The sequence below is a fragment of the Xenopus tropicalis genome, chromosome 1, assembly GCF_000004195.4.
Source record: "Xenopus tropicalis strain Nigerian chromosome 1, UCB_Xtro_10.0, whole genome shotgun sequence".
In the NCBI taxonomy this organism is placed as follows: domain Eukaryota; kingdom Metazoa; phylum Chordata; class Amphibia; order Anura; family Pipidae; genus Xenopus; species Xenopus tropicalis.
Window position 1 is genome coordinate 99,245,862 of NC_030677.2, and position 285,482 is coordinate 99,531,343.

The following is a 285,482-nucleotide window of genomic DNA, read 5'->3' on the forward strand; positions in this document are numbered from 1 at the left end:
ATAACAGAAAAATTGTAATTTACAATTAATCTGGACTGTAAAAATTATTCGATAGTGCAGGCATTTTGTGTTAAATCAAATTAGTGTAATATATATTGCCACCTATTGGTTACTTTGGGTTATGGAAAGATGGGTTGATACTGCTGTTTCTCTCTCATGTCATTTCCACAGACCAAGCCAGGTCCAGGCTGGGATGTAAAATACCCCCTGGCATTCCAGGTACACAGAGGCCCCAACAGCCCCCTGACCAGCCCAATAAATTTTCATATACAAAAAATAAGTTACAACATAGACACATGGTGATATTAATAAAGAAATATCTGGTTACAAGCAATTTATATGTATTACAGCTTATTATCAGAAGGTAGGGAGGAAGTGAAAAGAAGTAAAGGGGAAGAAGGGCTGAAAAATCAACCATTCCGCATATTGAACCAATTAAATGTAAAGCTCAATCACATTCACACTCTGTAATGTTACACCGATCTCTTTGATGTTGGTAACAAATGTTAGAGATAGACCTGGAAAAGAAAGTCCAATACGTTTTCCTCATTGCATTATTAAATGTGTTACTTTATGTTTTTGTTTGTATGAAAATTAATAAAAAGCACCTTTAAAAAAAAAAAATGTAAAGCTCAATACAAAGAAAGTCAAGCTTAAATTGCCTCCTTCTACCCACTGGCCTCTTTTTGTCTTTCATTGCAGATGTATTTCTATATTGGGTGTTTCTGAGGTAATAACAGTAATAATTGGGCCCAAGCCAACAGTCAAACAGAGTTCAGACCTTCTTTGTCTTTAATCCTCTTCAATGTGGAAATGATGTCCTCCCCAACATAATCGTCATCTATAGAGTATATGAACTAGCGAGGAGAGCATACTTGTGACATAGTGACTGTCCCTCCTCAGCCTGTCAGTTATAGCTTCTAATGCTAACGGACTCCTGCTGCACAAATATGGCAGCCCCTTCATAGAGGAACATGGTGATCAGATAGGTAATGTAAAAACATCAGGAAAGTGCTTTAAAGGCAAAATTATAAATAGCATGCAAAGACAATGTTATTATAGATGTAAAAAATTTCTTGTGTCAGTATCTCTTTAAAGATTATCAAGGTGAAAGGAAAAAAAAAAATAGCATGGAAACAACATTAAACCATACTACATAATATATATTTTGTGCTTCTGGGGGCAACTGTATGTAAATGACTTCTTCTAAAAGGATACTGTTGTTATAAATACATTATATAATGTGCTTCTGTATAAGCAACTTAAGGCAAGAAGTGATGAAGTGGAAGTCAAGATGACAGCCATATTAATGGTAACAAATTTTATTTCTCTGTAATTAGTTATATAAATGATCTGGGAAATAAAAATATATTGCTTCAGGAGACCCCAAAGGTGGCCAGTTTATTTGCACTTCATATTGTTTTTATGTTATATAGTTTATATAGCGTTATAGTTTATATATTGTACCTTTTCTTCTCCCTTAACATCATAGGCTAATTAACAAACATGAGCACTAAAAGAAAGCAGCTGTCATTGGCAGCTAATCAGTAATTAGTATTCTACTAAGGGTGAAGGCACATGGGGCAAATAGTTGCTGCAGCTTGTAAAAATTCAGTAGCAACAACTAACCGCAGCAATTTAGCAGCCGTAGGTTATGTGTCACATGACCAATCACTCTGTTTGCGCTTGTGCCGATTAGTCGCTGCATCTTTTTTTAAAAGTTGCAGATATTGGTAATTTTATTTACCAGAACCATATCTTATATATCAAGACTCAGAGACAAGGTCGTTTAGCAGAAAACGACTGCTTTATTATAAGTCAAACATACGGAGTCTTGGGAAGCATTCAGCCACACAGTATAACATGTAAAGCCACTTTTGAAGCCTTCTGTGATACAAGTAACAGCTTGTATACCAATTACAAATGACATGAGATGCACAAAGTCACTAGTAAGAATCCTATAGGTTAATGCTAACAGACCCAAAGAATCCCATTGGCCAAATCTAGTCCACCCAAAGAAGTTTTGCATAGAATGCATTTACATCATGGCTTGCTACCTACTAAACTGCAGGTAAGGAGAATTAAGCTAAGTCATGTTTTTGTTCTGTACAGCTTTTGCCTATACAAGGAATGGTTTATGTAGCTGTATTATTTAATATATTTGTATATAAAGTATCCCAATATATCTCACCTGCCGTAGGTTGTCTTTCAGGTGACCCCTATGGGGATCTTAAGCCAGTCTGGACTGATAGCAGAGGGCTGCTCTAAATAGTTACCTACTTATTATATTGTGAAGGCCCTTTGGAGCATTGTATACCAAGGCTTAATTTAAATTCCAGTCAGGACCTGGCCTTAGGCGTCCCTTCAAAACTTACCAGTCATCAGTGTCTCCATCATGGCGACTAATCGCCCCGTGTGTCTTCGCCCTAAATGTTGGGAAATAAATAGCAAAAAGTTAACTGGTTGCTACTGGCAACTGCACTTGTGGAATTTAGAACCTATGTTCGTAAATCAGATTTAGGTTTTGCGTTAAAGAGATTATTGCGCAGAGGGTGGTCAAAATCACAGTAAGACTAGAAAGGGTACAAACAAGCAATCAAATTCTCATGTTTGCTGAATCTTTTTTTTTTTTTTTTTATTTAGTTTTACAGAATTTATATTCAGAGAAACAAAATGGTATTCTTACAGTTTAAGTTTTCATGGCTTAAACTAATTACACATAATATAAATAAGCAATTTAAACATAACATATCTGACACATAGCTCATTTACACAGTACAATGAAAATTAAATATACAAATAAATATGAAAATAGTTTAATACTAAGCAAAATAAGTAAATAAAAAAGCAAACTTACTTTACAAAATAAGACATTCATAAACATTAAAACTGAAATTCATGTTTTTCTGAGAAAGGAAGACTTGAACAAGAAATAGCTTATGACATCAAAGTGCTGTATGCAGTAAACTAAGCAGAAATAACGCGTTAGAGTACAAAATGGCACAAGATCTGACGTTGGGTTACCTCAACCAACACATTCAGCTATACTTTTGCATACTGCTATGGCATTGAATTTATAAGACTTTTGCTTTAACCAATACGTGGGAAAAGAAATGCTAGCTCTTAAATGGCATATAGAATAATTATGCCTTATACATTTGAATGCATTGAGCGTCTGCACTGCTTCCCAAAGCCAACAAGCCTATGTGTGGACTTTCTGGGCTCCGTCAGCAGATCATCTTCCCCTTATTATTCCCCGTGGTGTAATCTAGATGATATTAACCTAACATGCAAACCAGTGGTACAACTCTTATTTGCCATATTTAGAGCTTGGCAAAGGGGAAGGTACCGTATATACTAGAGTATAAGCCGATCCGAATATAAGCTGAGGTACCTAATTTTACCTAAGAAAACTGGAAAAACTTATAGACTCGAGTATAAGCCTAGGGTGGGAAATGCAGCAGCAACTGCTAAGTTTCAATAATCAAAATAAATACCAATAAAATTACATTAATTGAGGCATCAGTGGGGTATGTTTTTCAATATTTATTTCAAAGAAAAACAGTAAACTAGCTCTGTAAGCAGAGAAGAGGGTCAACCCCACGCTCATTGCACATTGGCAAACTGGCAGCAGACCCAGTCCCGGAGGAGATGTAAGGGAAAATAAGTATTGCTAGTGGGAGCCTAGGCCAGGGCACTGGAGGGTCTGGTTGCAGGTGGCCTAATTTGCACACAAAGGAGAGAGGGTGCTAGTCTGGAGGGACCCATGGCACCCGACTCAAGTATAAGCCGAGGGTGACTTTTTCAGCACATTTTGGGTTCTGAAAAACTAGGCTTATACTCGAGTATATACAGTAAGTTAGTTTGAGGGGCACAGTAAGGAGTACTGTCATTACTATAAATATATACTATGGATGTGTAATATTTTTTTCAGAAATAGATTATTTTGGCATGTAAATGGTTTATTGGGTGCTTGCTAAACATTTTACATCCATATATTTGTTGGATTTTTTTATTTTAATGACTTTTAAACTTTAAAGGAACAGTAACACCAAAAAATTAAAGAGCTTTAAAGTAATAAAAATATAATGCACTGTTGCCCTGCACTGGTAAAACTGGTGTTTTTGCTACAGTAACACTACTATGATTTATATAATAAGCTGCTGTGTAGCCACGGGGGCAGCCATTCAAGCTGGAAAAAAGGAGAAAAGGCACAGGTTACATAGCAGATAACAGATAAGTTCTGTAGAATACAATAGTGTTTTATCTGTTATCTGCTATGTGCCTGTGCCTTTTCTCCTTTGAATGGCTGCCTCCATGGCTACATAGCAGCTTATTTATATAAATTATAGTAGACTTTCTGAAGTAAACACACAACTTTTACCAGTGCAGGGCAGCAGCACATTATATTTTAGTTACTTTTATACACTTTCATTTTTTGGTGTTACTGTTCCTTTAAGTGGCTGGCCATCGAGAGCAGTATAGTGGCCCAATAAAATGACTTTGGGCCGTAACAGAATTAAAAAGGGCATATTTCTCTAACCTCTAATAGCCACTTTAAGGTGAAATAAGCTTTAGCGTCATTTTTAAAAAAAAAAATATTGACAGCTAAGTATTACATTGAATTGGCGAGCAAAGAACATTCCGTCTACAACGATATACTAATTATGAGAAGGTCTGCTATGCTGCTTGCATTGGTTAAGGTATCCTCTAAGCATATGAACACCAGAGCTATTGTGCTGGTTCATCAAAAATGCCTTAAAGGAGAAGGAAAGGGTTAATCAACAGAGTACTCTCTCTCGCCATTGTTCACTATATATATGCAGCAAGGGAGAGGTCAGTGCGTGTACCTGGAGAACCCCACAAACAACCATTGTGCCTAATGCCTAACAAACTGGCACCCCACACAGCAAGTAACCCTTTCCTTCTCCTTTAACCACAGCAATAAATATGGCATCCTAACTCAACTGAACACACAAAAAATGTGGAAATTAAAAACTATTTCTTACCTTATAATAAATCACACAGAGTAAGTCTACAAGATGGCTACTTTTCTATGTACTATCTTGTAAACTATATTATAATACACAAGAGCCATGGAAATTCTATAAATTATAGCTATATAAACAATGCTTTGTGATGTCATTTCTGTCACGACTCACTGAAACTTGTGTATTATAATAAATGCACCCTCTATTGCAAAATATGAGGATATTAAAAGTTATTTCGAAGTTCCCAGACCTGTATAAATATATATCTCCAATATCCTTATATTTTACAATAGGTGTAGGGGTACATTGTTCACTATATAAACAGCATGAAATGGATGAAAGGATATGCTGTTTATAATGTAACGTGACAGACACTGCTCTGGCCAGGCTGTGAGAGCAGCTCCAACTGCAGCACCTGAGAATGTCTGTACTGTGGTCCTATAGCAACACTGGTTGTTGTCAGTGAAACTGTGGGCCCACAGCAGTGGTGGTTTTGCTGGTGGAAATGTGTGCCCATAATAACACTGGTTTACCAGTAGAAATACGTGCCCATAACAGTGCCATTTTTTCTAGTAGTTTTTCAAAACACCCTGACCAAGACTAACCTAGGAAAAAACAGAAAAAGTATGAGGCGGAAAAAAGTCAACCATGTAACCCAAGTTTACTATATAAACTCCTATCTGGTTGACTTTTCCCTCTGATACACCAACCCCCAGAACCACAAACCTATACCACCATCTAAGGAAAGCAAGTAGAGCAGGAGGAGGATTCCGATGCATAGCTTTTTACTACCAAGTTAATCCAACTCAGTTGTTGCTAACCTGCAGTCATCCACTATCCACTCTCTTGATTATAGATGGTTATAAGTTGTAATTCATTGACATTTGAAAAAAGTGTATGCATTTTAGCTCTTAACTATTATAAACATGTGTAAACAGTAACTCCAGCTGCAACTTTAAGCCTTTCTCTATTGTTGCTGGGAGTGGCTGGCTATTCACTTTAGAACAGTACTACTATAGATGTGACTGGATCATACCTTCTAACACCTGTCAGTTTCATCTAACACCTAACTGAACAAGTTCAATGGAACCATTGTGATTGGATGTCTATGACTGTACTACCATCAAGAGTTTAAATACCGGGGAATTCCCTACCAGTCATTTGAACTGAAGAAGCCACTCAGATGAGTGGTGAAACGTTTTCAAGAAAAACTCAGAAAAGTCCAGTTGTTTTAGACTTAATTCTTCTAGATACTGTATATCATGACCTGGATGAATGAGAATCTTCATAGACATACTACTATAGATAGATATGTGTAAGCAATAGCTAACCTGCAGCCCCCCAGCTGTAACATTTAACCTTTGTCTACAGTAAGGTGCTGAGAGTTGGAGTTTATCAATAGTTTGAGTCTGCAAATTGCCTATGGCTTATGCACTTATACTCTATTATATATTTGAGACATATATACATTAAAAAGCATAATTGTCAGCGCTGACAGAACAGCTGCAAATGCTGTCACACCTTTGACTTCAAGATTATATTGGAAAATTAACCCATACTAAATTTGATTTAGATATTACAAGTCATCTCAGTTTTATAAACTGTATAAAACCATGTTTTTATACTGTCATGGAACTGCTAGGTGTAATAACTTAGAGTGAGTGGTATGTTATTCATGATAAAAACACATTTTACATTACCATTTAAATAAGACAAGCACTGCTAAAACAGTGTATCCTAAAACGAGGAAGAGCACTTTCAGCAACCTATCATTTTTTTCCTCCAGCTCCTTTACCAAAATTTCAAAAAAGGTAACAAAGATAAAAGTGCCTCCAGCAATGCCTTGCAACAGAGCTGAGGCAATGCTGCTGGCCATGTTCTGAGCACTCTGTATTGCCATTCCAACTACAATACCAATAGGGATCATTGTGCTGACCAAAACTGCCATTTTGATAGCATCTTTAAGGTGAGTGTTTACTTTTGCCATGCTGACACCAAGTGCCACTGCCACCAAAGTTTCATGAATCACAACGCCAATAAAAAGACTAAGCAGCTTGTTTCCATCCTCTTGTAAGCCTAGAGCAAGCCCTTCAAATACAGAGTGAGCAGACAAAGCGAACACTAAACTGAAGAGCCGAATAGGACTTGAGCTGGATAGTTCTTTAATGTTGAGGCTGTGAGAGTGATGGCTATGACCTCCTTCATACAGATTATGACCATGGTTGGCTGATATAAAAGGGCTTTCAAATTCAGAGTCACTGCCGATATCTGACCCAGCATTAAAGGTCTCCATGTCAATAAAAGAAGGTTTCTCTTTACGAAACGTCATAACAGTCTGTTCCACAAAAACTGTGAGAAAAAACCCAACCATCATAATAGTCTCTGCCAAGGGGTAATCTGTAGAGATATTTCCAATTTTAAGAAGATCAAAAAACTGTAAGAAATAAAAAGATTTGTTATAAGCATTTTACAACAAGATGTACATAATACAGTGTTGTTTTGAAGAAGAAAAAAAAGCTGTGTATGGTGGGTGGAGGGGTTGTCTGAAGTGACTGTAGCAAGATTTTAAAGATTTTAAAGAACTTTGTACATTTTTCTGCACACCAGAGCTAAAATATTAGGGTGCCCCGAAGTTAACCTTTATACCCCCATCCCATAAGAGGATACTACACTCATCACCTCCTGCTGTATTGTGCCGAAGTAAAGCGTGACTTATGTTTATCAATGCGCAGGTCACATGGCTGTGGCACCCTGGGAAATAAAGAATATGGCCAGCCCCATGTGAAATTTTTAAATTAAATATAAAAAAGAAAAAATCTGTTTGCAGGATTCTGCTGAAGAAACTCTTTTAACTGATTTGTTTTGAAAAAAAACAAAACATGTTTTCCCATGACAGTATTCCTTTAAAAAGACATACTACCATAAAAACATGTTGCTGAACTACACAGAATCCTTGTATAACGCAGCCACTGATTCTCTTCAATATGGCAGCCATTGGTCTGTTACTGTGCAGTATAGAAGTCTGTGTGTACCTGTCTATAAGGACAGGGGGAGACACAATATAGTATCTTTGTAGCTAACGCCATAAGCAGTCAAAACATATTTGCTGCATTCAGTGTTAAATCTTTTTTCCTAACTTTGCTACTGAGCTCATTCATGTGAAGCGGTTTCTGTAGTTCAGCAATACCTGAATATGATATCCTCTGGGAATGTTCTGAACACTTTAGGTTTTGTTTTTATCTTCCTAATGGCTTAAGCAATACAGAGCAAACTTATATGCTCTGAATGGGTGTAGAATATACTTTGTCATAAAAAGGTGTTGCTTATCTATACATAATACATGATATAAGTGTACCTTTTAACAATTTCCTCTATGACAGGAAGTGGGTCTGTGCCTGTGCAATGGAGTCTCCTTTATACAGGCAAAGGGTCTACTCCTGTGAAATGGAGGCTCCTCTATGACAGGAAGTGGGTCTGCTCCTGTGCAATGGAGCTATTTAGAAAGCCCCGCACTCATCCATCCTCAAGGAGAAGGAGCATTCTGATTATTATTTCAAGATCCCCTGACATGATAGGTACATTAGGCCCAGACTGGCAATCTGTGGATTCTGGCAAATGCCAGGGCTGAGTAAGACATAGACAGTCACTACTTAGAGGGCTGGTGGGGGGCTGTTTGGGCCTCTGTGTACTTCAAATGTAATGAATCCCGGTCCAGGTCTGAAGTACATAAATAGGTTTCATGAGGGGTACAAGGCAAACATTATTATTTAATCTCATCAATAAAAGTCAGCCTTTGACTATGGTAATGTGCTGACAATTGAAGTTTGTAAAAAGTCAGATTATTAAAGTTTGCTCATACCTTTTCTCTCACTGCAGGAAGCAAAGCATTAAAGCAGGTAGCCAAAAACACACCACCAGCAAACGAATTAGACAGCGAAAGGATTTTCCGTGAACGTGAAGATTTATCAAAATCTGCCTCCGATATCTTGACAGGTATAAGTGACCCCAACATCATCAGGACTAATATTGCCAGCAAGCACAGCACCTTGGCAAAAATGAGATTCATTCTGAGGAAGGGCTATATTTCTTGCATATAAAAGAGGGTCACAGATGTCAGGCTCCAAGGTGTATGAAAGTTTTACATGAAGGATTCAAACAGATATAGTAAAGTCTCATGGTATGTCAGAACCTACAAAAAAAAAAAAAAAAGGAGTTACATATATTTAAAGGAAAAGAAAAGTTTTTTTATTGCCAATAGATTAGTCATAATCTATAGTGCAAACTAGAATGCTATATTTTTTCTGCACAATGCTTTACCATACCTGAGTAAACAGCCCTAGAAGCTCTCTGTTTTTTTAAAGATATCAGCAGCAATTTTAGCTCAGTCTGACTTCACTTCCAGGCAGCAGGGTACATGCAGGGAATAGAAATGGGGAGGGGGAGAGAGCAGAAGGTAGGAGGAGGGAGGAGCAAATTGAGCAGGCTTGTGCCATGGCCTAAAAAGGAAGTCTAACAAAGAAGATCATATATACAGAATAGCCAGGGTCGGACTGGGGAGTGCAGGGCCCACCGGGGCTCCCGCCCCAGGGGCCCTGCAGGTGCCCCAGCCGCGTCCCCTAACCCCTCCCCCCCCCGCAGGGCCCCCGCCTGACGTCCTCCCCGAGCACATATAAATTGAACGCATCAGGGGAGGAACAGTCAGTAGGGGGAGCGCCGGCAAAGGTCGGACTGGGCCGCTGGGGCCCACTAGGGCCGGGGCCCACCGGGATTTTTCCCGGTGTCCCAGCGGCCCAGTCCGACCCTGAGAATAGCAGGAAATGTGGTGTTTGTTTTCACTAAGGGCTCAGAGCAGCAGTTCTGTAAGTGTTTATGGATGTATTTTCTTTCTGATAAAGCTTACTTAGTTTTTACCTTTCCTTCTCCTTTAAAATTCAACAGACATTTAAATGAAGACTGAAGCAAATATAGTACAAACTTATTTATGCAACTAGATGTTTTAACACAGTAACAAGGAATTTTGTAGTTTCCGTGTTATAACCTCTTCACAAAAAATTGGAACTGGTTATTAGTCTGAGCCACGTGGTGTGTGCCAACAGTTTCACTCAGGGCTTTGTCTACTGTAACCCCTGTCCCCAAGGTTTTAAGTAATTCTTCAATCTGTTGTGCTCCCGGAGTACCAAACCAAAAGCTATTCATTTGTATTGATCTCGGCTATAACCATTAATCTTTTCTATCCCTCAGAGAATAGGACTCTTCGCAGTGATGACTGTGATTTTAACCCTCAGGTTAACAGTATTAGTTTAACAATATGGCACAATTAATATACTAATTACAATTAATAGAATAATATACAATCAAAGGCAACATTTACTCATTAGTAACTGAAAATAGTGGCACAGATCCTGATCTCTGCTTGCAAAAGCTGGCTGTATGGCAACTTGGCGAGGCGACCGATATCGGAGAAGGCTGCGGATATCAGTCGACTTGATCGGGCGGGTTAAAAGATTTTGATCGGGCGCCATAGAAGGCGCCTGAGCAAAATCTGCCTTCAGGGCTGAATTGACAGAAGGAGGTAGAAATCCTATTGTTTCTACCTCCATATCTGACGATTCAGCCCTGAATGTCAGTGGAGGGTTGGAACCGATGGTCAATGGTCGCACGAAAGATCGAAAATCGCCACGTGTGTGGCCAGCTTAAAGGAGAAGGAAAGGCTAAGTCACTTGGGGGTGCCAAAATGTTAGGCACCCCCCCAAGTGACTTAGAGCGCCTACCTTGTACCCCGGGCTGGTGCCCCTGTACGGAGGGAACAGCACCAGCCCGGGGCACCTGTAGACACCGCTTCCTCCTTCCTTTGCGCACTGCCGGCGAAATCCGCCGGCCGGCGCATGCGAGGAGGAAGGAGGAAGCGCCGGCAGCTACCCCGGGCTGGTGCTGTTCCCTCCGTACAGGGGCACCAGCCCGGGGTACAAGGTAGGCTTTCTAAGTCACTTGGGGGTGCCTAACATTTTGGCACCCCCAAGTGACTTAGCCTTTCCTTCTCCTTTAAGACTCCCAATTTGTGCCTGCTCTTTGATATCTCCTTTTAAAAGTAAACAAATATAAGCAACACACAAACACTTGAAAATCGTACAGTACAAAGCACTTGTGTGAAATAATGCTGAAGTAGGCACTGTTAATTAAAGGCACAAGGATCCAGAGTGCAAATGCTACACCTACTGCATCCTTTGTAGCCAAAACACTACAATCATTTTAAGGGGAACTATAACGAAATTAAAATTCAATATAAGCGTCAATACTGAAATAATACAGTTCCTACATATAATCAATTAAAGATTCAGAACAGTTTCTGAAATAGCCAAGTTTATCTTCATTGTCTTTCATTTTCTCTTCATGCAGGAGTTGGGTGTCAGATTTTCATTAGCAGTTAGATAAAATATATCTTTTGCAGGTTCCCCTTTTCTAGCAGATGTATAATGCTGGCCATACACGTGGCGATCTGACGATGTTTGAAACATCGTCAGATGTGCCACACACCATTCAGGGCTGAATCGGCAGGTAAGGAGGTAGAAACAATAGGATTTCTACCTCCTTCTGCCGATTCAGCGCTGAAAGGAGATTTTGATCAGGCGCCTTCTATGGCGCCCGATCAAAATTTTCCAACTGGTCCGATCGGCGAGTCGGCCGATATCAGCAGCTTCCTGCGATATCGGTCGACTCGCCGACATACCATACACGCACCGAATATCGTACGAAACGAGGTTTCGTACGATATTATCGGTGCCTGTATGGCCACCTTTAGAGCTTACTCAAATAACTGATTCTAGCACAAACAAAATTGCTAACTTTGGCACAAATCCTATCTGTGGTGGTTTTAAAAGATTGAGCTCTAATGCATCTTCTAGGCAAAGGAAACTGCCACCACTCTAGAGATATATTGGATCTGATATTTAAAATCAGGCTCCCACCTCTTGCTTGGAGAGAGGAAGAAGAGAGACAGATGCTGCGAAGCAGGAGAGCGAAAAACAACTTGATTATTTCAGAAATGGGCAGAATTTTAGAAAAAATTTAGAAAAAATCATGTTTTAGTATGCTGAAGCTTATATTGAACTTAAATATTTGTGATAATTCCACTTTAAGCTTAATAAATGTACCCTCTTTACCTGCCTATATCCTGTACCCACTGAATGTGAAATTCAACTGGTCAATTAATGTCCCAATCTGGCCATTAAGTTATTTTCCCCTCTGGCCAAAGATGTTATCCATTAAGTCCACATACGATAATCAAACACCCTGTTGGGGGCATGGGAGAGAGGAAATAAGAACATAAAAGCAGGCTAAACACAGGCTAGTTTGCCTCTATGTTTTGAATGACAACAAGGGTTCTGAAAATTAACTAGAGCTGGTCGACTGCAATGTAGCACATATTTTCGTTAGAAAGCCATTAAGTATTATAGCCTTGTAATATTATTTATTGGTATAATTACCCAGGCATGCACTGCGCCAATACTCTTATATTATTCAAAACTCATATTAATGTTACCATTAAATGTCGGTGTTCCCTGTGCATACCGATATACTTCCAGACGTTAGCTACCTGGCTCCAGGAGCATGGACAATTGTCTCTGACCCGAAACCACCATAGTACAAACAAAAACGCAGCAGTCCAGAGACTCTGAGACACATTCGCGAATCCGACTAATGACGCCACTTCCTGTATGACAGCTGACAGGTGATTCCGAATCCGGTTCCGGGCTTTCGCATGTGAGTAGTGGTGTCTGGTAAGACTGGGTCAGAGAGATTTTTGGGGGGGGTGCCTTTGTGCATGGTAAGGTTAATATAGGTGTTACTATTTTGTGGTAATATGATGGAACCGACATATAACAGACCAGGAAGTTCTGTTGAACACGCTGGTGATAGAGAATGTTGATACAGGGGAGCGGAATGGAAAGACTCAGAGATATATTTAACTAATATATTGGTGCCAATGGCGGCCCGGAGCTTTTTTCAGTTTAATTACACGAACGTGTACTAATACTGCTGGGGCTTCTGACGTGTGGGAGGTGACTTTGCCTAGGTCTGGGTGTCCTGTCTGCATCCGCTCAGCCATTACTGAACCACAGGATCCTGTATGTGCTGATAACAGCATTGTTGACGTCTGTACCATCCATTTGACACAGTACCATCCATTTGACACATTTCTGACCGCTACTGCCTTTAGGGCTCTGGCACACGAGGAGATTTGCGTTTTTTCCCCCTGGTGCTTTGGCGACAAGTCGCCACGACAATACCCACAAAGAGATTTCATGCGAGTTGAGCTCCAGGCGATCTGCTACCCATGGTACACTCAACAGTCAACCCCCCCTCATGTTTACTCAAGTCGCTCAGAAAAGGGTCTGTGTGCGATTTTAAACAGCAGGCGATTTGAAGCTGACGCTGGCGATTTCCATTGATTTATATCTTGTCGCTCGTCTTGTCGCCAAATCGCTCTTTTAAAAATCGCTGGCAACAAATCTCCTCATGTGCCACAGCCCTTAAACTGGGCTTTCCCTAAAATTCTTCAGCTGATTAATCATCCATGCAATGGAAAGGTCATTGGGGCTCATTTATCAACACTGGGCTCATTTATCAACACTGGGCAAAATTGCACCTTGGCAGTAACCCTTGCCAACGAATCAGTGATTAGCTGTTTTCAGCTGGCTGAAGGTTGGGAAAGAAAAAATCTGATTGGTTTCCGTGGAGTTACGCCCAGGGGCAAATATGCCCTGTCTTGTAAGGGACCTGTGGTGTTTCTGAAAGTGCTATGCCGTAGTGATAAAAATACTAGGTATTTTAGCAGATGCTGCAGCTCTTATGTTGAAGTCTACCTTTGGAAGATAATACAGTGTGTGTATGTCATACAAACCCTGTTAACTGGGTGGAAATATTGAAAATGTGTATAAGTGTGGCCCTAGATATATGGGTTGTGGGTGACCATATGTACATAAACACTGTTTTCTTTTTCCTTTGAGACCTGTGGCATATCCAGTGGCCGCTCTAAACAACAGTATTTGTTGAACAAGGGGAGCTAAAAATGACGAACATTATTGGATATGCCTGCAGAGAATGGTGCATTGTTAATCATTTGTATAAATGTACTTGTGAATATTTGCTTAATGATAAAATGGCAAAGACTGGTGATTCTGAATGGTACCTGGAAAAATATATCTATTTTTTTTTTTATCAGATATGAATTCATATTCACTGACATTGTTTATGTTTTAATGCCAGTTTATTTGCAGAGTCGGACCTTGTCACTTGAAGTGTTCACAAATCCAATGGCTGACAAAAAACGCTTAGCTTTCTCCATTATTCGGCATTTACATGACCAGTTACGCAATGGTGGGCTTTCCTCAGATGCACAGGAGAGCCTGGAAGGTCTGGTTGTTACTTCATATTCTATCTTTCTGTTTATTTGATGGGGGAACTATTCTTATGAGACAAAATAGTTTTTTCTTTTCCTTGCTTTTTCATAAAACTTATGATATTCAGCCTGCACCCACCTGGGGCTACTGAACTACTGCCAGATACTTGAAGTGCAAGTTTAACAGGCAGTAGTCCAGAGGATGGAGAGCAGTACTTTTAAATGCATTCTAATATCTAAATGCTTCTTACCATGCATACGGGCAGTAATCCCCAACCAGTGGCTCGCAAGCAACATGTTGCTTACCACCCCTTTTGATGTTGCTTCCACCGGCCTCAAAATAGGTGCCCATTTTAAAATTTCTGGCTTGGAGGCAGGTTTGAAAGCCAGACACAGATTTACTCCAAGCAGAGCCTCCTGCAGGCTAGCAGTCCATTTGGGGCTACCAAATAGCCCATCAGGATGTTGAGAGTAAGTTAAGATTTTTTATGTAGTGTATAACGTGTTATGAATGTTTTGTTTTTTTAAATTATTAATGTAACAATTTTCAGCCTGCAACTGAAAATGCTCTCTGGTTGTTGGAGATCATTGACCTGGGCGAGTAAAATTGAATGAATGTGAGAGTTCAGATTTATTGTTAGTTTGATTATCTTTTTTTCTGTTCATCTTCTTTTAATCATCCATTGTGACTTCCAAACTGCTGTCTGGTTGTTGTATTAGCTTGCACCTCTGGTGGGGAAGTGTTTCTGTTGATCAGTCTCAATTACACCCTGATTCATTCATTTAATAACTGTAAAAAATGAAAATGTACAAGTTTGTAAATTAATATTGTGAATGTTAGTCCACAAATGTTTTCAATGCAAGCCTGCATTGAATGAATTAAGTGTTCCATCCCAGGGAAGTCTTCTGGTCTTTCTCTGATGCTTGAATGCAGGAACTATTGGATTACTTTAAATATATTTGTGTATAATTACTAGATGGAAGCATTATGTAATTTGAATTTTACAGTTGCTATTCAGTGCCTGGAGACAGCCTTTGAGGTTTCCATTGAAGACAGTAACTTAGCTGTACCAAGGAGTCTCCAAGAGATATTTACAGAAGCCACATGTCAGGTAATCCTTGTAATTAGTTATTGACTGACATGAAATGGCATTGTTTTGGAAAAAAATGAATTGCGAAATTCTAAACTTTTTAAAGTCTACATACCATATTTCATCTTTCTTACAAACTTGATAACATAAAGGAGTAGGAAAGTTACAGTTACTGGGGCCAAAGTCTTAGGCATCCCCAATCATTGTAATTGCTTGCCTAAAACCCCCAACCAGTGCTCCTCTTAGGAGAAAACTGCATGGCTGGTGTGTATGTGAGCTAGTGATCCTTCTTCACATGCTCAGTAGAGAGAAAAGCCAGCTTTTCCGCTCAACTGCGCATGTGTCTGTCCTGGGATTATAAAGAAAGAAGACAGGAGGAAGAGGAAAGCTAGCTTGCATATACCCTGGGCCAGTGCAATTTCATCCTAACAGGAGCACCGGGCACAGGTATCAGGTAAGAGATTACAATCACTGGTGGGGGGGGGCTAACATTTGGCACCCCTCCGTGATTTAGCCTTTCCTTCTCCTTTAATCACAGCTTTTACTATAAGACTTTGTAGCTCTACATTCTAAGCTTTCTTACCGTTTTGTAAACTGAAACTTAAAACTAGCAAAGAAGAAAGATTGGTTTGCTGTCTAGACCATAGTTTTGGGAAAATGGTAACTTAATGCGCTGTTAATTAAAGCATTCTTCTTCTCTCCTCCCAAATTCAGGACTCTCCGCAAGTTAATTCTGGCCTGGCCTCCCCTTGTGATGAGGATGTAGCAGAAGCTGAAAGATTGAAGACAGAAGGTTGGACACTTGACATGTTGCATGATCTCTTAAAGGACAAGGCAACGCAAAATATAATTTTTGCCTAATAAAAGAAAACAAGATTCTAAGCAGCTTTGCAATATACATTTATTACAAATTTGTAATGATTTTTGAGTAATTTGTATTTATAATTGCTATTAAAAAGCAGTGTTTGCCTGTCCTTTTCTATTCTCTACCCTGGTGACTCTGACTGTTGAAACAATGTAACACAAGGCAGCAGATTGACAGACTTGACTTGCTGGAGGAGACAGTTGCAACACTGATTAGAAAGTAACAACCAGGAGTTCAGCAAATGCTGCTTTCAATAGCAATTACATTTACAAATAACTTTTAAAGCGCTACAAATTTTTAACTATTTTTCATATTGGAAAATTGCTTAGAATTATGTTTTCTTTTCTTATGCAAAAAGTTATTTTTGGGGTCGACATGCCCTTTAAAATTGTCCCTTGTATTAATTGTTCATGACTGTGAGGTTATGCAGAATATTCAATTGCATTAATTGAGAAGCCATGGTATATTGGTAAAAAAAAAATGGCATTAAGGAGTACATTTTGGGACAAGAAAATACTTGTGGTAGCATAGTTAGACAGTATGGCAGTATAAGGATATTTGATTTAAAGGCGTTTATATAATCTCCACTTCTCTAAATTCACATCTTAACTTTTTTCCTATATTTTTCTTTATATCACCCTCATTTCACCTTTCACCCTTAATCCAGATTTCTTTGCCATTTGCCACTGATTTTGTCCATTTAATATAATTCCCTTACATATTTGTCCTTGTATGTATTTGTGCCCTTCCACTTCAAACTCCCTACTTCTACACTTTGTTTTCTCCTTTTGCTCCACCTTGACCTCCAGCTGCTTTTTAAAGGAATACTGTCATGGGAAAACATGTTCTTTTTCAAAACTCATCAGTTAATAGAGCTTCTCGAGCAGAATCCTGTATTGAAATCTGTTTTTCAAAAACTTTGAAGCTGAGTTTGCAGACTCAAGGCAATTTTGATATCAATTAATAGAAAGAGAAAGAATTACTGTCATGTTATTACTTTTCTTAAACCTGTATCTGTGTTTTAATTATTGTGGCCAGAGGTAGTTTTTGGTGTATGTACCATTAGATGAGCAGAGAATCTTGTTTTTCTTAGGCAATGAGCAAATGAAATTAGAAAATTTTGAAAGTGCTATTTCCTACTACTCAAAAGCTCTTGAACTGAACCCAACAAATGCTGTGTACTACTGCAACAGGTATGTATCTACATACAAGAAATATGTGTGTGTGTATATATCTCTGCTCTTCCCACGAAGAATTAAATAGCAGGCAAGCTTAACCTTTCCCGTGCCTGCCTGTCTGCTTCTAAGGGCACTCCCTCCCCCACCATTACACATAGACAACGGAGCTGAGTTTGTCACACACCGCTGAAAGCAGAAGGGGCATTGCAGGTTTGTGACTGGGCATATTTATTCACTTGGGAGGCATTTCAATTAAAACCCGGAAGAGGGGAACAAACATGGCTGCTCCATGGGTCTCATGCTACCATAATTATGAAGCGAAAAAACTTTGCAGATTTAGGTTCTAAGGAATTTAAAGCTGATACAAATTAAAACACAACAGCAGGTGTAAAAAAAATGTTCAAGTGGCTGTCCATAACACTTTAATATTTAATTTAGAAATTTCATACATATATATATATATATATATATTAAAATGTACTGTTCTGTTCAGTAATTTGTGCCTGTTTTTGTCTTTAGTAACATTAGTAACATATTTTTGCACACAACTTTTACATAAAAGCTTCTGGTTTCATTTGTCATGTCATGTATCTGCAACAGTTGCAAAACAAGGCATTATTAATCACTATATTGCGTGTCTTTTTACACAGGGCTGCAGCTTACAGCAAACTGGGCAACTATGCTGGAGCTGTGAGGGACTGTGAAGAGGCAATTACAATTGACCCTAACTACAGCAAAGCTTATGGCAGAATGGGGTATGTTCCTGTTTAAGTTACTTTACCTTACAATTATGGAAGAAATGTTTTTAAACCATTCTTTTTTAATATTTTTAGACTGGCACTTTCAAGCTTGAATAAACATGCAGAAGCTGTAGGTTTTTACAAACAAGCCCTGATACTGGATCCAGACAATGAAACCTACAAATCAAACCTAAAGATTGCAGAACAGAAAATGAAAGAGCTGCCCAGCCCAGTGAGTATTCTTTGTTTATCCTGTGGTGGGGAGATCTGTTTTTATAAGTAATCTAACAGGATCTTTAATTTCATCTAGATGGCTGCTCCTGGAGGTTTTGATTTGGCTGGCTTGCTCAATAACCCAGGCTTTATGAGCATGGTAAGTATCCTCTTTAGTGTTTTTATCAAGATTGTATTTTCTTCTCTTAATTTGAGAATAGGGGCATAATATGGAGCTAAAATTGTCATTATATAGATGTTTTATATATTTATTATTAATTTAATTAATTTTTGTACAAAAAAATGCTTGAGATGCTTGAATATATTGGTTCACCGTCATTTTACTTTAATTGACTAGTAGTCTTATTGTGCAAAAACCAGCACCATCTAAATTGAGCAATACACAAAGATGGTGTACTAACATTTATAGAATACTTATTGTTCTAAATCAGTGCTGTCCAACTTCTGTTGTACCGAGGGCCGGAATTTTTCCGGCCTACGTGGTGGAGGGCCGATAATGGAAGCCAGTTTTGACCACTCCCCTTTTTGAAACCGCACCCACTTGAAACCACACCCATGTTATCACATGACCATACCCATATTAATGGTTGTAGTACAGCAAAAACCTGCCATACTCTGCCTGCCCTACCCTGCCTGCGTGCCATACTTTCACTGTGTGTGCCATTCTTGGCTGGTTTGTGCCAAACTTGGCCTGTGTGTGCCATACTCTGCCTGCCCTACTCTGCCTGTGTGTGCCATACTCTGCTTGCCTTATGCTGCCTGTGTGTATGGCACACACAGGCAGCCTACAGTGACACAATGCTGGCACTGCTCCTACAGTCTGCACAATAACTATATATTAAAATTTTTTATTTGCAGTACCAGCTCAGTATATGTTCTTTTTGTAGTGTGCAGGGATTATTTGTGGGTTTCTACTGCTCCTGAGGTGTGAACAGGGGAACAATGGGGGTGATTACAGCCTGAGCCTGAGGTGTCAACACTGCAGGGGGAACAATGCAGAGATTAAAAGGTGTGAACAACTCAGGGGATTACATGTTTAAACAATACAGGGGGATTACAGCCTGAATCTGAGGTGAGAACCATGCAGGGGGCCAGCTAATCTCAGTACTGATACCATTTAAAGTTTACACAAGAGTAAGCCATCAAAGCAGCCAGACAGGTGGGGGGCCACACAGAGGGGGGTCACGGGCCGCATGCGGCCCGCGGGCCGCCAGTTGGACAGCACTGTTCTAAATCATCAAGTCCAGTGTCACCAAGAACAATTGTGTACAGTGCAGATTTTCTTTTCTCTCTCCATCTGTCTGCTATAAGTCTAAAAGCCTTTGTGCATGTAGAACTTACAGCATTTTCACTATTATGTCTTTTCACTGTAGGCGTCAAATCTTATGAATAACCCCCAAGTTCAGCAACTGTAAGTTGTATTACATTAAGTCTTTACATTTTTCAGATTTAAATTGTACAGCTATAGGAAGTGTAGACAGTGAGATTCAGTACACAGCTTTTTTCTAACCACACATTTAGTAAATAGGCTCTTTATAATAGACTTGGGGCATTATTATTTTAAACAAAAACTTTATCCCCAAACAATGTAGGTCTCTATAAAAATATAATGCATAAACAAGCTCATGTGTAAAACCCTGCTTCATCTAAATAAACCATTTTCATGAAAATATACTTTTTTAGTACTATAGGCTATTGGGTACTGCTAAATAGAAAATTGTCATTTTAAAAATTAAGGGCCACCTCCTGGAATCATAGGATTCACAGTGCACACAAACAAACCAAGGCACACATACATGGTAGGCCCCATCAGCCACACTTCTTCCTGTTACAGTTAGAGCTGCATTAGTTCTGGTCATGTGATCTCTGAGGGGGCACACGGACCATCACTAAATAGTGGATCAAGGGAAAGGATGTAAAAGGGTAATATTTACTGATATATATATTCCAGTATGGCGAGTTCTTTAATAGATAACATAATGTAAACTTGTGCTGGTTTATAGTTAGTTAAGTATTAATTCTGGGGGTATAGTTTTCCTTTAAGGTTTGCCTGAAATCTGTTTTGCCAGTGAACATGACAGCCAATATGTGTGGGGTACAACTGAAGATTTGGGTTTAGGATGAGGCTACTCGGATTTTCTACTACACCAACTGAATTGAACTGATACCATTTCAGCCATGTATTAGCATATTAAAGGAGAAGGAAAGTCTAAATCACTGGGGGGTTCCAAACGTTAGGTACTCCCATTGATTGTAATAACTTACCTAAAAAGGGAGAAGAAAGAAAGAGGATCACTTGCCTGCAGTAACCTCTGGGCAGTTCAGTTTTCTCCCAACAGGAGCACTGGCCAGGAGTTAATGCAGGAGAGTGATCCTCTTCCTTCCTTCTCCTTTTGATAAGATCCCAGGGTCCGCGCATGTGCAGTTGAGCAAAAGGCCGACTTTCCACTGCACTGCGTATACACAAAGACCGAAGAAGAGGATTGTTTGGTCGCATACACCCCGGCTGGTGCAGTTTTCTCCTAACAGGGGCACTGGCCAGGGGTTTCAGGTAAGCGATTACAATCACTGGGGGTGCCTAACATTTTGGCACATTACTTCCCCCCAGTGATTGTAACTTTCCTTCTCCTTTAAGGGGTATTGTATACCATGTATAGATTTAGAATAATTGTTTTTGGGTCTCATTTTGTTTTCAGAATTAAATTAAGGGAGGTTAAGGTATGCATATAGGGTACTATATTGTGAAGTTATGTTGGTAGGTTATTCTTGATTTAGACTCCACAGAAAAGTGTCATTCCACTCCAGCACACACTGACCCCACAGGGCAGATGGACTAATGTTAGGTGACATTCTGTAGCTAGCAATGTAACCATTTATCTTTGTCATTTTTGGTGTTAAACACATTTATTGTACTAAAAGTTCAGTGCAGGGCACACACTAAAATCTTGGGCACAGAAAAGGTTAGTGCTGACAGTTTCTGTGGCGGTGTACAGCAAATTTACAAAAATCACAAACCCCACACTTATGAAGTGGGTAATCTGCAGTGGAGCTGCGATATACTTTGTTTAAGTTGTTAACTATCTGTACAATTGTACATTATCCCCAATGCCTTAAGCCACATACGAGCAAGCACTCCTGCAACCATGGAAGTTGAGTAAAAAAAAAAGTTACTGCCTGACATGTTTGTATCATGATGGTACTTAATCATAGGCTCATTATCCCCAGTGTGTCTTAAAAGGTTCCTGGGCCATTATGAAACAGTTAAGTCGTTTTCCATTTGCAAAAGTCACGACTTTATTATAACTTATAAATGTTCAGTTAGAGCTAGGAGGTCCTAGCATTACACTTGTAAAGAAACGTACATCACAATATGATTATCATAATATTATCATAATTATATTCCATCATAATCCATAATCAACAAAGACCCATTCTTTGTACAATATCACATTTTGCCTATGTTCTTTTAGGCTTAATAAACAGAAAACCCTGTATTTGGTATCCTCTATTTAACCACACATTTAGTAGTTGTGTGTAAAACAAAAGCATTCAGTTTTTTTATCTGAATATCCTGAAAATAACATGTTCTCATTATCTTTGCTTTTCAGAATGTCAGGAATGATCTCTGGTGGCCACACACCAATGGCTGGGGCTGGAGCTGCAGCTGCAGGAAACACTCCTCCAAATGATTTGGCCAGTCTTATACAAGCGTATGTCTAATGTTAATTCTGTCAGCTTGTGGCCATTGTTCAGTTTATGATAGTAGATGGAGTTGTTGTACTGCTGAACACTGACACAACCCTAACTTAAACTTTCTAAGATTGTCAGCATAGCCCTCCACTGCTTTCTCCTCCAGGGTACAGTGCATGCATGTAAAGCCACCCCATGTTGTAGGATACCAGTGCCCATGTGCATTGCGTACCATGTACCTAGGAACAGTGAAGTGTTGATTTCCTAACAATCTTCTGATTGGAAATGCAGGAGAACCACAATGGAGGAACCTAAAAATGTTTTAGCTTTGAAGGTGGAGCTCAAACTTAATAGGCAAATGGCTGCTGAGCTGTTTACAATTGTTCGGTACGAAAATTTTGTGACTTTCGGATCGCCAATACGATATTATCGTGACTAATACTATTTTTTCGTAAGCATTTTCGTGATATTTGCGATCTTCTGAAATTTTCGTTTCCAATACGATTTTTTTCCCATTCGTGATTCGGATTCGTGGATTTGTAAATGTGCCCCATAGTGTTTTATTTTAAAGCAAGGATAATTATCAGATAATAAGAACATTGCACCTTTTCAGCAGGTTATAAAAGTAATTCCAAACCACTCTGTTGTTTTTGTTTCCTAGAGGACAACAGTTTGCTCAGCAGATGCAACAGCAGAATCCAGAGCTGATAGAACAATTGCGCAGTCAGATTCGAAGTCGACCTCCAAGTTCAAGTCATGATGAGCAACAAGAATGAGCAGTGCTGGCAGGCTGAAGGATATTGTATTACTTTCTTGGATTATGGGCAGAAAGTACTTGAGTGACTACAATAGGGTCTGTCTTCCTTGGCGGTTTATGCGAACAGTTGCTCTGGGCATACTTTGTTGGAAGAAACGTTTTTCTTACCTCATTACCCACTTCCTTACTACCATTTTTAAAGATCCATTAAGCATCACTTGCCATAGGGTAGCACAAAGGGCTGATCCAGTACGAACATTTAGTCTTTTTGCTCCTGTTGAAGAAAAGAAAATCCACAATATGTTGTTGTTTTCTTCTCCTCCATGGCTATTACTGTCTGCATTTCGTTTGAACAGTGGTGTATGTCTTGGGTGTGGCGACCTTTAACATCAATGTGATAACCGGAAGGTTACAACTGGATCAAGAGACATTTCCTGTAGTTAAATAGGAAACCTGTTAGATGGAGACTCAATCTTCTGGTTCTGTCATTACAATAATAAAATGATCTGTGGTCTATGACTGAAAATGAGCATTTACTTTTAAGAGAAAAATCACTCCTAACATTTTATAGTTTTAGAGTTCTCTTCTCTGCAAGCAATTACCAGTGTCTCAGAAGTCTTATTAAAAGATCTCACAGGTTTTAAGTAATTTAAATGCTCCTAAATGAGAACATAATCCTCCAGCCAACTGTATTATAAAGGTGTTTTAATAAAGAATGAATCACTGTTAACAACTAACCAAACATTGCTGCTTTATGGTAACTTTCTTAAAATTGACTACAAACACTAACGTACAAAATTCATGTTAACCTTTACGTTTGTGGCAATGGACACTGTATGCGCAGAAATGGCTCACAGAATTGTGCAGGATCACCGCTAAAGGGATATTAAAATGACCAAGTATAGATAAAATATACAATATTATGTAAAAATCATGCATTTCATTTACTCATTATTGAATAAATCAGTGATGCCCCTTAACTTGAGAGATATTTACAAAGGTTTTTTTTGTGGTGGGGGTTGTTTTGTGTCAAAAAGGGCAAATTTTAAAATATCTAAATTCTTCTAGCCAGTAAATGATAACCTTAATGTGCTTTACAGAGTCTGTTAAATATTCACATTGGTCCTTGCTTGATAACTTTTAGCTTACCTAGTTAGCAATTTGCAGTTGGTCTTCATTTTTCCTATTTGTGAATTAAGCTTTTTGTTGTGCAGTTATGACAAACCAAAATGTGAGCAGAAATAAAATACAAACTTAGCTTTTCAATCATAACAAATGGCATTTAATGCTTTTAACTGTAACAGCATTTTAATGCCACTTATGGCAGCCTTCCCGATGAACTCTGTGCACCCAAAGAATTAAATGTCTGGTTTACAACCTGAAATTCCAGCTTATTTACCAGGGGTGGCTTTTGGCCATGGTTGCTGTTGTTAAAGTCGAGGGTCGGATGAATTCAACCCAATATCAACAAATTCTTCAGGATAATGTTCAAGCATCAGTCACAAAGTTGAAGTTACGCAGGGTTTGGATATTCCAACAAGACAATGACCCTAAACACAGTTGGAAATCTACAAAGACATTTATGTAGAGGGAAAAGTACAATATTCTGGAATGGCCATCACAGTCCCCCAACTTGAATATCATGGAAAGTCTATGGGAAGATTTGAAGCAGACTGTCCATGCCCAGCAGCCATCAAATGTAACTGAACTGGAGAGATTTTGGGTGGATGAATGGTCAAAAATACCGCCATCCAGAATCCAGACACTCATCAAAGGCTATAGGAGGTGTCTAGAGGCTGTTACATTTGCAAAAGGAGGCTCAACTAAGTAACATAGTAAGTTGGGTTGAAAAAAGACGTCCATCACGTTCAACCATAATGACTATATATAACCTGCCTAACTACTAGTTGATCCAGAGGAAGGCAAAAAACCCTATCTGAAGCCTCTCTAATTTGCTGCAGAGGGGAAAAAATTCCTTCCTGACTCCAAGATGGAAATCCGACCAGTCCCTGGATCAACTTGTACTAAGAGCTATCTCCCATAACCCTGTATTCCCTCACTTGCTAAGAATCCATCCAGCCCCTTCTTAAAGCTATATAATGTATCAGCCAGCACAACTGATTCGGGGAGGGAATTCCAGAACTTCACAGCTCTCACAGTAAAAAAACCTTTCCGAATATTTAAATGGAACCTCCCTTATTCTAAACGGAGTGGGTGGCCTTGTGTCCGTTGGAAGGACCTACTGGTCAATAAAACAGTAGATTAGCGCCTCTTCTTCTCCAGTGTAAACAGACCCAACTTGGCCAGTCTTTCTTCATAACTGAGACTTTCCATACACTTTACCAGCTTAGTTGCCCCTCTCTAATTCAGTAATGTTCCGTTTTAGCACTGGAGACCAAAACTGAACAGCATATTCTAGATGGGGCCTTACCAGTGCTCTGTAAAGGGGAAGAATAACCCCCTCCTCCCGTGAATCTATACCCCTTTTAATACAGCTCAAAACCTTGTTTGCCCTTGCAGCTGCTGCCTGGCATTGCTTGCTACAGCCAAGTTTATTATCTACAAGGACTCCAAGGTCCTTCTCCGTTATGGATTTGCCTAGTGCAGTCCCATTAAGGGTATAAGTGGCTTGCATATTTTTACATCCCAGGTGCATGACCTTACATTTATCCACATTAAATCTCATCTGCCACTTAGCTGCCCAGATTGCAATTTGGTCAAGATCCTGCTGCAGGGATGTCACATCCTGGATAGAATTGACTGGTCTGCAGAGTTTTGTGTCATCTGCAAACACTGATACATTGCTTGTAATACCCTCCCCCAAGTCATTTATGAACAAGTAAACAAAAGTGGACCCAGTACAGAACCCTGAGGGACCCCACTGAGAACCTTATTCCAAGTAGAGAATGTGCCATTAACAACCACCCTCTGTACCCGATCCTGTAGCCAGTTTTCTATCCATGTGCAAACTACTTCACTAAGACCAATAGACCTTAGTTTAGAAAGCAGTCGTTTGTGGGGAACGGTATCAAATGCTTTGGCAAAATCCAAATAGATTATATCTACTGCATCCCCACTGTCCAGCTTCTTACTTACCTCATCATAAAAAGCAATTAAATTGGTCTGACATGACCTGTCCTTCATAAAGCCATGCTGATTACTGCTCATAATGCCATTCTCCACTACATAATTTTGTATGTGATCCCTTAACAAGCCTTCAAATAACTTGCCCACCACGGATGTCAAACTTACAGGTCTATAATTGCCAGGCTGAGATCTTACTCCCTTTTTAAATATAGGAATGACATTCGCCTTCTTCCAATCCCTAGGTACCATACCTGATAAAAGGGAGTCTGAGAATATGAATATTGATGTAATATCTCTGTTGGGGTGCCCAAATTTATGCATCTGTCTAATTTTGCTAGTATGCGCATTTTCTGTTAATTCAATAAACTTTGTCACTGCTGAAATACTACTGTTTCCAAAAGGCATGTTATATATTAAAAGGAAGTTGCTACTTTAAAAGCTATAAATTTGGCAAAAAGACATCCCTTTCAGTGCTATCAGTACTGAGTAAATCACTGATCTTAAATTCTTTCCAAAGATTTTTTTCTTAGGTTGAGGTTTCATCATAGCTGGTGAATTAAGTTCAGTTAATACTAGCCTGATACCTGTGTCTGAACTGTGGTCCCTACAGCAAGGCAGACAGATCCTTGGGTGTGCTAAACCCACTAAATCCTCCTTTGTTCTTTGCTGCTCTGCTCTTTCTAAATAGCCCTGACTGAGTCACACTCCTAGAGCGTGCTATGACAGAGTCTAATCCAGCAACTAACTTCACCTCGTACACGGGGCCCTGTCCCCGACTTTACTTCAAATTATATGGCTTACTGGGACCTGTGTCTGCACCCAGGCTCAATGGAGGGATGCTTCAGGTAGCAGACCTGCAGCCAAAGAGGAAGCCACACCTCCTTGCTAGACACTATATGAGGCTGCAAGGGGTGTGGACAACCATATGGGCCAATAAAGGATAGGCATAACTATAAACTTTTACAAAGGCTTCTGCCCAGTAACAAGGGGTCTATGTGAAGAGGTAGGGATATCACTCCATAGGGCATTTAACCCTATGGGTCCCTTCAGATATATTACGGCAACCAGTGTGGCAGCTTCCACAAAGTAACATTTAGGACTAGTTCTGGTGGACAGCTGCATTCCCCTGTTTGTTGCATTGTGCTCTGCTTGTTGCATTGTTGCTGTACAAGCTGTGTGTGAGTAGAGCAATGCAGACAGACTGCAGAGGACAGCACAGACAGTGCAGACTGGACCTCTCTATCCCGGTGCTATCTCTGTCTATTAGCTCTTGCTCTTCTATTTACACTGTGCAAATTCTTTCTGAGAAACTCATGCTGGCAGCCCTATATAATTACACCACCCTGCTTACCTGTCGCAATAAATTTGGCTTCTGTCTTGGGCTCTTTCACCCGGTTGTTTCTGCCTGCATTTCCCTGTTGTGTATCGTTCATGTGTTTCAGGGCAGGTGAACGCTGAGAAAAAAAATACAGGCCTGTTTTTCCTATGAGATCTTACTAATTGTGGTGTTGGCAAGTGCTGGAGGTAGGTGGAACATGGAAATGCATTTATTAGAGCTCCCTATAGATCCTATCACTTCTCCGTCCAGTGTGAAATGAAGAGTGGGCGTGTCCTAACTGTCCCTGCCAGAAGCACAGTAGGAGGGGGAGAGCCAATCACAGCCCTGCAGTCACACAAGCACAGACAGGCTTCAGTTCCCTATCAGGTCAGCCTAGCTGCTGATTGGTTCCTATCCTACAGTGCAGTGTACGGAGGGCCGCCAGCTCTCCTGCACATCCAGAGAATTCAGCCAGCAGGAAGAGGAACTGATGGGTGGGGCTAATGGGATTTTTGTGGAATTTCTCAATAAATCAGTCAGAAACACAACTTTTTAAGCACAATCCTTCTATATCTAGAGGAGTATAATTCACTGGTACATTCATAATTTTTATAGGATATGTCTCCTTTAACTCTTTCCTATCACTATTGGTAATAAATACACAAGCAGAACTAGGAACAGGTAAAAAAAAAAAAAAAGTTAAAGGAGAACTAAAGTTTAAATCAAATCTGGTAAGCAATTTGAATCACTTGGGGGGTGCCTAACATTCTGGCATCCCCCAGTGATTCAGATCGCTTACCTGATACCCTGGGTTGGTTCTCCTGTTCACTAAACACGTCACCGGCCTAGGGTATTTCTACAGAAGATCCTTGGTGCCATCACCTTCGGATTCTTCTGTCTGTATTTTTTGTCCGTCTAGTGCATGCTTAGTAAAGGCGGCTTTTTTTTTACTTTAGTGCCCATGCACATGCCCACACCATGGAGAAAAGAAAAGAGAAGAAGGAAGATTACCTCAAATAGATTTTTCAGATATACCAGTGCAGTTTTCTGCAATCAGAAGCTTTGGCTTGGGGTATCAGGTAGGCTATTACACTCATTGGGTGGTGTTGCAAATGGCCCACTCATGCCAGGGTCCAATAGAAAAAATCCTGGTACTATGGCAGGCCTGACCAACATAGCATTACTTGTCAAGTCTGCATCCCATCTGTGTCCCTGTGCTCCTCCATGTAGTAAATTCAGGAGTAGTGAAGATAACTGTGCTGCAGACCGCAGGGTATGCTGTATGGTAGTTGCGCCAGTGGATGTGTTGTAATTACCAGTACATTAGAATGGCATTTTTAGTGATAGTAAAATAGCAAAGCTCTGGCTTGTAAGAGTGATATGTCACTTCCACATATAAAGGAGACATATACACATTTTACAAAACTAAGTTCGTACACAACACATGGGGGAAGAGAGGGCACTGGAAATCGCACCGGTCAATAATAGGAAGGATCTCACACATACAAAATGAGATAGAAATTAAACGACCTGTTAGTGTCACGTCAGGACTAAATTTGTAATAATAAGTAGCGCCGTATTAGCTTTAAGCTGAAGCCCCTCCCACAGCTGCTGTCTTTCAAAACGTGCGCCCTCCTCCCTCTTCCCACACTGCACTGCGCCGGACCCGGTACCAGCACTTCGAAACGGAATTGGAAGAGCAGAGAAATCACATGGCGCCTACAGGTAGCAGAATCTTTTGCCACAACAAACCCCCTTACACTTCTTTGGTGTTCTGGGCGGCTAAGTGCACTGGTACTAACCTAGTATATTCATATTATTTAATGTGGCACACGTATAGTGCTTGTCCTCTGTCAAACCGGCTGAAGATCCTCGCTGATGGGCAACAGGATGGGTAGTACATACCTTTACACAAACTGAGACGTGTACCCATACAGCAAAGCCAATAAAATCTTCCATCACTGGTCTTCTCTAGGTGCAAGCATTACATGTTGTGTGCACCAGAGAAGAGATGCCAATGTTTTTCAGGATAGTATAGAACTGCCCATGTTGTGGGAAAAGCTAATATCCAGAAAAATAAGAATTGTTGAAAGGTTATGTCATATAAAGTCAAATTTAGGCAACTAAGCTGCATGAATCTATACTGGTGGCAAACAATAATATTGGGTTTATTTGATGTTAGGCTTACAGTGATGCACCAAACCTTATTAGGAGAACCCCAAGCATTCTGGATTATAGATGCCATACCCATACCTGTAATCTAAACTGCATATCATGTCTTTAAAGCTCCCAGGTGATGCTTGAATGAGAGACACTAAACTCCAATGTGTTCTAGTGTGCAGCTGTACATATGTATATATGATAACTGTGTGTAGGGCTGGTTTGATATTGTGATGCACATTTGTTAACTTTCTGTATTGTGTGTGTTTATCCTGTCATAGTACTGAGAAAACCTAATGACTAGTAACCACTACAAAAAGTATCAAAATGGACACAACAAATGGACACAGCACTTACAGGACTTAAGAGAAAACAAAATCCTTTATTTAGGGCAAAACAATTGACATTTCGGTCCCAACACTTCTTGAGAAAGGTCTGGGTGTTGAGACCGAAATGTTGATTGTTTTGCATTAAATAAAGGATTTTTTTTTTGTCTTCTCTCCTTGAGTGCTGTGTCCATTTGTTGTGTGTGTGTGTGTATATATATGGGTTTATTTGACTGCCTGATTTAAGGGGACTTATCAGACAATAAAAATTGAAATTCAGTTTTCCCCAAAATGAAAAATTAGTGTTCGTTCTATGTCGTTTTATTTAAAATGACGCTCTGTGTTTATTAAGGAAAAAAAGCATGTATTTACAGTATATTCTCCCTTCTACTTGCACAGATCTGGCGGCCACTGGCTGTCGACTTGCAAACACTCAGCGACGCTCTGAGTTCTGGACAGCAGGAAAACATCATTTAGTGGGTTTTTTTCTTGGTAAAAAAAAATAGATGAAAGTACATTAGACAAAGTCTTATTCTTAATTGGCAAACAACTGACATTTTTGCTGATATTCCCCCATAATGTATCAGCAGTGGTAAGCTGGCAAAAGGGTGGTGTTCGACAAAGGAATTAACAATATGTTATTGTAGTATTGCTTCACTCAGCTGACTTGTTACTTGTTCTGTAGGTATTAACCACACCTATAACTTTTCCTTCAAATGGATATGTAATATCTAGATACACTGTAACACTGCCTTGCACTGCAGGTCACATGATGGAACCCCAGTTTAAGAATGATGAAAACCGTCTCAGGTGGGATCTGACTCCAGAACAGATTGAGATACTGACTGGTGAGGTCATTGAACAAACAAAAAGAGTTTATGACCAGGTTGGGAACCTAGACTTGAGCAGTGTCACCTATGAAAGCACACTAAAGGCCCTGGCTGATGTGGAAGTGGAATATTCAGGTATGTGGATGTGAGGAATCAAGCTTATCTAGTCTTTGCTTTAGATTTTAATTACATCTTTGCTGGGAAGTATAGTTTTCACCCTACCTATCTTTTTCATAGTATGTATATATTTACATACCATAGCGCAATGGCAGAACAGGAAAAACAAAACCATTTGATATTGAACTGGAAAATTTCAATGGGCACAATTTATGGGCACATATGAAAATAAAGTATCCTAAGCAAAATTAAATTAGCAGTTTAAGGGCTTGACGTAATAACAAGTAACTGGAAATATACAATGTTAAGTTTATTAAATGCTGTGTTTGTATTATCTTTGTGCATATCCAAATTGTAGTTTGGTGGTCATCATTTAATTGCTTTGGATAGGGCCTTGAAATCTTCTGTTTACATGCCCTGCAGTGTTCTCACATGGCTGCAGCTACTAGTGTCAGCAAAGTGCTTAGGAACCGGCTGTATTTACTAACCAAAGATAACCAAATCATTTTTGCTCACTCTGTACTGTATTGGGTTACTGTAGTGCTTTAGGGGAGGAACATGGGGATCTAAAATGCCACCGACTGTACTTTTTATTTATTATGTTGGGTTGAAAACCCCAACATACTGTTCTTCGACTTTAGCTTATTCTTCCGCTTCTTCTTCTTCTTCTTCTTCTTCTTCTTCTTCTTCTTCTTCTTCTTCTTCTTCTTCTTCTTCTTCTTTCTTCTTTCTTCTTTCTTCTTTCTTCTTTCTTCTTTCTTCTTTCTTCTTTCTTCTTTCTTCTTTCTTCTTTCTTCTTTCTTCTTTCTTCTTTCTTCTTTCTTCTTTCTTCTTTCTTCTTTCTTCTTCTTCTTCTTTCTTCTTCTTCTTTCTTCTTCTTCTTTCTTCTTTCTTCTTCTTCTTCTTCTTCGCGCCCCCATTTTCTAAACGCTACTCCTACAGTTTTAGGGGTACAATACCCAAACTCCCCACACATCTTCACCCTATAGTGGAGCAGGTTGCTTGTGCTTTTCTAAGCGATTGCGCCCCCCGTCTTTTTGTGGCGCCGCTCCGAACCCCCCAATTTTCCCATTGACTTTCACAGGGAAGATTTTCAAACTGCTGCCACACTTACAGCTTTGAAACTACACTCCCCAAACTTGAATAACATAATAATGGGGTCACTCCGAATGAAGCAGCAACATTTGTTGGATGACCCCAAAGTGGGAGGAGCCAACAACAGCAAATCAAATTTTAATAATTGACTTTAATGGGGAAATTGAAACTGCTGCCAATCTTACAGCTTTGAGGCTTCACTCCCCAAACTTGAATCACATAGTCATGGGCTCAGCCTGAATGAAAATAGGATGATTGTTGGATGCCCAAAAGTGGGAGGAGCTGTGAACAGCCAATCAGATTTTACCTATTGACTTGGCAGAAATCCAACCTGCTGCCATTCTCACAGTAATAACACCAGGGTCCCCAAACTTTGCAGAGTTAGGCACCAGGTAACTGTGGTTCAAGGTAAGAAAAAGTGGGCGGAGCCACCAACAGCCAATCAGAGTTTACCTATTGACTTTCAATGGGGAAATTAAATCTGCTGCCATTCCCACAGAATTAACCCCAGGGTCCCCAAACTTTTCACAGTTGGTCACTAGGGGATTGCAATTTTAGTTTTGAAAAGTGGGCGGAGCCACCAACAGTCAATCAAATTTCACCTATTGATTTTTATTGGTTTGATGCCAGATTTTCCAAACTTTGCACAGTCAGTCACTGGGTGACTACGCATTCAGGTTTTTTTTTTTCCAAACTGCAAAGTGGGAGGGGCCAACAACAGCCAATCATATTGTACCCATTGACTTTTATGGGGAAATTGAAACTGCTGCCAAACTTACAGCTTTGAGGCTACACTCCCCAAACTTGAATCACATAGTCATGGGCTCAGCCTGAATGAAAATAAGATGATTATTGGATGCCCAAAAGTTGGCGGAGCTGTGAACAGCCAATCAGATTTTACCTATTGACTTGGCAGAAATCCAACCTGCTGCCATTCTCACAGTAATAACACCAGGGTCCCCAAACTTTGCAGAGTTAGGCACCAGGTAACTGTGGTTCAAGGTAAGAAAAAGTGGGCGGAGCCACCAACAGCCAATCAGATTTTACCTATTGACTCTAAATGGGGAAATTCAACCTGCTGCCATTCTCACAGTATTAACACCAGGGTCCCCAAACTTTTCACAGTTGGTCACTAGAGGACTACAGTTTTAGTTTTGAAAAAGTGGGCGGGGCCACCAACAGCCAATCAGATTTCACCTATTGAATTTTATTGGTTTGATGCCAGAGTTCGCAAACTTTGCACAGTTAGTCACTGCGTGACTTTGTACTCAAGGTTAGAAAAAGTGGGCGGGGCCGCCAAAAGCCAATCACATTTCTTTCATTGTTTTCAGTGGGAAAATTTTAACTGCTGCCATTCTCACATGTTTAATTTCAGGGTCCCCAAACTTTGCACAGTTTGTCACTAGGTGACAATGTTCCAAGTTTAGAAATGTGGGTGGGGCCAACAACAACCAATTAGATTTCACCTATAGACTTCATATGTTTAAATTTAAACTGCGGCCATTCTTTAAATATTAATACTAAGGTCTCCAAACTTTGCAGAGCTAGTCACCTGGTAACTGCAGTTCAGAGTTAGGAAAAGTGGGTGGAGCCAACAACAGCCAATCAGATTTTAACTATTGCTCTTCAATGGGAAATTCAACCTGCTGCCATTCTCACAGTATTAACACCAGGGTCACTAGGGAACTGCATTTTTAGGTTTTAAAAAGTGGGTGGAGCCACGAACAGCCAATCAATGAAATCTAATGAGTGGAAATTGGTTTAAATTTAAACTGGTGCCATTATTTAAATATTAATTCCAGGGTTGTTAAAGTTTCCAGAGTTACTCACTGGGTATTTGCCATTCAAAGTTAGAAAAAAAGTGGGCGGAGCCACCAACAGCCAATAACATTTCACCTGTTTACTTTCAATGGTGAAGTGTAAAATGCTGTCAGCCTCACAATATTTATGCCTGAGTCCCCAAAATTTGCAAAGTTGGTCACTGGGGGACTGCAGTTCAAAAATAGGAAAAGTAGGTTGGGCCACTAACAGCCAATCAGATTTCATCCATTGAATTTTATTAGTTTAAATTTAAAATGCTGTCATTCTCAAACTATTTATGCCAGGGTGCCCACTGTTTGTCACTGGGTGACTTCGACTCAAGGTTAGAAAAAGTGGGCGGAGCCACCAACCACCAATCACAATTTACCTATTGACTTTTATTGGTTTAAATTTTAATTGCTGCCATTCTGTAACTAATAATCCTAGGGCCCCTAAACTTCGCAGAGTTAGTCACTGGGTAACTGCAGTTCCAGGTTAGAAAAAGGGGGTGGAGCCACCAACCGCCAATCAGATGTCGTTGACTTTCAGTGGGAAAATTTAAGTTGCTGCCATTCAGACACTATTAAAACCAGGGTCCCCAAACTTTGCACAGTGGTTTTTACTGTATAACTGTGGTCCAAGGTCAGAGAAAGTGGGCAGAGCCCATTCAGTGACTTCATGTTTTTCAACCCAACATGAAGTTTGTTCTCAAACTTCCCTTTCTAGTTTATTTTCTTATTTTGTGTTTTATTATCGTTTATTATCTATTATTGTAATGAACATACATCTTCACTGTCAGCCTTTTCTTTAAAGTAGTTGCCATTCTGTTTTGCCACTCTTCAAAAACTGACTAATACAATGTTATCTAATTAAAGGGATCAGCAAAGGAGGGCAACCAGAAATCAAACTGATATGGAGGCAAAATCTTTATTATTATGTTTCTATTGAGTATCTTCCAGACATTTGAATGACATCTTGCGGACTGTCATTTAAATCACTGCCTGGTAACTAGGGTAAAGGAGGGGGGGCCTTAACAACCAAATACAAAATGAAATTCCAATCTCAAGAGCTGTAGGAAAACAATAATAATGTAGAAAAAGGTTATGTTTCAAACAGGTACCGTTGTTTTTGTTAGGATGATTTTTCCCATAGAACTTTTTTCCTTTAATATATGCTCATTTTTGTAAAACAGTTTGCTCCGTGAATTATGGTAAAGCAGAAGTATAGGCTTTATAAACTAATCAGTGTGCACTGGACCTGACACATTACTTTACTTACATTATTTCAATATAACAGGATCTATTGACTTATTCTGTCAGCTAATTGATTTTGATCCATTGCATATTATCAATAATAATGTATTGATCTGTTTTGATTAAAGATAATCTGTACCTCTTCTTTGTATTGACCTTTTTCTCAATAAAAATGTTAAATTTTTTTTGGGGGGGTTTCCCCTCTCAAAAATTCTGCAGCATTATTAATCAAAGAGAGTGCAAGGGATTGTGAACTCAGCAGTTGTATAGATAGCTGAATGCCTAGAGAAGTCTGTTGTGTTTGTGGAATCATTCTAGAAGTGTGTCATGATGCAAGGGATTACTGGTTTTACTGTATGGAAAGGGCTATTATTCACTACCTCTGTGGTTTGGGAAGCTGCTGTTTTTATGACACCCTCAAGTAACCCCAGTCAGCTAAAAAATACATTAATGTGGTACATAGGGCATACCTTTTTAATTGTTTGGAAAGTTTTTGTTTAATTTCTTTTTTTTTTTCAAAGTTTAAGCATGCATTTTGAAAAGTCAGAATGCATTTTTACATGTCAGGTGTACTGTCAGATTAAGTGGGAGACACTTGTCTTGCAGTGATGCGCAGATTTTTTTTTTTTCCCTTGGCTGTACTAAAATTTTCTAGTTGTAGATGCTTTTCACTTCAGAGCAGTTAAGGTGTCCATGCACAGGCCCATAAAATCTTATTAGCCTGTGTAGAAGGCCTACTGACAGCCTAACAATAATCAGCAAGGTATTAGTTTGATTTTTCTCATTCGTCAAGGACAGCATGACCACATTGATGTATATCCCATCTGTTGGGCCTTTGTATGATCTGATCATTGGCAGCTTGTCCAACAATTGGATCAGCCTACTTTGGCCCAGTGTGTGGAAGGCCAACTCAAGCCCAGTTTGGCTCATTTAGCCAGTTTGACTAACTTTACTCTAGCTTATGGTTTTCATATGTTCCTGAACCAGTTAGATTTCTGACATTCAACTTATGGACTGCAAATTCTTTTACCCTAGATCAGTGCTGTCCAACTGGCGGCCCGCGACCCCCCTCTGTGTGGCCCCCCACCTGCCTGGCTGCTTTGATGGCTTACTCTTGTGTAAGCTTTAAATGGTATCAGTACTGAGATTAACTGCCCCCTGCATGGTTCTCACCTCAGATTCAGGCTGTAATCAGGCTGTATTGTTTAAATATGTAATCCCCTGTGTTGTTCACACCTTTTAATCTCTGCATTGTTCACCCCCTGCAGTGTTCACACCTCAGGCTCAGGCTGTAATCACCCCCATTGTTCCCCTGTTCACACCTCAGGAGCAGTAGAAACCCACAAATAAACCCTGCACACTACAAAAAGAACATATACTGAGGTGGTACTTCAATTAAAAAGTTTTTTAATATATATATAGTTATTGTGCAGACTGTAGGAGCAGTGCCAGCTTTGTGTCACTGTAGGCTGTGCCATACACACAGGCATCATAGGGCAAGCAGAGTATGGCACACACAGGCAGGGTAGGGAAGGCAGAGTATGGCACACACAGGCAGAGTATGGCACACACAGGCAGAGTATGGCACACACAGGCAGAGTATGGCACACACAGGCAGAGTATGGCACACACAGGCAGGGTATGGCACACACAGGCAGGGTATGGCACACACAGGCAGGGTATGGCACACACAGGCAGGGTATGGCACACACAGGCAGGGTATGGCACACACAGGCAGGGTATGGCACACACAGGCAGGGTAGGGCAGGCAGAGTATGGCACACACAGGCAGGGTATGGCACACACAGGCAGGGTATGGCACACACAGGCAGGGTATGGCACACACAGGCAGGGTATGGCACACACAGGCAGGGTATGGCACACACAGGCAGGGTATGGCACACACAGGCAGGGTATGGCACACACAGGCAGAGTATGGCACACACAGGCAGAGTATGGCACACACAGGCAGAGTATGGCACACACAGGCAGGGTATGGCACACACAGGCAGGGTATTGCACACACAGGCAGGGTATGGCACACACAGGCAGGGTATGGCACACACAGGCAGGGTATGGCACACACAGGCAGGGTAGGGCAGGCAGAGTATGGCACACACAGGCAGGGTAGGGCAGGCAGAGTATGGCACACACAGTGAAAGTATGGCACACACAGTGAAAGTATGGCACACACAGTGAAAGTATGGCACACACAGTGAAAGTATGGCACACACAGTGAAAGTATGGCACACACAGTGAAAGTATGGCACACACAGGCAGGGTAGGGCAGGCAGAGTATGGCACACACAGGCAGGGTAGGGCAGGCAGAGTATGGCACACACAGGCAGGGTAGGGCAGGCAGAGTATGGCACACACAGGCAGGGTAGGGCAGGCAGAGTATGGCACACACAGGCAGGGTAGGGCAGGCAGAGTATGGCAGGTTTTTGCTGTACTACAACAATTAATATGGGTATGGTCATGTGATAACATGGGTGTGGTTTCAAGTGGGTGCGGTTTCAAAAAGGGGAGTGGTCAAAACTGGCTTCCATTATTGGCCCTCCACCACGTAGGTCGGAAAAATTCCGGCCCTCGGTACAACAGAAGTTGGACAGCACTGCCCTAGATTATCTTAGGGGAGAAAGTGGGTTAACACCTTTTACTGTTACATTTACTATGCTTTTGTTATTTTGCTTTGTGTACTCTTTTAGTGAAGAGGAGCATGCTTGATTTTCCGCAGCATGTATCTCCCTCAAAAGAAATCCGCGCAGCAAGCACTGAGGCTGATAAGAAACTGTCAGAGTTTGATGTTGAAAAAAGCATGAGGGAGGATGTTTACAGAAGAATTGAACACTTGCAGGTAAGATGATTACTGTTAATTCAAAAAGCATTTTATTAAGTGCTTTGGAATAAGGTGGCCATACACATTCAGATTTTAGTCTTCTTCTGACGAACGTTCGGATATCGATCTTGCGTTTAAAATGCAATAATCTAAAACTAACACTCAGACTGAAATTGTAGGATAAATCCCTAAAAATAACAAATCGGAGGATGTTCTGAACATGAAATAATTAGCAGACAACAATCATAGGAAAGTGATATCCGGAAATGCATTGTAGGTCCCCCAAGGATATCTTCATATATACAATAGATGCCCAGATTTTATCGTTATCTAATAACATTTGCTAGCCTGTCTGACTAAACGACCTATTGCCATGGTACAAAAAATATCGGGACAATAATTCTGAGCCCACACATGGTCCGAAAATCGGACGGAACTTAGTTTTGTACAATTATTTCAATGTGTGTATGGCCAGCTATACAGAGAAAGATTAAGCACTGGCATACTAGTACTGTGGTCTGTTTAACTGTATTTATTTTTGACCTAAAAACAACAATAGTAATTCATTTTGAGCCAAAATACCTGGCAATTATGGGGAGAGGCCTGCAAGCAGGAAGCATTTGCCAGAACTGCCTGATTACCATTTTAATTTTAGGTGGGGCCCTGTTTGCCTCTTGGTTGTTTTTGTATGCAAATCTGTATGTTCAATGTATACACCCATTTATTAAAGCCCTGCGGAATATGTTGACTCTTTACGAATACATGTTAATAGTAATAAAAATAATAAGTTAAATATCACTCATTTATAACAATAAGGGGTCATAAAGAGTTACAATCTTTCTCCAGTCTAAAGGAAAGAGCACTTATGTTTTGTCTCTTAAATATATAAACTCATGTTATGACTGTTCTGTTAAAATTAACATATCCCCCCCCCCCCCCCAATGCTTTAATTATAGACTGTTATACCATGTGATACTCTACAACCGGAGGCAAAGCGATTTCTAGAAAGATTGATCAAAATGGGTCAGAGGAATGGACTGAATCTCCCTTCAGATACACAGCAGGTTTGCTGAATTATACAGTAACTAGCTATACTTTTATATAACAATGTCTTACATACTTTCTTTTTAGAACTCTGCTTATTCTGTGCATTTCCATTTTTCTCTTATGTATAATTAACAAGTAAGGAAGGTTGGGGAAAAATATCATGTTTGAAAAAATATTGTTATGAGCCAGAAACTTTTCAGTTTAGCCTCACAAAGAGAAAATGGTGTTTTCCTCACAAAGAGAAAATGGTGTTTCTTTCCCAACAAGAAGTAAAACCAAATGCAAGTTTTCCATAATTGCTTCCATGTCTTGATTTCCCAAAATCTTCACCATGTCATAGTTTTAAGATTTTCTGCCTAGCCTTGCCTTAATTTGGCATAACCTTAACAAGTGTTTGCTTGTTTTCCATGTATTGCATAAGTTTGCATTTCCCTTATAAGGGCTCTGGCACACGGGGGAGATTAGTCGCCCGCGATTAACTCCCTGTTCGCGGGCGACTAATCTCCCCGAGTTGCCTACCCCTGCCATCCCACCGGCGAACATGTAAGTCGCCGGCGGGATGGCAGACACGGCGGGGCGATTTCCGGAAATCGCCGAAAAAGCCTCGCGAGTCTTTTTCGGCGATTTGCGCGAAATCGCGCCGCCGCGTCTGCCATCCCACCGGCGACTTACATGTTCGCCGGTGGGATGGCAGGGGTAGGCAACTCGGGGAGATTAGTCGCCCGCGAACAGGGAGTTAATCGCGGGCGACTAATCTCCCCCGTGTGCCAGAGCCCTAAGTCTTGGATAGATTTTGTTATTTAGACTAGATATCAAGGTTTTGTGTTGGAACATTATATGGACTGTTCACCTTTGTACAACATTCACAAATCTAACAGTTTACATTAATAGAACAATCTTTGCCCTATACATAGTTAACAACAAACGTTCAGCCCCTATAAACACTACAGTTGCTTTTTGACTTCCTTATATGATGTCACGCATAGTATTGGCAGCAGACTTAAAGGAAAAGGAAAGTAATTTTGTCATTTTACAGGCAATAGATTCACCACATTAGTGACACCTAGAATGCTATATTTATTCTGCAGAAAGCTTTACCATACCCGAGTAAAGAGCCCTAGGATTTGTTTAAGATTACAGCTGCTGTTTTAGTTTGGTCTTCTTAGCTTCCTGCTTCAGCTTTAGCCGTTGGTAGCTCAGGTCACGCATTCCTAAGGGAGGGGGGAGTGAGTTTTATGAATTCTTTTAGGAGTGGGGAGCAGGAGAAGGGAGAAAGCTGCACAGGCTCTGGCCATGGGAATGAAGGATTTTTCTGAGAAAGGAAGTCTGATACCGAAGAACATGTTTACCAAAAAGGAGACAAGAAATCCTATGTTTCTTTAGCTAGAAGACTTTTTCTGTGAGTACTTATGGCTGTATTTACATATACATTTCTGATAAAGCTTACTTAAATTTTACCTTTCCTTCTCCTTTAACTCCTATTGGCTGTGTCTCCTGCCAGTCTGACATTGCTTCCTGTGGCTGTGACAGAGTGCTCCATTTTCAACATAACAGTATAGATTTGTGATATACTGAGTCTGTTTGCCCTATGCCATTGCAAGGTAGAAGTTAATCAATGACCTTTCAATTTATGTAACTGGCTAGAGTGCACAAGCAACCACTAAATCGGTCTAATAGGAAAGAAGTAAGAGCAAAGCCTGAACATTATGTAAGCATATAGGAAGTTCTCAGGGTGTCAAAAATGTGTGGATTCAAAATAGGCCACCCCCATCCCTTCAGAAAACTGATCAGACAGAAGAACAGGTATAAAAAGTAGCTTTTGCAGTGGCCTTTTTTTTTTTTTTTTCCTTTTATGGAAAATGGATTTTCTGACACACTGATAGCATTGTTAGTGGTTTAATAAGACATTGAAGGTGAACAACCCCTTTAACTGGCTATATCGATATATATATATATATATATATATTTCTATGTGTGGGGCATTTTATCTGTTGTCTTACTGTATACAGAAATTTACAAACCAAATGATGTGTAATTATCATTTCAGAAAATTAAATCCATTCAGAAAAAAATGAGTAATATCTCCATTGATTTTAACAAGAATTTAAATGAAGACATCACATTTCTTACCTTCTCAAGGGAAGAGCTTGGTAAGTTTCCTTGAAAAATAATATTTCAGTATGCCACTTTGATCAGAAGTAGCTGGTAACTTGCTCAGTACCTACAGTTTTTTGCAGGTGCCTGTTCTGCTCAAAGAAACCGTTAATATTTCAATGGTTATTGAATCCCACTGCAAGATGGGGTTCAATCCTATGTTTTAGCTGACATGCGAGAATCATCTCAGGGATTATACTTGAAATTAGTCATCGATACCTAGTCAGTGATACCTAACAGCATTCTTAAACAGTAGTTCTTAAACCATTTTTTGCTTGTGTTTTTTTTTTTTTATTAGTGCACACTGTTAAATGAGAACAAAAGGTATTTATGTAAGTTAGTACCCCTGAGAAGCCTTCCACCCTCCTGTTATGATTATGCCTGTCTGATGCTGTGCGAATCACGTTGATCTGCTACACATGGTAAAAAATTCAAACATTCCCTGTTGGTCATTTTGCACTGTAGGTACTCACTTTCTGTTTCTGCTTTGACCCTTGCCTACCAGACTCTGCTTCAGCCCTGCCAGTTCTGACCTGTTACCTGTATGTTGGACTTTGTGTTGCAATCACTCTTGTCCTTCTGAGCCTTGGACTTTATCCATACCTTGATGTGCCAGTGCCTACCTTTAGTTAAACATTCCTCTGTTTGCTTTTATGTTCTTCGTAAAAGCTACTTTCTTTTGTCCCACTCATGCTGGCTTGTTTCCAGCTAGCCTTCTACGTGGTCTCTACTTTAAATACTAAGAACAGTGGTCCACAAGACTCTGCTGTGGCTCCCTAATGGTTGTGTCAGCATGATTAGCCCACTGGCCGTGATACCACCTCCTGACCTGTACCTCCCAAGCACTGTCATGTTTACCTTACCTGTTACAAAAAAGCAGAGTAGCTTAATCTTTGATCAAGTGATTGCCAGCACAGAGCATGTACAGTTAAAGCCAGACCCAGCTCCGTTTCTATGCTATGCTCAGATGCTATGGAACAGACTTTTATGTAGTGTAAACCTCACTGCTACACTAGAACAAATAAAGCAAAAAAAAAAACCAGCACTATAGGGGGGAAGGGTACTGCAGTTGGGAAAGAGGGCCTCCAGGGCATGTATGTGTGTGTGTGTGTGTGTGTGTGTGTGTGTGTGTGTGTGTTTTAAAGGTTTTTATATATAAATATCTTTTACTCTCTTTAACTGTGTTTAATCTTTGCAGCAGAGCTACCAAATTTGTAATTTGTCTATCACTGTACACAAACAGGCACTTTTATAAAGATGTGTAAATTATTGGTGTGCAAAAGAAAGCACCATGCATCATTCTACACCCTTTAGAATTTGTATTTTAAAAAAACTGCCCAATGTGTAGGCTTAAAATAGTGTAAAAATGTTTTTCTAATCTTTAGCTTATCCTTTAAACTAATGGTTTACAATAAGGAATATTTATTAAGAGTGATGCTACAACTCGCCATGGTAATTTGTATAGAAAGAAGGTATAAATAAATATATATAATTTATCAATGGGCACAATGCTCTGGGAAAGGTGCATTCCAATGTATTATTGAGTTCATGTACTGGTTATTTATTTAAACTTTTAGACAAGTTTTTAGGCATCCTCAGTACAGTACATTTAGTTTAATGACCAAAAATTGAAATTTTGAAATGCCTTTTGTTGTAGGAGGTCTCCCCGATGATTTTCTTAATTCCCTGGAGAAGGCAGATGACGGGAAATTAAAAATTACACTAAAATATCCACATTATTTCCCCCTGATGAAAAAGTGTTTTATTCCGGATACTCGGCAGAAGGTGGAAACTGCTTTCAATTCCCGTTGCAAAGAGGTTGGTTTGGATATATTGTTACTCCTAAGATTAATATTAATCATAGTGACTTCATGTCCTTTTTCTCCTACCTCTCATCTTCTCTTTTCCCAGGAAAATAGCAGGATTCTTCAAGAGTTGGTGCAACTAAGGGAACAAAAAAGCAGTCTTCTTGGCTTTAAAACACATGCTGATTTTGCTGTAGAGATGAACATGGCAAAGAACAGCACGACTGTGGCAAGTTTTTTGGGTAGGCATTCATCATGTACATTTTATGAAGTAGACATATAAATATGCAGACTATGGGGGATTACTCACGTTGGTGAATCGCTGCCATGGGTGGCTTGGGAAATACTAAATAGATCCAATTAGTGAAGTAACTATAGGGGCACAATGGGGAACCCGCGACCTCCCCACCCAGTGAATGACCTGCTGTTTTCAGGAGTCCAGGAATCTGCAGTTACACCAATGGTTCTAACGTACAGAAATAAACTGGGAATAAATGAATTCAAAACACCACCAGTCTAAACCTTAAACCTTTCTGTATCAAGATTTTGTCCCTCCTACTGTCAGCCTTGTAATTGTGTTTTTACTTAGTTCTAGCAATTGAACAGCCTGGCTCTGGGAAGACATTATAGCCTAAAGGTTCTGGGTAAGCCTATGGTTTTTCTTTTGGATTTGGAGAGAGTGGCACGCTAATGGCTACACTTTCCTTTTTAGCCTCTTTGCCTCTGCTGATGTTCAGAAGTTGGATTCCCTGCATACTAAAAGGCAATCCTCTGGTGATCCTCAACCTGCAGATTCTGACTCAACCTCTTGCTCTTCCCCAGTTGGATGCTCTAGTAACACTAATTAAACATGCAGTAGTCCAATGTGTTTAGGAAGTGTCTTCTTCTTTGACACATCTAAAAGAACAAGGGAATCCTCAATGGGAAAATTGTATAAACCAGGTGAAGATCAGTCGGACCTGTGTAAAGAAGTGGCAATGTTATCTGAGGAAGAGTCTGGTCTGGATGCAGCAGCAGCAGCTGATTTAATTAAGGCAACAAGAAAAGTTTTGAGTCTGAAGGAGAAGTTGCCTAAGGCAGATACGTTTTTTTCCACAATGAAAAAAAGTCTGATACTTTTCCAGTGCACAAATTTATTAAAGAAATGATTACTGCGGAATGGAAGAAGACTGAAAAGAGAGTGGTAGTACAGGGAAAATTCTCTAAGAAGTACTTAGTGGACAGGGCTCACACTTAAGTGGTTGGTTAATCCCCTTAAAGTCAATGCAGCCTATAAGTCTACTTTCCCAGTTGATGACATGACTAGGTTAAAAAACCAAGTTGAGAAGCGTTTGGAATTTTTACCTGAAGAAAGCTGTTGTGGTGGCTGGGGCTGCCTGTTGGGCATCTACAGCCCTGAGTTAAACTTCCAGGTCTTTGAAGGTGTGGATTAGTGCCATGGATGAAGCAGTTGCATCTAACATTAAGAGGTCTAATTTGTGTCAGCTTCCCTTTGTAGGGGAAATGTTGTTTAGAGAGAAGTTAGACTCCATTTTTTAGAAGGCTTCAGGAGACACGTGTTTTCTTTCCACAGGAAAAAAGTTTTAATGGTCAAGGATGAGTCTCTAAGTAATAGATCTTTTTGTGGCTCAGGACAGTATAAGCCAAGTAGGCCATATGGGAGACCATTTGGGAATTTCTCCAAAGAAGGGATCCTCATTTGCATCTTCTCTTGAGAAAGGGTGCAAAGGAGTTTTGCCAGCTCAGGCTTGTGGGTTGGGTAGGAGTGCATCTGGCATTCTTCCATGAAGTTTGGGCCAGAGAAATTAAGGATATGTGGGTTCTGCAAATCATTCAAGAAGGTTTTCATTTGGAGTTTGTCAGGATTCCCTCATGCAATGTGTTTTGGGTTTCTTCCGTTCCAGATTCCAGAAGCCATTAAAAATATATCAAGAATATGTAGATCAACTATTGGAGATAGGGGCAGTTTCTAGAACCAGTTTCTTGATGCAGACGATTCAAGATGTAATCTCTAACTTTAATTGTGACAGCAACTCATCCTCAGGCTTGTGAAACTGGACCTATAGGATGCTTACTTTCATGTGCCAGTTTACAGCCCTCACAGGAAGTACCTTCATCTTGTTTTCCAAGATAAACTCTTCCAATAGCCTAGAGTTAAAGGCAATGAAAATGACCCTTGTAGCCTTTGCAGAGAGGGTTGCCCACAGATGGGTAAAGGTGGGCTCAGACAATGCCATTGTAGTGGCCTATCTGCACAAACAAGGAGGAACCAGGAGTGTTCGCCTCCTCAAGGACTTGTCATCTGTCATGGATTTGGAAGTTGAGAGGTGAAGGCAGGTTTCAGTTCTGAGCTGTTACTAAAATCAAGGAAAACTTCCTCTAATACTGTTATGTCTTTCTGATTTTGCAAAGTGCGTTTTGATCCTAGAACTCCTTCCTCTTTTGCTGTATTGGGATTCCTCTTTGAGGGCTTTCCAGAAGAAACTCAGTATTAGCACCTTAAGTGGTCAAGTTTCAGAATTATCAGCTTTAACTGAGAAAGCTTGGGCAGAAGATGGATATGTTATTTAATTCTTTCACACCCTAAAAGAGTTTGCCCTCCAGTTTGCTTTCCCTGTGGGGTTTGTCTTTGCTGCTAAGAAAATGTATCTCTTCTCTGTTTGAGCCCATTGAGGATTCTTTGGATTGGCATGCAACACTGAAAGTTTTGTTTCTGGTGGCCATCACTTCCTCTTGCGGAGTTGGTGAGATCTAGTCGTTTTCTGCGAGAGAGCCTTTGTCTGTTTTCTCAGAAAAAAAGTTGTTCTACAAAACCCGCTTTCAATTTCTTGCCACAGGTTATGTCACAGTTTCACCTTGATTTGCAAGTCACTTTACCTTCTTTTTACCAAATCCTAAGACTGAGCAGAAGCAGAGATGGCATACCTTGGATTTAGTGTGGGCTGATTCTCATTGCTTGGCCCATACAGAGCCCTGGAGAATTTCTGATAGATTATTTCTCATCCTGAGAGGTCCTAGGTAGGGGTATGCTCCTTCGAAAGCTACGATCAGTTGCTGGATAATTTGTTGGATACTGTAAAAATGTCGTCCAATTTTGACCATACTGCCTGACCATCAGCAAATGAGGAAGCCTCTTCAGTTACTGCAGTTTAGGCTATTAGCCCGAATAAATGTAACGCTAGAATCTGGCCAACTGGCCATCCAGGTGTATGATCATTTTATACCCTGACCAAGGTGAGCCAGTGTATTTAAACAGTGTTGCAATAAACAAAAAATGATTTTGTGTTAAAATATTACAGTGGGCAACATTTTAAAGATATCCTTCATCCAAAAACTGAGGTTTGCATAATGAAAGATTTAATTCTAAGCAACTTTGCCATACTTTCAATTGTAAGAACAAAGCCAATGACAGAAGACAGAAGACATTTCCCCTTTTTATCAGCTTGTTAGCAACATTATTGTTTTAGTAGAGGATACTTATATGCACGCCAAGAAACTGTGTTACCGTAGCTTTAAGTATAGGCTGCAAAGCCCCTCTGCATTTTGGTGTGTATGTACCCAGGGGTACTACATCGGACTAGGTACAGATACACACACAAAGGATTTCATTGCCAAATGCATTTTTATGCTGAAACCTGCTCCATATGTGTGCCAACGGTTTGTGCTGGCCGGGAAACTGCCCCTTGTGGCACTAGCCTAAAGGGCATAGCAAAATTGTCCCCCCCCCCCCCCCTAGATTTATGTTACAAACAAGTAGTATTACAGACATAAATTTGTAATTTAAAAAAATGAAAGAATTGGTAAAGGGTTTTGAATGCTTTTGCAAGGCACTTTATAAATAGAAAATAGGTGTACTTTATTCACAGTATATTATGTTTTTACAGAGGAATTATCTAAAAAATTAAAGCCGCTGGGTGAGAAGGAAAGGTCTATAATACTACAACTTAAGAAGAAAGAGTGTGAAAAACGTGGGCTGGATTTTGATAACCAGATCAATGCCTGGGATATGCGGTATTATATGAACCAAGTTGAGGAGACTACATACAGTGTGGATCAGAATTTCCTAAAGGAATTTTTTCCAATGGAGGTAGTTACCACTGGCCTCCTGGGCATATATCAAGAGTTGCTGGGTTTGACCTTTGACTTGGAGAAGGGTGCTGCTGTTTGGCATGAAGATGTGTCTTTGTTCTCCGTAAGAGATGACACAACAGGACAACTCATAGGAAAGTTCTATTTGGACTTACATCCACGGTGAGGCATTCTTGACTTTTGTTAGAAAACACAATCTATGTGAGAACAGAAATCAAATGACAACGTTTTTTGGTCTTTATTTTTCCATAGGGAAGGGAAATATTCACATGCCGCATGCTTTGGGCTCCAGCCTGGATGTTTACTGGCAGATGGCACCAGGCAGATCTCTGTCGCTGCTATGGTTGCCAACTTTACTAAGCCTACACAAGATGCCCCCTCTCTTCTACAACATGATGAAGTAGAGACATATTTCCATGAGTTCGGACATGTTATGCACCAGTTATGTGCTCAGGTAAGTGCCCTTGCCATTTTTAGTATTAGAAGTATGTTTCTTATATTTCAACAATGTTTTGTCTGGGTCACAGACAGACTTTGTGCTGTTCAGTGGAACAAATGTGGAGAGAGATTTTGTGGAAGCTCCTTCTCAGATGCTGGAAAACTGGGTTTGGGAAAGGAAATCTTTGGAACGCATGTCACAGCATTACAAAACTGGTAAACCAATTCCCGAAGAGACATTGGAGAAGCTTATAAAATCCCGGCTAGCAAACACGGGTAAGAAGCAGTCTCGTCTGTAGTTTCAAGTATTCCATTTACACATGGTGTGAGAGTACATGACTCTGCATGACGAGCAATTATAAATACACAATGCACATAAGTTATTTTATTTGTCATTGGGCTTTTAAATTCTTTTAGGTCTCCTAAACCTTCGGCAGATCGTTCTTGCAAAGATAGACCAGGTGCTGCACACACAGATTGGTGTAGATCCTGTTCAAGAATATAGCAAGTTATCCAGTGAGATACTTGGAGTCCCAGCTACATCTGGTAAGAGGCTTATTTCTTTGTTTTTATAAAATGCAACACAAATTATATGTACTAAAAAGGCAACAATTTTACCTCCATTGCCCTCTGTTTCTCTGTGGTCATGTTTTTTTTGGGGGCTAAAAATTATAGTAAAGAGATCCTGAGCCGGAGCATTGCTCTGACACTTTCTGCAGGCATTAAAGGATGTACTTTGCCGTGCACTGCAAAAACAATGAATATTATCAGGTGTGTGTGACTGACTGTGTATATACAAACAGTGCATGGCAAGGTACATCTTTTAATGTATGCAGATGTTAAGGTGTTTTTTCAAAAACACACAAAGTTCACTATAAGCTACATTTTTAACATAAACACTATAAAATGTTTACATTTTATGTTTGTTTTTTTACATTTAAACATTTTTATGTCCTTGATAAGACTGGAGATAAGGGGCTTTGTTTGCCCTTTAAAGTCAAGTAAAGTATGTGTATAATTAGCGCATGCCTACTGGGCCTTGCTATGTCCATAAATTGTTTCTTTTCTTTCCCAGGTACGAATATGCCAGCCACCTTTGGGCATCTGGCGGGAGGATATGATGCTCAGTATTATGGTTACCTGTGGAGTGAGGTTTATTCTATGGATATGTTTTACACACGCTTTAAACAGGAAGGAATCCTCAGCAAAAAGGTACACTTTCTAAATTATAACGGCAGAATTTAAAATTTGTAATATTATAGAAACTGGAGATTTAAAGGGGACCTGTCACCCAGACATGAAAAGCTGTTTACTATAAGTCCTTCACAAATGAATCGGGAAACAAATAATTTTTTCTGTTTAAACATCCATACCTGTTATAAAGGTATTTGAAAATCTCAGCTGTCAGTCTTATATTGCCTGCCCAGCCTCTCTGCCTTAAGGTCCGCATACACTATAAGATCCGCTCGTTGGCGATGTCGCCAAGCGAGCGGATCTTTACCCGATATCCACACCTACGGGTGGGCGATATCGGGTAGGAAGTTGCTTTAAAAAAAAATAATCAGGCCAAACGATCGGATTACATTTGCGGCCATGGGCAGTCAGTTCGGGGACCGCATCAACGAGCCGATGCGGTCCCTGATCCGACCGGATTTTCTAACCTGGCCGATCGATATCTGGCCAATTTCAGGCCAGATATCGGTCGGCCAGGCCGCTCGTTTCTGCCCATACACGGGCCGATTAGCTGCCGAATCGGTCCAAGGGACCGATATCGGCAGCTTCTTTCGGCCCGTGTATGGGGGCCTTTAGGCAAACAGGTGGAGTAGGCAATTACTTTTACTTTCCATTCTGTATTTCCTAGATGTCACTTAACTCCTCACATTCCCCTTTTTTTTTCTCAATGTCTATAATTACGTATTATGCACATGGGCATCAGGCCCCATTGTGATGCAAAGCTGGTCTTAACAGCGTTTACAAAATAACACCTGCCTGCTTGCTGAGATTGTGAATTCCAAGACTCAAGAAATCAAGATTTAAAAAATGTATATAGTGTTTGTAAAGTTTTTGCTTGACAAACGCAATACAAAGGTGTTTAGCATTTTTAAGTCCTAAAAAATAAATACAGTGACTGCAAACTCTTATCCAGTCTGGGAGTCCCAAAAACGTATTTTATATTGCTGTATTAAAATGCATAAAAGTATGTTACATCTATTTTAAAACCTATAGAAGCACCACCTGCAGTTTTTTCATAGTCTGTCTCTAAAAGGGATGTTGTATTTTTAACACTGTATAAAGAACTCTACTAAACTCTACTCTACTTAAATGTTATTGGCATTTCCAATTTCATGCATTGATATATAGCACCTGAGAAAACATTTTTTTTTTTTTTTACATTTTGTAGGTTGGTGCAGACTACAGGAACTGTATTCTGAAGCCAGGGGGATCACTGGATGCCACTGAAATGCTAAGGAACTTCCTAGGTCGTGACCCAAAGCAGGATGCATTTCTCCAAAGTAAAGGACTGGATAATTTTAATACTCCTGCACCTCATGCTAGCTGATCAACTAAAATATAGCACTATCTGCAATGACTTGAAAGTAGATAAAAGACCGGGGTCATGGAACCAATTTCTCAACATATTTTAACACTACATGGTCAGGGTTTGCCTGACAGTTTTGATAACAAATACAAAACAATCTTGTTTTTTAGTTAAACTGCATACATTGTCCAGCTTTAGCACTTGGAATCTTTGTAATTGTATGGCCTGGTTGCTGAGCATTTGGTTCTGTGCAATATGGTTCTCTGTCCATCATGATATTGGCCAAAGATTTGGTTAAGTGGGGATTTTGAATAACAAGTCAGGCCAACTTGTTGATTCCCCAGTATGCAAAAAGAAAGACCTAGTTCCATTTAGATAATGTTGTAACACCATCAAAGGGAATTAAAATGTTTACACTATATTTGGTAATGTGCATATAAGAATGCTAAATGCTCCAGACATAGCAATTTGCTGGATTATAATTCTTTCTTCCATGGTGTTTCCCTGCTCTATCAATATAATTACCATTAAACAGTTATTTCATGATTGTCTTTCTATTTTTTTTTTAGCCAGTCCAAAAAGCAAGCAAGGATAATATAAGGTTTTAAAAAGGGCATATAGGCACCTAAGGTAATGGGTAAAAAAAACACATTTTGTGTTTCGGGTACCCATTATTATAGCAAGAGGGACTTCCATAAACCACTTGGACTTGAATCCTTCATTCTCCCTAACAGTCCTGTATAGATCCTGTACAGTCTCACACACATTTAATGTTGTACACATTTAGGGGGAGATTTATCAATCCACGAACACTCCGAATGCGTTTTTTTTTTTGTAATGATCGTTATTTTTGCGACAATTTTGACACCCTCGCAACTTTTTCGTATCTTGCGTGAAATTTTCGTCGCCGTCTACGAAAGTTTCGGATTCATTCAAGCTTCAGTATCATGACTTTCCTTGGGCCAGGTTGGAGTTGCAGAGTGCCATTGATTCCTATGGGAGGCTTCCAAAATCATGCACAGAAGGATCAAAGTCGGAAAGGTTTTCCCGCCATTTAAGATTGTTCAATACGAAAAAGTTGCGACGGCGGCGAAAATTTGCGCAAGATACGAAAAAGTTGCGATCTTCAGAAATTATCATATCCAACCGAATTTTTCCCATTCAGGATTTGAACTCGTGTTTTAATGAATCGGCCCCTTAGTGTTAGGAGCCAGAAGACTGAACCAAGATTTTGATGAAATACAGCTTTCTCTTCAAAGACATGAAAGAGAAAATTGGTTTCAGATTGTAGCAAATGTATTTTTCATAATCTCAATTTCAGCTGATCACCAAAGAGGCAAATAGGTATAACAGCCAAGGATACAGGTATGGGATACCTTATCCGGAAACCCATTATCCAGAAAGCCCTTAATTACGAAAAGCCTGTCTCCCATAGACTCCATTTTAATCAAATAATTCAGATTTATAAAACTGATTTCTTTTTTCTCTGTAATAATAAAACAGTACCTTGTACTTGATCCCAACTAAGATATAATTAATCCTTATTGGGGGCAGAACAATCCTATTGGGTTTGATTAATGGCTTATTGATTTTTTTTAGTAGGCTTGAGCATAATATTTGTAATTGGATAGAGAACTGGCTGAAGGATAGATTACACAGAGTGGTGATAAAAGGAACATTTATGGGCCAGTGTCAGTGAAGTTCTGCAGGGGTCAGGCCTTGGTCCTTTGCTTTTTAACTTGTTTATTAATGACATTAAGGTTGGCACTTTAGGTACTGTTTCTATTTTTGCTAGTGATACTAGATTTGACTAATGGGGAAAACTGGGCAGCAAATGGACTAATGAAGTTCAGTGTATATAAATGCAAGGTTATACACTTTGGTAGAAATAAAATAAATGTAAGCTCTAAAAATGGAGCGCCAAATGATTGTGTATGCTGCACCCTCACACTTATTTCAGTAAACTGTGACATAAGAAATGTGTAAATGTATATGAGCATGCATTAAGCTTAGGCTGCTGACATTTTGTCATCATTAGTTCCAAAATATATTCAGACAATCTATTCACATTTATGAATACATTCCAAGTATTAGTAAACTACTACAAATTTGTCTGTAAAAATAAAACCTGCTAGTATAAACCTAGGCTGCAAGTTCATGCTCACATTTATAATCAGACAAGTATTTGTCAGAACTTGATTTTCCAGTGCATGACAAAAGCCCAGCAAAAACTTACCCCAGCTGCCAGCATAGCATACTTTAGCATATTTTTAACCCTTCCAAATACTTAAGAATTTGCCTGCTGTTTTATTCAACCGTATTAAAGCCAAGGATCGTTTTTCATCACCATTAATTTTAAGTAGAGGAGGTTAAGACCTTTTTAATGCGAGGCACAAGTGGTATTTGTGTCTCTGAGAGCATCCTTGTGTGAAGACGTGTTTATAGCACGGAGCAGTCGTCTGGCTTGCTTTGCTTGGGTTTATATAAAGAAATGAGCTGAGGCACATGTCATGTTAGTGACTCACCAGTTATTTCAGGGACAGTGTTAGGCAGATTTAAATTCCTAGAACTTGTATATTCCAACATGTTACAGATAGGAATGTTAGTTAGAGCTAGGAGCACTTGCCCAGCAGACTGGCATGTCACATGCTAGGATTGCCTACTGCCAGCTGTAGGGTGGTGATGTTACTGGACTTGTCCCTTCAAGACATTGGCTCTAGCTTTGCTCTTGACCAGCAGACACAGAGAGTTACTTTTAAGAGACACCTTCAATTGCCAGTATTGGTTGAAAGACCCACCACTATATCTCTTAAGAAATGGCAGCACTACATATCTTCCTGTAGCAGTTTTATAATGAATCTTATGTCTTCCACATTTGTGAGCACTTTGATAACAGCTCTGATTATCTTCTCTGGTATTTTCTGATATCCTTTTAATAGTTTGACCTGTGCCCTCAATCTGTGATGCTTTCCAAACAAATGTTGACAATGCAGATAAAGCAGTTCCTGAGTGTATTCTGAATGCACATTTCAACAGACTGTTATTTCTATGTCTTATAGGACTACTATTATACAGTGGTTTACATAGAACTATTCAGTAATGATAACCAGGAATCTATGTTTTCGTACAAAAGAGGCACAGAATGAATTGCCCAAGGTCAATATTACCTCTTAACCATTTCATGTAATATTTTCTCCTGTCCAATGTAGCCCTCACTCGCTAGTCAAATATCTTCTTACTTCCAAGCCCCTATTTAACTTAAAGGGTTGTTTACCTTTACAATGATTTTTAGTATGAGGTAGACAGTGATATTCTGAAACAGTTTGCAATTGGTCTTTATTTTTTATGTTTTTGTGGTTTTTCAGTTATTTAGCTTTTTGTTCACCAGCTTTCGTTTTGAATTTCAGCACTTTGGTTGCTAGTGTTTTATTTTTTCCTAGCAAACCAGGCAGTGGTTTGAATAGGAGACTATAATAAGTATTGTAGAGGGAATGAATATGAAGATAAGTAATAAATAAAAAATTGTAACCTCGCAGAGCAATAGTTTTTTTCCTGTTTCCTGACCCCCATTTGAAAGCAGGAAAAGTAAAAAAAGAAAGGCAAATAATTAAAAAAACTAAAAAGAATAAATAATGAAGACCAATTGCAAAATTGCTAAATAAAGGCCATTCTATAACATACTAAAAGTTAAAACGTAAACGTGAACCACAATTTCAAGCAGAACTGGCAAAAAACACAACAGTTCTTTAAAACTAAATGGACTCGATTTATTAGTGCAAAACCAAGAAACATGGAGGAGCCCTCGGCAGTGAGCAAGATTCCTTCTCAAGTTAGAAATAACCAAAAATACCTTTGTTTTTTAAATGTGCTTGTTTGCTTTCTGCGGGTCAAGCTTGGTTCAAAATATTGCTTTTTACTAGTAAATTTCTAAGCAACATTTCTATTTACTAGTAAATTTCTAATTCAGATTATATTTTCTATTAACAACTACAGATACCATAATAAAGATTTATTTTAAAATTTAGCAAATTCTCATAATTACAAACAATTTGTTTAAAAAAGAAAACTTGAATGGGCAAATCAGAAACCTGATTAAAAAATGCTAGTATTACTTTTACCATAAAAATCCAGTAAAACATCCCTAGTTGCAAAAGCCTTGTTGCAAACATATCTGGTAATGTTAGTATGCTCTTATATACCTCTAGAGTTACTGTCTATGTAATGGGAACTCATTTCTACAGCTAATGAAACAAAATACTGCCTAATTACAAGGTTGATTTAAAACAAAAAGTTATAAAATTAAAAATCCTTCATTTACAAATCTGCACATTCCTCTCCTAATAAAAGTTTAAGAAATGCTAACTCTTTTTAGTTTAGTCTCCACGGATTGTAAATAACTGTCACTTAAGGGAAGTGCATGTAACATTAGCTGGTATACAAAAGAAGCATGATGTATTTTAGTTCAGTGTTCATTTACAGATGCAGTAACACTTAAAATAGGTTTCTTTTATATGCATACCCTTGAATGTCACAACATACAGTAATACATGGATTTACTTGGGGCATCTTGGTTTACCAAACTTAGCTAGGATTCCATTCTCTCCAAGGGGCATCAGACACAAGTAAATACATTTGCTGTGTATATATCAGCAACGGGCTTGGCTGGTAGCTTTGAAACCAGATTCACAATTTTTGTAGCAAGTGTCCGAGCAGAACTACAAAATACAAGCCCTGGTATATCTTATCTACACGGTAAGGGCAACTCCTGTCATGCTACATTCACCTGCTGAGAATTGCTAGATCCAGCTGTTACATCACATCCTTGAGATCATGCTAATAGCTGCATGGCAATGGCCTGTATAATCGATAAAATAAATTACAACTGTCGGCACTTCCAGGCAAGGTGTTATATACATTCATGTATTACAGCAGGGATATACTCTCTACATTGCATACCAAGTGCAAGTCCCCAGAGGGATTTTTTGAAAGCATGGTTGACAATACAGTCAGTACTTGGTAATGTCCATTCTGCACAGTGGCATGGTGCCTTCTCAGGTCCTCTGCAGATGTTGCAGTAATTCAAGACCATATTGCATGCGCTGGGTTATCTGTGGAGGGCAGCCATTCTTCAGAAACTGCAGAGGTACTGTACAGCTTTGCCTTTCCTGGTCAATAAAGGTCAATAGGTAATTCTGCTCTGTCCTATTAAGGATTATCTTGGTGTGATCAAGGTAAAAATTCACCTGTGAACAAAGAACACTAATTAATCTAAGATATATCTTCTTCCATTGTTTTATTAGCAGTGTATAACATAAACTGATGGTGGATGTTTTAAAGAAAAAAGTTTTAGAAAATAATTATTCTTTGTTAAAGAGAATACTATATTAAGATGTTTTCTTTCCATGTTACTCTTTCCATGTTACACTTTTCAAATCCTTATGTTTTGAAGGCAAAACTATGACTTCTCATTGCTACTAAAAATAGATACACAAGGGTATCTGTACTTAGAGATGGCAAATCTGCACAAGAGCCTAAACGTGGCCATACAAGGTACAAAAGCAGCTGACGGACCGAGTTAGCAGCTTATCAGCCCGTGTATGGGGCCCTCAAATAGGCCTGCTTCACCAATATCTGTCTGAAATTTGGCCAGGTATCGATAGGGCAGGTCTGATTTTCCCATTGGATTAAGGTTTAGATCTGCACATTTATGTGGTCCTTGATCCAATGGCCTGCATAACAGCAATTATAGCATTGTTTATCCTGAGGGCCAAACAATCGGATCAACTGGATATTGCCCTCCTCAAGGTAGCCATATCTGGAAAAAGTTGGCTCGTTTAGCGACCTCCACAGATCTCGTTTCCTCTTTTTACCTAAAGTTGGCTGAAGAAATCTAATTATCAGCTATGTGTGACTGTAATAATGTATACATGTTAAGTGTTAAAAAAAAACTGCTGCATTTTAGAACCAATAATTCTTGAAGAGCTGTATTTGTTACCTGCAAGGTTCCATTGCTAAAAATCATTAGTAGTGCCTGATCAGTCTTCAGAAAGTGCATGAGACATAGAGTCCTGACAGTGAGAGTCGGTTCAGCCCTAACATCTCCACCCTGTAGACAGTAAACAGTACTAGTTTAGCAAGTATTTCTGCTATCATGTTTTTCAAAAATACCAACAATGCAACAATGTTAAACATTTGATACCATATAATTATTAATCTATTCACACCTAAGATTGGTAAAAAAGGGCGTGCTGTTGTACTGAATAAGTTAAATCAATAATGTAAATTATATCATTTGAACTTGGGGTGCAATGTTCTACATTCCTACATGTTAATATGTACTACTGGGAATGCCAGTTGTTTACATTACTGGCTATTAATGGGGAACTGAGACATTTAAAGACATTGTTAAAGGCATCTCATAAATCTTTATTCCCAGATTAGTGCTAACAGGACCATTTCTCTAAATGGAGAGAAGAATATTTAAAGGAGAAGGAAAGGTAAAAACTAAGTAAGCTTTATCAGAAAAGTGTAAATAAAGCCATAATCACTGAAAAGCTGCACTGAGTCCTCTATCAAAAGAAACACATGATTTCTTGTCACCTTTTTTGTAAACATGTTCTTCAGTATCTGACTTTCTCAGAAAAATCCTTCATTCTGGGGCCAGAGTATGCACAGCTCCCCCCTCCCATAAGAATTCATAAAACTCCCCGACCCCTAGGAATGTGTAATCTGAGCTATAACAGCTATAGCTGGAAGCAATGAAGACCAAGCTAAAATGGCAGCTGCTGTCTTAAACAGAGAAAGCTTCTAGGGCTCTTTACTCAGGTATGGTAAAGCTTTCTGCAGAATAAATTTAGTGTTCTAGGTGGCACTAATATGGTAAATCTAATGCCAAAATGACTTTCCTTCTCCTTTAAATGGGAATTATTGTGAAATAATATATAATCAATTTAATATTCTGCCTGTTTCTGAAATAATCAAGTTTATATTTGCTATCTTTCTCTCATCATCTCAGTAAAATTTAGCCTTTGGAGGGTGCTCCTTGTGCCCAGATGATGCAACAAAGTCTTTAAATGTCTCAGTATTCCCCAACACTTCTAGCTGCAGTTTGTCAGCTAAGCTTTTGCCATTTAGGAGTGTTGCTGAAGTGACACTTAATGTAGCCTTCCTAAATTTGTCTCAATTGAAACTGCATCACGGGGACGCAGCCACAAGGGTTTATTAAAGTATTTACTGTGGCAACTCCACACCAAGAGAATGTCACCTTCCAGGGTCCATGTTGCCAGCCCTCTGCTTATTATGCTAATTATAAAATACATGTATCACATTGCACAAATCAGGAGAATGCATAACATATCCTATCCCACATGGTAGGACAAAATAGAAGAACAGTGTGGCACAATTCTTTGTTTCTATTTACCTCCTGTCTGCTTCAAGTAAAACCTCCCTGCTCTGGACTATGCAGCATTAGAGTAGTGAGAGCAGTCAAAGTCTGGGCACCAAGTGCTTATTATTATTATTGTCATTTATTTATAAAGTGCAAACATATTCCACAGTTCTATATACAAGGTATGGGATCCCTTATCCGGAAACCCATTATCCAGTAAGCTCTGAATTACGGAAAGCCCATCTCCCATAGACTCCATTTTAATCAAATAATACAGAATTTTAAAACTGATTTCCTTTTTTTCTGTAGTAATAAAACGATAATTTGTAATTGATCCCAACTAAGATATAATTAATCCTTATTGGATGCAGAAAATCCTATTGGGTTTAATTAATGTTTTATTGATTTTTTAGTAAACTTAAGGTATGGAGATCTGAATTACGGAAAGACCCCTTATCCGGAATACCCTTAGTCCCAAACATTCTGGATAATGGGTCCTATACCTGTAATACAAAGTATACTGAACTTCCAATAACTGATATCAGAGGTAAAGAGGGCCAGAGGTACAAAGTAAGATTGTTGTTGAGCTATTTGCATTGTAGAGCTAGGAGTTTAACACAGCTGAATTTTACAGAACTTTTAAAGATAGCTTATCCACTGGAAGCTGTTACTGTCCTCTGATTGGTGCTGGTTGGCCTATACAATTTTGGGGCTCACTAGAGGTCAGTGGCCCCTTAACATGAGGGTCTCTGGTGGACTCATGGTGACACTGGCACCCACTCTCTCCAGACAGACTGTACTGTGTTTTATCCCAGCCCCATACTCCTTACCTAATGTTTCAGTTATGCCAATTTTGTGTTGAATATGGAAAAATAAGGGGGACCTGGAAGGTGAAGGCAAAACAAAGAAGACAGGAGAAAATCTACCTGACTATGCACAAGGAGCCTCACTGCTTTGCCTCACTGCTTTGCCTCACAACTAGTGCAGTTTATCATCACTGTATTTACAGCTAACCTCCATGATTTTTTCCTGCATGTATTCACAGAAGAACTGAAGAATTTTCATCTTTATATCCATCCGACACGGTGGACTCCACTCAGGGAATGTCACGTGTTCACTTGAGCTTGTCGAATAGCAAACTTTTCTTAAAGTGGGAAAAAAAAATTACAATTGACAAAAAAAAAAAAAACCCATGATCATGGAAAACAACAGATCTGTGAGAGAGTCACCTGATTAACAGAGCAAATTATCCACATACATGGATAACCTACAGGCTGACTGGTTGGGCCTCAATTGTGATTAACAGTCTAATGAACCCACATATATGCTGAATCAGGTCTACAGTTAATAACGTTTTATGTTTTTGGCTAATCAAATTTGGTGTGATGCATCAAAGGTTAACTATCCAAACTGATAATATGAAAGGCGCCTAACATACACACAATCATACAGTTCAGTCAAAATAATATGAAGAATCTGCGGCTGTATGATCAGCTTTATAACAAAGTATTCTCAGTTTGGCAAAGTGCTGTTTCAATTATTCCCATTACTTACTGTAAGTGTGGGTTAAGAGTAATGTGTGAACCATCATTAAAGAGTACTCCCACACAGTCATCAGACAACTGGTAACCAAAGCCATATTTGTTTGAATAATCCATCCACTTTGTCACCCAAAGGATAGGACATGTAACTTGATAATTAGGATCCAACAGACCTGATTGGTAGAAAGCATTACTGGTGTCAGTTACTGGAGGTATTCAATTACTGGAGGTATTCATGTATAAGAAAAATTAATTGCGTAACAAAGTAAGGTTAAATCAGCTGAATGTATAGTGAGATATCACTATGAATACTTTCAAAGCCATAAGGCAGGAATTGAGAGACTGCATTGTAAGGCTAATTTTTGCCCCATACATCACCCTGCGGCTAAACAAACCAACCAAATAATTATCAGAAAAGATGCATATTAAAGACTAGCCTGTAAAATTAGAATCGGCAGGTACACTGACTCCAAAAACTGTTAACACCTTCATATGAGCCTATAACTACTAAAACTAACACCAAAGGCAATGGCAAACAATAAGATTTATTGCCCATGGTTAAATCTTCACTCTCGTGGGGACAAATCTCCTAAAAATTATTTGCCATAGCATTAAATTGGGATCACTGCAAATAAAAGCAATGGCACAAAGTAAGATTTGTCACCTGCAGTTAAATCTGTTCTACTGCAGGCAACAAATCTCCCAAAAATTACTTGCCATAGCATAACATTAGGATAGCCACAAGTAAAACATATTACTCATGGCGATCTGGCTTAAATGCTGGAAAATGTGAAGGGAGGCAATTTCCCGCAATTAAGCTGGATCACCTCAAGTAAAATGTTTTACTTGCACAAATTCTAATGTTATACTACCTGCGGTAGTGCAGATCAAACTGCAAGTCTTGTCATATGCTATTAAAATACTGTATGTTACTCACATCAATCTGGCTTAAGCTGGTCATACACGCACCGATAATATCGTACGAAACCTTGTTTCGTACGATATTCGGTGCGTGTATGTCAAGTCGGCGAGTCGGCCGTTATCGCAGGAACCTGCTGATATCGGTCGACTCGCCGATCGGGCCAGTTAAAAGATTTTGATCGGGCGCCATAGAACGCACCTGACCAAAATCTGCCTTCAGCGCTGAATCGGCAGAAGGAGGTAGAAATCCTATCGTTTCTACCTCCTTATCTGCCGTTTCAGCCCTGAACGGTGTGTGGCTGATTGTACGATCTTGTGTGTGGCCACCTTTAATCATAGGAAATTGCCTCCCATCACTTTTTTTCTGTGATTAAGCCAGATAGCCGCAAGTAATATGATTTATTTGTGGTGAAGCTAATTTTTTTAAAAGTAATTTTTGAAATATTGTTGCCTGCAGTAGTGAAGAATTAACTGCAGATAAAAAAATCTTACTGTGTGCCATTGTAAGATTTGTAAATATGTTATTTAGAAATGATAAACCACAAGATAACTTTTTCTCACTGAACTGAATATGGCCCACAGTCAGATGTGTCCTTTTGTTCATATGTCTACATCTGTCAGTGTATTTCAATGTGGAAAAAAAAGTCCAAATTGATAGGTGAAACTGTAGTACAAGTAATAACACATTTATATTGCAATATGTTTTATACAGTAAACCACTATTGTTTTGTTGTTGCTCCTGAAGAAAAACATACAGATGTGAATGGCAAATGCAGTTATGCAAAGTCCCATGTTGCTATTTATCATGTTACCAAATAAAAACAGAGCTATTAAACAATGGCAATATTTCATAATCAATGCAGATTCCATACCCATCCATATTCTTAACAATCTGATATATTATTAATTATTATGCTTCAAAAGTAGGCTTAAATCAAGCATCTGATCAAGTATTTAAAGATAGAATACTGCATTGTAGGAATAAATAGCATCAGTAAAATATATCTCAATGGGTCTAACATGCCCTGCAAGAAACAGAAATACAATTTATGTAGGTGTCTTTAATTCTGATATTCACCTGGCATCATATTTTGTAGACACCTCTGCAGCATGACAGTCATGTCTTCCACCACTCTGTCGTCGGTCATATCAGTCTGTGCTACAAACAATGTAATGTAAATGTAAATATTTCTCACATTTTGGCATTCATACAGCTTAAAATGCAGGGTGAAAAACAAAAAAACAAGAACGCCATATTAACAATATATTTTTTCATAGTGCAAACCTATTTGATACCAAACTCAGGGCAACCACAGAAGTCCATTCAGCTAGAAGTTTAGTAGAAATTATGGATGTAATGGGATGAATATGAATGGCTCTTATTAAATATGTAAAGTGGTAAGCTCGTCTACAAAACACAAAGCTACATTTCTGAAATCATGCTGAAAGAAAAAAACAACCTACAGTGAGAAGGTGACATTCTTCTGGGACTCATACTTCCTTTCATTAGGACGATGAGGGACTCAGAACAAGATCTAAAAGAGTCTTCAGGCTCTTCACCCTGGGAATAGGCATAAAAAATGATTTTTTGAATATTTGGGATTTGCTTTTATTCAGCCAGAAAATCATTAGTGTTGGGCACTGATGTTGAGGATTAGGCCTGGCTTGCAGTGAGCATTCTAGTTCATCCCATGGGCATTTGGTTGAGTTGAGGTCAAGACACTATGCAGACCAGTTCCTACACTGCCATCTCAGCAAACCAATTCCGATTGACCTCACTTTGTGTTTGTTTGGGGGTTTTAGTGTGTTGAAACAGGCAAGGACCTTTCCCAAACTGTTACAACATAGTCGAAAGCCCAGAATTGTCAAGAATGCCCTAGCAATAACCTTAGAACACAGCCCAAACCATTTCTCTCCTCCACCAAATGTTACGGCTGGGCATCTGCAAAGTCCATACTCTTCTATCAGACTGCTAGATGCTGAAATATCATTTATCACTCCAGAGAAAGGATTCCCACAGCTCGGCTGTCTAATGGCAGTGACCTTTACACCACTCCAGTCGATGATTGGCATTACATATAGTGATGTTAGAATTGTTATCCTCTTGTGCTGACATTGCTTCTAGAGAAAGTTTGGAACTCAGTAGTAAGTGATCTGGCAGAGGACACCATTTTAGATGGCATCTTACTTTTGGCCAAAAATTTGTCTAGATACTTTTGGCAATGTAGTGTAGTACTTACCTTATTATTACCCAGGCGCGTATGGGTATTTATAGGCATGATGTTAGAGTTCCCATCCTCTCCACGGACTGAACAATCTGAAACAAATTTAAAACATATTCAAAACTGGTTGCTAAGACCTACTAGCCAGTGTCACCATTACTTGCAAGGGCATGGTCTGTATCTACCTGTGCAGAAAGGCTTCTGGAATACCCCTCTGTATAACACATTTGCAGCCTTTCTAAACAATCTGGTGAAGTGATTGGTAAAGGTGAAGTTTGGCGCTGTATGGCACATAGTTGACGACAACCTTTCTGGAGTAAAGCCCTGAAGACAAGAAAAGTGTTAAAGGCCAGTTTATGAAAATTCTGTGTTTTTCATACCAAGCCATAAGACTGGGTTCACATTTTACCTCTCTTAATGAATCATACTAGTGCCAAAAAAGATATCTGAATAGTTAGTCCAAATTGACACCTATATTACTATAGCTATTAAACATGCATGTATTAAGTGCCAACATATTCCACACTCCTATATACAGGCAGTGACTATGGCTCTACTCATTAGATCTTAACTTAACTATCTAATGTTTCAAGTTATTAAAACATTTCCTTGACTGTCAGGAAAATTTTCCTTCGTGATGATGAGAAAGTGATACTAACTGGAGGAAATATTGAACTGCTGGGTATCCCTGTGGATAAATCTGACAACCATTTTTATGCCATTTCATTTACAGCAGGAATTACAGTCCGTGATTTAAACACTACAAAGCCATCACCATAAATGCATATATGTTATGTGGCCACTGGCCAGTAGTTACTGTACAAATATTATAAACTACTGAAAACAATTGTTAACCTTTACCTTGGTAAGAAAATCATTAGCGAAAATCTCCTCCAAACATGGTCTGTTGTCTGGGCAGCTGGCAAGTAAAGAGATGATAAGTCTTCTAGCACTTAGAGAAATGAATGTGGGCACTGGGAAAAAACCTTCCCGAATGAAATAGTACATTTCTTTTTGTGAGCGAGCTCTAAATGGGGAGTAGCCAGTTAGCATTGTGTACCTGCAAGGAGAGGAAGAATCTCATACATCTATACATAACGAGAAAATCTTCTACTACTACTACAGAGAAATCTTTACTTGCAAATACTGACTATACTGTCACTTTTTTTGCATCTGTACTACAAGCAATGTGACTGATCAGCTTCTATTTCTGGAATATGGATTTTGTCTCTACCATCTGTCAAGTAATGTATAAACAACTGTATTCTATAGATAAATAATTACTATAAACAATATGCCATGGGCTTTTTTATGCTTATGTTTCAAAAGAGCTAAAGTCTGTTTAATGTCAGATTTCACAAATTCTGCACAGACATGTAGTTTGCAATCTCTAGGAATGCGGCAAACAAAATTCTCTGTGATGCATCTACCCATTTTAAATTCCCAAAAGAGAGTATAGGGTACAAAACTATCCTTCAAGCATGGAGGCATTTACTACAAATCAAATTTTTCTGACTTCTATTTTTTTACACTTCAAATAAACTTATTTCCACAAATCTCAGACATTTATCAAAAAATCTGAACTGAAAAAGCATGTATAGGAAAAAGTCATATTTTCGTATTGCTGCACAAAATCCAGGGTCAAAACCCCAAAACCCTCTAAAGATTTCAGGGAAGGGACATCTACTAATGACTTCTACATGATTTCAAAAGGTTTTAGATGGAGTATTATTGGAATCGGAATTGTTGCATAATAAATCTTGGAAGGGTCACAACTTTTTTTTTCTGCGACTTCTTAGCGTTTTAGCTCTTAGAGTTTGTAAATGGTTAGCCATAGTGTTAGCCAGGGATAGAACAGTGAATAAGCATAATAGTGCCAGCCTCATATATTAGATGGAGTGGAGCAAATGAAAAATGAAACACGCACTAGGAGCATGCAGTTAAATAGGATAGATAGCAAGTATAACTGGAGTCGGCCAAAGCAGGTTGGTAGGTAGTTTTTAGTGTAAGGAATACTAACAAAATAGTAATAGGTCCTTGGTGTTATAGTTCCTTGAAGTGCCCAAGAAAATAAATGTGTATTGCAGCTGATCAAACAGTACATACCCAATGAAGCATTCTGCTATAATGAGGAAGAAGAAAACCTGTATGTGCAATGTATGTACTATTTCTTATAAACATGTCAACTTCAAATAAAAGGTAGGGTTGTTTAGTTTATTGGAAATATACTATATTTAATTATATTTTTACAAATCATCTATCAGCTAATTACAAAGAGCTGTGTAATGATGTACAACAGCAATGTAAATAAAGCTGTCAATTTGGATACAGTATGGCATTAGACAAAGCAACTAATGCCCCCGAGGAGGGGGCATGAGTTGGGTCACTTAGTCTGTTTTTAGTGCCAGAGAATGTTCTGCTGGTAAGTTCTCTACCCATGCAACAAGCAATGGCATGTGCCTGGATAATAATTGTGGCTCTATTGCAGATATTTTATCAACATCACTTTCAAACCATAACAATAACTTCTGGCTTCACAAAATGCCTTGAGTGAAGTTAGGAAACATTAGTAACATGGTAAAATGCAAGAAGGGGTGTAATTACAAGGGTTATTGGGTTGTCCCACGGTACATTTAAAAAAAAAAAAAACAATGCCACATAAATATTTGTATGAAATTTTAAAAGGCAAAATGTTTAACTTGTGAGGCCAAGGGTGAGGCTGACTTGCAATGCTGGTGGCCTGAGTGGACTCCTGGTTTCCCATAAATGTCCCTTGGCAATTACAAAATATATTTTATTTTGTTTTTAGGATAAAATATTGCATTCCAATTGTTTTGGTTCTGATATATTTTTTTTCGTGGATTCAATGTAGAAATGCACACAGCACTAAAATTTGTAGATACAGGTATTGGACCTGTTATCCAGAAAGCTCAGAACCTGGGGTTTTCCGGATTTCGGATGTCCATACCTTATGTCTACTAAAAAAAATATTTAAACAGTAATTAAACCCAATAGGATTATTTTGCCTCCAATAGGGATTAATTATATCTTAGTTGGGATCAAGTACAATGTACTGTGTTATTATTACAGAGAAAAAGAAAATAATTAATTCACATTCATGAAAACGCAAGTTTGAATCCCGAATGGGATAAATTCGGATTAGATACGATAATTTCTTAAGATCGCAAATATCACGAATGCACTTACGAAAAAATCATATTAGTCACGATAATATCGTATTGGAGATCCGAAAGTCACAAAATTTCCGTATGCAAACGATCGTAAAATGCAGGAAAACCTTTCCGACTTTGATCCTTCAGTGCATGATTTTGGAAGCCTCCCATAGGACTCAATGGCAATCTGCAGTTCCAACCTGGCCCAACAAAAGTCACGATACCGAAGTTTGAATGAAGCCGAAACTTTCGTACTCGGCGCGACAATACGATTTTGTCGCATAAATTTTGTCGCAAAGTACGAAAAAGTTGAGAAAAATACGAAAAATATCGAAATGATCGAATGCGTTTTGCGAATCGTAGTGTTCGTGGGTTAGTAAATGTGCCCCATGGTGTTGTTTATGATAAGCATGCATGGCCTGGGTGAAATAATGATTAAAAACTCCTAGTCTAGGCAACATTCCCTATTGTAATTAACAGGTCATACTGAATACATAATCTCCCCTATTATTACACAAGTGAGGATATGCAATACAAGATAGGGTTACTGTATCTCCCAAATTAATATACATTTTTCTCCAGTGTGACAAATCATAATGTACCAAATTTATGGTAGAGATCCCTGGATAAATTTAGCACTGCTTCGCACATTCCTTCCATGGTTTCACAAATCTCTATACAACAACGTACTAACTTAGAAAATTGTATGGCCAAAGAGATCATCTCACATGATGCATCCAAGGGCCCAGATGTCCGACTTAAAGGAATGACCACTCTTGGCTAGGACTTCAGGGGACAGGTAGTTGGGAGTGCCACATATAACACTATAATGAAAACCACATCATTATTTACATTGTGCCCCAAAAACAAGACTCATCAGACATAAAATGAACTATTTGCTTACCCAGGTAATTTTTCACACTGCTCCACAGTTGTAGCTAATCCAAGATCCCCAATTTTCACAATCATATTTTTTGCAATAAAAAAGTTACCTACCAAAAAACAAAATCAATTGTAAATTTGATCATTAATGCATAGTTTGCTTTTGAAGGAAAGCAGATATAAAATTGTTAACAAAGACACATATTCCAAAACATGGTGCTTAGTGCAGCCATCAGAGGTCAAATTGGTTCTCTTAAGCTGGCCACACACGTGGCCATTTTCAGTCTTTCGTGCGACCGAAGATCGTTCCAACCCTCCACTGATGTTCAGGGCTGAATTGTCAGATATGGAGGTAGAAACAAAAGGATTTTATTATTATTATTAACATTTATTTATAAAGCACCAACATTTTTCTATCTCCTTCTGCCGATTCAGCCCCGAACATAAGATTTTGCTCGGGCGCCATCAAAATCTTCTAACCCGCCTGATCAGCAAGTCGACCGATATCAGCAGCCTCCTGTGATATTGATTGCCTCGCTAACTTGCCATACACGCACCGAATCGAAGTTTTGTACAATATTAGTGGTGCGTGTATGGCCAGCTTTAGGGAGCAGTAAAAAAAGTTGTAGCTTTAACTTGATTTCTTTGCTCTTGCAATTATGAGATAGCTACATCAGTGGTGGGACCTACTCCTAAGGGTGGGTGAGGGAGGTGATCCAAGTCACCATCACTGCTGACAATGTGGGGTAACACATACTTTACAGTGCAGTAAAGCACCAGTGTAATTATTTTTATAACTAATTAATAATAACTATTATATTTATAACTGGCCATAAGCTGTGGCTGCACCTCTTTACAGAGCAGTCTCCCCAGAAACTAACATGTATCACTGCCAAAATTCTAACAATGCAGGGCAAATTCCAAGATCTGTTGCAGCGCTAGGGCTGAGATAGGGAGAGATGGACAGAATCCTATTGGTGGAAGGAAAGATAATATATGGGTACTTGTATACCAAGGAATGCATGCAGAAAAAGTTGCTCTTGAGCACATTTTTCAACAACATTGCACTTTATGTAACATTCTTTTTTTACCAAGTTCTGGTCATTAACATGTCAGACTGCATATGCAAACTTGAAGTCCTTATGCAGACAGAAGAATGGAATGTTAGTAGAACAGCTCACACATAATCCTCTGCTGCTTCTGGCAGAGGCACTTACTCTATGAAACCATGTCTGAGTTTTATATTTTTAACTGTAAGTATAATTTCTAAAATGTCTTGCCGAGAGCACTCGGGGTAGAGGGTTCATGGAAGGGGTAACTATACTAAGGAACAGTCTGACACAAAACTGGCTGGATTTTGTTACCTGTGCTATGTTTATCAACAGGCAGTATATTCAGATTTCCTCTACACCATGTTAGTACTTCTTTTTTTAAATCCCTTTAAAAATATTAGAACACAGCAAATAGTTACATTAAAGGGGGCTATGGAAGTTCACTTGTTAGACATTACATGTCTAATACTAATACATGAATATATGAACTATATTACTAACAAGTATACAGATAAAGTATTTGTATTAGCCAAATGACTATACGGATCACTTAAATTTAGGAAAGCATCTGGATTAAACAAATGTATTAGTCTGATCGTAAGAACTGTTACACAATTTATCAGCATGCAGGTCCTCAGAGAGGTGGAATCCCACTTCTGTTAACCAATGGCATGCTATAACATTTGATTCATTTTCCTGTAACTTATGACAAGATAACAACTGCAATAACAGTCATCCAACTATTGCTTTAGTGGCACCCAGAACAGTAGAGTTCCCACAGTTTGGAAAGCTTTGGTCTGTAGAGAAAATAGTACCAAACATGTCACTCACTAAGCTTTAGGTCCCTGTGAATAATTCCTTGTTGGTGCAAACACAGTATCCCTTGCAGTATCTGCTTCATGTAGTATCGGACTTCTGGCTCTGTGAGAAGCTTTCGCACTCTCAGGATATGAGCTAGAGACTGAAGAAAAATGAAGTGAGTTATAGAAATGAATATATGAAATAAATATTAGCCTCATTAAATAGGATGTCCGCCACATACTATTTTTAAATTTAATTGCAACTGAAAGAAGTATCTGTCCATTGCTATTGACTTTCAATTTTCCAACCAAGATTCCAGTTCCCACAATGCCTTGTACACTCCTGTTATTCACCTTCTTAACAGGTCTGGTAATAGACTCTAATTTTGGTAATTAGAGTCTTGAGAAAAACTATTCAATGATACAATGAACTGTAAGAGAAATACAAAAATACTGTGTTCAATAGCAATTACATATACAAATTATTTTACAATTGTTGACTTTTTAAAATGACTATACTGAAATTTACTTAAAATGAAATTTTCTTTCATTATGCAAAAACAGTTTTTGGGTGGAGGGACAGATAGATAGTTAGACATATAGATAGATAGATGATAGCTAGACAGACAGACAGAGATAGATAGTTAGACAGACAGACAGACAGAGATAGATAGTTAGACAGACAGACAGAGACAGACAGATGATAGATAGATAGATAGATAGATAGATAGATAGATAGATAGATAGATAGACGCACAGACAGACAGACAGTCAGACCACACTGTTGTATATCTGGTCACCTTTTTTGTTATCTACGTTTAGATAGCATACACATATATATACTCAAAACAAATTGTTTGGCATCAAATGTTAGCCAATCAAAAGTATGAAAAAACAAACTAAATGCAAACAGACAGGGAAGGGGGGTTCTGTGCTGCAATAGCTATACTCAGGTTGATGCATTCTTCCAAAGAAGAAAGTAGGCAGCCAAAAACTCGAATCCCAGGTAAGAGGATCTTGTAAATTAAAAAATAGTTTCAATATATCTTTAAATAGCTTTTGAAATAAAGAAATATGAGTCTTAGCAGCACTACACCTTATCTTTATATAGGTGGCACTATAGCTTTCAGCTGTATGACTGTCCTTAACTCATTTATGTAAAATGCTTGCCGTGAATAACTCTTATGGTTTCACAACTAACGACTCAAGACTCCCTTAAATGTTACTAATCCTTTTTTAGCAAAAATGAATATTAATGTAGGCTGGAAGCTACTCTATCTAATGCTAGTCAGGTATCTACAGTAAGAAGACTGAATGTACAAACCTTGTGCCTGCAGTACTCCAGAACCATATACATGTATTTCTGGTCCTCAAAATGGTGGTAAAAACGAACAATGTTTTTATGTTTCAGATTACAGTGAAGTTCAATCTCGTTCTCAACCTTTTTAAAATATAAAAACATAGTTACAGATACATAAGACATGTGCACAGGGAAGAGCATGAGCAGCTTATTACATTGGATGGAGTGTATTTGAGGGAGCACTAACTACAAACAGCCTTTTTTATTGGATGCTGTTAATTAAGGTGCAAATTAGTAATGTTCATACATAGTCTTGTTTCACAGATACTTCAGGTTTTGTATATATGTCACATGAACTGTTTTTACACTAGATCCAAAATGACACATGGCCAGTCTCATTGTGATGATGATGATGGTTAAAGGCAAATATATGTGTTGTTTTTGGCCTCACCCCTCCTCTGTAGAATTTGTGAATCTTCCTCGTGTGCGAGATCATCTTCACAGCAAACACTTGCCTGCTGGACGCATCTGTGAATTTGTAGCACCTGCCAAATGCACCCTAGGTTGGGAGACATAAAATAACAGGAGATGACACACACTTCATTAATGCTTTTGTAGGGTGCAGCCTGACAGCAGCCTCATCTGGAGAAACGGTGACTGATTTCACAAACATGATTTCTGCTACCTATTTCATGCCAGAGCCTGACAAGCTGCTGAGCAATGTAGTTATTTACATTTCTCTCTAATTAATCATGTTACAGAGGCTTGAGCATGACACACGTTAAATCTAACACAACAACATGCAGGTTTGTTTTTATCAGTTAAATACAAGACTGTATTTCTTTTAAAACATATTAGATGCCTTGTTTTTTTTTATTTTTTTACTACTTCTGGCTTCCCATCTCTGAACCACAACTCTAAAGGCTTTGTATGTTTCATATCAGCAACCACTACCCTGTCCTGGATAAACTGCACATTTATCATAATTACTCATATTTATGGTTAATGGCAGTAATTGCAGTATTCACCCATTCTACCTACATACAGTACCTCTTCTAAAAATCGCCATTTAAACAATTCTAAAGCTGGTATAGGTTACTAATACAGAAGCGGTGTTCTGTTGATTTATCTGACGTTATTACCTTTCCAAGAAGCTTGCCTCTCCTGTACATTCTCCCTGATTTTGTATCTTGTATGTAAAAGCTAAGATTTTGCCCATCTCTGTACTGGCTGCCTGTGCTCTCCATGTCCTGACCTTCTCCAGCCAAGCAACCCACTCCAAAGTTTCCTTGGCAGAAGCAGAGGTCTAGCGTCCTGGGATCAAGGCTGTCTAGCGAGCGCTGCTCCTATTGGAGGAAACTCCCAGTGACAGCAAATACAGCCAATAGAAGGAGACAGGGGAGGGGGCTGTCCATAAGAGAGCGCAATGACAGGAATGTAGGAAAAGGGACGTATGAAAATATCGTAGTTTTTAGGGCTCTTTTCATTTGTGTTAGCGGCTGGGCATGGGCTTCCCCTGTTCCCTTCAGGAAAAGGATATGCGAGAGACAGAACGGGAAGGAGGTCCTTGATTTGATTATGAGCTAAATTTAGTAAACGCAACACATACGTGTGTCTTTGTAGAGGGTAATATATCGCCTACTTGAATTTTTAAAGACTATTAGGAGTCACCCTTCAATGACGGTATAAAAGCCCTGTGTTCCTGCCCGAAAGCATTTATAAATGACACCGAATGCTGAGGCGACTTTCTATAGCAGTTTACATTTTAGTATGAGTGTGAGGAGGGGTACCCTGTCCCATTGAATCTGCAGGTGGCACTAAACTGAGTGAGCTGTATGTATGTATATCTTTATTTATAAAGCGCTACTTATGTACGCAGCGCTGTACAGTAGAATACATTAATACAGACAGGGGGTTAAAGATAATGGATAAATACAAAGTACAACAATAAATACAAGGTACAGTTGCAATAAGAGTCAGAAACAAGATGAACGAGGTCCCTGCCCCGTAGAGCTTACAATCTATATGGGAGGGGTAACTAACAGACACAAATGTAAGGAGCATTATAGTGTCAGCTAGTAATATGAACCCAGCATCAGCCAGATGAGTCTTGGGCTAATAGCATTTGGGCAGTTTTTGGTCTGTCTGCCCCATAAGTGCATTTTACAATTGTATCTATTTACTTTTATATACACAACTGACTAATTTAAGCAGAATTCAAATCAGCCCCATCATATGCTAGCATCTGACCCCAGCAGTGGTGGTTAAAACACCCCCCTCTGCCATTAAACTTTACCAGAACTTGACCAGTAATAATGTCATGGGAAAATATGTTATTTTTAAAACACCTCAGTTAATAGAGCTCAAGCAGAATCCGGCATTGAAATCTGTTTTTCAAAAACCCAAACAGATTTTTTTATATTTAATTTTGAAATTCCACACAGGGCTAGCCATATTCTTCATTTCCCCAGGGTGCCACAGCCATGTGACTTGTGCTCTGATAAACTTCAGTCACACTTTACGGCTGAGCTGCAAGTTATAGTGATATCACCCCCCTCCCTTTTCCCCCCAGCAGTCGATCAGCAGAAAAATACGGAGGTAGCAAGATAGCAGCTTCCAGTGCATATCAGAATAGCACTCAATAGTAAGAAATCCAAGTCCAGCTTGGGACTCCTTCAGTTACATGGGAGTAGGAGAAACAATAGGTTATCTGAAAGCAGTTCTAATGTGTAGCTCAGACTCAGGCACAATGCACTGAGAAGGCGCCTACACACCAATATTACAACTAAAAAAATACTTTTGTTGGTTCAAGAATAACATTTTAAATGGTAGAGTGAATTATTTGTTAAGTAAACAGCGTAATTTAGAATTAAAATGTATACCATAAAAATAATGACAGTATCCCTTTAACTCCTTGCCCAATTCCAGCAGTACTCAGGGAGTTAATGGCTAAGGTAGCTTAAAGAATAGCAGTAGTAAAAGTTTTGACAGTCAGCATAATATTTTGCTCCTTTGTGTACTTGTAGTAAATATAACCCAAGTGTCAGTATTGGGGCAGAGGTGAATAAAGTTGACTGGGGAATTCTCAAAATAAATCAAGAGACACACATTATGTAAAATCACTAGTAGTTAATGTGATGAATTATGCAAAAAGCAGGCACAAGTCTGGTAAAACTATTACAGCATATGCAGCAACTAGATATTAAAGGAAAAGGAAAGGTAAAAACTAAGTAAGCTTTATCAGCCATAAGCACTTACAGAAACGCTGCACCGAGTCCTCTGTCAAAAGATTTGTTGTCTCTTTGTTTTCCTGTGCCAAAGACACGCAGCTCTCTCCCCTCTCCTGCTCCCCCCTCCCTCAAGAATGCTAAGAACTTTCTCCCCCCCCTTAGGAATGTGGATCTGAGCCAATCAGCAGGAAGCTGACTTATAGTCTTACTAACTGAGCATGTACACCGGTCTTGGCCTTGGTGCAGGAGCAAAGCATTATGGGAACTTTCTTTACAGAGCTCAGCGGGGTTTTTTTTCCTATGAGGCTTCTGATCATCTGAGTGGGAGAAATATGGGGAGACTTAAGGGCACTATTGAGAGGACTGAAGGTATGCCTGCAGCTTGAGATTAACTCTTTATTAGCCGTTCCTTCTCCTTTAAGTTTCAGATCCCAGTGGCGGAATCACTGGGGGTGCCAAAATGTTAGGGACCTGCCAGTTATTGTATTCACCTACCTAATACCTTGGGCTGGTGCTCCTGTTAGCCTGCATTCTGAAGGTCAATGATTGTTTGCAGAGTAGGGTTGTTTCTCACTGAGATTAGCCTCAACAATAAACAAATCAAACAGCCCCACTCTGTTTCCCTGCCCTTCGGAAGGCAGAGGAGCACTGATCATTTTCTTACTACTCTGGCTGGCCAGCCATGAAAGGATTCATGTGCAGAGCTTCAGGAGCTGCACAGAATCTAATTGACTCTAACTGAAGTACATTACAAATATGTTTATTTTAAGGTTTACAAACAGTGCATTATTTTTTTTGCGTTTACGTCCACTTTAACCACTAAAGGAGAGACATTTAAAATCTGGGATTTTTCTGTTATACCTTTTTCAGACTCTTTCCTTCTGTAATAAGTTCACAACTTTTTTTAGGACACTCTGCTGAGAAACGGCCCTTGCCTCTGCAATAAATGCAAAGACACAGGGTTCTGCCCTGCTTCTTTTCCTCAAAGGAAACAGGAACCCTGTCTGCTTCCTCTCCTAAAGCTGGATTAAGTGGGATCTCACTACTGGTTAACCCAGGACCATATTTGTGGCAAGGCCACAAAGGCCTGGGCCTAGGGTGGCACAAATTGAGGTGCAGCATGCCGCCCAGCCGAACAAGTTGCTTACACCTGAAACATTGCAGAACCAATGTGCCCCCTGTGCTTCGGGTTTAAGTCAACATGCGCACAATCCTGGGGGTGAGGCGTGGGGGCAGTAAAGGGTGCTTCTGGGCACATGGAACAGAAATCTGGCCCTGGTTGGGAAGGGACAACTTTAGTTCTTTAGTGGCAATGGTACCTGTAGCTGCAGAGGTAGCATTACTCTGTGTCATACGGCTATGAAGCTGCTGCACAAGCGTTTGTGGATTAGACATGACTTGAGCCATAGATGCAAACTGCTGGGTTAAATCTGCAATGGCTTGGTTTGCCTCAGTGGGATCCATTTTGTGGGCCAGTTTAAAATGTTACAAGTTATGCAGCAATTAGTTACAGATCCCAGTGGTTGAGGCAGCAATTGGCTTACAATGCCAATCTCAAGTTTAATAAGCAAATTAAAAGCAAAAAAAATCCTCTGCAATACTCCATTAACAGTGGTCCACCTAAAAAATGTTCCATGTACCACTACTCTGTGTAATCTATCTTTCAGTCGGTTCTTTATCCAAGTATAAATATTATGTTCCAGGCCAGTTTTCCTTAATTTTATCAGTACCCTTATTTGTGGTTCTTTATCATATGATTTAGCAAAATCTAAATAGATTACATCCGCTGCCACCTCATTGTCTAGGCTTCTCCTCATAGAAGACAACTTAATTTATCTGGTAGAATTAATTTTGTGTAAAATGATGGCAACAGCTGGTGTAGAAGCATGCGTTCACCTTTATAATGCCTTATAATATATATATATTATATATATAATATAAAGTTTATATTGTCATCTGTATTCATAGTCCAAATATGAATTTCATTGTACCAGTTCTTAGCTTTTCCAGTTACATTATAATTTGTTGTTGTGAGTCCTAGTTGGCTTTTTGATATGCCACAGCCCCACCAACCTTCTTTCCTGTCTTGTTTTCAAAGCAGGATGAGGGGTTCGCAAGTGATGTTGCACTCTTTGCTATAGAGGGTTAAATATCTCCTGATATGGAGTATTAGTGTATTTATAAATGGAACTAAGAAAAATGTGTGTGAATGAAACAAGTACATCTTTCATGGCATGTAAACTATTACAACTATATTTACATACAATGTGCAATACCATTGCTTTAGCAGCAGAGGGCAACATATATATTTAGATATTTGTCTAAAATGCACGATTGAAAAAATGAGGCAGTATAATTAAAAAAAAAACAGAAATTGGGGTAAAAAATATGCTGTCTTACGTTATCCAAAATTGTAATTCTTTTGTTTTTTTAAAATGGCACAGATACTGTACGTATGGCATGTAAAATAATCAATAGTTTTTAGCGTGCAAAATAATTGCATTAATAATACTTGTTCTTTTTTTTGAAAGGTGTATTTTATTAACTTTTCATACAAACAAAACACAAAATATCACATTTAACAATGCAATGAGGAAGACGCATTAGTCTTTCTTTTCCAGGTCTACCTTAAGGATTTGTTACCAATACTGAGTGGGTAGGTATGACATTACAGAGTGTGTAGCTGGCAGTAATTCCCGCATCTTGGATCCATCACCCTACTGAACTTGTGTATCCAGGGCGTGGGAGAACAGGTTGGGAGGACGTTGGGGGGCTTATTATGTAACTGGGATCAGGATCGTTCAGTTACCCTCTAGATCACACCAAGGGCCCCAGACTTTGTCAAATTTGTCAGGTGCGCCCCTAATTTCGTACGTGAGTTTATACATAGGGGCAACCACATTCACTAAATTCTTCCAGGCTGTAATGGTGGGCAGGGTAGGGCCCATCCAATGCATAGCGACTGTTTTTTTTGCATAGAACAATAATATTCTGTAGCGTATCCGGGAGCTGTTTTGGGCAATTATGTTGTCTAGGACTCCTAGCAAGCAGGTTTCAGGTGCAGTCACATTGGGGAAGGCTAGGTTGTTTGATAGGTATTTAGTGACTGCTGACCAGAACTTAGCGATGTGGGGGCATGACCAGATCATATGAAAGAAGTTAGCAGGGCTTGCTGCACATCTCGGGCACTGATCTGTTGGGGTACGGCCCATCTGGCGCAGCCTTAATGGTGTGATATAGAGGTGATGAAAGGTTTTATACTGTATTAATCTGTCTTTAGTAGATATGAGACAGTTATACATAGAGTCTGTTGCCTCTTCCCAGTCATCTTGGGTGAGTGCTGGTATTTGGGAGGTCCACCATATTTGTGCGGAATTAAAGGGTTTGGGGCCTACTGAAAGTAAGTTTTGGTATAGATTTGAGGTGAGCTTTGCTGAGTTGTTAGAATGAAGGATTACCTCCACTGTTAATGAAGTGAGCTGTGGGGTGAGAGTGCCAAATTGGTCCCTGAACGCTGACCGCAGTTGCAGATATTTGTAAAAAGGGAGAGCAGGTTGTTGAGCTTTCTCTCGGATCTGTGCGTATGTTGGGAAGGTTGAGTGTTCTGTTAGATCTAATAATACTTGTTCTTACATGCTCAGGGAGCATGGCTTTGGAGAGGTACTAGAGTTGTTGATGAACATTCACACAGCTCCCTGGCATATTCTGTGGTTAAGGTAACACACTGGTCATGTGAGAAGTCTGACCTGCATATCATCACTAATAAAACAGCTAAAATAAGCTGATTTTTAAACCTATTGTTTCAGTTTGGGGGATACCTTTTCAGCAAAAATTGATAAGATAACTTGATCAGGGGTGTTGCACCCCAATCTTTACTATTGTCCCAAATTCTCACATCATGATGCATCACTCTCATAGCTAGGCATATATTCTATAGGGACAGTCTGCTTGAAAAATGTTTTCCCTAACTCCATCTATAGTGAGCACTCAGTGCTGATCTGCATGGGGGGGTCACAAGTGTTCCTAGAATGAGCACTAAGGGGTATCCTCTTGTACACTTTAGTGTACTCGCCTTTGGGCCCACAGGGGTCAAGAATGATCCCTTTTATTTATTGCAGTCATTAGCAGACACCACTTACAAAAGCTCTCTTTCAGGGGTGATCAGGGTCTCCTGCATTAAAGTGGAGTCAAAAAAAGAATACAGAAGGTCATTCAATGTAATGCAATTTTGCCAGGGAAATATATTACTATGTTTTAATTGTAAGCTCTGTAGGGCAGGGACTTCCTCCCTATTGTATCCCTCCACGTGGCACTAAATCACTATATATTTATACTTATTTACTTACCATTATTAATTATGATGTTGTTTTCCCTGTCTGTACTTTTATATAGTGTAAAATAGTTCATATCCTAGTAGTGCTTTATAAATAAAGTTATATAGTGGGAGAAATTGCTTTTTCTTTCACTGTCCCTATAGGGTTCATAAAAAAATCTGCTTATTACTACTACCATTACAGAAACAATCTCTAGAAGGAAATAAAATTGATATTATCAGTGTCTGGGGTAGTGATGTTGGTGGACCAATAACTTTTAGTATTCTGCAAGGCACTGTACACAATAGCCATAAGGCTCTAATATTCTATTCTGACCTTAGAGGTTTTCTCTCTTTATGAGCTTTTTCATTTAATGAATCTACCATTTTCCCCTAATGAGTATTTTCACTATTTGATTTGATTTGATTAATGAATCTTTATATATTCAATGAACTTACTCAAGGAACTCTATTTACTCTTAAAATACTAGAGTATTATCTGTAGTATATGTATTTTAGGGGGTGTCAGAAATCTACTTGATTTTTTTCAAGCTTCTCTCAAAACAAAAACTGTAGTACCGTGTTAGCCAGTGTCAAAAATAATAAAAAAAAAAAACACAAATACAAGAGTATTGTAGAAATGATACCTATTTTGGCTAACCATACAAATACATTGCAAGCTTTCAGAGCTCTAAGGCCCCTTCGTCAGGCAAAATACTAATTAAAACTGGAATGGCACAACATATATACAGTTAGATCAGTGAGAAGTGTTCACGAGCAATAAAATAATTTAAAAATAATTTAATTTAAAATAAAAGTTACAGATAGATAGGGATAACTTGTGAAGATAATAAAACTATTATCCAGGGGTCTGGATTCAGTCAAGTCAGATAGTGTGACATGAAACCTGACCCCAAATTAAGGCCCTGTCTTAATGTGTTGAATAACTCCATACATTTCAATTCATAGATCTTCCTTTCTTGATCAGTTTCAAAGTTCCCTTTTAGAAGTAACATGTCCTGAAGCCTGTGGTCCTAATTGCAGAAGTATTGTCCCAGTGGTGTATCACACGCTTTGGTCTTGATCTTATGTCTTTTTGCCCTGTTTCTCCAATGTACATTCCTCCTGTAGAGCACTTAGTACATATGATCATGTACACCACGTTGGAGGAAGCAAATGAATAGCAGTTCCGAATGGTGTAGACTTTTTGTGTATACGGTATTGCAATTTTATCTTTGTACAGGATGTATTTGCAAGTCTCACATCTTTTGCTGTTGCAGGGAAATGTACCTGCTTTAGTTGTTTGGGGAAGAGCACTTTTAACAATCATTTTCCTCAGACTGGAAGGTTGTCTATAGGACAGAAGAGGTAGTTCAGGGAATATCTCCTTTAGTCTGGTATCTCTATGGAGCATGGGCTGCAGGTCCCTGGCCATTTTTCTTATAATGTTCAGCAGTGGGTTGTAAGGTTGTAAATTTGATATTTGATAGAAGTGTTGTGCTTTATCCACATAATCATTTGGATGAACTGTCGAAACTATTGGGATTTTTTAGAAACTTGATATTTCATGAAATTTTGTATGCACTTTTACTATTTTCTTATTGTACTGAAATTATTTATATAATTTTTTCCAAATATCTACTTAATTGCTTCACGGAAAATTTTGTTGTGAGGGGCCCTGTGATTTCTGATGGTGGCCCTGCGGAAACCCTTCTGAAAACCAGGCTGTCCGGGTCAAAACCAGACAGATGGCAACCCTAATAGGATTTTAAAAACTCATTTCATAAACTTGAGAAATATGAATATCTGAATATTTGAGAAATATATTTAATTGAAAATGAATATTTCAATTAATAATGGCAAATCTGCTGCCTACTATCTGAACCAAGAATGAAATATTTTGGTGCATAGCTCCAAAAAGTACAGACCTGTTTGTGACAAAGAAATGTAGAAGGAATAGAAGAATCAGTCAGTTTTTCCTAAGTGAAAATGTAAATTAAGATGCCCCATAACAGCACATGAATTAAGAGGAGTCTCAGAAATGCTATCTAAGGGGCTGATTTACTAATACACGAACGTCCGAAAAGCGTCCGAATGCGTTTTTTTCGTAATGATCTGTATTTTGCGTTTTTTTCATCGCCGTTGCGACTTTTCCGTAAATTGTCACAACTTTTTCGTAGCCGTTATGACTTGCGCAAATTGTTGCGACTTTTTCGTAGCCGCCGCAAAAAAATCGGAAAGGTTTGCCCGCCGTTTACTAGCACTCAATACGAAAAAGTCGCGACAATTTGCGCAAGTCGTAACGGCTACGAAAAAGTTGCAACAATTCGCGCAAGATGTAACGGCTACGAAAAAGTTGTGACAATCCGCGCAAGTCGTAACGGCTACGAAAAGTCGTGGCAATTCACGAAAAAATCCGATTTTTTTTCCATTCGGGATTCGGATTCGTGGATTAGTAAATCAGCCCCTATGTGTCTGTATGCAGGGCCAAATAAACAATATTTAAATCTAGTGGTTGGATAACTTGCAGGTTTGTGCGTCTTAAATTAATAGTAAGGAAAAGTAGACATTTTTAAAAACAACATTTATTACAATATTTGACGGCTGATTTATGAATGTCTGTGTCAAAATACCCTGTTTTTTAACAGCACCTTGTACTTGATCCCAACTAATAATCCCTATTGGAGGCAAAACAATCTTTTGTGGTTTATTTAACATTTAAATACTCATTTAGTAGACTTAAGGTACATTAACCACAATTACGGAAAGATCCCTTATAAGGAATACCCCATGTCCCAAGTATTCTGGATAACAGGTCCCATACCTGTGTTTTTTGAATAAGGGATCTTTACATAATTGTGATCTCCATTCCTTTAGTCTGTGGGTGGGTCTTTTAATATTTTGGTGCGGCGGGGCAGCATGCCGCCCCCCAATTTATGCCGCCCTAGGCCTGGGCCTTTTTGGCCTTTCCACAAATCCGGGCCTGAGAGAGAATGAAAATAAATTTAGAAATTTAGAATTATTTGCCTAAAATGGAAGGTTGCCCTCCTGTAGCGTTCAATATAATGGGTTTCCAGATAACATCCCTACCTGTATTGGAAAAAAAGGAAGGTTTTACTCCCATTGTACAATTCACTGGTTAAACTTCATCTTAAAAATTGTGAATATTCATGGTCTAAAGATCAAAGCACGTAAGGAAAGGCTTTAAGACCTTACTATTATATACTGTATATAGATCTTTGAAGAGTGACAAGGGAGATTTAATATGATAGAAATATACTGATATATAGACAATTAACAGTTCAGGAACACAACATTTTTAACATGTAAAACATGTCTCGAGCCTGGTCATAACATGCAGTGGGAAAAACTGGTGGGAGTTATGATCTGCAGCTGGCCTCTCATGCAATATTAATTATCAAAATGCCTTTTACAGGGTTGTAAAGTAAAAATGATTATAGGGAAAGAGTAAAGTAAACTTTAGAAGCTTTTAAAAAAAACTATTTTACTGTAAAGCTTTTATACTACAAAATACTTTATTGGGGCTGAATTACTAAACTGGGGAGGGGTGGTGTAAGGTGAACATTCCTTTATTACCAGAATTAAACTTTTAATGGACAGACTAGATGAATTTCTGTACGTTTTTGCCTTTAAATTCTGTGTTTAGTGGTTGATAAACAGCAACTGATGCTGAGCTCAGGCTGAGAAAAACAGTTCAGTAACTTGAATGATGTCAGTGGCTTACAGCTGCACTCCCTGCTTAATAAACTTGGTGGGTGTTAAGCTCTGCAGCTGGGCTCTTGTGTCATGTTCATTCTCACGACACCTTTTACTATGTTGTAAACTAAAATAATAAGGTAAAATATCAAGCAAATTTTTTTTTGTTTCTGACGAGTTTATGTAGATTAAAGATTTAAAAGAGCTTCTGTGTAAAATCTGGAGCTTTTTATACTTTATTTAGAAACTTGGGCAAAGAGAAAATATTATTGGTTAAATGAACACAAAAAAAATTTGCAAACGTAATTTGTGTTTTTTTTTAAAATAAATAATATTTTTATTATCTCTAGTGTGGTATAAACTGATTTACCCATTTGATATCTAGTAAAGGTATGGAATTTATTGTATAAAATTCTTAGGACCTGGGGTTTTCTAGATAAATGGAAAATATATGGTTCACCATACTGTACCTTAAGTCTACTAAAAAGCATTTACATTTTAGAAACATTTTACACTTAGTAATAAATCCAATAGGATTGTTTTACTACCAATATGGATCCATAAAGCTTAGTTACAGTAGGATCAAGTACAAGGTACTGTTTTATTATTACAGAGGAAGGAATTTTTAAAATTAATTTTAATTATTCGGTTAAAAAAGGACTCTATCAAAGATGGTCATTCCTTAATTTAGAGCTTTCTGGATATCAAGTTTCTGATCAAATATTTCCTACCTGTACTTTTTATCTGCCCATAAAAAGATCTGTTTGTTTGTCTGGCACCACAAACAGATTAACCACATCTGGCAAGGAATGTGGCAGGCCAAACACGGCTACTATAAATGTTAGCTGTAAGAACATAATCATGTATTAAAACACTGGACAGGAAACTAAGAGGATACTGTTACTTAAAACACTGCAATGCTCCAGGGGTAAGAGCAGCTTCTGAGGACGTGCCAACAGAGCATGAAATGTATCAAGCTGAAAGATGTATAACCCAGTCTCCTTTCTCCCCTTTGTTGTGACTATAATGACTCAATAATGTAGGGGTGTTATCTGTGCACTAGGAATCTAATTACTTACCTTGCAGGGACCTAAAATGGAGCAGCTTCAATTTCTCTGTTTAAAAACTTTAGATTTTTGTTAATAAAACAATAGGCAATATAAGCACAAGCCCTATTCATTGTATTCATGTTGAACAAAAGGGTATACTACCCCTTTAATAACTAACCTGGTGTCTGACAAAGACTTGTGTACAACTACCCCTTTATGTGATGCTCAAGGCATGCCTCCTGCCCTCAATCACCCCCTGCCACAGTAAAGTGGTGAGCAGGGGGGAGATTGCTAAGGAACGGGGTGAGGGGGCAGGGCTTGAGATGCATGATGAAAGCATTTTGTGATGTTTAGGAGCTCATCCATTGCACATTGAATTGCCAAGATAGGAGTAGGAAGAAAAAGTAAATGCTAGTGACCCCCTTCTTTGTTGCTCACTGGGCACCTACCACTTCTGCTCTTCTGCCTACCCCTAGTTCTGGTCTGCTTGCATGAATATGTACTCCTTGCACTTCTGTATAGTAGCGCAGCTCAGTTCTTCCTGCTCTCATGCTTTATTACACCTATGGAGCTGCTTATATTACACCAGATGGACTTCCATGCAGTTGTGTTTGATTTGAGACAAAATATCCCCTCCTTGTAAACACAATGACGTACCTGACATAAGATAGGCAGAAGATACTCAAGTTGCTCAAGGGCTGGAATACGTTGGGCAGACAATGAGAATGGTTCACGAATGGATAAGGCAGGGGTCGGCAACCCGCGGCTCGTTTTGGCCTTAGGTGCGGCTCGACTGGTGACTATCATACTCCGCGGCGAGCAGCGCCTGAAAAGCCACTGAAAGACTAGTGACTAGTCTTTCAGTGGCTTTTCAGGCGCTGCTCTCCGCGGAGGATGATGTGTGTGCTGCCGCTGAAGAGGAGGACCGGGCTGAAGCCAGACTGCAGTAAGGAGGACCGGGCTGAAGGAAGGCGCGTGATTCGCTCTCAGGACCCCTGGACTCTGGCACATTATACGGGGGCCTGGACTCTGGCACATTATAGGGGGGCTATTGGACTCTGGCACATTATAGGGGGGGCCTGGACTCTGGCACATTATACGGGGGCCTGGACTCTGGCACATTATACGGGGGCCTGGACTCTGGCACATTATAGGGGGGCTATTGGACTCTGGCACATTATAGGGGGGCTATTGGACTCTGGCACATTATAGGGGGGCTATTGGACTCTGGCACATTATAAGGGGGCTATTGGACTCTGGCACATTATAGGGGGGCTATTGGACTCTGGCACATTATAGGGGGGCCTGGACTCTGGCACATTATAGGGGGGCTATTGGACTCTGGCACATTATAGGGGGGCCTGGACTCTGGCACATTATACGGGGGCCTGGACTCTGGCACATTATAGGGGGGCTATTGGACTCTGGCACATTATAGGGGGGCCTGGACTCTGGCACATTATAGGGGGGCTATTGGACTCTGGCACATTATAGGGGGGCCTGGACTCTGGCACATTATAGGGGGGCTATTGGACTCTGGCACATTATAGGGGGGCCTGGACTCTGGCACATTATATAGCATTAAGGTAAGAAACAATATATGCAGTGTTAGATTTGTTTTATAATGGTTTTGCGGCTCCAAGTTTTTTTTTCTTTTTGAAAACGGGTCCAAGTGGCTCTTTATGTCTTAAAGGTTGCAGACCCCTGGGATAAGGGAACACAAGTCAGCAATAAATACAGGGAAAAGGGATCAGGCTGCTGCAGGCCATTTTATTGAATGTGGACATAGAGTGAGCCAACTTAAATTTCAAAATGTTGAAACACTTCAGTTAAAAAGGAGAGGAGGAAATAGATTGAAGGAATTGCTGTAGAGGGAGGCCTTCTGGATACGTAAATTAGAAACATTAAGTCCTCTTGGACTAAATAAAAGAATACGATTATTCAGATAAATTTTCCCCCTCTCCTTCTTTGATATAGCTCTGTATGGTTTTTATATCTTTAAATGACTGAGATTTTAAGATATGGATTACTGTCATGTTGCATTTTAAGAAACACTTAAGGATGTGAATATGTAACAATCACTTTATTGTTCTTTGCTACACTATTATATATAAAGTTGTATCCACTAGGTGGCGAACAAGGGTATAAAAAGTGAAGTGTGTAATTTTCAATTAGCTTGATAAAAGGCCACACATGGCCTGAAACATTGCTGTATGCCCCTAAAATTTGCAGTTCCGGGTTGTTTGTACCTGGATGTGCTGATGGAAAGTGGCCATTGGGGAACCTGCACTACTACAGACTAGAAACAAGGTGTTGTGCTGACTACTATCTCCATAATTTAACACCATAGGACAATCAACCAACAACTATATACCAGAGGGTGCTTGCATCTGGCCTTAGTTAATGAGCCCTTTGGTGTTTCTACAACAAATATAGACTTTCATAAAAGATAGATGCTAAGATTGTGTAACACTCATCATGCTCTACATAATTTTTAATTCCTAGAAACGCAAGATTCTCCAGAGCTTAGTTTATGTGGGATTTTTTTACAGATCTGGTTGAGCTAGTTCAGCAACCAGAGAAGCTTGGCAAATTGTTTCTAAATAGTAGATTCAAAAGGGCATTTGAAGCAGACACACACACAAAAAAAAAAGACACACACTTACTTTTCTATTCAAGATCTCTCCCATTCATGTTCCAATCTCTTATTCAAATCAATGCCTGGCTGCGAGGGTAATTTGCACTCTAGCAACCAGATGCTAAATTGTTTCAGATTATCACTCTCTAAATTATATTACATTAATTTAAAGGTGAACAACCCCTTTTTAAAACAAACCCAAATACAGTTGATGAAACAGATCTTTATAACAGTATCTTTATATTGTGTGGCACGTTTCTTCTGTGCCATAGTATAACAGCATACATTTAGTATTCAATTCAAGCTGCTTGTTTTGGGATACCACAGGGCTGCACATTGCACACCCTATGAAATAGAACAATGTGCTTCTGTTTATATATTTAATAAATTCTGCCAGTTTTACATAAATTTCATAGAGCTTGTTATGTTTCGGGAACTAATTTTGGTAAACTTGTTGGTTATGACTCCATTTAATACACCTTCTGTCATATATCATCAGCTTTTTAAAATGCCTCTTTTAATAAATGATTTCCCAAGGGATTTTGAGCCCTATTTCTTTACACACTATGGCTGCAAGTTTGCAAAGAAAATTGTTTCAATTGCTTTAAAAAAGGTAGATTATACCACGTTAAAAAATGAAATGCAATATGCAGTTGCAAGGTAACTAGTGTGGAAAAGTGCTTCATGAACAACACATAGACTGAGTGCAATTTTTTATTGAGGTGGAAATATTTGTAACAAGAAAAAAATGGACTGTGTCATTTATTTTCCTAATTAGCATCTGTCTCACCAAAATTTTGGGATTTTACAGAAACAGAATAAACTGCATCAAGCTCTTTCAGTTTACTCCCTATGTTATTGCTGTGGAAACTATGGAAAGTGAAAGAAATTGTTCCACCTACTGTACACAATAAAAGTTTTTAATGTTAGGTTTTGCTCTAATATTATAAGCCAAAGGCAGTGGGAGGGACTTTTCTAAATGCTTCCAAACACTGGGAGTGGGACATAGTAAAGGGCTGGTCTGAGCTCTGTTTCTGCTGTTACTTTCTGGGAACAGAGAAGCATTTGACATGTCAGATCTGTATTAGGAACTGATGTTTCTCCACCTGGACCTTGCAGATGACACGAATAAACAATTTCCAATGATAATGGAATTGCAATCAATGACATTTTAAAGGTATCTGATTTTGGGAGGAACAAGCTGGTCATATGTTATCCCTACATCTGCCCATGAGGTTATTACATAGGCACCATGTGGCTGCAAAACTGGTAAGTTTACAGACTGACGACTTATTGAGATTTTTTGGGCACATTGTTGAGAATGTTTGCTAAGCTGCATCCAGTGGGTTATATGTACTATGTATAATGCTTCCTTTATTTCCTTTTACCTGCCTCTTTCAGGCTATATAATAGTGGGCTACTTTACATTTTAGGATTCATTCATCAAGGAGTAGTTTCAATCGTGGGGTTCTAGGGGGAACAACATTGTACCCATTATTATGCCCATTATTGTGCTGTTTACTTTTGTAACATCTTGTGAGCAGGGTTCTGATCTTATGTTGTAGCCCTTGTTTTTTATATTATTGTGTTTGTTATAAATTAATGTAAAGTAACGTAAAGTGCTACATAACTAATGATGATAATGACTTTCACTTATGCCTGCTGTAAAGCTAATTGTGCTCTGTGCACTGTTCCAGTTGCACCATTGTTAATCTAGTACAAAGCTCATAGATCAACAGTCAGGAACAAAATTCGATTCAAGTGCACAATGAAGCCTTGTACCAATGATTGCATTGAGCAGGTGGCAAATGCACAACTTCTATAGCACCCTGCATCCAGTAGGACCCTTTTTTCTTCTGAAAAATGATGAGTCAGTAAAGGGCACACCCATAGGCTTCTAACATGCTGCCCCTAAATCGCATGTGTAACTTGTACCTGCCAGATGAGATTTACAGTCAGAGAGAAATCTGCTAGACATGGGCACAAATAGCTGCACCAAGCTTTGAACCTGTTTTCACCTTAGTAAATGAACCTTCATAAGTATATAAGGTTTTTATTTCATGTAAACAAAATATTTTTACCGATAATAATTAAATAGCATATGAAATAACAAACAGTGTACCTTATTAATGTCCTACAATAAAAAACAGCAATAGAAATACAATGTTCTTGTCAAGATTAGATAAAGGTGATTTGTAAAGTTGTGGAATATGTTCCCAGAAGCACCTATAGTACACATATGTTATCCACAATGCTCGGGGCCTGGGTTTAAATAAGGGGTCTTTGCATAATGTGGCTCTCTATTCTAGTCTACTAAAAAATTATTTAAACATTAATTAAACCTAATAGAATTGTTTTGCCTCCATAAAGGATTTATTATATCTTAGGATCAAGTACGATGTACTGTTTTATTATTACAGAGAAAAAGGAAATCATTTTTAAAAATTTTAATTATTTTATAAAATGCAATCTATGGAAGATGGCCTTCCCATAATTCAGGGCTTTCTGGATAATGGGTTTCTGGATATCGGATACCATTCCTGTAAGAACAAAGGGCTGGATAATAAGTTTACCAAGTGAGAACACACAAGACTATTGGTAATACTATTCACAGTAAAATACCAATTTAGTGCCTAGTCAATGAGAAAATAATATTTTTGCCGGGGGCAAACAGATCTTTTTTCAGTTCTTGGGAAAAATATGACAACTTTGTGTCAGTTGTAATCAACGTAGCTTCTGAGGAAGTGGCATGCTAGCCACGAAACGCGTCAAGCTGGATGGGTGAGGACGCTCCTTTCATGTTTTTAAAGTAATGAAATAAATACGTGTTTTTATTGAACTTGCTACCCGGTGCTCCGCTTCAATTTCTATTATTCTATTCAGTTGTAATCAAGCAATTTCTCCCATCAGGTTCCTGGCCGTGTTCTTCATCACATTTTTCATTCATGCTGACTGTGACACTCAGGTAAGATGTAAATCACACACTAATGATAATCAGAGGTGAGTCAAAAAAATAAGGAATTATGCTTCAAAAGGGTCCTGTTATACATTTAATTAACTATATATGTATGAGTGAGTGTACTAGATTAAATTGGGTTTGCAAAGAGAAGCCATGTTGTGAAAAGTGCAACTGTACACAACGAAAACACATTATAAAAAGTAGACTAAAATGGTTTTTGGTAGGTTTAAATCAGACAGGTAATGTTTTATAATATTTAGAGGCTCTGATTATATGGGAGCTTTCAGCATACAATTTTTTTGTTTTACATTTTTTGATAGCACTTGTAAGGGAAAAGGTAACTTATAATTTATGCAGAGTGGCACAGGGCCACAATTAGAAATAATGGACCCCATAGAACTTAGCAGAGCCCCCCAGGGAGCCAGACTATCAACCGGAAGTAGTGAATGTAAATAAGCAAAATGGCTACTCCACAGAGCAACAAATATTTGTTTCAAGTACTTTCTATTGATTTATGATATTTTTCTTGAAAGGAGACATATCCTATAAAAATTATGAATGTACCAATGAATTATACTCCTCTAAATATAGAAGGATTGTGCTTGAAAAAGTTGTGTTTCAGGCTGATTTATTGAGAAATTCCACCAAAACCTCACTAGTCCCGCCCATCTGTTCCACTTCCTGCTGGCTGAATTCTCTGGATGTGCAGGGGAGCCGCTGGCTCTCAGTATACTGTACTATAGGATAGGAACCAATCAGCAGCTAGGCTGATCTGATAGGGAACTGAAGCCTGTCCTTGCTTGTCTGACTGCAGGGCTGTGATTGGCTATCCCCCTCCTACTGTGCTTCTGGCAGGGACCATTAGGACACGCCCACTCTTCATTTCAAACATGGTCAGAGAAGAGAGAGGATCTATAGGGAGCTCCAACAAAGGGGCCATTTTTACAGATTGGATTAATTTTAAACACAAAGGGAAAACAGCACTGTATATTATTCATAATTGCCTACAATATTAGGGTTTTTCCCATTTATCCAATATTTCTCCTTTAATGATAGAGATTAAAGTGGGGTGGGATGCTTCTCTGTCTGGGGCAATGTTTTTGCACTCTGGAGATTCTAATTTTAAATACTTTAGATCCAGTTTCCTATATGGAGATATGGAGAAGCCCAGTGCTTGAAGACTGTCTCTGTAGTGGTGTGGCAAGATTAGGGTAACCCAGACTCTTGTTTTAAGCTGCCTGTTACATGGAGCAACTGAGGGAATGGTGCCATAAAAGGCTGGGGTCAATGTGTCATGAAATACCAAGCACATTATGTCATAATTGCTGAGGTCACTATATCATAAATTGTGTTATGAAATGCTGGGGCCATATCATCAGCCCAACTTTAAAAAAATAGTTAACTGAAACAGTTAATATATCTCCCCCCCCCCGTATTTAAAACTCAAGGCAGTTTGAGGGAGTTTAGTTTTTTTTTACAAAAACAAAGATTTGAAGAAAACAATACAAGAGAAAACATAATGACGCAACGGCTAATAAAAGCACTTCTTTTCCAACTTAACCTTGGCAGACATTGTTTTGTCAACTGAAAAGTCATTTTCCTCCAGCCAGAAGCAAATTCTTATCTGGTATTGTCGAGGTACTTGTAACTATCAACCCATTCTCACACAGCTTTAATGCCTTATGAAATCTCTTATCCTTTGAATGCCTTCTGTCAACAGCTGTTCAGTGTCCACATTTCCTTTATCTGGACAAATGCTATAACAAAATATCAGTTGACTACACTAGCACACAGGGACCTGTGGATTCTGATCTTTCAGTAATTATAGATAGAAATTAGAATATAAGAAATATTTACAAGAACAATTAAACTCAGATGCTGATTGGTTGCTGTGGGTACAGCACTATTGCTAATTTAATTTGTACAACATAAATACCTGCTTAGATGTCCTTCTATGTCAAATAGAGATCATGCACTCATAATACCAAGCTAGCCACAGGGCAAGAAGATTACCATTAGGACAGGGAGAGGGAAACTGTATTTTTTTAAAAGAACAGTTTACTGATCTATAAAGAATGTGATAATGACATTTATTTTAATACTGCATCCATAACATAAACAGGGTTATGGTTACCGATTTGGTGAGCCACAAGTGATGCCATCCCCACAGTGAAGCTGTCCATCAAGATTCAAAAAAGCAGATACTAATATATATATGCATATATGCAAATATGGTATAAATTGTATAAGGAATAAACGATAACATTTTAAAAGTGTATTTAAATACACAAAGAGAATTTATAGACTATTCAATACTGATTGCTTATTGATCATTATTGGCAAGTACTCTGTGTAATTAAGCAGCTATGTTAGTATGTAAGCTTTTATAAGTGCAGAAAAATAAATGATTTTAGAGTGATGGCATCACTTGGAATTTAAGGGATGCTTTTCTTCAAAATTTTAGGATATGTTATGCCTTTCTTGAGCTGTATGGCGAAGTGGTACCTTATGAGGTAATTATATGTAAAGCAGAATTATAAATGCTTTTCTTATTTGTACTTTGTACAAAATTTCCACTGTTGTATTAGAAAGCATATTGTGCCTGTTATGGAAAACAGATTTAAGTCCCATGTATTTCACTGATCTGTATATACTACCCTGGTCTGCTGCATTTTTATTGCTAAAGAACTGACTCAATAATCCATTATTATATATATATATGTAGGGAGCCATAGGGTTAATCTGCCTCTATGACTTTAATCCCTACCACATCCTCATTTCTGCAAGGGGTGTGATCAACCAAATAAACCAATAGGCACAATTTACATATTGTGCCTATTGGTTTATTTAGTTGATCACACCCCTTGCATTCAATATATAGCAAGGAGGCGTGGCTTAGTCTTTGGCTGCCTCTGTGTCTCAGGAACAGGTTACTGAGCCTTGGAGCAGGACAAGGTCCCAGTAAAGCCTTATTGCCCTAGAGTACCCATCCTATACTCTAGTGAAGTCGGGGACAGGGACCCCGTGAACAAGGACCAGTTATATAGTTACTCTTGTAAGAGCGCTCTCTAGGAGAGTGAGATAGAGAGGGTAGGAAGCAAGAGCAGCTCGGCTCCTCCAAGGATAGTAGCTGTAAGTACCCTTCCATACAATGTTGCCTCAGCATAGGGCCACAGTTTAAGACATAGGAGACAGGCAGTATCTCAGTCCTGATCCACAGTCAGCTGTAGGACTCTCAAGCTAGGAGTTATCAACCTGAGGACTGAGGTATCTATCCTGACTGCTTTCAAAGGGGTGCCAAGCTGACCAGGTGCATTTACCCTGCCCAGACTCTAAAAGGAGGTGGGATAAAACGGTGTGCATCCTCTCTTGTTGTCTTGTTATTCAACTGCAAGAACCTTCTGGTGTCTATCTTTGCTAAATTGCACTGCACACAGCTACAGTGAGTTGTAGTTCCACTACACCATTGCTCCGCAGGTCTCTTCCATATAGCAAAGGCCTATCCTGTCTAAGAAAGTCACATGTACCCCATGCTCTAATACCTACACTAGCCTGGGTTTTGACTATTTCATAGCCAAATAGGGGTTACATAGATAATGCTTCATTGGTTCAGTGGTTATTTTTGGGGAGTTGTTTAAATTGTTACAAAAAGTTGTTGTGAGCAACCACACTCATCTGACTGAGGTTATCATTTATTTAAAGTAGGTGACAGACTCAATGTACCAGAGTGGTGGCATTACTAGGCCTTCAAAGGGACAATGGACAGCTTGGGCCTCTTGGACTTCCAGTTCTAGTACCTGTGGGAATGGAGTTGCAGTCAGGACACGAAGGTGTTTACGGTAATTGAATTGCAAGCTTGACCAAATGAAACTGGTTTATAGCTGTATTTTATGATTTTTTTAAAAAAATAAATAAATACCATTTCTACCCCATCTGCAAATCAGTCAGGTTATCTTTAGCAGCTTCATATTTTATAACTGTGATAAAATAACATCTGTATGGCTATGAAGTGAAGTTCCTTTTGTTGCTCTGCCCCAGTGATTATCACATGAAAATGTTTTGTTCATACTTTCAGCAATAACTGTAGTAAGTCTTTGATCACACTTGATCACACACTGTATAACAGAACATTCTGAATGTCTTTTGCTATCTATTTTAAACCATAATTCTTATGTCAGCTGATTTAGTTTAGTATTGGAGTACAATTTTGCAAATCATTCATAATTTTTTCTGTAATGCGGACCATGTGTTTTTTTGGGGGTGCATGAGGTACCGATTAATTTTCTTCAATCATCTGGCAGGGTCACTAGAATGGACAGGTGTGCAGGAGAACAGCGACAGTACAGAAGCTGTCAGTCAGGGGTAAGTCACATGCTTTTGTTATTCTATTTGATTGTTAAGATCCTAATGCCCATGCCACAAAACCTTATTATGATCATCCAAAGAATTGTTAGGTTGGATTGTAATGCCCACATTGTAATGATCATTCAGAGAATTTTTGCATTGGAACTTAGAGTAATTACCTGCTGGGATGGGGTGTTTCACAGAGGATCCTCTACTTGTGCCAACACTCTAGGGCCTTGTGAATGCTACAAGCTTCTACATAACTGTATAAATAACAGAAAAGACAACCAACAAGTGACATCTTTTCTAGTCAGGTTTTACTCTTCTAGGCCAGCTGCCTTTGAATCTAATTTGGCCTATCTATTTCTCTTTGCTAACAGATTTGCCCAGAAGATGCTTTACCATTTAGGGATTTGCAGTGTGCTTTGTACAATTACAGACCCATTCCTGGCAGTCAACGGGGGTACAAGTGGGTACCATTTTATGGAGGTAACTACATGTTGTAATTATAGGGATGATAGCTTATCATGTACTATCCAGATATATGATTTCTCCTCCTTCTCCTAATTGAGTTCAGCAAACAGTCTTTATTGTCCTTAGAAATAATTGCTCTATGGACTGATATGTTTTTTTTAGCACCCACTGCTTGTCATCTGAACTGCTTGGCTGTTGGACAGAACTTTTATTATACTTTTGGACGAGTGTTGGATGGAACAAGCTGTGGACCAAACTCTAATGGAACCTGTATCAATGGCCAGTGCTTGGTAATTATTTTACAAAAATTTAGTAAACTGCATACCAGTATATTACCACATTTCAAGTACAGATACCAGATATTAGCTTTTGTAAAAACCTAATTATTGAGTGGGACAGGGATAAAACACCTTTTGTACTCCATCTGTTTCGGAACTATAAACAGGGCTGCTAGCCCTAGGGCCAAACAATCGAATTGAAATGGTGGGCATAGGCGCTGGTGCTCTGAGCCAATGTGGTCCACAGTGCAACAGAAAAAACAAACCTGCCCAATCGAGATCTGCCCGATTTCAGGCCAGATGTTGGTCGGGGAGACCCATTGTTCATGCCCATACACGGGCAGATAAGCTACCAAATTGGTCTAAAGCACCGATATCGGGAGCTAAAATTAGCCGGTGTATGGCCACCTTAAGGCTGCATATCTTTAAATGCTGTAATTAGAATGAAGTAAGGGTTGAATTTACCTTGTAGTTGTACCTTGCGATAGAATATCTTTGGCTATTGGCACATGAGTATTGATCAGTATTGAGAGTAGCGAGGAAAACACTCAGAAAGTAAATTCCACGTGAAGTAAGGGAATTAAAGCAAATGCTTGTGGGCAAAAGAATTGAGGTTCTAGAGCAAAAGTGCATTTTGTCACAGTAAACTGTAACAGTTAACCCTAAAAATCAGAGCCACAAATAAATAATTCTGGTAAATAAAAAAAAAACCATAAACAGTAGTTACTTTAATATTCTGAAAATCATTTTCCAAGCATCAAGGACAAAATATCTGTTACAATGCTGTACTGTAACCATTAAATACAAGTATATTGCATTTCTGCCATGTTTTTCTTCCAGAAAGCAGACTGCAATGGGATCTTTACATCTGAGGTGTCCAAAGAATCATGTGGAAAATGTCAAGAGCAACAAAATACTTGTGTCCTTATCCAAAGGGTTTACCTGGCCCCTTTCCCCTCTTCAGGTAACAATCTCTATTCAGAATTTGTGATATACACAAAACTATCAAACTGGGCTAGCATTTGTCACTCAGACCCTTCTGTCATACTGTAATTGTTCAAATATAGTATAAAAAAACACCATTTTGTGAAATGTTTTACAAATGTTTTTGCAGTTCCTGAGATTATGGTTTTTCAAACCCATCTTAACAGACTGTAATAACTCAGTGGGTTCTTAAGTACTGACAGGTCCTAATACTCTAGTGATCCAAGTGAGATCCATATAATTACGTTTACATGATGTAAAAAGTAAAGAAACAGATTTTGCCAAACAATGTTTTCAAATCCAGTCTTTGCTCTTTGAATAAATAAAAAAATTAGACAGGTCATTAATAACCCTTGGGAATACAAATGCAAGAGTGTGTCCCTTAGTGCTTTTTTCTTTAGCACTTTCTCCCCTGAGCATGCTGCTCTTTGCACAGAGTGGGCAATCAAAAAACTAGCATTCTGTACAGACAGCAATGTCAGCAGGTGCACCCCAGCCCTGTCCTTACCGCCTCTCTTGAAGCTGGTGCTAAATAGCACAAGTGTAGTTGCCGGTGTCTTTTTAATCCATTGTCTTGTATTAATAAGGGGGATAACCAACTTATATAAACACTTGCCACAGCTGAATTAGGAAACTTAACTGACTGCATGTCTATGAAGATTCTCATTCATCCAGGTCATGATATACAGTATCTAGTAGAATTAAGTCTAAAACAACTGGACTTTTCTGAGTTTTTCTTGAAAACGTTTCACCACTCATCTGAAATTTTGAGCACTGAATTATTATAAAGTGATGTTTTTATATAAAAACTATTGGGGCCACAAAATCCCATGGAATGCTGCACTTAACCCTTAAGCAACCAGTTGTTTTGCAAAAAAGATACTGTGATCAAAAACTAAAAACAGAACATGTACCAACAGATGACTCTGAAAAGTATATGTGCATAATCATCAATCAGTCGGTATCCTCTGTGTATACAGCAGGAAGTCTGTAATAGTACAGATGGCTTAGCTCATAATGTTGTCAGTGGCTGACAGAGGATATGGCACTTACATGTTTTAACTTAGGGAGATTAGTTCAGTTTCAGCCAAGCCACTATATCTAATTTTCTCAGGCTCCCTTTCTGCTACAGTACCAATTTATTAGAGAAAGCTGATGACATTTAAGTATTTAAAAAGGGATTATGATCTCAGCCTGGCAATTACAGGCCCATAACTTTGACATCTGTACTGGGCATGTTATTTGAAGCTTTGATAAAAGATCACATTCAAGATTATGTTTTGGAAAATAGCATTATAAGCATTAACAGGCATGGAATGAGGGACAGATTGTGTCAAACAAATTGCTTTTTATGATGTAGTAAAAGGAAATTCGACAGTGGGATTAAATTTTTTTCCATGAGACAAACTGGAGACAGCTTCTCGTGCCTTTCTGTGGATATACTAGCAGCTTTTACTTGGATACATTTTTGCTCAAGCTCAGCTATGCAAGATAAGGACATTGACAACCATATGACTGGAAGGAGTTTGTATAAAATACATTTCCTTGTAAAATTCGAAATAAATGGCTAAAGCTGTATATATGTTTAATTAAAATTCATTTGGCACTAATTTAAGAAACCTTGAGATATAAGGGCTCATTTACATCCACAAGTGCAATTGCAGTCCCAGCAATTTCCCAGTGGTCTGCTGCATGTAAAACCACTTTCAATTTGCACTTCTTGCACAGGGGAACCTTCAAGCCAACTCCACCCTCTGACCAGGTGCTAGCCAGGGCCGGAAATAGGGGTAGGCAGAAGAGGCACCTGCCTAGGGTGCAACAATTGAGGGGGCACCAGGCAGGAACCTCTCCTGCCTACCCCTAGCCTGCGCTCCCTTCTCATTGCCCCCGCTGCTTGCCATTACGCGGCTGGAGCAATGACCTACCCCCCCCCCCCCGCTTGACAGAACTGCACGAGGGGTTGCCTAGAGCGCCTGGTCAGCTTGGCCCGCCCCTGGTGCTAGCTCCAGGGTTCCCTTTGCACACGGGGTCAATAGGCGCAGATGTCATTTGCATGCCAAACTACAGAAATTTGCACACAATTGCAAAAAAACACAGATTGCATTTGAAATTGCATTTTGCTCATTGCAATTGCAGAATGTACATGAGCCCTATGAGCTATATAGGACAGCTGCTAAGACAGTGGCATTATAATAAAATCTCTCTTCTACATCCATAGTTATACCTTTTTCACACTGTACTTGATTATATGTTATTCATTTATATATTAGGTTACTTCGGATATAAAAACGTGACAAGAATACCTGCTGGTGCCTCACAAATTAAAGTGATGGATGAAAGCCGTAACATATTAGGTAAAACTGTCATATAATTTTTCATTCATTTTGAAAGTAAAAAAAGAAGACACTGGATTTTTGGGTTTTATATTTTCATGATGTTATAAAAGTAGCTGCATTTTAAATTTTTTTTTTGGGACAGGTATCTGATTATCTCTACAGAATAGCAATCTATTTATTTTTTAGCATGCCACGTATTACACAACTACAGTTCCCAATCTTGTAGCAACTTAAACCATGAAGCAATGATCGGAGCTTTAGTGATAACATCTAAAATGTATATCCTGATCTAGAGTTGTTGTAAATTTGTTCTTTATATTCTGTGTTTAAGCCTTGATGGATTCTAATGGCCACTATGTAATTAATGGCGATTGGGTGGTTTCCTGGTCAGGAATTTACAAAGTAGCAGGAACAGAGGTTCATTACATTCGGAATTCAGAAAGTCATGAGGTTTTGGAAGCAGATGGTCCTACAAATGAGGATCTTTATGTCCAGGTGAGAGAACACAGTTGGCTGAAAAACACATAGCATTTATACAACTATTCTGCTTTATGGGGTGTTATTGCTTAGTAGCAGCACTCTAACACTCATCTGAATCATTAATGAAAAATTAAAATAGGGACTAAGTATTGTAACTATTTTTAATACAGTAAGCCAAATGCACTACATTTTTCTGTAGCCATCATTACGGTTCTTTTAAAAATATAGGGGCATAAAAAATCCTCTTACTCTAGGCAATTCCAGTTGTTCAGAACTAAAACTTATCAGGATCAAATAAAAGTCTGGACTCCATGTAGACTCTAAGAACCCCATTAAGTTCAGGAAAAATTTCAGGAAAATGAATTATTGAATAACAGTGGTGTAAAAATCTGTGTTATTATTATATTTAGTTTAACATTTAGTTATACAGTGTGGGATGGAGTGGTGCAGAGTGATGTATAGTATGTTCTACACTAAAATGTTGCATTTTACACACCTTTATAAATAGTGTATATTCTGCCCTATAATGTATTGGGACTACATGTCTTAAAATTGTTAGCATCTCATCACTCAGACTATGCACAACTCACAATATCTTTACTTACCAAAATTATGGGCCTCAGATGGGGGGGTTCTTACACATTTATACTAAACTGGTGGCAGTTCAGTTTGCTTACCTGTACATTCTGTTTAAGTTTTTGGGATGCTTTTAATGTCTAATGCATTCTGTTTCTATTTGGCAGGTTCTCTTCCAAGAAAATAACCCAGGGATTACATACCAGTTCTGGTTGCCAAAAGATCTTTACGATAATTATAAAAGGGAGCCCCATTTGAGCTGGCAACAGTCAGAAAATGAGGATTTGAACTCGTGGGTAAATAAAACCACCTCCGGTAATGGAGAAAGCCATTTAGGGACAGCACAAGGGAAAGAGGTGCTTACTGTTTCCAGAAAAGGTAAATACTAATCTGGTTCCAACTTGGGCCTGATTATACAGTTATTTTCATGCAAGAAAGACACTTATTAGTTAGTATGGATAAATCAGTGAACCACTGAAAACATGTGGATTTGACTTGTTGAACCTAGCAGCCATTACATAATTAATATGTGACCTGTTTCCAATGCAATTCATGACAATAAATACATAAAATTAATACACTAAGGGGCAGATTTACTAATCCACGAATTCGAATCACGAATGGGAAAAATTCAGATTGGAAAAGAAAATTTCTGAAGATCGCAAATATCCTGAAAATGCTTACGAAAAAATCGTATTACTCACGATAATATCGTATTGGCGATCGGAAATTTTCGTACTGACCATTGTAAACAGCGGCAGAGCCTTTCCGAAAACAGTGGGCACGTGAAAAAGTTGCATGAGTGCGAAAAAAACAGCAAGAATACGCTCAGAGCATTTCGGTCTTAGTGAATCTCCCCCTAACTGTATCCCATTGCTTCTTTGAAAATGTGATGTTACATCTTGCAAAATATTTCTGCTGCTGAGTAGCTCTCCAAAACTATGGAATGCTCTAATGTCAATCAGGTAGGTAGGATTGTACCCACACGTTTTCCTTGTAATCAATCAGATTTGCAGGAAAATAGACTGCAAGCTTAGCACATTTGAAAATTCCTTGGTTCACTGATGTGCAGCTTGGCCTGAAACCTGTATGACCCATGGGTTTATTAGCAGGTCAGCTGAGTTTTGGGGTAACATATATCAGCTGCAGCTTTGGACAAGTCACAGGCTCCTAGCAGGTCATTTTTCTTCTGCTGGCAGTCATTTTTATTTCTTTATCTTAAAACTTAAAATCATATTGGCTAATGCTTCCCATCAGCATGTGTGGAGGTCATCACACAAACATCATTTTTAGCTTTTGAGTTGCCCACTTTTTTCCCTTTCATATGTAAAGTGAAATCACACGTATTCAGATTAGTTGGCATGAACTGATTGACTTCTATTGCTTTGTTTCTGGTCCAACTAAGCAGTCTGTGGTCTAAACACCTCTTTGGAGCCCAAAAGTGCTTTGAATCCTGCTGTTTATTTTTGAAAGTGGACAACACATATAATCCCTATATGTGCTACTCCAAGCACTATTCCAGTAATGGCTTTGCACAGCAGACTATATTATAAATTTTACACAGAACTAGTGAAATCATTTGAATAACAAGTTTTGTTGTATGCCTTTTATGTCTTCCTTCATATAAAAATCTAAAAAATTAATTTACAACTTAGTTCTTTCTTCTTTAAAGGACAATGCAGAAGGTGTAAAACTCCAAAGGGGAAATCACAGAGGATAAAGCAGTACTGTCAAAGTGATTTTGGTAAGAATAAGCTATTTCTAAAGTTATAGAGCTTAAATGCTTCTCAAATACTTTACCCCTCAAATTTAAAATCTGTTCTTCCTTGGCTGCCAGTCATGCCTTTGTAATTACTTCTGTCAGCCAAACTGGGTATAAAAAACCTGCAAAGTTGACACTAGGGGGCACATTTACTAATCCACGAATCCGAATGGGAAAAATTCGGATTGGAAACGAACATTTTGCGACTTTTTTGTTTTTTTTGAGATTTTTTCGGCGCCGTTGCAACTTTTTCGTAAATTGTCTCGACTTTTTCATAGCCGTTACGATTTGCTCGTATATTGTCACGACTTTTTGTATTGAGCGCTCGTAAGCAGCGGGCAAAACTTTCAGACTTTGCATGATTTTGGAAGCCGCCCATAGGACTCAATGGCACTCTGCAGCTCCAACCTGGCCCACGGAAAGTCACGATACTGAAGCTTGAATGAATCCGAAACTTTCGTACTCGGCGCGACGGCTACGAAAAAATCGCAAAATACCGATCATTACGAAAAAACGCATTTGGACGCTTTTTGGACGTTCGTGGATTAGTAAATGTGCCCCTAGGTCTAGCAACCCATAGCAACCAATCAGCAGGTAGCTTTATTAAATTTGTGCAAATGCAAATTTATTCGCACAGAGGCATACATTTTCATATTGTAAATATTTTTCCTTTACTAATTTTTATTACAATGCCCCCTAAATCCTACATTTTCCCATGGAATGGAAACAATGTTGGAATTTTTTGCAATTGTTGGAATGCTGGAATTGTTTTTTCCTTTTGCACAGTGATCCATGCCAAGGTTTTAGGAAGAAGGATAATCGGACAAGAGACACGCTATGACATCCAAGTTAAGCATGCTTACAAACACAAGTTTCCAATCATGCATCGTGAATATATCTGGGTGTCCAATACATGTGACTGTCCTTATTTAGTGGATAGACATGAATATATTATGATGGCCTCAAAACATGTGAACCATGAGTATACTCTAAACAGAATCCTGCTCTCTGTGACAAGCTTTGTCAAACCTTGGTCCCCAGAGGAGGACCAGAAGCTGCAGCGTGTGAACATTTTTTGTTCAACTACCCCTTGAGGTCTCTAAATGAAGCTCATTGTTATTAAAGGTGCAGCTGGAGAGGAAACTTGGATCAAAATTCCAGCAGTCAGTTCAGCTGTTAGCTTCTTTGGGATATCTGAATGCTGATAATTTGTCCAAAAACAGATCTGGATCTGTGCAAGGTAATAATGCTAAAAAATCATCAAGACTTGAAAGGGGGTATGTATATCAGATATAAAATTCAGCTAAACCATGAATTTAGTCCCATTCTGCCCTTAGGGATTATAACCTTGCCCCCACAGCATAACATAATCCCCCAACACATCAGTTCATTACCTCTTCAAAGTAAAACCATGTCTTCTGGGACCAACCTGCTATTTATCATACGGAAACTGGATATATGGGGCTGGTGTTTGGAGTAACATGGATGTGACTGAATCCTGTCAGATTTGTGTTTTACAGCACTCCAATTCTGTTGGATCTCATTTTGAAACTATTTAAATTGGACATGTAGTTTAATTACGGTCTGGATGAATGAGACATTTCTCCAGCAGATTTTACTCAATTGTGTTAAAACATTTTTCAGACTCTTTCTTTCTCAGGAATAATGTGCATCATAGTGTGGGTGGTTGGTATGCAGCATACACCTTAAAAGTGTTTTTAAGATTGTCTGTTTTTTAATTAAAGGGATCCATAATTTGGAAACTCCTTATGCAGAAAGCTCTGAAATACTGCAGTGCCACTGTCTATAGTGTCTTATTTAAATAAACCATTATTAATTTTTAAGAGATTTGCTGTTCTTTGTCTTTAGTACAAAAAAAGGTAGTGTCTTGCACTTAAAATGATACTGACAACCACTTAGATTTTTTTTTTACACCTGCTGTTGTGTTTTAATTTGTATCAGCTTTAAATTCCTTATAAACTAAATCTGCACCGTTTTTTTGCTTCATAATTATGGTAGCACGTATTACAGACCCACAGAGCAGCCATGTTTGTTCCCCTCTTCCGGGTTTTAATTTAAATGCCTCCCAAGTGAATAAATATGCCCAATCACAAACCTGCAATGCCCCTTCTGCTTTCAGCGGTGTGTGACAAGCTCAGCTCCGTTGTCTATGTGTAATAGGGAGGGGGAGGGAGAGCCCTAGAAGTAGGCAGGGAGCTATGGGAAAGGGTAAGCTTGCATGCTATTTAATTCTCCGTGGGAAGAGCAGAGAGGGGGGGCACAGCCCTTTGAAGTAGGCAGGCAATGGAAAGATCAAGCCTGCCTGCTATCTCTATGCGAGGGAGGGAGGGGGAGCTCCTTGAAGCAAACGGCAAGCTAAATCCGCCCAGTTTATGACGTAGTCATTTTGACAGATTGAGAAGCTACAGTCGGGTTGCCAGACAGTCGGGTTCAGGATCTTCAGCAGGATTTATGTAGAGAAACAGGACTTTTGGGAAAAAACAGTCAACATGACCTATAGGTAGGTTTGGAAGTAGGTTCATATTTTTATAAGAATTTTTTGGTGTCATTATCACTTTAATCTTACCTATGATAGAATACATCCATGTTGATGTATTCAACCTATTGGTTTTTAATAATGGTTAAATAAAAAGCCGTAAAGGAACAGTTCAGTGTAAAAATGAAATTGGGTAAAATAGACTGCACAAAATATTTGCAATATAGTTAGTTAGGCAAAAATATAATCTATAAAGGCTGAACTGTGCAGATGTCTAACATAATGTGCAGAACCTCTTAGTTAGTCAGTGACTTTAGGTGGGGCCACATGGGATATAACTGTTCATTTAGTTTGTGAGCATGCAGGTCAGATTTAAAGGCAAACTAACGAAACAGTTGTGGCCCATATAGCCCCCCCCCCTCAAGTCGCTGGATTGGTTACTGACTGCTAACAGCTTAGAGAGCTGTAAAGGAGGAAGTAGTGTTATGGTTGTAGTAGTAGTTACTCCAGCCCTTATGGATTGCATTTTTGCCTTACTAACTATATTGAAATCACATTTATTTTGCGCAGTCTATTTTGCCCATTTTCATTTTTACACTAAACTGCTCCTTTAAAGCATGATGCTCCCTCATATGGAAAGACTCGTTGTCTAGAAAACTCCAGGTCCACAGCATTCAGCATTATAGATGTCATACTTACACCATTATTTTTATACATCTATAGTTTTTCTTTTCCAGACCTTGAAAGGCAATGGTCTCATATGCCTATGGCAGAGAAAAGAGTAAAGATGTAAGGAAAAACATTTAATTTGATCTGTCACTAAAATATCTGCAATTTAGGGACTAAATTATATATTATCTTTACCTAACCAGAAGGGAGCCCAGAAAGAATAAAGTTTGTGCCATGGCAAGGACGAAATTCACTGCAGAAATCAGAAATATTTTTACCAATAAAAAAGATATATTTAAAAAGGTTATATTTAGGTTAAATGTAAAGCCTGCTATTTCTGATAAGGGGGTGCTTCCTTCAAAAGTTAATGCTGTTTAAAGGGCTTATGTTCCTAGTAGGCTCAAGACAAAAGCGCTTTTCCTATTTTTTAAATTGGCCTTGTCTTAATCCTGAGTAGTGAAGGGATTACATATGCACTGCTGTGGTCTCCACTGAAAGGATAACAACTGAGGCAAGCACTCCAGTTGACATTCAGGGATATCTGTCTCCATCTTAATGTATAAAATAGTTACATATTACAGAAGTGCATACTGTGCAAATTGTGCTGTTGTGCTCGACAATTTTGGGGAGGGCTGCATCCCTTCCTCAGGTGAAGTAATTCATTCCTGTGCCCATATTTTCTCTTGGCATATATTCTCTGTGAAAATTCTCCATTCAATTGTAGATATAAAAATTCTCTAGAGAATTTATGCCATAATGTATGTAGGACAGTGCGGCCCGCAACCCCCCTCTGTGTGGCCCCCCACCTGTCTGGCTGCTTTAATGGCTTACCTGTGTGTGTAAGCTTTAAATGGTATCAGTACTGAGTTTAACTGGCCCCCCTGCATGGTTCTCACCTCAGATTCAGGCTGTAATCCCCCTGTATTGTTTAAAAATGTAATCCCCTGTACTGTTCATACCTTTTAATCTCTGCATTGTTAACCCGCTGCATTGTTCACACCTCAGGCTCAGGCTGTAATCACCCACATTGGTCACCTGTTCACACCTCAGACATTGTATGTACTGCCTGGCCTATGTTGTCTGTGTGTAGGCAGCATAGAGTATGGCACATAGGCAGCATAGGGCAGGGAGGGTATGGCACACACAGGCAGGGTAGGGCAGGGCAGAGTAATATAATTCTTTCACATATGAATGTGAGGTCCAAGCATTTGGGTTTTTCTGCACTACCACCATTGTGATAAAATGGGTGTGGTTTGAAGTGGGTGTGGTTTAAAGGGGGAGTGGTCAAAACTGGTTTCCATTAGTGGCCCTCCACCATGTATGCGAGAGAAATTCCGGCCCTCATAACCACAGAAGTTAGACAGCACTGATGAAGGATATTAGCACTGTTATACACTCCTGCACACCAATAATGCATTCATACTGGAATGAATGGCATTGGCTAAATAGCAAACACATGCATTTCTGATTGCCAGCAAAGCTAACCTACTCCTGCTGAACCTACTTACATTACAGTGGGAGATTCCTCTGCAATATTCCCACTGCCTTCTGCCTTATCTATAGCCACTGTGTCAAGGATTTACACAACCTCTAATACCGTGGTTCCAGCAACCTCAGCATAATATTAACCTTTGACTGTCAGTAAATCCCACCATATAATATAATTTCCTAGGTGAGTTCATAGTGAGACTCCCAGCAACCCCAAACACATAATGACATTACATTCTTTTTATAGCACTTTGGCTCCCAGAAAGCCCCAGTATATAATAGCACTCAAATCCCTAGCAACATGTAATGAATTTGACTTTCAAAAAAACACCAGCATAAAACACCTTTTGAATTCCCAGCAACCCCAGTATAAAATAGCCCTGTGAGCCACTGTAAACTGTTATCATCAGTAAACCCAGGACATAATAGCACCATAAGCCCCAGCAAAAAGTTTTGCCAGAAATGTAGTAGCCTGGTACTAGTGATGAATGGAATTTTTAGCCATCACAGTCACACAGTAGTCGTGCTTCACAAGTTTTTTCCCTTTGGCTAATTTTTCTGGAGTTTCATGAATTTTTCGACGAAGTGAAATGGGACAGATTTGCTCATTACTACCTGGTACTTTTACATTACCTATCTGATTCCCTTTGTTCCTCTATGAGGGGGGCTGCCATATTTGTGCAGCTGTTACATACTATAACTGAAAGACTGAGAAGGGACAGTCAGGTTGGAAAACAGTCAGGTTTAGGAACTTCAAGCAACAATTACTTACAAAAGCAGCACTATCAGTAAGGAATGGTCAACATGACCTATTGATAACTTTAAATGTACATTAATATTTTGATACTTATTTTTTACTGTCAGTATCACTATAAGCTTCATGCCGTATACTGGTCCTCAGACACAAGACAAAAGTATAAGAGCAGCAAGATATGCAAAACCACACCTTCTGGTGCTCATTTACTCAGCATTTGTGTCTGGTGCATAGCGCCAATCTGTACATTACAACTCATTAAAAATCACCAAAAGTTTCCTAAAAGACCTTCAAGGGAGTCCTAACAAAAGTCCAAATTTGAGCTCTTATGCCACCTACTGATCAAATTGGAAATTAAACAACTATATAAAATGTATGCCTTACCTCATTACATATATACTGGTTTATTACAGTCCCACTATGTAAAATATGTGCAAATGCACAGCAAAAACATTTACCAAATACATACTACATTTGGGGGTATATTTATCATGCTGTGTAAAAAGTGGAGTGAAGCATTACTGGTGATATTACCCAGAGCAACCAATTAGGAATTAGATTTTAACAGTTAGAAAATCAAATCAAAGCATCTGATTGGCTGCTATATACAACATCACCGGTGATGTTTTACTCCACTTTTTACACAGCATGATAAATATACCCCGTGGTGTATAGGCAGTGTCAGATTGAGTTAACTGGGGTCCACCAGAGAAATTCACCCCAGTAGCCCACCAAACCCATAAGTTCACCTGCCACCACAATCCCTCACAGCTTTCTTTCCATCCTTAACACCCACTATGTACACGGATAAGCAGGGCTGTCGCAACAATATATGAGGCAATGCTAATATTTTTAGGCCCTTTGCAATTAGCCAACCATAATTACCCAGTAATTTGCCAGTACAATTAAAGAAAATGAATAATATGCACAAGACATGCCAATAACATCATTGCAAAAAATTAATGAGATTATTAACCCTAGACATGCCTATGAGGTCAATGCAAAAAATGCACAATGAGCACATTAAACACTGAAATGCCAGAAAGATTACAGCAGAAAAAAACATAGATTATGGTTACTAGATCACAGAAAAATTCAGAGACAGGTCTCGAAAATCCATCTGGAAGGGCTGCACTGATTGCAATATAATTTAAGCAATCAGTGCGGCCTTGCAACATGCATTTTTAAGAAGTGATCTGGTAACCCAAGGATAGATTGAATACAATCTTGGTAACCTTAGGATGATTGAAGAAACCCTAAGAAGATAAAACAGTATTTCTGGATACTTCCAAAATACCAATATTGTACCAATATTGTATACCAATACTGATATTGTGCCAGTGGCATCAGAAAATAACAACTTGCTTATTGACTGAAAACCTTCCCTAGTGCCAACAGGTGCCGAAAACATTTAGCTGATTGTTAGAATCATGCATCAGTCAGCAGCCACCAGGCAGTTAGATATTTGGTAACAGTTGCGATTTCAGTTCAGACAGGTGGGAGTAAAAACTAGAGGGCAAAATGTTACAAAAATAATGTACAGGACCAGAACAATGGAAAAATTGAAACTTGGCATAATGTATCAGTAACATAATCTTAAATTTATATGCAGTATAATTGTGAGCAACATATCAAACCCACAGGGAGTCTGACTATTAACCTTACATATAATAAGTTAAGCATTAAACACAAAAAAACATTTAGCTGCTGCAAATGTAGTGATGAGCAAAAAAAAAGTAAAATTAGATTCGCAAATCATCGAAAAAGGCAAAACACCTAAAATCTTGCACGTCAAATAAAACTGTTGCGTATGTCAAAAAAAATTGTTGTGTCGTTTTTTTTTACACACATGACAATTGTTTACATGCACGTGAAATGTGGAAATTCACCGCAAATCTATGCCTGGCAAAACATTTTGCTCACCACTATGCAAATGGATTCCCCTCCAACTAAGGCAACAAAATAATTTTAGTGTTTGCCTTTATCAGACTTCAGAGGACAGCACAGACAGAATGCAGGCGGAACCTCTCTATCCCTGTGCTATCTCTGTTGCTCTTCTGTTTATACTGTGCAAATTCTTCCTGAGAAACTCACCATGATATCCCTATATAATTAATAACCTTCTTATTCCCTGACTCTATCACATATTAACTCTTTCCTATCTTACTTACCACTGGTAATGAATAAAAACACAAACAGAACCAGGAAAAGGTCAAATGACTTTTACTAGTTCAGTCAGTAATACTTTTAGCAGGGCTAGAATCCCTCTTAAATGCAAAAAATGGAAAAAGGTTGCTGACACTTGGCCTACACTTGACCTACATAATATATTATTAACATTTACATTTATCTTCTGAACAATTGGAGGTGGAATAAACATTTTCAACCCTCCTTTCATCCAATCTCAAGGTAAGACATGGAAGGCTTAACTTTATAAATATCTGCTTATCTGCAGAACTAGGTACATTTTGATAAATGTTAAAACACTTCTGTCATTGACCACTGAAATATTTGCTGGGGGGAAAATGTAAATAACAGGGATAACGTTTAAACTGGTAGGAATCCATCAACTATTCCCAGTTTGATTTTTAATAAATCCGTCCTGATATCTTTCCATTCATTAAAAGCCAAAACAGCTCAGGAAAATTTCAGCAGCAGTGCAAGATCCACAGGTGAGGGATTGTGTATAATGATTATCTAGAATAATAAGCAATAGTGTTACCTCATGGGAATGATGGAAAATATTAACAGAACCAAGGGATATATAGTAACATCAGAATGACCACCAGCTGCTTGGCATCAAACCTTTAGCTGTCCCAGGAAACTGACTTTCCCAAATTGTGGCCTGCTCATTCATGAACAGATGTTCACAACTACAAGCCAAATTTATTCAGATGCTGCTTGATAATGTCTGGGAAATGTTTTAGCACTGAATATGATTGCTAGATGCACAACAGCAGCTAAACAAGCTAGCAAGAGCATTGTGCAGCCACACAGATTAGAATAGAATGTACAGTACCTTCTTAAAATCGATCAGATTAATCACATTGAAGCAAGAAAAACAATGCTTTAAAAGACCATTAACTCTAGAAAGAGAACATATTAACATACTATGTACTCTCATCCTATACATGCAAAACATTTCCCAAGGGGCCCAGGACTACAGCAGGCATATAGAAACCATGCGTCCGACCTTACACTGCAAATATGGCAAATATGCTTTCTTTCCAAATCTGAACCTAATTGCACTTTGAACTGACCTATTATGAGTTCCTAGCACAAAAATATTAAAGAAATACACTTTCCATGGGCCTTTCTCTTCTACCAGTGGCTCTCTAGCAGCTTTCCTGCACCATATCACATTTACAGCAAACACTGTAATCTGACTAGTAATTTGACGTGCAAATTATACACACGCACCCACAAATTTTTATTTATCAATACCCATTGCAAGCATTGTGTTGTGGGGGCAGTAACTAAAGTCACCCATAAAATGTGCATGGATAATTTTCAATTTGGGGTTTCTACATGCTTAGGTAATTCTATGTATTTTGGATATCAAACTAGGTCACTGAACTGGAATGCAATATGCAACAACGTTTGAAAATTATTTCCAGGATAAATAGAGAAGCAGAGAGAGAATTTAGCTCACACTATTCATGAAATGGTACATTGTTACCATCCAGTCCAAAAACTATTTAAAGGCAAGTGGTATTCATTTTTTATTATTTTTAGTTTTTTAATTATTTTACTTTTTGTTCAGCAACTCTCCAGTTTGGAATTTCAGCAGCCATCTGGTTGGTAGGATCCAAAGTACTTCAGCAACCAGGGAGTTGTTTGAATGAGAGCTGGATTATGAATAGGAGAAGGAATGAATAGAAAAATAAGGAATGTAAAGTAACAATAACAATAAAATTTCAGCCTCAGAGAGCATTCGTTTTTTGTTTGCTTGGTCAGTAACCCCCATTTAAAAGCCAGAAACACTCAGAAGAAGAAGGCAAATAATTCAAAAACTATTACAGATGCTTAGAATTAACCATCGTATAACATACTAAAAGTTAACCTGAATGTAAACCACCTCTTTAAAATAGGGCTGCCAAGAATATATTTTATATACCGGTATATCAGATGCTGGACACAAATATAAGCAGTCATTTAGGAATGCAGCCACAGTGTGAAATGTGCAATTTGCCACGTCTTAACCATAATGCATAACCCATCCTGCAGGAAAAAATGTAGCCCATAGAGTAAATATGCAAAAACCTATTTTCTCCTATTATGAAAAATTATGAAATAACACATTATGAAATTATGAAAAAACACATTAATTTCAGTGGCAATTGTCTGGACCCGCAGGTCCACTTTGTTAGAGAAAATTGTAACACTAATTTTCACCTATAATAATTATCTATAACAATATGTGCAATATGTGCAAAATCTCAACCCATTTAAGGCTGATGCCACACCAGGCGTAGGGCTGATTTTTTCGGCAAGCGGAAAAACGCTTGCCGAAAATTCAGGCCTACGCCTGCTACTTGTGCCTGGACCCGAATGAATGGGATACGCTCGGGTGCAGGCACATGTAGCCGATATACGCATAAAAACGCGAGAGAATGCAAAGTCTCGCGTTTTCATGCGTATATCGGCTACATGTGCCTGCACCCGAGCGTATTCCATTAATTCGGGTGCAGGCACAAGTAGCAGGCGTAGGGCTGAATTTTCGGCAAGCATTTTTCCGCTTGCCGAAAAAATCAGCCCTACGCCTGGGGGCTGATTTACTAACCCACGAATCCGACCCGAATTGGAAAAGTTCCGACTTGAAAACGAACATTTTGCGACTTTTTCGTATGTTTTGCGATTTTTTCGGCGTCTTTACGAATTTTTCGTTACCAATACGATTTTTGCGTAAAAACGCGAGTTTTTCGTAGCCTTTACGAAAGTTGCGAAAAATCTTGCGATTTTTCCGTAGCGTTAAAACTTACGCGAAAAGTTGCGCCTTTTTCGTAGTGTTAAAACTTAAAAGGTGCGAAGTTTCGCGTAAGTTTTAACGCTACGAAAAAAGCGCAACTTTTTGCGCAAGTTTTAACGCTACGAAAAGTCGCAAGATTTTACGCAACTTTCGTAATGGCTACGAAAAACTCGCGTTTTTACGCAAAAATCATATTGGTAACGAAAAATTCGTAAAGACGCCGAAAAAATCGCAAAAAATACGAAAAAATCGCAAAATACCGATCTTTACGAAAAAAACGCAATCGGACTCATTTCGACCCGTTCGTGGGTTAGTAAATCAGCCCCCTGGTGTGGCATCAGCCTAAAGGGTTGTTCACTTATAGCAGGGGTCCCCAACCTTTTATACATGTGAGCCACATTCAAATGGAAAAAGTGTTGGGGAGCAACACAAGCATGAAAAAGGTTTCAGGGGTTCCAAATATGAGGTATGATAAGCTTTTTGGTAGCCCCTATGCAAGCAAAATGTGCCTCCAAGTCAGGAATTCAAAAATAAGCACCAGCTTTGAAGCCACTGGGAGCAACATCCAAGGTGAGCAGCATGTTGCTTGCAATCCACTGGTTGCCTTCTTCTTCACTCTTCTTTGCTGACTCTGGCGCCCAAAAAAAGTACTGTTTCAGCAAATCACTTTGTACATCATACTAAAAGTTAATTTGAAGGTTAACAACCTCTTAAAAGTCCATACACATAGCACTTATGACCATTCCCATAGTTAGTAATAAAGTGCTATACACATTGTGCCAAACTGACATACATAAGGGAGCCCACCCTTGGCCAAGTTCTGCCTATGTGCCATACCTCCAGTAATTATCATTGCTGCCAGGCACATCCAGGAAGATGAACAACTCTTTTGGCTCCTTTCTTTAACAGTGTTATATCATTTATCATTTGTTGCTATTATGTCCTTAGTTGTTATATATATGTAGAGAGAGAGAAAGCAAGGGGGGGGGGGGGGGGGGGAGAACGTTATGCTTACCAAAACAATTTCAAATAATTAAACAGGGGTGCAATAGAGTGTTTAATATATATATTTATATATAGATTTTTCTTCCTTTTTTAAAGCATTCAGTACATGCCTAGAATTCCCAATGTAAAGTCTGCTGTTTGTCTTCATTGCATAAAAGGAGGTAGACAGACATACCTAGAAATGCTTTCCCAATCAGAATTTAGCTCTGATTAGCCTTTGTTGCAGTTGATCAGAACTAATTGCTGATTGGCTCTGTACGTCAGAGTTCTTAGCATTCCCTCTAGAAAGTTGAAGAGATTCCCTAGGAGATCAGGTGAGTTAATCACACAGTTTGATTGAGGCACCTGTGTTCCTGCAGATCTTTAAATTCTGACCAGCCAGAGGCCTCAGCTGCTATAGTGTAACAGTTCTAGAGATGCATGTTCTCATCCTGGTTCATAGCAGTTATACCTAATTCAGATATTACTCTATTGTCTTGGCAACAGTGTATAAAGAAAACTTTGGTACTATTTTGATTGATGTTTCCCAACTAATCAATTCAACCAGAAAATGATTTTGAGGTCTCGTAAAATCCCAGCTCAACCCTTAAAGGATCTACATACTCCTAGGAAAAAATCAGAGGGTAATAGTCCCAAAACGCCACGATCTGCGGCCCGGGTACCGAAGAGGGTGAGTCTGCAAAAACCACATGTTTTAGTGTTACCGTAGAAAAAGTCTAAGTGCTTTGAAATCTGTGTCTTGGCATATTTTGTGTGTTTTTATTAATATTAGTTGCTGGGGAAAATCCATGCTGCAGAGTAACTACTGCATTAAAGGGGCAATTCAACTGTAAATTAAGTTTTGGTATGATATAAACAGGAATAATTTGGGACAATTTGCAATTGGTCTTTGTGTTTTTATGGTTTTTGAATTATTTAGCTTTTTTTCCAGCAGCTCCCAAGTTTGAAATTTCAGCAGCTATCTGGTTGTTAGGGTCCAGTTTACCCTAGCAACCAGGAAGTGGTGTGGATGAAAGGCTTGAAGATGAATAGACCATTTTATAACATACTAAACGTTAACTGAAATGGCAATTTATAACTTAATGAGATAGTAGCTAATCCTAAAGCTTATCTTTACTTTAATGCTGCAGTTCTCATGTGTATGCATTTCATTTTCAAAGTAATCTTAAATTAAAGTTAAAGTAGGGCCCTATAGTAGGGCCACTCCTACATGTTTCTGGGGAAAGGCTCCCTGTGCTAATGTTCTAGATCATTTGATACTTCTAATAAATGTGAGTTGTTCATCTTTACTGTTTGATTTTATATTAGAGTTAGCAGACCTTTCTAGGAAAAAAGGTTTTTACATGATCTGAACACCAGAAAGAATAGTATGGAATAGTATAGTGTGAGGGTAGCTTTTTGTATATAGCACACTCAGAAATGTGATGTAGGGCTAGGATAGATAATATGTGAGACAGTTGGGGTATTTATCCCCAGGTGACACTACAAAAATAGAGACTCCGGATTAGAGACTAGAGTATCAGAGCAGTATGCTGGATGTCTGTGGCTGAACCAACCTATGAAGGCAAAATGTCATAATATACCAATATGTATTAATTTATTAAACTAAGGCAGAGGCCCAACAAAGTGAGAATGTTACTGCTTTAATTACTGTAGCGTCAATATCTTTGTTTATTGGCCTGTAACCAGGGACATAACTACAAAGGAAGCAGAGTCTGCAGTTGGGGGGGGATGACTTTAGAGAGCCCAGTAATACCCTAGTTCATAACTGCAATAAACCTTAGAACTGGTCAAAAATGTGTTCTGTGAGTAACATCTAGTTACAACACTGTCTGTAACCATGTTATGAGATATAGAGGTGCCTGAACAAATGTTGGACTGCAAAAGGGGACTACTAACAGGCGATATAAAAACCTCAATTTTTGGAGCTTTTAATCTTAAGAAATCTAAATATTGTATATCATGGTTTAATAGCTAAGCTCACTGATATATTTGCTTTTATTCAGTGTCAGATTAGGGCATGTGAGCCAACCAGGAAACTGAGAACAAGGTCCCCACCACTGAGGCCCCCTGTTGTGCAACCCCTGCCCACCATTGCACATACCTTTCTTCTTACCAGCACATTGCAGCATGCCTCTGCTCTGTCCCTCCTTCCAACCCACAGACCCTGGGCTGTCAACAGGCCAGATACTGAGGAGCCTGCCTGCCAGTGTTGAGGCCCATTGGGATTTTTTTCTGGTGTCCTGGAGGATCAGTCTGACCCTGCCTTTATTAATGCAAACATGTGACATACATTCAGCTGCAGTTTGCAGTACAGTGCACTAATAATGCTTGTATTTACATACTGCATGTGTCTCTGATGTGTACTTTGTATGAACAACTATGCATAAAAACGAAGCTCCGAATAATTGTATGCGCAACAAGAAAGCTTGATAAAAAGTCAACATTAATGTATTCCATTGGAGAAGCAAAGTGAAAATCACTGGGGGGTGAGTGGGGTCAAATGTTAGGCACCCCCTCCCCCAATGATTATAATAGCTTACCTGACACCCCAGGTTGATGTTCCTATCAGCAGAAAACTGCACCAGTGTGGGGTACCTCTCAGCAAATACCATGGAGCAAGCTCATTCTGTTTCTTCTTTCTTCTGTTGTCCGGGCCAGTGCATGTGCAATATAACTTTTCCTTCCCTTGAATTAAAGCTCTGGCCTTTTGCTTTGGGTACAATGCATGTCCACAACTTTTAGGGAAAGTTACAATAATCATGTTTAAGTATATGAAGTCTTTGTGCTACTGGGATCACTATATCTCCATTCAGCAGTCATAAGGTTTAGGTCTACTTTTAATATATTTGCATCCCTATTAATCAAGGGAAGAAGGAAGATAGATATGTATGCAGTTCATTAAATTTCCATAGAATTTTAATAACACTCATTAGCAGTAGAACTGGTGACTTTTGATCTAATGATTCAGGTTTTTATAGGATGTTTGGCAATTTTTAACTTCTCTTCTGGTGACAGAATAGTGCAAAATGGTCCTGTTCACAAAGTGCCCAGAGTCTCTTGTTCCTTTGAGATTACATTAAATAGGGACGTAATAGTTGCTAGTGCATTCAATTATTCCAAGGATATAGACTGATACTGCTGGCCTTATTTGTTTTTTTTTTTTGAAAAAGCATATGATTGTGAGTTCATGTAATTCTTTTATTTCAGTTAAGTGACTCGTTTTACTAGTCACCTAACTCTCAAGAAAGCTAAATGTATTAAATAAAAGTCTAAAGAATGTCATTTTAAATGATCTGGCAACACCTTTGCTGTAATTCCCCTAAATACCATGGTTTATTGTGGTAGGAAGTTATTACTTGGAATAATGAAACTTTTATAGTAACTTCTCTGAACAGGTGCAGCCAAAATCTCCCTGTACCCCATCAGGAACCTTCAGTAAGAAGACAACTGCGCGGCTAACTAACATCTGCCTGAACTCTCCAAATGCGGAAGGTATTCCTCTATACTTTTATCTTCTAATCCAGTGCAGTCCAACTTCTGTGGTACCGAGGGTCGAATTTTTTTTTGTCCGTCTGAGCCTGAGTTGTGAGCAATGCAGGAACTAAAATGTCTGAAGAATACAGGGGATTATAGTTGTAAACAATACAGGGGTTTACAGCCTGAATCTGAACTGAGGTGTGAATAATGTAGGGGGCCAGTTAATTTCAGTACTGATACAAATTAAAGCTTACACAAAGGTAAGCAGTCACAGCAGCCAGGTGGGGGGGGGCACATGGGGGGGGGGCATGGCCAGATGCAGCCCATGGCCTGCCAGTTGGACAGCACTGTTCTAATCAATTAATGAATAACCCTGCATTGGTCCTTTAATTTGATATCTTATTCTAATAGACTATATAGTCTATTGCCCTTTAAACTTACTGGTAGCAAGCTACGTCAGCCTGCAGTAGAATTATATATTTCCTGCATTAATAAGGTAAAGATTAATGAAGAATGTGTCCTCTTCATTTAAAATGTATTTGTAGGGACCTGTCTACAATGAGCAAAGAACCATCATACTAGGCTATAAATAATTTCAGTAAACTGCAATGTTTATTTGGTTTGTCTGGCTTTGAAGTCACATAAGGCCATCAGCTGGAAGAAGGCATAGTTAAGCCTCATTTGCTCTTAATTTTACAATAGATCTAAAGACGCCAATGAGAGAGCGATCAGTGCGGGTTCATTTTCAGTTTGATGATCCATTCCCAGGGAAACAGGATCTTGTGTCCAGCATCTACACTCCAGTGCTCACCTACCTCTCCACTCAGGATGAGGACTCAGGTCATTGCTTTTCATTTAAAAGTTTGATTTTTTTATTAAAAGGAAGTGATGACAAAATTAGAAGAAAAGAGCCAAATAAAATATACAATATTCAGCTTTGCAATTAAAAGTATAGGTTTTATTTTGTGGAGTTCAGCATGACGCCATATTTACACCACATGCAACCTTTTGGGGAGGTGTGTAAATCCCTTCATTAACTCAACTGCCTCCTTTCCCCAGTTCTCCTTTTTATTAAGATGGCTTGGGAGCCCAACCAGAACAGACCAACCCACAAACTTTGTCCCTGCATGGTTCCAGTTATCACATGCACCATCCTAAGCCAGGAGACCAGGTGGGCCTCACTAGCTTCTCGGAGGCACATGCCTGTGTGCCATTAGCCTAAGGTTGTACTGAACAGAAAATCCACTCCTGAAATCCCACTGAACAAAGGAACTAGGCTAGGGTTTGTTTAGACAAGACAGCAATGGCTGAAAACATTAGAGCCAAAAGTATGCATCTTCAGTTATTCCTATTTATTGTGAACTCCCAGACTGTTTTAACTCTACTTGTACAGATGGCTGCAATGTTCCGACAAAAAACTGCCTGTATTTCAATCACATTCCTGTTGACAGAACCAGAGAGGATTTTAACCCGTGAGTACTTTATATCATTTTTTTTATTTAATCATTTTTTTACAAATCTGAGCCAATCTTTGCCAACCTAGTAAGCCTCTGGATATCAGAAGAGTAAGTATGTGCCGGCACTGCACACACACCATAAAGGTTCAGACCAACATGGGAATGTTTCACACTGAATTAACAGTGAGTTGCTGAACCTTCATTATTATGCTGCTTGATGTAGCACTATATATTCTGGGCCAACATTGCCCATTTAATTCAATAAAGGAATCATTTTTAGTGCTTAGGGCCTTTTCTTTCTGATTTCTATTTCAGATACAAATTCATCTGCAATATCCAGCAAACACCATGCGACCAGCGACAGAGAGGGAAAGATATCCCATTTAAAACTCGCAGTGCTCCGGAGAGCACACTCGTCCTGGACTTGGTAGATCAGACATTTTTTTGACGGCAGTGAGTTCTCTGGCTGTCAACTATTAGAATATGGAGTTTCTGGGGCACTACTTAGCAAGTGCCTGTTTAAGTCTTTCCTATCTACTGCTCTGCAAAACCTGGTAATGACCAGAATGATATATTCTCTGAATTTGACCAGAAAGTGTAACTCAAATTATTATTTCTCTGTTGGATGGGGCAGGTTTTTTGTATGCATTATGGCATGTATGGAAATTTATTTGCAATACAGCTTTGTATTACCATGTTGTGTGGGTGGAGGTAGGTAAAGTACATATAACAAAACTTCCAGTTGATTAAAAAGATCTGCCCTTTCTAAAAAGCTGCAGAATAGGTATTACCAATAATCACGTAGCATTCTGATTACTTATTCACAATCTCAAATTAGGTTATTATCCAATCAGTTGGGCCATTGTCATTTAGGACATTAAACTTAGTTTATTATTGTTTTCTCTTAACAGGATGAAATCTTAGTTGATAGCTCACTCCTGCCACTCACTGGTGCAGATTTTACCTTTCTTATCCCGTTTCAGGACACCTATTACAAGGTCTGTTGTACAAATAAATCATTCTTCAGATATTTTAATTTGCTAGTAAATTCTCTTATCTAGTTCTTTTTTCAGTAATACAGGTATGGGACCCGTTGTCCAGAAACCCATTATCTGGAAAGATATGAATGATTGGAAGGCCATCTCCCATAGGCTCCATTTTAATCAAATTTAATTTTTTTTAAATGGATTTTCTTTGTAATAATAAAATAGAACCTTGTACTTGATCCAAATTGAGATACATGAATCTATATTGGTGGCAAAACAATCCTATTGGGTTTATTTAATGTTAAAATTATTTTTTTTTTAGTAGACAAAGTATGGAAATCCAAATTATGGAAAGCTCCCTTATCCAGAAAATCCCAGGTCCCGGGCATTTTAGATAACAGGTCCCATACCTTTATTGGGACTGTTTGTTCATTCATGGCCCAACATTAGCAGAAAGTGGTAATTACTGGATGGAAAAAGGGATAGGTATGTATGGTATGTATGTATGTTCTTTGATCCCTATACATGGTGGTAGCTGTCTTTGAAGGAAATGTAAAAATGTGCAGAATTAAAAAAATTTTTAGTAGTTGTGTTCTGATTGGAGTAGGTCAATGTGTGGTAGCAAATGAGACCTGAATAAGGGCAAAAAACATGTTTTAAACCAATAGTCTAAAGTGAGCGCTTGCTTGAAATTTTTAATGTAAATTTACATAAGTATTGCTTTTTAGATCTTCTCATTACTCTACATCGATTTAAAGAGATTCAAAATAATTGAAACATTTGTCTCAGGTTTATGTGAAGCTCCGACCTCATGCTATGGAATTCCTAGAGACTCTTTGTAAAGTGTATGAGGTAAGCAAATTACGTTTTGTTTAGCCTATATTCCAATTGGTTCATGAATTATTTATTCCTGGTATTTATATAGCACCAACACATTTTCACAGTGCTTTACAGGCATCATGCATCATTCACGTCAGTCATGGATGTTTAGGCTTGCTGAACTGGGTGGTGGTGTAGTCTTGTATTGTTTTTAGAGCAAAAAGGCAATTTGTGGGTGTGTGTATTCAATTGGTGAAATCTAAGCATTACTCAGGACCCTAATTGAATTTTGAAACCTGCACTCATGGGTGAATTCCAAACTTTTAATAATTTGACAGCCATTTCATATATGATACAGGTTGGTGCAATTCATGGGTGTTTTGGCAGGGAAAATTCTCAATCTCCCACTGCTGTCAACTGAAATTGACTGATGCAATTCTTACTTGAATACATGCCCAAGAATGATTTCAATACATTTTTTGAAAAAAATGCCAGTACAGTTGGATGCCTTCAGTTTATGTAATGTAACTGGCAAGGGACTCTGTACATTTTGTAAGATAAATTCCTAAAATGCTTCTGAAAAAAGTTTTTAACTTTTTGGTTGGGACACTGTGCATTCCTGTTTTGCATCAGAAAGCATTGGAAGCTATTGGATGTATTTAGTCCTTAGGATCTGGTTACCTACCTGTGCCATAGTTTAAGTTGGCACAGATACATAATGGCTTCCTAGTTTGAAAGGTTAAAGGAGAACTAAACTCTAAAAATGAAAATGGGTAAAAATGCCATATTTTATTTACTGAACTTATTGCATCAGCCTAAGAATTTAGCATCGCTATAACAGTAATGATCCAGGTAGCACAGAAGGCACAGATCATCTCTAAACTAAGCAGCTGTGCGTGCTTTGGGCTGGTACGGGACCCCAAAACATAATGTACAATATTTCAAGTCTACTTCTATAGTTAAGTGTTAGTTTTCCTTTCCTGAATCCTTTTACAGCACAGAAAAATAACCGATAAGACGTAAACTTGATTCATTGGGCTAATGCTCAATTTAATATGTGTAAGATCATGCTGCAAAATATATATAGGTACTAACTGAAGTGGTTTAAGATAACATATCTATATTATGAAACCTACATTTCATTTATACATCTATACAGTGCTGCGTACATAAGTAGCACTTTATAAATAAAGATATACATACATATGTTGACATTTGCCCTTTATTGGACTCATAAGGTATAATACTACATAAGATCATTATAGTCATAAAGTTCATAAATCTTTCACTAGCTAGCCTGAGGTACAGTATGGATACAGCAGCCAGTGTTGCACTGCCCATCACCAAATAAAAAAAAAAGTCAATAACAATATGTTAAAGCTGTCTATTATTTCTGCATATGTGATCTACATTTAGCCTTCAGTCTGTTCTACTGCCAACATCCCAAGGGCACAGTTATTATACCGTAGCACAGTGCTGTCCAACTGGCGGCCCGCGGGCCGCATGCGGCCCGCGACCCCCCTCTGTGTGGCCCCCCACCTGTCTGGCTGCTTTGATGGCTTACTCTTGTGTAAGCTTTAAATGGTATCAGTACTCTGATTAACTGGCCCCCTGCATGGTTCTCACCTCAGATTCAGGCTGTAATCAGGCTGTATTGTTTAAACATGTAATCCCCTGTGTTGTTCACACCTTTTAATCTCTGCATTGTTCACCCCCTGCAGTGTTCACACCTCAGGCTCAGGCTGTAATCACCCACATTGTTCTCCTGTTCACACCTCAGGAGCAGTAGAAACCCACAAATAATCCCTGCACACTACAAAAAGAACACTGAGGTGGTATTGCAATTAAAAAGTTTTTTAATATATGGTTATTGTGCAGACTGTAGGAGCAGTGCCAGCATTGTGTCACTGTAGGCTGCCTGTGTGTGCCATACACATAGGCAGCATAGGGCAAGCAGAGTATGGCACACACAGGCAGGGTAGGGAAGGCAGAGTAGGGCAGGCAGAGTATGGCACACACAGGCCAAGTTTGGCACAAACCAGCCAAGAATGGCACACACAGTGAAAGTATGGCACACGCAGGCAGGGTAGGGCAGGCAGAGTATGGCACACACAGGCAGGGTAGGGAAGGCAGAGTATGGCACAGACAGGCAGGGTAGGGAAGGCAGAGTATGGCACACACAAAGGCAGGGTAGGGCAGGCAGAGTATGGCACACACAAAGGCAGGGTAGGGCAGGCAGAGTATGGCACACACAGGCAGGGTAGGGAAGGCAGAGTATGGCACACACAAAGGCAGGGTAGGGCAGGCAGAGTATGGCACACAGGCAGGGTAGGGCAGGCAGAATATGGCAGGTTTTTGCTGTACTACAACCATTAATATGGGTATGGTCATGTGATAACATGGGTGTGGTTTCAAGTGGGTGCGGTTTCAAAAAGGGGAGTGGTCAAAACTGGCTTCCATTATCGGCCCTCCACCACGTAGGTTGGAAAAATTCCGGCCCCCGGTACAACAGAAGTTGGACAGCACTGCCGTAGCAGAATGTTCATAATTAACAAAATTAAGTCATAACTAATTCTTCCCCCTTGTTTAAACATTGAAATAATCCTTTGTCATTCTGTGTATTAAAGGCTGGTACTAAACTTAGTTTTTGATTTCATAAAACCTATAGTTGAGAGGTGGAATCATTTGTTATTAACATAGGGAGCTCTGAGATAAGCAGTGCAGTAAAACACTTTAAGATTGTACAAACAAACAGGTCACTGTTGAATACATGCTGTGGCTAATAGATTCACCCACTTGTAGATACAAGGTGCTTTATATATCTGTACTATTTTTCCTTTTTATATGGTTGATGCCCTGGCAGGGAGCAATGGCACCACCAAAATAACAGTATATCCATTTGCATGAACTGCTTTCAATACAAACTCACATTGCTTAGGTAAAAATGTATATATTATTGCCATGCCAAGCTGTGGGATAATAGTGTTGGACAGTTTTGCTATAAAGATTCATACTTGACAGATTTCAGCCTACAGAGCACTGGTATTCCATACTCTTCCTTGCTTTACTTACCTATTAGTCCTACTTGGCTAGTGGGTTTACTACCTTGGAGTGCGCATTGAAATTCCTAATTCTGTTTCCCCACATGCAGATATTTGTTTTTACTACTGCAAAGAAGGAATATGCTGAAAAGATCCTAGACCTACTGGATCCTCAGAAGAAACTAATTAGGTGATGATTAATCTACTATATCTTTAAAACAACATTAACACCAAAAAATAAAAGTGTATAAAAGTAATAATATGTACTGTTATCCTGCACTGCTACATCTGGTGTGTTTGCCTCAACATATAGTTTATATAAACAAAGCTGCTGTGTAGCCATGGAGGCAGCCATGTAAAGGAGAAACAGGTTACTTAGAAGATAACAGATAAGCTCTTTAAAATATAATGGGGTTTTATCTGTTATGTAACCTGTGCCTTTCTCTTTTTTTTTCCAGTTTGAATTTCTGCCCAATGCCTTAGGGCAGTGTTACATGGGGAGATTAGTCTGCCCGTGACAAATCTTCATTGTCGCAGGCGACTAATCTCCCCGCAATGCCATCCCACCCTGAAGACAACTTTGGGCGACTGCAGGACATCGCTGCGATGCGTATGCCATGCCACCGGCGATTTAAATTCTAGCGGGCGGGGTTGCATTTCGGGGAGATTAGTTGCCCACATGACGTCAACAAAGATTTGTCGCGGGCAACTAATCTCCCCATGTAACACTGCCCTTAGGAATCTATACCCAGAAAACCTGACATCAACAGTAAATGAAGAAACAACTGTGGTTTTGATTAATGTAAACATATAGGTTCATATACACAGGAAATTAGGAGGTTAAATGTCATTCATGGCTCTCTATAGGACTAAAGAGTGAAAACTAGTGATCTGTCCCGTTTTGCAAAAATTTTGCGAAACTGCTAATTTTTCGAAAAGGCAAAAATTGTGTGAAAGACGGCTACCACTTTTTTTGAAGCAACTGACTTTTTCCTCACTTGGTGAAATTTTTGGTGCAGTTTTGCGAAATTTGCCAATGGTGGAATGTGGAATTTCACAGTGAATCCATACCTTTTAATATTAAATAGGACATTAGATCTACAGTAAGTGTTTTTACTTACCTGTAAGATGGGGCAAATTCTTTCACACTAAGGTATGCTTGTAAATTGGGTATGCGGGTTTGTTACCTTTTCTTTCCAAAACCAGTGTAGGCCTTTGCTAAGAACAATGGTAATGAAAAAACAAAGTACACTGAACAAGAACAGACTATTGCAGGCTTTTCAGAAGGCAGAGAAGGTCAGACTGGAGTAAACCAACCAGGAAATTCTCCTTAGTTTCAAAAGCATGAGTCACACACTTGCACACAGTACATCTCCCATGTCCTCCCTGTGTACTTGTGCATTGTAAGATTATTTATAAAGTGCTACAGGGATACAGTGTTGTACAAAGTTATACACATATACAGTGGAGGAAATAATTATTTGACCCCTCACTGATTTTGTAAGTTTGTCCAATGACAAAGAAATGAAAAGTCTCAGAACAGTATCATTTCAATGGTAGGTTTATTTTAACAGTGGCAGATAGCACATCAAAAGGAAAATCGAAAAAATAACTAAATAAAAGATAGCAACTGATTTGCATTTCATTGAGTGAAATAAGTTTTTGAACCCCTACCAACCATTAAGAGTTCTGGCTCCCACAGAGTGGTTAGACACTTCTACTCAATTAGTCAACCTCATTAAGGACACCTGTCTTAAAGGAACAGTAACACCAAAAAATGAAAGTGTAGAAAAATAATTAATCTATTATGTACTATTGCCCTGCACTGGTAAAAGTTGTGTGTTTGCTTCATAAACACTACTACAGTTTATATAAATACCCTGCTGTGTAGCCATGGGGGCAGCCATTTAAATTGAAAAAAGGAGAAAAGGCACAGGTTACTAAGCTGATAACAGATAAGTATCATAGATTCCCATTATATTCTACACAGTTTATCTGTTATCTTCTTATGTAACCTGTGCCTTTTCTCCTCTTTTCAATTTAAATGGCTGCCCCCATGGCTACACAACAGCTATTTCTATTAACTACAGTAGTCTTTCTAAAGCAAACACACAACTTTTACCAGTGCAGGGCAACAGTACATTATATTTTAATTATTTTAAAACATTTTTATTTTTTAGTGTTACTGTTCCTTTAACTAGTCACCTGTATAAAAGACACCTGTCCACAGAATCAATCAATCAAGCAGACTCCAAACTTTCCAACATGGGAAAGACCAAAGAGCTGTCCAAGGATGTCAGAGACAAAATTGTAGACCTGCACAAGGCTGGAATGGGCTACAAAACCATTAGCAAGAAGCTGGGAGAGAAGGTGATAACTGTTGGTGCGATTGTTCGAAAATGGAAGGAGCACAAAATGACCATCAATTGATCTCGCTCTGGGGCTCCACGCAAGATCTCACCTCGTGGGGTGTCAATGATTCTGAGAAAGGTGAAAAAGCATCCTAGAACTACACGGGAGGAGTTAGTTAATGACCTCAAATTAGCAGGGACCACAGTCACCAAGAAAACCATTGGAAACACATTACACCGCAATGGATTAAAATCCTGCAGGGCTCGCAAGGTCCCCCTGCTCAAGAAGGCACATGTGCAGGCCCGTCTGAAGTTTGCCAATGAACACCTGAATGATTCTGTGAGTGACTGGGAGAAGGTGCTGTGGTCTGATGAGACCAAAATAGAGCTCTTTGGCATTAACTCAACTCGCTGTGTTTGGAGGAAGAAAAATGCTGCCTATGACCCCCAAAACACCGTCCCCACCGTCAAGCATGGGGGTGGAAACATTTTGCTTTGGGGGTGTTTTTCTGCTAAGGGCACAGGACAACTTATTTGCATTAACGGGAAAATGGACGGAGACATGTATCGTGAAATCCTGAACGACAACCTCCTTCCCTCTGCCAGGAAACTGAAAATGGGTCGTGGATGGGTGTTCCAGCACGACAATGACCCAAAACATACAGCAAAGGCAACAAAGGAGTGGCTCAAGAAGAAGCACATTAAGGTCATGGAGTGGCCTAGTCAGTCTCCGGACCTTAATCCAATAGAAAACCTATGGAGGGAGCTCAAGCTCAGAGTTGCACAGAGACAGCCTCGAAACCTTAGGGATTTAGAGATGATCTGCAAAGAGGAGTGGACCAACATTCCTCCTAAAATGTGCGCAAACTTGGTCATCAATTACAAGAAACGTTTGACCTCTGTGCTTGCAAACAAGGGTTTTTCCACTAAGTATTAAGTCTTTTTTTGTTAGAGGGTTCAAAAACTTATTTCACTCAATGAAATGCAAATCAGTTGCTATCTTTTATTTAAAGTTATTTTTTCGATTTTCCTTTTGATGTGCTATCTGCCACTGTTAAAATAAACCTACCATTGAAATGATACTGTTCTGAGACTTTTCATTTCTTTGTCATTGGACAAACTTACAAAATCAGTGAGGGGTCAAATAATTATTTCCTCCACTGTATATAATATATTATACATTTGCTGGCAGAATCTTTTTGATTACTAACCAACCTATTTAAACTTTTTTTAGTTAGCTAATAGGTATCGGGTCCCCCCATATGTGGTGGATGATAACTGTTATACTTTAAAGAGATACTGACACCACAAATTAAATCTTTTTTTACTATCATAACATTGTCTTTGCAAGAAGTTTATAATTTTGCCATAAAAGTATTTGCCTGATGCTTTTACATTACCTGTCTGATCCCCCATGTTTCTCAAAGAGGGGGCTGCCATATTTGTCCGTTACCATCAGCACAACTTATACTGTAGGTAGCTTTTTAAGTATATTCATATTTTGAAAAGTAGTTTTTTCATGTCAGTATCACTTTAAGACCGGGATCCCCAACCTTTTTTACTTGTGAGCTACACTCAGATGAAAGATGTGTTGGTGAGTCACATAAACATTAAAAAGGTTTCTTGAGGATGCTAAATAAGGGCTGTGATTGGCTATTTGATAGCCCCATGTGGACTGCTAGCCTGTAGGAGGCTCTACTTGGATTAAAACCGTCTCTCTGTGCTTTTCCAAGACAGAAATTTAAAAATGGGCACCTACTTTGAGGACACTGGGAGCAACATCAAAGGGGTGGGCAGCAACATGTTGATTGCGAGCCACTGGTTGAGGATCACTGCTATAAGATATGATCCCGGCTCCTGGGTTTTGAGTACAGCTTTGCAACACTGTTTCTATAATCACATCCATAAAAGATACTTGATTCAAGTCAGGGTTGTTCACAAAGCTTAACAAAGGGCCCTTCTGGGCTTGAAATGTATATATGCACTAAATTGTGATTTAATTTTGTTTTATATTTTACTTACAATATAAGTGCTGCTTGTGTCCTAATTTTACATATATACATATAAAAATATTATAAAAAATATGCATGCAAGTTACTGTGCACTCCACGTCAGTCCAATAAGATATCTCTCATCCTACCATAAAAAAATCTTGTGTGCTCCACATATGTGTGTTCTTGCACAGTATGTCTGATTTTATTGTATATAATATGTAACTTGTTTAGCACAGTCAGCAATGCATATCATCTCTGCTCTAACAGGCATAGACTCTTTCAGGATCAGTGTCTCTGTGTTGAAGGCCACTATGTGAAGGACCTAGGTATTCTACAAAGGGACTTGGCTAAGACTGTCGCATTGGACACTGCCCCTCATACCATTCCTTACCATGTGAGTGTTTAAGTATATTTCACCATGTGAGTGTTTAAGTATATTTCACCATGTGAGTATTTAAGTATATTACACTTGTTGTGCAACAGAATGCACACTTTGGATAACCAATGCATGGTTTATAGCTTGCTAACAGGATACCTATACAAAGCTGGAAAGGTAGCAAGAAAGACAGAGGGCTGCTCTCCCTGCTTTCAACCTTGGAGAAAATGACACTCGTGGTAAGAAAGTTAATATGGCCTAACCTAATGCCGTCTTGTATATTATTCTTTATTAAGCTTCAAAATTTAATGAGCTTTAGATCATATGACTTAATCTCTCATAAAATGGGCTGCAACATACAGTACACCTACAATTAGCTTGCCTACTTACATTTTTGTAAAAAGAGGTTCAATTTCAGATAGTAAAGTCCAACACTGAGTGACCATGTACTTGACTAGTAAGATTTCATCCTTGTGTAGAAACTAGTTTCCTGCAAAACTGGAAGATTCAGATTTAACCCAGTGATGGTAAGCAATATATTAGATGCAATTTTATTAGTACCACAGATTATTAAATATGTTCCCTAAACCAAGCAGAAATTAGGAAAGGCCCTTTTACTGGTGAACATGTATATAATATAGGATCTGAATTTGTGTATTATGGATGTCACAACAGGTATAAAAGCTGTTATCCAGAATGCTCAGGACCTGGGGTTTTCTGAATAAGGGATCTTCTGTAATCTCTATCTCCATACCTTAAGTCATCCAAATCATGTAAACCTTAAATAAACCCAATAGGATAGTTTTGCTTCCAAAAAAAGATTAAATATATCTTAGTTACCATCAAGTACAAGATATTGTTTTATTAGAGGAATTATTAAAAATTTTGATTAAATGGAGTCTATGGAGATGGCCTTCCCGTAATTTGTATAATTAGTTTCTGGACAATGGATCCCAGACCTTTATGCCCCTCCCACTAAAATCTTTACTACTATAATACTAAAAGCAAGAAAGTCAGTTTTGACCTGCTACTACACACACAGTTGGGAAGCATTGTGGGAAAATTTCAGAAAAGCTTTTGCTCATGAGAATATGAAACATTCTAAATCAAATCTTTGGGCTTATTAAATTAAACTGCTCTCAGAAATATTTTTGTCTACATGCAACTTTGTGTTAACTCTATGATAAAGCCTAGGTACAGGGAGCACAATATATTCGACCTAATATATGCAACTCATGCATTAAGAGACAGCTGAAAGGGGTTGAATTAGAAATTCCATACTGTTACTTTCAATTATAATGCGGCATAAACTTATTTTAGATTTTTGCCATAGCAGCACAGGATTTCTCATGTATTTAAGCTGTTGATTACTCCTGCAACAACTAGTTAAGTCTTAATCCTATTGTTTCCTCATTCAGACTGACTTTGCCTTTTAACAGGATGATGTACGTCTTGTGATTTCCCACCAATTCAAAATCAAAGATCTAGTTGCTGAAGACTGAGCTTAACACACTACCTGCTGTTCAGGGGTTGTGAAGTAGCTGTGAATGGAATGGTTGCCATGTTTGTATAGGCTTATTTTATTTTCTCCCAGGCTGGGGATGACTGTGAAGTACAACAAAATGTCATCTTCCCACACTTTTTTTTTTTTCATTTAATAAAGTTAATAAACCCAGTCTATAAACATACATATTTTGTTTTGTAACTGGTATTAATATTGCCTGTGCTAGTTGAAAATACAGAATTATGAATTTGATGGTTTTAAATCAAATGTATTGGCATTTTAAATGTTTTTTTTAAATATATTGTGTGTATCTCCATTTTTTTTTTTTTTTTTTAAATTAGAATGGAGAAATGTATAATGGTTATTTGAACACACAACCCTAAAACAAAGTTAAAGCACAAAGTCAAATCTGTGGAAGTCAACAAACTGATTCAAACGGCAGCTGACTAAACTAGTGATTCTTATTCAGAAACAGACGGTTGTGTTTAGGTGACTGTTTCCTAGCCCACAAGTACAACCCCAGGTCTGGGCAAGTGACACTTAAATCCATAAGGTGCAATTAAAAGGGCTTTTTCTCCAGCCCACTGAACTATTTGCCTTGGGGGGGAAATAATGTTAGGTTAAAAGATCAATTATTAATAGGCACTGACCCTCCTATACTCCTAAAACACTGTAGTCTACTGTTGATAAGCAATCTATCGGCATCCTGTAGTGGATTCCATTGGGGTCAGGATTTTAACCAAAATGATCTGGTCTTATGTATATGTAGGCCTCCTACCCAGGTAAAGGGATCATAGCGCCCACTGTCCAGGTCTAAAAATCTCTGTTAAGTGGGACCTCTGTAGGCTCAGCAACTTGTACTGATCACTTCCTTTTGAGTGTGAATTGATTTTATGCACCTTCACAATATGTACAGTTGAAAGCCCCAGTTTAGCAGATTTAGTAAGGGCCCCTGGGCTTAACCAAACATGATAGGCAGCAGTAACTTTATTGCTTGCAAAATCAGTTTATATGAAATCTTCTGGACAACACTGCAACAGTGAACCTTTTGTTGGATCTTAAATCTGCAAACCCAAAAAAGGGACTCTTAAATAGCTGCCCCATCTTCAGTCACCTTAGACAGGCTGCACATGTCTACAGTGGATGGTGGTTAATAAGAAAAGAGTGAACAGACAAAACAAAGGGATAGTAACACCAAAGTTACTACTAAAACTACAGCTTAAAGGAGATGGTTTGGGGATGCGGTCATGTGTCATTGGGTAAGAAGTAAACAATTCATCATCATAGATGGAGAATGGAGGACATGCAATACAGTCATTGCCAGAATATCTCTTACACATAACAGGATGGGTGTTTAAGATGGCAATTTTTAGCCATTAACCCATTACTCTGGCTATCTCCATGTTCGCTATTTATGTTAGCACCTCCCCCTTGACCCTCAGGCAGAAGACCCTCTCCTATCAAACTTTAAAGCCTTCCCACACACTTTCACAGGTGTCTTTTTTTTTTTTTTCTTTTGCCTTGAACCTCTGGACCTCAGGCAGTAAGAATATTGTTTAAAAGGATTCATCTAAGGGCCTTGCTAAGAAGGCAGCCTTTAGGGGTAGTCGGGTATTTCCTGACCAAGGGCTACTGACTTGTGTTGGTAAGATATTACACAAGATAATGGTTCAGGGTTGCTGGAAATGCAGTATGTGTATGCCTTGCCAATAAAGCAGCTGTTCTGCTTAAACTGCACATGCGCAAGCAGGGTCTGTGACGGCAGAGAGACCCGAAGACGGTTCACTTGCAGGGAAGATGTTGGCCAGCTATGCAGCTGCGCTATTCTGCTCTTTTAGCTTGGGGTTAGTGATGGGGACAGTTTTAAAAGTTAGAAACTACCCGATAAGGGAGAGGTGAGGGGGGTCAAGACAGTGTTAGTTAAGGGGGCTATTACAGCCCGGGGGTAATAATTCTCCTTTAAAGATTAAGCTGGCTGAAGCTTGCCAGCTGCCACTGTGCAGACAGCTGCTCTTGATTTTGAAGTTAGCATTTAGTAAACTACTTTGTGTTTAATGTAAATAACATCCACACATACAACAGCTATTTCAAAGAAAATTTATTTTATTTATATCTAAACAAATTAACATTTCTCCAACTTTCCCCTGCCTAAAATACCTATAAGTTGCAGGGTCATATTACTGACTTATAAGGCTTACGACAATTAACATAACTGTAAAGAAACAGTTTTACAACTCCAAGTTAAAAGATTTTGTCAGCAGATTCATTCTGTTATATTCTGCAATCCCTAAGTAGCTGCTCCATCTTGAGTCACCCCAGTCAAGCTGCCCATCTCTATAGTGGATGATGGTTGAGCAGCTGGGTGTCTGCCTTGAAAAACTTTAACAGAGGAGAAGATGAAAGTGAACAGACAAAACAAAGGGATAGTAACCCCAAAGATCACAGTTACTATTGCAGCTTGAGGGAGATGGCTTGGGTTGGAGATGGTGTGATGTGTCTTGGGGAAGGAAGGCTGTGAGCAAGAATTCATTGTCTCATCATAGGTGGAGAATGGAGGACAAGCAATACAATCATTGGCAGAATATCCCTTACACATATAACAGGATGGGTGACAGGAATCACAGGTTAGAGCAAAACGACTGGATTGAGGATTTGTATGGGTTTTTGGTATTTTCTTAAAAGTCTTGAAGAATTTTGGGGGACAGTAGGACAGACATAGGTTCCCAAAAGCGTAGAATGAACTCTTGCACTCTGTTGATGAAGTGAAACGAACATTAGTAATGGCTTCTCCAAAGATTATACAGTTAAATTACTAATCTAGATTTCCTCACGGAGGTACAATTTAGAAGGTCTCTCCCTAATTATCCAAGACAGATAAATAAACTGCAATTGTTTCACTGTATGAAAAAGCAGTACATAAGTCATTAACAAAAAAAAACAAAACTGGGTGTCAGTTATTTAAAAAAAAAAAAAAAAAAAGATATTTTTGCTTACCGTGACATTTGCCACTTTTGTCTCTGGTAACACAATCACTAAGTACAGCGTGCTCCAACCTTCTACCCATCATATCTTCATCTGTTCCATACAGAACAAGTGTAAAGTCATGCAGGAATCCTACATTGGACAGAGATGACTAAATCCTTACAATATACAAAGTATATCAATGGGAAATTTTATCCATATTATATATATATCATATATATTTTAATCTAGGATATGTGACCACTACACAACATGTAACTTTAAAACCAATATGTGAACTTCTATTACTTTCCCACCCAGTGCTGCCCATGGGAGTAGAGGGAACACCTCATATGTCAGAAGGCTATTATGAAGGAAAAGTAAGCAGTGTAAGGAGTGTATTTTTTAAAAACTAAAAGCACTGATCTGCTTGACTGAGTATATTCAGAACATTTCCCAGTGGCAATATAATTGTCTGATAATTATTCAGGAACAGTTTTAATCTACTTTAAGAAACATCAACTATAATGTTACCTGTGCATGTTCTCAGTAAAAACACAACACTAGCAGTCAATATGTCTGTGAAGTTCCTATTCTGTAGTAATAACTTAAATCAAGTGGACTTGCTGTGTTTTACTGAAAGACATTTTTCTAGCCATCTGACTGCTTTCTCAATTCAGAATGACTTGTACAAGGAGCTTTCTGAAATAAATACCCTGGAATGTTGCTCCAATCAGAAAAATCTGTTTATTATAACCAGCATAGGGTCAGGGATCTTATGAAGGTAAGGTGTTGATTGTATTAGCATGATTGGAGCTGTGAGGGGTTATTAAACTGTCCAGAGAGAGGTGCCAAAACAGTATTGTATGTGGCAGAATTCGCACACCCCCCTCCCCTTTTTAAGCTTGGTTTTTCCATTGTATCATATATGGATTTGTTAACACCTCTTTTAAACCAGGTCTTTAAATGTGTGCCCCTTTTCCTTTAGATGTAGGTACACAGCTGAGTCCTGACCACTGGAGCTAGCTCTTCTGTGCTGTGCCATATGGTGGTATAACTGTTGTTTGGTTTCTCCCACATACAAATCAGAGCACTACTCACTGCACCACATACACGGTTACTCTTCTTATGCTTTGGGATTGGGTCTTTTGGGTGAACCATTTGCTGTCTCCATGAGTTGCTGGGTTTAAAGCAGATAGGGTTGTGGTGTGTTTTTAAACTCCTACATTTTTTGGACACCCCAGCTACATATGGGAGGACTAAGTTCTTTCGCCTATCATGCTTCCCACCTTCACTGGTAGTTTTGGTGTTATTGCTTCTTCTTCTCCCGATTTCAACAAAGGACCAATCTGAATACCCCCAAAATTTTAAGGGACCCTCTGAGATGCTCCAACTCTCTTAGCCTCGTCTTAGCCTCTGTGCTGGTGGGGATCTTGACTTGTGAAACATCTTCAAGAAAAACACAGCAAGTCCAATTGATTTGATATTTGACTTATTACTACAGATATACATGCAGTCAGTCTTTTTGAATTGCACTAATCCAGGCAGCAGTTAGAAAAGTATTACAACTAGACCATAAAAAGGGGGAAATCATGCACCATTATAATAAACAATTACTTTCCCTATAAGGACCCTATAGAGAGGAAATCAAACAATTTATTTAAACAAAATGTACACAGCTGCCCATGCCATCTTCACATTGTATACAAAGCTAAAAGTTCTATAAAATATATCAGGTGCCTCATAAGCCTTACTTACCTCTCTCCATATTGTATGTATTAACGCATTTCATTTTGGTTTAATTTAAAAGTCACTAAACGGGTACATACCAGTGTTGGTAAAGTCTCCTTTGTTTACAAGCTTTAGAGTCCAGGTACCCTGGGGTTTCTCATCCCAAGTATGTGTGCTCATAAAGGTCCAGTTTTTGTACCCCTTGGTGCTAGTGTCATATGGCCTAAAAATACAAATTAGATATCAGGAAACATTGCAGACTTTGCAAATTTTTTTTGTGTGTTCTATACATTCTCACCTCAAAGCCACCAGCACAGAACGAGTACCCATAGGACTGATAAGTGAAATCTCCAGGTCACCCCTTCGACTATAGGAAAGGGAGATCTTGGCTTGTACATGCTCAAGTGATTGAATATAGCTGGAAGTCCCAGTGCAGCCATCAACATGTTGTCTTACAATATGGTTAGATGTCAGAACCCTATGAGTAATCAACACACAGAAAAAGGTCCATCTCTCAGATTTCTTTCTCAAGTTTAGCAATATATGCATGTGTACATTAATATTGTGTGTTTCCTTTTACATAGAACATTGATATGATGTTTTCCATGAGCTCCTTCTCTAAATCCAGTAATCTCACTAGGTGTGTACAAGAGTGGAAGATGTGGTCCTTACTGGGGTGTGGTTAGAACTTTGACTACACATATCCTCTGAACACCTGCAGTCTGCCATTTCTGAGCCAAATCCACTATTCGCCCAGCATCCAAAAGCCCATAGCCATAATAATGACTTACTGGAAAAGAAACAGCAATGATCACAGATCGACAACAGTATCAACTCTTTAACAACCAATGTCATTGCATTTCAACATTTAGGGGCACATTTACTAAGATGCGTTTTTTTTCTGGCCTTGAAACGCGATATCGTATAAATATGAAGTAACCACAATCATTTCTGTAGTTCTAAAATGTCTCGACAATGCTTTTATCGTTCGTATAAAAATATCGCAATTGCATTCCGAAAGTCACAAAATTTTTGTGCCGAAAAGTTTGTAAACGCCACGAAAACCTTTCTGGCTTTGAAGCCTTCCATGTCTGGCTTTGGAATTCTTTCATAGGACTCAATGGCACTCAACAGATCAAACCTGTTCTGATGAAAGTGTAACCAAAGGCTTAATTGAATTACAAAATGTTTGTATTCTTTTGCACAAAATGCAATTTTTTTGTGGAAATTTACCTAAAACCACAAATTTTAAAATTCGCATACATTCAGAAATGTTCTATAATTTAGAAAAAATACAAATTTATCTGAAAATTGTTTAGTAAATGGGCCCCATAATGTCGAATTTATATACAGTTTATTGCAAGACTTGCAGGTATCTCCCCCTGCTAACTAATTTCTATACATACACACAATACAAATACATATATATATATTTACATGTATAACGATATATACACAGTAGCTCTGAAAGCTAAAAGGTTTTTTTTTATCATAGCAGACTTTATTAATATTACAATGGTGAAGCAGTTATATTGATAAAAACCTTACAATGTATACATACACATATATACAGTATATACATACCTTACAGACCTGCAACTTCAATCAGGGGAACACAGCCTGAAATGCCCATGTGTAAAAACACTAATACACATGCGCCTCACTTACCTTTCCGTCCTACACCATTCACTGCCCAGTCCTCAGCACTAAGGTTGCTGGGGTTAGATGCTCTAACCACAATATGTTGTAAGTCTCGCCATGTAAGAGCTGGGCTGCAAATCAAATTATATGTCAATAATCAATACTCAATGTATTTTGCCATAGAAAAATCATACTTTTACATTTTGTTGTAGCCTTAATTTAACAAAAATAGACTCAATATATTAAACCAATCTTTATTTTTTCAATGTCTGAAAACAATGCTGCAAACTCTCTTTTACATTCTCTTTTACACATCTATTACATCTTATTATGAATTTCAGAAGGCCATAGAGGCCATCTGCTCCAAAATATTGAAGTTTATTTAGACAGCAATAATGAATTTACTGAGAGGGCTGATTTTGACAGCAATTCATGCATTTTCAAGGGTTTTAAAACACTTTTTTAAAGATATCTTTATAAAGTGTATAGGTAAATAATCAGTGAAAAAAATTCATTCTTTAACTGAGATGAACCTTACTTTGCTTCCAAAGCAAGAGCAATTATTCCTGCAGCAAGTGGAGCAGACGCAGAGGTGCCAGAGTGTTGGTCTGTGCATCGCAAACGTATATCTGTAGTCAGCTGCAAGTGGAAAGATTTAGAGCAAAGTCAGCTAGTAGCTGTGGATGATAGAATAAAAAATATCTATGTATTATTCAAAATAAATCTTGGAGTGGGGCCTGAATAACAAGATGGTAACAGACTACTTACTTGTCCTAAGTGCAAATGAACTTAAAAAGAACCAAATACTGAGACACTGAGAAATAAATGCATGGTGACCTTAAATCAGGATCAGTCCAAAAGTGTAAAAAACCTTTGCAACAGAACTATGCCACACTTCACAACTGATAATCCCAAACTGAACCACATACAAAATGATGCTTTGGTCCTTGGCCTATAGTTTATAAGTCTTACTAAAGATACATCCAGTTTAATGAATGATAAGTAACAAAAAGCAGGCATAAAGAGCAGGGGCATACCTGCAGAGGAAACAGACCCTGCGGTTGCAGGGAGCCCAGGAGTGTAAAGATGCCCAGTAAGGCCCTAATCATTGAGTAATTTTAATATATCTTGGTAGAATTGGTCAACTTTGCAAAGTTTTTGGGGCCCTAAAGTAAATTTGCTGTTGGGCCCAGTAGCATCTGGTTAAACCAGTGGAAGTTGCTGTTCCGTTTAGGGCTCCAGTCTCTTTTTTGCAACATAACATAACATTATCTGAAGATATTTCTCTTCAGATCTGCCACTTAGAGTGTGCCTCCTCAACAGTAATATGCACATTTAAAAAGCAATACAATAATGATTCTGGGGGAGGAAAGTAATCTTGCTGTGCCACATCACATTAGTAGGTGGTGAAAACCAACACACATAAGTAAATGGCAAACATAAACAAATAATGAAACAAGGGTTTTGGATCAACTACAAGTTAGGTAAGTTACTTTTAGACATAAAAGATTGTACTCAATGGGCATGTGCCTTTTTCATTCTAAGTTGCAATGTAATTACTTACTTAATAATAATAAAAATGCACACACCATCTTTTCCCTGGTTCTTTAGAAGTTGGAGGAAGAAGATATTGTACACATCTGGTGGGAGTATGAAGTCCACCTCAAGTATATAGCTATAGTAGAGTCCCTTTGCCAACCTTGGCAGCCCCACAGTCTTGAAACCAGTCCCTTAATTTAATACAGTAGAAGTGAAATTTAACAGTCATTTGTATTACTCTATTTCAGTTGGCATGCCCTTTGTATATTAAGTAAACATTTTTTCATGGAACAAAAATGTTTGCTTACCTGTCTGTAGGGCTGGAACTAGGGGTAGGCAGAAAAGGCACCTGCCTAGGGTGCAACAGTGAAGGGGCGCTAGGCAGGTACCTCTGTTGCCAACCCCTAGTCCGGGATCTCTTAAACCCACCACCGATTTCCTGGTGCTCCCCCCTCTGCATGGTGAATGCATGCTCCCCCCTCAATGACGTGTATGTCCCCGTTTGTGTTCCTGTTCGTGCACATCCGGGGGTGGGAAGCAGCAGTGGGGGCGAGGTGGCTGGCTCAGGTCGCCTAGGGCACCTGGCCGCCTTGGCCCGCCTCTGCCTGTCTGTGATAGAGTAAATTTAAGGTAAAATGAACTCAGTTTTGTGCTTTCTTTAACACTTTGCTATTTTAAAATTTTTAATAAAACTTTAATATTAAAAAAAAGTAAGTGTGGTTATTATTATTAGTACAGGTATGGGATCCGTTATCCGGAAACCCGTTAACCAGAAAGTTCCGAATTACAGAAAGGCCATCTCCCATAGACTCCATTATAAGAACATAATTCTACTTTTTAAAAATGATTTCCCTTTTCTCTGTAGTAATAAAACAGTAACATGTACTTGATCCCAACTAAGATATAGTTAATCCTTATTGGGGGCAAAACAATCCTATTGGGTTTGTTTCATATTTACTTTTGGAGGTCCAGAGCATTCTGGATAACAAGTGTCATACCTGTAGTACATTTATTAATATTACACAAGCATATCCCAAAGTTATGAATACCAGTTTTCTTTTTATGACCTCCTGTGTAAAATCAAGTCCATTTTCTACCTCCACTTCTAAATACACACATTCTCATACAGGCATGGGACCTGTTATCCAGAATGCTCGGGACCTTGGGTTTCTCAAATTTGGATCCCCATACATTAAGGGGCCCATTCATTAAAGCACGATGACCACGATTGCAAAAAAAACTCGTTTTTTTTCTAAAGTTTAGAACTTTTCGTAATGACCACAAAAATATTGTTAACTTTTTCACGTTTTGCGTAAATTTACACAAAAAAGTTGTATTTTTCGCAATGACTACGAACATTTCGGAATTCATTCAAGCTTTGCTGTCGTGACTATCTTTTGGCCAGGTTGGAGCTGTAGAGTGCCATTAAGTACTATGGAAGGCTTCCAAAATCATGCATTGAAGTTTCATAGTCAGAAAGGTTTGCCATTTACAATCGTTCAGATACAAAAATTTTGTAACTTTTGGATTGCAACCACAATATTTTTGTTCGACCATGACGCAAATTTTCACGCAATTTACACACATCAGAAATTATCGTGGTTACTACAAAATTTTTCCAATCGTGCTTTTAACAATTTGAAATTCATGCGTTAATGAATGGGCCCCTAAGTCTACTAAAAATAATTTAAACATTAAATAAACCAAATAAGATTGTTTTGCCTCCAATACCGATTAATTATATCTTAGTTAGGATCAAGTACAAGGCACAGTTTTAATATTACAGAGAAAAGGGGGATCATTTAATATATTTTAAATATATCATTAATATGGAATTTATAAGAGATGGTCTTCTTGTATTTTGGAGCTTTCTGAATAATAGATGCCATACCTATACCAAAGCCATAATTATTTAGCACAATGGTCTAACACCTCGACTTCCCAAACCCACCTCTTTGGTTTCTGTGAGCTGATGCATTTCTATTAACAACTCATGGAAAAAATATTGTGCTTACTATTTTCCTTTCTGTACTGATGCCACTGCTGAAGGTGGTTGTAAGCGTAGATGCACAGGCCTCACTATACCATGGCACGTTCCCATGCTCTGTGGTGCTGCCCACTGAAAGAGTGTAGATACTGTTGGTGTAGCCATCACAATTGCAGTTATCATACTGCAAGCCTCCATTTCCTGAGGCCCAAACGAATATTGAGCCAAGGCCACCACGTCCCTAAAATGCAGCATGAGGGAAGGAAATATAGAAAACTAGAAAGGCTGTCTTATGACAGAAAAGTATGTTTGCATAGAACAAAAGGTACAAAAAAAAAATAACAGAAGCAATAGAAACATGAGGGCAAACTATGGGCAATAAGGGAAAATACATAGAAATAAAAATACATGTTTCAAAGAGATTTTGTGACTCTACTTTCCAAGTTTAAAATAGACTTTTCAAACTGCTGACCCATATGACCTTTGTTAATTATTTGTTATTTTACTAAGCAATATAGACTGCATGAGTGCCAAGCCCCATGCAACCCACAACCATAGGTCCTAAATTCTCCAGCTTGCACAATATAAATGTGTGTATTGAACTAAACAACCAAAAAAACAAGAAGATAAAATAATCCCCCCAAAATAGAGCTAAGTCTGGGCAAACAGTTTCCTATATATATATATATATATATATATATAGCAAGAACAAACGGAGCACACCCTATTGAAATTCAAATGCCCAGGGTGCTGGCTAAAAAATATAAAGCAAGAAAAAAGAGCTGCACTCACCAGGACTTGGCAAAAAATATAGTAAGTTTATTTAAGCAAAGAGATCCAACGTTTCGAGCACTAACTGTGCTCTTCCTCAGGGAAAAAACCTGAGGAAGAGCACAGTTAGTGCTCGAAACGTTGGATCTCTTTGCTTAAATAAACTTACTATATTTTTTGCCAAGTCCTGGTGAGTGCAGCTCTTTTTTCTTGCTTTATATATATATATATATATATATATATATATATATATATATATATATATATATATATATATATATATATATATAAACAAGCAGAGTACCGCACACATAGGGACTTAATAAAAATAAAAAAGGTTTATATATATACCACAGTCTTTATAGTGTCTGCACTCCAAGGCTCATAACTTAATTAACAGGCTGCACAGCCAAATTTTAATTATCCAACAAAAATTATTCCGTGACCGGCACACCCTTTTAAAATAGTCATAAGTTTATTTAAAACATATTGTTTTAAAAGAATCCGTTGTTTCAGTCCCCAATAGGACCTTTCTCAACCGAAACGTCGGATTCTTTTAAAACAATATGTTTTAAATAAACTTATGACTATTTTAAAAGGGTGTGCCGGTCACGGAATATTTTTTGTTATATATATATACCGCTATTTATTTCATATCACAAGTAGTATGCAGAATTAAAAAATACACACAAAACAGACACAGACAAAAGTTTTTTACCACAAAGGGTAAAAAAATTAAATAATAAAAGATTTCTAAATAATTATTGTGACAAGATTACAGCTGCATGCTTAACTCACATTAACAGCTCCCCAGAAAAAAGCTTCCTCTGCTAGTGGGCCAGGACCATCCACTCTTTTTCCATCATCCTCTGGCCCCCAGCTAGCACTATAAATGTGAATATGTTGTGGATTCAGGCTCAAAGACTGAGCTTCAATAACATCAGTAATCAATCCATCCAACATCCTTATTCCTGAGGAACACAGGACACACTATGTTACTGAAGTGCAAAGAAAACTCTAGTCTTCAGTCAATGAATTAGACAGCCACTGTAGAGATTTAAGATTTACCGCAGAAAACTCATTTCTTGTACCATTACAATAAAATGTGCAGCTCTGAATATATACCTCCTATCTTAGAATTGAATGCAATTCCTGCACCACAGATGTTGTTATAAGCTGCTGCGGCCACCTCTCCAGCACAGCGAGTTCCATGGCTGTAAATAATATAACAAAAATCAGAGACAATCATACTGAACCCTTACTAACAGATACGTATTCGACTACATAGCTCTTGCTATCATACTTACACTAATATGTTCAGTAATAATTTTGATGGAGTAACTACAGGTGCCTCTAACTAAATACACTATATAAGTAGAATACTTGCGATAGGGATCCTATATGTCCCCATTTCCTGGGGACAGTCTCCGTTTCTGGACTTTGTGCCCCTGCCTGCTTCTCTCTGCCCTTTAAAACCCCTGCCAGATTGCTGCAGCCAGACTCAGGCTCCAGTGTTATAAACAGAAAATCTTACAATTGGAGTTGCAGTTTTTTTTTTATTATGCAATTGTTCGGAGCAAGCAGATTGGGCCCAGCCAACCTGCTCTGAACCAGCACATAATAGAAAGAGCAACAACTTCACCTGTGCACTTTGTTATGTAGAGTGTTGGGGTTTAAACCTATCGTTGGGATTGAAGACAACACTAAGCAACAGGAGAGCAAGCATGAGAGCAGAGAGTAGAAAAATGGCAGAATAGATTTTTAAAAAAATAAGAGTAAAAAAAAAATAGATGGAGAGGAGAAATTATAAAAGAAGAAATAGAAAGCAGAATGGAGAAGGAGAAAAGAAGAGATGTGAAATGGTGCAAAGAAGGAGTAAGTGGAGCAAAACACAACAGGAAAGGCAAAGTAAGTAGGATTTTACACACCCACTCACTGTAATGTACTCTGGCTGTGTTGTTCTTGGGGGAACCTGTACCCAACAGCTTTTATTTAAAGTAAGCTGCAGATTTCTAATTGCTCTCACTCTATTATGTAATGGGGATGCTATCCCATTGCTCGGGTTCCTACCCAATAACTGATAGTGAATAAACTTACTACATGACAGGACCCCAGTCATGTAGTAATGCATGAGTACTATTAGCCGTTTCAGGGGGCTCTACTCTCTCTATAAACCTCCACTTCCTTTCTCTGTGGTGTCCTCACCGACAGTGCCCAAGCTTCATCCGTAGCCTCTCCACTTAACTACATATGAACGCTATCATATTTCTACCTGGTGCACACTCACCATGGGACTCTATCCCAAACTCTTATTCCTCGTTGGTATTCGGGATGTCCTTACTATTTAACCTAACTCTCACTTAGAGTGAGCTCTTAATATTGAGCTCCCCTGTCTAGCAAGGACCGGCTCCCTCCTGGTCTGGCTCAGTATGTCAGCACTGACTGTAGATGGTGGTAACTGGCCAAAGAGGAAGTGCTGTGCTAAACAGCTTCTTAAATTGGTTCCTAAAGGGAACTTCCCATAAGGCCAACCCTGGTGGTTGGTGCCATCTAGTGGTCAAATCCAATATAGCAATTAGCTATATAGATCCTGAAATGAACTCTGATTTCACCTCCTTACATGCCTGTCACTGCTCCATATGGATCAGTCATGTTGCTTTTCATTTGATTTTATTAGAAGCAGTGACAGACGGTTTTGACTGCAGCTGTTTTTTTGCCTGCAGCAGTAGCAGTCAAAATACACATGTGCTGTAAGCCCTAAAAGTGAATAAGAAAGCATGACATCAATTTGCAAGGCAGTGGTAAAAAAAAAAGCCTGCATGTTATCAAAGCACCATTTATTTTTTAAATGTACAGGACAGGATTATGTATGTGGGCGCTATTAATTACCGTGTTTTAAAAACAGCATGTTGTATGCTAATTTGGCGTACTGTTGGTGAATATTATAACATTGAGACTTTAGGTGTAAGTATGCAAGCCTGATACTATGTGCCCCCGAGAAAGTCCCTTCTTGGATGAAACGCGTTGGGCTGAGCGATGCAGTGACATGTTAAATGAAAATGAGAATATGCTGAAATTTGTAAGTGCAACACTTTACTTCAAAATAAATCTTTTAAAAATGTACCACACCAGAGAGCACACCCTGCCCTGTTTTTCTTTTTAGATCGAACTGGGTCTGATTCACCTTTGAAATGGCAGCGCCTGTGGCTATTGACATCATTTGGGACTGTGATACAATTCTGATGGATATTATGGAAGTTTTTTTGGCTTTTAACTTTTAGGACCTTTTACATATATATTTTTTTACTTACTTACCTGACTTTTAGAGAACCTTGCTATTTCTATAACGCCCACATATATATTTTGAAACAATACTATGCAGCTGGTCTATTTATCATGCACTGCTAAGGTTCAGTATATGATGTGTATTCCACTAATAAATGCTATAGTATATATATCCTTATGCCTTCACAAGTTTAGTAAGCAAATCATTGATTCTCATTTGATGACTGTTAAGACAGACAAAACTAACCGGTTCTCATCAGATGGGTTATAACGAGGCTGTGGGTCCGGATCATTACTGTTAAAATCATAGCTTGCCATTGGATCCTAAAGAGGGATAAATGAATTAAATGTTTACTTTTATATCCTCTGTATATTGTTTAGCTAACACATGAATTAGGGATGAACTGAATCCTGGATTCAGCCAAATCCAGGCATTTTTTGTAGGATTTAACTGAATCCTAAATCCTGGTCTAATCAAATCCAAACCCTAAAAATTATATGACTGGACGTATGTTCACAGGTTAGGAGTCATCTCCTATGCTCGAATCAGCACCCTTCTGCACCTGCACCTGGATCTACTGCACCAGCCTGGGTGTAGCCACGCAGATTTCTGTGCGGAAATCATACTCACGTGTACCTGCATCTAGGGTGATGCAGTGGTTCCGGGTGCAGGCACAGAAGAGTACCAATTTAAGCATAGGGGCTGATTTAGGGCTGCATTTATCCGCAGGCTGACAGTTAGCCAAGTGTGCCCTTGGCCTTACACTACATAGCCGAAGGAGCAGATTATTATTTACATACTGGCATATTATTGTATTTTGTTAATTTGCATATGGAAATTAGGGTCTGATTTTGGTGTGGGATTTAGCCTAATCTTTTGTTGTGGATTCAGTATGTGGCAGGTTCCTAAAACTTAGTGCCTTAGGGCTGTGACAGACGGGGAGATTAGTCGCCGCGCGACAGTTGCGGGCGACTAATCTTCCCAATATGCCATCCCACCGGCTAGAATGTAAATCGCCGGTGGGATGGCATATGCGGCGCGCCGATTTGCTGAAATTGCCTTGAGAGGAAACTAATCTCCCCGTCTGTCACAGCCCTTAAAGGGATTCTGTCATGATTTTTCTTGTGTACATTTTATTTCTAAATTAGAATGTTTACATAGCAAATGGCGCGTAGGCAGAAATCTCAGTGCAAAATTAAATATAAAAAAAACTGTTTGTGTTTTTCACTGTTTTTCAATGCAGGATTCTGCAGGAGAATCTCTATCAACTGATGTGTTTTCACATGTTTTCCCATGACATTCCCATTTCCCTTTAACAGAACCACAGGAAAATTGTCGAATATGTATAAAAAATTAAATTAATATGTAAGAAAAACAATTACATAATTTGCTGACAAATCAGGGTGATCTTTCTCAATTCCATCATCTAATACAGTCACCACAACTCCTGCTCCAGTGTATCCTTGACTCCAAGCTGTCAGAACACCAAGGTTTGGTTTTACATCATTATTCTAGAAATTAAGTTAACAGAACATGTTAATTACTTAGCTCTTCTGTACTGCTATAAAAAATACAGCATCGGAACTGGGAACTTGAATTCCTTATTTCTGATAAGCATATCTTTGTTAACATAACAGTACAGGTATGGGATCTGTTATCCAGAAACACGTTATCCAAAAAGTTCCAAATTACGAAAGGCCATCTCCCATAGACTCCTATAGACTCCCATAGACATTATAATTTTTAAAAATAATTTCCGTTTTCTTTGTAATAAAACAGAACCTTGCACTTGATCCCAACTAAGATATAATTAATTCTTATTGGAGGCAAAACAATCCTATTGGGTTTAATTAATATTTAAATCATTTTTTAGGAGACTTAAGATATGGAGATCCCAATTACGGAAAAATCCCTTATCCAGAAAGCCCTGGGCCCTGAGCATTCTCGTCCCATACCTGTACCTTAATATTGTCTGAAAATGACAATAATTTAACCCTTTTAGTGCCACAGAACACAAAAGGGTGAGCAGCTTTTAAAGCAATTCCTTTGTTTCCAAGCCCCTAGGCAACAAGCAGACAGGCAAATAACAAGAAAAAACTGTAAACAGTGTTTCTGCATTTGCCTCTACTTCCTGTGCCCTTCACTGTACCACCCTATCACAATCGTCAGCCCTCTATTGGATCCAGGAGCCCTCCCTCCCCCTCTCAAGTCCACCAAGTTTATGCACACATATAAACACTTAACATCAGCACACACAAATACAGGTATGGGACCCGTTATGCAGAATACTCAAAACCTCTGGTTGTCCACTAGTGTCAGGGGCAGGCACTAGTGCTACCATTTCCAAAGTGCCAACATTTCACAAGTGCTAGGAAGAAGGGAATGGCAGTTAAACAAGGCAGTTGGACAAGGCACTGACAAGGCTAGAAACTATCTCCTATCAACACTGAACAAGGTGGAATCGCAAGAAAACAACTTTGCTTATTCATGGTAGTTTGTTATTTCCTATCCCAAAATGTTTTATCCTGCCCTCCTCCACTTTGCACTTTCATGCTTCCTAAAACATCTCCAGCCACACCCTCCATCCAGTCAGAAAGGTATAACCATCACTGCCTCTCTCCTCTCCTCTCCTTCCCTCTCAGCACATGAAGTTTTTAAATTGCTCTGCTCCGTAACCCCAGTTAACTCTTTCTCCTCACATAAAACAAAAACATACAAATCCCGCTCTCACCTTGCATTCCTCTCCTTCCTGTTACTCGCTGCTGGTGACATTTCCCCCAACCCCGGCCCCATCCCTGTTCTGTTAGGGACACGTTCCCCAAACCCACCCTGTACCCCTTTAAAGTACAGAACCCTTACCCCTATACCCAAAGCCTCTATTCACATTTCCTATGCCCTCTGGAATTCCCGCTCCGTCTGCAACAAACTCACCTCCATCCATGACCTTTTCATCGCAAAATCACTTAACTTATTTGCAATAACTTAGACCTGGCTTTCCCCTACTGACACTGCCTCACCTGCTGCTCTGTCCTTTGGGGGGCTACACCTTACTCACACTCCCAGACCTGGAAACAGGGCAGGGCTCCTTCTCTCCCCCCACTATTCATTTAAAGTCCTTCCACCTCCTCCTTCTCTTTCATTTTCCTCATTTGAGGTTCACTCTATTAAGCTCTTTTCCCCTGTTTCACTTCGCATTGCGGTCATATACCGACCTCCTGGACCGACCTCACAATTCTTTGACAACTTTTCTGCCTGGCTTCCTTACTTCCTTTCCTCTGACTCCCCATCCATTGTACTAGGTGACTTTAACATACCTGTTAACAATCCTAATGCCCCTGCTGTCTCTAAACTCCTTTCACTAACATCCTCCTTTGGGTTATCTCTGTGTTCTGACTCCCCCTCCCACTCTAATGGAAACTCCCTGGATCTTATATTTACAAAATGTTGTTCTACTTCCAACTTCACTAACTCCTCTTTCCCCCTCTCTGATCACAATCTGCTCACATTTCACCTCTCGCTAACTCCCTCTACACCCTCTGCTGCCCCCCAAACATACACATACCGAGACCTGCAATCCCTAAACACGTCACATCTCTCTTCTACCTTTGACTCTCTTCATTCTAACATCCTAACTGTCTCTTGTCCTAATCAGGCTACCTCTGTCTACTACAGCACACTCGCCACTGCCCTCAATGTGCTTGCTCCTGCCAAGACTAAACGCATGAGGCCCAAACCACTCCAACCCTGGCACACTGCTCATACCAAATCCCGTACACGTACACTTGAGCGCCGCTGGCACAAATCAAGGTCAGAGTCAGATTTCTGCAGCTACAAATCTGCTCTGCTCTCCTACAACACCACCCTCTGCCAAGCTAAACAAACCTACTTCACTGCACTTATTAACTCTCTCTCTAAAAAACCTGCACAACTCTTCTCTACCTTTAACTCTCTGCTGTCCCCTCCTCCACCCCCTCCGTGTGCTTCAGTCACTGCTCAAGCTATTACTGAGCACTTTAAAAATAAAATTGACACCATCCGAAGTGACATTGCACAACTAAATCCCCATAACCATTCCCCTCCCTCCCTACATGCTCCCCAGTCTTTTCTTGGCTCCTTCTCCCCAGTGACTGAAGAGGAAGTCTCAAAACTGCTGTCTTCCTCCCACCTTACTACCTGCCCGCTTGATCCCATTCCTACCAAACTTCTACACAATGCCAACCCCTGTCTTATCAAATCCTTAACTCATCTATTCAATCTCTCGCTCTCTACTGGAATCTTTCCCTCCCAACTGAAACATGCACTGGTAACCCCTATTCTGAAAAAACCCTCCCTTGATCCTTCCAATCCTACTAACCTCCGACCTATCTCTCTGCTCCCATTCATCTCCAAACTGCTTGAGCGCCTAGTATACAACCGACTGACACTATTCCTCTCTGACAATAACCTCCTGGATCCCCTACAATCTGGTTTTAGACAACAACACTCCACCGAAACTGCTCTAACCCGACTAACAAATTACCTCCTTTCGGCTAAAGCCAAAAAACACTACTCGCTACTAATACTTCTCGATCTCTCTGCTGCTTTTGACACTGTGGATCACCCTCTTCTCCTCCAGACTCTCCTCTCTCTTGGCCTTCGTGACACTGCCTTATCCTGGTTTTCATCTTATCTCTCAGATCGATCCTTCGGTGTCTCTTACAATGGGGAATCATCTTCTCCCTTGCCTCTTTCTGTCGGGGTTCCTCAAGGCTCTGTCCTGGGCCCCTTACTATTTTCTCTCTATACCTCCTCACTTGGCAAATTAATCAGTTCTTTTGGCTTTCAGTACCACCTCTATGCTGACGATACTCAGATCTATCTTTCCTCTCCTGATCTCAACCCAGAGCTTCTAACTCGCGTCTCTTCCTGCCTGTCCGCTATCTCCACTTGGATGTCCCAGCGTTACCTCAAATTAAACCTCTCTAAAACTGAACTGGTTCTCTTTCCCCCATCCAACGCCCACATTGTTCCCGAGGTATCTATAACGGTTAACAATTCTACCATCGCCCCATCTTCCCAGGCCCGGTGCCTTGGGGTTATCCTTGATTCTGCCCTGTCCTTCACTCCTCATATCCAATCACTTATCAGATCATGTCACTTTCACCTAAGAAATATCTCCAAAATCCGATCATTTATCACCCAAGATGCTGCCAAAATTCTTATTCACTCTCTTATAATATCTCGCCTGGACTACTGTAACTCCCTATTAATTGGCCTTCCCTCCAAAGACTGTCCCCTCTCCAGTCCATAATGAATACTGCTGCCAGGCTCATACACCTCTCCAACCGCTCCTCCTCTGCCATGCCACTCTGCCAATCCCTGCACTGGCTTCCCCTACCATCCAGGATAAAATTCAAACTATTGACCCTCACATTTAAAGCAGTCCATAACTCTGCCCCACCCTACATCTCTGAACTCATCTCTAGGTACCATCCAACCCGCTTGTTACGCTCCTCTACTGACCTGCTCCTCAACTCCTCACTCATTCCCTCCTCACACGCTCGCATTCAAGACTTTGCAAGGGCTGCCCCCCTTCTCTGGAATTCGCTCCCACAAACTGTCAGACTTTCTCCCAATCTCTCTGCCTTCAAGAGATCTCTAAAAACACATTTATTAAGAGAGGCTTACCCTAATCTAGTTTAGCAATACCCTGTGCCACACCTCTCACAACTCTGGTCATGCCCATTCCCACACCTTGTGTCTCAACCCTTTCTCCTTGTAGATTGTAAGCTCTTTTGGGCAGGGCCCTCTTCACCTCTTGTATCGGTTACTGATTGCTTTATATGTTACTCTGTATGTCCAATGTATGTAACCCACATATTGTACAGCGCTGCGGAATATGTTGGCGCTTTATAAATAAATGTTAATGTTAATGTAATGTTAATGTCCAGATAAGGGGTCTTTTTGTAATTTGCATCTCCATTCCTAAAGTCTAATTAAACATTAATCAAATCTAATAGGCTTGTTTTGCCTCCCATAAGGAGGCAAAATTAAACCACAAAATGATATCTTAGTTGTTTCCACAATTCAAGAATAAATGAAAAACTGTAAACACAAATATTAACGAGAATATTGTTTTAACAATTGAGTTACTAGAGAAAATACATGTGAAAATTTGCATGAAGAAACTTGGCAAGTAAAAGCTGTCAAGTTTCTATAGAAGTCTATTGCCTCTGAAGATTTCAAGTAACTGTTTCTTCCCAGTTTACTAAAATAGTTTTTTAAAAATTTTCAGCCTTGTTGAAAATGAATAGAACAGCATGATTTGGGTTTGCATGCAGTTTTTTTCCCACAACAAAAAGCAACACTGGGCTATTTTTAAAAATGATTTTAAAAAAGTTATGCTCTGCACAACGCTATTGTTTATCATAGTTTCTGACTATTCTCACAAGATAATACTTTGTAAGACAAAAGACCAATCCTGTAACTTGTTTATACCAGTGTAGGGTTACAGCTCATGTCACATGTGTAGATAATAAGCAGAAACACAGATATGACTATATGTACAAGTTGCTACCCTGATCCACAGCAATAGGTTTCCAAACCATGGGGGACCCTTGTAGGGCTCACAAGTGGACATACCTAAAGCATGATTTTATACTGTAGTGCACCTGAACCCAAAGTGTCTAAGATCCTCTGATCCACTAGATGTTAAAAACAAAGCAATGCAAACAAAAACAATGCTTTCTGACCCCAGTATTTCAACTGGACTCTTTAACTGATTGATAAGGCTCAAACCTTCATTACAGGCCATGCAGTCTAGCTTTGTTTTCTGCAATAGGAACACAATCTGTTTTTAGCCAGTTGGAAGTAACAGCAATTTATCTAGGATTATTAGGCTATACGGCAATTTGACAATACACCAGGATCACCACAGGTTGCTCCCCATTGGTATGGGATGCTCTACACGTATAATTCACAAAGCATGGCAGTTATTTAGGTTTATAGACCCACACATTTGAGATTTGCAGGTTCCAATAAATATGCCTTTATTTAAAGTACAACCAAGCATTAAAATATGTTACCAAATCTTGGTAAAATAGTATATCTGCAAATCTTACTTAGGTCGTTAGCTCTATACTTACTACATGATGAAGTTCACAGCTCCTTTGTGCTACTAAGAGCTGTGTTCTGAGCCTCACCAGCACATTGCGCAGAGCGTGATTTGTAAAAAAATTAACCCAGCACCAAAACATTTTTAAGGGCCATGTCAGTGCATTGTGCCTGATCCTGACCTCTCAGAAAGAGCCAGCACTAAACAACCAAACTGCTTTTAAGCAGCTATTCAAACAAGCTACTGTTTCTCCTGCTCAATGTAACTAAAGGACTCTTGAATTAGGTGAGTTGGACTTAAATTTAAAAATTAAATATGAAAAAACCTGCTTGCGCTTTTTAAAAATGGATTTCAGTGCAGAGTTCTGCTGAAGTAGCACTATTAACTGATGCATTTTGAAAAAACATGTTTTTTCCATGACAGAATCTCTTTTATGTATGGCAAAGTAAAGACTGCAAATGCTCCAACTTTTGTACCTTCTCCTCAGTAAATGAGCCTTGTGCTTAATATGTAGTATCTAAGTATCTTAGTGATCTAATCTAATAAATCTGTTCCTGGGGAGCAAAAATTCCCTGGAGGCTCTGCACACTGGTATTTTTCATCAGTTTAAAAATATATACCAGTGTTATGCTTTTCAAAAATTTAAAGCACCCTATTTGTCTAAAAACTGTAAACAACAAACAGTTATATTGTGCAAGTCCCAGTCCACCTCAACTAACAAAGGCTAAAATGCCCTCTAATTTCCCAGAAAATCAATAGAGATTCTAGCAACATTCATTAATAATTGCTTCCATATATTTATAAAAGACTGCTAGATTCACTTTAGAACTATAATGTAAGTAAAATATCATACCAGGTACCACTGCTTCCAAAAGCAAGGGTCAGTGGGCACTGCTTTGAATTGTCTTTTATACCTTTGATTTATAGTCTGCTGTTCAAACCAATGTACCTGAAACAAAACAAAGCAAGGATAATTTTACTCAGCTGTGCAAAGAGCTTCATAACAACAAATAAAATCACTTGATGTCACGATATTCAGAAAATGATGCTGAGCTGCAGATAGGGCTCATGGTAAAGATGATTCCTGACCTTAGTTTTCAGGCTGTGTAATGTATTTCCCTGGCAGCTTTAGCTTCCTCTGAAGAACACTATTTATGTAATTATGAACAGACCCTAGGGCATGAGCCTGGGGCAGTGGTGTACCATTGGTGGCCCGAATTTCCCCTACAAGGAATCATGGGTGACCTACAGTACTCAAAAAATCACTTGTCGCCCAAGACCACCCCTTTGTGGGGTGCCTAGGGTGTCCCTGGGGGGGCTGTTCCCCCAGGCCCCCAAAAGTTATGATACAATTTTAGTCCTATACTTTTCATTACCTGTTTTTTTTCAGATAAAGCCGTAATTGCACACTTTGAAATTAGCTATTTTGAACACTATGCAATTGTTTATCCTATTGATTTGGGTGATTTTATTACACTTTTAATTTTTTTCAAGACTAATACTTTAAAGCAGAAGTAAAGTTTAACAAAGAAGTAGGACAGAAATGCAACCACAGCCCTTTAGAAGTTTAACATCCCTTAGAAGTTTAGATTTGTGTCTCTGAAGATGCCCCTAGTAGTTTCTTAAATTCTTTTCTGCTGATCCACAGCACATTCTCTGTTCTGCTATTAGTTACCTGAGTTTGGGTCAACAAAATATGTTGTATGTAGGTGGACTAGTAGATAATTCAGATTCTCATTATAGCTTTTAAACCATTGAAATTAGCATCAGAAATCCAGTAGCATTAGATTATATGATAGCCAAACCTCATTTTCTGCTTGATGATTTGCGACAACACCTAAGCTTGTTAAACAACTGCCCAGAGCACACTGAGTATTTGCAGTGTCACTGTCCCTCCTTACAAAATCCAAGATGGTGAGCTCCTGTGTCAACTTTGAAGGCCTGAAACATTACACTTGTAGAGATGATACATTTCTGGCTGGTGAACTAAGTTCAATATATACAATACAGGTATGGGACCCATTATCCAGAATGCTCAGGACCTGGGGTTTTCTGGATAAGGGGTCTTTCTGTAATTCAGATCTCCTACCTTAAGTCTGCTAATAAAATTCTTTAAACAGTAATTCAAGGAGAAAGAAAGGTAAAAACTAAGTAAGCTTTATCAGAAAGGTCTATGTAAATACAGCCATAAGCACTCACAGAAATGCTGCACTGACTTATCTGTGAAAAGATTTCTTGTGTCTGTAATTCATGTGCCAGAGATATGCAGCTTTCTGCTCCCCCCTCCCTCAAGAATACTAACAACTCACTGCCCCCCCTTAGGAATGTGGATCTGAGACAATCAGCAGGAAGCTAACTTATAGTCTAACTAACTGAGCATGTTCACTTGGTCTGGGTGTCTGTGCAGGAGTGAGGCATTATGGGAACTTTCTTTACATAGCTCAGCGTTTTTTCTTCCTGTTTGGCTTCTGATCATTTGAACAGGTGAAATATGGGGAGACTTAAGGGCACTATTGAGAAAACTAAAGGGATGCCTGCAGCTTGAGATTAACTCTTTATTAGCCTTTCCTTCTCCTTTAAACACAACAGGATTGTTTAGGTTCCAGTAAGGATTGATTATATCTTAGTTGGCATCAAGTACAAGCTACTGTTTTATTATTAGAGAGAAAAATTAAATAATTTTTTAAAATGTGAATTATATGATTACAATGGAGTCTATGGGTGATGGGCTTTCTGTAATTTGGAACTTTCTGGATAATGGGTTTTCGGATAAGGGGTCCAATACCTATACAGCATTTCTAGCCATATTCCTTATAGGGTTTAGTTCTTCTTTAAGCAAAGGTTTGCAGTTTATTAACTTGGAGTAGAAAAACATATTTACTAGGGATGAAGTAAATGCATACATTTTAGATTCTGCTGAATACTTAATCCTCCTCCTTAGATCAATTACTGAATGAAATCAGAACCCTAATTTGCAAATTTAGATTTTAGAAAGATAGAAAAATTGCAGCAATTGTGAACAATCTTGTTGAATTCGGCTTTAAAGTCACATGATTTAATTTTGGTTTCGACTGAATCCTGAACCAAATCCTTGATTTGGGGCACCCCTAAAATTTTACCATTCTTCAGAATTTGTGATTTCCAAAAAGATATGGTTTTCTAGGATCATCTTACATTTAGGGATTAGTAAGAGATATAAAACACAAGCAGTGGTTTGTTAGCAGCCTTAGGGGCACTTAGTCATGGACTAAATGTGAGCCACAGGAAGTAGATACATATAAGACAAACTCTTAAAGAGACAGTGTATGTCCCTATTACATAATATACAACATATACAAAAGTGGCAATAGAGTAATAAATACTGCACTATATTACTCCTGTTGCTCTCTTGCAGCTAAGAGCACGGGGATTCTTTGTATATATAGCTGAGAAACTGTAGGAAAAGACCATCTGTAATGTGAACCATCTAAGGCAGTGCTGTCCAACTGGCGGCCCGCGACCCCCCTCAAGGGACCGATATCGGCAGCTATAGTCGGCCCGTGTATGGCCACCTTTACTCTTGTGTAAGATTTAAATGGTATCAGTACTGTGATTAACTGCCCCCCCTGCATGGTTCTCACCTCAGATTCAGGCTGTAATCAGGCTGTATTGTTTAAACATGTAATCCCCTGTGTTGTTCACACCTTTTAATCTCTGCATTGTTCACCCCCTGCAGTGTTCACACCTCAGGCTCAGGCTGTAATCACCCCCATTGTTCCCCTGTTCACACTTCAGGAGCAGTAGAAACCCACAAATAATCCCTGCACACTACAAAAAGAACATATACTGAGGTGGTACTGCAATTAAAAAGTTTTTTTATATATAGTTATTGTGCAGACTGTAGGAGCAGTGCCAGCATTGTGTCACTGTAGGCTGCCTGTGTGTGCCATACACACAGGCATCATAGGGCAAGCAGAGTATGGCACACACAGGCAGGGTAGGGAAATCAGAGTATGGCACACACAGGCAGGGTAGGGAAATCAGAGTATGGCACACACAGGCCAAGTATGGCACAAACCAGCCAAGAATGGCAAAAACAGTGAAAGTATGGCACACGCAGGCAGAGTAGGGAAGGCAGAGTATGGCACACACAGGCCAAGTATGGCACAAACCAGCCAAGTATGGCACACAGGCAGGGTAGGGAAGGCAGTGTATGGCACACACAGGCAGGGTAGGGAAGGCAGAGTATGGCACACACAGGCAGGGTAGGGAAGGCAGAGTATGGCACACACAGGAAGGGTAGGGAAGGCAGAGTATGGCACACACAGGCAGGGTAGGGAAGGCAGAGTATGGCACACACAGGCAGGGTAGGGAAGGCAGAGTATGGCACACACAGGCAGGGTAGGGCAGGCAGAGTATGGCAGGTTTTTGCTGTACTACAACCATTAATATGGGTATGGTCATGGGATAACATGGGTGTGGTTTCAAGTGGGTGCGGTTTCAAAAAGGGGAGTGGTCAAAACTGGCTTCCATTATCGGCCCTCCACCACGTAGGTCAGAAAAATTCCGGCCCTCGGTACAACAGAAGTTGGACTGCACTGATCTAAGGCAAACAGGAGATGGCCTCAGATGGGTTTTGCCCCTTCAGCTTGATCAGCTGGCAGCTGCACTTATTGTTCTTATAACTAGAGGCAAATTGTTGTCATTGTATGTGAAGTGCTTCCACCTGGATGCAAAGTATCTAAACCAGACTGCTATCCAGCCTCAATAAATACTTAAAGGGGACCTGTAAAAAAGCTGTAAATAAAAGTGGATTTCAAATTAAACATAAAACCTAAATTATATATTAAAACATCCATACCTGTTATGAATGTATTAAAAAATCTCTAGTTTTTAGCCATATATTGCCTCTATGCCATAGCAATGGCTTTCACTGTCCATTATGCACTTTCCTTGATGGCACTGCTCTTCTTATATTTCCCCTCTCTATATTTGTATATTCTGTGCATGGACATGGGCATCAGGTTGCCCATGCTGGCTCATAAACATACATGGCTCATATACATAAAAATATATATAGTATAAAAAATGTATTTGGCTTGAATAACATGATGGAAAAGGATTTAGCATTATTTCTTAAGAAGACAAGTTCCATTTAATGTGACTTTCAGCAATGTGCTGAGCTGCTACTTTCCTATACACCACAATAAAACAAATTCTAACCCAAAGGCCATAAAAAAAGGCTGTATAATCTATGCTGTCACGGAAACGGCACTCTCAGTCACATGTGACATGGCTACAAGGGGTTACATGCAAATAAGACTAATATTATATACCCCAAAACATATCAACACCCACAACATCCAATCACTGCTACCATCTCTCATTAACAGGCAATAGAAACCTAACATGACTATAACAGGTTATAACTCACAATACACCAGCAGCCAAACGGTTAAATTACATTTAAGCACTCTCTCCTGCAAGCCGTACTATTTATTTAGCATATGAATAGTTCACTTTCCTTTCCCACACACAAAGAGTTAATACACATAATATTTAATATTACAAAAGTAACATGCATTTAAAGATACAAAAAAGATGTTACAATGTAGAGACACCATTTACAAACAGTAAATGAAATAAATTTAAATACAACACAGAGAAACCCTATGTCCGTTACCAAGTCAGAAATTTCCTTTGTGTCTTCCTAAGGCAAGAGTTGGAAACCGTGGCACTTCCCCCCGATGTAGATTGGGTCCACAGGTATGAGCAATTATGGTTAGGTGTCATACCCTTTTTATGCCTGCTGGGACATTTTCCCCTGAATTGTCTCCAAAGGCAGATATGGCTGTCACCTTTGCACAGACCCCCCCACCCCATGGCGTTGTCTAATTAAGGGTCTCTTTGTGGACCCAAAGCCAAATGTTTCCAGTGTTAACCATCTACAGTGCCAGAACAATAGTGCCCTGGCATGACATATGTTCTTAAAGGACATATAAAACATGTATAGATATAAAGTAACATCACACATTTGCCAGTGCCCTTTCTGTATATATAGTGTGTTAAAAGACTTTTAGAAATCACCATTGGTTCCTTTTTTAGTCGAATATTTTTACCCCTGTGCTGGCCAAGGGATCTCTTCTGCACACTGCGGTGCTGCAAATGATATAAGTCACCACCATGCAGTACCTGTCACAATAAAGAAAATGACATAATATTTTAAATAAGGCACTTTCACTATGGTTGTAACTGTAAAATTTTAAAAATCACAAACTTTACACCAGGTTTTGTAAACTATAGAAACCAATCAGAAGTTGGCATCTACTGGTCAGCTGTAGGGAACATATTGGCTAAATTTTAAAAACCCTAATTTTGTAGGCAATAATGAATAATATATAGTGCTGGTTTTATTTTGCTCTAAAAATTAATACTTTACAGGTCTGGACTGGGCTACACAGAGGCCCCAAGTCCACCAGCAGCCCAATAGTGACTGTCTATAGCATCTTACAGCAGCCCCTTTGGCATTTGCCAGAGTCCGGGATGATACTGTCTGATTGCTCCTTTATTGGAGCTCCCTATAGATACTCTTAGGTCTCTGTCCATGTTGCAAATGAGGGGTGGGCATGTCACTCCCAGAAGCACAGTAGGAGGGGGAAAGCCAATCACAGCCGTGCAGTCAGACAACAAAAGACAAGCCTCAGTTCCCTATCAGGTCAGCCTAGCTTCTGATTGGTTCCTATCCTACAGTGCAGTGTGCCGAGTGCTGCCGGCTCCCCTGCACATCCAGCAGCAAGTAGAGGAGATGGGCTGGACTAGTAGGGTTTTTTGGGGGGGGGGGCTCTCAATAAATCAGTCCAAGAGGAGTATAATACACTGCTAAATTCTTAATTTTAACATATGTCTTCTTTAAAATCTGACTATGGGTTACCAGATCTCGTGCAAACTTTGTGACTTCTATTACATTATACTGTGACTAAAAAAGAAATACTATGAATTACAGAAAGGAATAGAAAAACAGTTTGAAGAAGTGATATTCATTCAGGTGCCTGGGGAGGTTTTGCCACCACACATTTCCTACTTCTATTTATCTACAAGCTACAAGAGCAGCTGGTATTTAACATAATACCCAATGTCAATTTTTTTTAAAATTTACTCTACTCTGTGTTGATGCATGAGTCTGCACTACAGACAGGGAAAGCGAAGTAGACTGGAATGATTGCAAATGGATTCACTGGGGGTGCCTTGTCCTTTCAGATAAGAAAAAAGAAAAAACTAAAGCCCATACCCATGAGCAACACTGGCTTTGCTTCCTTTGGGAATGAAAAAGTACACATCCATTGTTTTGCATTGCCAACAGCAAGAGAATCCTCATGCAGATTTATTTACCTTTCGGGTTCCACTAGCATGGCTTCTTCTTCTCTGGAAAGCATATGCACATTATACTGTCTAAGGGTGCAGGATAACTGCAACAGTACCATAAACCCCAAGTCACTGTAGTGCCTTTGTCCTTCTTTAGTTCCAGATGAAGAGGAAGAGAGTGACAGTGGTGAAAATATAAAGTAACCTTGTTTAATAAGCCACTACAGTTACTTGACATGTTTTCTGTGTTCAAATTCATCCTGTAAAGCTTCTGCCTTTTTCAATTTTTTAAATCCCTCCTATGGCATAAGTCATACATATATTAAAATTAACCCCACCTGTTAATGATCCTAGTGAAAATGCTCCAAACACATATTTGGTGGTTAACTGGCATGCATGCTACATGCAGTTATATTGCATGTACCAGCCCTTTCACATGTCTCACAGCACATTGGGGCATTCTCAAAGTGGACCCATGGACCCATATGGACCCAATGAAATTGCTGACAGTATATACTGACTAACCTAGTGACAGTGCTCCTAGCACATACAGACTGGCCAAGTTACATCACTCCTATAATAAAATAATAATAATATTATTAATAATAATAATAATAATAATAATAATAAATTGCCCAGTGATATTGGTCCCCCCATCTACTAGAACTTTCCAGAGAGCCTGTCATGACCAGTGGCTGCAGGGTAATTAAAGTGCAACCCTGTGCAGTATGTAACCCCCAGCCTCCACCCCATTCATCCCTTTATCTGAAGAATATATAAGCATCAGCGCCACCTCCAAATACCAAAGTAATACCTTCTTAAAGATTTATGAATCTATGGAGAATTTTTCCATCACAAGATAGCAGATTCTTCCACAGAGTGAGGAAGAATGCATTTCAGCCATGGCCACATTATAGCTGGGCAGGCAAAACACTTACAGCATATACTGTAGATACCATATAAATAACAACAGTTAACAGAATGAGATAAGGCACTAAGGATTATTTGAACCACAGAAAAAATGCAGCTGGCAACATTTCCAAAAATAAGACCCTGGAAATAATGAATATAGGACCTTCTGCAACAGACTGACGATATAAACAGTGGATGAGATATACTCAAGGGGCCAGTACTTTCTTACCTGTCCCAGGCTGATGAATCCCAGTTTCTTGGCAATTCTCTCCACCTCTTTAGGACCAGTGGGCACTTGTACTGCCCAGCTATTTGTGTAAATCTTTATCGCCAAGGCCCAGTGGAGTCCAAAGATAACAAACACCATGGGCCATGTGATCATGCCTCTTGTTGGCACTACACAAAATACCATGGAAGCTGTACTTGTCTCAATGCAGTCTTACAAACTGACCAATTTAAACCTGCTGATCGAACGGAGTATATAAACGAGCAGTCTTGTACTTGCAAAGAGATAAAACACACCAGGAAAAGTGGTGCTGGATAAAGGAGGGTATTACCTGCAATGGTACCTGCAAAAAAAAACAAAAACAAAATCTTGTGTAAATAAATGTCACTATATTAAATGATTTGTGATGTACAGAAAAATTCCAGAGAAGGGACCCTCCCTGGGAGGATATTATATGCTATAGAAAAACAATAATTCCATGATGGGGAAGAAGAACAGAATTATCAGTTGCTCTCTGATTTCTGTGAATAGACAAAAATTCTATAAAATATACAGTATTTTTGAGCCTCGGGCATTTCAGGCGATAATTAACTAAATATTCCAGCACTGCACAGACAAAAGCTGTCAAGGAATGCCTTGCTATAAATTGATTCAGCAACTGGAAAAAGAAGAAAACTCTGCTATGATAGAGGGATGGTATAGGATAGATCATTGCCTAGTTAAATAATAACTTGGTGCAAGAAATAGGTTAGTTAGCCCTACACGGAATGATCTGTTAAAGCAGTGAACTAAATCAGGCTTATCCAATATCGGCTTTTGGGAAAATACTGTATAGAGCCCCATACAAGTGCCAATAGACTGTCAAAACATCCTATATGTATGAGAATCTTAAGAGACTTTAGCATATAAAGAATAAATGTTTCAATAGAAAGATGTCAAACAAAATTCAGTTTGGGGCTAATTATGGTTTTAGTAGAAACAGGACAACATATTTTCTGAGAGCTATTAAAGACCAGGAAGGCGCAAGAGGTATTAAATCAGCTCAATGCAAGATTATTGCAAAGTCACTGATGTTCCAACTCACTCTTTGTTTTCTCAGTGCAGTGACAGAATGGGCCATCCAGAGAACACGACTTTAAGAACCTAACCTTACAAAAAAATAGATACAGTGGTGTGAAAAACTATTTGCCCCCTTCCTGATTTCTTATTCTTTTGCATGTTTGTCACACTTAAATGTTTCTGCTCATCAAAAACCGTTAACTATTAGTGAAAGATAACATAATTGAACACAAAATGCAGTTTTAAAATTAAGGTTTACATTATTAAGGGAGAAAAAAAACTCCAAATCTACATGGCCCTGTGTGAAAAAGTGATTGCCCCCCTTGTTAAAAAATAACTTAACTGTGGTTTATCAATTTCAATATCAATTTCTGTAGTCACCCCCAGGCCTGATTACTGCCACACCTGTTTCAATCAAGAAATCACTTAAATAGGAGCTACCTGACACAGAGAAGTAGACCAAAAGCACCTCAAAAGCTAGACATCATGCCAAGATCCAAAGAAATTGAGGAACAAATGAGAACAAAAGTAATTGAGATCTATCAGTCTGGTAAAGGTTATAAAGCCATTTCTAAAGCTTTGGGACTCCAGCGAACCACAGTGAGATCCATTATCCACAAATGGCAAAAACATGGAACAGTGGTGAACCTTCCCAGGAGTGGCCGGCCGACCAAAATTACCCCAAGAGCGCAGAGACAACTCATCCGAGAGGCCACAAAAGACCCCAGGACAACATCTAAAGAACTGCAGGCCTCACTTGCCTCAATTAAGGTCAGTGTTCACGACTCTACCATAAGAAAGAGACTGGGCAAAAACGGCCTGCATGGCAGATTTCCAAGGCGCAAACCACTTTTAAGCAAAAAGAACATTATGGCTCGTCTCAATTTTGCTAAAAAACATCTCAATGATTGCCAAGACTTTTGGGAAAATACCTTGTGGACCGACGAGACAAAAGTTGAACTTTTTGGAAGGTGCGTGTCCTGTTACATCTGGCGTAAAAGTAACACAGCATTTCAGAAAAAGAACATCATACCAACAGTAAAATATGGTGGTGGTAGTGTGATGGTCTGGGGTTGTTTTGCTGCTTCAGGACCTGGAAGGCTTGCTGTGATAGATGGAACCATGAATTCTACTGTCTACCAAAAAATCCTGAAGGAGAATGTCCGGCCATCTGTTCGTCAACTCAAGCTGAAGCGATCTTGGGTGCTGCAGCAGGACAATGACCCAAAACACACCAGCAAATCCACCTCTGAATGGCTGAAGAAAAACAAAATGAAGACTTTGGAGTGGCCTAGTCAAAGTCCTGACCTGAATCCTATTGAGATGTTGTGGCATGACCTTAAAAAGGCGGTTCATGCTAGAAAACCCTCAAATAAAGCTGAATTACAACAATTCTGCAAAGATGAGTGGGCCAAAATTCCTCCAGAGTGCTGTAAAAGACTCGTTGCAAGTTATCGCAAACGCTTGATTGCAGTTATTGCTGCTAAGGGTGGCCCAACCAGTTATTAGGTTCAGGGGGCAATTACTTTTTCACACAGGGCCATGTAGGTTTGGATTTTTTTTCTCCCTAAATAATAAAAACCCTCATTTAAAAACTGCATTTTGTGTTTACTTGTGTTATCTTTGACTAATAGTTAAATGTGTTTGATGATCAGAAACATTTTGTGTGACAAACATGCAAAAGAATAAGAAATCAGGAAGGGGGCAAATAGTTTTTCACACCACTGTATATGATAGTACTAAATATCTTACGAAGGCCTATATTGGGGAAAAAAAGTAAAAGCTGTTGGGAATTTTGAAGGCTGCGGCTCATAAGGGCACTGGTCCTTCATGTTCTTTGGCAGGTCAGACTAGTGGAGTATGGAGCATTTAAACAATGCTAATTTCACAAAAGCCTTATTCCATTTGTAAATACCTTTTCTATTTTTTGTTGTGTTTTTTTTGCACTAAATTTTAGATCTGAGTGCAACTTTAACTAATTTGGGGTACAATTTAAAAAATACACAAATCTATGTATACACCCAATGACAGATTGATGTAGGTCTACATTTCTTGGCACTATTAATGCAATTTTGTTTATGTTAATTACAGATACATCCATAAATGTGAAACTATATTCCACCAACATAAGAAAAAAAACATTTCTAGCATAGAATGTCATAAAAAAGAGAACAGTTAAACAACTGTGGATTTGTGTAGGCAATTAATTTATTCCAATTTAATGCCAGCTTAACACCACTTTTGTTGAATCCCCCAAGTAAAGAACTCATTAATTCATATGAGGAATATAGATTTATAAAAATAAATGTCAAAAACCTAGCTAAAAATTAAAGAATATCAAAGACAGCAAATAATAAGTCACCCCAATTTTCTTCCAAGATGGCACTTAGATTGTAAGCTCTACGGGGCAGGGACCTCCTTCCTACTGTGTCTCATACCACATGGCACCTACTCCCTGTGCATTTATACTTATTTATTGTATTTATTATAACACTCGTCTTTCTTGTGTGTAATTTTGTATATTGTAAGATTGCACAGTGCTGTGTACCCTTGTGTCGCTTTATAAATAAAGTTATACATACATTATACATACTTTTCTGTTTTAATTGGTTTCTGTGATATTAGTCTAATTGGTTCACAGTTTAAGGCTGATGCCAGACGTGGTGTTTTTACGCTGCGTATTTTCTCCGCCTAAAAACGCCGCACAAGCCACACAGCCCCTGACTATGGCATTTTTCAGCCTAGTACTGGTGACGTAGCAAATCCTGGTTCCCATGGAGCTAATAGTGCAAAATAGTAAAAAACGCTGCGTATTTCCGCTAGGTCTGGAAGCTGCCTTTGTGTATACATAGGAATAAGTTGCTGTGCAAATAACGGCGTATTTCGGCAAACGCATGAGAAGTCGTATTTATGTATTTGCGTATTTACACATAGTGTGTTTTCTATGGATGATGATATTGTGCGTTTTTCAGCCGCTGAGTGAATTAGAATTTACAGTGTAAAAACGCCACATCTGGCATCAGCCTTATACTGCTAGGCAGATTTCAGCTCAACGGTTATTAAAGGCCTATAGTGTCAGAAACTCTGTCTATTATCTTTACACTGCCTGAAGTCATTTAACCCTTGGCTTGCTGACTCCCAGTTGATCTGAATGCAGGTGGCAAAAAGCTGCCTCTGCTAACTTTAGAAGCTTTCATTTTTTAAAACAGATGCCACAAATTTGGCACTGCCTAATGCAAATATATCAAAAGCCTCTAAAAATAAAAAAAATGAATGTAAATTGCAAAAGCGCTTGGGAAACAACGCTACATCAGTTTATTTTGGGGTTTAGTCCCCCTTTAACAGTTACTTTGGAACTATTTTGGAAGGCAGCAGGAAATGATTATATATGAAGTGATGTTAAAAGCAAAAGTATTAATACCCAAATAATCATTTAAATGGTTATTACTTATACCACCACTAACTGACTATGCTTACTGGATTCACACAATCCCGGAAACACGATTTGTTTCAGAGCTTCGGGTTACCCAAATTATGGAAAAAAAAGACCAGAAAAATAATAATAGGTTTACGTTGAAGTCCTGCACATAAAGGCACGTTAACCTCACCTAAATTCACAGAGATACAGCTAAACGCTAACACTCTCACAGCACTTGTTCCCTGAACCGCCTTCACCTGCTCGAAGAGGACACGCCCTTCGATGTGATTGGGTTTTGAACATGTGACACTTCCCCCCCCCCCTGCAGTCCAGCCGGTGCGCCCGCATACGGCTCAGACCCTGTAGATTATCTGTTTGTCCCCAGTACCTGGACCTTGCTCCATAGCCATGCCTTCTATCAAGGAGCGCCTCCAGAACTTTCTGAATGGAGACAACTTCGTATCCCGGTTATTGGGGAAGGCTGAGGAGAAAACTGGGATCAAAAAGTATTATCTTGCTTCGGGTGAGCTAGCTATTATTCGGGGCTATGACAGGAGTTCTGTATCTGCTAACAGGTGGACGTGTAATTAGACGGCATGCTCAGGACAGGGTTAAAAGGGGCTTCCGTCTCAGTGTTCCTGTATTTGTATAGAGAGTTGTTTAAATGACAACTACCCTTCTAGCTTGTGATTTAAACGTGATCATTCAGTGCGACGAAGAAGGAGTAGATAGTTCCACTGTGATTGCGTGTGGCATCGTGTATATGGCTACATTCAATACAAAAAAGTAAGAGGGGTTGCTAATAAGTGGGGCACTAAGCCATTGAATAGAACGTGTGAGGCTGCTGGAGCCAGACAGGGGGATTATGTCGCTGCATTAGCTTTACGTCCCAGACCACGTTCTGCAGGAATCCATGCTGAGAAGCCGAGGTCAAGTTGCAAGATTTCAGTAGCCTCACATGTGGCCCCTATTTATGACTGCTGCACATTGTATTTTATGTTGGTGAAAAATAATACCACATTCCATCTGCTTGGGTACTAGTCGTTCTTGTATAATCGTTATGGTTAATAAGTGATCTGCTTTGGGTGCTGTTACAGCCACATCTACATATCTGGCCTGTCATGTGCCTTATCATTTTCTTATGCTGTCTGTGAATAAGAGTATCCTAATGTGAAGGTCACAGCATGCCACCCATTGGCCACCTTTTAAGACACTGATATAAAGAGCAACATTTCCCTTCCTTACTCTAGGGAGCTCACTAAATATGTAAATGTATATAGATTGTAAGCTCTATGGGGCAGGGACCTCCATCCGCTTGTGTCTTTGACTCTTAACTTATTGCAACTGTAACTGTATCTTGTATATATTTGTATTTATTGTTATACTTTGTATTTATCTATTATCTTAGTAACCCCCTGTTTGTATTAATGTATTCTACTGTACAGCGCTGCGTACATAAGTAGTGTTTTATAAATAAAGATATACATACAAATGTTCATTCTTTTTTTTATTACAATGCTTTTCTTCCTAGGTTCCATCTGCTCCCTAGGGCTGTACCTTATATTTGGCTATGGGGCTTCTCTTGTCTGCAATCTGATTGGCTTTGTGTACCCAGCCTATGTTTCGTAAGTATCCGGATTTATTCCTCAGCAGTGAATGAGATTAGAGTGTCTTCTGGATGGGGGAAGGAAAAGTAGATTAAAGTGTTTGTACCTGTTGGAGAATGTTTCTCCTGTTAAGAGGCAGATTTATCAATGTGTGAGATTAGAGTTTACCACAGAAAAAATGACATACTTTCTATTCATTCCCACGGGATTTTTAAAAGTGTATTTATCAAATGGCAAGCTTTAATTTTCTCCCGTTTATAAAAACACTTGGGAATGAATAGAAAGTGGGTGAATTTTTCTGTGGTGAGCTGTAATCTCACACCTAGGTAAATCTGCTCCTTAGTGTTTTGACACTTTGTTGCTAATACTATACTAATGTAAAATCTACAATTTCTCATTTTGTCTTGTAGGGTTAAAGCTATTGAAAGCCCAGATAAAAAAGATGACACAATATGGCTGACATACTGGGTGGTATATGGCGTGTTCAGTGTAGTGGAATTTTTCTCTGACATATTTCTCTTCTGGTTTCCATTTTACTACCTGGGCAAGGTCAGTAGTTAAGGGACAGGTGAAAGTGCTAAAAATATTCATTTTGAGTTTGTCATTTGCCAAAAGAAAGGTGAGAATGCTTTAAAAAATTTGCTTGAACTTTTCCCCTTCTCTGATTTATAATTTTTACATCTAATCCTGCAATCCTGTAATCCTGTGGGATCACAGATCTGGTATGTTTGAAAGTTTCATCTTGGTGAGTTATAACCTGGAATATATGTCCAGGTAGTTGGTCAGTAAGGGGAAAAAGCAGACACATTGCCGGACCAGTTTTTGACATGTTTGGCTAGCTATAGCTTCTCTTAAGAAAGAGAATGTTTTTAAGTATTGAACAGTCACCTCAAATCACATGCTAGTAATTCATATATTAATCTATAAAGCTTCTGCATTTATTTAGAGCCTATCTCACCTCTGTGTATTGGTGAACTGCTCTGAGAGCCTTTTTTTTTTATTGAAATTCAGTGTTTTATAATGAATACTTCATTATGCTGGCACAGTCCAGTCTTGCTTTTGAGGGGTGTAAATAATTGAAATAATAATAACCTATTATGATAATAGTTGATAATGCCAACAACAGTATGACTTTATCTTGCATTTAGATGCAAGATCTGTATTCAGAAATTTAGAATCCCAGTTAGGTTTTATTGCATCAAATGCTAATTACAAGACTGAAATTTATTTTTACATTGTTTACCATAGATATTGATCAAGTCTGCCTTACTTGCTTCCTTCTAATCAGTGTGTCAATGGGTTTCTCTACAGTGTTGCTTCTTACTTTGGTGTATGGCTCCATTTTCATGGAATGGCTCTCAGATTCTATATGACCGGTTCATCCGCCCATTTTTCCTGAAGCACCATCGAACGGTGGACAGCGTTGTTAGTGACCTTGGAGGACAGGCTCTAAACACAGCTGAATCTGTCACTAGAGGAGGTACACATTCTGGTTGCTATATTTATTTCCCTTTTGACATCCTAGGCACCTTAAATTCACATTCTCTCTTCTTGTATTAATGCTACAGTCCTGCATACCTTGACCAGCAGCAGAACCCTTCTGGCACGTGAGGGAGGCCAGCAAGCTCTCCCCAGCACCTCTGTATGTAAACAAACTAGCAAGAGGAGGAGAGCTCAGCTTGAGCTTATAGTTGTTTTTTGTGTTAGGTTTTGCTCACTGTGTTGATGAAAGGGGCATAATTATCAAAGGGTTCCAGTACAGATCACTGCAGGCATATTTCATTACTCATTTTCTCTTGTACAGGATTTTTTAGGGGCCTAAGATTGAACTCATACATTTTGCCTCTGATAAACAGGCCCTGAATAATCCTACACAATTAAATATAATGATATGAACTTTGTCACTGGTGAACTATGGTAAGCATTGTTTCACCATTTGATAAATATGTCAGAACGAGTCAAAGATTAAAAAAAAACCAGGATGGTATCTTGCACTCTGGTCAGAATGAAAGGAAATTAAGAAAAAAAGTTAATATAGTTGAGTAGTGGTTAACTGTGCTCCACACATAATTACAAATTGTTTAGTGTTAAGGTAGACAAGGGTATTTGAACGTGACTTTTTTTTATTACTGTAATTATTTAAAGCACAGGGTCTAAATTAGCTAAACCGTACACAGGGGAAACTTGTAACAGAAGGCATCCATCTCATTCATCCCAGGACAGTCAGAGGTACAGTGGGGAAAATATCACATTTGCATATTTAAGTTTCTACATGCATATTCCTCCAAATGTAATACCCATCACCACATCACATCATCCCGACATGGGTAGAATCTGGTCCTTTTTCCTTTATCTTGTAGGATGTTTCAGGGAAGAGAATACTTCTGAAACAAAGCACGCTTTAGTAAGGTTCTGCAGTGAATGTTGTGTTATTGACAACTGTAAATAAATTAATGGAATAATCAAAGCACTGCAATAATCCTTAAACTGCCTCACATTTGTTCCCGTTTTTGAATTTTCTCACTTTGAAATTTATGAGAAAAAAAATCTGTGTGAAATGACATCTGATACAAGCTGAGCTCCCTTCTCTAGCACTGCTGGCAAATCTTAGTTATTGGTTCTGAGTATGTGTTTTACACCTCATGCATGAAGTAGTTTCACTCCTTTTAATGAAGTAATATCTGTAAAGCTAAATAGTTTTTCTGTAGTCACTATTTTATTTGGCTTGTGCATTTCTTAAAGGGAATCTTATCCTCACATATTTGCAACCCACACTGAATGGTGTTAATCCAGTATTTTTGAAAATTTGGTTATGTATTTCAGTAGTGCTAAATACTGCACTAGCCAAAAAGTATAGTACTTGTGATGTCCAGTTTGTTTCACAGGAAAGGTTTTTTTCAGTACAGAAAAACAAACTGGATAGAGAAATCAAACCTAAAATCAAACTCAAATTTTCTAAATTTACACAGACTGGGTAAAGTTCACTGCTACTGTTCCTAGGCATGGGCATCCTTCAAAGCTTAACAGCCAAGGCATGCCCTCCAATAAAAAGTCAGGGGTATTTCACTTCATTCTAAAAGAAAATGTTATATATTACACAGTTTATATTGTAAAGAGAGTGTTGGTATGCACAACATTTTTGGGACTCCTACCTCCCTGTACCCCAAAAAGATGTTCCTGCCAGCATTACCTGCATAAGAAAAACAGTACATAATGCTGAAGGGGTTGAAAATTAACCATAGGGTAGCAGCACATGACCTGCAGAAATCTCTTGAACTTGCTAAGTTTTCTCATGTTCACTAGAATTAAAACTCCAAAAAAGGAATGAAAACATAATGCTGCATGTTTTAAAAGCAGTCTGGGCTGTAGAAGCTAGCTAAATTTAAATCTAGAACAATAAGTTTGGGGGCATGTTTGTATCAAGGACCATTCTCTTTTAATGGTACAGATTGAACCGGCCATGTATTTTAGGATAACTTCTGCAGAATTATCAGCCTTGAGTGGGCAGAATTCTTAAACATGCTGTTCTATGTGCCCTGTATAGATCTTATTATACACTTTACAATGTTTCACCAACAGTTTTCTGCCTTCCGCTATCCACCTTATCTTTTCTCCGTTCACACTTAGCTCTTATTTTCTTTCTGGACCACTTCCGCCTGTCTTTCCCAACTCTTCTCAGTCTTCCTTTGGCTGTCTTCTTAAACATTGTAAGATTTTAAACCATACTCTGGCTGTGTTAACTAAAATAGTATGGCTGAGGGGAGTACAAAATAAGGGAGGCACAAAGATTGTACAGTAAGTGTTGTACAAGGAACAGAGGAAAGACTTGCAATGTTTGCTGTTAAAAAGCTCTTAAGCAGCTGGTCATGTAAGACTTTTGCTGCAGCTGTCCTCTTTGCAAGTCTGTAAGGTATATTGGATTATACAGATGCTTTGCCATAACTCAGTCTGTCAGAGTCAGTCTGTACACCCAAAATATTTATTTAAAAAAATGCTGCCAGTTGCTTGGACACTATGGGATTAAGCTTAAAAGATTTTGTTTAAACCCCAAACTGCTATCTCTCTACAAGAAAATTAAGCAGAGAATAAGGATGAAATACGCCCCAAACTAATTTTGTGACAGAAGGAAGAATCGGATCTCTGGATGAATTATGCATTTTATTAAATCTTGGGAAAGGAGACCAAGTGCATATTTCAGCACAAAAAGACAATGCCTGTTCAAATATGTTTCATGTCTAAATGGACCATATAAATTGTATGCTTGATCAAAATTTATCGTGAAAAATTCATATAATATAAATTTGTTTTACTTTCACTAATCTGCATTTAAATCACTCCCTTTAAGAATGTATTTGTTTTTAAAAATAATAGTCTAAAAACTTTGGTCCTCTTCAGTCGGTTTTCTTAGACACACTCATCCATTATGACCTTTGCACAGTGATTGTGAGATTCCTCCCTGCAGGGATTTCAAGGGTTCCTCCTGTAGGGAAAGAAACTTTATGCAGTCCTATCATACATTTTTTCTGTATGACTTTCTAAATTGTGTTTGTTTTCCTTCCTCAGCATTCAAAGGAGCAGTAACCCAGTCTTTCGAGAATCAAAAGTTCAAATGATTGGACTTCTCCGCTCTTTACAAGGTGTCCCCAAGTGTAACAATCATGTTATCTATTTGAGACTTTATAAACCTGGCATTATTCAATCCTAAGTGCTTCTACAGCAGGATTTCTGCAAAATTCAACCCACACCCTATGTCCTTTTACATTGTGTATATATGTGCTAGCTGTAGATCAAGCATCAACTTCATCTTTTCTCAGACAGCAGCAACTTGTTCCCAGGTCTACAGTAGCACTTGTTCTGATGTTTATTTATTACCTCTGTAAAACAAGCAAACCTCAAAACTCCATTCAAAACTAGTAAATTGGTTAATTTGCCATGGCAATAAAATAGAAATGTTCTTACTGTGATCCACTGACAGTAATTTTTTGATGCATGTATTTATTTTAAGTAATACCTCCTCTCTGTACCTCCTAAGAGACACAGATTACTCTCATTAAGGCTGTGCTTTTTGTCTTTTCATTGGTATGAATTAGGACTGATATTTCCTACTTTTAAAAGTAAAGAATTTTGTCAGAACAGATAAGTGAAATCTGGTCCACTGGAAACCCACCATATCTATTTTATAAATGTGCCTCTCTAAAATCATGATTGAAATGTAGTAACTTGGTAAAAGAGATTGAGAAAAAACATCCATTAAGTTCAACCTTTTTGCCTAAGTGAAACCCTGCCAAACTGGTCAATGATTCAGATAAAAATAACAGTAAAATATCTGCAGCCTTTCCAAGTACCTTGATGGCCATTCCTTCTACTGGCTGGCCCTTCTTGCTACAGTTTCTACGTGTCTAAATTAATCTAATTTAGAGTATAAGTGGCTTGCATATTTTTTTTCCCCAAAATACAAAATCAGTCCTGAATTTCATCTGCATAGTCTTCCAGTTTGTCCAAATCTCCCTGCAAGGATACATAGTTTTGTGTCATCTGCAAGCATTGATACATCAATTTTAAAGGAGAACTAAAGCTTAACTAAAGAAATCAGCTAGAAATGTTGTACATTATATTTCTGGCTTCTGACATTGCCCAAGGCAACCACAGCCCTTTAGCAAGGAAGATCTATGCCTCCAAAGAAGCCCCCAGTAGCTCCCCAGCTTTCCTGTTTATTCCCTGCACATGCTTTGTGCTGCTGTCAGTTACTTAGCTTAGGGGAGGACTCACAATATACTGTACATATATAGAATATAAATGTAACAGTATAAGGCTGACTAGTAATTCATTCGGATTCACATGACATGGCAGCTCGGGAATCGGTGCAATTAGCATCAGAATTTAAGCATCAGTTTATATGACAGGCCAGCCTCATTTTTAGCTTGATAATTTGCAACAACCCCTAAGCTTTGCTTCTCAACAGAGCACACTGAGCATGAGCAGTGTCACTGAACAGAATTCAAGAAAAGGCCTGTGACAACTGTAAAGACCTATATAATTAGTGCTATAGAGATAGTGAAACTTGTGGCTAGTGCAGTCAGTTTAGATTACAAAATATGGCATTTCTAGCCATTTTATATCTTAGGGTTTAGTTCTCCTTTAATGCACCCCAAGTCATTAATGAACAAGTTAAATTAATTAAAAGTTATGACCATAACAGAACCCTGCAACACCTCACTAAGAGCCCTTCTCCAAGTAAAGGATGTTTTATTGACTACCATTTTTAGTACACGTTCCTTATAGGGGACCTATCACGAAAATTAAAATTTAATATAAGCTTAATTTCACTGAAATAAAAAAAACTTCTAAATATAACCAGTTAAATACTCTGACCAATTTCTTATTTCGGTGAGATAAAGCTTATATTACATTTTCTTTTTTGTAATGTTGTTTGTATGTGGATAGTAAACAGGCTTAAAGGAATACTGTCATGATTTTTATGGTGTACTTTTTATTTCTAAATTGCATTGTTTACATAGCAAATAATTCACTCTACCATTTACAATTTTATTCTTGAACCAAAAAATGAATTATTTTTTAGTTGTAATATTGGTGTATAGGCAGCCATCTCAGTGCATTCTGCCTGATTCTGAGCTTTCAGAAGGAGCCAGCACTACACATTAGAACTGCTTTCAGGCAACCTATTCTTTTTCCTACTCCCATGTAACTGGAGGAGTCCCAAGCCGGACTTTGATTTCTTACAATTGAGTGCTATTCTGATATCTACTGGGAGCTGCTACCTTCCCATTGTTCTGCTGATCGGCTTCTGACGGGGAGGGGGGTGATATCACTCCAACTTGCAGCTCGGCAGTAAAGTGTGACTGAAGTTTATCAGAGCACAGGTAACATGCCTGTGGCACCCTGGGGAAATGAAGAATATGGCTAGCGCCATGTGAAATTTCAAAATTAAATATAAAAAATTCTGTTTGTTTTTTAAAAAATAGATTTCAATGCAGGATTCTGCTGGATAAGTTCTATTTACTGATGCTTTTTATAAATCCGGTTTCCCTATGACCGTATTCCTTTAAAGGGAGCATATATAAACAGACCTTAAAAAGCAAATATCTGTGTGGGACTGTATCAAAAACTTTGGCAACGCCTGTGAGTATTCTGTTATGAGCACTAACCAATATGAAATGCATTTATTTGGCATATATGTGTTCACAAATATACTGTGGTGACATTTTTGAAAAACAAACAAACAAAAAAAAAAACAAAGAGACCACACCAACTGCAACCCCATTGTGCAAGTTCCTACTAATTATAAAAAGCTATTAAATTTGTCTTGATGATCTGCTTTTTATAAAGTCATGTTGATTATTACTTGTAATGTATTCTTTTAGAACATAACCTTGAATGTGTTCCCTTATCAAACCTTCAAATAGCTTACAGATGTTAGATTATAAGGTCTGTATATTTTTAGGCTGAAAATGTAATCCAATTTTAATTATTGGAATTGCATTAGCTTTCCTCTAGTCTAGTCCATAGGTACCAGACCTGAAGAAAGTGAGTTTGAGAAAATCAGAAAAAGTGGCCTGGCTAAAGCTAAACTGAGTTATCTAAGAACCATCAGGACCAGGGCCTTTGTTCATATTGATTTTGCTCAAACATTTTAGTACCAAATCCTGGTTTGGAACTGATTAAGCACATTTCATTTTTAGTGTCCCTTGTAACCAAAATATCTCCATTTTAGTTAAAAGAGAAGGAAAGGTAAAAACGGTAAGTAATCTTTATCAGAAATGCAGCCATAAAAACTTACAGAACTGCTACTCTGAGTCCTCAGTGAAAAGAAACAGCATATTTCTTTCCTTCTGTTCTATATACTTGATCTTCAGACGTCCTTCTTCAGAAGAATCCTTTAGGGCACGGCAAGAGCCTGCTCAGTTTGCTCCTCTCTCCCCTTCCCCTCTCTGCTGTAATCTGAGCTGAGAGTTGTTCCTTGCCTGAACACTGCTGCCTGGAAGTGAAGTGAGACCAAGCTAAAATGGCTGCAGCTATCTTAAACAAACAGAGGAAGCTTCTAGGCTGTTTACTCAGGTATAAATAACAGAATAAATATAGCATCCTAGCTTGCACTATTTTGACTAGTCTATTGGCAATAAAATGCCTGAATAGCTTTCATTCTCCTTTAGTGGCCTGAAGTCACACTCTCTCCCCCACATCTTTTTACTACTGAAAACTTTTGGGGATTAGACTTTAATTGGGATGCAATAAATTCCTCATTTTCTATTTGTGCCTTCCTGATGCTTGCTTTACAACACTTTGTAGTATTTATAGGTCCTAAAAGGAGCATCTGGTACCTCTGACTTCTATTTCTTAAAGGGGTGGTTAACCTTTACATCAACTTTAAGAATTTTAAGAAACGCTGAGCTAAAAACTGATAGAGTGCATACATGTTATGATTCAACACATGCTTTTACACCAGTGAAGAAAATACATATCCTCTCCAATCTGCTTTTTTTTTTTTTTTTGCAGAAGTACTAAGCGGCATAGCATCCAAGTGTCAGTGTGCATATGGGAAGTATTTTGCTGTGAAAATGAACAATTTGGTGTTTTCCTGCTGAAATCTGCCCCCTGTGCTATAATGATTCCATACTTGCCAGTGTTTCTGTAGCACAAGTCAGATCAAGGCAGATAGGTGGTTTTTTTAACTGGCGATTTATGCTGACAGACAGACCCACTTAGGAGCATCTATGAAATTTGGTTGCTGCTGCACTTTCATACATTTCTCAGTTTTAAGGGGAATGTTGAAGACCATGTTTGTCATATGTAAATGTTTTTAGTCCATGTAACCATTAATATGCCATAGGGTGAAGAATCTTCAGTGTTGACACTCATCTTACCTGACCTGCCATCTTAGGTTTCAGCTAACTTACACATCTTTACGCTAGTGTCATAAGTTGTGTTTTCTTATGTCTTTAGAATACACTGATAGGTACTTAAGTGTTTGTTTTTGTTCCAAAAACTGCCCATACGTGCACTGACAGGTGTATGCCGTGCCCATTTGTGCTTTGTAATACTGTCTGCCTTTAGAATGCACTTAGTTTGACACTGGCCTTACACAGAAGTATTCTTTTAGTATAACAATACCATGCATTCTTTCTCAGTGTTTTATTATTTTTACATTTGACCATCTGGGTGTTGCAGCTATTTGTGTTACGTCGTGTTTTCAACAATGAAACCTATTAAACTCATAAATTATTTTATCTTCTTGCAAGTTTAACTGACCTTTGATCAGATATTGTCAGCAAACAGATTTGTCTGGTATGGAGCTTAACGCTTTCTGTACTTCTGCTCTTAATGCTCTTCTGATGTTGCTGTGCTAGAAGGAAATGAAACCTGGAATTATTTTGAATATCTTTGTCAGAACCATGACCTAACACAAACAGCTTTCTGCTGCACCTAGCTGGTGCGATATCAATAAAGCTCTGAGCTTAGAAAGTGCATTGTATTGTTATATACATATAAAGAATGCTGCAGTGTAAAGATATGCAAGCTGAACCAAAACATTTGGGTTAGCCATAAGTCATGGGGCTGCAACCTGAGACAGTAGGTCAGTGTGGGTATTATGGCCCCCTCAACATAGTCAGGTTTGGCCCTTTGTATGAAGCCAATTTTATTCAAAAAATCTGTAACTTTGTAAAGTGAAATCCACAACATTGTGTGAACTGGTAACAGGTTGAAGGGAGATATATTTCCCCCAGGTTCATTTCCTACTCCCACATGTATAGCGATTCTGAATGGGTTAATTCCCCAAGGGAGTCTCACCTGGGGAATAATTAGCAGTCCAGATATGCCTGCAGTCAGAGAGAGTGTGGGGCTGAGTCTGAGAGCTGAAATCAGTGTGAGAGGGTCTGTGCCTGCGTGGAACAGCTTGAAGTGCTGCTGGGATTTTCCCCCAAACAAAAGGACTCAAGGTACTGTGACTCTGGGGAGTTGTGTTTTTGGTTTAGCTGGTAATCCCAGTAGGGGACCGGTAATAGAGAGGGAAGCACCCTGTGTATTAGTTAGAGCCCAAGTGTGGCAAGGATTTTGTTTACTTTTGTTTTGCTTATGCTCCTGCTGGATACCAGAGTCAGTCACTGTACATAATAAAATGGACTGTATTCACCTAAAGGACTGTCTGTGTGTCTGATCTCGCTTACAATTGGCACTCTGTGGCTTAAGGGTCGGCACTGTAGATTTTTCACCCTGTGGAACATAAAGGGTTATATATGGCACTGTAATCATGGTACTTCTATGAAGGTGCCATATATGCTATGTTTGCAATTTTGAGTTAGCCAAACAAGTCTCTCGAATTGCACTATGCATTTAACTAAAATGTTGTCATTGTTTAATGAACAAAGGCAGCTCAGCATGTTTTAGATTAACTCTTTCTTCATCATGGGCATGTCATTGCCCTAAAGTAGCAGAGGGATAGTATTACAACATTTGTACTTCTTTTTCATCATACAATTTTTTTATGCATGTGCATTTTCAAAATGGCTAATAAAGATACAAGGGGGATAAGTTATGTGCCTTAAAAGCAATGAAAGGTCACATGATTATAATGATTTTAGTTTATTGAAACCAAGAATTTTCATCCACCCAAAAATGAAAAAAAATCACAAAAACCCACTAAAACCACAAATTGCCTAGGTCAGCTCCCATTGACTTCTACATGACTTTGCCAGCTTTTAGATGGTGAAGTTTTATATTGTTAGTGTTTTTTCAGTGAAGTGAAACAGGACAGATTCGCTCATCACTAGTAATTAGTATAATCCAAAGTTTTTAGCACTAAAAAATACAATTTGTGAAAATGAGCAAAATACAAATGTTAGTAAATGGGACCCTTAGTGGTTATATAGGAAAGCACTATAAAAGATGCTCTAAAAGGGCAAAACACTTAAAACAGGGTTACATGAGACCTAACTAAAGCTCTGTATTCCTGAGCATCTGCAGCGGCAGAAGGAGTGGGTGTGTTTCACTCTCTACTGAAACAGTGACTTCCTTAACTTTAACCAACGTCCTCTTATCAGCAAGCGTCACTGGTCAGCGTCAATGTCGATTTACAGGAGTGGTGAGCAGAGCTGATGTCAGGGAATTAGGAGAAAAAGCAAAATACTAAGGGGCGGATTTACTAATCCACGAACGGATCGAAAGCGTCTGAATGCGGTTTTTTCGTAATTATCGGTATTTTGCGATTTTTTTTTTTTTGTAAATTGTCGCAACTTTTTCGTAGCTGTTACGACTTGTGCGAATTGTCGCGAAAAAATTGGAAAGGTTAAATGTTAAATACATGTACTTAATGTGTGCTATGTTGGAAAATATGTTTAGGGTAACTTTAATATGAAGCCTTGATCTAAATATATATCCTTACAATTAGTAACCCTCTCTATGGATTAACATAGTGAAATGTGAGCAAACATAATCCATATTTTGTACACAACATTTGAATAACTATTCCAACCTACTGCATAATAGACTGAATGGTACAATCCCACTGCATTGTTCACATCTCAGGCTCAGGCTGTAATTACCCACATTGTTCACCTTTTCACACCTCAGACTGTAGGAGCAGTGCCAGCATTGTGTCATTGTATGTACTACCTGACCTATGCTGCCTGTGTGTATGGCATAGGGCAGACAGAGCATGGCACACACTGGCAGCTAAGGGCAGGCAGAGTATGGCACACAGACAGCATAGGTCAGGTGTGTGCCAAACTCTGCCTGCCCTATGCTGCTTGTGAGTGGTGACCTGGCAGGAGTTTGTTCTAGGAGTTTGTTAGCAGTTAAAAATACAGTAGCCATTATATGGTCCCTAAGGTGTGTAATTATATGCTGGGGGTTCCACAGGGGAGAAGGCATATGGATTTAAGGGTAAATCTTAATATGACATAATATAATTCTTTCAAATATGAATGATGGTTGATATCCCTGCAGTGAGGACCAACCATTTGGGTTTTTGCTGCGCTACCACCATTGTGATAACATGGGTGTGGTTTGAAGTGGGTGCAGTTTAAAAAGGGGGTTGATCAAAACTGGCTTCCATTAGCGGCCCTCCACTATGTATGCTGGAGAAATTCCAGCCATCACCACCACAGAAGTACAGATAGGGTATGGTATACACGATACCCAAAAAACCTCAGCGCTCTCGATGAAGGTTCATACAAGTGAAGCGATTAATCTTCTATATTGAGGGTGTATACATACAGTTCTGCAGCTCCTTCTTAAAGTAACCCCTTTGACTGGGTCTCGAATGCTTGTGTAGATATATCAATAGGAGCGCAAGTAGACCATGTGAAATAAAAATACAAAAAACAAATGGTGCAGTACGTTCATTAAAGGAGAAGGAAAGGCTAAGTCACTTGGGGGTGCTAAAATGTTAGGCACCCCCAAGTGACTTTAATCGCCTACCTTCTCTGTTAAAGTTCAGCTTTTCACTCTACTGCGCATGAGCGCGCTCGTGAAGACGGAAGGAGGAAGCGCTACAGGTACCCCGGGGGGCACCAGCCCAGGGTAAAAGGTATGCGATTTAAGTCACTTGGGGGTGCCTAACATTTTAGCATAAAAGAAATTCCAATATAATGTACTGCTGCCCTGCCCTGCGAAACGCGTTGAGCCATAATCTTTTTTTATGCTTTGTTGAACTCTACACAATGTAAGTAGCTTGTTGGTGTAGAAAGGACTCTTTACCCATGTTGGATTTGTCAGAATGTGTACTTTCCAAAAATATATGGTTTTCTAGATTTTTCTGTATAGTTTGGGGGTGTTACAGCTGAACTGAACAGTTTGATGCCCAATATGCATAGATATACCAAAGTCTGTGGTATGTACTGACCCCAAAATTAAAATAGCGCATATGGATTTCTCGCCTGCCAACTCAGCTTTTGCATAGAGAGCCCCGTCAGCTGACGGGGCTCTCTATGCAAAAGCTGAGTTGGCAGGCGAGAAATCCATATGCGCTATTTTAATTTTGGGGTCAGTACATACCACAGACTTTGGTATATCTATGCATATTGGGCATCAAACTGTTCAGTAGACCTTAGGTGTTCATATTTGGGGTGATTTGCCTTTGTACACAAGAAATTGTGTGAGATAAATGCAGCAAATTTCAACATTTTTAGGCAATTTTCTGAAATATCATAAAAATCGGCAAACTTAGGAAAGCTTTGCGGCTTGGTACTTTGGAGTAGAAAGACATGGGTACCCATTTTGAATTCAGGGGAATGTGTACTTTCCAAAAATATATGACTTTCTGGGGTGAGTGTACTTTTTACTAGCTTTATCCCACATATAATGATGTAAATGTGTTGATTTTGCAGGAGCTGAAATGACAGAAATGACAGTACATGGGGGTATGTTCACATTGGGGCCCCTACATGCCACATACTTAGGTAAACCTATACATATTGGGCATCAAACTGTTCAGTGAACCCCTGGCATTCAAATTTAGGGAGTTTTATTTTGTGTTAGGGTGTATATACAATACCACAATCCTCAGCGCTCTAAAATTGATGTAATATCCAATCCTGTGTGAAACATAAGTCCAATCAAGTGTATGTGTCAAGAAATTTCCTGCAGCTCCGCTTCAGATAAACCCCTTTGACTGGGTCCCAAAGACGAATTCAGCAATGCATACAGACGGAGCGCATGTGTAGAGAAAAAAGAAATATACAATAGTGCAACAGAGTATATATAGAGAAGATCCTTCTCCAAAACAGTGTAACAATTAAGAAAGAAAATTTGTGCTCATTTGGTTTACACTAACACCCGAGTGCAGTACTGCAAACTGCTTACCAGAAGGCAGTATAGATGTAGCAGACGAATTTATTTGTTTACTTGATGGCCTGTAGGCAGGGCCGCCATCAGAAATCACGGGGCCCCTCATAATAAAGTTTTCTGGGCCCCCCCCTCCTCCCACACCCCAATGGCCCCTCCCCCAGTGACCCCTCCCATCAATACAAAGGACATAAAACTTTGGTGGCCAGGGCCCCCTAAAACATTGGTGTCCAGGAGTTACATTTTGCATTGGTGCCAGGACAGGTACCCCCTAAATCATTGCTAGCCAGCCCAGGGCCCCCTAAAACTTTGGTAGCCAGTGCCCCCCTAAAAAGCCCCCCCCCCAAAGCATCCTCCAGCTTCCCCCAGGCCCCCCCACAAGGCATTCTCTAGCTTCCCCCAGGGCCCCCCCAAAGCATCCTCCAGCTTCCCCCAGGCCCCCCCACAAGGCATTCTCTAGCTTCCCCCAGGGTCCCCCCACAAAGCATTCTCTAGCTTTCCCCAGGGCCCCCCCCACAAAGCATTCTCCAGCTTCCCCCAGGGCCCCCCCACAAAGCATTCTCCAGCTTCCCATAGGCCCCCACCCCAAAGCATTCTCCAGCTTCCCATAGGCCCCCACCCCAAAGCATTCTCCAGCTTCCAACAGGGCCCCCACCCCAAAGCATTCTCCAGCTTCCAACAGGGCCCCCACCCCAAAGCATTCTCCAGCTTCCAACAGGGCCCCCCCACAATGCATTCTCCAGCTTCCCCCAGGGCCCCCCCCCCACAAAACATTCTCCAACTTCCAACAGGGCCCCCCCACAACGCATTCTCCAGCTTCCCGGCCTGCCTGCTGCCATGGTGTCCTCCGATATGTGCCGCGGCTCCCAGCTACTTCGGCGCTTTTATAAGGTTGCGCCCCGTGCGTGTGACGTCAGTGCGTACGGGCGCAACCTTATAAAAGCGCCGAAGTATCGGCACATAGCGGAGGACGCCGCCAGAGCCGAGGAAGCGAGGGCCCGGACTTGATTAAAGGGGGCCCGAGCTAAGATAACTTTAGCGTGGCCAGGCCCCTTTTAAAGCTAAAAACGGCCGGGCCCGGGACGATTGTACCCCCTGTGCCCCCCTGATGGCGGCCCTGCCTGTAGGAGATAAGATACTATAGACTTTTATTTTTAAAGCTTAGCTTGTCCTGAAAAAAAACAATATATTGTTTTCCTGGGTAAACTAAAAGTCCCCCCGAGGAAAGGCCCCTAAAGTGAAACAGTGCAAAATGTTCAAAAACTGTCTGGCAGTAGAAGTTCACTTTGGTCCAAAACGGCTGGCAGTGAAAGGGTTAATGAACGTACTGCACCATTTGTTTTTCGTATTTTTATTTCACATGGTCTACTTGCGCTGCTGTTGACACATCGCTACCACAGAAGTTGGACGGCACTGATCTAGGGCTTTATGAGTATAACATCACAACAGGCACCCAGACACTTGCTTTTATTGCCTAATACAGTGGAGGAAATAATTATTTGACCCCTCACTGATTTTGTAAGTTTGTCCAATGACAAAGAATTGAAAAGTCTCAGAACAGTATCATTTCAATGGTAGGTTTATTTTAACAGTGGCAGATAGCACATCAAAAGGAAAATTGAAAAAATAACTTTAAATAAAAGATAGCAACTGATTTGCATTTCATTGAGTGAAATAAGTTTTTGAACCCCTACCAACCATTAAGAGTTCTGGCTCCCACAGAGTGGTTAGACACTTCTACTCAATTAGTCAACCTCATTAAGGACACCTGTCTTAACTAGTCACCTGTATAAAAGACACCTGTCCACAGAATCAATCAATCAAGCAGACTCCAAACTCTCCAACATGGGCAGGGCCGGATTTCTGTTTTGGGCGCCCCGAGGCCGCCCCTGTTGGTCGCCCCCTCCCCACTTGTGCGCATGCGCGAAAGCGCGCCCCCCAGTGCGCATGCGCGAAAACGCGCCCCCAGTGCGCATGCGTGAAAGCGACCCCACCAGTGCGCATGCGCGAAAGCGACCCCACCAGTGCGCATGCGCGAAAGCGACCCCACCAGTGCGCATGCGCTCCTTTAAACTCCTATACGGAGCAGTGGGGAGAGGTCCCGACTGCTCCGTATGGGAGCCAAATTTAAAATTTTTCTTGCGGCGGGGCGGCATGCCGCCCCTAAACTTCTGCCGCCCTAGGCCCGGGCCTTTGTGGCCTCTCCACAAATCCGGGCCTGAACATGGGAAAGACCAAAGAGCTGTCCAAGGATGTCAGAGACAAAATTGTAGACCTGCACAAGGCTGGAATGGGCTACAAAACCATTAGCAAGAAGCTGGGAGAGAAGGTGACAACTGTTGGTGCGATTGTTCGAAAATGGAAGGAGCACAAAATGACCATCAATCGACCTCGCTCTGGGGCTCCACGCAAGATCTCACCTCGTGGGGTGTCAATCATTCTGAGAAAGGTGAAAAAGCATCCTAGAACTACACGGGAGGAGTTAGTTAATGACCTCAAATTAGCAGGGACCACAGTCACCAAGAAAACCATTGGAAACACATTACACCGCAATGGATTAAAATCCTGCAGGGCTCGCAAGGTCCCCCTGCTCAAGAAGGCACATGTGCAGGCCCGTCTGAAGTTTGCCAATGAACACCTGAATGATTCTGTGAGTGACTGGGAGAAGGTGCTGTGGTCTGATGAGACCAAAATAGAGCTCTTTGGCATTAACTCAACTTGCTGTGTTTGGAAGAAGAAAAATGCTGCCTATGACCCCCAAAACACCGTCCCCACCGTCAAGCATGGGGGTGGAAACATTTTGCTTTGGGGGTGTTTTTCTGCTAAGGGCACAGGACAACTTATTCGCAATAACGGGAAAATGGACGGAGCCATGTATCGTGAAATCCTGAACGACAACCTCCTTCCCTCTGCCAGGAAACTGAAAATGGGTCTTGGATGGGTGTTCCAGCACGACAATGACCCAAAACATACAGCAAAGGCAACAAAGGAGTGGCTCAAGAAGAAGCACATTAAGGTCATGGAGTGGCCTAGTCAGTCTCCGGACCTTAATCCAATAGAAAACCTATGGAGGGAGCTCAAGCTCAGAGTTGCACAGAGACAGCCTCGAAACCTTAGGGATTTAGAGATGATCTGCAAAGAGGAGTGGACCAACATTCCTCCTAAAATGTGCGCAAACTTGGTCATCAATTACAAGAAACGTTTGACCTCTGTGCTTGCAAACAAGGGTTTTTCCACTAAGTATTAAGTCTTTTTTTGTTAGAGGGTTCAAAAACTTATTTCACTCAATGAAATGCAAATCAGTTGCTATCTTTTATTTAAAGTTATTTTTTCGATTTCCCTTTTGATGTGCTATCTGCCACTGTTAAAATAAACCTACCATTGAAATGATACTGTTCTGAGACTTTTCATTTCTTTGTCATTGGACAAACTTACAAAATCAGTGAGGGGTCAAATAATTATTTCCTCCACTGTATGCATAACTCAGATATCATGAAATAATTGACTGGTCACTATACTGCACCACTGTAAAATACCTGATAGAAAGGAGCATTTATGATGAAGTAGGAAACAGTATAGCAAATTTTCTTTTCATCTCTTGCAGTACTTCACAACATATACTGTATAGTTCTCTGACATGTCATGTCATGTGGACTGCCTATGCCCTGTCTCTGGTCACCATACGCCATTCCCCTGGGTTTTCCAGTTTCTCCATCAAATTCAATGCATGCATTGTCAGTAGGCATTCAGTGACATTAAAGGGAGCATGGGTGTGTGCACAGTGAGCATTTGGCAGCTTTAGCAAAGCTGATATATATTCCAGCTTGGTAAGATTCTTTAATAGGTGACGTAATTTGATAGAAATCATATAAAGAAACCTTCAAAACATGACGATCTGGCATTATATGGATTTGGGAATCCTATTAGTGGAGGAAATATAATGCCTATTATAAAATAAACTAACCGAGCCCTGGGTATCCAATAAAGACTTTTTTACGATATAAAGGCGCTGTATGCTGTTCTCGTAAATACACTAACATAAACATGTAACTAAATATTTATGCCCCTTTACAAGACTGTGTCAATTGCATAGTTTCACCACTAGATGTCGCAAGTACATACCGTAACTGCTTCGTTTTAGACAGGAACCTTCCAGTGATTGCCAATTGTCATAACCAATGAGATCTTACCTTTCCGCCCAGAGTGCCTTGTTATGCCAGGTCACTTATTGATGATGTCATATCTGACGAAGCTTTGGTGGTGGGGGGGTTACTGTGTAGTGGTGGCGTCCAGCCGGTGTACCTTTCCCTTGCCTGGTCTCTGGAACGTCATTTCTAAACGATCTGGTTGCTAAGTATGTTATGATTAACTTATTACTTATGGTTTCTATTCTTTGTCTGGAACTGTTCTCTTTCTTCAGGGGAATGTGAATATTTTACTTATGGAATTCGTGCTCAGGTGTTTTACAGACTTAGTTATGTTAAATGTTTGCCTTGTAAAAATACTTTATTTAAGGGATATATACTCTATGCAGTTTCCTTACATTGGTTTGTTTCTGAGCAGTGCAGGTAGGAGTGTTGTTTTCCCCTGCTGTTGATGCTTACATTTTTTTTTACATTCTATCACCCTACCCCAGCACTAAAGCTGGCCATACACGCACTGATAATATCATACGAAACCTCGACCGATATCGCTGGTCGGACCGGTTAAAAGATTTTGATCGGGCGCCATAGAAGGAGCCTGACCAAAATCTGCTGTCAGGGCTGAATCGGCAGAAGGAGGTAGAAATCCTATTGTTTCTACCTCCTTATCTGCTGTTTCAGCCCTGACGGTGTGTGGCGGATCTGACGATGTTTCGTGCGACCGATGGTCGCCAGATCGCCACGTGTATGGCCACCTTTAGTGACACATTTTTTCCATTCTTTGTAAGGCTACATAATGTATATCGCCTGCAGCATTACAGCAACCACACCAGCATCAAGTGGCATAGTCAATCTCTCAGTGCATCCCTAATAGTAACTGATACACAGGTTCCCTTTCTATTTAAATAAAATTTTCCTTTTTAGAAGGCAGGAAACCCTTATGCCTTGCATCCCCATAAATACAGCACTGCTAAACATAGGCAGTCCTTTATTCATGGGAGAGGCTGCAGGTCTCTGCACTCCAAGAGAGACAGAGACCTGTGGCAGTTCTTTCAAGCTTTCCCAGATGTAAATAACAAATATAATTGATATATTCCTTAGTTCCTTTCAAAAACATGTATTTTGTCCAATAATTATGACACAATGCAAACAGGAAAAAAAAACTTGATCTTCTTATTAATATTTTTAATTACTTTTCCGCTTTCAGTTAGGGAAGAACCTTTCTTTCGTTTTTGAAAACTTTTGGCTATGACCTCCAGAGCCAAGAAGCGAATTGTCCTTCCCACCCGACCTGAGCCACCCAGCATTGAGCAAATTCTCCAAGATGTCCATGGGGCTATAGCCTCTGATCCAGTGTTTATCTGTGACTTCAGTGATGGTAAGTAATGCTGGTTGATTTTCGGCATAATTAATTGCAACAATATAAATTAGGAAAGGAAATCACATTTTATATTTCACTGATAGGCCCTGAACCAATATACAAATAACAGCAAAAAATTCAGTGAAAATAAAACCACATTTTAATGGCTCAGAGATTTTCTCAAAACATAATACAAAACAGATTCAAATGTATACTATACCACACAGTGACAGGGTACATCCTAGTGCCTCTCCTAACGCGTTTCGCACAAAGTGCTTCATCAGAGGAGGCATTGTGTGCTGATGTCACTTCCCTTTTAAACCAAACAGCATATCTCATATACAGTGTGCAGGGTTAATGCTGTACCTTATATAGTGAGCATATATTACAAAAAATTCTTAAGATATACACATTTCAGATTTTAAAATTACCCTGTATTCAGCATAAGTTATATAACAATTCTTAAAACATACATGTTCCAGGGTCTAAAATTGCCCTGTATTCAGCATAGATTATACAAAACCACGGCATATCTGTAATAGTTAAGTCAGCCTCTTGTTTTCATGACACTCATTTTTGTCTTACAGATTCCTCGCTTTCCAATAATGCTACTTTATGTGAAAAGGAGAAGCAGTATTGGCAGAGCTGCAATTATGTGGATATGAACAACAAACTAAAGGAAGCTCTGATCCAGTTGAAGGCAAAATGTGATGTGCTGAGGTCTGCAGGGGAAAAACTAGAAGAGGACATTGAGAATCTGAGAGAGGCTACCATGTGAAATAACCCATGTGCTGATCTTTAAGTAATGCACATTTGGTCACAAAGATTAGCAGCATGCTGATGTAGATTCACTACATTGTCTACAATGTACTATTTAATACTAAACAGTAACTTTACTGGAGCACTGCTGACTTCTGTTAATAGACGTGTGAATATCTCCAAAGGAAATTTCTACAAGTGGTTTTGGGGAAGATTTATCAGTAGATGGACCCTGCTTTCTGATAATACTTTACAAATAATTTAGATATTTTAATTTGCATGTTTTGAATCAAAGGCCATTGATGTCATTAGAACATTGCCCACAGATAATGCACATGACATTTAGGTATCCAACATGTGTGCCACTAACTACTTATATGACTTCTCCCTGTGGTACTGTTTAGATGATGCCCATGTGGCTGCCAAAATACTCTGCATGCTAGAGCAGAATTGCTACCGTGGCTATGATGAGCACCGGGATAAAACTGCTGGAACACAGGCAATTGCTTGGACCACTAATGTTATCCAGTCCAGCCGAATATCATTCCTTATTGTGTCAGCTACCTCCCTGAATGACCCTTGGTTCAATAATGTCTCTGAATGGAGTCTGGTGAACTATGTAGATCAAGAAGCTGTAAAAGTTGTGCCAATCTATGTGGGAATAGATGAAGCACAGAGACCCCATAAACTACGCTTTCTGACTAGCCTTAACTATGATTCCAGTTACTTTCCCAACAGACTTCTGGCTAGCATGAAACCGAGAAACCGTCACTGACTATGCAAATGGGGATTTTTCTTGCTACGGCTGTGTGTGTGTGTGTATATGTATGTATGTGTATATATAATATATATATATATATATATATATATATATATATATATATATATATATATATATATATATATATATAAAAAATAAGCTTTATTGTGAACCGTAGCATATTTGAAAACAGGCCCACACCCCCATTGTCTTAAAGTGTTTGTATTTGGTCTTAAAGGAGAAGGAAAGGCTAATAAAGAGTTAATCTCAAGCTGCAGGCATACCTTCAGTTGTCTCAGTAGTGCCCTTAAGTCTCCCCATATTTCTCCTGTTCAGATGATCAGAAGCCAAACGGGAAAAAAAAACGCTGAGCAGGGTAGAGAAGATTCCCATAATGCATCATTCCTTCCAGACTTGGCAGATTATGGCAGATATAGCGTTTTTACACAGCAATAGTAGTACTATTTAATTGTGTGCTTAATAGATTCTGACTTTCCTTGTCCTTTAAGCATCTTTTATCAATTCATTTGCTGGATGGCATGATGGGTGATTCTATGCCAAAGCCATTAGGCCAAAGAAACATTTGATACAGGTGTGTTGTTTTAAAATGCTTTGGGAAAAAAAATTTTTGTACCAAGGGACTTACAGTAGAACCGTGATTTTATGTACCTGGATTTTACATTTTCCTCAAAATTTACACCAGGATTTTTTTCATGGCCTGTGTGTGCCATGCTATGTGTGTGTACCCTTCCTGTGTGTGTGCCCCCCATATGAAAGCAGAAAAGATGTAGACAAAGAGAGCAAATAATTAAAAAAAAACTATAAAAAAAAAAAAAATAATGAAGACAAATTGCAAAGTTAAAGGTGAACCATCCCTTTTAAAGCTTACACAAAGGTAAGCAGTCACAGCAGCCAGATGCGGGCCACCAGTTGGACAGCACTGTGCTAGGGTTTTGTGGCCTACCGGGCAGGGGCGGGCCAAGCTGACCGGGCGCCCCAGGCAACCCGGTCAGCCACCTCCCCCCCCCCCCCCGAACGGCGCATGCGCGCCAAAGCACAGGAGGGGGGGCGGGGCAATTAGATCGGTCATTGCCTCCGCCGCTAATGACAAGCGGCAGAGGCAATGACAAAGTAGCACTACGGGTAGACAGGAGAGGCTCCTGCCTGGCGCCCCTCAATCGTTGCTCCCTAGGCAGCTGCCTCTTCTGCCTACCCCTAGTTCCAGCCCTGCTACCGGGGAAACAGTGCCCCATGGGCCATTGCCCTTTAAGTATAAAATTGCTTCTCACTAGACTAAAAGTCTTCACAGGAATGTAGATCTTTATGTTGGATGCTTTATAAAAAATTAGTCTCCTAAAATGTATGGATGGGAACTATGCTGTGTGTTATGATTTATAAAATAAAAGTATGTTGCATTACTGCTGTTCCATGGATTGCCTGTTTCACCAAGTGTGTCAAACCTATTTGTTTCTGCTACTCTACCTAGCAGTGTGCAGGAATGCAACAAAAAGGCAAGTATAACCACCCCAGATAACACACACATGTCCGTAAAGAACACTTTGTTCAATTATAGCACATTTTATCTTGTCATGGGGCTCATATGTTGAATACAGCACATCATTCATTCCAGTAGGCATGACAGTGTTATGAATAAAATGTTGACTGTAGATATGCTATTAATACTGACTATACATTAGTAAAGCCATATAAAATGATTGGTGCAATTTCTGTTCAAACCAATACAACAGACAAATCAACAAAATACAGGGACATTGCAAAGCTTGGTATCGCTTATCCTCTCCAGGTTTGCAGTCCCCCATCAATTTCTTTTAGATTCTGCAGTTCAAATTCCAAAAGGTAACCCTGAGTATCACAAATGTTACCTAAAATGGCCATTGTAAAATTGCATACATGTGACACAGAAGTGCACATTGCCTTGTCACATCAGTTATATACTGCTTTATATCAAATGGTGTGTTTTAACTGCTGTTTGATGTTTAACGCCCCCTCAACACTTATTCACATGCAACACTTTCTGTGCAGCCGCTAACATAATGTGGTCTGAAATCAAAGCCTGTCCTTTAATTGGTAGGCAGAGTAAAAAAATTCTAGTGTTGTGCTATCAATTATATTTAGTCCACCACCTACTCACACAAGATCAGGGAAGACTTCTCTATCTTTAGAGTCATAGAGTACAATAAAAGTGACAAAGTTGATAGCAGGCCCGCACTGGCAATCTGGATTCTGGCAAATGCCAAAGGGGCTGCTGCAATATGCCATAGACAGTCACTATTTGATTTCCCAATGGGAAACTATTTGGGCCTCTTTGTACTTGAAATGTCAGGGCCTGCTTTAAATCCCAGTCCAGACCTGAAGTACCAAACTAAACAAGCTATAGCAGCAATACAAGAACTATTTCTATCTCGCTACGTATGGATTTCTAATTTCCACTCTCAACTGTGTATTTAGCACAGAGAGAAAAAAGGCAGTTTATCTCAGTCAAGTTATAACTTCATTTTAGTGTGTCACATTTACAGTTATATAAATGTTTTCTGTCCTCATAGACTGGATAACCAGGGTAGAATGGGCCTGTGTGGTTAAAGATGTAGACAAGGATCATTTATAAGCTAATCATCTAACAATGTGAGAAGGTTAATCAGGGGGAAATCACCTTTAGGTATACTCAATGGTAATGGTAGATGGGGAACTTTGTTGTTTGCAGCAAATTATCACTCCCATGGGCGACCTGGATAGACATCCATAGGAAGGGACAAGGTGGGGTACTTGCCTCAACTAGAGTTTTCCCCTTCAACAGGGCAAGTGCTTTCATGTGGGTGAGATGCTAATTGTTTCTCTTTGTGACTGTGTGTGTGAGCATTGCAGTAAAAGGGGGGTGGGGGGCATGGATACATGTGGCTTCTGCACCAAGGGATACCCTCAAATCCCAGACACAAATTGAGATTTTTTAACCATAGGGGTGGATTCTTGGCTTGTGCTTAACCACAGGCTGAGAATCCGCCTCATGTGACATCCAATGAGGATTATTTATATCTTATTTGGGATCAATTACAAGGTACTGTTTTATTTCTACAGAGAAAAAGGTAATCAGTTTTAAAATTCTAAATTATTTGATTAAAATGGAGTCTATGGGAGACGGGCTTTCCGTAATTTGGAGCTTTCTGGATAATGGGCTTCCGGATAAGGGATCCCATACCTGTACATTTAAATCTGCAAACAGCAAACACACACACACACACACACAGACCCTTATTCAGCATACAGTATATTTCATCAAGAATGCCGGCTCACACAGGCAGTTCTGCTTTGTTTGAGCTGAGCTCTGGAGAGTTGGTTGGGAGAAAAAAAATTTAAGCTGACAGCTAGAGCTGAGTTTCTATGGGAACCAGCAATGCCATCTCTTCACTGGCTGCTAGACTGGGGGGCGTGTTTAGTAATCTGAGCTTAGAACAACTGAGTATGCCCACAAGCCAACAGCCAAAGCAAATTCCTGAGGGAGGGCGCCGAGTGGGTTACAGGAGGAGAAGGAAATCTAAATGATTAAAGGGATGCTGCAGCCTTACTATTAACCTCTGGACAACCAGAGTGGCGGGTATTGAAAGATTTCAAAGAGGCTGTTCACTTATTAAACTTTTGTGTGTGGGGGTTACATGTCCTTTAAGTCTCTTGCGGTCTGGCTCACCTTTCCCATTGATTAGCATCTCTTTTCCTGTTTACCAGTCCTGCTTCTAACCTGTTCCAGTCAGTCTCTTTATATAAAGCATTAATAAACTATCACATGTATATAAAATAGTGGTCGGTCAGACTTCTATGAAATCTTTGTCACTCATATAGGCCATATAGCAGTCTTTTTGTCCTTTATGAGTCTCAGCTTGGATGGCTTTTGGACAAATATGTGATTGTTTGCTTCTGGTCAAATATTTTTAAATAGATTTATATCAGGCGCTGACATTTACATTCCCCCCTCATTATGTGTCCTTTTAAAATGCTTTTTGTGCTCATGATAGTGTGTTATAATTGTAGAGCAGCCTGAGGGACACATGTGGGACCTGGATATTCATTATGCAGCCACCAAAGGTTGGTTGTTACTACTGTATTAGATAATGAATGAATGTGATATTGGTATAGACAAACTTACTGAGATATGAGTGCCGTTTTTCCATAGCTGGCCCATACATTCCAATTGCATGTTCTGCGGCTTTTCTCCCACTGGTACTATTTATGTGGAAGCAGGCACACAGAGAAAATTAGAAAAGCTTCCAAGTACCTAATATGAGTATTGAACCTGTACTTTCAGGTATAACAGGACCGTGGAATAAACATGAAAGCTTTCTGCCTAAACAATATCAGCTGCTATTGTGTTTGATTTATACTCTCTGCCTAAACAGCACCCCCTAGTTACACAAGTATGGAAGCTGTGAGTGAGTGTTTGGGTTTTGCAAATAAATTGATTTTCTTCAAACCTGACATTACCTTAGCACCTGTATACAGGCATTGTCTAGAAAAACTGCATACCTGTCAATTCCCCCAGGTTCCCTAGTTGTGGACCCCTTCCTCTGCACTGCTGTCATTAAACGCTGTTCCCCCGGTTTTTACAATCTCTCATAGATGTGTGCATACGCAGTGAGCAATCAGAAAATACCATTCTGTATGGCAAATTGAAATTGCTGCATTTAAAACACTTTACTCTCAGCAAAACCGTATAATTGTGGAACATTGTGGAAGAGGGCAATATACAGGTGACAATGTGACCTGTTTGCCATCTCACTTAAAGAAGAAGGAAAGGTACAAATTAAGTAAGCTTTATCAAAAAGGTAAATACGTAAATACAGCCATAAGCACTCTCAGAAACGCTGCACTGAAAAGAAACAGGATTTCTTGTCTCCTTCCTTGTCTCTGTAATTCCTGTGCCAGAGTCTGTGCAGCTCTCTCCCCTCTCCTGCTCCCGCCTTCCTCAAGAATGCTAAGAACTCCCTCCCCCCCCTTAGGAATGTGGATCTGAGCCAATCAGCAGGAAGCTTCCTCATAGTCTTACTGCGCATGTACAGGGGACCGTGGCATTATGGGAACTTTCTTTACAGAGCTCAGCGGTTTTTTTTTCCTATGAGGCTTCTGATTATCTGAACGGGAGAAATATGGAGAGACTTAAGGGCACTATTGAGACAACTGAAGGTATGCCTGCAGCTTGAGATTAACTCTTTATTAGCCTTTCCTTCTCCTTAAGGTTAATGCCACACGTAGTGTATGGAGCGTATTTTCGGCAAGCCAAAAAATGTGTGTCGAGAATACACTCCATACGCTCAAAAAACTACCTGTGCCTGCACCCGAATGAATAAAATATGCCCAGGTGCAGGCACATGTAGCCAATATCTGCCAAAAATATGAAGTCTTGCTTTTTTTGGCGGATATTGGCTACATGTGCCTGCACCTGAGCTTATTCCATTCATTCAGGTGCTGGCACAGGTAGGAGCATATGGTACGTATGGTGCAATTTCCTGTTATGAACAAACCTCTATCTCCACTTCGTACGCGCACTCATGCAAGGGGAGGGGGTATGTGTATAGGTTTGATGGTCGGACGGACTGCCTAGGGCACCCAGTCAGCCTGAATGTCCCGCAGATATACTTAAGGCTAATGCCACACCATCTGTATAGCATATATGTTCGGCAAGCCGAAAAACGATTGCCGAACATATATGCTATGCGGATGGTGTGGCATATATGCCCCCGCCCCTGCATGTGTGCACACACACAAAGTGGAGATAGAGGTTTGTTCATAACAGGAAATTCAGCAAATCCATCTATACTTTTATTTTGTCCCAATATCCCTACTTTTGCCATTAATACTGTCAATATCAATGTCATAATAAAGTTAGAAAACAATAAGTGCCTTCTTATGAAAAGGACAGACTTTCAAGTGGCAAAGGATGAGCAATTAGGTATTTGCCTTTGTTGCTTAGAACCTGCTGCTGCACAATGATGTGACTGCCTGATGTGAGTGCCTGTAGCATGATTACTTATAATGCATTATTCATGATTGCCAAATTTACTGCTATATAAGTGCTGGGCATAGGGTCTCTTGCAGAATTTATGCAGATGGCTGTCATAAAACTACTGTCATAAATGGTGGTTTTTATTCATTTTTACATTTCATACATACAATTAACTCAAATGGCATTTGAATTTTTAAGTGAAAAACAACACTGAAAATGCAGACTTAGTGCGGAAAATTCTTGTTCTGTGCTAATGTTCAACTTTCTCAAGTCTCTTCAATCCATGTAAAAAAGCTGGGATTGTTCATGCTCCTCCCTTACCACATAACTGGGTTTGAATAGTTTCAACAAGAAAGCTAGAGATACCCTGAAATTGACTGCAGGAAGAAACAGTTGGCTTGTTGAGATCCCTCATTGTCTAATTCACTGTCCATGAGGAGTAACAAAGATGCAGTAGCTAAGGACATTGTGTAATGGCTGGAGGAATGAAGGAAGGAATTAAAGCTGAGAAAGTTCATGGTTAAAATTAAAAGATTATTAGCACATGGAGAATTTGTTTAAGAAAAAAAGAATATATCCAAGTGCTGCAACAAATGTTTATAATATGGCCGACGGTCATTATTCAAGGTGCCTGGAACTCCAGCTAATGCCCAAAGCCATTTATTGTTGGAGCTTTAATTTTGGCAATAAGAAAAAGTATAATGAACATTTTTTTCCATTCTCTGTTCTTATCGTAGTTGAAATCTGATAAGCTGAGCTGTGGTTATATATAGGATAGCCAGTAAGTGTAAGAAACATGCAGCTACACCTATATTAAGGCTTGGCTTGAAAGATTAAATGTAGGCATTTTACTTATAGTTTGATCAAGGTGCTTTATTGCAAGGACCAACATTTCAGTTGAATCACCAGCCTTTAAATTTGGTCCTTATAATAAAGCACTTATAATTCTTGTAAGTCAGGTGAAGTGCAGATATTCTTTTTTGGATACTTCTTGACATGTGGACTGCACCCAGGTCCAGGGATCCATGAAGGCCTGCATTTGCTTGTATGTTGTATATTGGTAGTTCTTGATTGTGTCCACAACAAATGGAATATTTTTTTAGCTTAACTTCAGTCAGGAGGAAATTATGTTCATCTTACATATATTATCCACATTTTCATCACTATCTCATTTTTCAATAGGATAACTTGAGCTCAAGGTTAAATGTTTTGATAAAAAATTGCCATACACGATTATTAAGCCTTCAGTTCTCCTGGCAATGCATTTGATTCAGTGCCTGTCAAATGTGCAGATGTGTCAAGTTTACAGATCCATAAAGTGCCATTATCTGCATCAAACATTAGAAAGTCAATAAGCAATATTTATAAGTCCAAAGTGCACAGGATTCATGGACTAGTGGCAAGACAGGAAAGAAATGAATTCTAGTATTAAGGTTCTGCATTCCATCCATGCCTTGGAGACTGTGATAACCTCTGATCCACCAACTAAACAAACTAGGCTGTAAGTGCTTCACTTATCATTCACTAGTTTACTTCATTCACTTCCTCATTCACTACTTTTCCTGCAGCTTCCTCTGTTACTGTCAAGATTGGGCTGGGAACATAGTTAAAAGGTGTTACGCGTGCAGCACGGCTGGGAGAGCTATGCCTACTGGTGGGTAGGTTCACAACAGCAAGAGCACTTTTTCCCAGCTCTGGAAGAAGAGATGAGGCTAAACCAGGCCTGTTTCTACTCCCCATGGAGCTGCTTTCAAGAGTGGGTGAAGTGCTGGAGTTAGTCTTTGTAACAGCAATGTCTTCAGTCTGTACTACAGCATCACTTGTTTTTCGTCGTGGCTCAGATACATCATCAGTAAGTGGTAGAGCACATGCTGGAAGAGTACTCCTAAGAATGTGGGGGATATCTTCATCTCTAATCCTTCTCCAGGTTGCTCTGTCCTGGCTTAATGCAGTATGAGGTCTTGAAACTCTTGCCTCTTCAGCTCTGGAAGCATTCTGGTCTTTCCTACACTCACCACGTGGCCCTGGGAGGTTTATGTGAGGAGAAGAAGAATATCTCTTAAATGGTTCTGGAGCGGGTGGAAGATTTCTTACTGGAAGGCGGGAGGGACTTTCAGAACTTGTTCTTCTTGGAGGGCAGTTAGGTGAAGCAGTCACTTTTGGCTTAGGTTGTTTGTGGACTTTAAGCTCCTCACACCGGGAAGAACAGAGAAAAACAGCAGGTAGAGCTGAATTTTTTGGGGGAGGAATACGGTGTTGTCGTGACACAGACAGGTCAGAATGTTGACGTCTCATACTTCCTGAAGATTCTTTGATGAAAGTTAGCTGACGTAACATACCAGATTTTTCAGATTCACTGTTCTTAACCTGGTTAAGCCTGCTTCCTTGAGGCCTCCTGCTGGGACTCTGCAGAGGGCTGACAGGTTCTATAGCAAGTGGTGAAGGGCCAGGGGGGCAACGAGGAGTAGGCTTTTTCATAAATGGAATTCTTACAGGGGACTTCTGAGTCTTATTACCAGGAAGCACCTGGGTATTTTTGGACCTCTTGGATATTGGTGAAGGTACTGGTGCTTGTGCTTTACGTGATGGAGTTGAATTTCGAGATGAGCTAGAGGAGGATGCATTGCTGATACGAGCTGGTGGTGTAGCACTTCTTTTGGGCAAGGTCATTTCCACTCCCAGGTCTGAAGATTTCCCTAAGCGATGAAGGCTTCGAGATCGCACAGCGGTTGCTACTTTTGTTGGATCTTTAATGTGAGGAGCTTGATTCTGAAGTAGTTTAGTTGATGATTCTTTCTCCTTGGCTGGTACATAGATAACTGTACGGCCACGGAGGACCATAGGGATGTTAGATGCTTGCTTTTGGTTAGAATTAACTTTTCTTTCTCTGACATTTTTTGTTTCTTCATTAGAGTTTATTGTGTTAGCTTTGTTGGAATTCTGGACCCTGGGACGCAAGGCCCATTCTCTGCTTTGTTTATGTTTGCCTTGTAAAGGCTGGTGTCCCGACACTGATGGGCTAGACATAAGAGAATCAGATGAAGGGCCTCTTGACATGGATGAAGTGCTCCTGGAGATAGAGGAGGCAGCTTGGTGTATCCAGCTGACAATGGAATTAGCACCTTCTTTGATAGCTTCCCAGTCTATGCTATCTAGATCTGACATCTCACCTCCATCTGGTGACCTGTCTCCAACAGGATTTTGTTCACTTTTACTTTGAGTGAGTTTAAGTGTGTGCTTCCTTTTGCGGGCTGAGGTTCTTTTCCTCCTAGGTAGCACTGAAGAAGTGCATCTTTCCTCATCTGAAGTTCGACTGACAGAAGAATCTCTGCTTCCAGCATGAATATTTAGACTCCTGCACTGAAGCCTAGCTGAATGCCTTCTGGATTTATCTACCTTTTCTAGTGCACATATAGGTTCAATGTCACTGAGTGAACTCATCGATGAACTGAGAGAGTAGCAAGGGATGGGTTCATCCTCTATTAAATTTGAGAATGTAGAAGCATAATTGCTTGATTTGCTGGCTGGAAGTCCATTTGTTCCTCTCTTTGATACCCCAGTATAGAGACTTTTTCTTGGAGATTTTGTTGGCTCCTGTTTTATTTTAGGAGAATTTTTGTTTGAATACAGTGTGTCTCTGTCCTCCTCATAAAAGCAATAAACTGCCTCTTCGGTTGGTGTGGTGTGACAGAATGACTGAAAAGCTAGGTTTCCATGAACATATTCACCTTGATTCAAATCCAGTTTTGATGGGTGACCAGGAGAGACAAAAGTCCTAGCATCATATTTTACTGTACCGTGTTCAGGGCCTCCAATTGTAGTTGTCTGATGTGCTTTTAATGGATAAGCTGGGCTAGTGGGTCTGTTTCCTTTGTTACTATATTTAGTTGGATTTGCACAGTAAAAATTTTTCCTCATCTCCTCATTGTCTGCTATATTTTCCATTGTGTATATTGATCTTCTCTTTTTTTCCAAATTACTATCTAACATTGTCCCAAATTCTCTTTTTTCTTTCTGGCTTTTCAACCTATCTTTTAGATCTTGATCGTCTTTAAGAGGGTACTGTAATGTTTCATCACTGAGGGAAGCGGCACTGGAGAAGTTAACTGGTGTCCCCTCCGCTGAATCAGTGTAAGAAGAGTCATCCTTAAGCAAGTCTTGCTTTGAATGGAAGACCTTTGGCCCTGCTAGCTGTGTATGTGCTGGAACCAACATATATACTGGGAGATGAACAGGTTTTTTACTTGAGGAATTAAGGATATGTGTTGAGAGGACAGATGTCTTAACATTACGTAACCGAGAGGGCATGGCTGAATTTATGCACTCTTTTAAAATATCAATATCATCATCGGAAACAAGTTCTAGTTCAGATTTCGTCATCATTCCCAGGATCCGTTCCTCTCTATTTTCTCCTCTTTTCTCATGTGCGACAAAGTTTAAACAATTCTTGTCAGAAAAAGGTGGGATGAGTTTTAGCTCCACATCTTTCTCAATGTAATGTTCATGCAAAGGCAACGCACTCAGACTTGAGGCACATGAGAAATTTTCTGTTGGTTTTTCCACTGTGAAATAAATCATGGAGTCAATATCTCTTGGAATCTGAAACCTCTCTTTAAAGTCTGTTATCTCCATGAACTTTTTTACATTATTCTCCCACTGGATATTGAACTGGCTAGTCTCTCTTTCTAGGTGCCCACTAGTTTCAAAGCTTGGAGTTTTGCTTCTGCTAGGTGGCATGGTCTGCCCTGGGCTATCTGGCAATTCACTGGGGCTTATTGTTCCACTAATCATCTCACTACATGGATCACTCTGAATAGAGCTGGCAATGGAAGGACTCTCAAAGCTACCCAGGGAACTGACTGAGCTGCAACGACTCATTACCAAAGGTGTTTCCTGTATATAATTCTCTGAAGAGCTGGATGGAGTCATGTCATCATTCCTTGATGGTGAAACTTCCCTGAAAAAGTGTTTTTCAGGTTTTGGCATAGGAATAACCATGGGTTGGGAAGTAACTGAAGAAACTATACCTTGTTTTACTGCTGCATCTTCTGTTTCATTGCTTTTGTACTTTATGTTGCCTTCCTCCATCTCTAGTATCTCTAGGGATGAGTCACTGTCTATGTCATTATCACTTCGGCTTTGCCCATCCAGTATGTTATCTCCTGATGATAGAGAAGAAAGGGAGCTGCACCGAGAGAAACATATTGGGGTTCCCTCTACTGCATATTTTTGGAGTGATTCCTGTTCTGTTGAGGAGTGGTTAGAAGCCTTTTCAAATGTTTTTATATAAGAGTCAGGTATTTGTGATGTGAGTAACCATGATTTTTTTTGCTGTAAAACACTTCCAGGAAATCCTGACACATTACTGGATACACTGTCAAGGCCGGTAATGTGCTTATATGATGGAGATAGCTTTATGGTATGCACCAAAGGATCGGCTGGTAAAGTGTTACTTGTACTTTTTACAAAATGATCTTCGGTACCTTCTTTGTTCTTTAGACTTGTAAGCGATACACTTTTACTTGTTGAGTCATAAAGCTGCCTTTGATCTTCTGTGGATGGCACTTTTTTTATAGCTGAATCATTTCTTTCAGGTTTGGGGACCAAAACACTCTTTAGATCCAGACGACTTGGGCGTTTCTGATACCTTTGTAACTCATCCTTGTAATCAATAAGGGAAGATCTGCTGCAGGGTTTCATATGTTCCTTTGGACAGTATCCATCACTTGTGCTGCCACTGTTTAAACTGTCATTAGAAAGACTTGTGTAAGCAGTTTTTAAGCGTAATAGAGCTTGTGCTCTGCTTATATTATCTCGCCTTAATAGACCACTTTTATCTGATAATCTACAAGGAGAACAGGAATGAGCTCTGGCTTCATGTAGCTCATCTGAACCACAGGGCCAGTCAATGCAATGATCCTCTGAGCTTAAGCTAAAACTGTCATCAGAAGATGTATGCATTGTAGAAACATCTTCCACAAGTCTGTCTATCTTAGATATTGCAGAAGGTATTTTAGTTGGCAATTTATCAGCTGATGAGATATATTCATGTGGTTTCCTGATTTCATTTTTACAGCTGTCAACCTTCTCTAGCTCTCCTGCTCTTTTTAGGGACCCTGTTCGTGGAATGTTCTGACCTTGGGTATAGGATGAATTAAGATACATGGAGAGTACAGAGGAATTGCCAGTTTCTGCACTGATGGATGTATTTGGGATATCATCATCATCAAAGCAACCAGAATCTGATGCATAATCCTTAACCAGGCTTTCAATGTGCCTCAGTGGACCCTTCACTGGCTGTGATTTAAGGCCTTGTTTGTCAATGGTTTCCGCCAAGTGCTTTGCGTCCAGCTCAGCTTCCAGTGCCTTCTGCTTCCTCATATATAGTGAAGGCATACAGGAACCAGGAGAGATTACAGAAGCATCTTTGTACTTTACAGGGCGGTGTGCAAGCAAGTTTCTTAGGGCAGCTGCACTGCCCATTGCAATCATCTTGTGCTTGGAGTGAATAAGGTTTCGTAACATACTAATAGCTCCTAGATCCCACAAAAGCTCCTGGTCCTGAGCGCACCGTGCAGATAAGTTCCATAGTGTCCCACAGGCGTTGCTAACTATGGTCAAGCTGTGGGACCTGAGATGCTGCAGAAGAGTCTGGAGACAGTTGTGATCACGCAGGATCTGCCTGCAAGACAAAAAAGGGGTCAAAATATATATTATGACCAATCAAATCACCTTATTTAAAATAAACCTCAAGCTAGTATAAATGTCAGATGCTGTTTAAGACACAAACATATTTAAAATACATACTTTTTTTTTTTTATTAAAAGACATATCAACCCCAAAAATACTTTTTTGCCTAATAAAAGAAAACAGGGGCATTTTTTTTTTTTTAAAAAAAAATGTGTTTTCCCCATTAGCACATATCTCCAATGGGGAAAACAATTTTAGGGCAACAGGTGCCCTTTAACACTTTAGGTGCACTAACATAATTTTGCAGTCCAATACAAAAATGATGCATCATTCCCAATTCTCTGCCCCAGTGGTGCTTACAGTTACAGGTCCCCATCATATTCACACACTATAAATCAATATTTTATAAGGAGTCAATTAAAATGGACACAGTGGAGAGTGTAAATTGACAAAATTCATTTAGGTACAAATATGTACCTAAATAACATTTAGGTACAAGTCCAAATATGCTCCTGCACTTGCACATGGTGGACATTGTATAAATTTTGCCTCGTCTGATGTGCCTATTGATACTGGGAAAACTTGGAGCTACCTGCCACCTTGGGCCTGGTGGTAGCCCAGGGATTCCGACAAAGGGTTGTATCAATAGGTGCTGCAGACTTTTGCTTAATGAATCGGATGCCAAGGCTGTTTGAAACACAATGCCCACCCAGAAAATATTTGATGCAATTTGCACCTCTTTTGATACACCAGACATAACTGTGGTAGAGGCGATTAGAGTACAGCCACAATTACCTTGGGATTATGGGGGACAAGTGCTGCATTATGGGTAAAAAACATGGTGTCTGAAATTGCACTTTGCACACGCTACTTGTATCCATAAATAACTCTTATGTTGGGCAGCTGGACACCAACCTTAACATAAAAATGTATCTCCTAACCTGTAATCATCACGTGTAGCTATCAAACTGGATACATTGCGCAGGATACCTCCACCACTCTCTATGATTGACAATGAATTGCTCTGGCATTTGTAGGTCAATGTGCTCACTAAGAAGCCCAGCGATCCCTCCACGGAGCAGACTGAGGCCTTGTTCTCAGTACTGTGTGCTGACAGATTCCACAGTGCACTCAGTACGCTCTTTAGTGTTGACTCCTTTTGAAAGAAACAATAAAGCAATACATTCATTAAACAGGTAATGTTCTAAAAGACAAAATAAGGTCCGTGTTTCTTCTCACCTCCTCATTAAAAGAAAACTGTTAAACTATTAAAAAGGCAAGAGTTAGTCAGTATCCCTTTAACTTCTGAAGTGATGGTTTGAATGTGTGGTTTGAGACTTTCTTCCTCCATTAAAGTATCGCTTATGCATAAATCTGAACTTTGTTGTTCCTTTTGTGCTGCACTCACCTATTACAGGTATGGGATCAGTTAGCTGGAAACGTGTCATTCACATTTTTCAGTAATAATTAAAAATTACCTTGTATATGATCCCATACCTGTACATTTCAAACACGATAAAAAAAATGTAATGCCTCAAAGATGCTTGTTCTTACCTTGTTGGCCCGCAAAGCACATTGCATCAAGCTGATCACACTGCCCACTTCACGCAGAATCTTCTTACTATTAATATCTGCCCTCCATGACAGATTTCTTAAGATACTGGATGCCACCTAGTAAATATGTGATACTAACATGAGTAAAATATTTTAAACTTCCCAAAAATCTCTGCTTTTTATTTTCCTGTTCTTAAGAAAGCAAAATGTTCTATTGACGCATACATCTCACCTGCTGCAATTCTTCATTTTCGGATGCCAGATGAGCCACAATTGCCTGCATGCAGCCACGCCGGGAGCAGAGTGTTGCCTGTTAGAGATGGCAAGGCAGTTGTTGAGATGGCAAGTGCATTTTTTGTGTATATGTCTTTGTATATGTTTTTATGTATAAATTATCCTCTTACCTTGTTCACTACATCACCGAAAGTCAGATTAGTTAGAGCCATTCCTGCATAGCGCCTTAAGGCCAAGCTGAGGGGATCACTTGTCATTCTGTTCATCAGATAGTCCACCTCAAGGAGCTCAGCAATGGCCTGTAAGCCACCTATAAAAAAAACAAAACTTGCAGTTACATTATTAAAAAAAAGTCTAAAAACCTTAAGGGGGGGGGGGGTGGTTGTGTGTACAGGACTTCCCCCTCCTGTGACCCTAGTCACTAACTCTTTGGGTAGTGGTAAGCCCTTTCTTTTACACAAAGCTACTAGCCCATTGGTCTACATTGAGCTGCAGCAGGACCATCTTGCCTTTACTCCCAGTGTTCCCAGCACGTGCACAGGACATCTGAACTGGTTTGATCTGACTGTCTGAGTGCACATATGCATTCTTTGTTTTATAGCACTGCTATTATGCTCCAAGTCAATGGCAGCACCAAATACACTAGTATTGTTGGAAAGATCGTACTGATGTACTGTATAGCAACAGGATGGTAAGTTTTTCAAATGACAGATTTATCATGTCCACAATGACCAGGTTAGTAACTAGGGTGCACATCATCACCACCAAGGTTTTAGAGTTGACTTCTCCTTTAAAATAATGCTAAAATAATATTAGTAATAATTCTAAAATATAGCTACCACCATTTCTAGTTTTATTTAATTACATACACAGGATATTGTAAGGCTGTGTTATACTATGCCACAGTGACTTTTGGGGTTTTTTATATCTGTGTATTTTTACAAGGCAGTTGATAGTAGGCATGGCAGAAATAATGGACCTCATACACTAGCTTAGATAAGGAAAATCACTAATGCAATATCCCTTAGGAATCACCAGCCTAGGTAACTGTACTTTGCTAATTTAGATCTATGTTCCAATCTGAAACAAAAACATTGTCTACCATATTCTTATAAAATCTTAATAGGTAGACACTGGAGAACCAACAAACTGACTCTCAGTCATTGACCTCCAAAACATGCACTAATACATGTTTGGTGATTTACTGTACATCATACCAAGCTCATTCATTGCTCTGCGATATTCCTCGTCGAATGACAGCTTCATGATTGCGCAGCTTGCTTGGCAGATCTGTGGCTCCACAGGGACTGGATATAAAATAACAAACAGATCTTGTGAGATAGTGGCAACATGGGTTGGTATAAAGAAATGTTGCACTGTTCTTTGCACTGCTCATGGTATATGCCTAATATAATCTCTGTATAATATAGCTGGTATGCACATAAATTCTTCTTATAAGTTAGATTAAACTTAACATCTCTAGATTCTGTTTTGTACCTGGGTTGCATTCATGCATGTTCCCTACTCGTTCATGCTCTAGCATCCAGTCACAGCAGGTTTCTGTATAAGATCGAATCTGTTCCAAAATGTGAAGAACTCTCATCTCCTTCTTAGCCTGCCCTTCATCTGGCTGAGAAAAAATAACATTGTGCAGGGCAGCATTTGCACGCATCCTGGCATCCTTAAATGCAGAAGATTCTGGTGCCTTTGTATCTCGCTCTGCCTCATGCAAGATTTGAATCAGCAGTGGGAGGCAGCCAGATCTGCGCATGGCCTGGCAGCTGTCTTGTGAGCTGGACATTGCTAAAAGGGTACGTGACATATCATCCTTATCTCGGTTGGCCAGCATAGACAGAAGCCAAAACACAACCTCCACCTGTGGGGGAACAAGATGCATTGTATTATTATTATATGTATTGTTCCATGTAAATGCATTTAGTTGCATTCTACTTGTCTACCTTGCGTTATTTCTTCATGTTACATTAGCGTTTTCTCACCTCATTCTTTCATCTCACCCCCATTCCTATATTGTACACTACAGTGAAAATAAAATCCTTCTTTGCACCAAATTACCTTGCTTTCTTGCTGCCCTGAGCTGTCATCTGGGGGAGCAACAGCCTCTGTATTAATCTTTTCTGCTAAGTCCATGCTCTTTTCCTGTGGGAAAAACCAATAGTTATAAACAGAGTAACACCTTTGAAAACTGCATATATTTTTACTGTATTTTATTCTCATTGACCCTTTAAGTACCAGCAAGTAAACTAAAATTAATTTATGGAATGCCAATTCATTTTCCAAGATTCAAGCAATTTGACTGCTGTAAACTGACAGAGGCTTCTAATGCTTGTGTTGCAATGGACTACATGCATTAAGCTCATTAAAGTTTACATAAGTGTTCTCTGGGGCTGATCTAAGCGAAATCAGAGATTGTCACAAAAGCAACTGCAATTTGTTTAGAGCTCCAACAGCATTATACTTACTTTACTTTATTGCAGATATTTATAGTAAAAGGTCCTACATATATTATTTGCAGTCAGTTCTTTCTTACTGGAAAATATAATGAACAGGCCATGGTGCAGCTGTAATGGCACAAATAAGTCACTGTGTAGTTAGTTCCTTATAAATGAACTTCACTGTGTTTAGTGTCCATAACAGGGTTTAAAACAAGCACAACATTTTTCTTGGTGTAGCAACCCATAGTAAACAATCAAATGTTTGCTTCCAAACAGCAGATCAGTAAATTAAATCTGTAACAAGAACCCAAACAAACATTGAATCTTTATTTTCATGGAGTTTCATGAAATATGGAAAAAGTTCACTCACTAGACAATTTCACAGTGCAACAATGCAACAGTGCAAGGTTTTTAAAAAGAAGATCCACGTGGATCTTCTTTTTAAAAACCCGACAACCATATGGCCTAAACTTTGATTATGATGTTACTTGCTACGTTTAAACAGATCTAGCCTTTGTATCTACACTGTTATCCTAATTTAATGTATATAGTGCTTAAATGTATCCTTATGTGAAATTAGTGACTTTTTATTCACCATCCCTAGCCACAAGACCCTTTGGTCTGATTGGTTAATTGTAAAACCTTTTCTATTGGTCAATTTGCCTTTAAATAGTGTGTATTGTGCATAATGTATTCAGCCTGTGATTAAGTACCTCATGGTACGAAACGCGTAAGGCTTCTTGTTTTTACATATGGATCTAATAAAATGTATACTTTTTTAATGTAAACTTCTTTTTTGGTTGCTTTTCTCTACGCTTTGAAAAAATCTGGAGTGCCTGCCTGTTTCTATTTTTGATATTCCAGCTTAATTCCAGCCTGGGCACTATCTGCAAGGAGACTGTATGATCTTCCTATGCTTGTACATGTACTCCAGTTTCCCCCAAATCCATATTGTCAGGTTAATTAATAATACTAACCTCATTTCGTACGATATTCGGTGCGTGTATGGCAACTTGGCGAGGCAACCGATATCGCAGGAGGCTGCTGATATCGCTGATCGGACGGGTTAAAAGATTTTGATCGGGCGCCATTGAAGGCGCCTGAGCAAAATCTGCCTTCAGGGTTGAATCGACAGAAGAAGGTATAAATCCTATTGTTTCTACCTCCATATTTGACAATTCAGCCCTGAATGTCAGTGGAGGGTTGGAACGATCTTTCGTGCGACCATCGAAAATCGCCACGTGTGTGGCCAGGTTTAGACTAAAAGCTCCACTGGGGCAGGGATTGATGAAAATGATGTATAATCTCTATTAATAAAAGATAATAAAAGAAGAGTTGAATTTTCAACTTAGGCAAAAGTGTTACCTCAATAACCTGATGCTCTTTCACTTCTTTACTTTGCATTTCTTCCAACTGTTGCTCTATTTGCTCTAGGTGAGATGCCCGAATCTGAGGATGGAGCGTTATTTTAGAATTAGTCACCAGTTCTTCATACTATAATTTAACACCTTGGATGTATACTACTAGCTGCAAGAATAATAGCTGCCCTGGCCTTTCACTAGTGCATTCACAGAACTGCTATATATAATTTATGCTTTCTCAGCTGATTAAAAAAATATAAGCTCCAGAATTACTCCTTAACAAGTTTACAGACACAGGAAAACACAGATCACTGAATTGTTATCTTGGACAGCAAATATGTTTTCACCAAAAATCTCAACTGACCTTCAAGCTAAATTTCCAGGAAGCACAAACAGATATTCTCAGTACTTCTCTCTCTAATTAACCTTAAGCAATTCGGTCATAATTACTTTACTGTATCTTAGACAGCAAATGAGTATTCACCCCCTAATCTGACTTGACCTTCAAGCTAAATTTCCGGGAATATCAGGAGCTAATTAACTTAAAGGCTGCCCTCCACGGTCAAGACTGTAAGACACCAAGGGGTTTGGGGCTGTCCTACAGTTTGAGAGCAACTGGTCTGCAGGCATTAACTATTGTTTTATTGTTATTGGTTATTTTGCATTTAGGTATTTGCTGGGTATTTTTGTGTATTCATATAAACTGGTGTAGCCAGGGTTGCTATGTGATAAAATATTCTTATTCAAAACCCTGATAAAATACTGATCTCCAGGATTATGAACAAATTATCTTAAATTAATTATTAGAATTCTTTGTTTACTGAGTAAAAAGAAATTTTGAATGAAGCATCCTTCAGACACAGGGATGCTTAGTATACAGTGTCAGACTGGCCCATCAGGATACCAGGAAAACTCCCGGTGGGCCCAGGTGTAAATTGGCCCTCCTGCTTCTGACCATTTGGCCTGGAGAAATATATGCTAGCATTTAAATAAAAGAGACTATGAGAATAAAGGAGACTAGGAGAAAAATAGTTTGGAAAGCGGGCCTAGGGTCTAAGGTTTTCTGGTGGGCCCCTGGGTTCAACACTGTTAGCATAAAAAGTCATGTAATGCTTTTCTAAATCCTTTACAGGTCAGGATGATGGCATCCGTTCGTAAAAATCATCATTAAACCATTGTCCATTTTCTGGCTTTGTTTCACATAACACCAGTGTCAGGGTGGCAATAAAATCGGCAACAATTTTTTCTATATTTGGTGACAATTCTGGAGATAATCGTTAGTTAACCTCGCAAAACAATTTACAGAGCATGAATATGATAATAGGCAATGAAATATATGTTCTCTAGAAAGTCCGCAATGACAGAAGTGCTTGCACTTTAGCAGACCTGCTCTTGTGTTTTTATTTGAATTTTTTCTGGTGCAGGTCTTTATCTCTATTGCACCTTGATAATACCAGTGACTTGCTAAAGTTTTGTTGACCTGACCTGTGCTCTCTGCACCATCTCATCTGCTGTCCCAAATCTCTCTTCCAAAACACAGTGCAGATGATCAGATTCAAACTCAAGCTGCTGCCGGATAAGGTCAATCTGTAAAGAGAACTAAATAGTAGAGAAGAAAAGGAGAGGAATAGAAAAGGAAAAGAAAGTGTAAACGAATGAATTATTAATAGTGCCATTATTAGCTAACAATGAGATTTTAATCATTTAATCCCATGCTTAAAGTTTGAATTGTTTATTTTACTTTGGACTTTCCTATGGTTTGATTAATTTAAGCATCTTTTATTTGATGTATATACAACCCCAAATCACCCCCACCTAGAACCACATCTGGGGTTCAAAAGAATTAGGACATTCAGCTCATCTGGGGTTTACTGAACAGTGCTAAATATTTTAAAGAACATCTGTAATGACAGGGTCTAATTTCATGGCTTCCCCAAGAGGATAGAGATCCCTGTCCAGTAAAGCTTGCAATCTGTGATTGTAAAACTCCATTTTAAAATGCTTTGCAGAAAGGATGTATGTTTCTTAGTTTTTTTTGTTTACATATGACTGCACTTTAAATCTCTCACAATAAACAGTCCAGCAGCCTACGAGTCTCACCGTCTCCGCATGAGGCAATTCCTCTAGCCGCTTGGACAAACTTTGAATTTGGGAGTAGTACCACAGTTTTTCCTTTTCCTCCTTATCAATTTCCCCTAAAAGCAGGGACCTAATAACAAAAAAAAAACTGACTGTTAGAGAGATATTGGCTTTCTATATGAAGTAGTTATAGAAGTTGTTTATGAGAACCAAATACAGCATTAAAAATAAGTCTTCTTAATTATACTGTATAGACTTTGTGGAGCAGTAAAGAGGACAGTCATTATATTTGTCAGATTAATAAATAGCTAGAAAAAGTGACCCATTTGTTGCACATGTAAATGTTATAGTGATGTTGGAAAGGGCAGTGGTGAAACTTTATACATTTCTTACATAATAATAATCTGGTCCTAAAATGGATGCTATATTGGGCTTGTGTTTATCTATCTAATGAATTGCTAAATGTGAAAGTTGGCCAATTTATTCATTCCCACTGATAAGCTTATTATGTATCCATGTGTGGTGGCAAAACTAAAAATCAAAGCGGTTTGGCCCTTTACCTCTTAGTCTATTTTGGCCCTTTACCCCTTGGTACATCGGGATATTTGTCACCCAGGGGAATACTGTACAATGTACTACCTGTGGGCAACAAATTTCCTGAAAATAACTTTGTATTGTAGTCAGTGGGAATCACCATTGTTAAAACTGATTACCTTTGTAATTGTGTAAAGATGCCTCTTCAGGCAATTTCACACGATAAGTAATTGGTAATTATGATTGATTTATTTCTATTTATTTACATTTGACTGATTCTCACCTTTCTTTCTCCAGCTCCTGCATTAGAAGTTCACTTGTTCGGCTTTCATCCCTTGCTCTTTTTTGAGGGATCTCCAGTTGCATGGGGGTGGCAGAGATATCTGGGCCAATGGCAGGAGAGGTATATAGATTATAAAGTCCAGGGATATCACCCTGCAAACCTGAAAGAAATCAGCCTGTGTTTATAGAATTATATAAAAAAGTTGATGAATTCAAAATGAGGGGTCATTTACTTAGCCCCTGGGCACAAGTACAATGGACACAAAAGTGCAGTAAGCAGTAACGACAGTGATAAGCGGTAGGGACAGGTCCCCCATGAAGGCTGCACATTCTGACACTCCCTAACTAGCGCATGTAAATGACACGCAAGTTAGGGGCAGGTAAGGAGACAGCTTTGCAAACTAGACCTATGGTCTAACAGCAAATTTCCACTTTAGAGTGAAGGAACAATTGTGTGACTTTTCCTCACCTTTAAATTGATCCAGCATTTCAGCGTGACCTGCGCCCCCCCCAACATCGTGCTCAAGCTTGACCTGAAGATGTTTCAAAACTTCCTGAAATGTATAGAGCACAGGATAATACATATTTTTTTACATAAGCTAATTATAGAAAATTGCATGATCAATATCTGATCTGCCTAAAATTAATAACAATGCAATCTACAGTATATTTGTTATGTATAGGCACAAGTGCAAGAGTACTTATGGGCACAAGAGCTAGGACAGGAAGATGCCTACATTCCTACAGTTGCAGCACTGTAGTTAAAGTTGCTGCTGTTAAACTACAATCCAAGCTCATCAGAAAGATGAAGAATAGCCATTCGTCATCTTTCCGATGAGGTTGGATTGTATTAAGAACAACCAGAGCTTGCAGGTTGATCAGTCATTTATACTATATTGTCCTAATAAATACTGCATGAAGCTGATGCTATGAGAAGGCATTTGCCCCTTTCTTCCCCTAAAACTAGCTTTTGCTATTGATCAACATGCTATAAGTTGCTATGACAACTTATAACTTGTCTTTTTTATTCTTTATTTTTGGCAGTATTTGAGATGCAGGTCTCTTTTCTTGTTGCTAAGGTCCCATGTAGCAACTTGGAAGTTAATGGCAGATTGGTCTGAACAGAAAGGGGTTAAAATATTAATGCCAAAAAGAAAAAAAATTCAATAATTAGCCTCCGGACTAATCTGCTTTTTGGTTATCAGGATCAAAGCAAACCACTGAAATTATTGTATTGTTATGAATTGTTATTGTTATGAAATAACTGTCTACATCATACTGCTAAACACTTATAGAATTAAGGTGGCCATACATTGAAGAATCTGCTGTGGGTCATTACACCATATACCCACTTTGAGACGGGCGACATTGGGTTGATCCGAACGTTTGGGCCCCAGGCCAAATCATTAGATCAAAATATGCAGGACGTCGGATCAAGGACTGCATCAACGTGCAGTTCTGGACATTGATCCAACAGGAAAATCAAACCTGACCGATCAACATCTGGCTGATTTTTGCCAAATATTAGTCAGGTGGGCCCATCAGAGGTTGTTTTTTTTCAGCCAATTTATGGAAACCTTTAGGCCTTAAGGTGGATAACAGGGTAATGGAAAAGGAATGGATTACAAGTATTGGGTTGTCACTAAAATTGCCCATATAGCCTTATTCTAAAGTAAATTGTAATAATAAGCATATGGGCCAGTAGGCTTTCTTCTGGTTGCCCTGTCTACTGATGTATGAAAGCACATGCATACTGTATGTCTTAAAGCCTTTTCTTTCATTTATAAAAATTTCTACCTTATATTGCAAAAGACATCTCTCACACTGTACAGTACTATTTATTTTAGTGGGTTAAAATCGTTTAAGTGGGTTAAAATGATACTGACACTTTCCTATAATTGATATGAAAGAGTCTGTATAAATGAGTCCTGTTTACATTTGTACTCCAGCCTATGGAAGAATCATACAGTAAAATCCCCAGCTAAGCATCACCTGCTGAAACATCTGTCCCCTTTGCTCTTGCGGTATTGAGAGGTGGTAAATACCACTGAACAAGAGGTGGCTTAGGGTCAATAGTGTTACAAAAAAATACTGAGGTGTTGCATAATAGTTTGGAATCACTTATAAGGGTGTTGGCCCTTTTTGCAAGTGCCAAAATAATATCTGCTCCATCAGTAGTGACATTTATTTATTATATTCATTAGATACATTTTGTAGTGTCTACTCATATCCTAATTTTGCAGTAATCGTTTTGGACATACTCATTTCCCCTTTTTTATGGACCAAGTCTCATTTTTATATCAGCCTGGCACTGCTTACCTTCATATCGGATGTGTCATGTTCAAGTCTGTTTAGCTGGCTGCTATTATCCTTCAGCTCTCTTCTTAGGTGGGAATTCTCCTTCTTAAGGTCCTCCACCTGACGAACAAGCTGGTCATAGGAGGCAGCAGCGCCCACCATTCCGACCCTTGCACACACCTGTATGAACCATAGAGTTTACCTAAAGTTCCTCCCACATAAATATAAACACAGCAACATTGTATTTTTATGCAGTGCCTAGCATATTGACCATTCAATTTGCTCATGCTGCCCTCCAAAATAAGCCCACACGCATTGTTTTAGCTAACAATAATGTATTAACAACAAGCCTTTTTAGCGTAGTCAGAGACACTGTATTCACTGCTCTGAATATTTATACTAGCTATGTCATTTTTTTAGCCATCATATGTTTCAAAACTAATCTGTCCCTGGCAGAGAATGTGTTAATCCGTGACTTATCTCTCTGGCAGAGTAGGAATTAATCAGTTCTGGAGCAGCGTATATGTGATGTCACTGTCTGAGGATAAAAATTCAATTCTACCTCCCCCCTTTTTCTAAACTGTGCTTACAGCCAACCAATCAGTGGAAGTCGACATCTAAAAGATACCATGGTAACAGCCAATGGTTATGTAGAGATCAAACTCAAGCAATCAGATGAGACAAGGAGAAACAATTCATGCCCTGTTACTAAGTGACAGATTTTTTTTTTTTAATTCACCATCATAAAGAAAAAAGTGGGTCATTCCTGGTTCATTACATAGTCTAAATGACCTAGCCACTGCAGACATTAAGGAAAATACACCACTCTTTTCACCGGTCTCATCCCTTAGGGATATACCTATTCTATAAATGTGAGCAGTGTACCATTAAAAATAACACACAGCGCTTTAAAATGCATCCAACCATAACAAGATTACAATGACAAAAACACATTTAATGGAGAATGTTCAAAAATGCATTAATGTACACAGTCCTAACAAAAAATAGATGGTCTAATTTTTACAAATGCTCTTAAAAACATATGGCCCTACAGCACTGCTGATACACTATGAAGGTTCATTCATGCAAGAAATGCAAGCCTCTGGCACAAGCTTGGATCTAGTGACCATCTGTGGTACATGTAGAAATTAATGAGTTTTCCTAAATTAGCTGTCAGCATACAGAATCCTCTTGGGCCCAGAGGTCTATTAACAAGTGAATTGCCCTTCATAGCTTTGGTTATAATATTTTACCTATGGTTGTTTAAAAGCAATGCTGAGTAACAGTAAAGCATGTGATCCAAAATGCCTGATTCACAGGGTTAAAAATACTGTTTCTGGCAAATGCATGATCTATTAGGATAAGGTGCAAATCATTTACCAAGGCAAAAAAAAAGCGTAGATTTTTATTTTTTTGACAGCGTTCCCTGGGCAGCTCTCAGAAACATAGAAAAGATGTGTCTAGGCGGGAAGCAGAACAAGGACTCCATTATAATAGGAATAAAATCATCTCTGTTAGCGCCACCTCCTCTCACACAGAGACGGCTCTCTCCCACCCTCTTCCCCCAGTCTCCCAGGCCTTAGCTCACCAGATACACATTAAGGCATTTGCATTAGGAACAATTAGGAGGCCATCCTGGGACTAAGGAAATGCACATAAAGAATGCAGGAGCTTGGAACGTGAAAGATTATTTTCAGCACCTTGGACAGATGTGGGGGCCACAAAACCTTAGGGAGCCATTTGCACAGTCCTGCAATATGGAGACATGTATACAGAATATGCCGAGCAACACAAAATAATAAATTAGAGCAGGTACAAAAGTCCAGTTTGTTAGAAGCTATTGTCAATAGGAACTAATCATATTCTATGTCCAGTAATTTGCCTTGCAGTAGATAAATGAACGAGATTTCTTATTCACAGGTCAATGAAAATACACATGCTGCATAGCACATTTACATTTTTTTGTTGTTAAATCAAACCCAAAGCATTGAGATTTATGCATTATATCCCACGGGTATAACAGCCAAATTGGAATCCTTGAAAGTCATAGGTTCACAGTGGGAGAACAACAAGGTCTTCTGGTCGTAATGATTACTGAGGAGTAAATAGGTGCCTCCAGCAACATTAAGGCATTTACAGGGAGGACTGAAATGTAATGGTATTGCTTATTGAATTTCAAGCCCTGGCAGATCCCAACTGCATTGTATAATGATATTAACTGTATAAGCCCAGGTATTGCAATACACTTCTGCCTTTTAAATTAGCTCCAGACAGAAACAAGGAACTGGAATGCAAAACTGCAGCCACAACCTGCTGTGATCTACCATCAGAAAGCAAAATGACATAAACAATACCATACAGTATGTGCTACTGAATAACAACAAGTAGGGTGTGGATTGCCAGGCTTCAGCCCATTGACTCTAGTCAACTACAGCTTTCAACATTCCTTATACAACTGCAGGCTGTTACAGGATGCCATTGTAATACCTGGCAAGGCTGGAGTGCCTCAAGTTTGACATAGAACCATCAGACACTGATCATCTAACTATAACAGGAAACAATTCAGAATTTAAAAAAACAAAGAGCATTTTGTATCTTTCTAACAAGACCTAATTCTTATTTTATTTATAATTTAGTTTAATCCCTAGAAAAATAACATCTCTGTTTTCTCCATGGGTTAATTAAACACAAATAACATCAGTTAATTAGTATTTCATATTTTGACATAAAGGAAACTGTTGACACACAAAATACAGGCCATGGCAGGATTCTTAAAAATACCTTGCAAACAAAATGGCCATATTAGCTCTGCAAACATCTAAAATGTACAGTGCAAAACAAATGTGTACAGAAAATAAAGTGAAATGGAAGCAAAAAAACCACAGTACAACATTCGAAGCCACAGAGGGTAAAATGGGTGTTCCTCGCAAGTGTGTTTTGCTTTCCATCAATAAAAGTCAATAAATCATTTTTGTTAATTTAGACAGATGGCACTAACTGGGGGCAGTGTGCTAGCACTGGTGATAGCAGTGGAATAAATAGTAACTCTGCCCTGGTGTATAAATCATTTATTGTAATGATTTATGTGTCCATATGTTCTTAAACAGGCCCACAGATTTACAATACATCATCCTGTTATAATAGTCAGTGACGGCATAACAAAAAGATATATAAGCATCACATATTTTATTTCCTTACTAATAACATACAGACAACCGGAAAGAATGAGCATTTATAACGTTATCTTCATGCAGAGATATAGATTCCAAAGGCAGCTATGGACTGTGGGTGTGAAAAAAGAGGTAAAGATGTATCACTTCAAGTGTAATATTTAACTGTTGTCCCTATACTTGCACATATCCATGATAAACGGCTATAAGAGTGATAAAAAAAAATCTGTGATGCATTATCACTTGCCTGTTGTAAGGTGAAAATGGTGTGAAATGGTGACTGTTTTCAGGTGTTAAAGCTGGAAGTTTTTCTCAGTAAGATGAATTTTTGAACCCTTTAGTAAATCTAGCTAAAATATTACAAGATGCATTAAAGCCCTGTATACACTTCTTGACTAGAACTAAAGTCAGTACAATATTTATCTGTTGCCACTGAAAAACACAGTGGTCTGGGTACTGCCCCAGAGAGTCTGTGACTTTTCAGCTCCTGTTATCTGAAAGCTCAGAATTACGGGAAGGCGAAGGCCATCTCCCATACACTCCATTATAATCAAATAATTCTAGTTTTTAAAAATTGATTTCCCTTTTCTCTGTAATAATAAAACAGTACCTTGTACTTGATTCCAACTAAGGCAAAACTTTTTTTTTAATTTTTAAATTACATTTTAGAAGACATGGTGATTTAAATTATGGAAAGACCCCTTATCTGGAAAACACCAGGTCCCAAGCATTCTGGATAACAGGTCCCGTACCTGTATAACATGTAATGGGATGCGGCAGGTGTTATAGAAGAAGGGGCAGGCTGGATATCCCTGTGTTGCACTCACTGCCGGTGTGTAATCTTGTAATTCATTTTAAAAATATATATTTTGTTTATCTATTTATATTTTGTAAGGGAAAAGCTTTTTATTTAGTGGTATGAAATTGTACCCTGCCTCTTCCCTGTTAAGATGAAAATGCTTAAAAGTAAAATAGCACAGCTAGCACCATAGCCCCTTAATGTTATTGGTACAGGTATGGGACCAGTTATCCGGAAACCTGTTATCTAGAAAGTTCAGAATTCTGGGAAGGCCATCTCCCACAGACTCACTTTTAATAAAATAATAAACATTTTTAAAAATAATTTTCTTTTTCTCTCTAATAATAAAACAGTACCTTGTACTTGCATGCCCCTCTCCAGATAAGGGGTCTTTCCACAATTTGGATCTCCATGCCTTAAGTCTACTAAAAAATCATTTATTAAACCCAAAAGTATTGATTTGCCATCAATAAGGATTAATTATACTTTGGTTGGGATTGAGTTCAAGGTATTGATTTATTATTACAGAGAAAAAGAAAAAAATGTGAATTATTTTATTAAAATTAAGCCTAATTTAGCTTCCTTAAAAACTTTGCAACATTTCTGTAACTCATTAGGGTCAAACAGGAGTCCTGATTTCAACCAGAGTTTTCTTCAAGAATACATAAAAAAGAAAGCCAACAGGATATATTGTGTCATGTGCAGCACTATTTCTCCTGTGGTACCTCTTATACAGATGGTTATACTATTAATATAAACTGAATGGTTAATTTATACCATCAGGATCTTTCTGCATTTTATAAGAATCATCAACATAATCTGTTTCCCTTTCCCTCATACCTCCATTCTGTAATCCAAAAAGGCAGCTTGCTGATTGCTACAAACAACCAAAGGAATCCTCCAGGGGCTTCATCCTGAAGAGAAAACAATTCAGAATTTAGATTTACAGTGGAAATAAAAACCAACAGAAACATTTCCATGAATGTGGCCTGATGTGCAGCACGTAAAGAGCTTCTATTTTAATTAATGCTTTTAAATGAGGCCTCACCCATGTATCCTGCTGCAATGTTAGGCCCCATGTATACACAACTATATCAATACACCCATTTCAGTTTCACCAGCTGATGCTATTATAAACATCCTCCCATAAGCAAAATCCCCCCGAGCGCACATAATGAAACCATCTCATTAAACCACAGATAGCTCTAACGCTAGTCATCCTGTCATTAACCTTCAGTTAACTCTTCCACAGATTTCCCACTGTACAATATTTCTTTACCTGCCACCCAATACAAACATTTAGCTATTTTAATACTATCATTGTACACCTGTTTTTATGTTTTCCATATCTTTGTATCCCAGCTGCTCTGTGGACACCCTGCTGTATTGCTGCACCTCCCTACTATTCCTGATGCGCAGCTCTGATACTACACCTTTCTGCTATTCTTCGCTTTTGTGTGATTCAGCCCATCGGCATCAGTATTATACCAGATTTCTGCACACCAGTCACTGAAATTTGTTATAATAATCTATGCAAGTGTTCCACCACTGGCCCTGTACCCCACTCCTGTACTTCCGTTTGCTATTACAGTATCCAAGGGAGACCGCCTATTCACCTCTTGATTTCTTTGTCTGATGGCAAAATAAATCCGTTCTGCCCTGTGCAAGAGGCAACAAGCCAACCAGATCTGCCATGCCCTGAAATCTCTTATTTCTTACTCCTGCCCCTGAAACTCTCCTTGTACCTTTAAGGTAAAAAAAAAATCAGTTTGTATTCAGGGTATGAGATCCAGCTTTCTCCATTATTAATCAGGATGGCCGAGCCAGAGGCAGCTTCCATTTAATATGCAGCTCAGGAAGAAGAAATAACAGCAGGAACAAAATAAGAGCCTAGAACACAAAGCCCTTGTATCACCACATTATATGTCCTTTATGTCCATCTGACAAAAGAATATTCTGTTTCTCACCTGCTCTGATGCAGAAAATAGGAGGGATGCTGAAATATCCTATATCCACAGCGGAGTATTTTGCTGCCTCCATGGATTCCTCCTCTTCTCTCCCTCCTCCTTTCTCTCAGCCTGTCTATTCCTCCTCCCTTTCCACTGCATCCCTCAAGCCCTCCTCTGTCACTACCCCCTTACTGCTTCTGTATCATGCTTTCTTTCCACATCTATTTATCACTGAGTCCATTAATCCTGTACCATTATTTCTTCTCCTTCATAACCCTGTACATTATTTCCTCCCATCTCCTATGTAACCTTTGTCACCCTGTTTCTCCTTTCTTTAAATCCTTCCTTCCCTGCATGTCCTGCCTCCCCCACCCTCAGCTATCTTCCCTGACTGTAGTCCCTTGCTTTGCCTCTCATCTGTTAATATTGCTTAGCTTGACTGTATTTATTTTTAATCATAAAAACGCAGAACATGAGGGGGGAAAAAAGAAACAATATTTCTTTAGGCTGGATTTCAACCATTGTTCATAATTTCACCTTGTTTAAAGAGTTACAGCTGAATATGACTATATGTAGATGAATCAAACTCTACAGGAGTGGTAAACAGGAGTTTAACACTCCTGTGGGAAGCTAAAGAATATTTGGGGAGAAAAATGAGCAAAGAAAGCATGAATTTGAACCACTGTTTTGCTAAAATACAGTAAAGTTATCAATATGATATAGAGCATTTTATAAGGCTCTATAACACTAGATAGCCATTATTATGTTTTTTAAGGGTTTCATTTCATGTACAGATATGGGACCTGTTACCTGGAATGGTTGGGATCTTTGGATCAGCATACTAAAATCATTAAACTACTATACAATCATACTAAAAATCATTTAAAATATTAAATAAACCAAATAGGATTGTTTTGCCTTCAGTACAATACATCTTATTTGGGATCAAGTACAAAGTACTGTTTTATTATTACAGAGAAAAGGGAAATCATTTTTTAAAACTGTTATGATCTGATTAAAATGGAGTCTATGTCAGATGGCCTTCCCATAATTCAGAGCTTTCTGCATAATGGGTTCCCGGATGACGGATCCCATACCTGTATTTATCTATCTATAAATCTTGTATTACGATAACAAAAAAGTCACACCAAAATGTTTAAAAACAGCTGTAGGCTACACAGGTGACAGATCTCTTTGTAACAGGTATAGCATAGTATCGTGATTCTGATCCAGTTTTAATCCACTTCAACCGTTATACAGATGTAGATCAAGTTATGGCTCTCAACAAGATCCCCTTATATATTAAAATATAGATTTCATATCCCCTTTAACGCTTTTTCTCCATTGTAAACAATCCTAACTTAGCTACCCATTCTTCATAACTAAGACCCTCTATACTATTGCTTAAACACTCTTCTCTGGACTTTCTCACTGTCTGTTTACATGAGGCCTTACCAATACTTTGTAATAAGGAAGAATGCCCTCTTCATACATTAAGCAATACTCCATCTTATATGTGACAACAATACCATGCTGGGCTACCAACATTACTACTATGCAGTGTTGATCAGGGGGCAGGTCCAATTGCCCATTTAGGATGAGAATTATTTTTTTCCCCGGTGTGACTTATTGAAGATGATTTTTATATCTTATTTTTATATTTATGTATATATCTTTCTCAATCACACCTTTTCTTGGTAAGAAAAAAAAAAAATCTTCTCAAGCTGATGGTTAAACCTCCATTCCTTCAGTCTAGGAGGATTTCACCGGCACTATCATGGGCAAAAAGGTCCTAAAACACATTTTTATGTTGGATTTGCTTGTATTTGTACAGTATATGTCAAACTTCTCTCTTCTTAGACATCTCATTTTTAACAGTGCTATGTTAAACTGGCCAACCAGGTAGTCCATCTTGCAATTAAACTCACTAGTTAGCCATTTATTGCTATTTATTGCTATTTCCTGGTGCTCTGTTTAATCAGACAGAACAGATGGTAAAAATATTACAGCTGTAATCCACTACTGTAGACAAAGTGCATAAGGACAGGCAGTTTGTTAAGTTTCTTCCCATCATTCAGTGTTTCACCCACAATTCTAAAGTAATTGTGTCTGCTAAAAAAAATAAATAAAAAAACAGCTCAGGTGCATTGGGGATTATTTAGAAACACAGGGCACATTTTCAGCTGGGCAGTAATCTGTGGCAACCAATCAGAAGTCTGCTTTCATTGCTATACCTACAGCTGGCTGGAAAAATGTAATCACTTATTGCTATGGGTTACTGCAAAGTTGCCCAGTGTTTATAAATAATCCCCAATGGGGAGCAAAATTTTTCGTCAGGCATGGATTCGCAGCAAATTTCCATTTTTTCAAAAACAAAAAGTTTCTCCAGTTCACAAATATTTTGCCATTTCACGACAAATTTTCCAGCTACGAGAAACAGGACAGCTTCGCTCAGCACTATTTATAAATGAGCCCCATTATGTTTGTGACAAAACTGGCCTGTGGGTGGGATGTGGGTACTAATCACAATTATTTTATGTTGCTGAATCTCTGACTACTCCCAAGACATGTGCCTCATATAAAGCACATTGCAGCAGCCAGTAGCCTGGCCAAAGGTGGCCATACACGGGCTGATTCTAACTGACCTTTAACTGGTCCATTAGACAGATTTGGCAGCTTATCTGCCCATGTATGGGCAGGAACGATGGACCTGCCCAACCAGCATCTGGCCTGAAATCAGCCAGATCTCGATCGGGCAGGTTTGATTTTTCTGTCGAATCGGGGACCACATCGGCTCGTTGATGCAGCCTCCGAACCGATGGCGCCTATACCTGCCGTTTTAATTCAATCGTTTGGCCCCAGGGCCAAATGCCCAACACATAGGCGGGGATATCAGAAGAAGATCCACTCACTTGGCGACATCGCCATGCGTGCGGACTTTCTGTGTATGGCCACCTTTAGTCTTTTTAACTGTTAATTTATTTCCACACCCTCAACTGCATAAGATATGGGACAATGGTCAATAGCAAGTAAAGTACACAGCTTTCTTCTCCCTCTGCGCCTCGTCCTTGTGCCTGGAACCTCATTCATGTTAATAGACTTAGCTGACACATTTCCATTCCTCTGCTCCTCACTACATCTCTTCCCTTGTGCCTCCGTATGTTCCTGGCTGACTCCTTCGTTCCTCGCAGAGCAATCGTTTGGTTGCGCCCCCCACTACTACTGCGGTTTCCTGCCTTAAACCTTTCTGCCTTGCTGCCCCTTACATCTGGAATGCCCTCCCTGATTTCCTCCGGAGGGAATCCTCCCTCAGTCTTTTTAAAACTAAAGTTAAAGACTACCTTTTGGAGCACTCACCCAGCACCTGATCTGGGAACTAGCACTTATATTGTAATGTCACCCACTGTGACCTACAGCACTTATATTTGCCTATTTGTGTCTGTTAGTTACCCTCCCACATAGATTGTAAGCTCTACGGGGCAGGGACCTCCTTCCTCTTGTGTCCTCGACTCTTAACATTGCAGCTGTATTAATCTTGTATTTATTGTTATACTTTGTATTTATCTATTATTATCTTATTAACACCCTGTTTGTATTAATGTATTCTACTGTACAGCGCTGCGTACATAAGTAGCGCTTTATAAATAAAGATATACATACATACATACATACACAACAGGATACACCTAAACTTGCATTTGTTTGCAGATTACAGCTGCAGGCCCATTAGTACATGAACCCCCTGTATCACATGTTGCTTTTTTATTGAAACTTCTGTGTTCCTTGTGTCTGTGTTGACAGTCATCTGTTTGTGTTTGTGCGTGTCTATAGTTTCTGTACTGAGTTCTAGCAGCAGTTGCACTATGTCTCAGGGGGAGGCGCTGTGTTGTGTATTTATGCAAAACAAACTGCACTGAGACAAATAAGGGAAATAGCATGACCAGCATTAGAGTAGAATATTTGTAATATCCCTGCTTTGAAAAACATGCAGATGCTTAATGGTAGACATACAAAGTCATAATGGTGAGCAGAATGTGCTCGAGAAATAAGTGGTGATAACATTTACAAGGTCCCACAGAAGCAGTTATTGTGTCCTACGATGCTATATGATTTTCTGTACTATGAATTTTACCCCAATGATATTTTTTAAAATGTCATCATATTATAAAATAGTATTTTGTGATTTTCTGATATTAGTTTAATTCCCCTCCACCCAAGTTTTTATATTCATGTATTGAGTTATTCATATATTAATTTCTGTGTATTTATTATTTCTATTTCCAATGTTGTTATTCACTGGATGTTTTAAACTGGTGTTTGGTGTTGATGGAAACAATATAAAATGACTAGGAATATTTGGGGGCAATATGGATTTACAGAAAGAAACTGAATTGCCATGATGTGTGTTAAGATTGCATTCCCCTATTGTTAGAATTGTATTCCTGTTCACTTTTGAAATAATAATGTTTTGAAAGTTTTGGAAGTATGGAATTCTTTTCTGCTTTGTGAGGCCACACTATCCTGCCTGCTGCCCTTATCACATTAGGCATGAAGATTGCAACCTCCAAGTAACTGGCCACAGCCTCCAGAGAAGTTTCCAACTAAACTATAATGTAAACATAGCTAATAGACCTGATTCACCTAACCAAACATCCCTTTTCTGTAGTTACGTTACATTATTTAAAAGAAAGTTTGGATACCTAGTCATCCCCCTTATTGCTTTCTCCTTAGATTAAAAACAGAGAGGGTGCTCATTCCCTCTAAATACAGGTAACTGTATGACATAGCAATGGAGCATAATAAATAAAGCTAACTGATCTGAGATGGCATTTCAAGCAAGGGGGAAGAGGTGGTGACATAGTAAACTAGTAGTAATATAGGTTTAGTATATGTAAATGCAAAACTATGTATTATAATTACATTCAAAATGTAAAGCTTACATCTTAGTACAGCTGATTGAAATATAGAAAAAAGGAAGCAGTGCAGCTAAGTGAGAGAACACGAAAATAAGTTTAATACACTTACAGCCTGTTAACACAGTCCCGTATTTATGACAAAGAATTTAGTGGTGTTTTATAAACAGACAGAACACCCACAGGCAGTAGGAAAGGCAAGTAGTATATTATGTGCGAAATGCTGCTCCTGTGGAACAGTGCTATTATATCCCATTGGCTAAACCTGTTTAGGCCTCTAACCTGCAAGCCATAGTTACCATGCATTGTTCTAAAATGTTCTGTATATCAGCTAAAGGCATGTACATTGCTGGGCTCCACTAGTTGGTTAGCAGCACACACTAGTGTCAGGTTTCCTTACTTTTCTTTCTTTGGTACACTCCTTTGCTGTTCTCCCACATTCTCCTCCCAACTGCAGCTTCTGTTTGTGGATAAACACAGATCTGAAATGAGGAAGAACCAGGTCATAAAGCTCATGTATAAATATAAACCCTAGGCACAGACCACAAAGTGGAACAGACATACGAAAAAGTGAGGAAGGTGTCAGACATAGATACCAAGTGTCAGAAGCATTCTCAGAGGATCTATAGAGACAAGAGGGGAACCCCATAAGGGATTCACTGCAATCAAAACTACACAAATTTATGGGAATGCAGGTAAGCATTATTGCTTATCATTTAACAAAGCCTATTAATTGTTTTTGTTTTGTTCTGCATCTCTCTGGTTAGGGACTAATGCGGCTGCTAAGGTCACAAACTCTGCCAACCAGATAATGGTGTTAATGACAAACTGGATAATAAATCAGAAGTTTTAAAAGAAAAATAAGAGTATTAACAAATATCTAGAGATGCACAATAACATGTGTAATTCAGTTAGTCCAGATGTGTGAGATACTAAGACTACTTGTATCTACAAGATACTAATGGTTTACAGTTAGGTTTATTTCCACTTTACTTATCATTTGATTTTATATAATGTTTCTAATTATTTCATATATTTAGGTACACTGTCAAGGTTCACAAATGGTATATAAAACCCCTTCAGCCAATTATATATCAGCCAATTTATAATATTAAGGCTGATGGCCCACAGGGAGACTAGTCACCAGTGGTGAAATCTCCGCTACCACGGACAACTAATCTCCATAAATGCCTTTCCACCAGCAGCATTCGCAACGCAGTGAAAAGACATTCGCATTGCATAATTTTTCTGAAGCCACGCAAAGTTGCTATTGCAGGCAACTCCCTGCGACTTCGGAAGAATGAAGTGATGTGTTAGCATTTCCACCGGCCATTCATTTTATTGCTGGTGGAAAGGAATTTTAGGGAGATTAGTAACCTGCAGTAACAAAGATCAACCGCCATAAACCATCGTTCCCTCTTATTTCTTCTCATCTGTGTGTGCAAAAAAATAGTTTTGTCCACACATTTTAAACTTGTGTGTGCATTTTTGAAAACTGTGTGTTCAGATCAGAATTAATGCACTACTTGTGTACACTGGCCTCAAAATTTGTGTATGTGCACACAAGCATACACCTTAGTGGGAACATTGCCAATGACTACTCCCCCTGTGTGCCATCAGCCTTAGAGTCTGAACTGGCTTATTTTTTCAACTTAAACTACTATCAGCTCTGTGTAGATGATATCAGACACCTCTGAAATGTGTGTAGGAACAAAAATCCCTAACTGCCTTATATATACAGTATATATAAGCACTCCTCTGTATTTCAGAAACAAGGTTTAAAGTTTTATCAGTCTAGCAACTCATATAAACTAGTATTGGCTACTTGCTTATTTGCTGCCATAGATTACTAGACCAGCAGCAAACTTTGTACCTTTATTATATTACATTACCCCTCAAACTGCTGCATGCCCTAATTCATCTGTAGTATCATGACAAAGTGCTGTCTTCTATAAAAAAAAAAAAAAAAAAAAGGCTATTGACTCAAGGGATGAGAACATAATTTTGCCCCTTTATAGGTCCCTGGTAAGGCCTCACCTTGAGTATGCAGTGCAGTTTTGGGCTCCAGTCCTTAAGAAGGATATTAATGAGCTGGAGAGAGTGCAGAGACGTGCAACTAAACTGGTAAAGGGGATGGAAGATTTAAACTATGAGAGTAGACTGTCAGGTTGGGGTTGTTTTCTCTTGGAAAAAGGTGCTTGTGAGGGGCATTATTACTCTGTACAAGTACATTAGATATTTGTTATTTTTTTCCCATAAAAATGATCAGCGCACCAGAGGTCACCCCTTTAGATTCGAGGAACGGAGCTTCCATTTGAAGCAGCGTAGGTGGTTTTTCACAGTGAGGGCAGTGAGGTTGGGGAATACCCTTCCTAGTGATGTGGTAATGGCAGATTCTGTTAATGCCTTTAAAGGAGAAGGAAAGGCTAAGTCACTTGGGGGTGCCAAAATGTTAGGCACCCCCAAGTGACTTAGATCGCTTACCTTGTACCCCGGGCTGGTGCCCCTGTTAGGAGAGAACAGCACCAGCCCGGGGTACCTGCAGCGAGCCTTCCTCCTTCCGTCTTCGCGCTGCCGGCGAAATCCGTGGGCCGGCGCATGCGCAGCGAATACGGAAGAGGAAGCGCTCGCAGCTACCCCGGGCTGGTGCTGTTCTCTCAGAACAGGGGCACCAGCCCGGGGTAAAAGTATGCGATTTAAGTCACTTGGGGGTGCCTAACATTTTGGCACCCCCAAGTGACTTGGGCCTGGATGAGTTCTTGACAAGCATTGTATCCAGGACTATTGTTATACAAAAACTACAGTTAGTATTGATGTATGGTTTATGTATGTGAGTGTATAGATAGGTCAGTATGGGTTTATATATGTGAGTGTATAGATAGGTCAGTATGGGTTTATGTATGTGAGTGTATAGATAGGTCAGTATGGGTCTGTATGTGAGTGTATAGATAGGTCAGTATGGGTTTATATATGTGAGTGTATAGATAGGTCAGTATAGGTTTATGTATGTGAGTGTATAGATAGGTCAGTATGGGTCTGTATGTGAGTGTATAGATAGGTCAGTATGGGTCTGTATGTGAGTGTATAGATAGGTCAGTATGGGTTTATATATGTGAGTGTATAGATAGGTCAGTATGGGTTTATGTATGTGAGTGTATAGATAGGTCAGTATGGGTCTGTATGTGAGTGTATAGATAGGTCAGTATGGGTCTGTATGTGAGTGTATAGATAGGTCAGTATGGGTTTATGTATGTGAGTGTATAGATAGGTCAGTATGGGTTTATGTATGTGAGTATATAGAGAGGTCAGTATGGGTCTGTATGTGAGTGTATAGATAGGTCAGTATGGGTTTATGTATGTGAGTGTATAGATAGGTCAGTATAGGTTTGTCTGTCCTGGGTTTACTTGGAAGGGTTGAAGTTGATGGACTCTGGTCTTTTTTTAACCCTTTGTAACTATGTAGCTATCACATTGTTAGCAGACTCTGTTGTAACCTAAATTTCTCAGTACAGATATATTTCTTCATGTATTCTAGGAAATGGAAACAGTCACTTGCCTTCTTACTGGAGTGTCGCATTTCACTTCAGAACTGGGCCGAACAATCTTGATTATTCTCAGTTTCATTCGCTTTGGTATTTTGGCTGTTGGAAGTCAAACACTGTGGAAGGATGAAGAAATGGACTTCTCCTGTAATTCTACCCAACTACTTTGCCAACCCAGTTGTTTTGATGAGTACTGCCCCATCTCTTCATTCAACTTATTTTCTCTACAGCTTGTTGTTCTTTTCACTCTCTCACTGTCCCTAATATGCTATATGCCGTCTAAATACAAGAACAGGGAGGGCAGTCTACTTGGCCACCTCCAAGGAAGAAATCAATTAAAACTACACATCCTCCACCTCCTAAGCAGGATCCTCATTGAGAGTATTTTCATAGTAACCTTCTTTAAGGTGTCTCCAGGACTACTACAATCTGGGGTAGCACAATGTCACTCTGTGCAATGTGAGGCATTTGTCATTTGCGTGGATCTAAAAGAAGAAGCAAAACAAATGTTCAGCATTGGTTTTTGCGCAGCTTCAGCTGTGAGTGGCTTCATCTGTTTAGGAGAATTATTGAGCAGTCTGCGGTCCATTTATAAGGCAAAAAAGACATCACATACCAAACAGCCCTATAGCAAGCAGCTTTGTTAATCCCTTAATGAATAGCAAAATGCACCTGGATTAGTGGAGTTTAAGCAGATACAAAAAGCCCATTTCCAAGCCATTTTATATGTAATTAGTAATTATGTACAAGTCAGAAAACCTTTTCTCCCATTGACAGATGGGACAGTGAGAATGAGTCAGCAACGTAATGAACAAAGTCCACTTCCACATCATAAAATGTGTTCTACTTCTGCAAACCAAGTAACTTTTTGTTCAACACTCACTGCAAGAAAGGACTAACCAGTAACTACTTTTACTACTAATTTTCTTAAACCTAGTGGGGCTCATTTATCAACACTGGACACATTTGCACCTAGGCTGTAACCCATAGTAACCAGTGAATAACTTTTTTTCAGCCAGTTGAAGGTAGAACAATGCATGCAAAAATGTGCTTGGTTGCCATTGGTTTCTGCCCAGGTGCAGATTTGCTCAGTGTTAAGTTGGACACACAGAAGCAAGATTTAAGCTGCCAATTCGGTCCCAGCCAGACTTGTCCCTGTATGAGCCCTCCCCTCTGCATTGGTGCCCATTATGACCGAAGGCCAATCGGATGAGCCCAATATAAGTGAGCACACAGGCGTAGAAAAAGGTAAATTGTACAAAGCAATTGGACATGGGGCAAACAACTGTGTGAATTATTTGGGAAATGCAGTGTTTCAAGGGCATACCCGACCGCCAAGCAGGTGTAAAGAGGCATGTCCCCAAAATATTGCATTTTACAAATAAATCATGCAGGGGTTTACCTGTATGCAATTGCTTTGCCTCTTTCTACATTTGTTAATGGGTGGTGGGAGGTGGCAAAACCTCCAGGCTGAGCACCAAGCAGCATATGGCAGAGGGGTTGGGTGTGCTGGTGAGTCCCTCCAGTTGTATGGCCTTCTTCAATAAATGTTCACTTTGTTTTACTTCACGCTGTTTGCCATGTCATCTTGAGCAAATATGGTGTGTTATATAGTGATTATTAAAAGGGGACTATCATGAATGGGAATCTGCTTAACTTGGCTTAGTTCTGACAGGCAGCTTGCCTTCTGAGCAGAGAGGAGAAGGAGTGGTCCAACCATTCTTGACTGACATCTAAAGTTCAACCACCCCCCCCTGCCCATCTTTCCTATATGATAGAAAACCAGAAAAATACTTTTAAGAAGGTCTAAAAATTCAACCCAATTCCCAATTACATTGGCTGACACTTTCCATCTCACTCACCTGAGTCACTAACAAACACATGGAACTTTATTTTATTTATGAGAAAAACATGAAAGGAGCCACATATCACTTGCTTTTTGTAGCAGCAGCAATCAAGTTATTTAGCACAAAGGCCCAGCAATTTGAAACATACATGCCAAGTGAGCAGGCAGGTAATTCTGGCAGTTGTTAAATTGTAGTTAAACAAGAACTTTAGGGCATCAACTTGCACATTTCCATAAACTACAGTTTGCCTTTTGTATAACTTATAATTAAATGCTGTAGAAACAGTAACTTGTGCTACTGTTTGTGCAATAACATTGTAGTCACTCTTTATATGTACGCAAGCTAACTGATAACAGAATATATGTCTGTTTCTTACGAATACCTGGACTGGCTATAGCAGAGTAAATGCTACAGACTTGGCTAGGTGGGCCTGATTAGACTCAGCTGACTAATGAAAGATTGAAAGCCTGGCTAGTCAGTCTACAGAAGAGCTCTGAATGACAGATTCCTGTATGTCAGATTTAGAGACACCTCTCTATGTGCCTGTACACACACAGTTGCCTGTGCAGAGGTCTGTATTATTGCTGCAGTTGACGTTTCACTGGTATGGAGGAATTCTCTTTTATACACACTTTTGTTACACCTGTATTATTAAAGTAATATCTGTATCTGCATGTGTATATTGCAGGAGGGTGACTGGCAGCTGTTCTAAGTCTGCTGGTGGGCAGCACAAAACCCAAATGCAAAAGGGCCTGAATTGCTGTGTATATATGGATATGAAGGAATTAAGCAATAAGCTGCTTTACTGTTATATGTACAAATGCAGCTTCAATAGCCCCCAGCCCAGCCCGGCTCCATTCCTTTACTTTCCCTTTGCATGTGTTTGCTGTTGAGGGGTGTGGCCTCATGACATGTGACAGCAAATCAGCTTTCACTCTGCTCTGTCACTCACACATTTCTGCGTTACTGATGCAGGCCAGGGAGCCAGAGATTCTGGAGGGTGGGGGATGGGAGGCTGATTCAATAATTAGCCATAACTTATATAAATTGTTAAAATGTTTGTCTAGACTTTATATTTATCTCTGTTAAGAAGGCAGTACACTCTCACAGCATGAAAATCATGCTCAAACTCCACAGTTTTGAAAAGAATATGTAAGTGTTTTAATTTAATTAAAATATAATGTACTATTGCCCTGCACTGGCCAAATTGTGTTTGTTTCACTGTGATTGTTTATAGAAAGCTTCTGTGTAGATTCTATGGGGATAGGCATTCAAGCTGAAAAATATTTATATAGCAGAACTCTGTAGAATAAAATGTGCTTAGTTCTTACACATGAAGCGGTGCTAGAGACTGTTAAAGGCTCTACAGAACTATAAAATGAAAACTTCCCTTATATATAAATGGATATTTGTTGCCAAGAAATAGTTAGATATTTGTAGATTCTGGAGTATCAGATACAAAATAATTTTTTGATGTTACTGGTCCTTTATTGTTAGGTCTGCTTAAGTTTTCAACAGATAATATTATGGTGCTCATACACTGGCTGTACCCCCAAGGTATCCAACCAGCCTTTGGGCCAAAGTGATATATATTGTGAGTGTGGTTAAACAAATGCATCTCCACCTTCCTTTGTTTTGCTTGTTCTGACAACCAGAACTGCAGGAAGGAAAATGGTGTTGAAGCTCCACTTCACATTATTATCTGGTTATACAGTTTTGAGGTTCTCTGCAATCAGACAAGGTCAAGTGATGTCAGATCAATTTCCACCCAAAATTACAATATAATATAATCGCATATATATCAAACAAATAGTTGTAATACACTGCCAATGTAGCTGAAAATGGCCCAGGTGCATCCAAAAGTAATGAATATCCACATGCAGGGCCGGATTTGTCTTCTGGGCGCCCCTAGACCACCCCCGTTGATTGCCCCCCCCCAATGCGCATGCGCGAACGAGCGAACAACTGCTCGCCCCCCACGCCGTCCCCCCTGCGCGCCCGTGAGCGCGCATGCGCATACATTTAAAGCCCCATAAGGAGCAGTGGGGAGAAGTTCCCACTGCTCCGTATTGAAATAAACTTTAAAAATTCCGTTGCGGCGGGGCGGCATGCCGCCCCTACATTTCTGCCGCCCTAGGCCCGGGCCTTTGTGGCCTCTCCACAAATCCGGGCCTGTCCACATGAAAAAATGGAGCACTCATGGGACTAAAGTCAGATCAGGTGTATGGCGTAAAATTTCGGCAAGCTGAAAAACGCTTGCTGAAAATACCGCCATGCGCCAGGTAGGCGGTGTATGGCTGTATTTTTGGCAAGCGTTTTTCAGCTTGCCAAAAATATATGCCATACGCCTGGTCTGACATTAACCTAAGAATTCATTAAAAAAGTTAATGCTGGCAAACTAACTTTTTCATTCATTCGTAAGTCCCATGAATGCTCCATTTTTTTGTGTATTTATATATAAAAGGAGCACTCCCTACAAACAATTAACTGCCCAAGGTGCTGGCCAAAAATGTATGTAAATGAAGAACAGAATGCCGCACACACAGGGACTTAAAAAAGAACAAAAAAAATCTTTATTAATCCAACATTTTGAACACTAAATATGTTCTTCTTCAGGGACAAGTTTGTCCCTTGTTCTTCATTTATACAACAAGAGGGTCCTCTGCATTTTTTTTGCTATAGTTTATACAGCAGCAGTGGCCAGCTCCATGTTGTAGTTTCCACCCATTTGGGGGCTTAAGCCTTGGAAGCAAGCAAGTTGCAGGTAAAACTCAGTCCCTTTGTTAAATGTATACTGAAGCAATAAATAATTAATATTAATCCGATAAAAGTGAGTGTAGGACTGGCCAGACCAGGGGTGATTTTGACATAGTTGGCAAGCTTGAAGTTTATTGCAATATATATGGACAAACAATCCCTGTTTTGCTTAAAGGGGAGGGCATTTCTTGTATGTATGTATATTTTTATTTATAAAGCGCTACTTATGTACGCAGCGCTGTACAGTAGAATACATTAATACAAACAGGGGGTTAATAAGATAATAGATAAATACAAAGTATAACAATAAATACAAATAAGTACAAGATACAGTTGCAATAAGTTAAGAGTCAAAGACACAAGAGGATGGAGGTCCCTGCCCCGTAGAGCTTACAATCTATATGGGAGGGTAACTTACAGACACAAATAGGCAAATATAAGTGCTGTAGGTCACAGTGGGTAACACTACAATATAAGTGCTGATTCACAGATCAGGTGCTGGGCGAGTGCTCCAAAAAGGTAGTCTTTTAGTTTGGTATTAAAAAGACTGAGGGAGGATTCTCTCCGGAGGAAATCAGGGAGGGCATTCCAAATGTAAGGGGCAGAAAGGTTTAAGGCGGGAAGCAGCAGTAGTGTTGGGGGGCGCAATCAAGCGATTGCACAGAATGTCTCAATGTCCTATATATTGATAATGGGTGAGTGCAGAAGATCTCTTGTTGATGTCTATATGAATTTTGTGGTCACAGCCTCATTGCGCCCCCATTTTTTTGGCAATATATATATAATATATAAAGGAAGGTAACTGTGAGGGTTATGAAGTGGCTTGGAACTTTGACAGTGCCACAAATATAATTTTAAAAATAAGTGTCAATGAGCAAGTAGCAACCCCTCTATTAAAACTTTTCATAATCTTATAAATTATCTAAATAAAACTGTACAGGGCTAAGACTAAATGGTAGGGAAATTTGAGTGCTGTTTAAAAGGATGCCATCAGGACTTTAAAACAAAATAAGGATATAATTTTGAGAATTGCGGAAATAGGTGTCGGGGTGGTTGTGATGGACTATAGTTACTATAGCAATGAACTTTTGTCACAACTATCTGATACAGCAAACTACGGTAAACTGATGTTTAACCATACTGAAAGATTTAAAGGTGAACTGTTTTCTCTCTTGAACATGGCAAAAATGCAAGGTTGGATTACAGATATGTTGGAATATCTAGCTCCTGCACATCCTCTAATAGCGGTAATATATACATTACCAAAGGAGCACAAAGATTTACTCAAACCCCCTTGGAGGCCGATCATATCATCCAGGGGTTCTTTAAATGAAAGGACTGCTCATATTGTAGATTTGTTTGCTCCAGCCATGTATAAAGAAAATAAGCAGTTATATTAAGGACACTAATGATTTTTTTAAATTGGTTCAGCGTATAAATTTGCCCTTGGAGAATTTAGTGCTGGTAACGATGGATGTGCAGAGCTTATATACATGCATGTATGGGGACCCCCCTACTGGAAGTAATTCAGAGTACAAGGGCACTCCAATAGAATTCTATGTTGACACTGTTGGAATTTATATTATACAAAAATTATTATAAACTTGAAAATCAGTACTACCTCCAATGCATGGGTTCACCAATGCTTATATGTGGGAATTTGAGTGTCACAATATTTTTGGTAATAATTTGTTCAGGAGATATGGCACACAACAGTGGTGGGTCTTATAACCAATGGTGATGAGACCGCATATAAGGAGGAAGTCAGTGCCCTGTCACATTGGTGCCAGGAGAACCATCTCACCCTCAATGTTCCAAAGACCAAAGAGATGATTGTGGACTACCAGAGGTGTGGAGAAGTACATACCCCCATCACCATCAGTGGAGCTGCTGGAGAGAGTGAGTTGCTTCCGTTTCCTGTGTGTGCATTTAGCGGAGGATCTCACATGGTCAGTTCACACGGACAAAACAGTGAGGAAAGCGCAGCAGCGCCTCTTTTTTTTCAGGAGGCTAAAGAGATTTGGCATGAGCCCCCGCATCCTCAGGACCTTCTACCACTGTGCCATTGAGAGTGTCCTCAAAGGATGCATCACTACCTGGTATGGCAACAGCACTGCCTACAACCGCAAAGCTCTGGAAAGAATAATTGGAGGTGAGCTTCCTCCAGGACATCTATAGGAAGCGGTGCCTGAGGAAAGCAGAGAGGATCATCAAAGACTCCAGTCACCCTAGCCACGGACTGTTCAAACTACTTCCGTCAGGCAGGAGATATCGTAGCATCCGGTCCCGTACCAGCAGGCCATCAGACTACTGAACACTGACCACTAACACTTCATAGACACTTCAGCAACACTATGACACTATTCATGTGCACTCTTATATTCTTATACATGCCTACTCATGTGCATATTTATTCTATATTTTGTACTCCACTGCTGCTTGTGAAGCTTGCACACAAGAATTTCACTCACATGTACTGTACCAGTAATATGATGTGACAATAAAAGTGATTTTGATTTGGTTCCTTTTATAAGTGCTATATTGGCATCTTTTTTGTATGGAATGGCCTCACAGAACAGCTTGTGCACTTTGTACCAAACCAACAGATATAAACATGTTGCTACTCTACAAGGTTCACCACCCTACGCATCTTCTAAATTCACTACCGAAGTCACAGATGCTACGGGTGGTCCACATTGACAGTGATGTTTCCAAAAGAAGGCAGGATATAAAGAAAATGGGTTTATAAATTGGGGGTACCCTTAACGGCTAGTAGGTAATGTCATGAAATGGTGGTAGATGAAGATTAGGTGCTGACACAAGAAAATAGAGAAAAAGGAGATTGTGGTGTCAATACAATTCCAATAGTAAACAGATTAAAGAAATATTTTGTAAAAATTTGGATGTCATTAATACGGATAAGCAATTGAAGCCTAAATTCAGTTATTCCAGGGCTAGGAATATGAAGGAGCTATTGAGTCCCTCAGATCCTAGAGACAAATATGTAAAAAAAAAAAAAAGTCAGCTAAGTTAATTGTTTCTTAATCTAAAATATTGCAGTTACATATAGGGTTAATACAGTGGTCATGGTATAGGGTAATGGTGCCTACATTGGTTGGTGGATTTTCCCTTTTGCAATATGAATCTGTATTCAGGTGAGTTTGTACATTGTTATAGAATGGTTACAAAATCATTTTTTTCTCTACAGGACTTTAATTGAATGGATTTTAAAAGGACACTGTAATATGACTTAAGATACACTGGGGACACCTGATGGTGAGATTGAAGAGTACACTTTTATTGATAACTTTATCATTAAAGTGCATTATTCTCAAATTATTTCACTTTTGTAATTGGTGGATTTGGATCACTACTTATGAGGACAGGTTTTTTTATTTTAAATAATTAAAAAAAAAGTTTTAAATGTGTGCACTAGACATAAGTACTGAGGTGGAAACATTGATATTGGTGCATATGAATTGTCAACACAATGGGGCAGATATACTAAAATTACAATTTTTCTGGTATTTAAACTCGTATAAACCACAACAATTCTTGCATTTATTAAATTCACGATAACGTTGGCAGGGTTGAACATAATATGGAGTTTATCGTGCAAAAAAAAATCACAATTTTTGGGGGCCAAATAATTTGAGAAATTTGTGAAATTTAAATGGCCGTTCATTTCCCTTAATTCTCTTTATTTTTCCCAAACAGGAATTGCTCCAGCAGCCATTTTAGGAGCATTGGCACTCATTTTTTGTAGATTGTAAGCTCTTTTGGGCAGGGCCCTCTTCACCTCTTGTATCGGTTATTGATTGCTTTATATGTTACTCTGTATGTCCAATGTATGGAACCCACTTATTGTACAGCGCTGCGGAATATGTTGGCACTTTATAAATAAATGTTAATAAATTCTTGGATAACAATGTGTTTAAGTTTCACTTGAAACTGGAAATAGAAAATGATGGGATTAAAATTCCCTTGAAAATGTATGAAATAGAAAGCAATGAGATGATTAACTTCCCATGTGTCAAAGACAGGTCCTAGAGAGGACTGAAAGTCGAAGTATTCTGTGCAATGTATCTATAATAAAGTTGTGAATATCTTTATAGGTTTTGGGGGTCTGTAAACAATTTTTTGCATAATTATATATACACACACCTATATATAGATAGGTGTGTATATATTACACACACACACCTAGATATACCTATATCTACACACACATCTGGGAAAGCATGGCCAGCTTTCCTTGAAGCATAGGCTACAATGTGCATGCAGCTGGAACCTTTCACCAAGGATAAAAACTGAAACGTAGGCCATTTCATAGACTCTGCAGACAGGAGGGGATGGGAGGAGTTGGCAGCTGCCTGACCAAATGGGACATTTAATATCTGCAATGCACAACTTCAGCTCCACAAATAAAATCACAAGTCTTGACACTGCACAATATCTATTCCAGTAACAATGTTAGAAGTTTTTTCCCCAGTGTATTACCTCTACATCACTTCCCCCAGAAAAAAATTACATTTCATTTAAGAAAGTTGTGCCCAAATGTGTTATGTGCCTGCATTCAATAAAAGTAGAATGCTATCAGTTTACATCCACCTCCTAGCCTCCAGCCATCTTATGATTTATTGAACAACCCCCCAGTGAAAAGGAAAACTTACCCCCAAAATGAACTTAACCAGCAAATATTTGATATCATTGTGTAAAAGAATCTTACCAAACCATTATCTGTATATATTGCCCTTTAAAATCTTTTACCTTGAGCCACCATTTTGTATTGCTCCCTCAGAGATCACCTGACAGGAAATAATGGCAGGGTTTAACTGTAATAGGCAGACATGTGGGAGGAAGAGACGTAACTTTGTCAACTAATCAGCTGACGTGACCTAACGTGTGCGCTCTTGATTTTTGTACTTTGTAGTACTTAGAGGCGTTGTCCACCTTCAATGTTCAAATCTTATTAAAAAAAAAATTTAGTGTTACATTTCCTTTAAAGGAGAAGGAAAGGCTAGTAAAGAGTTAATCTCAAGCTGCAGGCATACCTTCAGTTGTCTCAATAGTGCCCTTAAGTCTCCCCATATTTCTCCAATTCAGAAGATCAGAAGCCAAACAGGAAAAAAAACGCTAAGCAGTGTAGAGAAGATTCCCATAATGCATCGCTCATCCCCAGACTCGAGGACTTAGAACTGTAGGTGGCGCATGCGCAAAAACAGGAGGCTCCCCCCAGCGTCAGCAACATGAGACACAGGCAAGGGGACACAAGCGGCGGTGCTGGTAGGGGAGAGAGGCAATGGGGACGCAAGCGGCGGTGCCGGTAGGGGGAAGAGGCAAGGGGGACACAGCTCCAGACAGTTGCTGAGGAGAGAGGCACAGTGAACGTAGAAGCCGGCAGTGGCCATGTTAAAGATGGCGGCGCCGTTCACTGAAACAAGGATGTAGAATGTAGCAGTGTATCTCTGTAAATCTTTCATTAGGCAAGCCAGGAATATAGCGTTTTTACTCAGCAATAGTAGTACTATTTAATTGTGTGGTTAATAGATTTTGACTTTCCTTCTCCTTTAAGTAAAAAAGCTATTCTACCCTGCACCAATAACTGCCCTATCCTGCAAACCTCTTAGTATTTTAAATGCTTTAATAGAAAATATCTGCTAAAACTTGGCAGTTATTGGTGCAGGGTAGAATAGCTTTTTTACTTAATTTTTTAGAGTTACTTTTCCTTTAAACCACCAAATATGCTCTCAGCATGTCAAAAATTAAATTTTCCATTAGAAAAAAAAAAAAAAAAAAAAAAAACAGACCACTGTAAAAGCTACTTTTTATACCTGTTCTTCTGTCTCTGATCAGTTTTCTGAAGGGATGGGAGTGGCCTATTTTGAACCTGACAGAACCTATATGCCTACATCACGTCCAGGCTTTGCCCTACTTCCCTACTGAACCAATTCATTGTTGCACTCTAACCAGTTGCATGATTGAAAGGTCATTGGTTAATTTCTTCCTTGCAACAGCATAGGCAAACAGACTCAGCATATCAAAAATCTTATACATTGTTAAATTTGCAGCACTGTCACAGTAAGCAGTGTCAGACTGACAGGAGACACAGCCAAGACGAGTTAAGTCGGCTGCCAGTACTATGCTTGACATCATATAAGTGGAAAATGGGTTGGTTACCATCTATTTACAGTATCAGGAACAACAACACCACCACAGGCTGTCATTTAATTACATGAAATTTCCACACCTGCTTTTGTAGCAAAGGAAACTTAAATTCATAATGCAAGTGGTAAGTAACACGATAAAAAGCTGGAGTTCCGAATACAGATATTAGAATTACTTAACACTGACTTAAGTGTTCACAAAGTTCCTAAAGCTTCATACAATCTAATACTTAACACTGATATTTCTGTTTGTTATGTTTATCCTATACTAAATATGTAAAAAAAAAATACTATGGACAGAATAGATTGAAAATCCTTTATTTACACCATCAGATGATTACTTAAGCGGAATAAAGCGAGAAGAGTGGGTGGCACCAATACCGGGTCTGCCGTGTTTCACAGGCTTGTAGGTGATGGAAAACTCGCCCAAGTAATGGCCAATCATCTCAGGCTAAGGAAAAATGACAAATATTAAATGTCAAAATGTGACCAATTTCTGACAAACATTTGTTAACTTGATGCTACATTAGATGACACTTATCACCAAGAAATAACTGTTGGTTCGCCATGAAGTTACACTGTACTAAAATTATAAAATTAGCTTTATCAAGATAACTAGGGTATACTCAGAGCTGGATGTTTGTTTTTCTGTGCCCACCCCCCTTGCTCCATGACCAGTGCCAATGTGTAGGAACAGGAATTAGCTACATAATCAAAGTGATATTACTAACAGTTAATAAAACTTTGTCAAACGTGAAGGAAAACTGTACCCACAAAATGAATACTTAGGCAACAGATAGGCCACTTAATATAAACTATTAAAGAATCTTGCCAGACTGGAATATGAATAACATTTTTGCTCCCCCAGAGATCACATGACCAGAAATAATGCAGCTCTAACAGGAAGAAGCAAATGACAAAGCTCTGTTCATTAATTGGCTGATGTGGCCTAGCATGTAGGTGTGCCTTGGCTTGTTTGTGTGCACTGTGAATCCTATGAATCCAGGGGCGGCCCTTAATTCTTACAATGTCAAAAATTTTTTCTTTTATTTAGCTTTACCCAATGGCACATGCTACTACAAAAGTATATTTATAGGAAAATGGTTGATTTGATGAAGCCGGGTTTTACACATGAGCTGGTTTATGCAATATATTTTTAGAGAGGCCTAAACTGTTCAGGGGTATAGTTTTCCTTTAATATGAAATGAGAGAATGATGCATTAACATAATAAGGGGAGCCTCTATAGGCACAGAACTTCCCTGCTTTAAGGCTGTGCTTGCCTCTGGCTGTTACAGGAGCCCAGAACATAACATACATTTGTATCCAAGTCTTTAGTTAAGTTTTAGCTCTCCTCTAAACCAGCCTGGAGTTTTTAGTCTTTCTTCCAGGAGACCCTGAATTAAAGGGGAAGGAAAGGCTAAGTCACTTGAAGGTACCTAAATGTTAGGCACCCCCAAGTGACTTTAATTGCTTACCTTTTACCCTGGGCTTGTGCTCCTGTTAGGAGAAAACCGCACCAACCTGGGGTAGCTGTAGTGATTATTTCCTCTTCCGTGTACGGAATCCCTGGGCCAGCTCATGTGCAGTAGAGTGAAAAAGCCGTCTTTTATGTTAAAGTTTGGCTCTTCACTCTACTGCACATGCACTCAAAGGAAGAGGAGACACTTACTGCAGGTACCCCGGGGCTGTTCTCTCCTAACAGAGGCACCAGCCCGGGGTAAAAGGTAAGCGATTAAAGTCACTTGGGTGTGCCTAACATTTTGGCACCACCATGTGACTTAGCCTTTCCTTCTCCTTCAAGCTGGCACACGCAGTACAGTAAAATCAAAAAAGTACAGCACCCATTTGGCTGACCATTGAAGCACAAGGGATATTTAGGAGAAAGTTAAATGGGGCAGAAGTCTGTAAGACCATACATTGCCCTGTTTTGTTTTTTTTATTTAAAGAAGGGACCATATCTGCTCAGGGTAAAAAGTCAATAGGTTCAGTCACTGGAATGCTAATGGCACCTCACATGATTGCTTCTTTTACAATGATTACAGTGACTAAAAGGGGCCACTAACAGTACAGTAAATTCTAGGTGTCAAGGTCACAAATGTTTTCTTGACACAAGATAGTTCAGATACTATCACATAATTTGGGCAAATCCATGAACTGTTTTCAGGGCTAGGGCAGCCAGTGTGCCTGTTCAAACCAAAGTGCAAATTGCTGGAGGAGTTGTCAGCATGTTGTGTGAATAAATCAGATAGATGCAAGATCAGAGGTCACTTAGCTGAGATGAAAGAAGTATGACCCAAACTGTCATATGACCTATTCTTGCAATATATAATCAAGCCAGTACACTTTGATTGCAATATTTGTTTGCTACTACACAGGATCTACTTGACCCTTGGGCCTATTCACAAACGCACAACTGCAGACATGAGTACTGCTAAGAAGTAAATTGCTACACACCTATAATGTTAAGGGGCCCAAATTACAATACATTTCTTATGAATTGCTTTTTGCCCTCAAAAATAAAGTTTATCAACAAGCTTACCTTGATTTCCACCTGGTTGAAGGATTTTCCATTGTAAACTCCCACCATGCTTCCCACCATCTCAGGCAGGATGATCATATCCCTCAAGTGAGTTTTAATGACCTCAGGTTTTTCCATAGGTGGAGCCTCCTTCTTAGCCTTTCGCAGACGCTTTAGAAGAGAGTTCTGCTTGCGGCGAAGGCCCCGGTTCAGACGCCTCCTCTGACGAGCACAATACAGCTGCATTATCTGCTCACTAGGAGGGAGGAAAAAGCCAGTTATGATGTAAAAAGCTCTCTATGATGTAAAAAGGAAGCAAGATGAAATTAACATTTACAGTGCATAATAAGCAAAGTAAAAAAACTCACTAGGACATATCGAGCAGCTGGTCAAGGTCCACCCCTCGATAGGTAAATTTCTTGAAGGTCCTTTTCTTCTTCTGCTCAACTTCCGCCTGTAAAAGACAAAATAGTTAATCAGTACTAGAAGTCTTGGGACTCCCATCACCCTAGTTTTGACCAGAGCAGCAGGCTCTTTTAAGGGAGTCCACATATTGCTGCGTAATGCATGCAACCCACCAGTGCTTAAAACTGCTCTGGCTGCCCCTCATTGGTGGACACAAACATAAAAGCCTTTTTTAAACATTTGTACAGAAGAAGCGTACCATTAACATGATAAAGAGCAGTGAGTATCTAACAAAATGCTTCAACATTTGCCACAACTTATCCTTCCTTTATGGCATCCCCACTGTAGAGATATCCTCTAATTACTTCAAGTATTAACACTTTATAAAAGAGCCAATATGATCAGTAGGGCTGTACAATATATATATATATATATATATATAAATAGAAATGTGTGCGGCACACATAGGGACTTGATACAAAAGAAAAAGTGGTTTTAGTGAAAAAATTCCAACGTTTTGAGCACAATCTGTGCTCTTCCTCAGGAACAAACCAACAGACCATATCCCAGCACCCACAGTAAATACCCCCACCACACAAAATGGCTACATACATACATACATACAAAGAGGGCTCTGATCAAATGATCTTACAATCTAGTATCTGGAAATCTGTGTGGCTTTTTTCACCAAGTCACAGCCATTTTAGCTTTCTAGTTTAGAATTGAGAAGCAGAAGACAGAACTAACTCAATACAAAAATAGAGTACTGCAACACTGGCAGGGCAGCAGATAATTCAATGGGATGACATTTTCCCCCAAAGCTCCCTATATAAAACATATGCACCAGCAGCTTATAATTTTACAGCAGGGTCACAGCACCAAACCCAAAACTGCTAATGGAAACGATTATCGTTAATTATATTAAGGCTGTCCATTAAATATTGAGATTATTACTCTATACGTATAAGAGGCGACAAGTTTAAAAGCACTACATGTATTGTGTTTTCTTCTACCCCAGAAAAAAACTGAAAAACAAATACACTAAGAACACAATTCCCCTCAGCACAAGCCGGAGCTGAATGTACAAACAGTATATATAGAGGATTTCAGGAACTCAGCGTTGTTACAGGCAGAGCCCCTACCAGTAGTGAAGGGAAGGAAAGCGGAGCAGGGAGGCAACAAGGCCCGAACACATAACTAAAAGACGGAAAAGCAGTGACCAATAGCGCTCCAATAGCTACATCACTACAAAACCGGCTATATACACGGACTACAGCCGCCTGCGTGAGGGGCACACTGAAGCCTACAGAGAGGATGGCAATAGATTGTATTCACGCAGAAAATTAAACACCCACCATTTTGCCAGAAGAACTGTAAAAAAGAAAGATCTCGTTCGTGAGCAGGCAGATATCGCGAGGAAGTAGGAAGGTTCCGGCGATTCTATAACGTCATTTCCGCTCAGTCCCGGATAGAATGAATTCGTTCCTCACACACTACTGTTTGGTCCGCACATACACAAATATGTATGTTTGCATGTTAGGATGATGAAAAAGCAAATAGATTTACTCTGCGACCCATGGAGGTTTAAAGGGTCTGTTCAGCAGGAGGGCCTGAATACAAAGATAAAATATTAAATGAGTACATTTAACAAAAGTGTAGCCCCTCAAAGTTTTAGATTTTTGACTGCTGGGGTCAGTGACTTCCATCTGACAGTTAATCAAAAAAAATTAAGACCAAAAAGTTGCTAAGAATAGGCCATTCTGTAAAATACTGAAAGTTACATTGAAGGTGAACATGCCCAATAAGAAAATAAAAAGGTGTTTTGAAGCTGGTAGTGGGAGTGTTAATGCTGCTGCAACATTTAAATGTGGGGAAATATGTGGGTCATTGCTCTGGATTTTTGGTTGAAACTAGTGGAGATAATGGGGGAGACTTATTAAGATGTGAATTCAGAGCTTAATTCATAAAAACTCTCCCACGTTTTATTCATTCCTATGGGATTTTAAGAAGTGTATTTATCAATGGGTGAAAGTTAGAACTCACTTTTTGATAAATACACTTCTAAAAACCCCATAGGAATGAATAGAACGTGGGTTTTTATGTATAAGGGCTGTGGCACACGGGGAGATTAGTCGCCGCAATAAATCTCCCTTGTCGTGGGCGACTAACCTCCCCAAAATGCCATCCCACTGGTGAGGATGGAAATCACCGGTGGGATGGCATACGCGGCACCGCGATCGCCTAAGTTTGCACGCAAGGCAACTTCGGCGATTTCAGCTAATCGCTGCACTGCGTATGCCATCCCACCCGCGATTTACATTCGGTGGGATGGCATTTCATGGAGACTAGTCGCCCGCGACAAGGGAGATTTGTCGCGGGCAACTAATCTTCCCGTGTGCCACAGCCCTTAAGTTCTTAACTCACATCTTGATAAATCTGCCCCCTAGGGGCACATTTACTAATCCACGAGCGTCCGAATGCGGTTTTTCCGTAAAGATCGGTAATTTTTTGCGATTTTTTTTTTTTCGCCGCCGTCTGGACTTTTTCGCGAATTGGCGAGACTTTTTCGTTGCCGTCACGAGTTTTTCGCGAATTGTCGCGAACTTTTCATCGCCGTCGCAAAAAAATCGTACTGTACGGAAGTTTTGGATTCATTCAAGCTTCAGTATCGTGACTTTCCTTGGGCCAGGTTGGAGCTGCAGAGTGCCATTGAGCCCTATGGGAGACTTTCCTTGGGCCGGGTTGGAGCTGCAGAGTGCCATTGAGCCCTATGGGAGACTTTCCTTGGGCCGGGTTGGAGCTGCAGAGTGCCATTGAGCCCTATGGGAGACTTTCCTTGGGCCAGGTTGGAGCTGCAGAGTGCCATTGAGCCCTATGGGAGACTTTCCTTGGGCCAGGTTGGAGCTGCAGAGTGCCATTGAGCCCTATGGGAGACTTTCCTTGGGCCAGGTTGGAGCTGCAGAGTGCCATTGAGTCCTATGGGAGGCTTCCAAAATCATGCAAAGTCGGAATGGTTTGCCCGCCGTTTACGAGTGCTCAATACGAAAAAGTCGTACCGGCGACAAGAAAGTCGTGACAATACGCGAAAAAGTCGCGCTGGCGATGAAAAAAATCGCAAAAAATACGAAAAAGCCGCAAAATGTTAGTTTCCAATCCGATTTTTTCCCATTCGGGATTCGGATTCATGGATTAGTAAATGTGCCCCCTAGTGTTTCATCACAGCTTAATTCAAAATTAGACCCCTTTAACAGACTGCAGTCCATTGCAAGTGCCTTGAAATGCCACTGCTGCAAGTGCAGCCCTTCAATACAAGACTGGTATTTAATTAATATTTCCCCAATGATTCTTTAAGAGAGGTGGTTTTCCTAAAGATTGCCAAACTGAGACATGGACAGGGATATTTAGAGGCAATGTGCAATTTTTTAATTGTATTTATTTCTTATTTTGAATTATTTGCCTTTTTGTTCTATGTATTAATGCTTTCTAGTTCATATAGCTTGTTCTTGCAATCGGGTGGAAGTTAGATAGCAATGATTGATCAAGTATTCTTAAAGTGGACCTGTCACCCAGGCATAAAAAGCTGTATAATAAAAGCCCATTTGAAGTTAAATATGCACCCCAACCTAATTTTTTTATTAACACATCCGTACCCATTATAAAAGCATTTAAAAATCCCAGCTGTCAATCATATATTGCCTGCCCCGCCTCTATGCCTTAGGGCTCTGGCACACGGGGAGATTAGTCGCCCGCGGCAAAACTCCCTGTTCGCGGGCAACTAATCTCCCCGAGTTGCCTTCCCCTGCCATCCCATCGGCGACAATGTAAGTCGCCGGTGGGATGGCAGACGCGGCGGGGTGATTTCGGGAAATCGCCGAAAAAGAGCTTGAATTGAAAGTTACTTTCACTTTCAATTCAGAACTTCTTAGATGTTGCTGCACTTCTCACATTCCACCTCCCTCCATACCATCTAGTTTTGTAACCAGTGCATGGACATGGGCATCAGATCCCCCCATACTGGCACAGAAATAAGATTTTGGCAGGATGCAAAGCTTGCCTTAATAACAGTGTCCACAAAATGGCCCCTGCCTGCTTGCTGCAACTGTGAATTCCAAGGCTGAAGAAAATAAGATTAAACTAATTTACAGTATATGGTGTAAGTGAAGTTTATTTTGCTTGACAAACATGAGTGAAAACAATCTTGAATTATTTATTAGGGTGACAGGTCCCCTTTAAATTGGACCCTAGCAACAAGCTGGATTTCAAACTGAAGAGCTGCTGAACAGCTAAATAATTCAAAAACTGCAAATAAAGACCATTTGCGAATTGTCTCAGCAAAGCACTCTACATTATACTAAAATTTCATTTAAAATTGGACATACATTAAAGGGAACCTCCACATTGAGGTGCGGGCTAATAGAGCACTCTGGTTGGGGGGAAACAATAGTAAACTCACCCTCTTACGTCACACAAATGTGCATAATGAACAAGTTGTGGCACTCTCATTATGTGCATGCGCGTGCTGCAACATGGCTGCCCACACTGGGGGGAGGGGCAGGTGGGGGCTGCACCTTAGTGCAGCACGCGCATGCACATAATGAGAGTGCCACAACTTGTTCATTATGCACATTTGTGTGACGTAAGAGGGTGAGTCATATCCACCACTCCTACATCAGGCGCATGTGCATATTAAGAGGGTGGGGAGATTCAACAACATGGCCACCCACAACGGGAGCTCCTTCCTGGTGCAGGTGGCCTAGTGCTGATGTGGGCTATTTTTCTCAATAAAAACTATTGTTTCCCCCAACCAGAGTGCAGGCTCTACTAGCCCCCACCTCTGATGGGGGAAGCAATATGGGTGTGATAGGTGCACTTTGGATAATGTCACATGTGTGATTAGTAATTGGGTCTGAGGCAATTTAAAAGGGTTTCCAGTCCCAGTCCCAGTCCCAGTGCATGTTTTTCTACAGATTTCTGTTTTTAAGAGGTGATACCTTAACTGTTAGTAAAATCTAATTTTCTTAGTGCTATCAATAGCTTACTTACTGAATTCTTATGCTTAATATTGATAACATACATGCTGCGCATAAGCCCAAAGCATGTGCTTTCTACTAGTTACCTATGCAGTATGTGAATATGATATGAACTTATTTATCCCAAACTTCATTGTAGGTGCTACTGAGCAGGGCCCTATTAACCTCTTGTGTCCGTTATGTAATATTGTAAAGGTATGGATTCCGTTATCCAGGAAGCTCCAAATTACAGGAAGGCTGTAGACCTAATTTTAATTAAATAATTCAAATTTTATGATTTCCCTTTCCTCTGTAATAATGAAACAGTACCCTGTACTTGATTTTGACTAAGCTGCATAAATCAATGTTGGAGCCAAAACAACCCTACTGTCTTAAATGGCCCCCCATGGCTGCTTTGATGGCTTACTTTTGTGTAAGTTTTAAATCAGTACTGAGATTAACTGGCCCCCTGTATTCTTTACACCCCAGATTCATGCTGTAATTCCCCTGTATTGTTTACACATGTAATCCCCTGTACTGTTCACAACTTGTTCACCCCCCGCATAGTTCACACCTCAGGCTTAGACTGTAGGAGCAATGTCAGCATTGTGTCATTGTATGTACTGCCTGACCTATGCTGCCTGTGTGTATGGTACACACAGGCAGCTAAAGTATTGCACACACAGGCAGCTAAGGGCAGGCAAAGTATGGCACACACAGGCAGCTAAGGGCAGGCAGAGTATGGCACACACAGGCAGCTAAGGGCAGGCAGAGTATGGCACACACAGGCAGCTAAGGGTAGGCAGAGTATGGCACAGACAGGCAGCTAAGAGTAGGCAGAGTAAGGCACACACAGGCAGCTAAGGGAAGGCAGAGTATGGCACAGACAGGCAGCTAAGTGCAGGCAGAGTATGGCACATGGCGGATTTCCTCCACTATAAATTTCTTATGGTGTGTCTCAATACTGCCCTATCCCAGGCCAAGCAAGTATACTATAACACACTTGTAAGCGGTAATCTCAACCTTCCTAAATCTCCTCTCTCCGTATTCAGCTCCTTTGATCTCGTAACAGAGTCTGAAGTCTCTTAGCTTCTCCGATCCTCTCCACCTACTACCTGCTCACTGGATCCTATGCCCTCATCCCTACTAAAACAGTGTGCCCCTGCCCTTACTCCAGCTCTTACCCACATATTCAATTCCTCTCTGGTTTCTGGTACTTTTCCCTCTATTAAAACAAGCATGTGTCAAACCCTTTCTTAAAAAGGCTACACTGGACCCGTCCCGTCTCTCTCCTGCCTCTAAACTCCTGGAACGTCTTGTCTTTTCTCGTGTCACTACTTTCCTCTGCACCCATAATCTGCTGGACCCCATGCAGTCTGTTTTTCAGACTGTACACTCCACTGAGACAGTCTTATGTAGAGTGGCAAATGATCTCCAGACTGCCAAGGCCAAAGGACGCTACTCAGTTTTAATTTTTTTCGACCTTTCCTCTGCTTTTGATACTGTCGACCATTCTGTCCTTATGCAAAATCTCTATGTATCCGGGATCAGGCTGCATCCTGGTTCTCTTCCTATCTCTCTAACCGCTCCTTCTCTGTTGCTCTTGCTAATAAATCCTCTACCCCAGCTCAGCTTAGTGTGGGGGTGCCTCAGGGCTCTGTGCTTGGTCCTCTGCTGTTCTCCCTGTACACTCTCTCTTTAGGAGACCTTAAAGGAACAGTAACACCAAAAAATGAAAGTGTATAAAAATAATTAATATATTATGTACTATTGCCCTGCACTGGTAAAAGTTGTGTGTTTGCTTCATAAACACTACTACAGTTTATATAAATACCCTGCTGTGTAGCCATGGGGGCAGCCATTTAAATTGAAAAAAGGAGAAAAGGCACAGGTTATATAAGAAGATAACAGATAACTGTGTACAATACAATGGGAATCTATGCTACTTATCTGTTATCTGCTTAGTAACCTGTGCCTTTTCTCCTTTTTTCAATTTAAATGGCTGCCCCCATGGCTACACAACAGCTATTTCTATTAACTACAGTAGTCTTTCTGAAGCAAACACACAGCTTTTACCAGTGCAGGGCAACAGTACATTATATTTTAATTATTTTAAAACATTTTTATTTTTTAGTGTTACTGTTCCTTTAAGGTTGATTCACTAAAGTGCGCCAAGCGTTATCGCATGCTTTTTTGCATTAAAATTGGCTAAAAAAAAAAACCCGCGTGATTTGCTAAAGTATTATCGCATGCGTTAAATTGCATATCGTGTGCGTTAAATAGCGCGCAACCACATGCGTTAATTTTACCGCATTGCGTTAATTCTTGCGCAGAAATAATACTAACGCATGATTCACAAAATGCGCTAAATATCGCATTTGTCTGTGCGAAAATTAACACCTACTTGGGGCAGGCGGTAATTATAGAAAAATACAGTTCATGAGCTTTTGGCAACACAATATGGACTTTGCCGTGTGATTTATTCAAGTCTGTGTTGGCCCTAGAGTGATGTAGCCTCCAGTTTGCAGGGAAATGGTTTCAAAAAAAGTAGTTTAACGAACGTAATGGTGTGTATGGCTAATATGGCATGTGCGTGATAAGTAGCGCACGTGCTTTAATTAGCGCACGCGACAAGTAGCGCGCTGCGTTAATTAGTGCGAGTTGCGTCGAATACCGCACGAAAATAGTCTTCGCGACTTAACGCAAACAACTTTGTGTCTAAATAAACGCAAATATACTTTTAGTGAATCGCGAAAAATAAGACGCGATAAAATTTTTACCGCATGCTATAAATAGCGCTTGTTTTAACGCACTTTAATGATATCCTTCTGCTGACATTCAAAGCCCTTCACTCCTCTGCTCCTCACTACATTTCTTCACTGATCTCCCTGCATGTTCCTGGTCGTCTCGTCCGCTCCTCTCAGAGCCTCCGTCTTTTTACACCATCCACACCCACTGCGCTCTCTCGTCTTAAACCTTTCTATCTCGCTGCTCCTTACCTCTGGAATTCTATCCCTGAATCCTTCCGTAGGGAACACTCACCCACCACTCTCTTTAAGAAAAAGCTCAGCTGTTACCTTCTGGAGCACTAAAACATTATTTTGCCTCGTCCTGCGCTTAAGGGCAAATGTTCATACCTGGTGCACTCTTTCCTTCCAATTTGTACCTCTATGTTACCCAACCACTTAGATTGTAAGCTCTACGGGGCAGGGACCCTCTTCTGTGTCTCATACCACATGGCACTTGTATAAGTAAATCCTGTGCAACTGTAATGCACTAAACTTGCAGAATGCTTCAATAATTACCTAGCAAGATCAGTTCCTCTAGATTTACTTATACTAGATATACTAATAAATACATTAAAAGGTCAACACAGATCAGTCAGGTTCATTTTTTATACCAAAAGCAGGTCAGATGAGAAAATGAATTCCAACGAGTGATAATAAAAAAAAGTTTTCCCTGTCACCTATTGTAATAGCTCTACTGCAAAAAAAGTTAAGTTGAGCCAAGGAAAAGTGGTTATTGATACAATAAGAACGACAATTCACAAACCATTTACATTTCTGGAATTAACAAATCACTGATGGATCCAAGGAGTTATCAGAAAGTAAATGTTTGATTCAAGCAGGAATTCTTTTACTTTAGGTAAGGTTAAGGGAGTCATAGGAGACTGAACCTCTAAAGGACGCCATGGGCCTTTTCAGCAAAGAAGGGGGAAACACTGCAGTGTTAAGAGACTATAATGAAATTTCCACAAGTAGTAACTAAGGAATATGGGTAGAGAAAGGAGGGGGGTGGGAGAATCCGAAAGAGGATACTGGGGCTGAAGAAGAGAGACCAACTTTAGGGCCACGGCCCACAGGGAGAATAGTCCCCCACAGTAATCTTGTATACTGCGGCGACTAATCTCTCCAACTTCGGAAACAAAGTTACATTGCTGATGGTGGTGGCAGACAATTGGTGGTGGTGGCTGATCTCCCTGTGGGCCAAGGTCCCTTCCCAATTTTTTAATTGTACTCATGGGTGTCTAGTTTTAGTACTACTGGTTCTACACTGGTAACCAAAGTACCTTGTTCTTTGGTCAGACTTTGCCAACAGCTTCAAGTAAATGGTGCGAAAAGCGAATAAATATAGAAGCTATGGATGAGGAGGGCAAATACATGGAAATGAGGGTAAAAAAATTTTTTTTTTTTTTTAAACATTACTGCAATCCACAAGAATCATTGAAACATTGTCAGAATGTAAAGGACATCACAGTTATTCATCCAAAAGGATTATTTTCCTTTATTCAAACAAGAGGTATACACTTTTTTGTGCAAAATGCACTGTACACCTTTATCCTGAGGAAATTACATCTAGAAATGGCTCTGCAACCCCAGATTTTGCAGATATGATGTCACAGGCTTGGGGCACAAAGTCTTTCCATTGGTAACCTCGGAGCAGGTGGCATTTCCAGCCACACTTATCTCAAGTAACAAAATCAAGAATTACTCAGTAGGAAGTCTGTGAGGAACACCGAGATGCTGACCAATTGCACCCAACAACCCATCTCCCCATTCCCTCCAAAATAATATTAAAAAAAATAAAGCTTTTTTTTTTTTTTTAGAAGCAAGGAGTTAAAATCTGAACTCCAGTGTCACCGGAAACCCTGCCATTAAATTAAAAAATAAACCTGAATACATAGTAGAAAATTCATTTTTTTGTTTAAAAATTCACAATCTGTAAATGTATATATTTTCATCTTTAAACATAAAAGTTTACTATATGGTAAAACAAAGGCTCAGAAAATTTCCCTCCCAAAAGAGAAAAAAAAAAAAAAAAAACCAAAATAAAAAGAACAAAAAAAAAAAAACCCAAATTAAACCTGAAGAGTTCCATTAAAGCTGCAGATGTTTTCAAACCCTGTTTGGAACCAGTGACTCATTGGCTTTATTTGTGCTGATGGGTCAGAAAAAGATCTGAAAACTGTAGTCCAAATACCCACAGCTTCTCCTTCAAACTTAGAACTTCCACAAGTCTATAGCAGGAATGGTCTTCACCACGTGATTGTCACAAGTTCAGAGGTGGAAGTGTCAGCTCATCGTCACTGTGCACAATTCTGCCTGCCTGATATTAGCGCCTGTAGGGATGGAATCCTTGCACATTGTGATTCTGCCCTCTGCCCAAACCACTTCCCCCGGCGGGTGGGCCTCCCGATGCTGGTGTGGAGGGTCCTGACGTATAAGGGGGTTGCTGGTTGAGGTCAGGGAAACTTTGCCCATACCCACTCATGTCTTGTCCATAACCTATGTCAAAAAATAAATACAATGAATAAGGTAAAATAATAAAATTCTAGCAATAACCACTTGGTATAGAGCAGATTATATACAACTAAATAATATAAATAGAAATCTACTCTATATTACACACATTGCATTGCAAACATATGTATACTCCTGACCTATTCATTTTACTGAATGAATCCTACACTGAAGCGCAAAAGGTTATTTTTGAAGTGACAGTCTACATTAGAGTAAGCTTGCAGTCCCTGTACTTTTGCCAAAATAGCTTTAAGTATGCCAGTGTAAGTATGTACTAGATTTGTACATTGTTCTCCAGGTTGTCCAAGTCAGCTTGTGATTTGTGATCACTGACTTGCTGAAAGAATACTTTTGTCTAGCTTTTAGCTATAAAAAAAAAAAAAAAAAAAAGTTTCTGATGCAGTATTTCCCTGTATTTTGAATCACCCATTTGTATTGTGTTTTAACATGATGCCTGATCCCTTTTAATAAAAAGCATGTCAACTTTCCCATATACTTTAGGAGTCTCCCAATGGTAACCCACAGTAACAGCTCAGGGTTCGTGTGCAAAATACTGACTAACATACTAATTCCATTGAAATGCATAGAAATGTCACCCAAAGTCCTTAAATATTGTCTAAGTGGAGTGTGGGGGGGGGAGGGGTAGGACAGTATGGGGCGATGTGTGTATGAGACAACTATTAATGATATCTAAGGCTATGTAACAGCCTTAATAAGAGATGAAACATGTAGGGGGGGTAATTTATTAATGCCCCCAGATACTAGCACAAGAGCACTATAGGGGGCGCTCATTCAACAAGCACTTGTGTCCAGGGCATTCTCTGATCTTAAACCCTACGCTGGTGCAGAGTGTTGGTGGGCACAAAGAAGCCCCATGCTTATCGCCAGCCAGTAAATATGCCCCATGCTTACCACTGCCAGTATATAAAGCAATCTGTTTTTAGACAGGCACTCAGATTTACTGGTTTTATGACTGCATTGACATATGCAGAAAATTTGTAAATAAGTCTGCAGTGTTAATTTACACGAAGGAAGAAGCATAGATACTAGTTTACAGAAAAGTCATACATGAGGTTTTTTCTATATGCAAATTGTTTTGTAAGTTGGGTAATGTTTCTTAAGCAAGCAAATTTAGAGGCAATCTAAGATGCTTTATTAGATCAGCAATTTCATCAGTTCTGTTAAACTATTATTCAAAAACAATGCAATACAGGTTTTGTACAAAGGTCAATGTTACAAAGAGATTTCAGCGTAACTACGGTACTTAAAGCAGCAATAAAAATCCACTTGTTCTAAGAGACCCATGAATATCCTGACAGCAACAAATAGCTCTCAACATGCGGTGGTGATGCTTATGCGTTAATTGTACACTAAATAGAAAATGTATACAGCGTATATTAGTTTTTTCATGTACCTTGTGAAAACATTACTAGAAAAACAAATTTAGATACCAAAATATTTATCTTTAGTCATGTAATTTGGCAAAGCAAATATCATTACAAGTGGTAGAATGCTTATGGGACTTAAAATGCTGAAATATAGGTTCTACTCTGCCACAAAGTTGCAACGTCCTAGCAAAGATGTTTGCAAGGAAGTTGTTATGGCAAGGAAGTTGTTATACCAAGCTAAGAATGAACCCAATCCAGAATTTGGTTTGAGATTTATCCTTTAAATCATTTGACTTTTGTAAGCACAGAATTAAAAAAAAAAAAAAAGTTTAATTGTTCCCAAATTTAAGACATGACACCTGTTAAACAATCTTAAAAGGAAAATTTTCCAAAGCTGCCTTATAGCAGACACACATGGGCCAAACAGAAGAGCATGAACGAACAGAACAGCAAAAAGTGAAGAGGAGCTGAAGCTGGCCGACATGGTGCATCGTTGACACCCAAAAACATGGTTTAGGAAATGGTTTATTAAAGCCAGATTAAAAAAAAAAAAGTAAAAACACCTTTGCAGTTAAGATAATGTTTATGCACTTTTTCTTTATTAAAAAAGAACAGTAACACTAAAAATTATTTCATTCAAAATCTATTCTACACTCCTCTAATAATGCATCTATCTTGCACAATGTTTATTTATTTCAAGTGCTTCATATAAAAAAAAAAAGGCAGCACCCAGGTCAGCCATAAATTTACATAGTCAGCATTCCTTCACCTGCATGCAGGACTTACAGCAATAAGGAATTAACTCTTCCAATGTGCACCCTCCTCCGAAACATAATTAGCAGGAATGTTAAATAAGAAATGGAGAGCTTACAAGGGGCTGCAGCGTATGGCTTTCAGTTTGAGGAGGTGATGTCTGGAGCTACTGTGGAGTGGCGCACACATGGTCTGGCACAGGTGAAGTCACCCTATCGCCTTTTTTTGAGAACAGGAAGAGAACTTTTTATAGAAGGCACTTGAAATAAGAAACATTGTACAGGGTAGATACATCACTAGAGGGCTGTAGAACAGATTTTGAATGCAATTATTTTTAGTTTTACTGTTCCTTTTCAGTGCAACTGAATAAGTTCATGTCAAAAAGAGGGAGGGGTAAATTTTCACTTTTAAAGAGCTATTTATTGCATCTTTCTCCACTCAAAATGGGTTGCTGCTAATGCTGTGCCTGGAGTATATCATTACTGGCTGTTTTTAGCTAGCCATGACCCTGCTGGCAATAATTTAGACCAAGCCATTGGCTTGAAGGACATGACCCCCAGTTTACCGATATGGGTTCTGCACTCACATTTAGTAACACAGCTTGAATTACAGGAGCTACAAGAAAGGCTGTAGCCACCCAGCACATGAACCACAAAGTATTAGGCAAAATTAAAACCGCAAGTAGAGCCACTAAAATACTTTTATATAAGCTAGGGAAGTTATTTTCGTTTAACAAATGCATAGCAAAAACATAATTAAAGCTTTAATATGCCCTTAAAAACCAAACTATAAAACTTTCAACATATACAGTCTATAAAGTCAACTTGTAGCAAGAAAGTAGCGTGTAATATAATGCTTTCATCATTTATTAAACTTTTTTTTTTAATTTTTTGCATAACAAGGAAATATAATTCAAAGTAACTTTCTAATATACATTTCAGATTTCCAGATTTCAAGATTTTCACTGGTCTAATTTGTAGAAGTATTTGCTACTGAAAGCAATGTACCTCTTTCTGCTTTCTAGGTCTAACTCTTAAAAAACTTGAGTAGGAGTCTGTTCTGTTATTTAATTAGCTGGCTTTTGGGAACCAAAGCCAGAAGCACATAAATTGTAAACAGTCAGACATATTTTGCTTTTAACCCTTTCCCTTCTGACAAACTCAGCAAGTTAATTGTGCTTCAGGAAAGGAGTTACTAGGCAATGTGTACCTGTAGTGTAGCCATAAAGAAATATGTATGCGCTATGCTGTCAGCAGAAAAAGGGCTAATAGCAATTACATTTACAGATAACTTTAAAACCAACACGTAATTCCTGTATATTGGAATGTGGCTTAGAACTGAATTTTCTTTTATTGTATAACAGTATTTGGCTGGAGGCCCACTTTAAGAGCGTTTCATGTTCATTGCTCACCCTGCTTGTAACAAAATTCAGAAATCATGGACTGGTTTAATATAAGGTTGTACAATTCATGGGTGTATGGTGCACTGAACACTGCGGGGATTATGATAATTTAATATGGGGCATTTAGTTCTAGTTAAGAACTATGCATCCTGACACACACATTACATTTATTTTTAAATTCATAAATCATTTATGAGGATAATCTATTTACACTTGTACGGGACATTTAGGTTACTGATGTATTCAGATTACTGAAATTCCTAAAAGAGAAGACTTAATTTTTCAGTCATCTGTGGGGATCAAAAACGGTCAAAATACACCGTCTGACATTAGTTTAAACACCCATTGAAACTAAAACCAAAGAGGACTTTAATTTTACTACTACACACTAGTTAAACAGGACAATAAGCACAGTCTATAAGATGCATATGCCACTAGTAAGTTGTAAGGCAACCCAAAAGTTTCACTTTATTTAGTATGCAGTCTTTTGCGATATGCAGATGCTTCCCTTAGTCCTGCAGCATAAGGGAGCATAGGGACCATCTAACGCTACCTACCATCTCTTACCTTTGATGGACTTCTTAGAGAGGTCAAATCCACTCGGACAATTTCACAAAGCAGGCATTTCCTGGAAAGAGTGATTTCTTCAGGCTTTTTATGAGGCATGGGTTAGGCATGCAGTATAAACCCCACTTGATCTCCCACACAGCAAGGCAGGAGGCTTGGTCTTTTGCAGGGTCAGACATGAAGCGGTCTGCCCTAGTTTTACAGCACTGCATGGCATTTGAAGTCTCAGGTCATACAAAGTGTGAGGAGCAGGAGGGCATTAAGCACTTCTCCCATCTTCAACAAAATATCTGAAGGACTACAGGACATGCTATAACCCCTCATAAGACTGCAAGTTTTTAAGTTCGCAGAAGCACAAAGGCTCCCTTCCCACCCACTAAACCGACGGACGCAAACGGGGACAGAGTAGGTACAGAAGGACAGCACTTACCAAACTGGCTAAAAGGAAAATCCTGCTGACCACTGGGGGGTTTGCTCAGATCTTGAGCTGACTGCCCTGGGGGAGGTGGAGGGAACGCTAACGGTGCTGCCCCTGGAGTTCCAGGAGGTGGTGGAACTCCTGAAGAGACGAACTGATCAGGAGGGGGAGGGGGTGGCCCATAGCCATAGCCTGTAATAAACATCAGAGGACACAGAAAAATACAAAGGGGTTTCAAGTACATTTTCTGGGGGCATCTCCCATAAAGAGAAGAAAAAAAACCAAAATACCATTAGACAAAATTTTCATCAAGCAAAATTATCACTTACCGAATGGAGGTGGTGTGGCATATCCAGGAGGAAAGCCCTGTGGTGGTGGGAAAGCTCCAGGGGTTGTTGACACTAGGAATGGTGCAAAGGAAGGTGGTGGTGGAGGACCCCCCCGGCCTGCAGGTGGACCGTACCCGCCTGTGGAGAAGACTGCATTAGGAAGAACCAAAGTAGAGGATGAAGTGAAAGCTCCTGTATAACAAATACATCTCATATATTTAAAAGTACAGCTTACCAATGGTCTGTCCTGTTGGCATCCACATACCTAAAATGACAAGCACGGAACAGAATGTTAAACATAAGTCTCTCATAAAAGTATGGAAAGCCTAAAAAAAGAAAAATACACTTTATATATAGGCACCATGCACAGCTTTAACACCTAGACATTTCTACCCACTTCTCCTTCCCAGTCACATTAGCTAGCATACCCTAATATTCATCTCCCAGTAGCAGCTCCTGTTAATACCACCTTTGTCTTTTTCTGCTAAATGCCAACTACTACAATCTATAGATTCCCAATTGTTTAAAGTTCTTCCATTTCAGTCCAAAGATCTTACTGCTGCATTACTTCACCTTTACAGGTATTATAGGAAAGCCATTTGCCATACTGTTCATTTTAAGCAAATAATAATGTTCCAGGCATTTAACCAATATAGACGCTATCATCAATTAATAAGTCCATAGTTTCATACACTGTAGTTTAGTAGCTATGTCGATGTAGGAGTCTGTTTGAGTGCTGGGGGTTTCCCAATAAGGGATAAGGCTGTAATTTGGATCTCCATACCTTTAAGGTGGCCATACACGCACCGATAATATCGTACGAAACCTCGTTTCGTACTATATTCAGTGCGTGTATGGTATGTCGGCGAGTCAACCGATATCGCAGGAAGCTGCTGATATCGGGCGACTCGCCGATCGGACCAGTTGGAAAATTTTGATCGGGCGCCATAGAAGGCGCCTGACCAAAATCTCCCTTCAGCGCTGAATCGGCAGAAGGAGGTAGAAATCCTATTGTTTCTACCTCCTTACCTGTCGATTCAGCCCTGAATGGTGTGTGGCGGATCTGACGATGTTTCGTGCGACCATCGGTCACATCGTCAGATCGCCACGTGTATGGCCAGCTTTAGTCTACTAGAAGTGTTAAGCAGTAAATAAACAAAATAGAATCATTTTACCATTAATACTGGTTGATGCAGCTCAGTACAATCAAGGACAATATACTGTTTTATTATTACAGTAAAAAGGGAAATAATTTGATAAAATGGACTCTATGGATAATGGTCTTACAGTCATTTGGAGCTTTCTAGATAAAAACGTTGTTGAAAAAGCAGATTTTGAATAAATTAGTGTAATTTTTTCTGACGCATATTGTATGGGTCAACAGAATCTCTGAAATGATGGAGGTACAGAGTAATAATTTTAACATACTAAACTGCAGTTCGACATGTAAGCAGCAAACATGTGACCACAGAGCAGAACACTTAAAAGTAAACAATATATAGAAATTGTGCTGGTGTTGCAGTCATGGTAGTCAAAAGGCAAAGAACCTTTAAACACACCCTTTTTAGGTACCTGACCCAGTTTAAAACCAGCAATGGACAACGCATAATTTGGACGAATGCAAAAGATGTATAAAGGAGAGCAGCTCACCATGATGGAGAACAATTACCTGTTTTTGGTTTTATTAAACAAAGCAAAGGTTATGTTTTGGTAATATTCTAGGTATTTTACTGCATACCATACACACACAAAAAAGCAGGCATAAATAATTCCAGCTGTACCTTGTGGACTGTAGCTCTGCTGCCACGTTGGAGGAGGCTGTCCTGTCCATCCATTAGCTGTGCTTTGCATTGCTCTACCTCCCCACTGGTTTGATCCAGGAGGTCCTGGAGTTTGGCTTTTGCTATCACGTGGTTCTGCCCGTTTGACTTCAACCTGAACAAAATGTGTTATCAGTTAAATATGAGTTCATTGGTTCTTGCCCCCACCCCACCCTCTTGACCCAAATTGTACTTATAACTAAACTTAGCACTTAACAACTTAACTCCTTTACAACTTAACTCTAATGATTTAAAGGACATTATTTAGGTCAGTAAACTGCTTGTCAGGTACAATAAGTGTGTTCCATTAAACTCTGAAGAAAAGGGATTAATGACAGAGTGGTTTGGGTAAAACATTTTTTCCTAGACTGCTGTGCCTTGTGGGTATCAATACATCTATTATATCAATGGTCCACAATCAGGGGCTAGGAGGTTAAAGGTTGTGTAGATCAGCTGTCAGTAGGTAAAACAACCTTGACTCTGCCCATACCTGAGAAATACATGACTGAATTGAAGAGAGGGAGACTGCTGGTTGTACCAAATGTCTAATGGAAGATAATGACTTACCTTCCCCAGGCTAACGCTTTAAGAATCTCAATTTAATTAACTCGCAAATAATGTCAGAGGGTATGGATGTGGTAAGAGAATCTTACACTATATCTAACGAAAAAAGTAAACAAAACATGCAAGTAATACAAAATGGACAGTTTGCTCAATAGGAAGCATAGTTGTCATACTGTGTTGTTGACCCACACCATACTGTAATTTCCTGATCCAGCTAGCCATGCTGCTGAGTGAACTGTGAGCCCTGGGATGTTCACCAGTTTTAGTTATTTCATTGCAAACAGAAATGAAAATTACATGAGATGATATCTTTATAGCAGGACACATCTAGACATAATTCAGTAATAGTCAATACAAGCTGATAACAAATCTTTCTTTTGCCAGCAATATACCTGGTTTGGTTTCATGGCCCTAATTACAATATTGAACAAATAACTACATGATCATACACTATGCTGCCATTAACATTTGCATAATGTTATGTTCTATTGACAGACAATGCTGAAAGTATTTAAAAACAGTCCAAGTTTAATCCCATATTAAAAAGTCTATATTTGTAACTAAGCGCGGGAGCATATCAGGGCATCAAGTGACTGGAGTTCCCCTGCAGCTCTTTGAAATGACTGTTACCAAGGAGTGTTTTTCACCTGTAGGTGCTTTCTTTAGCAATTATAAGACCCAGTAGAATTCCCAGTAATAGATTTTATTCTTGGGATTCCTCAAGGAGATAGGTTTAACTGCTTTTGCCCAAGGACCTGACAACACAGTATGAATAGATCACTTTACTGCAGAATTGTATAACTACTTAAAGTTTTTTTTTGTACCAAAGATTCACAGTAAGTGACCCAATAATGAAACAATAACAGCAACCAGTCCTTCTTGAAGTCTCTTTTAGAAAATACAAAACATGATTTGAAATACTGGATAGTTCTACAACATGGCATGCCCATTTAAATATCTGTGGAATGCATGACATCAGAAGGAGTGGTATCAAACTGAACCTTAGGCAGCGGTGGTGTCCTTGGTGGACATAAGGAATTTTTAATTACTGTAATCAAAGTATTTTGTGGGAAAAATCACAAGGAGTTTGTTTTATTTTAAAGTAAGACGTATTTCCTCAAAATCAGGTTAAGACTCTTGCCTTTGTTCTACAAAAGGGGCTGCTAAAGAGGAACCCTGACTGCTGCCCAAGATTTAGTTTCATCTTAAGGTAAAATAAAACTACAACTACACACTTTTTTGCCCATGATGTCGTGAAAATGCATGTTGACAGCCTGGTCCACTGATTGTTCGTCCTCGAAAGTTATAAATCCAAAACCTAGCCAACGACGGAGAGTGAATCAAGGTAGCAGGGTGTTGTGACACAAAACAGGATGATGAACAGTATTAGGAGCAGAACCAAGAATTTAGCAGCAAGACCAAGGCCACACTATTAATTCCAAGCTAATATGGGACAGGCCACATGTGCCTTTAGAATGCAAGAGGTTGGTGAAATAACAATATAAAAGGATTATAATTACTGTAGACATTAAAATAAAAGGTTCTCCCTTGGTTACAGAGGAGTATATGCTGCAGCAGCCTTGGGTATTTCTGCTGCTTCCTCCTTGGTTAGCATTTTGCATTGCAGCTAGTGCTGACAGCAGCCATATATTGCTCTAAGGCGTTAAACAGAAATACAATACCTAAAACAGCTAAGGACTCTCAGAGCTTTTCCAACATAGTTGGGGAAGCCCAGAGTTTGTCCTGGAAAAAGAAAGCTATATGAATACACAAAGATACAGGCCAAGCTGAGGTCCAGCAGGACAACACCTGCTGTCAGCAGCATGGGCAAGATGTAATGGAAATATTGAGAGAAGGGTTGGCATTTCCCACACGCAAAGGCTCAAAAGGTACAAACAAAGTTTCAGTAGTTCATTGATCAAAGAAACCTGTATAAACCCTTCTTCTGAATGATTAAAGTTATTATAGTTGGTTGAGAAGGGGAAAAAAAAAAAAAAGCATGATCAGGTTCAACCCTTTGCCAATTAAATGCTACCTAACATCCAGCTGATTCACAAAATTACAAAACCACTATTTGAAGCAGCTTACACTTTGCCTTCCACAACAATGGGACACTCATTGGATTATTGCTGTGCTACAGTATAAATATTAGTAGTCATGTATATAAAAGGTCAACCAAATCTTAAAAACTTAGAAAGGTCAGAAAAAGGGATGCTAGAAACAAATTACCCTACATAAGAAATAGGCTACAAAACATGGGGAGATGTTTTTATAAGTAATACTTATGTGTCTTAACATGAACAAATCAACTTTTTCTCTTATTTTCAGGGTTTGTCCCAATTAAGGCCCATGAACCACCAAAGATTTTTATGCCTCCCGCAATCACTGCTTTATAAGAGACATCTAAAATGCAGATAACTGCCCACAACATCAAAATCCTGAACAGTACGGTGCAACCTGAACAGAATGAATTTATTTACAGTTATGCGTAGAAGTTATCCAGTCCCTATACCTACTCTAAATAATTGCCTTACATTGAAATAGACTGGAAGGGTTATGGGTCATTCTGCACAGGAATAGTAACTCGGGTAATAACTGCCCTTGCAGATTTTCAACCATAGCTCCCAGGTCTATTTAAATAAACTTAAGCAGGTGTTGGCAATTGCCAATCTTTGCATTAGGCACAAAGATTACTTTTTAATCACAGGATTTTATAACTACAACTATCCTAATGCTAGTTTGGCTTTTATGTACAGGCTTCATATGACACTACCAATGCTAATATTCAACAACGAATTTTAGAAATTCAGATAAGTAGAATATTAAGGCACTGCAACTTTGTTTGTACACAAAATTACCCCATCCCTGAAATGGCCTAATCCTGAAATGGCCTGTACCTGAGTGATAGAACTTAAACACCTAGGGAAGAGAGAGCTAAAGAGATAACATTAATCACAGTCAAACAAACAAAACAAAAAACTTAACAATACTTTACTGTAACTTAAATATGACTTAAAATGTAACATGAAAAACTACGACTTAGCATAAAATATACAGAGCACTCGAACATGTCAATATCTTAATGAAGTGAAGAGGACAACATTCAGATGGCAAACAATTTTGACAGCATGTATGAAAACATGCAATGGATGTTCTGCAGCCAGCAAACAGCATGTGACCAGAACTTTATGTAACAAAGCAGAGGTATCAAGGGGAAACTCAAACTGTCCTTCATAGACACAATGCATAATGCCTCAATTTGCATTGATGTACTGACAATCTCTCAGAGGGCAAATTCAAGGTGTAGATTGTCCACATGACATGTTCAAAGAAAGCAAAGATGAAAATGAAAACAATAAAAAAAATAAATTTACAGACCATGCTTCAAAGACAGTTTTAAATGATTAATATTGCACCAGGAGAAGGACATGGACTCTTGCTATGGGAATTCAGATATTTTTAATACTGTTTACAGTTGCTTTCAGTCTGAATCAAAACTGTCCAGTGCAAAATGGTACGAAAGGTTATGCCCCTGGAAATGCGCAGGTAGGAAAGGTGCAGACCTTTTCTATATTTGTAAAATCATTTGCCATCTAAACAGAGAAATTAATGGTAAAGGTACTCAGCACCACAATGGATCAGCCTTTATTTACCTCTTGGCCTCTGTTTTTCAGCATCATAAATCATAACCACTTCAGTTACCTGTAGAACAAACAGACTTTAAAAATTAATTCAGTATCAAACATATCCACCTATAATAGAATTAAATAGGCATAATCAAAAGTGCAGATAATCAACTGATTATAAAACTAAATCATGCTAAATTGTTTTCAGGCTTGCGAAAGGGCAGGAGTAAGCCCGAAACGTTGCCTGTTCATCTGACAACACAATCACTTTCATTTTTTGTGCTGCATTCTGAGTTTTCTGCTGAACTGTTTTCAAAACATTTTCATTTTGAGAGGGCTTGTACAGGATAGTGCAACCAACATATCCCTAATAGTAAGCTCAATATAATAGGACAAACAATAATACTAAGGTACTCCAACTTTTGTTGGCTTTTTGGTTTATGTTGCTGTATTCCATAGCTACTTTCTTTTGTTCATTTCTGTGTGTTGCCTTAGCTAACTGAAGCGTTATCTCCAACTTTGGAATGTACTCGATATAATCTAGGTTAATCATTTCGACAACACTCCTACAAGTGACATTTTCACTTATTTTTTTTTAGCAATGTTATAGTCTGGGTTTTAGAGAAACTTAGCAGTTTTCCTCTTTTTTTGTAGAAACCTTATGTCTACAAAAACAAAAATCAAAACCAAATAAAAACAAGGTACTAGAAAACTTCATTTTTTAAGTTCAGCCCTTATCTACACTCAAGATATGCTGCTTGCATTCTTTGCTATGCCCTTCTAAACAAACCTATGGTGATTTAGCAGTCAACAGAACAAGATATAAAATTTTGTTTCATAATACATTTCCCAAAAAACCAGCTGCTCCGCCCACTCATAAAAATGGACGGGCATCTGCCGCAGTCCATATACGTGCAGGTGCCCGTCCAGAGATATCCCCATATAAGCAGTGACTGACAGCTGATATTTTTGCAGCAACCACAGGACCTTGAAAATGCTCTACCCCAGCCCATATTATGGGCTTACATTGCCCATCATTTACAAGGCTCTCTGACTGTGGAAGCAATACACGTCACCCACTGCTCTGTTACGCCAAACCTACCCAGACTTGTCATACACTTACACAAAAGTTAATTTTTTTTAAAAAAAATTCTTCCTACAATCATTTCCTTTCAGTCCTCTAGATTAACTGCATGTGTTAAATGATTTAAAGCCTGAAATTAAACTTTTTGGCTGCCTGAAATTACCAATATATGATTTGATATTACTTGACAGAAGCTGTAGTACTACCAGAAAATGGTTACACAGATAAAGAGGATCATTAATGGAGCATGGTAGCTGAAATAATGCACAATTTAAAAGTGCACCAAAAAAAGTCTGAATGTTATGTTAACCATTTCCCTGGTACTTTCTTCTCAGAGCAGTTATCCAATTGTTGGCTATGCACTTAATGTTTAGATAAGCCTGATTTGGCCTAACACGTTGGTGACCAATCTGGGAAAATGGGGAAAAAAAAAAAATGTTTTCTTTTGGTGACCTTGCTAAAAGAATAATCTGTGTAGCCCATTTTAAGTTTAGCTACTTGTACCGGAACATATTTACTTGTTCCTGCATTTATGTAAGAAATCTTAAAATACAAAAAAAAGGCCTGTGTAACAAAGCACACCTTTGAAAAACAATGTCTAGAATTCTAATCTTACACAGCTCAAAAGACATACAAATAGTTAACCACTAAAGTCATGACTTAGCCTTTCAAGCTGCTGACATTTAGGCACCTCATAATAACACCCTTGTGCAAAGCTAGCTTGTTACGGTGTGCGTTTGGCCATTTTATGCAGGTGTGCAACCTTGTTTTATTTTGCAATTCCCTTGCATCAAATTTATTCCATGTTAATTTTGTACTTCAATAGACCGAGTCTATAGATAATTATACTGTTATTTAACAATATTGTAGTTTCATTTAGAAGGGCCTTTTGGGGCTCTTTACATGTGTGTACAAACACACTACAATAAAAACTGCAGTTTTGCTTCAAAGAAAACACTGTCATAAGCACAGAAAAAAACAGACTGGTTCATTAGCTCAAAATTTAAAAAAACAAAGCAAACATTTTGATACTAATATTGATCTACATAAAAAGAAAGTAATACTTAACTTTGTATGAACGAAATTTATATTAAAGCTTTTTTTCCCCAAACACCAAGATTCTAGAAAATCTTTAAATGCATTTTGGGCAGATCACAACAGGAAGTAAATAACAGGGTTACAAGCAATTCACACACAATCAGCTTTTGTTATGCAACATAAAAAACATTAATGGATTATAGCACAGTAATTACGTTTTTCTTGGCATATTATTATGTAGGTTGAGAATATAACTTACCACTCCAAATCTTTTAAAATATTCCCTCAGTTCAGTTTCCCCACAGTTGTGTGGAATTCCTCCCACAAAAATTTTGTTGGACCTACTGTTTTCAGTTCTGGGTCCTTTTTGCTGCTATAAAAATAGATTCCAGTTAAAGCTTTTAGGCATGTTTTGCTAAAACATTTTAAGCTTGCTTTATGACATTAACACCATCTTCTATCAACAATGTTCACAGTTTAAAGGGCATCAATTAAATCCATATATATATATATATATATATATATATATATATATATATATATATATATATATATATATATATATATATATATATATATATATATGATATATTAGTTAGTTGCCCAGGGAAGTTGACTGGGGTGTCGGAAACAAATCACAGTTCTAATAGCAGTCTAAATTAAACTTTACTGTGCAGGGCATGAATCAGACCCAGACTTGCAATCTGTAGACTCAGGCAAAAGAAGCCAAAGGGACTGCTACAATATACCTTAGACCAGTGCTGTCCAACTTATTACAAGTAGGGCAGCTATATAGATTCATACAGCATGTTGCCGGCCGATATTCAATTAAAATAATGTCATATAGTGAAGTCCAGGGAACCTCTGGGCAGAATAGGGACCATAAAAATCTTACTATTAGGGACAGCCCTGACATTGCCCATCACTTTATCGGGCCTGCTGAGGGCTGGTGTGGTCTCGCTGTATTTGCAATGTCCAGTCTAGTTCAAATCTTAACCTGGACATAGTGCACATGCAGATATAGGGGTGGGTATGAAAGATCCCTTTAACAAGCATCTCTTAAGGCACTTGGACAATTGATCTCCTGAATTATTTTTTTTTCTATGTTCCTAATTAAATCAATTTACTTACCCAGCCTTCTCGTGGCCGGGTTCTCTCAGGCTGCATTCCTCGAGGGGTACATGGCTTTGGATCAATCTGTGTAACAAAATACACATTTTAGAATAAAGCATTGGCAGAATTATGAATACTTTTAAATTTCTAAAGCTTCACAAAGAAATATGGCATAAATGTTTAACATTATGTTTTAGGTTTCTGTACCAGACCAAGGGAACCGAACAGTCCTTTAGGGCTGTGACAGACGGGGAGATTAGTCACCAAGCAACAAATCTCCCTTGCCGCGGGCGACTAATCTCCCAGATATGCCATCCCACCGGCTAGAATGTAAATCGCCGGTGGGATGGCATACACGGCGCCAAAGCTTCCACTCAAGGCAACCTCTGCGATTTCGGTAAATCGCTGTACCGTGTATGCAATCCCACCGGCGATTTACATTCTAGCTACAGCGCTGCGGAATATGTTGGCGCTATATAAATAAATGTTAATGTAATGTAATGGTGGGATGGCATATTGGGGGAGATTAGTCGCACGGCGACTAATCTCCCTGTCTGTCACAGCCCTTAGTAGTCAAGGTCTGTACCCCCAGTAGATCCCCAAGTTATTTTCTCCTGATTCACTGCACACCCTTTGGCTGCTGTCTGTTACCTGAGCTTAGGGACCAACTGATAATATACACAATATAAAATTCATCATACAAGGCTTATTACGAATGAGTTAAAAATCTAGATATCAAAATAAGCTTCTATGACAGACAAACTTCATTTGCTGCTTGATGACTTACAATAACCCCTAGCTTTTCGACAGTTGCTCAGAGCACACTGAACATGTGCAGTCACGGATGCTCCTAAAAAAGAAATCCAAGGTGGCAAGCTTTTTGTATAAACTTTGAAGGCTTGGATCATTAGTGTTAGAGATATGCTGGGGTGGTAAGTTTAGTATATAAAAATATGGCAATTTCGATTAAAGGAGAACTACACTCTAAATACAATTGCTGACTGTGTGGTTATGACAAATACAGACCAAAGTGTCTAGTATTTCCATACTTTGAAAATAGTGGGTGATGCAAATGAAGGACAAGCAAAAAGGAAAAAATGTTCTTTAAGGCAATGACCCCCCCCCCTCACCACCAGTGGGTTGCGAGCAATATGCTGCACCTGAAAACAAGTAGATAAGTACATAAAAAATTACAGGACTCTAGCTTTCTGTGCCTAAGCCACAGCCTCTAAAAAGTGTAAAGTTGTTGTGAACTAAAGCAATTGAATACAGCACTGCAAACCATCCCCACATCAACCACTATTCATAATGGGGTCTCTAAATGTCACAAAATGTAGGTAAACAGTGATCCAAGCATTCAGATGAACAGAAGTTATGTATAAATATAAAAGCACAAAATAAAAATAGATCTTTTTGGGAAAAATGATAGCAGATAATAGGCTACTGCATGGTAAAATAAATCAAATGCTTTTGTTTATTTGTATTCTCCACTTTGCTTGTGTAATCAAACAACCAAGCTGCAAAGATGGAAGAGTACAGCATAAGATGATTTCATACCACTGACATTTAGGGTGAGTAATAAAATTACATGACTGGAAGAAAGAAGATATTTTCTGGTGCACATAAGTCTATTTAAAAACAAAAAATCTTTAGATCATATATTTTTAGTGCTACTCATTAGTCAAACCTCGTCAGAACCACCTGTCAAACATTTGTCTTAATTTAGCCAACAAACCAATTTCATAGAGAACACTGAAATGATCAGTGCATTATAAATGTGTGCTACAAAACACAAATGCAAATTGGGAATTATACAAATGTATCAATTAAGTCAAACATTTGCCTACTTGTAACTTATGTAGCTGCATACCTAGATCAAATGAAAAATATTAAGTCCACATTTCTGTTTAAAATGATTCCTGAAAAAACCCATTAGGCAATGCTGAAATGCAAGGATTTTCAAAAGCAACACTAGTGAATGTATGCAAAGGGGTTTACAGTAGCAGACAAGATCTTTAAAGGTCCCCATACACGGGCAGATTGTAGCTGCCGATATCGGTCCCTTGGACCGATTCGGCAGCTTATCGGCCCGTGTAGGGGCAGAAACGAGGGGCCTGCCGGACCAATATCTGGCCTGAAATTGGCAGGATATCGATCGGGCAGGTTAGAAAATTCAGTCGGATCGGGGACCGCATCAGCTCGTTGATGCGGTCCCCGAACCGACTGCCCCATTGCCACCAATATAATTCGATCGTTTGGCCCCAGGGCCATTATAGCCTACACGCTCCCCGATATCACCCACCCGTAGGTGGGGATATTGGGTGAAGATCCACTCGCTTGGCGATCTCGCCAAGCGAGCGAATCTCAACGTGTATGGAGACCTTAAGCTACATTACAGAAGGTTCCCAGCAGAGGCACGTTACCATAAAATACTGGAATATTGGAAGTAACACTGGAAGTTTGAAAATGTCCACTAGCTATACCTAAAACTAGGCAACACTGCATCTCATTTTTCTTTTCTTCCCCACTGAGTTTGCCACCTTGTAAATACAAAGGTGTGTTTTCTTCTTCCTGTTTACACCCTTGTTACCATTTGTTATAATTTGGAAGTGAAGAATCTCAACTAATTTCAATCACTGATACACTTAGGACAAACAATGCATCTGTAACACTATATAGCGATTTATGCACAACTGTAGAAAAAAACTAGAACAAAAAGGAAACAAGCTAGATGAGCAGTGTCTGTAAGATATGCACAATGGTAAACAAAAAAAAGCTCTGAATAGATAAAAATAAGATAATACCCTTGTGTCTAAATTATTTTATTTGATAAATAAAATTGATATTAAGTAGTACAAAAGTACTTTAAATACACATTAGTCAAAAAACATTAAACACTTACATTCCTGCCATCCAATGTGTGCGGTCTGCTGGCTAGGACGGTTCCTACACAATTGGGATCCTTAAATTTGACAAAGCCAAAGCCTCTTGACTGATTTGTTGTTTTGTCTTTCATTATTACACAGTCTACGACTTCTCCATACTGAGAAAAATAGCTGCGCAGGGTTTCTGCAGAAAGTTTAAAAACACATTTACAGATCCAGTGATCTAGTATATTTGATATATATATATATATATATATATATATATATATATATATATATATCCAGCACAATTTGTTGTAATATATAACAAAGATTATTATACAGGTATGGGACCGGTTATCCAGAATGTGCTGGACCTGGGGTTTTCCAGATCTTCATAACTTAAGTCTGCTAAAAATAATTTAAATATTGAATAAACCCAATAGGCTTGTTTTGCCCCCAATAAGGATTAATTATATCTTAGTTGGGATCAAGTACAAGGTTCTGTTTTATTATTACAGAGAAAAAGGAAATCATTTTATAAAATTAGAATTATTTGCTTATAATGGAGTCTATGGGAGATGGCCTTTCCGTAATGTGGAACTTTCTGGATAACGGGTTTCTGGATAAGGGATCCCATACCTGTACTGGCACAATCAAATAACATTGCAACTCACCCTGCGTCGTGCTCCAGTCAAGGCCACCAACAAAGAGCTTTCTGCAAGAGAGGTTATGAATTTGTTAAAAATGCAGCTTTCATTTGACACTATCTTCTACTAGCCTAAGCATACTTCATCTCTACTTACATACTAAACTTCTATTCTTATGCATATCTCTTTAGTTATTCTTGAATACCAAAAGTACACATTTTTGTGCTTATATAAATACAAGATTCATTTTAATGTACACAACTTAGAATTATGAAAATTACAGGGAATTAGCATATATTACAAGACACTCTATTATGAATTATTTTATAACATGCTGAAAATAGTGCAAGGGTATAGATCCAGCAAAATTAAGAAAAGCAACTACAAGGCATAGACTAATTAATCTTACATGGAGCAGCACAATAATCTAAAAACCTTAATGTGAAATTTGTAAATATTTTAGCATATAAATATTTGACAGCATATTTTAGCACATCTTTGGAGTTGTCACCATCATGACTGTTTTGGATCCTGACCATCAGTGTAATTAAAAGGTGCTCTAAACTGCATATATCAAACAAAGACAAAACCAGTCAGACCAGTTTTCAGTCACACCACAGCGATTACTGAAGCTAAACTTTAGATGTGCATGTACAAATCATTTTGGTTCTTGCTTCTTTATAAATGGTGCAGGCTTGCTAATGTAGGTATCAAAAGGAAACCCCTTTAATTTTTTTTTAAATATTAGTGTAACAGCAAACAGCAGTAATAAAAACACACATGAGCCCACATAGTTGCTCCAAGTAGCAACCCCAATCGTGTCCTAAACAGCAGTACAGAACATTTATAGGTACAGCACCTAGGGCTTTATGAGGGCAGTGACACACAGGGAGATTAGTTGGCACACAACAAATGTTCGTTGTCGCGGGCGACTAATCTCCCCGCAGTGCCATCCCACTGGCTAGAATGTAAATTGCCGGTGGAATGGCATACGCGGTGCTGAAATATGCCGAAGTCGCCTGAAGTTTCCGCTCAAGGCAACTTTGGCAAATTGCGGCGCTGTGTATGCCATCCCACTGCCGATTTACATTCTAGCCGGTGGGATGGCGCTGCGGGGAGATTAGTCGTCGAGTGTCACTGCCCTTAGTGTTAAAATCATCAGCATGCTCCTCTAGTTGCCTCCAACTTCAACTGGAAGCACTGAGTAGGCCATGCCCTGCAAATCCAAATGCACAGCAGAGATTCCCAACTGTCTCATTTCTATTCAATAGCTATTATTAAATTTCCCTGCATGTTAAAGTCATTAATCGACAGACAACAAGTACACTGCTCTAATGTCTTCCCAAAAAACAAACAGGTACAGTACAAGACATACTATTTATAAAGCAAAAGGTTAAACAAGTCATTCTGAAGTCCAAAAAATAGTGTTAGGGGGAAGACACACAGAGCTACTTAGTAGCAGCTACTTGTCAAGGCTACTAAAGGCCACAATACCCTGCCATAAACAATACTGAGAACTGCCTCTGGTAAATCGCAGGTGGCATGACATACATGTCGCTTCAGTTTTCCTACGTCGCGTTAAGAGGCATCCCAAGCGATGCATATACCATCCCACCGGCGATTTACATTCTTGCCAGTGGGATGGCATGTCAGGGAGATTAGTCGCACGCAATAGTAAAGGTTTATCATGGGTGGCTAATCTCCCCCTGTGCCACTGCTCTTAATAAGGACTCCATACACAAAAACACAGCAAAATTCCCCATGGCTAGCAAAGGAGGGCAGGAAATTTGACCATGTCACTTGCTAATACAAGACATACCACCTCCATCACAATGGAACACAGCAGAAATTTTAGTTATGAGTACAACTGATACAACAGCATCACACAACGGTTTCTTAAAATAATCGGAGAACTACAGTACAAATGTAAAGTGATTATAATCTTGCTTTATACTAGGAAACACAGAACCTATGCAAGAAGATAGGATTATGCATTCATAATAAAAAAAATCACACCCACAACTCTGTTCCACTTTAAACACTTTTCACATGCAAATATTTTCATTTTCGCCACAGTATACTGTGAGCAGCTAAAATTTCCCCAAAGCTCCCAAAAAACATAAATACCGATTACGCTTGTATGCAGAACATGTTTCTGCACCAGTTGATGATTAAGATGCTGTAAGTTCTGTACAGTTTACACAGCTAGTGATTTATTGCCACCTAATTCAGGAATAAACATTTAGAACAGGATATAACAAAACTGCAGTTGAACTTACAGGTGTTCCTTAGAAAAAGTGACCAAGCACAAGGTTAACAGCAACCTGGCTCAATGTAGCCTTGTCTATTCATAAAATACCCCCTAATTTCAGAGGCAACTAGAGCCACTGAACAAAACATTGACATGGTCTGGACTATAAGTGTTAAAGCCTCAGAAAAATATACTCATTCTCAGGTACAGTAGAGCTATTCAGACAAGTTTATATGGCAAAGAACACCCTCTGCAACCTAACAACATACAGGCAGGTTAATTGGCTTTTGACTAAATTTACCACAGTGTGTGTGAATGTAACAGGGACCTTAGACTGTAAGCTCCTCTTGGGAAGGGACTGATGTGAATAACGTATAATCATAAAGAGATACAGAAAAGTGTCAGTGCTATATAACTAACATAATAAAATCTGGTTGGTAGAGCGTTGGACTACATTTACCTCTCACTTTTCTCTTTGCATATCAAACATTACCCCAAGTGAATCAGATGTAGCCCACAATATGGCTCACACTGGTCTATGAGTGTTCAGTCTGAATGACCAGGCTGATCTAGTAGTAACATATAGCCAGTTTGAAGCATAAACAGACTTTGCAGAAGATGGAAATAAGTAAGCTAATATTCCTCAATACTGCACTTGGCACCAGGGATCTGCAACTTAATTTATAAAAATATTATGCATAAAGATGAATAGATTTAAAAAAAAGCCCCTAAGTAAACACATTTCAGCACATCTTCCGTAAAAGGCACAGTTATTTAAACTGTATTCAAAGGCTTTTCAAACTGGACTTACTCTATATGAGGTGATATACATTTATCTATCTGTATGCACCCATAAGCGTGTGTGTGTTGTAAAACACAGACCTAGCTTGTGAAAAAAATTTCAGAATTATGCAGCAGGACAAGAAAATACCTACTGATACTGCCAGTCTTATTTAAGATGAGCAAAGGAAGAGATTCCTTTCCATAAAGGCAGTCAAGTTATGGATTTCTATACTATTAGTCATTCAATGGTTGGGCAGATAAGTGTTCTTTAAAGAAAAGAACCTATGTATTTAAAATAAAAAAAATAAAAGCTCTATTCAAAGAATAATGGCTTCCTGCGGGCCTAGGTTTCCCCTCAGGTTAAAATAGAAATTGGTTTGCACAGGGAAAGGGAGACTTTTTACCATCCTTTTTTGATGACGACACTTAAAAAGACTATTTAATTTTTTGATTTTCAGCATAACTGTATTGCTTGAACAAAACTGCCTTATTGTCTTATTTACCTGACACTTCAAAAAATACTGAGCAAAAGAAAGAACCATCCCCTGAGACTATTTCTAAGGATGAAATATAGCACTTCACCCAGCCCCCAATTATACCATAATCCAACAGCTCAGTATCATTTTGCAAGGGGAATTCACAGAGCATGTTAGTCCAGATCTCAGGGGAGCAGTGTTTAAACTGCCTGGGGATGCACAAACCACACCTCCAGCTGCTGAAAATACATTTATGGAAACTCTGTACTTAAAGAATTAATGAAATAAACCAAATTTACAAGCTAACCTGTAATCTACCCCCGCCCCAGAACACAGAGTAGAACAACTGTTCACCACTTTGCTTCAAGGCTCAAGACCAAACCCCCTACAGTACAATGAAAGCATATGTTCCTGAACAGAAGGCAGAAGCCTTTCAATATTCTGGAAAAACAAACAGGCCTTCAAAAACTGGAGAGGCCCTGTTCATTTTAGTTGTGCAGTGCAGCCCAGTTGCTGGATTTAAATTGCCATCATGGCTGCACATGTGCCAGGTCTGTAAATGCAAGCAGCCCCTCTCTAGAACATTGCAGGGTTGCAGCCAGCAGCAAAGCTCATGTGCCCACTAAGCAATTCCCAATCATTTATTCGTGCCCTCAGCAACATTCCATAACTCAACGTAGGGATATATATATATTTGTGAACAACCATCCCCAGGATTATTAGCAACTATGTCTATTCAGGTAATCTCTCGACCCCACAATTTTCTTTAAATGACTACTTTCCCCGCAATATTACCCAGGATCCCAGGCCTCAGCTTGCAACAAGGTGACAAGCTTCGAACACCTGGCAAATACCCACGTGTCGTCCCCCGATTTTATCCGACACAGGGTCTTGTGACGCAACAATTTCACCTGAAATCATTCCCCGCCATAACCAACATTTCACATCTTGCTCGGCTTTCCCTTCCACTTACAGGGTGCCCCCGGCCTTTTCACATCTCCTTCAGTTTTATTCAGGGTCAAAGGCCCCACTGCACTATTCCCCTTCATTTCCATTTGGCCTGGCTTATATTCCTCATCCCCAGCCTCTTACCCAATCTCGTCCCCGCCTTGGTTGTTCATATCTCCGTCGCCCCTCTCCGGTCTCTGCAGCTTCTCCTACCAACCCGGCCAACGGTAACAGGGCGCAAGACTACGGGGTTTCCAGACAGGGGGTGGAACACAACGTCAGCGCGTACGTGGAAAACAGCAGTGCACGATGGGAAATGTAGTATAACTCGTTCTTGGTTTACGTTTTAACATGTGAGCCACCGTCGACGCTGTAACTCTGACCTCACAATGTTGGTTTTCTCGTGGACGATATTTGCTGGTGTGGCGAAAAATATGAATGCGGACTAAATGTAAATGAAATGTAGACGATCCACGTGTGTAGAACTACAACTTCCGGAAATCCTCCCGTAATTGGGAAATGGTGGGGTATCTGGGAGCTGTAGTTCTACGTCTGGAATGAGTGAATAGACTGTTCTGGCAAATGCAGAAGTCTAATTTTCTGATACCTATTTGAATACTAGTCTGTAGAAAGACAAGATTATAAATGGAAAGGGTTGAAAACGTTTCCTATATACTCAAGGGACACACTGTGCAATACTACACTAGGATGCTAGTTTGTATTATTCAGTTTTAATTTGAATGAATATAGACACATTTTGGATATTCATTATTTTGAGGTTCTGTATAATGTTAAATAAGCACAGGGTTGCTTATGGATTGGTATAACACACAATATTTATATAGCCAATGAATGCACTGTAAACTCCCATCTTTATGAAAGGTGCTTAGTGATGTCATCAGTTATAATTGGTGCTTAGTGACGTGTTAGTGTCACATGACTCACTAAAATGTATGTATCATAATAAATAATGTACCCCCTGTTGAAAAATATGGGGATATTATGTCACCTCAGAGTTCCATTACCTGTCTAAAAGTACTCTGTCTTTGGCCTCACACTTTCATCATTCTTATATTTTACAAAAGGGGGTACTTTATTCACTATATGTTAATTCTGACACTCACTTTCGGAGTATAAAGTTTCACAAAAGTGGAAGGGCTGCTTCTACCGTGCTATAGATAGGGTTGCCACCTGGCCAGGAAAGATGATGCTTGAAGCTAATGTTATTAATAGGGGAAAAAGTATAAGTAAAAATATTGAAAGGCTGGCATTTTTTCCCAGAAAAGGTGGCAACCCTAGCTATAGATAAGCAGCTTGGCTACTAGAGACAATGTTGCAGCCAGGACCCCAGGAACACCCCTGGGCACACACATATCTTGCACTTTGTATAGCAGGGGTGCCCAGACTTGACCTTGGGGGTCTACTTTTAGAGGTGCTGTCCCATCTAGATTTATCTATGTAATAGAATTTTAGGTGTTATGTTAAATGGAAAATATTACATTTATGAGAATGCCTTTCAATATAATTAAACAAACTGTAACAGATTAGTAATTTAATTAAGTTGTTTGTTGATGGTAAGCTTAGAGATGGGAACCTTAGACTGAGATGTACACTTGCCACTTTCTGACCATGACATTCCAATTTGTATCAGGGAGATTTCCAGCACTGTTTGGTGGCCTTTCAGTGGTCTTCTGCTGACTGCTTTGCCTGCTGTACAAACAGTACATGCACAGTTTTTTTTGCTTGCTTATTTATTAATAAGGAAAACTCGTTAGAATAAAAAACTCGAATACCTTGAATTTTTGAGTTTACAAATTCGAAAACTCGAATATCTCGAATTTAAAGGAAAAGTAATACTGAAATTTTTTAAGTAAAAAAGCTATTCTACCTTGCACCAATAACTGCCCTATCCTGCAAACCACTTAGTATTTTGAATGCTTTAATAAAAATACCTCCTAAAACTTGGCTTCCTGTCAATTGAAATACGGCGATATGGCGAAGGAAGGAGCAGCATCCACTATGCGATGATCGATTGATCGAGCCTAGCCTGACTCCTTCCTATACAGAAGGAAGACTAGGCTTGATAGTGGATGCTGCTCCCTTTTTTTTTTTTACATTAAAGTTTTCATTTTTTGGCACTAAATAAATACCAGACATTCAAGTTTTTGAACCATTATTCAAATTCATGTTTCTTTTAGCTAAAAACTCGAATGTTGATAAATCTCCCCCCATGTCCTTTGTTTTACCCGCACAAGTACACACACTAGTGATAAGCAGGCTTACCCAAAACCTGCAGGATGGGCAGTTTTGGGGTTGAACTTTCGGCAACTATTGTGGGTTTGGGTACTGTTCAGACTGGGGATGAACACTACTCCTCAATAAAATTCCCTGTTTTGGAACCAGACAGAATTAGTATACAGAACAGGTTAGCTGTGGTCCTGCATTAGCAACATATTGTAGGTTAGTTGCAGTCTAAGGATTTTTAAGGTATTTTTATGACCTGCTCCTCACTAACACACACTACTTTGGCAAGTAATCTACAATTAGCAACACAGCTTGAACCTTTACTTAAAACCAGCTCCTGAAGTGGTATAACTGTTACCTGTGACAAATTAATTATCTAAAAAGTCTCCTTAGATGACAGTGTCATATCTGGACTGCCTGCCTTTATACTGTGATTGGTAGCCCCAATGTCCCCAATCTGTCAGATCCCTTTTTCCACCTTTTCCTTTTTTTTTTGGCAGACTGCCTCTCTAAAAGTTTGGGGACAAAAATCTCCAAAATAGATAAAATGGCAATTAAACCTGCTGTCGCAAAGAAGGCATGGCTCAGAGGATGAGATCTATTAGCTTGTTTATTATGGGGCCAATGGTACAGATTCTGGTTGCTATAATTGTGTTGCAAGTGAGCAAAATTTTATTGCAACTGGCATGTTTTTTTCCCTCAATGTAGTGTTTATTCCCAGAATTCCAGAGTAAAGTGATTGCAAATTTGTGATTCTCTTGATGCAGTTGCGGTATGCCTACCACAATTGTGTCCGATTCCCAACATGTACACAAATGTGGGGTGCACTTCATTGCAAAGCAAAGTCTGCAAGTTTGCCTGCCATTATTTTCAATGTTTGCTGGCATAATTTCCATTGTTCAGCATGTGAGTGACATGTGCGCCCTATTTTTTGGTGCATTTGATCTGTGGTGATTGATGCAGAGTGCTAAGGGAACCCTAGAGCTACCACCTGGTTCGAAGGTAATGGTAGCTCCAGTGTTTCCCTGCGTCAGTAGGTGCAGCAGCGCCCAATTCAGAACAGATGGGCTCAAGTGGCATCAAGCACAACTATACTGAAGTGCAAGGAGTGCATATTGATGCAAGTACCTTTAAAGGAGAAGGAAAGTCATTTTGGCATTTTACTGCTAATAGATTCACCACCTAGAATAGTGCCACCTAGAACACTATATTTATTCTGCAGAAAGCATTACCATAGCTAAGTAAACAGCTCTATATGCTTTCTCTGTTTGCTTAAGACAGCAGCTGCCATTTTAAATAGCTTTCTGCTGCAGCTATAGCCATTATAGCTCAGATCACACAAGCCTAAGGGTGTAGGGAGGGAGATCTTAGAATTCTTGTGGGGGGGGGGGGGGGGCAGGAAAAAAAGCTGTGCAGACTCTGGCCCCCAGGAATTAAGGATTTTTCTGAGAGAGGAAGTCAGACATCCAAACAACATGTTTACAAAAAAGGAGACAAGACTCAGTGTTTCTGTGAGTGCTTAAGGCTGTATTTACATAAACCTTTTTGATAAAGCTTTTTACCTTTCCTTTTCCTTCAATGAAAGTGGTTCTTTGTGCAACTGACAGCAGAGAAATTGCAGGGACACAGATGTAAATGTGTAAATGTCATGTTGAAGCAATATATAGCAGTAATTAAGCACACCTCTCTCACCTTGCTATCACCTTGTAACTCCTTGTTGGAATGGACCAGGAAGCTAAAATTTGCACTCTCAACCTACGGGTAATTATTGCATACTTAACATACTGTTGTAATGTTTTTGTAGTCCTTCAAATCCAGGTATGTGTAAAATTAAGGTCAGGTAACTTTCTGTATGTATCACCCTCAACTATCAATTAACACACAAAAAAATTATGCAACCCTTGGAGCTGTTCATAATAAAAAGTACAGCAAAATCACATTAAACCATTTTGTTACATTTTTTGTGATTTTTGTTTGTGTTTTTATTCCAGCATTGTTCTTTGATTGATCAGCATTGACCTTCTTTGCCATCATTTGCTTATGGTATACAAAGGTATTGATGGTGTATGTTGCCACTTTAAGGGGATTATGATTACTATGTATAGATATACAGGAGAACTATAAAATATAGAATTAGAAAACTCTCTGTTGCCTTATTGAGACCACAAAAAAGGAACTCATATGGTGTAAGAGTTGCTGTAAGATTCTTGGAACCCATATGCCTATCTGGCTGCAATCCTAATCCATCCAACCCACCCCTTATCTGTCCAAACTCTGCCCTCATATGACCAAAGATCATCTCTTTAATGACATTAAAATGGGAAATTTGAGAATTCTTTCTCTAAAGCAGCGTGCAAGCCAAGCAAATACATTTGATTATAAGAAAATGTCTTAGTTATAAAAGAATGAAAGTTGTTTAAAAAGCTTAGGCCCCATCCTGAACCACACCACACTGGAGTTTGCTGTACCTGTTAGCAGTACAGCAAACAGGCAGTACTAATAGTCCACTGAGGTGCTGTTTAGGGTGGGGGGGGGGCGAGGTTTGGAGAGTTGTCTCTAGAGGAAACCAAAGGGTTTTTAATTACTTTCATTATGCTTTAAACGGGTTGTTCACCTTGGAGTTAACTTTTAGTATGATATAGAGAGTAATATTCTGAGACAATTTGCAATTGGTCTTCATTTTTTATTATTTGTAGTTTTTTATTTTTTTATCTTTTTGTTTAGCAGCTCTACAGTTTGGAGTTTCAGCAGCTATCTGGTTACTAGGGTCCAAATTACCTTATCAACCAAGTAGTGGTTTTAATAAGATGATAGTAAATGATTAGGAGAGGACCTGAATAGAAAAAGTGGTTATAAAAGTAACAATAACAATAAAACTATAGCCTCATCGAGCAATAGGTTTTTGGCTGCTGGGGTCAGTGACCCCCATTTGAAACCTGCAAAAACTATAAGAAATAAATAATGAAGACCATTTGAAAAGTTTCTTAGAATTAGCCATTCTATAACATAATAAAAGTTAACTTAAACATGAACCACCCCTTTAATATATTATATTGGGAGAGGTGTACCATTGCCTAGTTACCAGTTGATTTATATCGTTGCTGGCTCAGTTTTATGTGTTCTTATTGAGCATGACGCATACTGTGCCTAAACACTTGGCACATTTAAGATAATTCTTATAAATATGCAAAAGGGAGGTGCAAGTTACACTGTAAGTATATGCAAGTATGAAGCATCGTAGCACTGTTACCTATTTTGGCCACATACTGATGGAGCATTATCAGGTGTAATGTAGGTCTGAAAGTGACAGTGTGTCTAAATGTCACTGTCCAACTGGGATGTTGATGAACAAACCAGAGAACTTGACACTACAAAACAATTTAACAAATATCTTTTTTGCTTTTATTTTGGTGCAATGACATAACCATTATATCTTCCCCTTTGTGTGTATGTATTTTTATTGCTATATTTTTCTTATATTTGCTTATAGATTTTTATTATTCATATTTATGCAATGCATATTTCCCTTGCACTACAGGCTTGGAGTTCAAGTACATGCTTCTCAAAATTTCTAACTTTACAGTTTAGGCCCCTACACTGCTGTAATAGCCATATATCCATAATTATCATAATATTCTGTATATGGCAGTGAGTAAATTTCACATTAACTGGCATTCAGACTTAGTATATTGCAGAAAATAAAAAGGCGCTTATCCTAACCAGGGATGCACAGAACCCACTTTTTTGGGCTCGGCCGAACCCCCGAATCCACCCTGATGGATTCTGCCGAATCCTGAACCGAATCTGAATACTAATTAGCATATGCTAATTAGGATCAGGAAGGGTTAAAAATTGCTAATTAGCATATGCTAATAGTTTGGCCGAAACCAGATTCTTCAAAAAAAGGCTGGTTTTAGCCCAAATCCCGAATCCGGGATTCAGTGCCTCCCTAATCCTAACAACTTCAAGCTGGACCCAACTGCCACTTGATAAAGTTCGGCTTATAATAGCAACTAAAATTCTGTTTACCAAGAGAGGACTCTGTTCGATTTTTTTTCATCAGGCTGCTTAGGGTCCTACTTACCAGTTTAACCCAGAAAAGCTCTAGCCCAGTTTATCCTGACATCATCACAGGTAGGAAAGAAAGACTTACAATTCACTGTGTCTTCCATCTGTACCAACTGTCAAGTCTTCTGAATAAATTTACACCCTATCTGTGTGGAGACATAAATATAAAATTTAAATAGACATTTAGGCCCATAAAAAAAAAAAAAAAAATATATATATATATATATATATATATACAGGTGTCGGACCCCTTATCCGGAAACCCGTTATCCAGAAAGCTCCGAATTACGGAAAGCCTGCCTCCCATAGACTCCATTATAAGCAAATAATTCAGAATTTTAAAACTGATTTCCTTTTTCTATGTAGAAATAAAACAGTACCTTGTAATGGATCCCAATTAAGATATAAATAATCCTTATTGGATGCAAAACAATCCTATTGGGTTTAATTAATGTTTTATTGATTTTTTAGTAGACTTAAGGTTTTGAGATCCAAATTACGGAAAGACCCCTTATCCAGAATACCCTTGGTCCCAAGCATTCTGGATAATGGGTCCTATACCTGTATATATATATATATATATATATATATATAGTATAAAAAAGACCAGCAACTCCGGGATTTCTTGTGAAATACTCAGTCATGGCCAAAATTGTTGGCACCCCAGAAATTTTTCCAGAAAATCAAGTATTTCTCACAGAAAAGTATTGCAGTAACACGTTTGCTATACACATGTTTATTCCCTTTGTGTGTATTGGAACAGAACAAAAAAGGGAGGAAAAAAAGCAAATTGGACATAATGTCCCACAAAACTCCAAAAATAGGCTGGACAAAATTATTGGCACCCTTAACTTAATATTTGGTTGCACACCCTTTGGAAAAAATAACTGAAATCAGTCGCTTCCTATAACCATTAATAAGCTTCTTACACATCTCACAGGGAATTTTGGACCACTCTTCCTTTGCAAACTGCTCCAGGTCTCTCTTATTGGAAGGGCGCCTTTTCCCACCAGCAATTTTGTTTGGGGTCATTGTCCTGCTGAAAGACCCAAGATCTTGGGCGCAAACCCAGCTTTCTGGCTCTACAGTGCGACCCAAAATCCTTTGGTAATCCCCAGATTTCATGATGCCTTGCACACATTCAAGGCACCCAGTGCCAGAGGCAGCAAAACAACCCAAAAACATCATTGAACCTCCACCATATTTCACTGTAGGTACTGTGTTCTTTTCTTTGTAGGCCTCATTCCATTTTCAGTAAACAGTAGAATGATGTGCTTTACCAAAAAGCTATATCTTGGTCTCATCTGTCCACAAGTCGTTTTCCCAGAAGGACTGTGGCTTACTCAAGTACATTTTGGCAAACTGTAGTCTTGCTTTTTTTGTCTCTGTCTCAGCAGGGGGGTCGTCCTGGGTCTCCTGCCATAGCATTTCATTTCATTTAAATGTCAATGGATAGTTGGCGCTGACACTGATGTTCCCTGAACCTGCAGGACAGCTTGAATTTCTTTGGAACTTGTTTGGAGCTGCTTATCCACCATCCGGACTATCCTGCGTTGCAACCTTTCATCAATTTTTTTATTCCGTCCACACCCAGGAAGATTAGCTACAGTGCCATGGGTTGCAAACTTCTTGATAATGTTGCGCACTGTGGACAAAGGCAAATCTAGATCTCTGGAGATGGACTTGTAACCTTAAGATTGTTGATATTTTTCTCAATTTTGGTTCTCAAGTCCTCAGACAGATCTCTTCTCCTCTTTCTGTTGTCCATGCTTAGTGTGGCACACACAGACACACAATGCAAAGACTAAGTGAACTTCTCTCCTTTTTATCTGTTTTCAGGTGTGATTTTTATATTGCCCACACCTGTTACTTGCCCCAGGTGAGTTTAAAGGAGCATCACATGTTTGAAACAATCTTATTTATCCACAATTTTGAAAGGGTGCCAATAATTTTGTCCAGGCCATTTTTGGAGTTTTGTGTAACATTATGTCCAATTTGCTTTTTTTCCCTCCCTTTTTTGTTCAGTTCCAATACACACAAAGGGAATAAACATGTGTATAGCAAACGTGTTACTGCAATACTTTTCTGTGAGAAATACTTGATTTTCTGGAAAGATTTCTGGGGTGCCAACAATTTTGGCCATGACTGTATATATAGTCTCCACAAAATCGGCACTCACCACTCCATAGGTACCGGCCGGAGATATACAACCAATATGTAAAAAGCACTCACGACAAGAAATATTTAAGTAGTCCTTTTATTGAATCATTGCATCTACGTGTTTCGGTTCCCACAGGATCGTCATCAGGATTGATATCAGTGTACAGTATCATTTAGCACTGTTTTATGAAAGTAGGCTCTTAATATCAGTGTTGATATTATTTAGCAATGTTTTATGAAAGTAGGCTCTTGATATCGTTTCCCTGGTGAACCATAGTGCCCCAGCCTCATAATGATCTTATCCCCCAGCTTTAATTGGGTACTAAACTTCATAAATATTTTTTATAGTTTTATAACCAATATGGATATAATTATCCAAACCACACAGCATGTGCTCTATAATAGAAAGCCATAGCATGCAGAGCCCAAAATACGTAATGTATTACATTTTCATAACTTATGCATGAATGTAAAAAAAAAACTGCCCCAATGTATGAAAATAAGATGGGCAATTCAGAATGTGAAATGTTTTTCTATGAGAAACTAGCAAAAAGCAATTGTTAAACACAGTGAATTTTTCATATTTTTCTTTTTACATTTACTATAACTGCATTTTACATCCTCATGTGTGGTATAAATCTATGGCCAATGCAACCAAATCAGTTCATTGCATTCAAGCACAAAATAATCTAATATGCCTGAATACAGTCATCTAAGATACACCGAATTCATAAAAAAACATTACAATTATTACATTTGAATTCTCAAATTCTAGCTTCCAAAATGTGTATTTGCATGTGCATTTAAAAAGATTGCTCCAATTCAACCTGTCACTATTTCTCTATAAACCCATATATCACTAAGCTTTCCTAAGGCAGGAGCTCCCCCCCCCCCACCCTCACTTGATTCCTACTCTCAGCCCCAAACACATACTGACATGTTCATCTATGAGGAATATAAAATAAATCGTTTTACTGCATGGTTACCTGGTATGCACAACTTTCTTTGAAATAAATCACCAATTTTTCTTCCTAAGCTATGGGTGTAGGATGTGGCACCTAGACCATTGAGATGGTTCAGTGAGTGGACTCTTCTTTATATCATTAACTAATTAAAACCAAAATAATAGCGTGCATTAGCACTCAGGCCATGGATCAGGCCTTGGTAAGTGCCAATTATTTGCACTGTTTAAACACACAGTTAGTTAATTTTATTTAGTATCTGTTTTGGTGGGTGCACCCTGGTAAAAAACAATCTACAAGCTAATTTATAAAGTAAGGGTTGAATCTGCAGAAAAACTAAACCCCTTTGTCATTAACTTTTTATGGGGATACTTAAAGTTTTGGACACTTGCAGAATGCTTTTTGTGGTTATGAGGAGGTGTAATGGAACACTTTGTGAAACAGCAAAATGCCATCATTTTTATAACCCAGCTTCTTGAAAAACCCAAAAGGTGCAGTACATTTTGAACCAGAATGCCATTTCAGGTGACATTTTCTTGTTGTGCTGTCAGTGTCTGATTGAGCCCTTTTATGGACACTGATATTAAGGCCTACTCTATAAACAATAGTTGTAGAAATTGATAAATTATGTTAATGATTTATAGGCCTATGCTGGAAATAGGAAAGAGTTAATGAAAACAATCCCGTGCCAATGCTGATCTTTAGCATTGTTACTAAGTTATTGGGGGCCATAACCAAATACTAATGCTCGAAAAGTGTGTCAAAAACTTTGAGCTCTTAAGGGAAATCCTGTACACTAATATGTTTCTAAACCTCTTTGGACTCAATATTCGGTTGCCATAATATCCTTGATACAGTGAAACATTTTCACATAGAAAATAGTAATTAGAACAAGGTGCATGAATAATTCTAAACCAATTTTTGTCATGTTTTTTAGACAACAAACTGGCACAAAACTGGGCCATTACAACAAGAACAATGCAGTTGGGAAAGTGTATCTAGAAACACAAGCCTTATGTGTTTCCTGCTTGAAGGGACACTTAATAATAGGCTGGTGGAAAACTTCACATAGTATTTAAATCTAAAAACACCAGAAATCATTTCCAATGAGCAATCAGAGAATAGTTTACAAAATACCAGTTTACCTCTGATTGTGCTATTTATGATTTTCCTTTCAATAAATGTTTTTAACTGCATCATTTTTGTTGTGATGGTCCAGTTTTGTGCTGTCCTGCTTACTGGTTGGGTTCTTACTTTTAACAATGTATAGTTAATAACTATATGTACTTAAAACCGCTTTTTCAAGGGTTGCTGACCCTTGCATCATGGCCAGATAATGGTCTGAAGGTCAGTTTTTGTTTCTGGTTCTTTGTTCTAGAATTCAAACATTTATCAAGTTGTTAAATAAGCTATAAATATACTGGCCATACATAGGTAGGTCCTCTTTTTGGTGAGGTCACCAAACAAGAGCCCCGACTGATTACATTTATCCTTGCCTATATGATGAGGATAATAATAACAAAAGTTATATGTTATATATTCAGTTTAATCAGTAGATTCTAAAAGCAACAGGAATATATGTAACATTTCTAGCTGCTTTAACTATTAACATTGTAATAGTTATTTACAGCATGGAAGGAGATAGAATTCTGAATATGTTTCCATCTGCACAGCATACTGGGAACCACAGACCAACAATATTAGTGCAAAATCTTTAAGCAATACTGCTCACTATAACTTTCCCCACATCTCCAATGAGTATTCCGCCTCCTCTATGAATATACAGCACTGTGTTCTTTGGTTATATCATCTTTGCTATAGACATTAAAATATATTTCTTATAGCTCTGAACATCAAAATAGCACTATGTACCCCTGCTACTGCTTTCCTGGTGTTTGATTGCAGCGTAAAGCAAGAAAACTTGGAGCAAGGACCACATCAATGACCGTATCAATTTTTGGCAAGATATCGGCTCTGGGAGGCCTGTCCGCCCCATACACGGGACCAGAATAGGCAGCTGAAATCTTCTTGTGTATTGACAACTTTAGACTGTGTTTAAATAATGCTGTTATAGACTAATTAACTCATTTGTTGAGGGAATAATGGAATACCAAGTTGACCTATAACCTAATTAGTTTGTGCAATAGTGGCATAAGTAGGCATAAGGGCCACAGGGCAACATTTCCACCAAAGCCCTTCTTTTGCACTGGACCCTCATAAACCCATGGCATCAACTTGCAGCTGGAAGTGCTGCTGTGGATTATGGTGCAGTAATGCAGGTCTCCCAGAGGGCCCCACTCGTGGAATAGGCTTTGATGCAGCTGCACCGCCTGCTCCTCTGGTAGTTATGCCACTGCAGGGCAACCTGGAAATTCCACAGATCTCCACAATTCCACCAAGTGATTTCAGATTTGTGCCCATATTGTAATAATATCTGGCCAATTGTCCAGTGGGATGATCGGTCAATATATCCTTTATTTTGTGTGTGAACAGCTTAACTGGAAATAAATAATAAATGTCTATTACAAATATTGTATTTTTTAAAAACTTCAAGTACCAGAATGCCAGCATGTGCTATGTTTCTGGGCTCTTTGTTTAGTGGGTAGTAATGGTAATTAAATGGTTAAACACGATGAACTGCAGATGTAAAAAATGGAGGGTACCATAAGCATAAAGATAAATTCTGTTTTAGAAAAAAGCCTTGAAGTTCTTAAGGACACATAACCTTTCAGGTTTTATTTGCATGAGTTAACTAACGTTTTCCTTTCATAGACACAAACATAGTTATGTAAACATGACGGATTCTCCATGTTTACTTTTCTGGTGTCACCCCTTGGTTTATATTGTTTTTATTTGTTTTTGTTTGCATGTGCATGCAAGATCTTTTCTGAGTTGTGGTGTTCATTGTAAAATTGTGCAAGGAGTATTAAAAGATTATGGTTAATGGCACATGTGGAGATTTTGGGTGTTGGGTTATTAACCAACAAAAAAACAGCACCTCCCTCAGAATCCCTGCGTGGTCCTGCAAGTCAAGTAGTCCATGCAATTTCTACATCTACATGGGCACTGCAACAATCAAAATGATTATTTTTTTTTATCATCAAAGATCTTGAAAACATATTATTTGGATTCACTGAAAACAATGGGCCTACCATAGTCTCCATCTTTGTGTAGTCAGATCTTGTGTAACACACTTGTCAGATAGTGGCTTAACAATATTCTTCCCCCATATGTAATAAAAGACACTGAGTTTGCCCAGGAGCAGTAACCCATAGCAACCAATACGATGTTTGTTTTTAAACAGGTGACATGTAAATGCTTCCTGCTGTTTGGTTGCTAAGAGTTACTGCTCCTAGGCAAACTTAGAATCTTTTATTAAATAGCCTCTTTTATCTTATTATGCACTAAATTATACAATTACTACAAAGGTGAAGGCCTTGATAAAGCCCCAATGTAAGGGGTTAAAACACGCGTTGGCGCTTTTTAGTTTCAAATCAGGCTAGGCCTCTCTCTTTTTTTATTATTTACCTGGAGTTGTTTGCATGAGGGGCAGGTTTGACCCATTTCTTACCACAGAGACTCATTACTGGTAAGCGTGGTATTGGGTTACTGTACGGAATGTGTGTGGGTTTGATTTGGTGTGATTTCACACATTAATGGCAGGATCTTTTAGCCACTTTCTTAGATAGTGATATCTGAGTTATAGTGGTTCAGGAATCTAGTATATAATCCAGCAATCCACATGTGTTATAACACATTAGTGCAATTGTTTACTGACTTTTTTTTCTCCCTTGGGAGTTTGATCCCCCTTACCAGGTAACCCTGCGCTGTTTGATAATTTTAACATATTTTATTCTTTCAGTTTTTCTGTTATGACACATACTCATTGTGTGCATTTTATCTATACTGAATAAAAGTTATATTTTAATGAGGAACTTTGTCTTGGACATCCAAGAAGGGGAGGTGCATCTTTATGGTCATACTTTTTGTTTTGCAAAATAATATGCACTAAATTAACATTTTAGATATGACTCCCTGGGGGGATAATGTGTACAATATAATTTACTTGGTCTACGGTCTTGATTATTAATGCCCTGTTCTCAGCCACCAATGAAAGAAATATGAAGTGCCCTTATCCTTTCCCGCTTAGATTACTGCAATCTCCTACTAACCGGCCTCCCGGACTCCCACCTCTCTCCCCTGCAATCAATTTTAAACTCTGCTGCCAGGATCCTCCTGCTCTCTCCTAAGAGGGAACCTGTTCAGCCTCAATTAAACGCTCTTGCATGGTTGTCTGTTAAGCAGAGGATAGCTTACAAAATCCTTCTGCTAACATTCAAAGCCCTACACTCCTCTGCTCCTCACTACATTTCTTCACTGGTCTCCTTGCACGTTCCTGGTCGTCTCCTCCTCTCCTCTCAGAGCCTCCGTCTTTTTACACCATCAACACCCACTGCGCTCTCTCGTCTTAAACCTTTCTATCTTGCTGCTCCTTACCTCTGGAACTCTATCCCTGAATCCCTCCGTAGGGAAAACTCACCCACTCTCTTTAAGAAAAAGCTCAGCTGTTACCTTCTGGAGCACTAAGACATTATCTCGCCTAGTCCTGCGCTTAAGGGCAAATGCCCATACCTGATGCACTCTTACCTTCCGCTTTGTGCCTGTATGTTATCCAACCACTTAGATTGTAAGCTCTACGGGGCAGGGACCTCCTTCCTACTGTGTCTCATACCACATGGCACTTATATATATATATATATATATTTATTGTATTTATTTATTATATCACTTGTCCTCCCTGTGTGTAATTTTGTATTCTGTAATATTGTACAGCGCTGCGTACCCTTGTGGCGCTTTATAAATAAAGTTATACATACATACATACATGAAGCCTGGGCTACCCCTCTGCATGCATGTTGGGTATGTTGGCAACTTCACAGCCCTCTCAGGATGCAAAAACACTATCTGATGTAACTTCTGCAAACTCTATAGTTTCTACCCTCACCTGTAATTTTTTACCTTTTTGTAAACGTTTTATAGGTAGAATCTATTTAAAAATGACAAAATTACTAGTTTATTACTTCCCAATCGATATCTGGCAGAAAATCGTCCAGGTGTTGATTGGCGGGTTTGATTTTCTCATTGGATCAGGGACTGCATTGGCTCATTGATCTGGTCCTCAGTCCGATGGCTTCTATACCCATCCTTCTAATTAGATCTCTTGGCCATAAGGCATGGGCCTATTGGAAGAATGTCCGCTCATTTGGTGACCTTGCCAAAAAAGTGGATCTCAAACTGTATGCCCCTTTAGGATTTGGCCAAATAATGAAATGACCACAAATGATTCAGACAAATTCTGAGCCACATCTTAAAAAAATAAAATAAGATTGTTAAATAAAAATGTTAACCAACAGTTGCCCAGTGGGCTAAAGTGATGTGATATTAAGGTTTTGTTCAAATCCTGCAAAAAAGAATGTGTTGAAAGAATGAGTTTTGCCAAAACCCAGACAATGATTCAGTCCATTCCTACTGAAAAATACCCTTACATACTACCCTACATTTGCAAAAGTCAAGAAACTTGGGCCATGCCCTTATTCACCGTATCCACACCCTGTTACACACAGACATACCCCTAATATGCTGAAAACCTCACCTACATTCCTCTTAACCATGTCCCTTCAGAGTTTAACATTTAAGTAAGTGCAGTGGCGGGCCACAGCCGACTGGAGCTGAGTGTGCAGTGGGTCGGTGTGCCTGCAGCAGGACCCCCTTAAGATTTTTTTGTGGAGGGGCTGGGTTGGTAATAGCGTTTATTACCAAGTACTATTAGTTGTTTTATCGCAAATTTATTTTAGTACAACTGACTTTATGGAGTTGGTTAGATGAAAACAGGAATGCCTTTCAGAAATTGTGGGGCCCCATATTCCAGCAAGTCCAAGATCCTAATCTGCTTAATCCTGCTCTTGGTCATCCCAAACTCTGCACTTTATCAGTAAATCAACAGCACTGCAGAATATGTTGGCACTTTATATACATGTTAATAATAGATAATAAGTCTCACCTGTTTTTGGAGCAGTCCAGCCCCACCACTTGGATTGGGCCCTAGAAGACTTTTGCCTGTTCCCCCTGATGTTAGCTCTGAGAGCAAATAAAGACAAGTTAAAGTTGAAGTAAGATTTTTACCATTTAAGTGCTGCCCCAGCATTTTACTTTATACTCTTCCCAGTCTCCCTAGTGCAGATTCACATTTGTGCTTGAACAGTAGAATAAAAGTGGAAAGTATTACTCTACTGTGCATGTGTATTTGCCAAAACCAAATGCAGATGAATAGAAGGCAAGAAAAATGAAGAAGTTCCAACTGGGGCAAAAAAACATAGCAATTTATTTCACTAGGGGGTGCTTAATGTTTTAGGCACCCCCAAGCAAATAGGCTTTCCTTGTTCTTTAAATCTGAAACGTGACAATAATTCATCATCAGTCAGCACAAATGCATTGCCCAAGAGCAAAGTACAGATCTAGAAAATACTTAGATCAGTGAAATAGTTATGTGATAAAGAAAAAGTGCTTATGTCACAACATTTCTTGTTAGCATTATATTTCAATACATCATGGATATGCATAAAGTATATTTGTATTATGTGCTTTATTCAACATATTCTATGCATATTTATAGGCATACCTGCTATCTATCCCCAATTTGCTCTGGCAATCAACTTTTTAAGAGTTAAAAGCTTTGAATAAAAGAAAAATAAATGGTCAACGTTTACATTTCTAGAAGCTCACTACAACTTTTCTTTTATCTGGTACTCAAGAAGAACAAGGCTATCTTTGCATGTTGTTTAGGAGGGGGTTAGAGGACTGCACAGGGGAATGATTAGTTAATAAATAATTTGAGTGTGAGTTAAGTTCTCCTTTAATATAATGAAAATCCATTCTGTCTCTTATGATCTTATGATCAACAAGATTTATAGGTAACTTTTTATGTAAATTCATATTTTAAAAAGTCATTTTTTCATGTCAGTATCACTTTAAGAGGAATAACATAACCACAGTGGAATATAAACGTCTGGATCTTTTAAAATTTACTTTATTAAATCATGCCAGTCAAGGTGAGACTGGGGGTTGCAGGGCCCACAAGGGCTTCTGCCTCAGGGGCCCCTGCACGCCCCAATGGCCCCCGTCGCTCCCTTCACACACCTCCCCTCAAGGCCCCCCCCACCCATCCGACCCCCTCCCTCGAGAATGTGAAAATTACCTGCAGCACATCAGGGGAGGGAGACCGGAAGATCCGTGGAGCACCCTGCAGGGATCGGGTCTGGGCTGCCAGGGCCCACCGGGTCTTTTCCCGGTGGCCCAGTCCAACCCTGATGCCAGTACTGAAAATTCCGCTCATGTCTAAGGCTCTGGACAGGAGCCAAAACATCAATACTGACATGATTTAATAAAGTACATTTTTAAAAAAATCTTCTAGGAGTGTGCTTATAATAAACTATGGATTATGGATATATATATATAGAGAGAGAGAACGTGTGAGAGTCCTGGTAGGAGAACACTGCACTGACCATCAATAGCCTGAGTGGTGATAAGGATTAAAAATAAACAAGGCAGAGCACTCAACAGGATTTAAAAATTAGGTTAAGGGCCGTGGCACTGCCGCGCGACAAATCTCCCTTGTTGCTGACGACTAATCTTCCTGAAATGCCATCCCACCGGCTGAAATGTAAATCGCCAGTGGGATGGCATACGCAGCGCCTTGATTGTGGCAAATCGCCGCACCGCGTATGCCATCCCACCGGCAATTTACACTCTAGCCAGTGGGATGGCATATCAGGGAGATTAGTTGCCTGCGACAAGGGAGATTTGTCGCAAGCAACTAATCTCCCCGTCTGTCATGGCCCTAAAAAGTTTTATTAGTAGCCCAACATTTAAGTCACTGCCAGTGACCTTGTCGGTTACTATCTTTTGTTTATTTCCATTAAGAAAGGTCACAGGTAGTGACCAAAGCTTGGGTTACTAATAAAACTTTTAACCTAATTTTCAAGTCCTGTTGAGTGCTATACTTTATCATTTATAACTAAATAATGCATACCATGGAAACAAAACCACATATATTCTTCCAAGCAATTTTGATAGGAGGAGATTGTAATTCAATGAAATACATCTAGCAATTAACCCCCCCCTAATAAAATCCTTATCTAAAAGCAGCAATTAAATAAAGGGAGGGAGTTCTTTGCCTATTTTATCCCAGGAGGCAAAGTAAAGAAAGGTACTAGCGGTAAAAACAACACATTACAATGTGGTGGTTTAGGTCTCCCCAACTTACGGTTATCCTACCTAGCAGCACTATCTCACTTACATAGTTGGTTTGTGCCTAATCCTGAAGACCCCAATGTGTTACTGCACAATCTCATCCTGGGCTCGATTGAATCTCTTAACCTGTGCCCTATGAGAAAACTAAAAGACTCTAACCCACTGCCCCCAGTACTACAGGCACCCTACGATGCATGGCATGTGTCATTGCATATTAAGAAAGTGACACCTTATCTGTTAACACCATATACTCCAATTTGGGGCAATTCTCACTTCCCTCACCTTCGCTATCTCCTAAATTTTATTTATTGGCCCAAACTTAAGATCAAAATGTTTGTGGATCTACTAGAGCAAGGAGCCTTTCCCACCCTCCCACAACTTCAGGGGAAGGCCCCTTTAGTACAACTAGACCCCTTTAAATATGTACAATTTAAACATGCCTTTAAAACACAATTTGGCTCCTACCAAATTCAATATCATCCCTTTATGTTTGAAATTATACTTAGACAAACCCCAGAAACTAGTTTCACAATTGTACAGAACCCTGCAGAAATCATTGCCTGCTTCATTTAACCAAGCTCACAGCAAACGGCAAACGATGCTGCCTGAGATATATGGGAAGAAGCTACAGACTCACTATACAATTTCCTTATCTCGACTAGAGACAAATTAATAAACTTTAAGATCCTACATCTCTACTACTATACTCCCCGTAGACTACACAAGATCATCCAGCAACCATCATCTTATTTTTTGCATGTGATATGGTCTTGTACACTTATTGAAAAATTTTGGCGGAAAATTGATAAATGTGATAACTTGGTCTTGCCTCAAGTCATCTCTCCTGAAGCATGTTTACTTGGAGTGGTCGATGATTTAGTTCTCCGCACCCATATCAGAATACCCTACTGTAACACTTGGGCTCCAACCCAAGCCACCATCCTTTACTTATTGGGTAAACTCAGTAAATCGTATATTACCATCAAACTTACCTATGAAGCAAGCAGCAGTCTGAATAGATTTGAAAAAATATGGGAGAGCTGACTTGAGGTATACCCGATTCATATGGATTAGCAAATTATATGCTGAATACATATGATTATATTTGTGCACAAATGACTTTAAATGAATGACTTTATTTATGCAAATGTGAATTAAGCAATGTCAGATGTTGCACTACTTGTATAACCATGTTTTCCAGTGAAAAGCAACATAGGGTCTCTTCTGTTGAAAACTCATCGACTATCCAATTCTTCCCCTAAACTTTTTGTTTACTTTTGTGTATTTTTTTATAGAATATTTCAAATCTACTTCTGAACAACCTAACATGGAGTACCACAAAAGCTCAGTGGAAAACATTTATGTATACACCTACACTGAACCTTTTTTGTTGCAAATTCTTTACTTACAATACATACTCAGCATGTTCACAAAAAACACCAATAAAATAATACAATAGAACATCTTGTTTATCAGTTCATTTGCTTATGCACTTTCTCCGCTTTCATACACAGGAGTATGTTTTGCATTAAAATACTATTCACATGGCTGCCGTTTGCTCACACAGTACTTGCCTTTCATAAGGTTAACCACAGCATTGTATGCTCATCAGACCTGCATGCCTCTGCTTTCCAACAATTGGTACTTTTTAATTTGAGTATTGGCTTTAAAAACACAGCCTCTTTCAAGTGTTCCACCCTTTCAGTCCCTATACCTAAAAACTATTTTACATTAAAGAAAATGTACCCC

At 39.2% G+C, this 285,482-nt stretch overlaps 13 protein-coding genes across 36 annotated transcripts; 7 read left to right on the forward strand and 6 right to left on the reverse strand.

Moving 5' to 3' along the window:
- Positions 1-6,263: 6,263 nt before the first annotated feature.
- Positions 6,264-12,681, reverse strand: slc39a3 (solute carrier family 39 member 3). 3 transcript variants are annotated; one of them, NM_001102697.2, is given in 3 exon segments: positions 6,264-7,425; positions 8,851-9,180; positions 12,532-12,681. In NM_001102697.2, coding segments are annotated over 2 exon segments (945 nt in total). In that variant the 5' UTR covers positions 9,058-9,180; positions 12,532-12,681; the 3' UTR covers positions 6,264-6,687.
- sgta (small glutamine-rich tetratricopeptide repeat (TPR)-containing, alpha) lies at positions 12,668-23,929 on the forward strand. 5 transcript variants are annotated; one of them, XM_012958499.3, is made up of 11 exons: positions 12,668-12,752; positions 14,259-14,405; positions 15,400-15,503; positions 16,197-16,275; positions 17,441-17,540; positions 18,176-18,280; positions 18,359-18,497; positions 18,576-18,638; positions 19,873-19,910; positions 22,108-22,209; positions 22,851-23,926. In XM_012958499.3, the coding sequence occupies exons 2-11, from the start codon at positions 14,306-14,308 to the stop codon at positions 22,963-22,965; spliced, it is 945 nt and encodes a 314-aa protein (XP_012813953.1). In that variant the 5' UTR covers positions 12,668-12,752; positions 14,259-14,305; the 3' UTR covers positions 22,966-23,926. The 5 variants fall into 5 exon arrangements, with proteins under 5 accessions (XP_012813953.1, XP_012813969.1, XP_012813964.1 ...); XM_012958510.3 differs by having other exon boundaries at positions 12,706-12,769; positions 22,851-23,929; XM_012958505.3 differs by lacking the exon at positions 12,668-12,752 and adding an exon at positions 12,789-12,816 and having other exon boundaries at positions 22,851-23,929.
- A 5,108-nt stretch (positions 23,930-29,037) lies between these two features.
- On the forward strand, positions 29,038-50,389 carry thop1 (thimet oligopeptidase 1). The gene is given in 13 exon segments (NM_001078941.1): positions 29,038-29,076; positions 30,602-30,802; positions 37,641-37,789; positions 38,728-38,835; positions 40,866-40,968; positions 42,630-42,790; positions 42,884-43,019; positions 46,662-47,028; positions 47,119-47,320; positions 47,394-47,580; positions 47,722-47,850; positions 48,380-48,516; positions 49,706-50,389. Coding segments are annotated over 13 exon segments (2,052 nt in total). The 5' UTR covers positions 29,038-29,063; the 3' UTR covers positions 49,865-50,389.
- Positions 50,390-53,588: 3,199 nt separating this feature from the next.
- plk5 (polo like kinase 5) lies at positions 53,589-70,423 on the reverse strand. The gene is made up of 15 exons (XM_002941122.5): positions 70,264-70,423; positions 69,573-69,680; positions 69,146-69,262; positions 67,853-67,982; positions 65,992-66,079; positions 65,816-65,911; positions 62,776-62,974; positions 62,100-62,238; positions 61,933-62,009; positions 61,157-61,253; positions 60,771-60,851; positions 58,785-58,944; positions 58,245-58,374; positions 55,839-55,949; positions 53,589-55,086 (listed from the first exon to the last, which is right to left on the reverse strand). The coding sequence occupies exons 1-15, from the start codon at positions 70,366-70,368 to the stop codon at positions 54,895-54,897; spliced, it is 1,830 nt and encodes a 609-aa protein (XP_002941168.2). The 5' UTR covers positions 70,369-70,423; the 3' UTR covers positions 53,589-54,894.
- A 14,661-nt stretch (positions 70,424-85,084) lies between these two features.
- On the forward strand, positions 85,085-100,108 carry LOC100487633 (ADAMTS-like protein 5). Of its 2 annotated transcripts, none has more exons than XM_031904671.1 (12): positions 85,085-85,336; positions 86,978-87,032; positions 90,732-90,865; positions 91,328-91,388; positions 91,751-91,859; positions 92,007-92,134; positions 92,963-93,086; positions 95,377-95,460; positions 95,774-95,937; positions 96,666-96,876; positions 98,171-98,242; positions 99,047-100,108. In XM_031904671.1, exons 1-12 carry the CDS (start codon positions 85,320-85,322, stop codon positions 99,352-99,354), a joined length of 1,467 nt encoding a protein of 488 aa, XP_031760531.1. In that variant the 5' UTR covers positions 85,085-85,319; the 3' UTR covers positions 99,355-100,108. The 2 variants fall into 2 exon arrangements, with proteins under 2 accessions (XP_031760531.1, XP_031760533.1); XM_031904673.1 differs by having other exon boundaries at positions 85,299-85,336; positions 90,729-90,865.
- A 9,896-nt stretch (positions 100,109-110,004) lies between these two features.
- LOC100486858 (CTD small phosphatase-like protein 3) lies at positions 110,005-126,744 on the forward strand. Of its 2 annotated transcripts, none has more exons than XM_002941116.5 (11): positions 110,005-110,312; positions 113,041-113,137; positions 113,825-113,962; positions 114,516-114,594; positions 114,895-115,006; positions 115,491-115,577; positions 116,355-116,417; positions 119,536-119,615; positions 124,038-124,164; positions 124,290-124,385; positions 125,586-126,744. In XM_002941116.5, the coding sequence occupies exons 1-11, from the start codon at positions 110,193-110,195 to the stop codon at positions 125,646-125,648; spliced, it is 1,062 nt and encodes a 353-aa protein (XP_002941162.1). In that variant the 5' UTR covers positions 110,005-110,192; the 3' UTR covers positions 125,649-126,744. The 2 variants fall into 2 exon arrangements, with proteins under 2 accessions (XP_002941162.1, XP_031760542.1); XM_031904682.1 differs by having other exon boundaries at positions 110,223-110,312; positions 113,025-113,137.
- A 989-nt stretch (positions 126,745-127,733) lies between these two features.
- Positions 127,734-159,886, reverse strand: pcsk4 (proprotein convertase subtilisin/kexin type 4). 4 transcript variants are annotated; one of them, XM_018094405.2, is made up of 16 exons: positions 159,806-159,886; positions 155,142-155,481; positions 152,726-152,830; positions 147,513-147,608; positions 140,949-141,077; positions 139,813-139,889; positions 137,406-137,494; positions 137,079-137,251; positions 135,538-135,750; positions 132,522-132,622; positions 132,011-132,114; positions 131,015-131,132; positions 130,641-130,820; positions 130,441-130,565; positions 128,645-128,764; positions 127,734-128,401 (listed from the first exon to the last, which is right to left on the reverse strand). In XM_018094405.2, the coding sequence occupies exons 2-16, from the start codon at positions 155,322-155,324 to the stop codon at positions 127,938-127,940; spliced, it is 2,277 nt and encodes a 758-aa protein (XP_017949894.1). In that variant the 5' UTR covers positions 155,325-155,481; positions 159,806-159,886; the 3' UTR covers positions 127,734-127,937.
- Positions 159,887-159,922: 36 nt separating this feature from the next.
- Positions 159,923-168,440, forward strand: reep6 (receptor accessory protein 6). Of its 2 annotated transcripts, NM_001016051.2 has the most exon segments (6): positions 159,990-160,138; positions 161,147-161,240; positions 161,633-161,771; positions 162,534-162,702; positions 162,791-162,864; positions 165,786-166,300. In NM_001016051.2, coding segments are annotated over 6 exon segments (609 nt in total). In that variant the 5' UTR covers positions 159,990-160,023; the 3' UTR covers positions 165,804-166,300.
- A 2,631-nt stretch (positions 168,441-171,071) lies between these two features.
- c19orf25 (chromosome 19 open reading frame 25) lies at positions 171,072-182,866 on the forward strand. Of its 3 annotated transcripts, NM_001045667.1 has the most exon segments (4): positions 179,326-179,376; positions 180,372-180,542; positions 181,112-182,127; positions 182,170-182,314. In NM_001045667.1, coding segments are annotated over 2 exon segments (321 nt in total). In that variant the 5' UTR covers positions 179,326-179,376; positions 180,372-180,412; the 3' UTR covers positions 181,303-182,127; positions 182,170-182,314.
- A 5,306-nt stretch (positions 182,867-188,172) lies between these two features.
- apc2 (adenomatosis polyposis coli 2) lies at positions 188,173-211,756 on the reverse strand. Of its 2 annotated transcripts, none has more exons than XM_012954604.3 (16): positions 211,475-211,756; positions 210,348-210,421; positions 205,560-205,718; positions 203,710-203,794; positions 203,242-203,341; positions 202,446-202,554; positions 201,831-201,944; positions 200,350-200,433; positions 198,605-198,688; positions 198,029-198,407; positions 197,749-197,838; positions 196,702-196,841; positions 196,530-196,607; positions 196,298-196,414; positions 195,685-195,899; positions 188,173-194,735 (listed from the first exon to the last, which is right to left on the reverse strand). In XM_012954604.3, exons 2-16 carry the CDS (start codon positions 210,351-210,353, stop codon positions 189,578-189,580), a joined length of 6,918 nt encoding a protein of 2,305 aa, XP_012810058.1. In that variant the 5' UTR covers positions 210,354-210,421; positions 211,475-211,756; the 3' UTR covers positions 188,173-189,577. The 2 variants fall into 2 exon arrangements, with proteins under 2 accessions (XP_012810058.1, XP_002941166.2); XM_002941120.5 differs by having other exon boundaries at positions 203,242-203,401.
- A 4,988-nt stretch (positions 211,757-216,744) lies between these two features.
- Positions 216,745-221,480, forward strand: LOC101735095 (gap junction beta-1 protein-like). The gene is made up of 2 exons (XM_004911015.4): positions 216,745-217,064; positions 219,905-221,480. Exons 1-2 carry the CDS (start codon positions 217,053-217,055, stop codon positions 220,556-220,558), a joined length of 666 nt encoding a protein of 221 aa, XP_004911072.1. The 5' UTR covers positions 216,745-217,052; the 3' UTR covers positions 220,559-221,480.
- A 9,504-nt stretch (positions 221,481-230,984) lies between these two features.
- On the reverse strand, positions 230,985-234,987 carry rps15 (ribosomal protein S15). Its single transcript, NM_001011187.2, has 4 exons — positions 234,962-234,987; positions 233,570-233,655; positions 233,223-233,457; positions 230,985-231,133 (listed from the first exon to the last, which is right to left on the reverse strand). The coding sequence occupies exons 1-4, from the start codon at positions 234,962-234,964 to the stop codon at positions 231,020-231,022; spliced, it is 438 nt and encodes a 145-aa protein (NP_001011187.1). The 5' UTR covers positions 234,965-234,987; the 3' UTR covers positions 230,985-231,019.
- Positions 234,988-242,872: 7,885 nt separating this feature from the next.
- On the reverse strand, positions 242,873-266,423 carry dazap1 (DAZ associated protein 1). Of its 9 annotated transcripts, none has more exons than XM_012959828.3 (13): positions 266,134-266,423; positions 261,559-261,599; positions 260,920-261,086; positions 258,036-258,101; positions 257,164-257,277; positions 254,810-254,858; positions 252,392-252,474; positions 250,554-250,707; positions 249,008-249,037; positions 248,773-248,922; positions 248,456-248,635; positions 248,026-248,086; positions 242,873-243,900 (listed from the first exon to the last, which is right to left on the reverse strand). In XM_012959828.3, the coding sequence occupies exons 1-12, from the start codon at positions 266,160-266,162 to the stop codon at positions 248,049-248,051; spliced, it is 1,101 nt and encodes a 366-aa protein (XP_012815282.1). In that variant the 5' UTR covers positions 266,163-266,423; the 3' UTR covers positions 242,873-243,900; positions 248,026-248,048. The 9 variants fall into 9 exon arrangements, with proteins under 9 accessions (XP_012815282.1, XP_012815270.1, XP_012815264.1 ...); NM_001006736.1 differs by having other exon boundaries at positions 243,521-243,900; positions 248,773-248,910; positions 266,134-266,221; XM_012959816.3 differs by lacking the exon at positions 248,026-248,086 and having other exon boundaries at positions 257,164-257,274; positions 266,134-266,420.
- Between the last annotated feature and the right edge of the window lie 19,059 nt (positions 266,424-285,482).

What these genes read in the sequence shown, in the direction of transcription:
- slc39a3 (XM_031898930.1), bottom strand. Translation starts at nt 9,057, where the DNA reads ATGAATCTCATTTTTGCCAAGGTGCTGTGCTTGCTGGCAATATTAGTC. An exon ending in TTCCTGCAGTGAGAGAAAAG is followed by an intron (nt 7,426 to 8,850) that starts GTATGAGCAAAC and finishes TATTTCTTACAG; the next exon opens with TTTTTTGATCTTCTTAAAAT.
- sgta (XM_012958499.3), top strand. Translation starts at nt 14,306, where the DNA reads ATGGCTGACAAAAAACGCTTAGCTTTCTCCATTATTCGGCATTTACAT. An exon ending in ACCCAGGCTTTATGAGCATG is followed by an intron (nt 18,639 to 19,872) that starts GTAAGTATCCTC and finishes TTTTCACTGTAG; the next exon opens with GCGTCAAATCTTATGAATAA. An exon ending in AACCCCCAAGTTCAGCAACT is followed by an intron (nt 19,911 to 22,107) that starts GTAAGTTGTATT and finishes TTTGCTTTTCAG; the next exon opens with AATGTCAGGAATGATCTCTG.
- plk5 (XM_002941122.5), bottom strand. Translation starts at nt 70,368, where the DNA reads ATGGAGAGCACAGGCAGCCAGTACAGAGATGGGCAAAATCTTAGCTTT. An exon ending in TGGAGTACTGCAGGCACAAG is followed by an intron (nt 67,983 to 69,145) that starts GTTTGTACATTC and finishes ATTTTTCTTCAG; the next exon opens with TCTCTAGCTCATATCCTGAG. An exon ending in TCACAGGGACCTAAAGCTTA is followed by an intron (nt 66,080 to 67,852) that starts GTGAGTGACATG and finishes GTTTTTTGGTAG; the next exon opens with GTAACTTTTTTATTGCAAAA.
- LOC100487633 (XM_031904671.1), top strand. An exon ending in ACAGAAGCTGTCAGTCAGGG is followed by an intron (nt 91,389 to 91,750) that starts GTAAGTCACATG and finishes CTTTGCTAACAG; the next exon opens with ATTTGCCCAGAAGATGCTTT. An exon ending in GTATCAATGGCCAGTGCTTG is followed by an intron (nt 92,135 to 92,962) that starts GTAATTATTTTA and finishes TTTTTCTTCCAG; the next exon opens with AAAGCAGACTGCAATGGGAT.
- LOC100486858 (XM_002941116.5), top strand. Translation starts at nt 110,193, where the DNA reads ATGATTTTGAGGTCTCGTAAAATCCCAGCTCAACCCTTAAAGGATCTA. An exon ending in GAACTCTCCAAATGCGGAAG is followed by an intron (nt 113,138 to 113,824) that starts GTATTCCTCTAT and finishes ATTTTACAATAG; the next exon opens with ATCTAAAGACGCCAATGAGA. An exon ending in GCACACTCGTCCTGGACTTG is followed by an intron (nt 115,007 to 115,490) that starts GTAGATCAGACA and finishes TTCTCTTAACAG; the next exon opens with GATGAAATCTTAGTTGATAG.
- pcsk4 (XM_018094405.2), bottom strand. Translation starts at nt 155,324, where the DNA reads ATGGTATTTTGTGTAGTGCCAACAAGAGGCATGATCACATGGCCCATG. An exon ending in AACCCATCTGATGAGAACCG is followed by an intron (nt 137,495 to 139,812) that starts GTTAGTTTTGTC and finishes TATTATTTACAG; the next exon opens with CCATGGAACTCGCTGTGCTG. An exon ending in TCTGTGCTGGTGGCTTTGAG is followed by an intron (nt 130,566 to 130,640) that starts GTGAGAATGTAT and finishes TTGTATTTTTAG; the next exon opens with GCCATATGACACTAGCACCA.
- reep6 (XM_012961953.3), top strand. Translation starts at nt 160,024, where the DNA reads ATGCCTTCTATCAAGGAGCGCCTCCAGAACTTTCTGAATGGAGACAAC. An exon ending in CATTTTACTACCTGGGCAAG is followed by an intron (nt 161,772 to 162,533) that starts GTCAGTAGTTAA and finishes GTTTCTCTACAG; the next exon opens with TGTTGCTTCTTACTTTGGTG. An exon ending in TGAATCTGTCACTAGAGGAG is followed by an intron (nt 162,703 to 165,785) that starts GTACACATTCTG and finishes TTCCTTCCTCAG; the next exon opens with CATTCAAAGGAGCAGTAACC.
- c19orf25 (XM_012964389.3), top strand. Translation starts at nt 180,413, where the DNA reads ATGACCTCCAGAGCCAAGAAGCGAATTGTCCTTCCCACCCGACCTGAG. An exon ending in TATCTGTGACTTCAGTGATG is followed by an intron (nt 180,543 to 181,111) that starts GTAAGTAATGCT and finishes TTTGTCTTACAG; the next exon opens with ATTCCTCGCTTTCCAATAAT.
- apc2 (XM_002941120.5), bottom strand. An exon ending in AAGAGCATCAGGTTATTGAG is followed by an intron (nt 198,689 to 200,349) that starts GTAACACTTTTG and finishes TTTTTCCCACAG; the next exon opens with GAAAAGAGCATGGACTTAGC. An exon ending in TCGGTGATGTAGTGAACAAG is followed by an intron (nt 196,608 to 196,701) that starts GTAAGAGGATAA and finishes CATCTCTAACAG; the next exon opens with GCAACACTCTGCTCCCGGCG.
- rps15 (NM_001011187.2), bottom strand. An exon ending in CAGCTGCTCGATATGTCCTA is followed by an intron (nt 233,458 to 233,569) that starts GTGAGTTTTTTT and finishes CCTCCCTCCTAG; the next exon opens with TGAGCAGATAATGCAGCTGT. An exon ending in TCAACCAGGTGGAAATCAAG is followed by an intron (nt 231,134 to 233,222) that starts GTAAGCTTGTTG and finishes ATTTTTCCTTAG; the next exon opens with CCTGAGATGATTGGCCATTA.
- dazap1 (XM_012959810.3), bottom strand. Translation starts at nt 266,162, where the DNA reads ATGAACAACCAAGGCGGGGACGAGATTGG. An exon ending in ATTTTAAAAGATTTGGAGTG is followed by an intron (nt 254,859 to 257,163) that starts GTAAGTTATATT and finishes TTTGTTCTACAG; the next exon opens with GTAACTGAAGTGGTTATGAT. An exon ending in GCCAACAGGACAGACCATTG is followed by an intron (nt 248,923 to 249,007) that starts GTAAGCTGTACT and finishes TTCCTAATGCAG; the next exon opens with TCTTCTCCACAGGCGGGTAC.